Source organism: Strongylocentrotus purpuratus, unplaced genomic scaffold (genome assembly GCF_000002235.5).
Source record: "Strongylocentrotus purpuratus isolate Spur 01 unplaced genomic scaffold, Spur_5.0 spur5_scaffold_6, whole genome shotgun sequence".
Lineage (NCBI taxonomy): Eukaryota > Metazoa > Echinodermata > Echinoidea > Camarodonta > Strongylocentrotidae > Strongylocentrotus > Strongylocentrotus purpuratus.
This window is the reverse complement of record NW_022145612.1, coordinates 40,825,857-41,114,214: the sequence shown is the minus strand read 5'-3', so window position 1 is coordinate 41,114,214 and position 288,358 is coordinate 40,825,857. Positions and strand designations below refer to the sequence as shown.

At 37.1% G+C, this 288,358-nt stretch overlaps 13 protein-coding genes across 22 annotated transcripts in view; 3 read left to right on the top strand and 10 right to left on the bottom strand.

The window, feature by feature from the left end:
- The window catches only part of LOC100893757 (neural cell adhesion molecule 2-like), a 9,052-nt gene extending 7,778 nt beyond the window's left edge, over nt 1–1,274 (top strand). The window contains exon 9 of the mRNA XM_030999975.1: nt 684–1,274. Within this exon, the coding sequence (XP_030855835.1) occupies nt 684–823 (140 nt within the window). The 3' untranslated portion in view covers nt 824–1,274. The remainder of the gene's footprint in view (nt 1–683) is intronic.
- A 2,578-nt stretch (nt 1,275–3,852) lies between these two features.
- Nucleotides 3,853–26,850, bottom strand: LOC100893701. Of its 3 annotated transcripts, none has more exons than XM_030972165.1 (17): nt 26,742–26,850; nt 15,601–15,747; nt 14,932–15,078; nt 14,339–14,507; nt 13,572–13,636; nt 12,692–12,778; nt 12,301–12,336; nt 11,858–11,897; nt 10,154–10,290; nt 9,103–9,240; nt 8,015–8,149; nt 7,312–7,407; nt 6,844–6,920; nt 6,259–6,324; nt 5,581–5,697; nt 4,713–4,893; nt 3,853–4,042 (listed from the first exon to the last, which is right to left on the bottom strand). In XM_030972165.1, the coding sequence occupies exons 2-17, from the start codon at nt 15,712–15,714 to the stop codon at nt 3,974–3,976; spliced, it is 1,674 nt and encodes a 557-aa protein (XP_030828025.1). In that variant the 5' UTR covers nt 15,715–15,747; nt 26,742–26,850; the 3' UTR covers nt 3,853–3,973. The 3 variants fall into 3 exon arrangements, with proteins under 3 accessions (XP_030828025.1, XP_030828024.1, XP_030828026.1); XM_030972164.1 differs by lacking the exon at nt 26,742–26,850 and adding an exon at nt 18,735–18,870; XM_030972166.1 differs by lacking the exons at nt 12,301–12,336; nt 26,742–26,850 and adding an exon at nt 18,735–18,871.
- LOC580248 (thioredoxin-like protein 4B) lies at nt 18,908–27,363 on the top strand. Its single transcript, XM_030972167.1, has 4 exons — nt 18,908–19,072; nt 25,194–25,629; nt 26,057–26,208; nt 26,727–27,363. The coding sequence occupies exons 2-4, from the start codon at nt 25,498–25,500 to the stop codon at nt 26,890–26,892; spliced, it is 450 nt and encodes a 149-aa protein (XP_030828027.1). The 5' UTR covers nt 18,908–19,072; nt 25,194–25,497; the 3' UTR covers nt 26,893–27,363.
- A 10,665-nt stretch (nt 27,364–38,028) lies between these two features.
- Nucleotides 38,029–43,819, bottom strand: LOC591569 (zinc finger CCHC-type and RNA-binding motif-containing protein 1). Its single transcript, XM_791126.4, has 7 exons — nt 43,516–43,819; nt 42,413–42,441; nt 41,794–41,905; nt 40,945–41,052; nt 40,334–40,491; nt 39,307–39,370; nt 38,029–38,861 (listed from the first exon to the last, which is right to left on the bottom strand). Exons 1-7 carry the CDS (start codon nt 43,597–43,599, stop codon nt 38,715–38,717), a joined length of 702 nt encoding a protein of 233 aa, XP_796219.2. The 5' UTR covers nt 43,600–43,819; the 3' UTR covers nt 38,029–38,714.
- Nucleotides 43,820–45,427: 1,608 nt separating this feature from the next.
- LOC591552 (rab GDP dissociation inhibitor alpha) lies at nt 45,428–64,308 on the bottom strand. The gene is made up of 9 exons (XM_791111.5): nt 64,109–64,308; nt 58,176–58,283; nt 55,081–55,183; nt 54,012–54,146; nt 52,960–53,152; nt 52,278–52,409; nt 51,458–51,729; nt 50,754–50,953; nt 45,428–49,171 (listed from the first exon to the last, which is right to left on the bottom strand). Exons 1-9 carry the CDS (start codon nt 64,151–64,153, stop codon nt 49,025–49,027), a joined length of 1,335 nt encoding a protein of 444 aa, XP_796204.3. The 5' UTR covers nt 64,154–64,308; the 3' UTR covers nt 45,428–49,024.
- Nucleotides 64,309–66,451: 2,143 nt separating this feature from the next.
- On the top strand, nt 66,452–83,622 carry LOC591530 (protein SHQ1 homolog). The gene is made up of 11 exons (XM_031000007.1): nt 66,452–66,548; nt 75,186–75,369; nt 75,999–76,063; nt 76,588–76,713; nt 76,977–77,140; nt 78,189–78,301; nt 78,658–78,794; nt 80,567–80,721; nt 81,375–81,552; nt 82,231–82,391; nt 82,816–83,622. The coding sequence occupies exons 2-11, from the start codon at nt 75,227–75,229 to the stop codon at nt 83,620–83,622; spliced, it is 2,049 nt and encodes a 682-aa protein (XP_030855867.1). The 5' UTR covers nt 66,452–66,548; nt 75,186–75,226.
- Nucleotides 83,623–85,410: 1,788 nt separating this feature from the next.
- Nucleotides 85,411–90,960, bottom strand: LOC753840 (protein lifeguard 4). The gene is made up of 5 exons (XM_030973061.1): nt 90,787–90,960; nt 90,110–90,218; nt 89,499–89,604; nt 88,769–88,920; nt 85,411–87,615 (listed from the first exon to the last, which is right to left on the bottom strand). Exons 1-5 carry the CDS (start codon nt 90,878–90,880, stop codon nt 87,360–87,362), a joined length of 717 nt encoding a protein of 238 aa, XP_030828921.1. The 5' UTR covers nt 90,881–90,960; the 3' UTR covers nt 85,411–87,359.
- A 1,731-nt stretch (nt 90,961–92,691) lies between these two features.
- Nucleotides 92,692–96,667, bottom strand: LOC591657 (GATA zinc finger domain-containing protein 1). The gene is made up of 4 exons (XM_791210.3): nt 96,232–96,667; nt 95,713–95,772; nt 95,351–95,531; nt 92,692–95,210 (listed from the first exon to the last, which is right to left on the bottom strand). The coding sequence occupies exons 1-4, from the start codon at nt 96,559–96,561 to the stop codon at nt 95,023–95,025; spliced, it is 759 nt and encodes a 252-aa protein (XP_796303.2). The 5' UTR covers nt 96,562–96,667; the 3' UTR covers nt 92,692–95,022.
- Nucleotides 96,668–109,673: 13,006 nt separating this feature from the next.
- Nucleotides 109,674–131,660, bottom strand: LOC590931 (TRAF3-interacting protein 1-like). Of its 8 annotated transcripts, none has more exons than XM_031000495.1 (17): nt 131,385–131,660; nt 130,374–130,442; nt 128,576–128,624; nt 127,749–127,861; nt 126,952–127,092; nt 126,243–126,524; nt 125,595–125,642; nt 125,092–125,106; nt 122,287–122,313; nt 119,300–119,384; nt 118,091–118,108; nt 114,996–115,104; nt 114,249–114,329; nt 113,325–113,439; nt 112,389–112,493; nt 111,310–111,533; nt 109,674–110,457 (listed from the first exon to the last, which is right to left on the bottom strand). In XM_031000495.1, exons 1-17 carry the CDS (start codon nt 131,505–131,507, stop codon nt 110,298–110,300), a joined length of 1,764 nt encoding a protein of 587 aa, XP_030856355.1. In that variant the 5' UTR covers nt 131,508–131,660; the 3' UTR covers nt 109,674–110,297. The 8 variants fall into 8 exon arrangements, with proteins under 8 accessions (XP_030856355.1, XP_030856356.1, XP_030856358.1 ...); XM_031000496.1 differs by having other exon boundaries at nt 122,287–122,310; nt 131,385–131,507; XM_031000498.1 differs by lacking the exon at nt 118,091–118,108 and having other exon boundaries at nt 131,385–131,507.
- Nucleotides 131,661–133,702: 2,042 nt separating this feature from the next.
- LOC590907 (aqualysin-1) lies at nt 133,703–145,287 on the bottom strand. The gene is made up of 11 exons (XM_030973305.1): nt 145,210–145,287; nt 144,127–144,239; nt 143,323–143,445; nt 141,575–141,701; nt 140,990–141,111; nt 140,425–140,563; nt 139,718–139,905; nt 138,658–138,815; nt 136,337–136,350; nt 135,448–135,600; nt 133,703–134,143 (listed from the first exon to the last, which is right to left on the bottom strand). Exons 2-10 carry the CDS (start codon nt 144,232–144,234, stop codon nt 135,476–135,478), a joined length of 1,104 nt encoding a protein of 367 aa, XP_030829165.1. The 5' UTR covers nt 144,235–144,239; nt 145,210–145,287; the 3' UTR covers nt 133,703–134,143; nt 135,448–135,475.
- Nucleotides 145,288–149,681: 4,394 nt separating this feature from the next.
- LOC578590 (cholinesterase 1) lies at nt 149,682–163,058 on the bottom strand. The gene is made up of 10 exons (XM_030973341.1): nt 162,553–163,058; nt 160,462–160,644; nt 159,459–159,618; nt 158,805–158,882; nt 157,968–158,086; nt 156,806–156,979; nt 155,598–156,040; nt 154,748–154,942; nt 150,611–150,792; nt 149,682–150,085 (listed from the first exon to the last, which is right to left on the bottom strand). The coding sequence occupies exons 1-10, from the start codon at nt 162,748–162,750 to the stop codon at nt 149,970–149,972; spliced, it is 1,848 nt and encodes a 615-aa protein (XP_030829201.1). The 5' UTR covers nt 162,751–163,058; the 3' UTR covers nt 149,682–149,969.
- Nucleotides 163,059–164,785: 1,727 nt separating this feature from the next.
- On the bottom strand, nt 164,786–215,410 carry LOC762418 (plexin-A4). Its single transcript, XM_031000006.1, has 27 exons — nt 215,349–215,410; nt 202,752–202,887; nt 200,487–200,658; nt 199,246–199,451; nt 191,236–191,343; nt 190,627–190,743; nt 187,529–187,622; nt 187,025–187,194; nt 186,112–186,260; nt 185,150–185,264; nt 184,350–184,486; nt 183,593–183,757; nt 183,095–183,188; nt 181,956–182,213; nt 180,848–181,006; nt 180,141–180,372; nt 179,308–179,447; nt 177,889–178,154; nt 177,054–177,267; nt 176,111–176,267; nt 173,624–173,721; nt 172,767–172,851; nt 172,023–172,192; nt 170,928–171,097; nt 170,011–170,223; nt 168,902–169,055; nt 164,786–168,203 (listed from the first exon to the last, which is right to left on the bottom strand). The coding sequence occupies exons 1-27, from the start codon at nt 215,408–215,410 to the stop codon at nt 168,093–168,095; spliced, it is 4,152 nt and encodes a 1,383-aa protein (XP_030855866.1). The 3' UTR covers nt 164,786–168,092.
- Nucleotides 215,411–232,075: 16,665 nt separating this feature from the next.
- Nucleotides 232,076–280,895, bottom strand: LOC762390 (plexin-A4). Its single transcript, XM_031000005.1, has 7 exons — nt 280,799–280,895; nt 278,662–279,929; nt 276,348–276,545; nt 274,550–274,681; nt 244,874–244,986; nt 244,325–244,376; nt 232,076–232,192 (listed from the first exon to the last, which is right to left on the bottom strand). The coding sequence occupies exons 2-7, from the start codon at nt 279,844–279,846 to the stop codon at nt 232,076–232,078; spliced, it is 1,797 nt and encodes a 598-aa protein (XP_030855865.1). The 5' UTR covers nt 279,847–279,929; nt 280,799–280,895.
- Between the last annotated feature and the right edge of the window lie 7,463 nt (nt 280,896–288,358).

The following is a 288,358-nucleotide window of genomic DNA, read 5'->3' as shown; positions in this document are numbered from 1 at the left end:
CAGAGATATGACTATTTGAAAGGTGATATGAAAGAAATACATTAGAAATATCAGGTAAATTTTGCTATAGTTATGATTCTTTGGAGGTCTTTGTGAAGATCATGAAATGATCAATTTTGGAGATACCAACATTTTATCTAATTCAATTTTTACTATATCTAGAGCAAATTACTGCAAAGTGCCTATAAGCTTTAATTGGACAATCGTTTGCTTAAGTTGTTTGTGTTTTTTTTTTTTTTTTTTTTTTGCTTGTGTGTGTGTGTGTTCAAGAATATAGTAGAAAAATAACCTTATTTATCTTGTTACACTCGATTCGATCGTTTATTTTAAAAAGAAAGAAAAGGATGAACTCGGCTTTTGATGATTACATAGGTCAGTTAACTGAAGTTCATGTCTAAAATGCGTGGTCTTTATTTTCCGGGACAGACTGTGTAAGTAAACATACAACTGTATCAACTTGATCTTTTCCTGCAAGAAAGGGTCGATGACCAGATAATAGGCATACTATAAGAAAATACAACTTCAGGAACTTCAAGACAAATTTCGTGAAGAGGGCAAAAATCCCTCCTTGCGTTTAGTATGTTATTACCGTGATGCATGCAAAGGCATATCCATCTCTTGGGAGGCATTTCAATCTTAAAATTTATTATTATTACACTTTTATCTTTTGTTTCTTCTTGTAGACCATGGTTTAACAATAAACCCGCCCTTGGAACAAGTTGGTATTAATGCTGCCACACAAATAACGACGTCATCGGCTGTTTGCATCGTCACAACTATTTTGTCCTTTCAACTTTGCACCGGATACAGATACATATCGTGACATTGTATGGGACCATGATAAGTGATCAAGTCATTTATGAATAAAGCACATTCAGAAAGCTTTTCATGATAATACATGTATAATAATAATGTGATTTCCATCTCTAAAATGACATTAATATGAAAATGTATAAATATTGTATGAATGATTTGTAAGGTAATGTATGGTAAGGAATGAGATATTCCTGATTACCATTTTGTAAGTTTTAACTTTTGAATGCATCTCATCCTCCCTCGCATTATGTTTACCATCTTTCTTTCTCCTTATCTCTTCCTATCTCTCTTTCTTTTTTCCCCCTCTTTCTCTTCATCTCTCTTTCCTTCCATTTCTTTCACCTCCTCTTTCCATAACATTAGAACTGTAAAAAAGTTATCATAACTTTGGTTTTGAAGGTTTGTTTTGCCCAACTGCTAAGAAAGCATGCGCATTCTTGTAAGTAAGCAACCAGGGGACCGACAGCTTTAAGTCCTCTCCAAGAGACTTGGTAATGATGATTAATGCCTTACCCAAGGGCAGGAGTGCATTGACTTGGTTTCGAACCCAGGACCTCCCAGTTTCGAGACCACTACTCTACCACTGAGCCATTGCATCTGCTCCTTACAAACACCTTAAACCTGCTATGTATATCTTCAACTGTGTTGAGATGTGTTGAGAGATACTTTCACTTTCATACAGGCCTATCACCATTTCACAGAATTCACCATTAATCTTTCTCAGTTCAATAGATATGTCATGGTATCTTCAACAAATTTAGTGCTTAGTTGTGGATCATTAGGATGGAATGAAGATCTGTTGCCAATTGAATGTTATGTTCATTTGAGTTGGTGGGTGTACTAGAAATGTGTAGACACAATTTCAAAACCAATTAGAACACTGTAAATATCTCTTTTTTTAAAGATGAAAATTGTGTATACCTACATCATAATTCTTTATGTACATATTTCACAGTATAATGCTATTGAAATGAAGCCGCGAAAGATAACAATAAAGCTTCATTGATCACACTCGATTCTTTTATTCAAGAATACATTGCAGTAATAGAAAGTTCACACACCTTCGATTTCTTGCCTTAAAAACATGAACAGCAAGTAATTATGAAATAATTTATAATCAACACTAATTGATAATCATAATTTAAATAAATACTAAGATATGAATCAGATAGGTATGAAAATGAGCATGAACCTATTCATCATGAGAAAATATTTTAATTCTAAACTGATCGTAAAGATAAAAGTACATATACCTGATATTTGACACAGAGAGATTGAAAATATTTGTAAAGCATGATTTATATAGTGTTTTCCTACATCGTTTTGGGGGTAAACATATATCTAAATAACAGACAATTTATTTCAACAACTGTACAGTTTGAAACTTCGGATTGTCTTTTTCAAACATGTAAAAAACATATATTGTATTATTCAACCTCAAAAGACGATATTTCAGAATATATACATACTACCTTATTGCATTTGTATCATACAAAATAAGAGGTGCAATCGAATTCTTGATCCTTTGTGCCTTAGTTTCACTGTCAAAATGCATTATGTGTACAGTATCATAGTTTCATTACTCTAATCTTTAATTGATGTGATTTACAATTTATTAAGAATAAATTTGTTATCTTATATGCATTTGATACAAGCAGGGTATAAAACGATAAAATATTAAGTTATACGTGTACATACATGCATATGTCTTATTTGAATTACACAAATGTATTTCAATTTGATAACTTTATGACTGCCTCCGCATTGGTATGACTCTGTAATAGATAACAGCATTTATATGCTAATTGCACAAACAGTATGAGGTGTTTTTTTTTTAATCACACATTCAATAAATATCATATACATTCACCTGCATCTATATATTTGGGTGAAACTAATATCATGCCTTTTCTGTGATATTCTTGATACAATTCAAGAATTTGGAAATCAGTCTTTCATTTTTTTACACTGCTTGCTTTTATCCTAGCAAAGAATTATAAATTGTTCATACACGATTTAAAAAAAAAATATTAAGGAAATTAATCTACAGCGGACATCCTGAGATTCCTATCAATTAAAAGATATTTTCTGTAAGGCATTCTCTTGAAATTAACATGTCTATTGCGTGAACAAATTCACACACACACACACACCCAGGACAAAGTAAGTGTGTAATGCATTCAAAACCCACGCTCAATAACATGGAAGAGAGATGCTCTTTCATCCATGATAAAGAAGAGCTGTCACTTATAAATTGCAAATTTCATTGCTTTATATTATCAATTAATGATTGTCAAAACCTGCATCAAATCAATGCACGTTGTCCAAAACCAGGCCACCATAAAAACAAAAATCTTTGGGTATTTTCCTTATACATTTGTGTAAATCAGGTAAATGCACACTCTAACTCAAACAAAAGGAGAATTTTAAAATGGAATCACATGTGTATTGAATGATGTACTATACTTTTTTCTGACTAATCGAGGAACCGGTACTAACATTTTCATCAGTTTCTATTAGGATTGCAAACACTGTGTATTATTTCAATTTCATTGAAAATTGTACATCACTTGAAGTCAAAGAAAACTTACTACTATGCACGATTGATATAGAGTATAAAAATAGAGAACTTACAATGTAAAAATAGAAGTATATTACAGATTAATTTATCATATATTACACTCAATATTCATAAAGTATATAAAATATATTAGAATATAACTGCATAGCCTTTTGTACGAATATACATGTATATTTTTTCTCTTTCTTCTTCTGAAACACTGATCTTGAAGTACTATCAAATAAAATTCAAATCCTGAAACAGCGGGTCACAGTTTGTTTTTCTGTTAGCTTGATTGTGTTGAGTTGTTGGTCCTCTCGTAATATTACCTGCTGAGAACCCGGCGGGTATCAAGTCACATCATTTAAAGCCCCACTGCACTACTTATAGCTACTTGCGCCCTCTATATAGCAAACAATGCCTAATCGGTGACCATTGGTCCCCATTGGTCCCCCATGATGCCCTTTTTTATGTTAATTGAGAGCTGATTTGATGAGATAACCACCCGTCAGTGACCATGCAGGGAGGTCTAATCCCTCCTGGCCAAACTAGTGCAGTGGGGCTTTAATAGGAAGATTTCAAATCATACTTATGGTTTCAGACTAATTGTGGGAGATATGAAGTCATATTCAGCCATACTGATTGGTTGGAAGCTACCTCGATAAGCTGTAAAACAAAACAGGAAGATAATAAATTAGGTAAGGGGTTAAATGATAGGCACTCTATTCCTATAAATTTACTTTCTCCTCTAATAATACGGAATACACTGGCTTTGTTATGTGATGGATTATAATAAAGGATCAGAAAGAGTAAGAAAAATTGGGAATGATGCACAAAGATTTGTGATTGATGGAATAGGTGAGGATGATAAGGGGAGAGAGAGAGGAGAAGGGAGAGAGAGAGAGAGAGAGAGAGGGGGGGGGAGAAGGGAGGAGAGAAAGAGAAAGAGAGAGAAAGAGAGAGAGGGAGGAAGAGAGAGAGAGTGAGAGAGAGAGAGAGTGAGAGAGAGAGAGAAGGGAGAGGGAGAGAGAAAGAGAGAAAGAGAAAGAGAGAAAAATGTGGGGGAAGAAAGAGGTTTGAGAGAGAATTAGAGACAGAGAAAGAGAGTAAGAAGAAGGGGAGAGATAGAGAGAGAGTAATGAATTATGTCCAGTTTAGACCCAGGATGAAGTTTTAAAAATCCCTGCATGTTGTAGAATACAGCAATAATATTTATTGAATATGGAAGGTGAGGGAAACATATACAGCCTAATAGTCAGAAAAGTGTAGAGGAAGTTTTAAAAAACAGAAAAAAGTAAAGATAAAACAGAAAAAATGAGGAGAGTATAAAACAAACCTTTTGTTGGTGGAATCCATTAACTGGAAGACTGAAATGGAAGCCCTTTGGGCAAGCATTGATATCACCGTAGCTTGCCTTGCTACCAAGCACCCAGACAGTGGAATTGGATGAACTGATGCAGGCATGTGGAAGCAATGTGTCACATGAGGGCGCCAGATACCATCGGTGACTGGTACCACTGAAAAAACAAGAAAGAAATACCTTTCATCAACTACACAAACTATCAAAACAATGCATTTCCACTGCATTAAAAAGTCTTACAATCTCTATAGAATCCTCTGCCACTGAAAATCCAATAAATAATCCATTGGAACATTTAAATTCTGAAAAAGTCTGAAATCAAATATGCTCTCATCATAATACAGTTAAATATTTGATAGATATACATATGTTTTTTTTTCTCTCTTTGTTTTCTTTTTCTTGATTCTCTTTTGCACACTTACATATGTACATCACTCCAAAGTGTTGGGAGCCCCCACAATTTGATGGCAAAATTTCACTTAAATTGTATCAAAATGTAAAAGATGATGTCATTTACACATTTCTGGAAGGATTTTCAAAACAAGTGCATTTGAAGTCAATTATTGATAAAAGAATAGAAAATCTAGGTTTTCTGCATACAACAGAAAACTTATCTTTAGTATTATTATCAAAAATAAATCATCAAAGCCGTAGCCTTATAAGTTTACATGTAAAAGAAAGCAATAATATGCACATTTACAGATGTCTTTCCCCCTAAACTTGTACATTTTCCATGTTGAGCAATGATCTATCTCATTTACCAGGACTATGACAAACTGCAAAATGTCTTATTCACTTATTCACCACTCATTATACATTCAGAATTATGATATCCTTTACTTACTCGAGAAAGACACAAGACTGAATGGTCAGAGGTTGACTTGGTTGACCTTTGGCCCAAGTCCAGACAGCAGTCTCCAGCAGTTTTGGATTGATTTGGTCAGCTGCAGGATACTGAATACTATAGAGGGAGAGGTCATAAGAAAGAATGGCAAGTTAAGGTGATTATTACGAGGTTTGAACAATATTCCATTTTTTCATTTTCTATGGTTATCTGTACCATATCCATCTAAATTTTAAAGAAAAATAGTCTGTTTCTAACTCTACATACCCCCTCTCTATCTCTCTCTGTTTATGTCTCTCTTTTTATCTCTCTCTCTCTCTCTCCCTCCCCCCCCCCCCCTTCTCTCTCTCTCTATACTGTAAATGAATGTGCCTACAGCAAGTAGACTTTAGAATTTGGATATACACATGTAACATTATTATCACATGCAATTCCAAGTAAATATGTTTTTTTATTTTAATAATTGAGCACTACATACAAGCATATTGTACATCTCTAACACAAGTACAAATGAGATACAGTTAGTCTTTTAAAAGCATGAACTTATGAAATTGTGACCCAGCATAAATATCCTCCTAGCCCACAGAATGATAGATGACAGATGATACATTCTTACTTCAATGAACATATTTCTGTGACTCTATGAAACAAGATATTTTAAATGACATCTTCAATTACCCGCATTTCATGAACTCTGAGAAGTCTAGAATAACACCGGTTTGCTTCGGTCCATTCCAAAAGGGTCTGTGGAAAATGGAAATCAAATGAAAGAGATAAAATCTAAATGGAAAAAACTTTAATTTGTATCACTATTTAATCCTATCATATTTCTCTTTGCAATGATGCTCATAATGGCAGCTTCAGTAAGATAAATGTAACAATTCAGAGATACATTTTACACAATGTTTTTTCTGTTCTCAGTATGTCAGACCCTGATATTAAACCTGAAGAAAGCAACTAACAAAATGAATCATTCAGAGCGTCACACAATCAAATGATAAGAGAAGAGCTATTGACTATTGTGTACCTTACAACACAGATAAGTGATTATGCGATTGTTCCAAGCATCTGATTTTGTTCTTAAACCACAATATGCACAGGAATAGCAGATAATGGACAGAAATCTGCATGTCTGCATATAACAGACCTGGCACTTCATGCATGATGATGATACAGTATATAAAGTCTTGCTATGGCATTAACTTTGGCAGTCTATCACATCATGACTCTGATGGGGATTTAAAGAGCTTGTTGGATACCTACCCATAGTTTGTACTGTCACAATAGTATCTCAGTACACTGGAGCTTGATGCTTGGCCGCATGTAGGGTACGGTGTGAACTGGATGACAGACGATTAAAATAAAATCACAGGATAAATATTGTCATTATCATCCCAAGAAGTTGCATCTTTATGTGCAGAAATTACATAGAATTGTTCAATCCCACAGAATAAGCGACGGACACAATCATCACACATTCTCATACTAATTTATAAAAAAAAAAATTAAACATGATTCCGACCCGAGGTGAGAAATAAGATTGAGTTAATTGAGATGAGGGAAAAATTCTAGCTAAGGACCAAACCACGAGAAAGACAACTGTTGCTACCGAATTAAGGCTCCGCAGGGAATAGGAGGGACTATAAGGCTAAGTAGTTAAGTCCTGCTGAAGTTATCTCACACTTAAGTATTTCATTAAGTAAAGAATGGGTTAAATTTTCAACTACCTACCTCATTTCTTATGTATTCGTTCCAGTACCCCTCCTGAATAAAGACACTACCGTGGGTGTATGAATTGGCCGAGGTGACAAGGACGGTCTTATTTAGCTGTTTGAATAAAAAATGAGAATCAAAATAACAATGATAGATAGATCAGGGTTTGCTCATTGAGAGATAGATGGAAAGAGAGTGAGAGAGGGAGAAAGAGAGAGAAAGAGAGAGAGAGAGAGAGAGAGAGTTAGAGAGAGAGAGGGAGTTAATAGAGAGAGAGAGAGAAAGAGAGAGAGAGAGAGAGAGAGGGAGATAGTGTTAGAGAGGGAGAAAAAGAGAGAGAGAGAGAGGTAGAGAAAGGGGGAGTGGCACAGAGAGTGGCACAGAGAGAAGCAGAGAAAGAAAAATAGTGCAAGAGAATATAAGCAGCATGTCAGAATACCACCATGCAAAAGCGCTCAATCACGATTGATGTCTTTGTTGTAAATGGTAAAATATCAATACCAATTCATGTTCATACATGTATCTGGTGGCACACATGTTTATAAAAAAATTGCAATATGAACAGGGTACTCAATTCAAATGCAATTCAAATTTATTCAAATGCATTCAACTGAACTAAACTGTAGTCCATGACTGATAATCAAAGGACATCAGTAAGTGTATGGATGATGCATGATAGATTCTTTGTTAAGGATAAAGATGTGCAAATGACTTGACTTACATTTCTCATTTCTCGTAATGTCGGCCATCTTCCCAACTGTTTCATATCAGTTGGTGTAAATACTCTGTCTCCAAAGTACTTTTTAATTGGTCCGTTTATCAGATCATCGTGGCCTTTGGTGTGATCAGAGCCATCCTAATAGTCAATTATTCAAACAAAATCAATCAATGAAGTGATATCTGAATGGATATACAGTTTGTTGAAATGTAAATTGTAGCGTAACTTTAGCGTACTTGCAAAATAAACGGAAATACATATAAATATTGCATTTAAAATAATACCTCCAGCAAATTGAAAGGTCAAGTCAAGAAATAGCACCTTTCAATTTCTCTTCATGTCACAAAAAAAGGTGCAGATATAATTACGGTAAACGGTTCAATATCAGCATATATTCAGACTCCCGATTGGGATGTGGGTATTCAAACGAAGCTAATTCAGACTAGTTCAGTCACAGTGTGAAATAATCAAATTTCATCGCCACTTACCGTATTTGCCGGCGTATAGGCCACAGTATTTTTGGAAGAGAAAATATCAAAAAGTCGGGGTGCGGCCTATGCGGCGAAAGAGTAAAAAAAGTTTTTTTTTTTTTTTTTTTAGTTTTAATTTATGGCGCTGTGCCTGGCAATGTCTCCCAGCGCAGTAATCAGTGTGTTGACTCACCACTCGGAAACTACAACAACACTAAAATTTGTCTGTCATCTTGGTTTGAAAGTAATCTTTCTAATAGATCTCAATATGTAGTTTATAATAATAATTCCTCAATTTTTTTATATAACAAATGGTGTACCACAAGGTACTATCCTAGGACCTAGTACTCTTTTGTTTTTAATTCACATTAATGATCTGACACATTCTTCTAAAAACGACATTTTTACTATTATTTGTGACAAGTTTACAAGCACAAATCAGCGCCTTTAACTGCACCTCGATGTTAAATGAAGGTCCTTCCCCGCGTGGGACTATACGGCGCTGCGGCCTTATCGCCGGCAAATACGGTAATTCACATTTTTTTTTAAAGGCAAGCAAAATCACATTTTTGAATCTCTTCTCACAATGCAATGAAATGGAAATGAAAAGTTTGGACTTACCTCAAAGTATATTCTTATGATGATCCCCGCATTCTCTGGTTTGTGAACCCATTCTCCGATCTCTTTCATACCATATACAAAGAGCCTATCGGTGGGCCCGCAACCGATGGCATGTTCTGAAGCATGGCTCATTCTCATCTGTTCATTGAAATATAGAAAGAGTAAACATTTATTCAAATTTTTTTTTACAATGAATGCAGAAGTTTCCATTATTGTTTACAAATATTTAACATGAAATACATGAAATGATGAAATACAGGAATATGTTGTCTTCCTTCATATAAACAGTATTTACTTCATGTAGATGCACCAAAAACATAATTACTACTCATAGGAGGATCCATGAGGAAAGGCCAAAAGTGTACAGCCCCCCCCCCCCCCCTCCCCTGTGGAAAACAAAACATGGAAAAACAACTTTTTAGAGGTAGAAATGCAGCCATCCCCATAGTTACAGGGTAGGATAGGCAGGATTTCTTATGGATAAAATGCATCTGCCCTGGTTTGTTCCATTTATAGTACATTAGTGTTTGCAGAGGCAAATGAACAAAAAAAAATTGGGGCAGAAAAAAATCTGCATCATAAAAAATATTATTTACAAAAAAGTGAGAAAATACCCCCGGAAAATCATGTCATTTCAGCAACATTTGTTAAACACTGGTATCCAATCAGAAATAAAATCAAGTTTAGATTTTATCGGGGAGGGGGGGGGGGTGTACATGTCTGGTTGTGCAAATTTGGCAGTAGTTGCACTCATTTGTTCCCCTCTGAAGTCCAAAAGTGCAGTAAAGTTAATGAATCAACAACTCTTAAAGCCCCACAACACTTCTTATAGCTACTTACGCCCTCTATGTAGCAAAAAATGCCTAATCGGTGACCATTGGTCCCCAATGATCCCCTTTTCCATGTTAATTGAGAGCTGATTTGATGAGATAACCACCTGTCAGCTAGTGACCATGCAGGGAGGTCCCATCCCTCATGGAGGTCCCATCCCTCATGGCCAAACTAGTGCAGTGGGGCTTTAAGTCTATGAGGCTTTGATAAACCTTATTACCTTTCCAAAACACCACCATGGATCAATCTCCAGAGATCTGATACCCATGTTGAGCATATCAGTCAAACTAAACTCCTGGTTAGCCAAGTCTAGACATGCAGCATCATATGGTGGGGGCCATGGACAGTAATCTAGAACTGAAATGATTGAACATGTTAGTCAAAATAAACTCCTGGTTAAACGAGCCTATACATTCAGCATCATATGGTGGGGGCCATGGGCAGTCATCAAAAACTGAAACGATTGAACAGGTTAGTCAAACTAAACTCATGGTTTACACTACCTGTTTAAACATTATATTGTATTTCGAAACAACCGTATTGTTGTTTGTTGCTGTTTAAAACTGAAACCTCACAATTATTTCATTCTACATATGGAAATCATTTCTCCATTGAGCCATGAAATTATTTTCTGACTTTCATGTTGGCAATGAATACTTGATCCAATGAACTTCCTACAGAGACACACATCATTAAAAACCCTTTGAATTATAAACACCAAGACATGCACTCTAAGCAAACCAGCTCTTCAAGATAACAAAGAGCTAAATCATTATCAACAATTACATCATGTAAATAACACAATGATATCTTGTGAAATTCTTCAAAATATGATAAGTATATATAAAGGATTTTGAGAATGTGAAGGTGATGGTGGTACAGTCAAATCTGTTTTAGTGGCCAGCTCTCTATAAATGCCACCCGTCTATAATGGTGCACCTATATCACGGGTGGCCAACCTTTTAGAGCTCGCGGGCCACAGCTAACGATTGGGATAACTTGGCGGGCCATAGGTAGTCTTCTCCCCCCCCCCCCCCAAAAAAAAAAAAAAAACAGTCATGTAATACGTGTACAGTGTACACACCTGCAATTTTGCAAAAAACAAACAAGGAAACAACAAAATCAGTGAAGAAAAAAAAAACGGCGGGAGAAAAGGGCTGCAAGTTTCAAGACAAGTATGGCATTTCAAACATATTTCTCGATTCACAACATTAATTTGTATATGTACAAACTGAAATTAACTTGGAGAGTGATGTTCATGCCTAGGGGGATACTCAGAGTTGGCTTAGACAGGTGTGTGCCGCTCAAGCCTCGAAACCCCTACCCATTATTAGGGGTCATTTTTCTCAAAGAAAAGACCCATTTCCAGAATTTTCGGGTCTTTTGGGGGTGTTTGCATGACAAACGCCCGAAAATTTCCAATTTTTTTCGCGAAACGGACCCATCTTTAATGGAATTTTTGTTAGAAGTGGGACCCATGTTTATGGATTTCTTGTGTGACAAAGTCACCCATATGTGAATACCCCCCCCCCCTCCGGGTGTTAATGTCGTTAATGTAATGTAATGAGAGGAAATTTTAGGAGTTTTGTATCAACCACGTAGCGATTCAATATGTTGTGAAAGAGAGATAGCTGTTTGTAAATGTTTAACCCTATTTCATGGGGGCCCCATTTCATTTATGAACTATTTTTATTATCAGTTCTTCAATGCTCCGCGGACCGCACCAGAAAAGCTCGCGGGCCGCGGGTTGGCCACCCGTGACCTATATTGTCTCCTCTGAGAGAGAAATGTGTGCTGTAGAACCTGTCTAGAGAGCCCACCTGTCCATAGTGACCACTTATACTGCTTCCCTTGAGTGGCCTTTATAGACAGGTTTGACAGTGTCTAATTTATTTCAGATTACTCTCTGAAAGTGGTTCCTTACCTCCATAATGGTCTGCTCTGTCATTGAAAGCATTGTGGGCCTGGAGAAAAAACCGAGAATTGAAATAATGTGAAGATGAAAACAAAGTGATGTTACTTTATACATATGAGTAAGTGATGCTAAATTCTGCAGATGAAAATGAATATGTTACAAAATATGGTTCTCTTTAATCCGTATTGGATAGAATTCTTCGAAAAATATTCTTGAAAAAACTGTTGACCGTAAAACAAACCTTGTATCATACATTACTGGTTGCTCCTTTCCAATTTGTAATTCATCCTTACAAAGTTTCTTTATATTTAGTTTGCCAGCACATCATTTTCATACGCCATCCCTCAATTACATTTTTTTTTTAAATTACCTATAATACATTTATTCCTATAACAAGTTAACAGTAACGACATGATTGCAATATGAAGCCAACCAAAATATTAAATTCTTACCGCAAGCAACTGAACTTTTGGAAACTCCTGATCAATCTTGAACACAGACAAGACAAAAAACATACAACTAGTTAATGAATGTTCATTTCAGTACAACCAATTAATGTTGTATTATCATAATTATTTCAATACTGTAATTCCAAAATCCATGACTTTATTGCATTGAACAAAAATCTTACTTTCTTTCTGGAAATTATTACTAAAGATTTGTTTGAATATCATTATTTTGTCAAAATATTTTTTGTCACAAAAATTGAGCATGATATCTGAAAATAGGATCAAATGATTTCATTATTGTATTCAGTTACAGTAACAAATTGAATTAATCTATGATTAATTGCCCACATGGGCTATGTAGTATTTGTTTTTAAAAATTCATCAATTATCTTACCTGGATTTCTTGCTGAGTTTTGAGAGCAAAGTCCAGCCACGGATGAGATGGAACATGACCTTTGACACAGCGTTTAAATAGTGTACACTGAAATGACAATTGTAAAAAGTCAGTTGATATAAGTTACGATACAACATTACTAAGGGTTAAAAAAAATTAATATGAACATATGATCTAATAGACCTGGAGGAGTGTTTCACAAAGACTAAGATCGACTTTAAGTTAGACTTAACTATGGCAGGCTGTTCATGTCAGTTTGCTCTTACCATTTACTGGCATTGGTCTCTTAAGGGATTAACAAATCATGGTCTCAAATCTACATTTTTTGATAATTCATTATTGAAGGAAAAAACATTATCTAGAGATCATAATGGAGAGAGCAACCAGTGGCATAGTTAAGTCCAACTAAAAGTTGATCTTAGTCTTTGTAAAACACCCCCCAAGTTTACCAATGTATTTGAAAGTGTACATGCTTCTCTCCCGAACCTCTAGTTAACAACTATTTGATAATGGCATCTCTATGGATAGAATTTACTTTCCATTCATTAGTTGTTGCTACGTTGGGCAAACATCTGGCAAGCTTTCAGTCATCAAGAGAAACTTTTGTTAAAGTATCAGAGCAACATTTGGTAACTTCAAGTAATTTCTATTTATGGTACAGTAAATGGAAATCAGGCATACAATGTATGACTATTACCCAGCTATTTCACACACTCACAAAAATAATATTCATTTTTCAAGATCTCTATGGAATCACAAAAGTATTTCTCATGAATTATTTATACGGATGGTACTTTATAATGATGACAAAATAATTGTTCCCCATAAATCATAATCCCAAAGAATGAAATGGAAGACAATCGAGTCAATGTTATCCTACCTCTGTACATCCTGCTTTTGAACTCAGTTTATCACAATGATGAGTCCCTTTCTTTGGAATAACAGCTGGAAAAAAAGAGATGATAAGTAACTCACAATTTTTTATAAATATTCAAGTTACAGCTGTAGGTAAAGATTGCATTGTACAGAAAACATACATGTTTACATTGTCCTTTAAGATAATGAAAATATAAAAAAATATTCATAATAATTCCTGACACTGCTTGCAATCTTTAGTTCATCTTTGTGATAGACTACATAACCCTTTGAAGATTACTAGAATAGAAAGTTACAAAGCCTATAAAATCTATAGCCCATACAAATTGTTGACATGTGTTGAATTGGATTTAACTCAATTTAATGTATGTGTATCACAATAATTTATCTAACTTGTGGTACACAGTTTTGTTTACAATTGTTTCAAGTATTCAAGAGATAAGCAATGGATGGAATAATTATCTCACAAAATGATTATGAAAAGTAAACATTATTAGAAATCAATTAAAAAACAGCTTACGCTCTAAAAGGCATACCTGAAATTTAAAAAGGTATCAAATGTTGGTTGAATATGTCGCTGTCATTGATATCAAAGCATTCACCTGGGCGCGCCCCCTTGCATAAAATCAACTAATTTTGCCATCAATGGTAACAGGGCTCAATAGACAATCAAAATCAAGATTTTTATGGTAGTTACTATTGATGGCAAAGTTACCATCAATGGTAAGTTTTGTGCAATGGGTCCTGAACAAAAGAATTGCATGCTATTACCTGCTTTCGTCATTGATGAAGTGATATACTTGGTTGTTAATATGGATTTTGCCTCAAAGTACATCTCATGATATCCATGACTGTCAGATTCTACTACGACCTGTAATTTGACCAGATTGTCTTGTTCTTCTATCCGTGCCTTTGTGATGTGCCTTAGCTGGTATGCTACCTGTAATGCAGAAATAATATAAGAATTCCAAACAGCAAGCTATAATCAATAGTTATTTTTTTTAAAGCAGGATCAAGATGTAAAACAGTGAATTAAAACTGATCTTGTTATCCAGAATAAATATGTTTGAAATACATGTAAATAAAAATCTCATAAATCTCTTAATTGCTCTCTCTTGTAGTGTAATTTAGTTCCAGAGGATAATCAGAAATAAATGACAACAAATTTGTGCTCATAATGACTCTAATAGCAGTTTTCTTTCTAGCCCTCCACTATCGATAGTATCATTTTCATAATTTGTCACGAGGTGGAAACTAGTCCATTTCAGCTAATGACTGTGAAATATTGTTTTTAATAAAGGCCATTTTTAACTGAAACTGAAAATGAATTTAATTGAATTTGAAATGTGTGATGAGAAACTTACTTGAGACTGGTTATTGTACTCCTTTACTGTAAGCTCTGCACACTTTGCTACCATTAACAACGCATCATTTGTGAAATTCTGGAGAGGTCCAGGGAATTGCTTGTAGTACTTCACATAAGCTTCTTGATCTTCCATGGAGTACAATTCCTAATAGAAAAATATTAAAGATGGATGAGAAAAGTTAGTATGTAATAAAAGCAGAGAGAATCTCTACACTGAAACATGTATACTTTTCCTAATAGAAATATTAAAGAGGGTTGAGGAAAATTAGTATGTACAGTAGTAAAAGCAGAGAGAGTTTCTACTCTGAAACATGTATACTTCAGTTGTTGTCAGTATTTCTTTTTGCCATGACAACAATTATTTACAAAGGAGATATCACAACTTGAAGATAGCACACATATACTACGATCATAATATTTACCTAAAGTGACACAAAAAATATGAAAAAAGGCCTTTAAAAAACAGCAAGATTTTATATTAAAATGGGGTAGAAGCTAACAAGATACTGAGAATTCATTTTTTAAATTCCATTTAATTTAAAATCATTAAAGGAGTTCAAATTATATTCATCACTGAAATAGAACAATTAGAAAGGATTAAATAGAAAATTGGAAATTCCCAGCAGCCTGCGACATATTTCCAAGAAATCTGATAATGTGTGATTACCTGAATGGTAGCTGAACTTTTTGATGCATGGTTTAACAATAGTAATGTGCCAAGTAACAAGTAGCAAATATGATGCAAGTCAAGATGACATCTGAAAGTTGATGTTTTTCCCATTTTTAGATATCAGTGCAGCTCCTCATTTTATATCTGAAAAATACAAACAATATTTAAAGAATGAGCAATCCGTGAAACCAAAGTTTGAAACAACTAGTATGATGACTTTAACGTAATTCTGCATAATGAAAATACAAGACAAACAAAGAATTAATTTACACAATCTAGGGGAAGCATCTAACATCAAAATGGACCCTCAGGTCTTGAAATTCATGTGTTGTTTTTTTTTTGTACCACTGTATAGATTGTTAAATAAATGACCTCAATACTGCATTGTTTCTGTCTACATGATCAATTCAATATCTCTACATGATAAATTCAATATTTCTACAGGATAAAAACAATATTTACGGTTCCGTCCATTTTACCCCATCATTATGAATCAGTAATACAATTATATGTTGTTTGTTTGAAGGCTAGCTGTGTGATAGCTCTCATTTTAACTGTCATGACTGATACTGATAGTATCAATATCACAAGTTGTCTCAGATGAGAGCACTAGTTGGAACTTCCTGAAACTACATGTATTCAGTGTCACACTGTGAAAGTGAAAGTGTAATTAAAGTGAAAGTGTAATTAAAGTTAAGGTGTAATTCAAATTAAAGTGTAATTCACGTGAAAGTGTAATAAAAATTAAAGTGTAATTAAAGTGAAAGTGTAATTAAAGTTAAAGTGTAATTACAGAATTAAATGAATATTTAAAAGTAACTGAGTTTTGAAAAAGTATAACTGAGATGAATTAAGGATTTAGCGCCCAGACTGATTAGACAGTTGCCAGGTATCGCTTTCCATTATCTTGTTGATTCGTTTAATGAGATCTGGGACAGTTCCATCCTGCCCGGACAATCGTTATATGCCTTTCTATTTCTAGTTTTAAAAGATGGAAGAGATCCATCAAACCCTCCATCATACAGACCTATCTCACTGTCTCCAGTAATCTGTAAGCTTTAAATATGGAGAGGATGGTTGAAAACCATTTGACATATATTGAAAAATATATTATTACCCCATTACAATTGGGTTTCCGAAAGGACAGGAGCACAATTAATGGACCAAATCATTATATTAGAGGCCGATATTCATAAGGCCTTATTAAATAAAGAGTAGGCCTGAGTCATCACGGGTTTTGCCGAACCCGGGTTTGACTTGAAAATTTCGGGCGGGGACCGGGTACCCGAAATTTTCACCACTGCACCGACACTAGAAATCGTGTGCATGCAACGGCGGGAGTTAGACTAAGTTGCTGTTCTAATAATGCGGCGGAAAAGACAGTTACTGCTTTCAAAACAATAAAATAATCAATTGAATTAAATTAAGATGCTTTAAAAAATAAATGGATATCATTTCAGTTGACGGTAGGTGTTTTTATCGCTCAAAATTGAGGCTGCAAGAAAGGAATTACGCTTCATGCGTGGTACCTAGTACGTTCAGAAACGGAAGCTCGGATGGCGGTGTAGGTAGCTTGCCGTTTATACACGCATTTTTAGAACGAACGGAAGGCACTTCGACGTTATTTCAAGGGCTTTAAATTATTTTCCTTCATCAAATTATCAAGGGTCGTAAACCATTATTTTGTGGACATATTTTGACAATTAAATTAATGCCTTTAGTATTACGATTTAATTGCAATAGTCTGATCAGTCTTGTGTGTGGCACTTTCTTGCTCCGTCTTCAGTGGGTCATAGATCTATTTCCACTTCCGTTTCTGAACGCACTCAATCGGTACCTCGAAGCGCGATTCCTTTCTTGCAGCCTCAATTTCAGAGCGATAAAAACACCTACCGTCAACTGAAACAATATCCATTTATTTCTAAAGCATATTTATTTGATTATATTGAAATATAAGTTTGTGAATTGCATATTTTTAGTTTTATATTTCAAAATATCAGTGTGAATTAAATTTAATTCTGAAAAACCCGAAACCCGAAAACCCAAAACCAGGTTTCAGCTCGACGGTCGGGGCCCGGGCGGGGACCTGTTTCGACTCAGGCCTAATAAAGAGTATGCAATCGTAGTCTTCCTAGACTTACAGAACTATGATGCGATATGGAGAAATGGAATTATATACCAGTAAAATGTACTAAGCTAAACAGGTTTGAGAAACATTTTTAAATGGGTTGAAGTGTTTTTCAACATCAAGTACACATTTGAAGAAACTTGATTCTAAACAATACCAAGCGTATCACTGATGGATTACCCACGACATCCTTAGCAGCACATCAGCTCGAGTGCTGGGAGCCCCCCTCAGAGTTACAAATTTTATTTACAAACAAGAAAGAATAATCATCCAACAAAGAATATATTACACAATTCTTGGCAATATGAATGCAATAAATTGAAACAATGAATCAAGCCAGCTCTTTAAAAACAACAAACCTAGAAAAACAGGTGGATTGTACTCCTCCTATTCCTCCTTTGTATTTTGTGAAACCATATCTTTCAGTATACATGATCAGGTGAAAGAGAAAGAGTCGCTTCCAATACAGCAGTTAAATTGTGCATTAGAAAACATTTCAATAAAATGGAACAACTATTTGAAAATACATATGATGGGTCCAAAATTAATGATGGCCTAACGGGTGGCCCTGCACGCCTGCAGGCTATTATTACAAATGACAAATCCAGAGTAGGCCTATAAATTTATAGAAATATCTGAGAAATCGACACAATTAAGCGCTTTGTTAATATAGACAGTGCAGGGTCTGAATCTAGAGTTTGAGTGGATACCTGAGCATTTTGAACTACAGGGAAAGGAAAGAGCGAACGATCTCTGTTGGTCGTAGACAAAGTTTTTTTTGCTATGAGCAGATGATGAGTCAGCTCTGCACTCTGAAGCCTCGCCCTCTGCTCTGCTCTGCTCTGCTCTGCTCGGCCGCTCGGGTACTAACTCAGCTCAGCTCAGCCTTGGCCTAGCACCGGGATCGACCGGGCGCTAGCCGAGACTGCACTGGAGCCTCAGCTCAACCTGTTCCGCAAGTGACTCGACACGATAAAATAGAAAGAAACTATATAAAACTCACGTTTCGTTCAGCTAAACACCTCTCCTTCTTTTCACAGTCAAGAGCAGCTCAATTCTATAACATAAGTCGATCGTACATTTATTAAAATGCCTATCTTTTGTTAGTCGGTACTTTTTGTAAACTGTCTGTAGCTGTTTAGTGCAGCGCAGTGTTGTGATTGTCGTTGATCCGATGGTCACCTGATAAATAGTCACATGACTACTTGAGAGTGGATGAATGACTGTACTGTACAAACAACTTCATCAAGCGATGTTCAACCAGTCCCTGACCTGGCCTGGTTCAACTTCAACAAAGCTCAAAGGAACAGAAAAGTACATAATAATTGTGTATAATCGAAGGTACGTACAGGGGAGTTCTCAAATCAAGACTTTTCATTCAATATACTCCAAAATAAGAATTAAAAAATCGATAGGACTACCTACTGCCTGAGGCTGGTGTGAAAATGACACAGAATTCTATGCAGTTAGTAAAAGTTAAAACATAAATGATGTGTGCATATATTTGTTCCATACTAATTAATACACATATCGCTCCTGCATTTGCTAAAACCAGCAAGTCGAGTCCGGCCAGACCAGTTCCATACATAAAGAGTCTTTAGGGAATTTAATCACCTAAATAAAAGAAATAGAAATAGATTTCTTTCCTACCTTGTCTCGTAGAAACACCTGTTGAGTACAGATACTTGGAACATATATTATATCACAAGTAGTAGTTCAAATATTGCACAGCACCCGTAGAAAGAATATGTAAGACCATGTACAAAGTAATGACGCTTCTTTGCGAATTAAGTAAAGAAGAAGAAACTTATAATCTCTATAAAGTAATAAGGCCTCAGAACCGAGTAGAGAAACAAGCCGAAGAAATAGGACAAGAATTAAGATGAAGCTGAATTAGCTTTGCTGTAGATAGACTCTCTAGAATACGTGTGCTCTATATGAACAGCTCAGGAGAAGTGATGAAAATAGGTGTGGCAAATAAAGCAAGCAAGTGTAATGTCCCTGTACAGTATAAGCTATACCAGTACATTAGGTGGTTGCACATCCCAACCCATAGGGTATGGAATGTGCTTGCCAGAGTAAGTATTTGTGGCACTCTAGTAATGCAACAGGTGTCACTAAAGAAATGAGTGACAATGGAATAAAAGGCTAGACTTCAAGCCACACAATAAAGACAAGACAATAATATTTACAAATGCAAAGTTCTCCAAAGGTCAAGTCACTACAGTAGCTCCCCTCTAGATTTGTTGTCGAATGAAAAGTAGCAACAAATCGATGAGGAAATATAGACCTACATGCATGTTGACTTGAAAATACGAAAATATGGTAATACTGTTGAAACACAGTAAGTTTAATATGCTTCACCCGACTTCGAAAAAATCCACGAACCTCACTGGCCATCTAACTTGACGACCAGACCTGGTCTTTCGAATCTCAGGAGTGTTCTGCTTCAGTGCAGGATCCAGTGCTAACGGTGCAGGATCCAGTGCTAACGGAGCAGGATCCAGTGCTAACGGAGCAGGATCCAGTGCTAACGGAGCAGGATCCAGTGCTAAGTCTGCGGAGTTGGATTGCCGAGGGACCTGGATAGGTGGATCTTGACCCTTCTTAGATTGAGCAGGGAGATCTTGCTCCATGAAAGCTGGCTTAAGTCTCTCAACACTGACAGTTTCACGTTTACCATTGTAATCAATAGTAAAAAACTTGTCAGAGCGTTGAAGGACTCGAAAAGGCCTCCTGTAAGGAGGTTGAAGGGGCCCCTTGACTGCATCAACCCTCAAAAAGACGTGGGATGAGGAATGCAACTCTGGGTGTACCTGTGTAGGGGTAGCTCGTTGTTTGCGAGTAGGGGTGGGATGTAATTCACGCATCAGTCTCTTCAGTCTGTGGGCGTAATTAGCTGGATCGCCAGCAGAGTCAGTCTGTGAAGGAGACACAAATTGGGCCGGTAGCATGACCGTAGTACCAAAAACGAGTTCTGCTGCGGAACATCCCAGATCAGACTTGATAGCTGTACGTATACCCAGCAATACCAAGGGAAGGACCTCAGTCCAACGGACTGTGTTATGCGCCTTGAGAGAGGCTTTGAGTTGCCTGTGAAAACGCTCAACAAGCCCATTGGCTGCTGGATGGTATGCTGTTGTGCGAATGCGTTTAGTGCCAAGAAGATTAGTGAGAGCAAGGAAAAGTGCTGACTCAAATTGTCTACCCCTGTCTGTAGTAAGAGTAGTTGGAGCACCAAACACCGCTACCCATCTGGCCACAAAAGTACGTGCTACAGTATCCGCAGTGATATCTGGGATAGGTATAGCTTCTGGCCACCTGGTGTAACGATCCACACAAGTAAGAAGGTACGTGGTACCCTCTGAAGTAGGAAGTGGGCCTACAAGATCGATGTGCACATGAGAGAAACGCGCATCAGGTGAGGTAAAAGTGCCAAGTGGAACTTTTGTGTGTTTATGCACCTTGCATCTCTGGCATTCAAGACATGTTCTGGCCCATTTCCTGATATCATGATTAATACCAGGCCAAACGAAACGTTCCGTGATGAGCTTTTGAGTGGCCCTGATCCCAGGATGGGATAGTCCGTGGAGGGCGTCAAAAATAGCTCGTCTGTGTTTGACTGGAACAAGGGGTCTAGCAACACCTGTCGAAACATCACAAAGCATGGTAGTAAGAGAACCAGGAAGCGATATAGACTTGAGCTGAAGCGAGGAGTCCTGTACCTCACTATCATCCTCTTGATCTTTCGCAATGGCTGCAAAATCTATGACCGAGGATGAATCAACTCTGTCGATACACAGACGGGAGAGAGCGTCTGCTGCTGTGTTCTCCCTTCCTGCTATGTGGTGTATCTCAGATGTGTATTGGGATATGAAATCAAGCTGGCGGATTTCACGAGGTGAGTGTCGGTCAGGCTGTGAATTCAAAGCATGGGTGAGAGGTTTGTGATCCGTGTAGATGGTAAATGTGCGACCTTCAAGTAGATGTCGAAAGTGCTTTACACCGAGGTAGGCTGCTAACAGTTCCCGACCGAAAGTGCTGTACTTAGTCTCGGCAGGCTGTAGTCTCTTAGAAAAGAAAGCCAACGGTTGCCAAATACCATCTACCAGCTGTTGGATAGTTCCCCCAACTCCCACATCAGATGCATCAACCAACAGGCATAGAGGAACATCAATTCTAGGATGAACTAAAACTGCAGCGTTAGCTAACTGATCTTTAGCCTGATTGAAAGCAGAAAGTTCTTGTTCACCTAGGGTGATTGGTTGGTTCTTCTTCAATCTATTTTTCAACAGATCCGTGAGAGGCTGGAGTACTTCTGCACACCGCGGAATGAACCGTCTGTAGAAATTGATCAGCCCGAGGAACTCTCGTAGTTTGGTAAGTGATGTAGGTATCGGAAAATCACGGATGATCTTCACCTTGTCACTAAGTGGCTGTATTCCTTCCGAGTCAACTTTATGCCCTAGAAAGGACAGTAAAGGTACTCCGAACTGACACTTAGCGGGGTTGAGAATGATTCCATACTCTTGCAGGCGGTCAAAGAGTAAACGGAGATGTGTCTCATGTTCGTCTTTGGTAGTACTAGCTACAAGAATATCGTCTAGATAAACATAGACGAAAGGAAGACCGCGAGTGACATCATCCATCAATCTTTGGAATGACTGAGCTGCATTGCGAAGACCAAACGGCATCCTAACAAACACGAATAATCCAAAAGGGGTGGTTATAGCTGTCTTGTGGATATCGCTAGGCTCGACTGGGATCTGATGATATGCCCTGATGAGATCAATCTTGGAAAAGATTGTCTTGCCACTAAGTGACGCAGAGAAATCTTGCAAATGAGGAATAGGGTATCTATCAGGAATAGTACGAGCATTAAGCATGCGATAATCTCCACAAGGTCGCCAGTCCCCTGGTGTCTTCTTCGGAACCATGTGCAAGGGACTTGACCAGTTGCTATCAGATTGTCTGATAATGCCGAGTTCAAGCATGTGTTCAAACTCTGCCTTGGCAATCTGCTGCCGATCTGGAGCAAGCCGACGAGGGCGAGCTGAAGCAGGTGGGCCTCGAGTTTGGATATGGTGGGTGGTTGTATGCTTGACTTCTGAGTGCTTGTACACTGGCCGGGTGATGTCAGGATACTCACGAAGAAGGGAGTGGAAACGCTCCGAAGTATCTTGCTTGACATACACCGGGCTAATGATGCCTGTGTATGTACCGACTCCCTGTACTGTAAGAGTGGTGGTGGTGTCTATCAGCCGTCGATGTTTGATGTCGACTAATAGTCCATAGTTATCAAGGAAATCGGCTCCCAAGATAGGTGTAGGTATGTCCGTGACAACAAAAATCCAACGAAAAACTCGCCGCAACCCAAGATCAAGAGTGAAAGATCTCTGGCCAAAAGTTTTAATGGGTGACTTGTTAACAGCTTGAAGTTGGATATTTGTTGCACTTACCATTGCCGATTTTCCTAACATGGAATGAGGGAAAATACTAACTTCGGCCCCAGTATCAACAAGAAAACGCGTGCCTGATTGTTTATCATGAACAAAGAAAAGGCGACTGGGTTGAATGGTGCCAAGTGAATTAGTCGCCGCTATTCCTTGGCGGGCCCGTTTCCCTGGACATATCCAGGGCGGCTTTGTCCTGCTGAGTATGAACAAGGACTTATGCACTTCTGGGCTCGTTTGCCATGCTTCCAGTGGTACCAACATTCAGCCCCAGCATGTTGTTGATGCCGACTCGGGCTACGGGAAGCTGATTGGCGAGGGCCGGAATTCTTCGGGCCTCGCTGTCGACTGCGACTTCTGCGGTCCTCCTGTATAGAACAAGTCAAGGCTTGCACCTGAGCAGCCAGTTGAGCAGCCTGGGTAGAAAGTCGATGTACTTCACCAGAGTCATTGGGAGTAGCGCAAGCGTAAGTCTGCGGTGGCACTTCTTTAGGTAAGACATGAGAAATAGTAGGCGGACCAGCAACTTCAACAATTTTGTCGGCTAATGCCGCTAGCGCAACCAAGCTGACATCATCGCTTGTGGAAGCGAGAATCAACTGTACATTGGTTGGCAGGCGTTGCAAAAATAATTGCTTAAGTATACTAGTTTCCAAAGTATTAGAGCCTAATAATTGTTGCATTCTCCTAAGGAGTTGGGAGGGCGACCTATCGCCTAACTCTTCACTCGTCAGCAATTTGTTCAGACGCTTTTGCTCAGAGACAGAAGTTCGCTTAACCAGTGCTGCTTTTAGTATCTTGTACGGCTCTGTTTGGGGAGGGGCAATTAAAATATCGCGCACCTCTAGAGCTACCTCTGGTTGTAATGAGGCGACAACATAAGCAAACTTTGTAGACTCAACTGAGACACCTCTAGTTTGAAACTGAGCCTCAACCTGAGCAAACCAAATATCAGGATCATGTGCCCAAAATGGTGGAAGCTTTAAACTAACATATGAGACTTGAGGGGATGACTCAGAAGCCTCACTAGGTAATACATTGCTATCAGTATCAGGCATGATAATGACGATGACAAGGTAGATTAGATCAACAGAAGAAAAAAAAAATCTGGATCACGTCGGGGTCACCAGTTTAGGGAATTTAATCACCTAAATAAAAGAAATAGAAATAGATTTCTTTCCTACCTTGTCTCGTAGAAACACCTGTTGAGTACAGATACTTGGAACATATATTATATCACAAGTAGTAGTTCAAATATTGCACAGCACCCGTAGAAAGAATATGTAAGACCATGTACAAAGTAATGACGCTTCTTTGCGAATTAAGTAAAGAAGAAGAAACTTATAATCTCTATAAAGTAATAAGGCCTCAGAACCGAGTAGAGAAACAAGCCGAAGAAATAGGACAAGAATTAAGATGAAGCTGAATTAGCTTTGCTGTAGATAGACTCTCTAGAATACGTGTGCTCTATATGAACAGCTCAGGAGAAGTGATGAAAATAGGTGTGGCAAATAAAGCAAGCAAGTGTAATGTCCCTGTACAGTATAAGCTATACCAGTACATTAGGTGGTTGCACATCCCAACCCATAGGGTATGGAATGTGCTTGCCAGAGTAAGTATTTGTGGCACTCTAGTAATGCAACAGGTGTCACTAAAGAAATGAGTGACAATGGAATAAAAGGCTAGACTTCAAGCCACACAATAAAGACAAGACAATAATATTTACAAATGCAAAGTTCTCCAAAGGTCAAGTCACTACAAGTCTATGTATGTGCGTAGATGTATATTTTGTGTACTTGATCGATTGATAAGATTTACGTCTAATTTACGAACAGATGAGATGCCATCCAAAGGCAAAAGCTGCAGGGTGTACATTAAACCGGGGTCAGCTGTTCGCTGTCGGACTCCGAGCCAGTTTTGTGGTGAAGACGGAGAGCTATACAGCCTACTGCATGTATATTTTCTTCATGAGCATTTGTTTTTTCTACATATTTTTGTATACTTTTTAGGAGGCCCAAGCATTACATCATTGATTTGGCTGGGTATAAAAGTCTCTGCCTGATGAACTATATAGTCAACGCTACCTCTGCTAATTAGCAGGAGGTACAGACTACAGAGCATCCAGCTTCACCAACAGAGGAGCACTGATTTTTAGCCGCCCAAAGCTAGTACTCTGTAGAAATTTGTTTTTGAAGAAGACGTACTGTACATTCCGTACTGACCGTACACCACACCAGACCTGCCAAATAAATAGTACAGCAATACACATAATAGTAGACTGATATTTATGAGAAGAGAAGGAGATCTTCTGTCATGAGTTACTTGCTACCAAAGTTAAAAACAAAGAAAGATGTAGATGATGCCATCAAGCAAACAGAAGACAAAGTACTCGTGCTTCGGTTTGGACGCTCAGATGATCTCGTGTGCATGCAACTGGATGAAATTGTAAGAATCTCAGACATTTTCTCAATTTTATGAGTCTCTCTTTGAATGGGTTTGAGAATATTAATCCATTGGTTAATGTAAAATTGACAAAACTATTGAATCAACAAAATAGTATTGCATGATATCCATTTGTAAAGCAAGAAGGATATTTGTAGAAATTATCATCTAGGTCTAAGGTCACAGGGTATCCCAATTTGATTGACTTTGAAATTAATTTGTCTTCCTTGATCTCCCCTAAAACTTAAGAAACCATCTTTTTATGATAAAGAAATAATGAAGCAACCAAGCCACAAATACATTTAAAAGGTTTGTTGATGTTAAGAAAAATTCTATATCTAAAAAGAAAAAACTCTATCTGATCTCATTGCCTTGATGATATGGATGATGTGCAATTTATGATATGTGCTCTTTTTCCATTTCTTGTCAGTTGTCAAAGACAAGCGAAGACTTGGGAAAGATGGCGGACATATACTGCATTGATGCAGACAGTATACCAGTCTACACACAATACTTTGATATCACTCTCATTCCAGCTACGTTGTTCTTCTTTAATGGACAACACATGAAGGTGGATTATGGGTAAGGGATTACATATCTGTATGATAATATATTACTATTTTTAAGTCCTCTATATAATTATATTTGATTCATGCTTTAAAATTGCTGATGTAAGTTAATTAAGTATCATGCAAAGTTGAAAGCATATACCGGTATGCTTTTATGTTTCATTCTTTTTTCTTTCTTGGTGTCTAAACGTCAAATTGTTGAACTTTATTGGTAAGTTACAGTAATTTTTGTATGCTGCAAACCAAGTGTCAGACTTTTGTCAGTTGTATTCTTACTACATGTACAATCCTGTTAAAACAAAGTTATAGGAAAGTAGTAGTAGTGGTATTAGGAGACTTTATTGGATAACCAGTTTTCAACTACAAATTGTACCCTAGACTTGTATTATGAAAAAGAAAATGTTTATGTAGACAATTACTGCATTTCTGAAGTGCTTTAAATTGTCTGTACATGTAGTTTTATATTCTGTGTGTGCAAATTATCATCATTAATGTTGCATGGCATGTTTAATTCTTTTCACACGTATCCAGAACTCCTGATCATACCAAGTTCATTGGCAGCTTTAAGACGAAACAGGACTTCATCAATCTGGTGGAAGTCATATGCCGTGGTGCTATGAGAGGCAAGCTCATGGTGACGAGCCCCATCGATTCCAGAAATGTGCACCAGTATGAACTGCTGTATCAGGATATATGAGGAACATGCAGCAAGACTATGAGGATCGGTCCCTGTAATGTGCACAAGTAGGAGTTGCTACACTGGGAGACACCAAGAGGACCAGCTTATGATGGGTAGCCATAGTGATTCCATGAATGTACCCTACTGCACCAGGCAGTGATATAATAACAGGGGGCACAGGGGCCCACATGCTCTCATTGAAATGAAAAGAATAGGAGGAAAAGAAGGAAAGAGATACATGGAGGAAATGGGAGAAGGATAAGAAAAAAGTTAAGACCAAAAGATAAGACCACCTCCCACATCCTTTTCCTAATCCAAGGCCATATAAATTAGCATATCATTTTCCGAGTGAGACTGGTGCACAATCAGTAACTGGACTCGCACTATGTCACTGGTACCATGATACATGAGGACCAGTTTAAAGGCATCGTTTAACAATGTTAAATCTGACATGCACAGCCCTACGTGCTATCAGTGTCTGTGATATGGTGTAATATTGAAGTTCTAAAAAAAATGCGCTTCAAAATGATCAAGAAGTGCCTCAAAAAGTAAAAATCTGTAAGTGACCGGTTTTACCATACTCGTTTTCCCCAATAGACAGTAGTGTTTTGAAAACCGTTAGGAAAACGCAAAATTTGGTTTCAATTTCCAATCATAAATATCTTGATAATCAGACAGGAGCTCGGCTTGTAAAAGTCTTGGGGTTCCTGAATGACCTAAAGGTTTATAATTATCAGCTCAGGATTTTGTTTCAGAATCTGAGACAAAGTTACTGGATCCCTTTAAGGTTATCAGTTAGAGCTGCTAGATATAATAGTGTCTTGGTCAAATGGGTCTAGTGGATATGTCTGAAGACTAAATAACAGGGCTCGTAGGTTAATCCTAGTCTAGGTAGAAAGTAGTTCCTGGAATGCTTCGCCAAAGTCTTAATGATATGTACTTAGGAGTACTTTGTAGGTATCAGAGCTGCCTGGGTCAATATAAATGTTTCAGTTTGTGACATTTGATAATTGAGAGTAACATTATAAACTGTCTCCCTTAATAGGCCTACTTTGCATATTTGCATATTTGTTGTCTTTGTGAAATAAAAATAAGAAAGGTCATGTAATACATTTGCATGGACACACATAGTACTCGATTTATTTTAATTCTTGATCGAGAGGAAATCTAAGCATAAGAAATGCATGTTATTTATGTAGAAGGGCAAAGGAGATGAAGAAGAGGAGAGAGAGAGAGAGAGAGAAAGAGGCAGAGAGACAGACATATAGAGCGAGAGAGAAAGAGAGGGAACAGACAGACAAAGAGAGAGAGAGACAGAGAGAGAGACAGACAGACAGGGGAGAGAGAGAGAGAGAGAAGGGCAGCAAAAGGATGAATATACCATGGGAAATAACCCAAAGTGAAAAGTCATTGGAATACACGTTTTAAGATGAAAGGAGAGTCTGTAATGTGAAATAGTTGAAGAAGAAGAAGAGACCTTTTAAGGGAGATTCAAAGAAATGAAACGGTGTATATAAATCAAAAACACACAATTTGTAAAATAATCACCAGAAACAACACAACAAATGTAAATGTGTTCAGTTTTTATTAATTATCGACACATCAGCAGATCCATTTAATAACCATTCAATTAAAATGGAATAATGTCATAACAAAAGCACAACCTACAGCTTGTAAAGTACCTAACACTGTATCACCATCAAATCATCATCATACCATAGCATTACAGTTTCTGGCCATCACTTAAATCTAGGCCAATAATTCTCATACATACATGTTGTCAGTGAACCAGATAGACAGATTAGGCCTAAAAAAAAGATGTTGTATTGCCCTTTGCGACCGACCCCCAAATCTTGAAATCTAGGGTCAGCTTGAATTTCATTATTTTTTAAAACCGTTTTTGGGGAGAAAAAAATGTATCAAGCATTCAAAACTGAGAAATATCAGCCCAAAGAGGAAGTACAAAAAAAAAAGATTTCCAACCCACCGACCAATGTTTTGGTACCTAAAGGGCAGTACAACATATTTCTTTTTTTAAGCCTTAAGCCTCGACACATCAGGAAAAAGATGATGGCATAATTATAAACCTTGCACATTTCAAGATAAAAACACAGGTGTCAAAAAAAAGAGGGCCAACACTGAATATAAAATGGACTGGTCTGAATGAGAACTCCAAAATGAATAAAGGTGTGAAAAAGCAGTGAAATTGAACCTTGAGAGATCAGGGGGTGTTTCACAAAGACTAAGATCGAATTTAAGTTAGATTTAACTATGACAGGCCATTCATGCCACTGGTTGCTCTCACTATTGGTCTCTCAATTATGATTTTTAGATAAAATTTTTACCTTCAATATTGAACAAACAAAAGATGTATTAAAGTTCTGTAGATTTGTGACCACGATTTATACGTCCGTTCAGAGACCAATGCCAGTAAATGGTAAGAGCAAACAGTGGCATGAACGGCCTGCCATAGTTAAGTCCAGCTTAAAGTCGTTCTTAATCTTTGTGAAACACCCCCCTGGTTAACTAAATGGAATCTTCTTGTTTCCAGGAAGTGGAGGGCACAACTGCTTAACCTGGCTTAATTGGTATCCTGAGAAATGTCATTAAATATGTTTCAACAGTAAAATACTAATTTAAACAATAACGATCCATAATAATAAAGAAAATGTTTCTTCCACATTGGAGTACACTTCAAGAAGATTCCCTCTGTAGAATTCACCCATTCCATAGAGCAGACCCACAAATTCTAATGATGAAAGCATAAACTGCTAGTCCCCAGCTGTAATTGTTACGATACTAAAAAATACTAAACTTAAAGGTACTATGTCCCATTTGCAGGCCAAAAAAATGAAAAGGTTAAATTACTACGGCATTTGAAAGATAATACTAATTTAGAACTTCCCTTAAAAAGATGGGGCTCGAAAATGTCTTCAAAATGTCTTCAAATACCGACTATTAGTTGTCAAATCGACTTAGGAGCTATAAAGCCAATAAGTAATAGTCTTGATTTTCAGACCATTGTACCAAATGGTCATATGTTTTATGTTGCGCAAAGATTCAATCAGTTTAATTTTGGCCATCACAAGAAGTGGGTTATTGATGTAGACAAAATAAATGCTCATGTACCCTTTACAGCTCGTTTTATGTATGTTATTATCAAAGAAGAAAAAAAGCCAGTCAGTCACTCAATAGTGTCTGACAGTGAAGTCCAGCAAGTAATCCTGCAAAGTTCTACAGAATTTGAGGTTGGCTGCAAAAGGGACATAGTACCTTTAAACCAAATCAGAAGTGTGAAAATTAAACCTGTTTTTCAGATAATATTAATAAATATCTGGTGTGTGAGAACTGTCTCTGCCAGACTTTGAGTGAGAGTAATCAATATTTTCCTTGCATGAGACACCTAATGACATTCACACAGGTGTGGGAGCGTACACAGGTATACGTGTACGAACTATTATCAACACCAGCTGGTTAGGAACGGTTCACTCAAAGATCTACACTCGTACGTATAATCTGTCGTAGCCAATACGTACACATGAACATACACAATGAGTACAAAGTATCTAGAGATGAACTGAGAGGCTACAGATCTATCAGAAGAGTTCAAACTATTCAAGCAAAGAATGGAGCTTGTGTTAGCAGACCAAGATGTAACTGATAACAAGAAAAAGGCTATCAAAATCAAAATCGATGTAGGCAATGAAGTTTGGGCCGAATCAATGCGTCAGGGCTATCAGAGGCCGACCAAGGCAAACCGCAAGAACTGTGGAAACTGCTAGAAACACAGTTGAAGGTTAACACCAATTTTCTAATACATCGCTTAGAGCTGATGCGATACTGGCAGAAAAAAATGAGAGTATCAATGAATTTTTTTACTAGCTGTTGAGGTAAGGCAAACACTTGCGATTGGCGAGGAAACCGAACTCGATGAGTGGATCATGGAAATAGTGATCACTCCAACACCACTTGAAGAATTTCAGAAATCCTTATTGGATCAACTAAAGGGGTACAAAATAGAGGCAATCTTAAATACAGGGCAAGATACTTTCAGGCCAATTAAGGCAATCTTGAAATGAATCGTAGAAAACAAGGAAAATTTACGATGATATTCCAAGGGGATGAATCATAATTCAAATGAATGGCAAATTTTTAGGGAACCATCTGCATCACACCAACTGTAGCAGCATGGAAACAAAAAGGATTAGAAGTCTGAAGTTGACGACTATCGGGCCAAAAATGAATTATTCAGGTTTTGGTTTCACACAAAAAGGTATGAATAATGGTTATTGGTCAGGTGATACACTATCCGCCTTAGAAACATTGTTGTTTATGATGAGTCTGTAGTGGACAAACAATCGTTTTTATTATGAATTTCGAAACTTGTATAATAATTATACCATGCCATAATTCACTATTGCTCTCTAGTATTTCATAAATGATTACTTTCCTTTAAAACTGTCTTAATTCATTATAATATGCATTAAACATTTAATTGTACTAAATGAGCAATTATGACAATATCGGTAAACAAGTTTAACCAATCAGCAAAGGCCCTTTTTGGCATTTCCTCAGATTTGAGGAGTTGTAAGAAGCAACTAGAAATGACAAGGTCTTGGTTGAAGTTGAGAAGTTCATAGAGAAAGGTTGGTCTGGAAACCACAGGATCATATCTGAAGAATTTAAGCTATGCTTTATGCTTCGGGAAGAGTTATCAGTAGTAAAAAGCATTGTAATGAGAGGAAATAGGATTGTGTTTCCTACAGTACTAAGAAGGTGCCACTGGTATTGTATGTATCCGCAGATCATCAGATAAGGAGATTTGGGGGGGACAATGGGATTGATAAATGGGTATCAGACGTCCAGAGTTTATTGGCAGACCGGGCCCACCAAACACCCAGGGAGAAGTTGCAAACAGTTATCAAATATACACAAGGGGCAGCCCGAATGGAACTTGTCAGCCGGGAGGATATTGAAACGGCAGAGGACACATTCCAAGTCCTGAGGGGTGTTTTGGGGGATGTAGGGAGTCAGGCGTCCCAAAAGCGAAACTTCTTTGTTTGACATTAGAGAATGCCAATAGTACTTTGGACTCTGTGGTGATCAGTCTGCAAGTTGAAGGCAAGACTACAGACGAGAAGGTTAATCTAACAAGAGTCTATTCCAAGTCAAGGATAAATGTCAGTCCTGAACATTTGGCCAAGAGGGAAGATATCAGGAAGTACCAGCATCTATCTGATCTGAACATTCCAACCATAGATGATGTCCAAGTTGATATGCATATAGGGCAGGATGCTTCGCAAACACTAATCCCTCTGGAAGTGAGAAAGGGAAACCCAGGGGAAGTATATGCAGTTTGCACCATGTTGGGATGGACTTTGAATGGCCAGCTTGATGCAGGTAGTTTCCAGGGCCAGGTCTCCACGAACTTCGTCTCTGAGAACTCAACACTAGATGAATAGGTAAAGCAGTTTTGGGCTATAGAGTCAACTGGTTCCCTTCTGTCTGACCTGAATGGACAAGAAAGTTCTCAAACTGTGGGATGAGAACGCAAGGATGAAAGAAGGTCATTATGAGCTACCAATTCCATTCAGGGAAATACCACCACCTTTGGAGGATAGTTGATGGATGGCACAGCAGAGACTTTCATCGCTGAGAAAGAGGTTGCTCAAGGACAGGAACCTACATATGCGGTATCAGGAAGGTATAGCAGACCTAGTACACAAGGGGTATGCTAAGACAGTGACTGATCAGTCTTCAGACAAGATGTGTTGGTACATTCCTCATCATCCTGTCCATAATCCAAAGAAACCAGATAAACTAAGGATAGTGTTCGACTGTGCAGCGAGATACAAAAGGATCTCTCTTAACGATGTGGTCTTACAGGGGCCGGACTTGACAAACAACCTGCAGGGAGTCTTCAACCGATGCACGCAGTTTTCACTGCACGATGCGAGCTGTGTAATTCTTAATTCAACATTTCACACGAAGGTGCGAATGAAAGACATGCACGCTTGCAAAGGAAAAAGCATGTCAGCTTGACTTCTTCTTTTATCATAATCCTTTCTTCTCTCTGAAGGAAATTTTGAAAAATTATTGTGGAAAAGAAAAGAAATAATTGGAAAATTTATATGCAAGCTGGTCAAGGAAATTGTAAAAACTTTTGTGATTTTTGTATAATGTGAAACTATAAATTTGCAAATATATTTTAGATGAAAATTTATTTGTAACCTTATAGGCCTATGTGTAGATTATTTGTAATTTGTAATTATATGTACAATTTTCTTTATGAGAGATGAGAATAAAAACCTATGAAAAAGAAGGTAAAGATGTAAATAATGATACCATAATTGCCCCTTGAGTAAAGTTGAACAAAGAATTAAATCCAAATGTTCCTGCATGGATAGGAAGTGTAAATGCTAATGTTAATCCTCCTACTGCTAAAAGGGCAGGACCACATGATTCTGATGTATTTCAAACTGCAGATCTTTCACTGGTGTCAGAAGTGGGATAGGCGCTTTAGAAGTTTATTGAACGAACTGAGAAACACCACTACGAGCAAGGATCAGATCAGAAGTTAAAGTGGAATCCTCAGTTGGAAGTTTTGCAGACTTTGTATAGTGAAGAGACAGCCTTGGCCTGCAGGAAACAGACAGCAGTTTCGGACAGTATTAACGAATTGACATAACCTATGTGCAATTTCTGTTTAAATTTTCATTTAAAGCTTCATGTTAATCTTGTTTGCTATATTGAATTGTGCCCATATTTTTGTATCAGTGCCTTCCTTGCATCATGAATACCACTTCAGGACAAGCCCTTGATGCGAACATGATAACACAGCTCTTCTGGCGATCAAAGGGACTGTAAGGAATTTTGCAGAGCCACCTCTCCAAGTTTAAGGGGCTTCCTGAAAGTGTGGGTGATCTTTCACTTCCAGAATGGTTTGAGGAATTTGAGCAACTCACAGCTCAATTCAATCTGTCTAGTACAGAGAAGGCCAGATTAGTCCTTGATCATTTAGCAGGTGCAGCACGGGAGGAGGTAATGTGCCTACAGGATGACAAACGGCATGATTTTGTTAAGTTATTAGTGCCCTCAAACTTTGTTTTGTTTCTTCAAATAAACTATAACTTTCCATCAACTCAAGCGTCTCAGTGTGAATATGTTGACCTTTCTTTCACTTTCAATTAATGGCCTACATCATATGCCCATGATTATTTCTACTAAAGTTTCTAATGCCGCTTCACATACATATATTAAATAGAACAAGTTGTTCTTTGTTGAGTTCCATAAATCCAGCCTGACAAAGACTATTATTGTGGATGTTAGTTTGTGTACATCTCATTACATGATCGCAACGGTGCAAGGACTTTGCTAGACCATGGAGCCCGGATTTGGATTTTATGGACATTTTTTAAACTTCTACCTGCCAGGCCTAGGTTGAGACTTTGACTCCCTGTGCTATATTTGGCTATATGTTCGTGTGTATGCTGTATGGACAAGCAAAAGAGACTCAATTATGATAGAAGGAATATTTTGCTTGACAATTGTCTTATTGATGTTCTTGAGATGCTGTATTATGAATGCCATATTTGTCATAATGCAGTATTATTGATTACACACAGGATAGGGTGTGAAAATTAGATGTAACCCTACTTCAATTTGTATATTAGGATAAGGCTAATATTACTAGTTGAACTCCTTTATTGATGTGACGTAGGCTTATTGGTTGTTTAAACAAGTCACATACAGAAACAAACGCCATAGGCGAGATGACAGGCATCAACCCACCCTGCATGGATTGGACATCAAAAGATTTGCCCAGTGAATTCAAGAATTGTCAATATTATATTATATATGATATTTTCAGGATCGCTGAGCAGAAAATCTGATCAAGAGAAATGCACCTACATCCTGTTGTGGCTGGGCAAAGAGGGAATCCGGATACACAAATCCTGGGAAAAGGATTCAAGACCCGAGCTGGGCTCTTCGAAGCCTTCTTCAAACATTTTGAACCAAAGATAAATTTCTGTCGTGCAAGATTCCAGCTAAAGAAGTTCACACAGAAACCAACTGAAGCGATAGATGATCTCATGGCCAGGTGCAGAATCCAAACACGGAAATGCAAGTTTGCAGAAGTTGAACTTGAGGGTCGCCTCATCGAGCAGATCATTACTAGCACCTCCAGCAAGAAAGTACCGGTACAACAAACATTATTGGCCAAAGACAAAAAGCTGACATTGATCACAGCGTTGGACATTCCCAGAACTCAACTGAAGGCAACTGAAGCTGATATGAGATTACTTCATGGCCAAGCAGTGAATGTGGATATGACCAAGCAACATATTCATGGGAAGAAACGTAGAACAAGTTGTTCTTTGTTGAGTTCCATAAATCCAGCCTGACGAAGACTATTCCTGTGGATGTTAGTTTGTGTGCATCACATTACACCGTGAAGACCAGCAAGGTGTAAATTACCAAATGTACGACGATGGCAACGAAAGACAGCGAGTCATCCAAGACTCACTCCACCCAAAGGTCAGAGAGCAAGTGTCCATGCTGCTCTGGACCACACTTCTTGGGGTCCTGTAAGGAGTTCCAGGCGGAGCCGCGCGATGAAAGGTTTGAAGGTGATGATGCAGGCAAAGACGTGCGACAACTGCTTTCAGCCATCTGATGGCATCTGATCTACATGACAAACTCCAGGACTTTCTGAAAGAAATGTTACTGCACTTTGTCAAGCCAACAACCCTTGTGTCTTCAATGTCTATAGCATCATGCAACTATAAAGATGACAGTAACCAGAAGGAAGATGAGGAGCTTATTGTTGGTCCCAATGTCACTGCCTTACTTGCTTCACACAAGTTTTCTTCATCTCAAACTACTGAGTTCTTTTCATCAGTGAGGAAGTTTTTCACAGCTGTTTGTGACTATATTTTGAAGAAGTTCCCAATCAACAATGAGGTAATCAGACATGCAAGTGTTGCAGACCCAAGGAAGAGGCTTGAGTCCAAATTTGAGTCAGTGTCCTTCTTCATGGACAGGTTTCACTTGCTGGAAGACAAAAGAGATTCCATCCAACATGAGTTTGTTCACTATCAACTAGATGATCTCTCTGGTGTAAGCATTTCCCCTGAGCGAAGAGCTGATGACATGTGGGTGGAGATCTCAAATTTGAAGGACAAATCAACTTCAGAGCAGAAGTATGTGTACCTGCCGAAGATCATGCCAGCTATCCTCTCCATTCCTCACAGCAATGCTGAGGATGAACGTATTTTCAGTCTGGTGAGGAAGAATTCAACAGAGTTTCGACCTAGCCTTGCTACCAAGACACTCTCAGACTTGTGGATAGAAAGGCTTTTTTCATGGAAAAATCAACGTCAAATTCGCGCGGTGGTATAACCACTACAGGTGGTGCCACCACATCGGCAACCGCTTCCCAGGGTAAGCCAGCGACACAGTCCGCTACCACTATGGGGGAGTTGAGCGATAAACCTGCAAAGCCAAAGGCTAACACTGTTAGCAAATCTGTCAAATAGAAATCGTATGAATAAATTTGAGGACATGATGTCCCAAGTCCTACAAGCTCTACCACCACGGCTGGAAAATTGTCGACAAACTGAAACTGACGTTAGAGCTGGTGATCACCATGGGCGAGGAACTTCACCTACATCTCAACCACGTGTTGATGTCACACCTGTGGATCCCACCGGGATTTATGGTTAACCAGACCTCCCAGATTATTGTGATTCAGACCAAGAGTTAGAGTCGGGTCAGATTGATGGTAGAGAAGTTTTAACGGACTGTGATTTCCACGCCTATCGCAGCAAAGTTTGCCCTCTCTACCGATATCGGTGAACTTGTCGACGATGGAATAGCAGAGTCGACAAATACCTTTTATGTGCCTTTATACCATCTGATAATCCGAGCTATTTCGGTTTAAAATGTAAAGGAATATATGATGAATATATTGCATTACTAATTTTTTATGCAGTTATTATTTTGTGTAATGCTTTTTATAATGTTCATTATGATTTGTTTTTATGTCAAAGATTTGTTAAAAAAATCGTGCAATTCAGCCTTTGGGCTGCAATGTGATTTTTGAATAAATAAACAATTATATATTAGCCACCAGCTAGAACAGAAAGTACCGTAGACACAGCTGCAAGATACCCTCTGCCAAGTAATTGCAGATTTCTTGATGCACCAAAAGTCAACCCAGCGATCTGGGATAATCTGCCAACTCACACCAAGACCAAAGAACTCAGACAATATCCCGTTGGTTGAAAAATGTTATGGGTTCAGCGGGCATAGACACAGCCAAGAACAAAGCCCACTCTACTAGAGCTGCATCAACATCAGCGGCAAAGAACAGTGACCTACCAGTAGCAGCTATTCTAAATCAGGCGGGCTGAAAAGACATTCAGTAAATTCTACAACAAACCGATGGATGGTGGAAGGACCTTTTCTCAAGCCGTCCTAAGCCAGTAACAGGACAAGATTGTTCTGCTGCTTCTTAAGATATATGGCATGCTTTATTGATATAACTGTCTCCTCTATTTGTGGAGCAGTTCTATGTTTATGTCTAACCCAGTTGGGTGTCTCTAATTTGTTACGGGCAGCTCTGTTGCATTCCTAGAAGACGATTGTCGTGCTTCAAAATCTCATACGATATAACGTAGTAAAATATGAAAATTAAATGAGAACTTACCATTTGAAGTTTCATTTGAAGTTTAATAAGTATTTTATTAGTAATAGGAGGATGATATTACGTCCCTCCTCACCCTCCCAAATTTCTATCCACAGTCGCCTTCTATGCTACTAAGATTGACGCATGCGCAGTAACGGGCTCTCTCCTGCACGTAATATCATCCTCCTATTACTAATAAAATACTAATTACACTTCAAACAGTAAGTTCTCATTTAATTTTCATATTCTACATTCACTGAGTTTTTCCATTTATATCAAGTTGAATTTTCATAAGATAGGGTCTTTAAGTATTTGAAAATTGACTTGTCCCAATCTGTTTCTTGAAAATTTTAAATTTTGACATTTTAAAGCTTACAGTATTCAACAAAGGACCTCATTAAACCTATCTACCTTCATTGTTGAGTAACAAAAAACAACAAAAAACATCCAATTTACAAGGGGTATGAATAATTTAGTTTTTAACTGTAATTTTCCATAATCCATGTATCATTTTCTTGGAATCTTGTAACCTGGAATATTCACTCTTGCTCACCTAAGAACCAAGGTCGATACTTAAGACGAGTGAGCAAATGCCATACTCTTCAGTTCAGGCTCAGGCAAGAAATCTATAGTGTTAAAGGCATACAGTCAGCAGTCTCCATGGGTACTGCATCAAGATTCGCTTTATACCCCCACAATACGTCAAATTAATGTTTACCGAATTACCGGTACATAAGTATTGCACACAGCTGTCCCACTGTCCCACAAGAAACTTACTGGTCTTGCCTTCTAGACTAGGAGAACATTTGTGTGAGGGAGATTTCCTTACGGGTCCTTAAATGTCGAAGGGTCTGTGCTTTACACAGACCTGTTGGTGGAAGTGAAGTTCACTCTTGGAGATAGATTACACCTATTAACAGGTAAAAACCAAAATGGTCTCAAAGTCCCTATAAGAACCCGCGATGACATGTCTTTAATCAGCATCTCTGCTCTAATCTTGCACGATCAGAAGCCATTCCAGACCTCATCAGGATTTCCGGACGTTCCTGATTAGCCTTCCAGTGCGGGAACAGCAGGCCATCTCTGGACGTTGTTACATAACACCATGAGAACCTTGCAGCATGAGCTTTGATCATTCAGACTCGCTGTCTCAGTCACTGATTTCATCCTCATCACTGAAATATGCATTCTTCTTCACCTTGGGTCTTTTGACCATTGGCTGCGAGCTGCTCGAAGCAAGGTCATAACTACCAGAGGCTACTATGTGCCGATACTCTTCCTCCTCAGTCTTTTCCCTCTGAAAGACAGATAAGCACAAACAGTAAAATCATGGATTAAAAATGCAATTTGTACAAAATAAGTTGGAACTTGACTAAAGCTTGACGTCACATTTCATGTCTCATTTAACAATCTAAGACTCTAAAATTAATGAAACTTTAATTTAAACAAATCACAACTTTATCATTTCATGTCATTCTTTTTCCAAGCTTACTCTCTCTTACTTTTCTCTTCTCATCCAAAGTAACTAGTACTCAAGTTTTCAGTTTCCTTTCATAAATACATTCTTTGTTTAATATACATTCAACATTTAGTCATTTCAATTTAAAAATGGTGACCTACACACATGTATTGTAGCTGGTTTATCAATAATTTTGATTTTGAGAATCTTCTGATCCATCCCCTTTGCATACTGAACGTGCAAGAATCTTGATTAAGATGATTAATCAACTTCCATAACTCACCTGACTGCTAATTGCAGCATGTAAGCTCTCTAATTTGGGATCTTCACCCTCTTGTTCATCGTCACTAAATTGAAGGAAACATGCAAAAACAATTATAGAAACAACACTATATATATATACAACATGAAAGTACCCTGTTTAATGTCTGTGAAAATTCTCAACTCTCCAGGTAGTAGATAAGTAAAGTTGAATACTATAGATGGGTCAACTGGAGTTACTATGTATTAGCTTGCAATGTTTCTTGAAGTTCCTGCACCCTGTCACGGATCAACGACCATCTGCCGCTAAAGGTCAGTCAGTCTGTTGAAGCGTCCCGGAGTGGACGTGAAACATCGCAAGCTAAAACATAGTAAGTCCATTTCACTTGTATATAATATTTAGCATTATTTACCAAGTTTAATGTAAATAAATGAACAGAATCCTAAATGCATACCAGATTATATTCAACCTAGTATATGAGGAACCTTTTTACTTCTATTTTTTAATGATCAATGTTTTGTTTCAAAGCTTTATACGTTTATGAAAGTATGACTTTTTATTTGTAATGATTATGTACTTTTACAACCTATGAAATATTTTCTTGTTTTAATTAATTTCGCTATTATATGACCATTTCTGCACTGTAAACTTCATGCAATTAGATCTTGAACAACTACTTTCAATTTGTTAATATTAAACCAACTGGAATTAAATTGAATTGAATGAAGAATATTACTTCATGCCACAATAAAATGTCTTAATTCTATATTCTGAAACTTGAAATATAACATTTATCACAAAGTGGCAATCAGTTCCATCTATCGATCTTTCCAGTTAGGCATGTAGTTGACCTGAAAAGACCCTTATATATCAAAAAGGCAAAAATATGAGAATATGATGCATTTATTTCTAATGCATAGTGTCACACTCCCACAAGAAATACATAACAGGTTGGAACACTTCTCGTTCAATTATTTAAAAATCAAAGCCATTAAATATTCAACACTACTGACATTTTTTGGGGAAAAGAAACATTGTGTAAAGTTACCTATCCTCATAATCTCCTTCATCGTCATCATCATAGTACTTTCTCTTCAGATTTGAAGATTCCTCTTGATCCTTTTTCTTCTTCTTCTCTTTCTTAGGAGGCGGTTCTCTATCTCCTAGTGTATTCTTTGGGCAACTATAGCTGAGATGACCAAACTCCTAAAACATCAAGCAAATAAAAACTTAGATGATTACATTCTTTATTAAGATTACAGCCAAGTGTCTAAAAATGTCTTCCTCAGAAACATTTCATTTCCATAATATTGTATTTATCATCAATATACTTGGTTTAAAAAAAATGATCAGAATGTTATCAAGAAAATAAAATGAGACAAGTTATCTTCTTTGAAAGTATTGTAAGCAAATGTCTTACTAGAAAATCTTTTTTATTCAATGAATACTTATTTTTCGATAAATTTATCATTACCTTTGGTTCAAGAAAACTGTAAAAAATTTGGAAGTTAAAGCGCTGTTACGCAGTCACATCCAGCATGGCATATTTGTCACTATTAGGTCTTTATAAGAACTGTTGTTTGAAAAATATGATTTATAATTCACTCTCAGATCTCACCAATCACACAAACGTCTCACAATTAATGCTAGAAGTCTTACCCCACACTCGTAGCATCTTGATTTATCTGGATAGTTTCTTCTGCGAATGAAATCTGCAGCTCTGCCATTATCATCTGCAATAGACACCTTCCATTTACGACCAAACAACTGCAAAGAAAACAAATAAAATGGTTGACTGTATTATTTTCAAATGTGAGTGCATACATAAACAATAAAGTCTTGAATATAGCTTTTTATTTTCCTGCTCAAAAACATAATTTGTGGATTGGTCATTGTCTTTCAGACATATATAAACATATATATATATTGTTCGTCATTCTATCAACTAAATTATGAATTTCCTGATCTCGATTTGGTTTCTTATTAAGGGAATATCTCATATTTTCTAGAATCTGTTATCATTCACTACGAAAATCTTCATTTAAAAACTTTATCATGCATTAGGACTTAGATATTCATATTTTCCATGGTCAAAATGCTGGAAAAGAAAAATAGAGCAGTGCCAGGAGCATCACAACGTGACAGACATGTGCACTATATAAGAAGCCACCATTATATTATCATTATTAATATTATATATATTCACATATGTTTACACAAACAATACCAAAATTTGTCCATCTTTAGCTGAAAACTTTAAGCTACTCTTACGAATCATCATTAACCTTTCATCATTAAAAAAACATTTTCTTCATCATCTCATCATTGATTAACTTCATGATCTTATCTCTGATTTTCTTTTAGAGAAGAGATCTAATTTTCCAGCATTTGCAATAATTTGTATATTATTTTCTATTTGGAACCATATTTTCACACTTTTCTCTCTTTTTTTCTTCACCAAATGGCTAAAATACAGGGAGTAATTATTCCTTTTTCATTTCCTCTTACCTCTCTCCCATTCAGAGACTTGATGGACTTGTATGCAGAATCTCTCTCTACAAAGAGAACGAATGCAAGTCCTTTGCTTTTCCTGGTCTCTTTATCTTTTACTATAGTAACTCTGTAAAAACAAATGCAACATTTGAGATTCAATTGACGTAGACAGTAAACTTCTCCTTATACATGAATCACAGAGAAGTGAAGAATAGAGAGAGACACAGCAGCTCATTTTTTCTAGATTTCATGGAAAGAAATTTCAAATTAGAGCTCATTAAATACTCATTGTTTCAAGAAAGAGAAATTAAATAGTAAAATCAAAAGTGAAATTATACACAAGTAGGAAACGAATGAGTTGAAAGAGGCATTTAAAAAATTACAGTACACTCTACTTCTTTCTAACCTAATTTTTTTTCTTCTTTCTTATAGATATGATAACATCAGTAAGCAGATTTCATATTTCTACAATTTATGTATGCACCTATTTATTAAAGAGCAAAGCATTGTCTAAGAACCGGGTTAAACAAAATCATCAGAACCATTTGTATCCAATTTTCTATTCTTTCCTACTCTGTGTGAATATTTACTGTTCTTTCATAATTGTATAATGCATTTTTATTTCATACTTTACCTGGCAACCTGTCCAAATCTCCCAAAGATCTGGAATATGAAAAGACACAGATGAAATTACAGGTTTTCTTTTTATCAAAGTGTATTAACAATATAAAGTTTTAGTTTAGACCTGAAACTGTAGAGGGCAATGTTATCAGCTGTTCAAATGCAGAGTTGATATTCCCAATAAACAACAAGAAAGTTATGAATTTTTAAAGCAGCAATCAATCAAATTCAAATTTGCAACTCAGTACTCTGTGATGTATCCTGCGAGCTCCCTTCACATTTTGCCCTGTACTAAAAATCTTCAAAAATTAATATTTTCAATCATACACTGAATTTTTTTAACCCTAAAATGGCTTAATTATAAAAGCCATGTATGAAACACACATCTAATCCATCATCAATAAGTCTACAAAGAAAATGAGTTTTTGAAATTTTCTGTACAGAGCAAATTGGAGAGGAGTTTGCAAGATTTGTGGCGCTTGTTCAGAAACCTATCCAAAATTTGATCTGTAACTCCGACGTGTAGATACCCTACAAAAACATACCCAAAATGAAGTAAATGTCCAAGCTGTTTGGCGTGAAACCTGAGAAAAAGTGTATACTAATATCATTGTTTTTCTGAAAAATACTCCAAAAATAACAAGAAAAATGTCACAAAACAGGAAATAAACATAACAAATTTTAACTCATGATCTTTTTTTGGACATTTAATTAATATTTACTTTATTTTGGGTATGTTTTAATAGGGTATCTCCACGCCAGAGTTACGGGTCAAATTTTGGATAGGTTTCTGAACAAGCGCCAGATATGTCTGTGTTACCAATTTGTGTTTCATCGAAGATAACTTAAAAAATTCATATTTCTCAGTGACGATTCTTGCACATTTGTCGCAGAAACACACAAATACACACACACGCACAACCTAGATCCACACCAGCAACACTAGTATAGTGATCAATCAATGGTAATGCTTTATCTACAGTATTACTTAGTAATATTTTGTTTAGATCTCTGGAGTCTACAGACAGACAGGGGATGAAATGAATGGGACTGCAGTAAGTAGATCTAGCAGATTCATGGAGAAAAGACATAGATCCAGAGGTCTAATTTACTTACTTGTTGGAGATCATTGTTGGTAAGAGTGAATGGTAAATTTGAGACGTAAACGGTGCTTTTACTAGGAGCTAAGCCACCACTCATCTTGAGAGATTTTAGGACTTTTGAGGAAATATATTCGTGTTGTCGCTCTAGAATTTTGTTTTGTTAGTCTCGGCTCAAGTAATATATTTTCAGTGCACAGAAAACGGTGATGGCGATGGTGATGGAATGTAAAATAATAAAATGGACTATGATAAAAGAGGGATACAAATGGACAGACGACAAGATACGCTGCAAACATGATAGTACAATGTTATGTTCAAAATAAAGCTACGAAAACAGACAAACAATAAGCTATAGGTCTACAAAACAACTCCCCCCCCCCCCCAAAAAAAAAAAAAAAAAAAAAAAATTATCATCATGCATAGTCATAACAATAATTATAATAAATAAATAATAAATACAAATAATTGAAACAATAAAAACAAACATTTAAAAAAACCTACAGGATGTGTGTCGATCGTCACACGTGCAAGTTCGGTGAAATTAATGATCATATTGATTATAAAGGATATCACAATGTCAGAAAATAAACCTCCGATATATGCAGATGCAGATGATACTGTTTTAGTAGCAGAATCCGAAAAAGATCTTAATTTCGATTGTGGTATATATCAACAAAAAAGTATGAAGAAAGGCTTGGATTAAAAAGAATAAGAAAACCGAGTGTATATATGGTAATAATTAATATTTTGTTGATTTAAAGAGTCAGATATCATCCCATGCAATCTCAAAAATAAAAGGGAAACAATAAAGCAAACCCATACTTGTATATGTTTTTGTAATAACTTAGGTACAGTATAGCATCAGATGGGGAAAGTATTCATGACTTTTGCAGTATCCTTTCCAGACTCCCTGTGAGGTCAGAAATTATATGCCAAATGTTTTTTATATGTTTTATATGACTGTTCAAAATTATTGTTAGTACTGAATCCACAAATAGTCTGTTAACATAATATTATAATAGTGGTTGAGGTGGTGCAATTGAGTAACGGAAGTTTTTCTTTACATATACCTAGTGAAATATCCAGGATTCTGTGGCAGGGGTGCCTTAGCCCCCCCCCCCCCCCCCCCCCAAAAAAAAAAGAGGAAAAAACAAATTAGCACCTCATTTTAGGTTCCTGTTAGTGGCAACAATTATGGTTGGGGTATTTTAGAATGCAATTTCTTGTGCTGTATGGAGTATGTCTTCTCAAGGTATATGCTCGATTGTTTTTTTTTTAAGGGCATATCGTTCGGTGGGGTGACAAAACTTTGTATCTCAAAAATCATGAATTTTCAGGAGAGCGAAAAAACTTTCCTGTCTCAAAAAATTTAGTGCTGTGACACCGTCCTTTCTTTTTAAAATGGAATATTTATACAATTTTTAATGTCATTGTTGAAATACAGTAAAATAATTGTTTTTATATTTGAAAGTGAGTTACGAGGTTTTTGCGTTTATCTACATTGAGATACAAATTTTTAGTTTTTATTCAAATTGAGATACAGGTTCTTACTTTCAACTCTGAATGAGTTACGAGGATTTGAATACACTAACTTTGGTACTGTTAGGCCATGTGTGAGTTACGAGGAAAGGGAATTACGTATCTTATATTACGAGGTTTTGTCAGTGCAGCTTCAAAGGGGGTTAAAGTTACAAGGTTTAGTTTAAGGGCGTTTGTGTGGAATTTGTGAAAAAACCGAGAAGGAGGCGTTCCATGGATTTATGAGGTGGTGTCATATAGGCCATTAGGTACAAAATTATGCAAAAAAATTAAAATCTCAAAAAATTGAGATACAAGGTTTTGTCACCCCACCGACGATATGCCCCCTCATCTATGCCTTCTGGATCCAGAAACATAAACTAACACAGAAAACAAAAAGACATTTATTGCGTGCAGATGACCATACATTTATTTCATTCTGAAGCAAATAAACTGCAATACACCTAGGGCCTTCAAAACATGTTAAATGACAGCCATGGCAATGCAAATTCTACAACTTGCTTGGAATTACAAATGTAGATACGGCTACCAAGTTTAAGGTTTCATATATCAGGCAGTACTATGGCATATATCTATTCATTGCTAATTAACATACACATCTCTATTTGTTGTCCCCCATTTATATTAACTGCACAACGAAGGCCAGGTAAGATCCATAGATATTGTATATTTATTTATTTATACCACTACTCCTAACCTACAGAAACACTGTGACAAATTCAAGAATTGTAGAGGAATCAAAAGAAATGATGAATCTCTGAGTGGTCTCCAAATTCTTGAATATTTGAAATTGCGTCTTTTGAATTGAACCCGACATGGAATGAACATGGAAGTGCCTTTGTGTCATATCAACGCTTATCAACAAAGACAACCTTACTTGTAGATGTATGGACCATTACGCAAACAAATAATGTAATTTGTGTATATTTTTAAAACTATTTTGCACTTTGCCAACCATCACCACTTCCCTCACCCTACTAACATGACACTGAATTAGGAACAATAAATTTTACATACATGATTGACTATAGCTACTACAAAATAAAGAAAACCTCTTTGTAACCACAATGGCTTGTATTGCAATCAGAGATAAGAATATATTAAGTAAGAATGTGTAACAAGATAAAATCTGTTTATGATAAAACATGACATAAATGCTGACTTTACAGCATATGAGCTTTCATTCATATCAACAAACATACTTAAGTAGGCTTGAATGCACTAAGGTTTTTCAGTATGGATTGTTCCAGTTCAAACACACTTCTCATATCAAATAAAGGCAAGTTTTATGGATGATAAATAAAAAATGTAAACATTGAAAAGATCAGAATAATCAACTACACAAATATTTCATGGAAAATAAAACAATAATCTTTCTTGTATACAAAAAAATATTGCAACTAAAGAAGCACATGGCTTGTGAGCAAATGAGCATCACTAGGTGTTCCAGCGCAGATTTGGTATGAAACTCATTAGTACTATACTTTTCCCCACCAGGTGATACATTATTAAATAAGACTTTTTCTTTTCTAGAATGCCACATCAGCCATTATATTGCAAACATACATGCTACTTAATTCATTATACAATGTATTCACACCTTATTTATTCCAGTGCATTGTGATATCTGCAGATTCCCAAGCTTTCAAAACTCTTTGAATGTTGCTCATGAAAAATGTACACTTTATTTCTGTAATCAGTTAATATTTCATAAAAAGGGCAAGAAAAAAAGAAGATTGTCAGCTCTATTGCAACTACTAAGAATTCCTCACATTACAAGTTTATGGATAAAAGAAGTTCAACCACGTATCCTTTGGCTCAAAGATAAGTTTGAGTTCTTATACAGAAGAAAATAAACATGGGGGCTTTCCCATTTTTTTTCTAATTCCCATGTGATTTAATATCAAAGAAACAATGTCTCATGAAGAGAATTGCTCTAGAAATGAAATGTGCTCATATATTAAATACATTAAATATGATTAGAAATAGTCTCCTTTGGTCCAAATCCAAAATGCCACATGTTTGTATTTGTCCTCCTAGACTCTTATGCCTGTCTGTTTTTTTTTCTCCATCATTTGTGATTTTCAGCAAGATTTGGTTAATTTGTGACAAAGTCCTACCTGCTGTACTAAATCTATTTACTCCGATAATCAGCCATTCAAAATAACTTTTAGTCAGTTTCCTTCACAATGAAAATTGAAGACCAAAAATCAATATCATCTTTAAAGTTGAGAATGAAACATACTTGACATTATTTCAACTCATGTAAATATCAATCTTACTCAACCCCAATATCATAGCTTTGTGGACATTGACGTGACTACAGTCATGAAGAATCAATTACTTTCATTTGAACATGCTTGTGGTGTACGGAACATTGAAAGCGATGTCATATAAATTCTGAAGCAACCAGAATCCTACTTACTTTGTAAATAATTTCTTCAACTTCAATTCGAAACAAAACATATTTTCATTCTTCATCAGCTATCCTTTCCATGCATTCACACACTAAAGTATTTATATTTCAAGCTTTATAGGAAGGACACAGTATGGGTTTTCAGTTGCACATGATTTTGAGAAAACTATCTAGCAAGTAAAGAACAAGATATTCCACATACTCTACTCTAAAAGCACAATCACACTGGACAGATTACAATACATAATTCAACAGGTATGTATATTGTTTTCAGATTTAAATGCCATAAATTTCTAAACTAGTAGTCATTGCGGTTGTATTTAAATCCTGTTTTTTTCTTCAAACAACAATGGCATGAGCTATATGGTAACCTTCTTTGTTATGTACAAGACATGTAGTTTTTAGCCTTCATTATTCATGAACTAAATGTTTTCCTTCAGATAAAGATTAGAGGCCTTGTTTTGTATGCATCTTACCAAGCTTCTCTCGCTAAAATGGATATAGATCAGCTACTTGTATTACAATGGGACTGCCTACTTTATCAGTGAGATTGTTTTTTCACATAAAAGAGTGAAGGATACAGATTCTTTTCCTCAAAATTCTCAAAATCCTGTCGGTAACGCATGTTCCTTCGTACACAACAAATTTATTACATCTCAGAGATGTATGTGCTACAATATTCTGTTCTGTTCCATAACCTTTCAATCTGCTCTCTTTGAAGTTTGCACATATTTTCAAGAGAGTTGATGATTTCAGAGTTGATAATCTAATCTACTAAATGTGATAGATACTCTTCATTCTAAAAGCAGTGATACTAGGTATGTTATGCAACAACAAAAAACAAAAATAGCAATAAGAAATAATTTTGTCTTTTGCTCTAATTCACAGACATGTACATTTATGGAAAGTGCATTTAAAATGCTCGACCTCAAGTTTGATTAGCCTAGCTCTACTTCAGTTGCAATACACACATTATGAACATGAAAGGCATAACTCATTAAGTAGTATACATCATCATCCATTACCTCTGTACAAGTTATCACTGTTAATAGGAAGCATGATTGGTTCACAATTACAGCTGGAATAAGAAGAAGAAGAAAAAATCCTTTGAAGTCTAACTTCAGAATTTACAAATAAAATATGTGGAATGTAAACATTTATCACCACCTCACTACCGGGTAATTTGGAGAAGAAAAACAAAATCATTTTGAGTTACGAATCTACCCCTTACACCACCTGTACATCCAATTATTGAAAAACAAAAATAAACCACCCTATATATTCATATGCTTTAACACAATCTATGTGATACCATTTGATCAATTCAAATTACATTTACAAGATGACTTTAAGTACACATCATATGGTTGCACTTTAAGTAGTGATATGCAACTATACTGGAGTTCAATAGATCATGAGCAGCGATAAAACAGACTTAAAATGATAAAATTGCTTTATACGGCTTCTTCTCGTGCACATACAGCCTCTTAGCTCTCTCACTACAGAACTCACACAGGAGATAGTGGACTATTTATGTGACTTGGAACTAAAGACAGACAGAGAGAGCTTATTGGGAATCTTTGTTGGCTTCTAGATCGTGCTGGACTTTTGAGAAGTCTATCGCTTCTCCGGTAGCTCTCAGGTATATATCTTGGATATCGTCGAGGACTGTCTCAAAGTGTGTGGTCGCATCGTAAGAGCTCGAGATGAAGAGCTGCATGGTGTAATAAAATAAAATTGTGACTAAAATCAGTTTGATAAGAAAACACATTGAATAATCAGGGATGCCAGTTAGTTGATCAGAAGGCCTGAAAATCACCTAGAATGAGCTATTTTGTACACAGGGAGACTTAGATACAATGTCCAAATTGTTGGAATTGATAATTTTCAAAATGAGCAGACCAAAAACCTATAAGATATGGTTCAAGGACATTATGAAGTAAAGTTTATGTGGACTTCAATTCATAATTGTGAATTCCTTATATTTGGTTCCAAAGTACAGCTTAGTAAAGTTAATATCAATTGCATTTCATTTTCTGGCCACATAATTCACTTGTCACAAACGTGTCGCAATCTCGGTGTTATGTTTGACTCACATATGACAATGTCTAACCAAGTTCTTAATATTTGTAGATCTGTAAGGTACCACTTGCGTAATATCGGTTTTATTCGTAAATATTTGTCCAAGTCTGCCACCGAAAAATTAGTTCATGCTCTGATTTCCTCCCGTCTTGATTTTGCCAATGCCCTCCTAATCAATCTACCCCAGAATCTAGTGTCCAAGCTTCAGAAGCTTCAAAACGCTGCAGCTCGTATTGTTTCTCTGACCACCAAGCGTACCCACATTTCCCCAGTTTTGCAGTCGCTACACTGGCTCCCAGTAAAAGATCGCATTGTTTTCAAAATTTTGTTGCTCACCTTTCATTGCGTTCACGGCTCTGCTCCTCAATACCTTATCTCTCTAATCCAAAACTACACTCCTGCAAGACCTCTACGCTCATCCACTTCCAATTTTCTTGTAACCCCCAAAATTACCAAAACGTGGGGGGAAAGATCTTTTGCATACTCTAGTCCTAAATTATGGAATGGCCTTCCTGAAGACATCAAAAAATGTTTATCCTCTGATTCTTTCAAAACTCATCTCAAAACATTTCTTTTCAAGTCTTGATCTTTTTTCCTGTTTACACGCGCCTTGAGCACTCCACAGAGTGGATTTGGCGCGATATAAGTTACATTATTATTATTATTATTATTATAATAAAGAGTATTAATAATGTGTCAACTCCACATGAATAATATGCTCAGGGTGCAAAGCTTAGCTGCGCATGGGCAGTTGATTATGTATTCACAGAGATTGTTCAAAGCATTTCAGTTATTGAAATATCAAGGACATAAAAATCTATCTATGTTAAATTAAAAACATAATAAGACCATGGAGTATCACACCTACATTCCCAGATAGGCTTTTGCTAACATTGCACCCAAATTATGGAAAACTTTACCATTACAAATAAGACGATCATCATCAATTGAAATATTTCAGAAGAAACTTAAGCACCATTTGTTTATGTTGTAGTTTTAATATTACATAATTATTTTGATATTGTTCAGAGCTCCTTGAGCAGTCTTTTAGAATGGATATGTGCGCTTTATAAGTTGATATCTTAGTTTCAGTTAATATTATATATCAAAAATATATCTAACCAATACATGTATGAATTTATTACAAACTGTCACACATTTTGTGGTGATTTTGTCAATATTATCTGTAAATTTTCCTTGGGGGGAGTGTTTACCTGGTTCTCCTTGCCATCATCATTTGGTTCATACATGTCCGAGACAGACACAAACTTCTCGACGATGGGGCCAAGCAGATCTAGACCTGGTTTCAACTCATCTTCGGGTTCGCCTGTCTCAACCGTGGTAGCAACTAGAGCGATGTAGTGTCCCTTGGTAGCAACATGGTGGGCATGGGATACGATCAGGACATAGATATCTGGTAGATAAAGTGTGAGGATGAGGAAAATAAACATGAGGAAAAGAGCAACTTATTATATAGATATTGAAAATTGCCCAGAACCCATCATTTTATTTTACTGTAAAAGAAAAAAAACTTTACCACAGGAAACTATTGCATATTGCAAATGACAGCCGATTTGGGGGAATTAAACCTTTGCAAACTAATTCCACTGTTGAGTGTCAGTTGTGATTCCATTTATTTGTGACATTACAACTTACGACTATGGAAATAAGAGAACTGAGTAGCCAGCGTGTCAAAGTTCCTGTGCTGCTGGGCAGTGATCATCTTCCATCACAGTAAATTGAACTAAGATGAAAGTGCCTGAAGTTGTTCTGGCTCAAAATGGCCTGTCTTCATCAGCTCAAGTTTGCCAAATAACCTGCTATTTTAACTATCCCGCAATCTATCGCAAAATAACCAGTTAATTTGCATATTCATTAGCCCGCAGTTGCAATTAGCAGGATATTTGGTCGAACTCACCAGATTTGCGATTGACCTGGCCCTGAGGGATGATAATCTGGCAAGAAGCCGCATCAGAGGTGTTAGGTACAGAGTGATTCAGCAAGCAGATGGCACGAACAACCTGTCCAACCTTCTTGACTCTGTCAGGGAAGTACTTAGGATCGCCAATCACCATGCTGCACTTGGCGACCTCACCGCCAGATTTGACCCCCGTGACCTTTCCATCCTCCATCGTGATCTCATCGATGGGCTTGTCTAGCATGTAGGTACCTCCGTAGATAGCAGACAGTCTGATAGAAGAAACAAGTCATACCGCAGCAACATAGGTTAGTAAAGAACTGAAGGGGGGGGGATGCAGAAACTGTCTGGGAGTTATTTGAAATGGTTGGTTGATTATGTCATATTTTATAAGAATAATTGAGCATTTTTAGATTTCAGAATCATCAAAATTCAGCAAAAAGCACTGCACAAAGACATAATACAGGTATATAGGATTACATACGTAAGTCAGCAACATTTTATCCAAACCATTTCTTGTCAATTTGGGGTAGGAGGGCATTTCAAGAGCGATTCTTTCCAAGTGAAATTCTATTTCTTCCGCATACAAATGAAAAGAATAACACACCTAACAAATTTATTGTCTATCACCTCCAACATCAAGTCAACCTTTTCTATATAACTGCCATGGAAACCTTGATTTGATTGGCTGTTCAGCCCTGAAACCATGGTAGTTGCCATTGATGGCAAAGTTACCATCAATGGTAAGTTTTAGGCAACAGGACCGAACTGAACATTAATGCAGATAGTTAATGTAGGAACCCAATGAATGAAGACCTACCTAGCAAATCCCTGTGGTAACTCTCCTAGACCATACATTGGATAGAGATACGGTGACTTGCCATAGCGAGCAAGGCTTTCAGAGTACAGTTTGATCCTCCTGATAGTCTTCCCGCACGGTTGTGCTAGATAGCTGCAATAACAAAAAAAGACAATTATATGTACCGTATGTCATCTAAACACTCGAGAGAGAGAGAGAGACAGAGAAACAGAGTACTCAATGGAATTAGCAAAAAATATATGTTATTTGGCAAATTTCTTAAAGATTATAAAATTACAGCCATATATAGTTTTGACCTTGAAAATGAATGAAATATAATTTATGAAATCTTCTCCTTTTTTTGGAGGTACTTCACTCATCGTGCCGTCTCGTGAAATATGCTCCTTAGCGAGTGGGATATACCCTTGTATCCAGCATTTAACAGCATTCCTTACTGAAAATTGTTTTACATGATACCCGATAGACAGACCACCTGTCCATTATAAAGTATATTTCTTGTTTCTCTGGAGTGGTCTTAAAGCCCCTCTGCACTAGTTTGCCCAGGAGGGATTTCCCGCTCTCAATTAACATAAGAAAAAGAGGATCATGGGGGACCAATGGTCACCAATTAGGCATTGTTTGCTGTATAGAGGGCGCAAGTAGCTATAAGAAGTACAGTGGGGCTTTAAGAAGGGAACATTACCTGTCATCTCTGTACAGACCCAGGGCGTGGCCAGTGAAGTCAACGGTAGACTTGGACAATCCAAACTTATCATAGAGTTCCTGTGCAGTGGTCGTCTCAGGGTCTACTTCATCCTTCAGGTCTTCGGGGTTGAATTCAGCGATGTACTTCAGGAATCCTCTGAAGCTGTTCTTCTCACCCAAGCTCAACAAAGCTGCAGGAATGGAATGGATCTAGTCATACACATGCTATTCTTTTTATATCAAAACAACTATCAAAGATACCTTTAAGATAAAAAAATAAAATTTGAATTACCTGTAATAGCATTATAGCAATCACATTTTGCTGCTCCCTTTGCCTCTTGTTTTCATTAAGGTAGCACAGGGAAATGTATCAGCAGCAAACTGTGATCACCATACAGTAAAGAAATTATAAGAAGTATCTTTGAAATAATGACCAACTTAGCAGAGGAGGCAGTTTCTCATGCATAATGCATTTCAAGAGGAAAAAAAAAACCTGTCTGGTACCCATTTCACACAAGAGTTAAGAGAGCACACAGATCATAAGAATGCCTCGGCTTGGGACATATCTCCCAGGCAAGGATTTGAACCCTCAACCTTGCCACCTAGAGTCTAGTGAATGAACCACTATCTACAGTGTTCCATCAAGTATGTAGGTACTAATCAGAACATATTTCAAAGCTGAGAAAAACTAATATCAATTACGAATATCCTGCCCCTGCCCCATTCAACCCCATCCTCCCTCTTCTCTTTCCTTTTCCCTCCCACCCCCTCTCTCTTCCTCCCCCTCCCTCCCTCCCACCCAACCCTCTCTTTACCCCCCCCCCCTCTCTCTCTCTCTCTCTCTCTCTTCTATTCTTCTCTTCTCTTCTCTTCTCTTCTCTTCTCTTCTCTTCTCTTCTCTTCTCTTCTCTTCTCTTCTCTCCTCCCCTCTCACTCTCTCCCCTCTCTTTACCTATCTCTCTCTTTCCTCTCACTTTCTCTTCCATATATTACACACACTCTCAACCCCACTTGTCTTTCATTCTCTTCTAGTTGATATGATAAACTTACAAGATGTCAGTGCTTCTGTTTCTGTAGCAGGGACCTTGTGGACCTTGCCATCCTTGAAGACATAGCTCCCTTCCACCGACTTGAATTCCAGGTAACGAGTCACTCCAGAATTGATCAGTATGTTCACCAGCTTACCTAGAAAATAGGAATGGGATGCCATTAGTAACCACTAGATAATGTAACATGACAACATATAGAAATAATGGCAAATGTGAAAATCTCATAAATTTTAAGGATTTTGTTACATCTTTTCTGTAATTTATCTAAAATGGTCTAATAATAGAAGTAACAACAGTGAACTATTGAACAGCAAGTTTCATTTTCTATACAGTGCGTCCCAGAAAAAACGAAACCGGGAGTATCGATGTTCTATTATAACTTAATCACAACTATAATTAATGAATGATACATATTTGGAAAGCTTAGAGTCTCCTCTTTCATGTGATGCTACTCAGATGATGCATATTTCACGCATGAGTGATTAAAAGCAATTTGAAGGAATTAAACTAAAAAGACATTTGGCGGGCGGTATCTGAATTTCGAAGAAAAATTCACATTTCTAGAAAGTTGAGTTTCTGCCCTTTCATACGACACCTCAATCAGGAAAAATGAGCGAGGAATGACAAAGTTCTGTTTGTTTAAAGTAGTGCTTGCATTTCCATAATTTTATTAAACAAATTCGTTTTCACTGGCTGCCCGCCGTATCAATAAACGAAATTAACAAAAGACTTAACTCCGTTTCGTTGACAATCAGCCGTAGACGAGTCTTCATGCATGGCTGATTGTCAACGAAACGGAGTTAAGTCTTTTGTCAAATCTGCTTTTTGCTACGGCAGGCACCCAGTGAAAACGAATTTGTATTTTTCATTTTCATTTCATTGTATATTATGTAATACACGAAATTTGATTTCCATTGGTGTTACATGAATATGTACCCGGTACCCATTTTTTCTCCCTTTAAATTATTATTATTATTATTATTTTATTTTTTTTAAATAGATTTATTTAGTACAAATGAGTTTTAAGGTTGCTTTTCATTGGGGGATCCCAATTCCTATGTTTGGTTTACCTGTTGCCATGAGAAACTTTGGGATGAGATCCACATTCCAGTCCCTGCCTCTCCCCATGCTGTCATCACCACCTGGCATCTCCTTCGTGAAGTATGTATACACCTGCAAAACAAACATACAACAATGAAACACTCATGTAGGCAGGTACATGTAGGCAGGTAGGTAGAGGGAGAGAGAAAGAGAGAGAGAGAGAGAGAGAGAGAGAGAGAAAGAGAGGGAGAGAGAGAGAGAGAGAGGGGGGGGGGAGAGAAAGTGAGCATGAGTATGAGAGAGGGAGAGTGAGAGGGGAAGGGATTTAGAGGCTTGAATCATGGACCTGGTACTAAGAAGTTAATAATAAATGAGATAATTACTAAGTATGGAATAAGTGATATACTGTATACATTCCAACTCTTTACTATAGTAAACAAAAACTATCAGAACTGGCATTACATGTACTTGTGATTTTGATATTTAAATAAATTAGCATAATCAATGAAGGTCAAAAATGCTGTGTGGAAAAAAAAGTGTTTTAGAGCCCTTTCTAGTCTATCAGATAAAATGAAGAGAGGGAAAACAGAAATAATCCAATTAGAACATACACATTGGTAAATAAATTCAGAAAAGCATTTAATGCATTAATTTGCATCAACTTAAGAGCAAAATCAAACAATTTCTTTTGATTTCTTAAAACCCTTACCTAGCAGCGTCAGATAAATCAAATCAAAATTAATCATGAATTTGAAAAAAACATGTCTTTCTTGAATAAATTACAAACAGTGGCATTAAAAATTACAGAATGTTGTGTACGGATTGAAGTACCACAGAATAATCTGTATGCTTGTTATCTGTCTATCATATGGTGCATGTATAATCATGCACTCAGTTTCAACTGTATACAGTATGTACAGACAATGGACTATGTACATGTGTATGGATAAATAATTCACACTAGCATTCACACTAGCAGTCACATAGAAGACGAGCAAGGTCATGAACTACAAGTACATGAGTATGTACAGTTGAATGGTTACATGTCATGTATCCTGGCTTAGTATGATCTCATTTCCAGCGATAATCCGTCTACACCATGCTATGAAAAGTATGTCTGTGACTGTCATAAGTAATTCCATGCTGTAAAAATAATGTGTGCATATAAAGATCCCTGCTGAGAGCCACCATGAATAAACATTTAGTCAATGACTCGCTGCATACTGTAGAAATTCAAAATGTCACAATTAAAAGGAATACATTTTACAAGTCAAACAGATTAGCGACACTGAGACATTGTATTAAGCATTAAGCTATATAAGTGGAATACTATATAATTATATCATCAGATGCATCTAAAATGACCGAAATACCGGTACATATTTTTAAGTATGTATGATTTAATGTAGAGTGTAGTAGTGAATATGGAAATGTCTACTCGATCATTTTGAAACTAAAGTGTATACATGTATTTGGTAGAAATTACCAGAAATATGTGCAGGTTTGAAATGAAATGAAATAATCTGTATAATCAATATTATATTTTGGCAGCATCTTCCTGATGTAACATTTATGATATTAGAGGCTTACCAGATTATCAAAATACCCTATCCTAATGTATAACAAAAACAACTATATTATTGGGTAAAGAATCATGCTATATTCATGAGATCTGTACTAAGAATCCTTGAACACTTCCAATTTATGCAATTAATAATTCAAAGCTTTGAGATTTCCAAAATTTATATATCAAGAGCACACAAAAGAACAACTGACATTTTTAGGGGGTAATCTTTCCCTTTAATTCCATAAATGTACATGTATTAGTCACACTCTTGGCATTGCATTGTATGGACAAATAGTTCACACTTGTATTCTATTCAGACACACAGATATGGCCAAGGTCATATTGCATACATGTACCCTAGATTGAATTGTACTGCTCGACCCAACGTATAAGGCTTACATGTACACAAAACTACAAAATGTATCAAATGAAGAGCACTATAGAACTATTTAATTACTGTTTGTTTACAGCCACGTTATATTCCTTCATGGGTGTTTTCTTTTGCTTCTAATTTGGCTCTGCTATAAATTGGGGAAGAAATGTGAGAATAATATCCATTTTAATTTAGTGCAGTATATAATAGAATGTATATATTCATGCATGGATTTAGCTGAACAAATCTGCCTTGCATGTGGTGTGTCATTGGCAGCAAGGTTTGATTGTTAAGGCCCACACACACACATAATCCTCTGACATGTTCTGTACATTATGTACAGTACTACATGTACATGAATAGCATTTTAAAAATTATGTGTGAATGAAGGATATGAATACCGTAGTTAACGTTGTATAAACCGCCCTCGTGTATTAACCGCACCCCTCTTTATCGCCCTTTTTTTTTGTCGACTCAAAAAACAGTAGAGGACCTAGGATAGAATAGAACCTTGTGGTACGCCGTGTAATAGAAGAAAAATTGGAGGAATTATTTTTATCAACTACATATTGAAATCTATCAAGATTACTTTCAAACCAAAATGACAGACAAATTTGAGTGTTGTTCTAGTTTTTTGAGTGGTGAGTCAACACATCAATTACTGAGCTGGGAGACATTGCCAGGCATTGCGCCAAGTCGGCAACAAAAAAACAAAACAAAAAACAATTTTTTTTTTTGGTGTACCGTGTATAAACCGCACCCCCGACTTTGATTTTTTTTTCGGCGGCTAAAAGGTGCGGTTAATACACCGTTAATTACGGTAGGTGCAGTTGTATTAAAGTAGACAAACGTTATTGGAATTAATGATCCAGTATACATGTACATTATCATGCAGCTGACATATATGAGAATTAAACTGCCCTTGATTTTCTCTTTTAGCTAGCTTTATTAATTCCCTAAATTATATCAGGGTAACTTTTATTCTAATTCAACCTCAAAAATCACTTATTACTTACCGGTATATACATGTGTGTACATGTAAATTGCATACAAAATGGATGGCATGGATTGACACTGGTAGGGATTCAGAATCAAACTTGAGAATGATTTTACTGAATTCTATCTTAAATTTAACCTGTTTATACCACTTATTTAAAGTCCTGTTAAACAATAAATTAACTTACATCTTTGAGGGGAGTTAGAGATGCACTTTCTCCACCATAGTACTTATTCTGATCCAGATGAAGAACTTTCTTGCCGTTCACTGACATAAGTCCACTCAGCACACTTTCCTAAAAAAAGAAGAAAAAAATAGCCACATATTTATGATTTTAACATTACAGTCTTGTCAATTCTTGATAAAAGTAGAATTACATATTATTGGAGAAGTATAAGTCTAGTAGTCTACAAATGTTGTATGTTTCTAGATTCAAACTAATTTATCTCATATCTGTATAAAAGTCATGATCCACATATTTAATTTCAACAACTCAAGTACCAATAGTGGTGCTGAAAATGTGTTTCAATGTAGGATAGGATATTGTAAAATTGTATGTTGATCGTAAGATGAAAGTGATGATGAAGATGATGCGATGATGATGATGATCAATTTAGTGATAATGATGATAATGGTATTGATACTGATGATGACGATGATGAAGATGATGAAGATGATAAAGACAACGACGATGACGATGATGAAGACAACGACGATGACGATGATGTTTATGATGATGATAATAATGATGATCATAAGATGAAGGTGAGGGACATCATTAAGATCCGAACATTACAGTTCTTTTTGGTCGACAATATTTGAAGAGCAGGAACAAGAACAGAACAGATTAATATTCAGAAGAAATAATCCCTCCCTCTGCCACTGATTCACATAAAAATAATAATCCATGGTAGAAAGATATACCATGTCATTCAGATCTTTGACCCCCAACCCCCCCTCCACTGTCAGACTTGTAATAAATTAATTGTAATGTTTTCCGGTATAACATTTGAAGCAGAATTTTATGAAAAATAAATTTCTTACATGGTCACCACACAGCCTCTGCTGTAATCTAACAATTATGTTACCTTTTTTCCTCTCCTTCTCCCCCTTTCTCTCTCTCTCTCTCTCTCTCTCTCACTAACTTTCTATATTTCCATCTGTTTCTCTCTTTATTCTGTCTTAACCCTGTTTCTCTCTTTTTTATGCTAGGAAACCCAATTCATGTAGTATTAAATTTTAGTACTATATTTTGTAATGTAATTTATTTGCTTTCACGATTTCATCAGAGGGTATCCTTGTAAGCTATTGCTCAGAGCCGTTGATGTATGTTGTGCATGCTGCTCTGTTAGGCTAGCATACAACTGAACCTAAGTTGGCCTGACTCAGCTCTATTGTTAATTAGCCTGGATTTTTTTTTTGTCAACACTTTCTACAACCTGGATTCCTTAGACCTTTCTACATGTTCTAAAGTGCATTTTCATGATACTATAAAAAGAGTTGAAATATTTTCTGTTGCAATTAGTGAGAGGCTTGGGAGCCATTTTTGTAAAATGACTGTACTACTGTTGGTATGTCTAAACTAAAAGGTATGTACATGTAACTGTACATAAATCAAATGAAGCATGAATGAAAGTAACGCAAATGTATTACCGGTACAGGGAATTCAACCTCTCAAGTACATGTTTGTTGATTAGTGGAAGCAGAAAAATCAGACAAACATATCAATGAAACTTTAAGAAATCAGTTGATGAAATAAAAAGTGATTACGATCTAAGAGTGAATCTCCTATTTGCAAGTCCACAATGATGTATGATGTCACACAATGAGTACTCTGCCATTCTTTATGGCTTTACATTTTTAAAGCACAAAAATGTTCAAGATAAAACAGGTTTTTTATATTTTTCCATACTATGCGTCATGCAACGAGGGCACGGGCAAAAATCATTATTCTTTTGATACTCAATGTCCGATTTTTCTCAAATTTTACAAATGGCTTCTTTCATTGTATTTGCTTCCTCATTAGCCTATCCTTTTCAAAGGATTGATCACTTAATAATACACGTGTACATCCATCTTTGCATGTAAGAATAACATTAATTTAAAACTAAAACATTGTCAATTTGTTATTTTGTTCTTTGTAAGGAGAATAGAGATAAGCATGCAAATACTGATCTAAACAACACACATGGAAAATCAAAGCAAGCAGCTACACTTCAAACATCAATCTGATGAGCTGTGCCATGTACATCTACTATACATGTACATGGATGATCAAAATTCAATTTCTTGTATAGTTATTCAAACAAATTCATATTTGCATGGAAGAATAAAAAATTGCAAATGGAGCTCTCATAAGTTTTTAGTTCATGATCAAGTCATCGTGTATACAGGATATGAAACAGGCCGAGATGAGGATGTTAGATAGATGTGCAAGATCTCTCTACATAATAGAAAGAAGAATGAAGATATCCTTCCAAGGCCATTCAGAATCAGAGAATTGATAAAAATCTCAAAGGAGATAAAGATGGGTAGACTAGATTGAGATCGCATGGTCTTGTGGTTAGGCTTCAGAAAGCAGTGAATTTCAAAGTTGCCGCCCCCAAACCCTGTGTCAGACCTCGTAAAACCTGGAAGAGACGCTATAGTAGCCTAGAGGCTCAGACAAACTACTGATTGGATGCATGTACAGAAGCCCATCACTAGACAACCATGAGGAACTGAAACGAGCATTTACACAAGTCACATCAATCAACTCCTCCCATGTCCTAATAGCAGGAGACTTCAACTATCCCAACATTGATTGGAAGCTTGGAAGGGCAAGGTCCCATACTGAACAGGAGTTCCTTGAAACTGTCGCTGACTGTTATCTACACCAACACATTGGGGAACATACCAGATACAGAGAAGGCCAGCGTTCCAGTATGCTAGATCTGGTTTTCACGAACGAGGACGGCATGATCAACCACATAGACTATGTACCTGGAATTGGAAGAAGTGATCATATTGGAATCCTCTTTGGCCTTACAGTATACACACCAGACACCCACACCCCAACTCCTCACCTCCAGTTTTACAGAGGGCAGTATGATGATATGTGTAAAGAGCTAGACCAAATCGAGTGGGAATCTGAATTGGAGAATAAAAGTGTAGAGGATGCTTGGGAGTTCTTTTTAGTCACCCTGACTGAAAAAATGGAGAAGTTCATACCGAAGTCAAAACCCAAACACCGCAGAAAGAAACAGAGATGGATGACTAGAGAGGCACTGAGGAAACAAAGCCAGAAACATCGAGCTTGGAAAGAGGCACAGAGGACCAAACATCCTGTGGACATTATGAGAGCAAGGAGATTAGCCAAGCAGCTGCAAACTCTGACCAAGCAGTTATGTAGGAATTTTGAGAAAGACCTGGCTATGAATGTGAAATCAAATCCCAAGGCATTCTGGAGGTATACAAATAGCAAACTCAAAACCTCTTGCAGACTAGGCGAACTCAGAACTCCAGACGGTGAACGAATATCAACTGATAAAGGAAAAGCGGATGCATTGAACACCTTTTTCGCCACTACATTCACTGATGAGGATAAAGGGCACATTCCAAAACTCCCACCAAGACACAAAGGAGAGACATTGACATCTATCTCAATCTCTGAAGATGATGTTTATAAGAAGCTTGTCCACCTGTCAAAGTACAAATGTGCAGGACCTGATGGCATTCACCCTTGCGTTCTAAAAGAAACAGCCGCCTCAGTTTCAGAGCCCCTCTCCATAATCTACAATGCATCATTGAAGGAAGGCAAACTACCAAGTGCATGGAAGGTCAGTCATGTGGTACCTGTCCACAAAAAAGCCAGTAAGATGGATGTTAAGAACTACAGACCAATCAGCTTGACATCAGTACCATGCAAAATTCTGGAGTCACTAATTCGAGATGAGATAGTTGCCCACCTGATGGAAAATGACCTACTGTGTGATGAACAGCATGGCTTTGTTCCAGGACGCTCTTGTGTGACACAGCTTCTGACTGTCATGGAGGCATGGACTGAGATGCTGGATAAAGGAACCCCTATTGATGTGGTATACTTAGACTTCAAGAAAGCTTTCGATAGTGTACCTCACCTTCGCCTTCTATCAAAACTTGAGACATACGGTATATGTGGCCAAATTAAGGAATGGATAGCAGACTTCCTCCAAGGTAGATGCCAGAGAGTTAGAGTCAATGATAAATTATCTGACTGGACAAAAGTAAGGAGCGGAGTGCCGCAGGGTAGTGTTCTCGGCCCAACAATGTTTGTCTTGTGCATCAATGACCTACCAGATGGACTTCAAGGGTCTGTCAAGATCTATGCTGACGACACTAAACTGTATGGCAAAGCATCCACCAAAGATGATCTGTGCTCAATCCAATCTGACCTTGATGCACTAATGGAATGGAGCAATACATGGCAAATGCACTTCAACACACAAAAGTGCAAAGTACTACACATAGGCCCAGGAAACGTCAAACACATCTATGCCCTTGGAGATGATGTCCTTGAAGCTACATCAGAGGAGAAAGACCTCGGCATCCTCATTGATGACGAGCTAAAGTTCCATAACCATGTGGCATATGCTGTCAAGAAAGCCAACGGAGTACTCTCCTGCATCCGTCGCAGCTTTGAGTGCAGAGACAGGTCCACAATTCCAAAGCTGTACAAAGGCCTTGTCAGACCTCTCATAGATTACGGAGATTCCATATGGTACCCTCGCTTCAAGACAGACTCCAAAACCATAGAGAGGGTGCAGAAGAGAGCTACCAAAATGATTTATGACATCCGCAACCGTCCTTACATAGAGAGACTTCGGGCGCTCAACCTTCCCTCCCTCGAATATCGCAGACGGCGAGGCGACATGATTCAGGTTTTCAAAATCATCCATGGACTTGAACGCATCCCAGTTGATACCTTCTTTGAACACTCGACTAGCAACACAAGAGGCCACAGTCTAAAGATCGTAAAACAAAGATGCTCAACGAAGATTAGACAGGATGCATTCAGCCAACGTGTCGTCAATGACTGGAACACACTTCCTGAAGAGGTGGTCACTGCTACCACGGTGAATGCCTTTAAAGCCAGACTGGATCGAGTATGGAAGGACAAGCGTTTCTGCTCCCCATATGAGTAGAATACCCGACGCAGAACTGAGCCAGACACTTACCAAGAAGACACCCAACTACGAGAAGGAAGAAAAGGAAATTGAACTGGAAGCCCGACTGCTGAGAACACAGCATTCTTCCAGAATCTCGGGTAAAGGTAAAGGTAAAGTACATGTAGTAGAAGATATGTGAGTAATGAGTATCTGACCTCATCCAGACATACATGTATGCTGAAGACTGGAAGGCTTTGGGAAGGGCCATATTAAAGGCATAAGGAAAATGGAACGCCCAACCCCAGAGCATGGGAAAAACAGGCCATCTAAAAATCAAAAATTATCAAGTGTAAACAAGCGTATCAAGCAAAACAGAAAGGAGTCACAACTGGCAACCCCTGTCAATCTCTCAACTGAAAGGGTAATTGCACAAACAAAGAAAATCATGAACAAATGAAAACATACAATTTTACAAGCAAAAATTAAAGAAATTTATTAAAAACAATATTTATATGCATTATACTATATAGGGTCTATGTGAACAGAATCAGATTGGAAGAGAAAACCATCATGATTCATATATCCCAAGGCTAGGGCCTCAACTAGGCAACTGTCAAGTCACAAACGTTCTGCCTGACGTCGCGTTTGTTGTCTAATCTGAAACACAACAGTCAAGATGAACATTATAAAAGATCAAGAAATGGCTGCAAATGCATACGGTAGATCTCTAGTTTTTACATTCATTCACAATCAAAAAACGTTTATATCCTATCACTTCATTCAATTTCACGATGAATAAAAACGATTCCATGCATTCATGTCCGAGCTTGCAGACATTGAATTATGGAGAGTCCAAGCTTCCCGATCAATTGCCACACAGACACACGCCCATCCCATTCATTCCAAAGTGTCCGCATATTACAACAAGCTTTGTGCACAAATTCAATGCAACACACAAAAGAGATGATTAGCTGTAAATCACAATTTGCATTACCTTCAGACCTGTGCCAAGCACAATAACATCGTAGCTCTCATCCATATCTATACAGGTGTCCGGTATACACAGGGAATAGAATAATTCGTATTTTAAGAGCAGATTCCTGGTTAGAAAAAGTGAATAATCAGTCTGTTGCTCCTCCGGCGAGATCCGATGATGATGATGATTTGGCGCACCCGTACGTGTCCGCAAGTTCAACATGCACAAGACTGTGATATGCACACGCAGACTTCCGGATGGCACATCGGGATGACACGCACGCGCGGATGCAGGCCCTGTATATTGCATTTGCCTTTTGAAGTGGAGACCCCGGTAAATATCTTCCGAAGATCTATTTTTTAAAGATGTTGGCGGGCCTGACTTCGATACTTAGTCCTAGTTTGCATTGTTGGTAGGCTTTGATAGCTCTGTATAATCCACGACCCGATGGAATAATAACAAAGTAAATAGGATAATAAGTAATAACTTATTACTTCTTAAAGATAATTTTTTATTTCCAATGCTTTTGAGGGGGAATGGTGCGGCCATCCAACAAGCGATCAAATAGAAATTTCCAAAGAGGCCTATAGGCTGTGATATTGGGGGGTGGGAGGGATACGTACCCCTGCGATTTTTCAATGAAGAATTTACACCCCCGCCCTAAAAAAAGAGAGAAAATAATGACTAAAGCTTCAATTTCAACAGACACTTTAGGCCCTGAAGCACTTTAAAAAGTTTTACTGTTCTAGAATGGAAATCATCGCTAGTTGCACTCTCTTGCATACAAAATACTTTAGAGGTCGCCACCTCCGAAATGTATAATAAAAGGCGCCCCAAAGCGTGTTTTATAATGTTTCGAAATTAAAAAATGCAAATGTTTCCATCAGTCTATCGCACGACATCGCTTTTTTTTTTAAAGAACCGCGCACTGGCAGGGAAAAACTTAAATTAGTAAGTAAATATACATTCGGGACTTAATTGCCCTCTGAAAGTAATTCTTTTTAGAAGTGAAATTAAGGTCACATGGTAGTAGTAAAATGAAGCCTTATTACATATAGTATTCAATGAAATGGATAGACTTCCGCATTCCAAGCACTACTACATACGGAGATTCATATATAGAGAGAAAGAATTTTATGCGAGCTTTGGAAGGCACTCTGTTTCATTTCCCAAGGTAATGATTCACATGTTACATGATTCCTCCTTTAACATGCAATAGGACACTTAATGTGAAATTAAATAAGAGCTTTTCTTTCTTTTGTCTTTTTTGAAAAAGGGCTCGTACGTGCTTATATCCCCGAGGCCTCCTGTTTAGAGTCCATTGCAGGAGAACTTCAAAATAATAAAGCTTGAGCTTCATTTTTACGGCTTCTTAATAAGTAGGGATGGCAGGGGATCAATACAAGAGATAATTGCTATGATATTTTAATGGTATTTATTGGAGAGGAATCATTATGAAAGGAGAGGAAAGAAGCAATTATTTTCAGGACACTTGAAAAGAGTGGGGGAAACTAGAGTAGTGACCCATTCCATATCCCCCGCGGGTATACATTGCCTCTGATTAAAAATCAAATATTTTGTCTGGGCAAACAGAAAAATGAGAAAAAATGTACCCTCCCCCTTCCTGAAAATTACCCCCTTGGAATTATTCGACCCCCCCCCCCTCAAAAAAAAAAAACTGCTCTTATTAATATTAAAACCCGACTCATTATTAGGGTAGACTTCCCATTTAATGAACAGGTGGGGGGGGGGGGTGATTTTCGGGGGGAGGGGTATTGTCCTCGGGATAGTTGTCCTATGTCCTTGGACATATAGTAGCCTACATGTAGTGTAGCAGAGTAGAAGATATGTGAGTAATGAGTATCTGACCTAATCCAGGCATACATGTATGCTGAAGACTGGAAGGCTTTGGGAAGGGCAATATTAAAGACATAAGGAAAATGGAACGCCCAACCCCAGCATGGAAAAAACAGGCCATCTAAAAATCAATTTTTTTTCGACCCCCCCCCCCCAAAAAATGCTCATATTAAAACCTTACTCATTATTAGGGTAGACTTCCCATTTAATGAACAGGTGGGGGTGATTTTCGGGGGGAGGGGTATTGTCCTCGGGATAGTTGTCCTAGGATGTCCTTGGGGGGGGGGGTTAAGGGATGGTGGTTAATCTCCTCGGGGCCGGGGCAATTTTCCATGGGGGAAAATTGTCATAGGGGGTAATTTTCTGGGGGTAATTGTCCTTGGGGTAGTTTTCAGGTTGGTAATTTTCCGGGGTGATTGTCCAAGGCCCGGTCGACGGTCCAAGGCCTTCCAAGGTGATTTACTTATTCGGATTTAATTATCGATCGAGCGCTACGTATCTTTTGAGACCAACTTTAAGGAGCGCCTGGATCTAGACTAATTATTTTGTCTTGCTTTCTTGCTGCAGATGGGAAGATTCTGATGTTTCTCTCTCGAATTGGGTAATTAAATGAAGTAGGAGAATGATGACGTGATTATGTGATATATGTATGCGATTTTCTTTGAAGTTGACAATTTGATATGTAAAGACATGTTGATAATAATCGGGAAATGCCGATAGTTGATAGTCATGATAGTGTGCGTGTGGAAATGTGACAAGTCCCACATGCGTTAAAAGATGCTGGAAGTGTGGAATATAATTTGATGCAATTTTTTAATTTTTTATTTACAATTTAAGCGAGTAAACATTCCATGTCGTTGTGTCATGGTCTTGATATGAAACACGGCAAACACAAGGGAACTGGAACTAGGTCTATATTGACTTTAGTGACGTCTACTGCTACTCCGAGTCTTTAGAAATGAAGAAAATATTGGTCAATTCTTCTTCTTCTTCTTGATTTGTTTTTGTTTGGCAATCAGTCACAGTTGACTATTTTTGCCACACACTATTTTATGAATTATTTATATATATACATATATGTACAATTTCATGTCATAAATGACTATTTTTAGGATTCTTTCTCCTTCCATCCTCTTTCCTTCCTCTTTTTTTCTTTTTAGACTCTATAACTTTTTTTAGAGAGAAAATTCAATAAATTAATAATTTTGGAAAGAGACGACGGCCTAGCAAGTTGTGAATAAAAAACGCCTATAAACTAAAACTAAACGTACGTACTTGTGTTTACGCGCACGTGCGCGTTCAAATATCACCTCACGTATGCACATGTGTACTTCGCACTTACCCCCACCCTTTTCAAAATGCCATCTTACCAGTCTTTGAGGTATATTTCGCAGACTTTCGGTTTTAACCTAGGTCACTCCGGCATAGGTGAGGGGGTGCCAGCTAGCATGTGATGTTGGAGGTGATCACCGAATTGTTAGAAAAGTAAATGGTCAAATTAGTTACAAGTATTGTGGGCTTTATTGGTGCAAGAAAAAGGAAAAGAGAAGATAAGAAGAAAAAAAAAAAAAAAAAAAAAAAAAAAACTCAACAACAATTTAATTGTTTGGATACAGCCGCTTTGTTCTTAAAACGAAGCGAACTATTGCTTTTTGTTTAACTATTTCTGAAAGTTTAAGTAGTGTCATGATTTCCTGTGGATGTGATAAATCAGTTTCTACGAGTAACATAGCTCTTTCTATTATGTACTTTGGGCATTCAGTGAGAAAGTGGTTTACAGTTTCAGTACGTCCTATGCAGTTATTGCAATGGCCTGTCGAGTGTATATTCAATCTGAAGAGATCTAAGTTCAAACCTATCACTCCTATTCTTAATCTATGGAGAATACTTTCTTCAAATCTGTTCAACTTACATTCATATGGTTGATTTACTGTAGGCAGTATATGTCTAAGAGATCTATCAGAATTATTCCATCTGTCTTGCCAGAGTTTTATATACTTGCTGGTAATAATACTCTTTATTTCAGAAAAGGATAATTTATTACAAATTTCAATGTTATTTTGTAAAGCAGATTTTGCATAAAAATCTGCCATTTCATTTCCGTGTACACCACAATGGCCAGGAATCCATTCTAAGTGTATGTGTTTTCCTTGATACGATAATTTTGTACTTAATGTAATAATTTCAGTTACAAATGTAATATCTTTTTCATCCTTTATGGCGAGCAGGGCGCTTACGGAATCACAAAAAATAACAATGCCAACATACACATTAATGTTCTCTAGCCAATTAAGCGCAAGGACAATTGCAGCCAATTCGGCTCTGAAAGATGAGGTGTGATCCGCCAATCGTTTGGCTTGTTGAAAGGAGAATGCTGGTACATAAAAAGAAGCAGAACTTATTCCAAAACTTGGAACCTTTGACCCATCTGTATAGATGTGTAGTTGTATTGGCCATTTGGTACTGATCAATTCTAAACTGCGTTGACGTAAATAAGATGGGTTTTCATGTTTGTTCACTATTTCGCTTAATTCTATCGACACTTTTGGAGCATTAATTTTCCAAGGGGGGAAACTAGGTATAGTGTAAGGTTCGATAGTACAATGTTTCATTAGTTCTGTTCTGCATCCAAATGGCTTGTTATTCTTTTGGAGCTTCAAAAGTTCCATTTGCCAGCTGGGCTTAACGTTTAATATGACAGGGTGATCTCGATGCATTTCAATCTTTTGTCTGAATCTGTCCGCCAGCATCTGTCTTCTTAAGTCTAAGGGCATTTCACCTAGTTCAACTTGTAGTGAATCTAATGATGTAAGAGGAAGAGCTCCCGCACAAATTCTCAAGGCTTGATATTGAATGGAGTCAAGTGATTTCTTTATACTTTGAGCCGCACTGTCATAGGCTTCACAACCAAAATCTAATAACGATCTTATCAATGCTCTATATACCATTAGCAGGGATTTCGAGGAGCTTCCCCATGTAGTCCCAGTAAGGCACCTAAGAATGTTCAGTTTCTTTTTACATCTAAGGACTACGGCATCTATGTGCGTCTTCCATGAAAGTCTTTTGTCAAATATAAGTCCTAGGAAATGCTTCTTTGATTGGAATAAAAGTGCGTCGTTGTTTAATTTCAGTTCTGGGTATTTTGCTTTATTGTTTTTAGTAAATAACACTGGAAAGGATTTACTCTGTGAAAGGCGAAAGCCCCATTTAGTAAACCATTCACTCAATGTGTTCAGATAGCACTGTATTCTGTTTGAAATAATTTCTATGTTATTACCTGACATCCAGATGACACAGTCATCAGCATAAATAGATGTGGTGATTAATTCATCTGTTGGAATATCACTCATCATGATATTATACAATATAGGACTTAAGACACTCCCCTGGGGGAGGCTGTTGTACATTTCATATAATTTTGATTCTTCTTTACCAATCTTTACTTGGAAAGTCCGCTCTTTCAGATAGTTATAGAGAAACTCGAGCATATTACCTGTAATACCATGTACTGATAGTTTGTAAATAAGGCCTTTGATACAAAGTCTGTCATATGCCTTTTCAATATCGAGAAAGATTGCTAAAGTATATTCACCAACATTAATGCTTCTTTGGATGGCATTCTCTAAAAGTACAATGTTATCCGTGACCCCACGTTTACTACGAAAGCCAGTCATGAGGGGAGGAAGTATATTGTTCTTTTCTACATACCATTGGAGTCTATTCTTCACAATCCGTTCTAGTATCTTGGCAAAACATGAGGAAAGTGCTATGGGTCGGTACGACGATACCTTTCGGGGGTCTTTATTCTGTTTTAACACAGGTATTAGGATAGAGTGTTTCAGACTGGGAGGTATGCTACCCGTATCCCATATCAAGTTCATGACCTTTAGCATATATTGTTTTGCTTTCTGAGGAAGTTTTTGGTAAACCTGATAAGGGATCTTGTCTTTTCCAGGAGCTGATTGTTTACATGTGTTTAGAGTTTTTTGCAATTCAAAAAGAGTGAATGGTTCATTCAAGATATGCTCCATTCCCCGCTTCAGTGATTTCGTGACTTGTTGCTCAACATTTTTGTTTTCTTTTATTTCTGGACATTCTTTAACATTACTAATTGATTGGAAGAACTTAGAGAAAGCCTCAGTCTTTTCACTGTTACATGTGATTTCTTTTTCATTTTCTATCAGGACTGACATGTTTTTTGTTTTTTTGACAGATACCCCCTTTAACCGTTTAATGGTAGACCATACCGCTGATTCTGGTACAAAGCGGTTGAGTCTTGAGCAAAATTCTTGCCAGTAATTTCGTTCTGCTTGGCGTAGAGTTTTTTGTACCTCTGATTTTTTCTTCAAATATGTATTTAGATTTTCTATTGAAATGTGTCTTTTTAATCTATTATTAGCCCTGTTTCTTTCTTTGATACTTTGTGTACAGTCTTTTGTCCACCAAGGTACAGGGTCATGTTTTTTCTTTCCCCTCTGGGGCATTATTTCTTTAATAGTCTCTGACAAACTTTTCATAAAACATTTATACATTTTCGTAGGGTCGGAATAGTTGCCACTATGTTCCATTTTATGTTCACATTTTTCGGCAAAAGTGTTCCAATCAAAATTTTTAAAAGACCAAGTTGTTTCCTCATTTATCTTCTCGCTGTTGCTGTTTACTTTCCCTGCTCGGTCCAATAATATCTGGGTGGAGATGGGAAAATGGTCACTACCAAGGGTGTGCCGCAAAACTTCCCACGAGCATAGGCAAGATAGTTTGGGGGAGGTGATGCTAAGATCCAAACATGACATTTTCCCAGTGTGTGGATCTATTCTGGTTCCTCTTCCGTCGTTTAAAATTATAAAGTTATTGTCATGTGTGAAATTTTCAATTGTGTGCCCATTTTGGTCTATCTTTGCACTACCCCACACAGGATTATGTGAGTTGAAATCCCCAACTATAAGGAATAGATTGTATTCTAGTTTGTTAATCATCCTGTTCAAAACAATCTCGTTTAATTTTTTGCAAGGGTTATAGAAATTGATTATGGAGATTTTTGATCCAGCAACATGAACTTTAATATGTTGTATTTCGAATTCTTCGTCATTGACTGGATATTCATAGTTGATGGAATCATGTACATAAATGGCACACCCTCCTTTAGATTGATTTTCCCTGTTTCTAATAAAACATGTATATTCAGGGATTTGCAATATTCTATCATCATTGAACCATGTTTCCTGAACACAAATTAAATGGTACTTTACATCTTTATATGAATCTAAGTATTTTATAAGTTCAGGACCGTGATTAAGAAGTCCCTGCGCGTTCCATTGTAATATGGTTAGCGCTGTCATCATCATTACTATGCTATACCAGTACATCTTTAGCGTCATGTTTTACTCTTTGTTTGAGCAGTCTCTCAGCTGCCACTTTCACTAAGGATGAAATCTCCTTCTCGGATTTTCCATCCGTAAAAGTGAGAACAAGTTGCGTAATGAAAGAGATTATTTGCTCATCACTCATTAATGTTACTAGGTTACCTCGAGGGAGGGCTTCTAGTTTTACTTCAGTTTTTCCATCCTTATCTATTAATTTACTGCTCTGTGCGTTTTTTTGCAGCGGGGTGTTCCAGGGCTGGGGATCAAGTTGCGGGGTGGCGTTTTCAGGGCGGATTGCTGTGGATGACCTCACTGGTCGGGGAGGAAGAGGGAGGTTATCTGAGTTGACATCGAGGGAGGGATGTGATTCAGGGAGGTTGGCTTGTGGTTTCTGCTGTGCTTTTTCTTGCTCCGACTGTATTTTTGCAGCTTGTGCGTATGAAAGATTGTTTTTGACTTTTACTATTTGTATCTTTTTGGCTTTCTTAGCTTCTAGACAGCCGTCAAAGGCTGCTGAATGGTTCCCACCACAATTTATACATATCGGTCTTTCTTTTCGGTTACATTCCTCAAATTTGTGGTCTTCCCCGCATCTGACGCATCTCATCTTTGCTTTGCATTGAGCTATGCCGTGGCCGTAGCGTTGGCATTGAAAGCACCTCAAAACGGGGGGAATGTATAGTTTAACCTCAAAATGTTGATAGCACATTGTTATGTTGCTGGGGAGGTTTGTACGGTTGAATGCTATAATAACACTCCTCATTGGGATAAAATTGGGTCTGCTTTCTTCAATTTCAATTGATTTTACATTTGATTTGGACCTTTTCATGATTCTTTTTACATCAATTACTCCTTGGTGTTTCAATTCATTGAGAATTTCGTCATCAGTCATTTCTGTAGGTACTCCATATATGACCCCTCTCACAACTTGCTGCTTTTCTGCAACTTTTACTGGGGTGGTTCCTATGTTACTAATTTGAGATAGTGCTTTTACTTGTTTCTGGTTTTTGCATTTGATAAGGAGACCTTGGGCTGTGGGTTTGATAAATTCCACAGGGTTTGGACAAGCTTCACGGATATTTCTAGCTATAGTAATGGGATTCACATTCTTTAGCGATTTTGATTTATCTATGGGGGTAATTAAGACTTTGAGTTCCGATTGGCGGTTCTGGGTTGTATTTTGGTCTTCTGAGGAAGAGGATTCTGTTCTCATTGAAAGATTTTCAATTGCAATGCTTCCTTCGCGCCTGCGTTTATTTCTCGGTTTTTGCTCCCTACGAGAGTAATTTACAGTTCGAAATTCATCTTCTTCATTGGGTTGTAAAAGAGGTGGCTCTTCGCCCTGGCCGGTGTTTGTCACTCCGGCCATGACCTGGTTGGTTGCCTGAAAAGGGCGGGAAATTCAATTGTGTGCAGTCTACCGTGTAATTAAGGGTGCGGTATGTGTTAGTAGCCCACAAGACTTGCTTACCTTTTGACTCTGATCCTAAGTATAGGCTTGTATGAATCCACTATAGTTTCAATCCAAAGTTCAACAGTATAAAGAAGCAAAACAGTCCCAACTATATCCGGTATTGAGGCAATTTTTAACAATATTGGCAAAATTCTACAAGAAATCTACAAGAAATCTACAAGCTCCTAGAGAGCTTCTGAAAAGCACGTCCGCTCGTCCGCTCGGACTTCGTACCTTCCTGCCAACATGTTCGATTAGCCTTTTTTAAGGCACTTGGAGACATCCACACCATTTAAAACTAGTGGTCGAAATTTATATATAGACCAATAGATCTAGGGGCTCGCAATTCATTAGAAAAGGGTATAGATATATTGCACGTACAAAAGGATTAGGGAAAAAATAATATCATTATTTTGAATACTTAATCATGAATTTAACTCTAAAAAAATCACAAGCTTACCTTGTGTTGATGGTCATAAAATTAAATTATGATTTAGGAAACGTAGGATTTTTAGTTAGGAAGTTAGGGGGTTGTTTCACAAAATCAACTCTATGGCAGTTATATCTTTGTCCGCGACCTGCCAGAGTAGTCAGGAAGTGTACAACCTGTTTCACAAAACCGTAATACATGACAAACTACAAATTTATGATTTTGATACTTTCGGCTAAAAATAAACATTTGATACTTCATCTTGATCCATCAAATTTTATCCTGAATTGAAAAAAAGAGATTATGACTATGCGGCTTTAATATTAATTCAACTCAAACCATTTGAAATAGTAAAAATCTCAGAGTGGTCGCACAAATGATACAAACATCAAATTTGAATGAAAACGTGTGTTACTGTAACTAATAAAAACAAAGAATATCTCAAAATTAGGAAACTCAAAATTGACGAGCGAATCAAATATGCGATTAAGAGGATACCATAATTCATAACCCATTTTGAAAGCAGACCCTGATTTTCTATATAAAAAAATGATAAATAAAAAGGATATGTTATGACTCACAATTTTAACATAACATTTTGCGATTATTATGTGAGATGATTCATAGCAATCCAAGGTTATGCTTGAAATGAAAAATATCTACAGAAAATGTTGTCGTTCACATGGATCTGGGACTACAGACTTTTCCATCTTCTGAGACTTTTCTATATGGTTGACCAATGACTGGACAAATAATATCTATCTTATCAGTCACTGTGCAGGGTTTATTTTTTCTTGGCTCAACTTTTACAGTAATAAAACTGTGCTTATAAAGCGCTTACCACCAAAGTCTCTAAGCGCTATAACAAACAAAATACAATGATAAACAATAACATATGTAAAAATTCTATGCTGACTATAATGAGTACGAGCTAAACTTTTACTCACCACTGTCTTTTGTTGTGTAGAAACTTGAGAGTGATCCTATATATGTAGTATGAAGATGACAATGGCGATCGCGATGTGTGTTGATCAATATACAATGTCGAGTGTAACACGTTGAAGAAGAATTGTAGAAATTGACACTCCTAAATGTTGGGGAACAGAGGGAGTGTTCGTAGTAAATGTCCCCGACGACTATATACAAAATACTAGACTGAAGACTGAAGAAGTGGAGTCTAGTTGTGGCAAGAGTTGGTAATATAAACGCTATCTAATAACCGGAGGCCTCGGCTAAAGTACGAGAAGCGGATCGCATTCTTCTAAAGTTGTGGCAAAAATGAAGTAACGTAAATATAAACACCTCAGGCTAGCACAAGCGTAAATCAAAATATGCTAGCCCAGGAAGAAAGTACACGAAAATAACCACTGGCGCGTTGTAAATAAACCGCGTATTCCAAGTGAAATAAGTGTCAGAATTGAAGTCACGAGATGTCGAGTCGCGAAGAGAAAACAAGCAGTTCGCTATTAACAGTTGTCGTGAAGAAATCACAGGCGTGTACTAGTGGAAATCCAACGGAAAACGCTACACTATGTCGCCGTAGCTGCTGGATGAAAAAATCGCGAAGATCGCTATAAAAGTGAATCAATCCAATACGTGATGATCTTACGAGATCATGCAGGCTAAGTCACGAAAACCCCAGCTCCGTGGCGAAAACGTGACCAGCGGAAACTGTGATTGGTCACATTACCAAAACAAACCATGGCGACGAGATATGTGAAGGCAGGTGCCAAAATGTGTCAAGAATGTGAAACATACGACGTCGCAGGAAAACTGCATAAATTATCAGCGTAAATTTCTCAAAAGTTGTCGGCACAACAAGGCAATATCAAAACATTACATAAAGTTCGTTGACACTATAATGGAGCATAAATTCACTACACATAGTAAACAAACAAAATGCAAATAAACCTACAAAGTACAATACATATGAAATATACATCAAAGTATAATACAATGTATTTTTTTGTTTTGCTATTAATTATATTCTAGATTTGCCATTGCCGTTAAATTTCGGGAGCTTTTGGATCATCATGTTAACTCCTGCATTTGAGCTAAAGCAGGACCCATCCTACCTTACTATTATCATCAAAGCACGCTATGCAAAGGTTTCGGAGACAGAAATATTTGTTGATGGTGCCGATTTCAAGTTCCATTCAAAGCCATATTTTCTGAGGTGAGATTGTTGAACAAAAATTCATGTCTAAACATATATCTATCATAAAATATAGAGCTAGGGCTAAATGAATATAAATGGATTTTAATCCAATTGACTAACTTATTGTAATGCTTAGGAGAATACTTCAACTGAAATTACAGCCCAGGGCAGAGTTTCATAAACTGTACAACGCCTAGTTGTCAACAGTCAAAGTGCTGTAGCATTTATGTAATTAGATGACAACCATCTTTGTAAGGCTTCTATTAATAAGGGTCCATTTCTTTTGGGTAAAGGAAAAATAATTATAGGCCTACTAGAAACTTGTAGAAACTGAAGTTTTCCATATATTAAGTTTTGCTGAATTGAAAGTTACCAGAAATTTAAACAAACCTAAACAAAATTAAGTTTATAAGAGTTTTGATACTGTCATATCATGTCATAAGCTATGAAAGTATCAAGAACCAAAAGGTTATAAAGATAGGATGATGCTGATATCACTTGACTAGTAATTGACCATATCTGCTAACCTCATACAAAATATGTACCGGTAGTAGGATGGAAATCACACAATGATGCATGATTTAGAGACAAGATCGAAGATATAGCTTTTACTCCTTTTACTTACTTTTTTGTTTCTTGCTTGGTAGGTTAAATCTTCCTGGCCGTCTGATAGAAGATGGAAAAGAGAAAGCTTCATATGATGTAGATACAGGTTTGTGCAGTAACAGTCATTTTATTTTAGAAATAGAAGATTAGAAATTAGTTAGCTATACTCTTGTTATCTTTGATAGCAATAGATCTTCATTACAGACACGGTGTGAAATTGATAAGTTTTTTAAAAAGTGAGCAGCACAGCCTATATTTCAGAACTTGTGTTATGAATTGAAAGTACTTTTGTTTACAACCCCCCCCCCCCCCCAAAAAAAAAAAAAAAAAATTGGTTCCTCTTTATTCACAGGGTTAACTTATTTTATGATTGCAATATCATTTTGGGCTAATGAGATGTTTATCTGTCCTAGAAATATCTAAACTTGCAAAATATTAACAGATGACAGAAAAATGCTGATTTTTTTTAAACGTTTTTTTTTAAAGTCTGATTTGCATTTAACCAACTCATTTAAATGATTGTAACATATCAAATAACAAAATATTGATTATGTGGAACAGCAGAAGTTATTCGTCTTATCAGCAGAATGGAAATATTCATGTGTTTGAATTTTTAATTGATATTCACAGGAACATTTACTGTCAGAATTCCAAAGGAGTCTGAAGGAGAAGAGTTCCAAGGTTTGGATCTTCTTACTAAACTGTTAGCACCATCTGGAGAAACTTCAGCTAAAGAACCATGCATTGAAGTAATAGGTAGGTACAATGTATTTCTATGAAGTTTAGCAGTGATTTACAGTATGGAAGATACTACAACTTTTGTATCAAATTTCAAAGACTAAACAAAATGAAAGATTGTGTGCTATGTCTTTTTGAAGTGGTGAAGCGAGTTTGCCAGGCCATTACTCACTTTAGCATACCTATTTTGCATGTGCATTGGTAGCAAGACATGTTGTTGTGTGGTTTTACTGTTACGTAACCATATTTTCTTTGTTTTCTCTACTTTTGTTACTATGTAGGCAATGATGAAGGAAGAGGTGATGGAGAAGATGTAGAAGAGGACTTTGATTGGCAGGTTGAACAGCAGCCATTTTGTGGAGATGAGGAGGATAGGGGGAGACTCGGTGGAAATGTGACGTATGGCTTTGCTAACAGGAGAAGTGGTGTCTTCAAGAGATTGAGGGTATGGTTTAGACTCTTTCACACTCTTTATAACATTTAAAGTCATATTACCATAAACAAATGTGCTACTCAATGAAATTATTTTATTTTAAATTGACATATGTAAATTGTCATGATAGCTTTATAGTTGAAATGTCATTCATTTACAAGTAAATATCAAACTTATTCAAATTAGATGATAGTGTCGAAGTGAACAGAAGCTGTGAGGAATAATAACGAAAAGCTTCAGTATGTCTCTCTCTTCTATGCTATTCTTTGATTTTATAGTACCAATCATCTGTTTAAAGCCAGACTGCCCTCTATATAGCAAACAATGCCTAAGCAGTAGCCATTGGTCCCCCATGGTCAGCTTTTCTTATGTTAATTGAGAGCCGATTTGATGAGATAACCACCTGTCAGTGACCATGCAGGGAGCTCTAATCCCTCCTGGCCAAACTAGTGAAGATAGGCTTTAAAGACGTATTATCTCAACATGAGAAAGACAGCTTTATGATGCATACCTGCCAACCACCCCGATTTAGGCGGAGTTCCTCCGCATTTTTCATACCAACTCCGAATTCCGAATGCATGCCTCAAAACTCAGATTTTTTTTAATTTAATTTTTTTTTTTTTTTTTAGAGTGTAATGCACTTGGAGAGTATATAACTATTATGTTTGTATTTCGAAATGTAAAGCGCCTTGAGCATGTTCATGTAAAGGCGCTCAATAAATACCAATATGTATGTATGTATGTATAAGACTAAAGCATAACACAGCACTGATAACCAGATCACGCCGACATCCGCGCTCGCGCTCATAGAAGATATACACAGCGCAGCCCGAACGTGATCGTTAGTTCCCCCCCCCCCCCCAATCTACGGGCTACTACCCCAATCCTTCAGTGGTTCGCGACCTCGTAGTCCATCCAGAAAAATTTACTCCTAATTTTTCTTGTCTCAGGTTGGCAGGTATGATGATGTATTATGGTTTCAGGTATAACATGTATGCTAAACATAAAAGTAGCATTGATAAAGATTTCCCCCTTGTTCTCTTTCTCAATCATCGTCCAGGATGAGATCTGTGGAGTGGTAGACATCGATGAGGCAGATAACATCTCATTACCAGAGAGAAAGAGAGCTAGGATGATGGCAGAGAAGGAGAAATTTGATGACAGTCATTACCTGTAAGTATAATCATTGTTATTAGATTTTTTTTTTTCTTCTTTAAATGTTAGAATGGACAGGATTTATCTGTTACAGCAGGGTTCAGTTGAACACCCACCAAGTTACACAGATTTCGATACATTTGGTTGCTTGAAAATAGTGTATCATAGATAGCATGCCTTTTATCTTCTTGCTATTCATATAATATCTGAAATAAAAGATAACCAAACTTAGGTTTTAGGTTCTTTACCATAGCTGAAATTTCTGAAAAATGACAAAATGCATGAGGAATAACCTTTACAATCGTCACAGTGGTTGTTCAATCATATGTGTTTTAACATCTTTATATATCATTTTGTGTGTTTTCTCTCCCCAGAGCTGACTTGTATCAAGATGATGCAATCCAACCCCTCCTTCAATTCAAACCTTCATGGGTTCAAAACTACAAGAAAATGAGAGAAAAGATGGTCTTAGCCGGAGAAACAGCCTCAGGTCAAGACTTCACGTACAATGGTAAATATTGAACTCAACCTACATTCCAGTTGGCATTGTTTCTCATATTTCTCTTATTTTTTTTATTCTTCTAATTTTAAACTTTTTAATGATGAAAATCATATAGGGGATAGAATATAGTTTTGAAAGCCCTTGACATTGTATCTAAGTCCTATCAATCCATGATAAATTCTTTTGTAATTACTGAAGTCATGTGTTATGATTAGGCCTGAATCATCACGGGTTTTGCCGAACCCGGGTTTGACTTGAAAATTTCGGGCGGGGACCGGGTACCCGAAATTTTCACCACTGCACTGACACTAAAAATCGTGTGCATGCAACGGCGGGAGTTAGACTAAGTTGCTGTTCTAATAATGCGACGGAAAAGACAGTTACTGCTTTCAAAACAATAAAATAATCCATTGAATTAAATTAAGATGCTTTAAAAAATAAATTGATATCGTTTCAGTTGACGGTAGGTGTTTTTATCGCTCAAAATTGGGGCTGCAAGAAAGGAATTACGCTTCGTGCGTGGTACCTAGTGCGTTCAGAAACGGAAGTGGAAATATGACCCACTGAAGACTGAGCAGATTAAGAAAGCCCCACACACAAGACTAAAATGTTGATCAGACTATTACAATTAAATCGTAATACTAATAGGCATTCATTTAATTGTCAAAATGTCCACAAAATAATGGTTTACAACTCTTACAATTTGATGAAGGAAAATAATTTAAAGCCCTTGAAATAACATCGAAGTGCCTTCCGTTCGTTCTAAAAATGCGTGTATAAACGGCAAGCTGAAGTTACGAGTCAAGTTTTGTTTACATATATCCCTACACCGCCATCCGAGCTGATCGGAACATTAAGCATTAAACCAATTTAAAAACATATATATTTTGACAATTAAATTAATGCCTTTAGTATTACGATTTAATTGCAATAGTCTGATCAGTCTTGTGTGTGGCATTTTCTTGCTGTCTTCCGTGGGTCATAGATCTATTTCCACTTCCGTTTCTGAACGCACTCGATCGGTACCTCGAAGCGTGATTCCTTTCTTGCAGCCTCAATTTTAGAGCGATAAAAACACCTACCGTCAACTGAAACAATATCCATTTATTTCTAAAGCATATTTATTTGATTATATAGAAATATAAGTTTGTGAATTGCATATTTTTAGTTCTATATTTCAAAATATCAGTGTGAAATTTAATTTTGAAAAACCCGAAACCCGAAAACCCAAAACCGGGTTTCAGCTCGACGGTCGGGGCCCGGGCGGGGACCCGTTTCGCCTCAGGCCTAGTTACGATAAGTGTTTCCTTGCAAATTTCTAAAGATACTCTCCACAAAAGCTATTCAACATTCAATTATTTTATTTTAGTCACAGATACTGCATTCTAGAGAAATCATGAATCACTATCAAGTGTTTGTGCGTTAACAAGAATTCTCATAACTTTAAAAAAAAAAAAATCAGATTTTGCTTCAACTTTCACTGATCTGGGCCCTGTTTCATAAAAGTTGTTATCAACAACAAGTTACAATAACTGTCAAAAGCTACTGAAGTCATGGCATTTGATTGGCTGTGAGCAAATTTGTCATAGAAGGTTAGCATTTGTTATTGATCACAAGTTTTATGAACCAGGGCTTGTTGCTCTGATTCTTCTGCTTTCATCTGACCAACTTATATCACGGTGGACTTTCCCTTTTAAGACCAAACATTCTTTGTGTAGGAAAAGGAAGTCCAACAGTTACATATATCCTAAATACTATGATCTTTTCATTTCTGATTATAGTTGGCTTCACAGAAGACGAGAAGGAGTTGATGGTGAAATTACCTCGTAAAGAATTCACCTTGAGTAATGTAGAAGTTGATGGTGCGTTGCTTGGAGTAGCAGACATTCTCTTTGCATATGCTTACAATGTCAGGTCAAATGAAGGAGAGCATTCTGTAAGTATTTGATTGGTGTTTCATTTCTCTGATATAGCATTCTCTCTCTAACTGAGATGGTGGAAATTTGTGTTGAGATGAACAGTACTTTCTCAATACATAATATGTAACTCGATTTTGTATTACCAGTATATATTTGGGGATGGAAATTGATTCCCTGCAAACCTTGGAGGAATAAAACAGGAATCAGTTTTAAGGGGACTTTGCAAGGGAGTGAAACAACCTCATAGGGGTGGATGTGGAAGGGATTCCCCCTTTTCGCTCTGTATGAGGGGCATTTTCATTCACTATAACAAACATTTTTAGCAAATGAAGTTTAATCCTTCACAAAGATTTTATTCATTTTACCCTCCCTAGAAATTGGAATGATTTTCAAGTATGTTGAACGTGGAATTATCAGATATTATCTTTACACCTATCCATAGTAATTGATTTATTGCATCCTTTGTATCATTTTATGAAATCACAACGTACAGATTAAGTATGGCTTAAAAATTCACTTAGGACTAGAAATGTGTCCATACACGAATCATTGATAATGCCCATTGCAGAACTATTATTACATTTGCATATTGCATTTGCAAAACTGTAAACTTGACATAAAGAAACGTCAACCTCTGAACTATGACCTCATCTTGTCATACCGGTCATAGGTCGAGTCAGCTTGGACTGTGTGTAAGTTAAGCTCGACTCTGTCATGCCTGGATTGGTTCCAAACCCCCCGTGAGATGGCCATAGCTTGCTGCAGGAGGGCGCTGTGTTTTCCCTTGTACCGAAGCTGGGCGTTGTGTCGCAAGTTGCTCAAGGATGTGAGGATGATACTGAGACTAGGTTAGTCAAAGGCATTGGTATTTAGTAATGTTTACACTGAAAGGTATAATGCCATATGATTGAAATCCTAATGTTCACACAAGAAATTACAAAAAATTGCATTCTGAAAGTAAAGATTTATTAGATTCTTTAAATTTTACTTTTGATGGTATCGTACAGTACACTAAGTCAAAGCAAAAATCTACAAACGTTTGGAAACTTTTATAAATAAACTTTTGTAGTCAGAATTATATACAGTTTTTATATAAATCTAAGATGTTTTTCTACTTAAGATTGAAGTTATAGATGCTAGTCTTGAAATGGTTGGAAATCTATCTTCATCGGTCAAATTAAGTAATATTTCATTGCTTTCAAGAAAATTCAAGAATAATAAGATCGTTTTCATAATTGAAGAGTTTTTGGTAATGCTACGGTCACAAAAGTTTGTACGAACGATAATTCTGTACGAATCTCCCTGTTTTTCCATTGTCTGAAAATCGTTTGTACGGCGTTCGTAGCAGTTCGTAATGGCATTTGTGACCGAGGCTTTACATCTGTAGGTAGCCTTTAAAAAAACAGGCTTATACTCCCCCCCCCCCCCCCCCCCCAAAAAAAAAAAAAAAAAAAAAAAGTTGATAATAGACAAATAGTCAAACCTGAAGTTCATTTGATATTTGATTTTCTACGTCTTCTATGCAGGTCGCAATCAGGTCTTGAAGTGCTTCTTTGAAATCCACAAACTTCTGTCAAATGATGAACCTCGCTACATTCTCAATGATCTGTACATCTCAGACTATTGTGTGTGGCTACAATCAATTTCAAATGAAAGACTTGCTGCTCTGGAGCAACAGATTGGAGAGGTGAGAGACTGATCCTTAAAAGTCTTCTATAAACACTGTTATTTTCTCTGTGCACCAATATCATTTGCTTAAAGCCCCACTGCACTACTTATAGCTACTTGCGCCCTCTATAGAACAAACAATGCCTAATCGGTGACCATTGGTCCCCCATGATCCTCTTTTTCTTATGTTAATTGAGAGCTGATTTGATGAGATAACTACCTGTCCAGTGACCTTGCAGGGTGGTCTAATCCTGGTACAGATGGGCTTTAAATCAATGAAAAGTGACATATAGGGATTGAAATACACCTCATGATGGGCTTTTCAGGTCATAATCAAGTTGTGACCTACTGTCTGAAAAAACTCTAGTAAATGACTTATCTAGCAAATTAGCTTTCTATGAAGAAAAAAAAGTTATGTTTGTCATCCTTATTCAAATTACCAGGCGCAGCTTGAGAAGAAAGACATTGGTCTTGATCTTGATGACCTCGAGGAAGCAGCATCGGTTGTAGAGGATGACGAGATGAGGAGGAATGGGACAGAGCACCGGGAGGACCAGACACCAGGTCACCATGGTAACCCATCTCTTCAAGAACATTCCATGGACTCGGATCAACCGCAGGTGATTCATCAAGTGGGTTACCCTGACCTGATACGGAGAGCCACTCCAGGTCCGGATGTCGTGACAGCTCATATCGTGAGGGCAGCAGAGACGGTTGCCATGGAAAGGGATGATGACAGTGATGATAGTGATGATGAAGACAATGTCCATGTTGCTGATGGAGGTGTGGTGCAGGAACATAGCATGAAGGAGAGTGGAACTTCCAGTCAGATACCTAAAACTGGTTCTAGTTCTGATGTAGGAGAAGTATCGAACCTTAATCATTGTTCACCTGACAATGACTCTGTTAATAAAGTGATCATAGCAAGCACTGATTGCTCAGATGATAGACTAGGTCAAGTCATGCCTTCATCAACCAACAGTTTAGACTTACCCCACAGTGGATCCCCATCGAGAACTATGCATATAAGGAGAAAAGATGAACAAGGCAATGATAGAGAGGATGAGGTTGAGGTAGTAGAAACAATGCAGGACATGTTGAATCATCTCAGTTTAGATCCATCCATTCCATCATCATCATCATCGTCGTCGTCATTGTCGTTGACGTCATCGGGGCATAAATCATCAAGTAACAAAGAATGGGCTGAGAAGCCACCCACTAAGTTAGTTGAAATGTTTGAAGACAAATGATGCTCATAGAAACTTACAGTTGAAGACTGTGGGGGGGGGGGGGGGGGTTGCTGAGAATCAATAGAATGTACTGAAATGCATTTTAAAGTGTTTTATGACCAAGTATTAAGGGAGCAAGAAGAATTTTAATCTCAATATCTCATCTTTATCTTATAATTAAGCCTTTTGGTGGTACAGTGGTAAACTCAACATTAATGTTTTTAATCTTAACTTATACTAATTTGCTGGTGCTATTTCTATTTTATAACCTTATTTATAAAAAATTAAACAAATTATGAGGTACACATTATCATAAGAATGATTTTTTTTATCCTTGTATATAATAGGAGTACTAACAGCTTGATATCATAATATTGATTGATAAACGATTTGATATGATTAATGACCTATAAACTCCAAAGATTTCAGCAGATATTAGCTGAATCCAAAGTATTGTCACTATAATGGCTGGGGTGTCTCCGAATATAGTGGAGTGTCCTTTGTAGATGTAATGTATGTCAACAAGTCAGTTCATTCATCTCAAACTGCTAAACGAACTTTTGAAGTGGTAGAAATGCCATTAAAAATCAGTCTCTTACACTTTCAAAATGTTTCCAATAAATAGATAAGTATTTGAAAGTTTTACAAAATTTACAATTAACTGGCTCAAAAGGAGATATAACTGTACTTGGTTTTCTATCTCAATGACCAAAACTCAACAAAAAAAATTGTCATGAATTTTGCTGTAATTACACTTTCAAAGAATATTCCCATAGTAATAGATATCATGAACATCTTGCTACCCCAGAACACTTGGTACTGTACTGGCATAATATCGTTTTTTATTGGTAAAGGTACTAATTTATATTTTAGTTGGTTAGTAAAAGTAGATGAATTGTTTATTAATTTGTTTTAGAATGCAAGATTTGTAAGTAGTATGGTGCCTGTGCTCCATCAATGGCTAGATCCATGCTAAACCACTGAACATCCTTACACGTAGTTGTAATTTTAAGAAAAAGTGGATAACTCATTATAAATTGTTTTATAATGCAGTAGATATTTTTTAGAAAATCAAATTTTAAACAAACCAACAATAATGTGCTGGAAATGACATTTGCTGAAGAGCAATAAATGGATACCATGCATGCATTCCTTCCTTCGCCAGTAAAGATGAATAAATCCTCTTATGTTGGGTATAGTTAGGAAAAGGCTTGCATGCAATATCTGGCAGGCGAAGAAGCACAAATCAGCAGTACTCTGTATTAATTGTAAATTGCTTCAACACAAAGAGACACTGACTCAATATAACAAACTGTATTTTTAAATTACTGTTATATATTTAACCAAATAAAGCACAAACATGTAAATTACTTAAAGGAACAAAATTTGTACAACCTCATTTGGGTTAGGTTCATTTTGTGACAGAATTAATGTCAATTAATGCTTTAAATGCTTGTCATTTCTCCAGGGCAATATGCGAAAATGAATATGTTAAATTAAAACTCTTTTTATGTATATCAAACAAAAATATGTTGTTTTGTGCTTGCATTGTGTTCAGTACGTTTGATTTCATGTTATTTTTAGATACATGTACATTTATACGTGGGAACTCCTTGTAAACAACAGCTCTGATATATTGTTATACCTGATTTAATTTCATTTTACCGTGATATAGAGGTAAATCTAATTGTCCCAATGTCCTGATTATAATGATGTTTTCCACTGTAAACATGATTACATGCATGCCATGCTGACTGATTTCCAGAGTAGGGGACAAAATGAACATAACGAAACACAGCTTTGGGATGAATATATATATATAAAGATTTAATTTTATTTCACAATGTCAAATATACAACCTTTGCATCCCATCAACATTAATATGCTTAATATAATAGCAACCAAAAAACTCTTCATATTGAGAGTACTTAAAATTAAGACTTTTTCTATCTTTTTATACAATACCTTTGTGGTGACAGTGTAGGTAGTAACAAAAGAAATGATAAGAAATTTCTAAAAACGACCAAAAAAAATCATTCAATTGTTGATAATAATATGTAATTACTAATAAATCATATCTGACAAAGAAATTTAATAGAAAAGTGTATCGGCATTCAGCACAACAACAAAAGTTAAACAAATATACAGATAATGGTGATATTATTAATGGCTGGTACATAAAAGAGATATAAATCAACAATTTTTATCATATATTATTATTTTGAACTATAAAAGTAAATACTTGATGCATTCTTTTATGGACAGGTCTACTTTCATTAATAATAGCACATTCATATAATTTCATTACCTATTATGAGAAACTAAATATACTGTGAACTGGACTCAAACACTTGTTAAAACTACCCCAAAACAGGTTACAGCCCAATACCATAATGCTTATCAGTTGAGAACTTTCCAAGTAATGGGTAATTTGTAAGATGGAAGGTGCTAGAGTTTTGGTCTATTAAAGATGAGAAGACCACCCAAAATCTTGAAGGAAGGACCACAAGATACATGCTGTGTTCATAAAAGAATAACTTTAATACCCAACTAGACGATTAGAATAAGTACACAATGTTTTAGAGACCAAGAGTTAACCTATTAATTTGAAACAGATTATCATTACCGAAAACAAGTAACTATTTGACTCAACAATAAACCTTGTATTTTTTTTTCTGTTCATTTCATAATACTTCATTTTGATTATGTTACAGAATTACTAGAGTTTACAAAGTAGAGAGGTTAGCACTTGATGTACCATCAAACAAAGGGCTAAAGTAAATCAAATTTTGCTTGGTCTACTTAATGATTGGGTCTGCAAGCCTTAAAATTAACATAAGACCAATTAACAGGACTGTCAGTCAACTAAGCTACCATATATACAAGGATCAGTTGCATCTTCTAGCAGTGCTACTTTCACACTTTGGGAGATCTTGCACTTGATAAACACACCTTCAAAAAAATTGCTCTTCGCGTATTCATGCTTGAATTAATCCCAATTTAAAACTCGTAACCTAATGAGACTGAATACAAAGTACCCCTGATTTCCTATATATCGAATGAGACAAAATATTTAACAAGGCTTCGATTTCAAGTTACAATCCATCATAATAAACAGTATTGTAAACATATATATATATATATATATATATATATACATGTACAAATGTTTTGAAAAATATAAATCCAATTTGCTTTTAGAACATATCATATGTAATACCAATGTATATACATGTTCATGAGAGTATGATGAAAGTTGGGTTTCATATTGCTAAGGAGAGATTTCTCATTGCATAAAATGATCTCTTAAAATATCAAGCAAGAAAATGTGAGAATAACTCTAATCTGACCAAAGGGATCCATCTTATAAATGTAAATATTTCATATCTTTTGACATCTGGTAAAAAGAAAGGCGGACTATGTTTGTTTTTTCAGTGTTCTTTTTCATTTGTGTTTTCTTTTGATCAGTTTAGATATTTTCCCCATTTTCTTCTTGAATGTCCTGGGGTACCTCAAAATCCATTACTCTCCTTAAAAATATCAAAGTATGAGTGATAGAATGCTTAAAAGAGCTACATAGCAGACAATCAGACGGAGGGTTTATAAACCAAACCAGAATAGCGTACCATAGAGATAGAAACCATAATGGAAGCCATGATGTCATCCTGAATATTCCTTCCTTAATGGCTTGGTTGAGGATACATAGAATGTAATGGAAGAGATTAATGAGGTCCAGATAGCGATGTCGTCATGAATATTCATTTCTTGTGGGCTGAGTTGAGGATGCGTAGAATATAGAGGAAGAGGTTGATAAGGTCCAAGTAGAGGTTGATAGAAGCCATGATGTACTCTTCTGGTGAGAGCTTGTGCATGATCATGTGGATGTCGTAGATGAGGAAGAGACTGAAGACGATGGCCCCACCGATCGCGATGACGAGCTCCAGCATGTCAGAGTGAGGAATGAAGATTTGAAGAAGACCACCAACAATGAGGATCATCAAGCCTGCATACAGACTGGATATCAATCATGAAAGAACATCATTGAATTTATTATGATTAAACATCATGGAAGATAGTACATTTCCTTTTTTTGTATACATGTATATCAAATTTACCATTATACTGACATTGATTATGTTTTATTTTATTAAACAAGGGAAACGCTCTTGGCCATCTCCCCTGCATTATGCAATTGATATGATGAAAAATTGAGGTTGGGACATTATTTATAGGCAGGGTGGCCCATTAGGCCCCCCAAAAAATTAGGTTGACCTCGATTGCTTTTCTTGGGTAGGGGCAGGCAGGCGGATTTGTTTGTTCTTTTGTTGTTGTTGTTGTCTTTCTTTAAATTTTTTTCTTCCCATTTCTTTCTTTTTTCTATAAAAAAATAAAAAATCATTGGGATGTCAATAATGCACTTTAATATGGTAAAAGACTAGTTTAAAACTGTTTAATGCTATCTTTTCTAACAAATGTACAATGAATATCAAGACCGACACAGAAAGTATTTTTGGCTTAAAAAAACAGCACCTTTTAAAATGAGTTTAAGAATGCTCAAAACCTGAATTGAATGGAATAGGAATGAAAACTTTCAAAATTATGATAAAAATTCAAAATCTTAACCTTTGGTAAAGTTTTGATGTTGATGCCACAACATATTCTAAGTTTGTTGACCTGAAATTACCTTTGACCATAACCTAGTGACCTGAAATTCTACTCATATGATTGGGGATACTTGATAACTCCTTAGTCAAAGTTTCATTGAATAAAAACTTATACTTTCAAAATTATATTAAAAATTCAAGAACTTAACCTAAGTTTAAGTTTTTGATGGTGATGCCACAACATAGTCTAAGTTTGTTGACCTGAAATTACCTTTGACCATGACTTTGTGACCTGAAATTCTACTCACATGATTGGGGATACTTGATGACCCCTTAATCCAAGTTTCATTGAATAAGAATTTACACTTTCAAAATTATACTAAAAATTCAAAAACTGTTTTTATTGTTGACGCCGCCAAACCGTCGTCGTCACTGAAAAGCGGCGACTATGTCTCGCTTTTTGCTACGCAGTCGAGACAAAAATGTCTTTTACGGTTTTTTTTATTTTTTAAATCTTGATATCCTCAAAAAACAAATAAACAGATGAATGACGTCTTTCTTACCCTGCACCCCATGTACTGAAGTCTTTCCTGCTTTGCACTGTAAAGACTAAAAGACTGAATGCAACAGCTAAAGTCAAGACGAGAGCCTCGATCACTATAGCCTTGTCATAGAAGGTCACAACTGTACCGACAGCATATGCTTCCACCAGGGTCTAAGAAAGGCAACAAAAAACATTAAACTTTATAGTCAGGGATAACTTTCACACTAAATATTAGCTTTATAAAAATTACAGATTGAAGAATCTATTACTTACATGTATTTCAATATCATTGAATATTAAAAATAGCATCATTTTTTAAAACCTCAACATTTATTTTCAAAAACCTGAACATATCATAACAAAAGTTTAAACTGCTAGAGGAAAAAATACATGTGTCTATTTAAGCCCCCCCCCCCCTTCAACCCCCAATGTTTACGATTTAATCAAGCAGGTTGAAAATGATAACAGATTCTCTCATCTGTTCACCTACAGCAATACCTCTCTCATGATCAGGGACCTGCTTCACAAAGCCTTTTTTCAATGACAAATGACAAAAATCTGTGACAAATCTGCTGGTAACCAATCAGAAGCAAGGATTTCTCTAGCTTATAACAAAGACTGTCATTTGTCACGGATGACAAGTTTTGTGAAACAGGCCCCAGGTATCTCTCCCCTCCATATTCTCCACCCCCCCCCCCCCCCCTTTTGACCCTTGACCCCTCTCCTGATATTGGAGCCCACAGACTTACAAAGCAAGTAAGAAGGATCATGTTGATTGGGTATTCCTTGCTCTTCACCATGAGTGCAACCAGGAAGATGAAAGACAATACAAAGGCAATCATCAGCATACCAGGACTGGAAGAAACAACAAGAAGAACATGAATTTGATTAAGGGATGACCCCCACTTCTGTTGAATTGTGAGAAAAAGAATCTGATTGTACTAAAAGATAACAGTGACATAGATGAAGAATGTTAGAAATTGAAATACTCTTAAGAAAAAGAGAGCATTGAAGTTCGATAGGGGTGGAGCTGTGTACATACAAATTAAAGAAAAGAAAAATCTGTATATATGTTGTCAAAAATTGGTCTTCCCAGAAAGAGTTTTGACTAAGAATAAAAAGGAGATGCTTGAATTGAGTTACATTAGAATGCATAATTTTGTATCATTATCTAGGGTTTAAAAATACTTGGTTGTACAGGATACTATATATACTAAAGTGTTGCTCCCATATTTTTATTTACACACAACACTGATTAATCTTTATTAATAACTATGAATGTATGTGAAGGTTATCATCTGTTCACAAAGAGTGAATAGTAATACTACTTTTCAAAATCATTGTTGGGAGTCTCATTTACCTTTCTTGTATGTAGCTCTTGACTCCTTCAAAGTACATAAAGATGCCTGACACCACAGCTGTCAACAAAAGCTGTGCAGATAATATACCAAACACCTTCCTCAAGAAATCTGAAAGTGAAATGTATGGAAAATAGTATTCAGAATGAAGGTCTGCTAATATTGTCTCGTCAATACAATTAACATTAATAAGTAAACAATGATGAATGATTATAATCGTTTCTTGTCACAGATTCATCTCTTGCAGTTGTCCTTTACATTGATTATAACTTTGGTAATGTCATTTTCACCATGCCTGAAAACAGCATCATGTGCAGGGCATCATTCTGTCTCTGAGGACAACTCACATTTCTCAGTAGAATCATAATTGTGTAAGCTTAAATCTAAATTCAATAGCAATGATAAGAAAAACCAATAAAAAGGATGGAAAAGAAAGTTGAGTGAGAGAGGACAAGCAATGCCAGCATCAGTCTCGGCCTCAGATGTGCTGCCAGCTGGACCCAGACTCAGACTCGTATTTGGACACTGATAAGAAATAAGTCAAGTATATTACCTAATTCACAACATTATCTCGGCGTTAATGGAAAATATGTGTTTTTAATACATTCAGGAGTAATTAATTTTTTGTACTGGTGCTCAAGAACACTGTTATTCAAACAAAACATTGTTAAATACTCACTCATTCTGATGTCAATGTGTGCAGACATAACACTAGTGCTATGGTGAAAGTCATCTAGGACAGAGTCCCCCTCCATTGAGATTTTGGTTGACATCGTGATCTGCCTTACGACCTGCTTGCTCGGATGGCAATCAATGCAGATCTGTTTTACAGCAAACCTGTTTAGGACAAACAAAAAATGGTGACAATTTAGTACATTATTTAATGACACATTATGGTTCCTAATTTCTTTCTGACTTACATAATTTGAGAATTTCTAATTGTAAATGGACTCTTTCATATGGTTTAAGAAGCTGAAACCATGCGCAGTATTTTTACCAGCACTAAAAGACAGAAGGAAAAAAAAAGAGAAAGAAAGAGAAGAAGAATCTCCAGACAGAGCTCATATAAAAATTATTCATTATTTTTAGATTCAACATGCCTGAAAATGTCAAACAATACCTAGCTTTGGAAGCATCCGTTTAGTGTCGCTGAATTCTGAGACTGACGTCAGCGACACTCACGTGCTGTTTTACACTTTATTTTCATAACATTTTCATAAAATATATATAAAATCGGCAAATCAAAATCAGCCATTTCCACGCACACCACTTGTTTTTGCGTTTCCAGCAGAATCAACATCACTATCTGCCTGCATGAGGTCAGCATTTTTCTCACATTAACTTTCATAAATCACCAAGCACTTGAGGCTACCCCGTCCCCATCATTTAATCATGTTCATCAAACTAGGCTCAGTAGGCTGCATTCAATTCATTGTTGGTAGTTTTATGGTACGGTACGGTACACTATTTTCGATATATGGGACCAGCACAGAGATAAATGCAAATAAGTTAAGACTTTGGTCATAGATATTTGATTGTTGAAAGTTTTACCGGACACATGGCCTACTAGAATTTCTCTTAAAGATCATTACAACAGAAATACGGGAAATGGTACTTACTGATTTCGTCGTAACGCCTTTAAATCGACAATTTCTGTACGGACTTGACGTGGCTCAGTTTCAGCTTGTTTTCATCGGTATTAATGATGACGTCATCGGTACAGGTACGTCACCTGGAAATGCCAGAGATTGAATATAAAATATGACGGATTCTATTCCTACTTCTCTGTAGGTTTATCCGAAGATATTTTTCATGATCAAAACTTATGATTCATGAAATAAGAGAATTCAAGGTCTCTACGATTTGCTTTGAATTTCTTTTATTCTTATTTCTATAAGAGCAATACTTCATAGCACTTGACAGATGTATGGATATCGATCTTGCTCTCCAATCAATTATAGACCTATGTATATATTTTTATTCTTAGAAAGAAATTAATGGATTTGGGAGGACAAATTCGTTTCTATAATTGTCTTGAACATTATTTACCAAACAGATACAAACTTGCTTCCAAAGGGGGGGGGGGGGGGTGGTATCATTCACAGCAAAGTTTTTGTACACTTTCTTTGCAAAAATCTACACCAGTATAGGTCGGATGTTAATGACCCTGTTCATTTTCACCCTTTCTCACTCTCTAAAATGCCTCTCTGACTCTCATTTTCTACCTCTCACTTTTCTCTTCCTCTATCTTCAACCCTCTCTCCTCTCTTTTGTCTCTCGTCATCTCTCTCTAATCTTGTCTCCCTCTCACCTTTCTCGCTTCTAAAAGTACTATCCTGACCATTACCGGTACACGCTAAAAATTTGTTACATTTAGAATATTGACTGGTCTCTAGGGGGATATCAGAACATATTGTCCAGAGTCATAGACGAGGATGAGATGATTCTAAAACAAGGAATATATATTTCCTGCTGGTTCCAAGATTTTTTCTGACTTGTTTTCAATTACAGATCGATCAATCGATCTTATTTACTGGGTGTAAGACACAAATATATTTAAACAATTTAAATAAACGAATATATATTCAATCTCCTGAAAGAAGAACCAGACAAAATTCATTATACTTTCAAAAATAATAAGTTTGATAATGACAGGCATATTGTATTTATATTTCTTTCAGCTTTGTGAAGAAGAAAAAAACGCAGTTGAACATTCTACCTACTTGTGTGTCTGAAATCTGACAAATTTACAGTACATTTGCGAAAATCCTTTGACAAGTTTCTTTCCGTGGTATAAATTTACTGTTTACAGAATTACAGTCAAATTCCAAGAAGCATTTTATTATCAGGTATCATTTAAAGATATATGATAGTAAAGAAAGTTTAACAGTGAGTGTATACAATTTCATACATGCTTTCCAGATATATGATGCTAATAAAATCCTCAAAAGCATGTCTGAAGTTTGTGCAACAAAGTAACGACTCACGGCTGTAGCCTTTATTTTATATAAATAAAATAACTTGTGTTACATTCAGGGAAAGATAATGCAATAATTTGTTATTCGGTACCGGGGAATATTTTGCTCATATCAAATTTAACAAAGAAGCATATATATCATTGAATTTGCCAACAAGATATAAATAATGGTCAAGCTGTTTTTCTACTTTTATTTGTTCATACTTATATCCTCTCATTGCATAGAGATAATACTTCTAAATCTAGGCATTATAAAACTAGCAATTCCTTAGAAACAGGCAATGAATTATTCACATACACTTTTCACAAGCAAGATTCATTTCAGATTTACAGGCGAAAAATGTAACAAGTCTAATGGCACTTAATATCTTGCCTGTACCTCACAGTGTGTGTTTTAGATGAAGAATTATTGGATACCATCTTTTGACAGTTCATGCCAAGTTTGAAAGCAATCATCCATACACACCTAAAAGAAAGGGAAAAAAGCTCAAGACAAGACATCAGTAAGCACAAAGTAGCATCAACCCTTCTTCTCAGCAAGCAACATACCCATGCATTTTATTTATCTGGAGAAAGCAATGTTTTTAAACAATGACCTAAACTTGACTTACCAGTACAATTGGTATGTCATTCTATAATCATTAGTAATGCCTGAGGTATGTGATTGAATGATACATGTATCTATTATTTTTTAGGCTCATTTTGACTATTTTAGTCAGGAAGGAGTCCAGCATGGCATGGGCATAAAGAGAGCCAACGGTTCTTATACACTGTATATTCAAAATTTACACAGGAGGTGAGCAAAAAGAAGTACAAACTGCTCACAGACTGTTTTATAAAGTCTATACTGTGTATCCATAAGGATAAGAGTATTGTTGAGATTTAGATTCAGGGTATACGATAGGTCAACAAAGAATGGAACAATACAGTGGATTCACAATTCACAGCACCATCTAGCAAAACAATTTTGCCGTTTAATTTTGTCTTTCCCTACTCATGACATTTTTATCATTTTGGCTTCTTTTTTTTGATGGTCACTTTGGTTCAGGGCTAATTTTTCCAACCATTGTAATCAGCAAAAGAGATTTGATGGGCCTACTTTTATGTAAACATACACCACAATGCTAGAAAAATTGGTCAAATTGACCCTCATCAACAACAATATGGTCAATTCAGACACTTTTAGGCCAAAAATTTGTAAAATACAATTTTTATTGATTTTAGTCCAACATCAGCCCGAATTTAGGTCAGAATCAACCTAGGGATGGGAATCGACATCCTCATTCAAAATAAACATGTGTGCTGATATCAGAACAATCAATCTCAATGAATGAATTTACAGTTTGGACCGCTTGGGTCATGTCGATCAGTGGCTAGCTTTTTGCTATGCTGTACTGGATGAAAGATGTTGACCAACGAGCTGAAAACTTGGCCTGTCGCAGCATTTTGCTGGTGGGGGAGCTGTTAATTGTGAAACCACCCTATTAATCCGACCTGAGCATTCACAATGTTCTGTGCCACTCTATTTTCGCCATTTACATAGGTGTTCAAAAAAGGTTCCATTATTTCACAGGAGCATTTATACACGGTATGAAGGAGAGAGATTTCCTCTTAGGTATTTTTTATACATTTCATTGTAGTTTCCTCAGAGCTACATCACTTTCCACTCATATGTATCATTTTTCACTGTTGGCACTCACCATCCAACACATTCTTACCATAACAATCACATTCATATGGTTTAGAGCACTAATATGGTCCAATCATGTCATCTGTGTCAAAGATTCCAATTTCCATCACTGATAAGAAAATCACTGATAAGAACATCACTGATAAGTACATCACAATATGATATCTTAAGGTCTCACAAGTTCTGTCAGCCAGTTTCAAAGAGTTCACAGAAATGTCTGTTCAATCAAGATAATACTGAAAGCTTTGTCACGTCTCGCCGAAGACATTTGTTGTTGAGGGTTTGCTGCTAGGAAGCACACTGGACCATACGAATCCTCGTTCCCCTCGTACGGGTACTACAGGGTACGGACTCTTGACAAGGCGGTAGTAGTCTGATGGGGCGTGGCATACAAACTCCATAAACTCTAATGAGCGAGGTAGCTCTTCCTCAGGTCCTGTCATCAAGAATGATATAAAATGAATAAAAAATGGTTAGATATATCTTAAGATGTATCTATGCAGCTACTCCAGAATAAACAACAGTTGCAACAAAAACAAGAACATTGTATACAAAGAGATCAAGATCTACCATTACCTAGAATATATGTGGCTGGATCAAACTTGTTCTTGTTAGTAGCCTGTGTTGGAAGGAGCCAAGTGATGATAGCACTTTTCTGGGCGTACTGATCTTGCATGAATCCTCGCAGTTGAGCATAGTATATGCCTCCTTCTACATCGAGCAGGGATACAATGTCACCAACTTGGAAGTAAGTACCCTACATGGAATAAAAAGAAACATTTTGATTAACATAATTGGTAAAACTTTTTAAACATAAAATCCTTGGGAGAAAGGGAAAGCTTTATTTACTGAACAATTGTAATTCTGAAAGAAGAAACAAATTTACTATACATATTTACATATAGGTCTAGAATAAAAAATAAAGTTAAATCACCCACCTGGTGGAAAACACTGCCTGAGGTCACAATTGTGGACACCGTTGCTGGACTCTTCAGAGGCTGCATGGGAAACAGAATCAAAAAATAATTTACCAGAATCGTTATGGCGTCAGTCACTCAGTCAGCTAACAACAGTTTGAGTTTTACAAAACAACTAGACCAAATTTTCTGTCTTTTTCGTTTGTTAGCCTCTGATTTGGGTAGGGTCGGCTCCTCTCCAACCCTACCCAAATCAGAGGCTAACGAACGAAAGAGACAGAAAATTTGGTCTACAACAACACAACCAGCACAATTCTAATTCTACACATTCTCTAGGACCGAACACTCGCATCTATTTTCAACACATCAAACTAATTTTGAAACTTTCAGGTAGGTCTATGCATTAAGTACTATGCATGCCTCGTCACTCGTCACACTCAGACTCATTCATATTTATCATGATCATCAGTTTGCCCGAACTTCTGAATATGAAGTTCTGAACCGACGTGGTATTTTTATTTTATTCTCTTTGTCACTTACATTTTTCTTAAATATAATTCGCCGATTCTTCCCTTTAGTTGATTGCGATTTTGCTGCATTGACAATCTGCCTATATCGTATCCTCTTGGCTGTCCTTCCTGTCTTTCTCCCTGCTTGACTTTTCCCTCCTCCTGATCCATTTCCACTCGATTTTCCGTTTCCATTGTTGTTGCCACTGCCACCAGCATGACCAGAATTGTTCTGAGAATCGTCGCTATTATTCTTTAAATAACACCCGTTACAGACTACAGAGCCTGATTTCTTTTTCCTCCACATACATGTGACCGATGTCTTGCATGAAGAACAGTATGTTTTTGGTCCTAGTGGCATTTTGATGAGCTTTTGTGTTCTAGATAAGTAGAGGTGAAATTGGAAATGTCTCGCCAATAAAACGATGTAGCAATAACCAACATAAAAATGTATAGGTGGGATCGCATATCGGGCTCGAACAGTTGCAAATGAATGTGATTGATCGCTCGCGGTAGCATATATTGGCACCAAGATTAACGGCGATATGAATATTCATTATTCCCTACGTCACAGACGTGCGGCGTGCGTACTCTGTCTATGGATCTGTCTTATACACAGGTACATGTACTGTACTAGTACAAGAGTACGTTCGCAAGCATTACTACATACATTGCTCCGGAATGAAGAGAATCATTATAAAGGACGAATTACTCCGTGAAGCCAAGTACAAGCAGGGAATTGAAATAGCAAACGTTCCTCGGAGCGGCTATACAATCCCTAATCTAGCTAGTTTTGTAATGACAGTTTATAGGAAAATGGACATTTAGTAGGCCTACTGTTTAGTTGTTCAATAAAATCACTCAGTTTGATTTGATTCGAGATATATCTCATTAATAAAACAGTATAAAGGCTGTATGAGTCTCGGACCAACCATCGCCACTAATCTTGGTGCCAACACCGTTAATCTATGCTCCAAATTTAGTAATACATTTTGTGTGCCCTATAATGACCCGGGGTTGGATTATTTAGGAGAACAGAAGATTGATATTGTTAAGTTGTTTCATAACATCTCTCAGTTTGATTTGATTCGAGAGATATTTCATTAATAAAACAGTATAAAGGCTGTATGAGTCTCGAACGAACGATCGCCACTAATCTTGGTGCCAACACCGTTAATCTGTGCTCCAAATTTAGTAATACATTTTGTGTGCCCTATAATGACCCGGGGTTGGATTATTTAGGAGAACAGAAGATTGATATTGTTAAGTTGTTTCATAACATCGCTCAGTTTGATTTGATTCGAGATATATCTCATTAATAAAACAGTATAAAGGCTGTATGAGTCTCGAACGAACCATCGCCACTAATCTTGGTGCCAACACCGTTAAACTATGCTCCAAATTTAGTAATACATGTTGTGTGCCCTATAATGACCCGGGGTTGGATTATTTAGGAGAATGGAAGATTGATATTGTTAAGATGTTTCATAACATCACTCAGTTTGATTTGATTCGAGACATATCTCATTAATAAAACAGTATAAAGGCTGTATGAGTCTCGGACGAACCATCGCCACTAATCTTGGTGCCAACACCGTTAATCTATGCTCCAAATTTAGTAATACATTTTGTGTGCCCTATAATGACCCGGGGTTGGATTATTTAGGAGAACAGAAGATTGATATTGTTAAGTTGTTTCATAACATCTCTCAGTTTGATTTGATTCGAGATATATTTCATTAATAAAACAGTATAAAGGCTCTATGAGTCTCCAAGAACGATCGCCACTAATCTTGGTACCAACACCGTTAAACTATGCTCCAAATTTAGTACTACCTTTTTTGTGCCCTATATGCTAAAGACCCATGCAGGGTTGGATTCTTTAGGAGAATGGAAGATTGATATTGTTGTTTCATAACATCACTCAGTTTGATTTGATTCGAGATATATCTCATTAATAAAACAGTATAAAGGCTCTATGAGTCTCCAAGAACGATCGCCACTAATCTTGGTGCCAACACCGTTAAACCATGCTCCAAATTTAGTATAACATTTTGTGTGCCCTATAAAGACCCGGGTTTGGATTATTTAGGAGAACAGAAGATTGATATTGTTAAGTTGTTTCATAACATCACTCAGTTTGATTTGATTCGAGATATATCTCATTAATAAAACAGTATAAAGGCTGTATGAGTCTCGGACGAACCATCGCCACTAATCTTGGTGCCAACACCGTTAAACCATGCTCCAAATTTAGTAATACATTTTGTATGCCCTATAAAGACCCGGGGCTGGATTGTGTAGGAGAACGGATGATTGATATTGTAAAGTTGTTCCATAACATCACTCAGTTTGATTTGATTCGAGATCTTTCTCATTAATAAAACAGTATAAACGCTGTACAAGTCTCAAACGAACCATCGCCACTAAACTTTGTGCCAACACCATTAAACTATGCTCCAAATTTGGTTATACATTTTGTGTGTCTATAAAGACCGAGGCTTCCCAGGATCATTTAAGAGAATGGAAGATTGATATTGAGAAGTTGTTCGATAACATCACTCAGTTTGATTTGATTGCGCATTATGTCTCTTAATAATGGTGTAAAAGTCTCTAAAGAGAAGAAAATAAAGAGAGAAAGAGAGAGAGAGAGAGAGAGAGAGAGAGAGAGAGAGAGAGAGAGAGAGAGAGAAAAAGATGTGAAAGGGAAAGAGGAGAGAAAGGAAAAGAAAGAAGAGGAAAAAGAAAAGAAAAAGGGGGAGGGGAAGAAAGAGATCAGGGGGAGGGGGGCCGAAATGGGCCTTGCCTCCCATGATGTTGCTTCCACTTCCCCCTCCCAGCAAAACAAAAAGAGAGAAGAAGGAAAGGGAAAGCAAAAAGGAAAAGAGGAGATAACGGAAAGGAAAAAAAAAGAGGAAGAAGATAAGAAAAGAAGAGGAATATCAGTTACTATTTTTTCCGCCAACAAGTTGTGGATCCGGGGGGGGGGGGCAAAAGGCCCTTGCCTCTTCCCCCCCCCCCCCTCCCCCACCGCCAAAAAAGAAGGGGAAAAGGGGAAGGGAAAGAGGAGAGCTAAAAGGGAACAAAAAAGAGGAAGCGGGGGGGGGGGGGGAGGGGTAAGAGGACACTTTTTTGGGGGTCTCGAAATTTGAAAATTTGACATTTTGTTCCGTAGGGGGGGGGGGGTGTTGAGGTCACCTTTTTGAGGACAGCCATTGGCATAATTTAAAAAAAAATTAAAAAGGGGGGGGGGGTTGCTCCAAGATACACACATAACAAAAAACCGAACAGGGGGAGGTTCAACCCCAAATCCCCCCCCCCCCTCCGTACGCGCCTGCTCTTCTGATTACAGTTTTCGACTCTTAATCCTCGATTGTTTTCAGTCCCCCCCCCCCCCCCTCCCGCGCGAAGCGCGGAAGCTTGTACATTTCATTAAATCATTAGAGAAAGAAGACGATTCGTTGTACCGTTTTCGACTCTTAATCCTCGTCTGAATTCAGTTCCCCCCCCCCTCCTATCCGCGCGCGCGAAGCGCGGAAGCTTTTACGTTTCATTAAATCTTTAGAGAAAGAAGACGATTTGTTGTACCGTTCCCGACTCTTAATCCACACCTTCTGCGCCAAGCGCGGAATCTTTGACATTTAATTCAATTATTAGAGAAACAAGACGATTTTGATACCTTGTCCGCCCCCGGAAACTCATGGGTTGAAGGCAAATTACGGTCAGATAAGTATTCAGGGGCCCGCCTCAGGGCCCCTGGTGGGGTCGAGGGTGCGGAAACCCCTGAATCTCAGGGGTTTCAGGCATTTGATTACGGTCAGATGAACATAATTTTTATACCTTATTTGTGAAACTGGCAGGACACTGATTTGCGTGAGGTCCAGCGAGCGGAGCCCCAAGAAGCTCAGGGGTTTTAGGCATTACATTGCCGTCAGATTAGCATCCAGTAGGGTCTAGGGGGCAGAGCCCCCGGAAGCTCGGGGGTTTAGGCATTTGATTACGGTCAGATGGACATATTTTTATACTTTATTTGTGACACTGGCAGGACACTGATTGGCGTGAGGTCCAGCGGGCGGAGCCCCCAGAAGATCAAGGGTTTTAGGCATTACATTGCCGTCAGATTAGCATCCAGTAGGGTCTAGGGGCAGAGCCCCCGGAAGCTCGGGGGTTTAGGCATTTGATTACGGTCAGATGGACATATTTTTATACTTTATTTGTGACACTGGCAGGACACTGATTGGCGTGAGGTCCAGCGGGCGGAGCCCCCAGAAGATCAAGGGTTTTAGGCACTAAATTTTGGTCAGATGAGTAGGCAAGGGGCCTGCCCAAGTGCCCTTGGTTGGGTCCCGGGGACAGAGCCCCCGGAAGCTCAGGGGTTTTAGGCGTCTAATTACGGTCAGATGAGCAATTTTTTTATACCTTATTTTGTTGTGACACTGGTAGTTAACTATTTTTTCTTTCTTGCTCTCTTTCTTTCTATTTCTCTTTAAAATGCTTTTCCAAAAAAAAAATTGGGGGGGGGGGGAGCTGGAGGCTCCCGATCCCCGCCGTTCAGCGGGCCCTGACATGTAGGCATCTCAAGAAGCATATTTCTTGCCTGGCTGTTAATTTACAAACGCATACAAAAGTATAATTTACTGAAGAATGAGGACAAATCTCGGAAAATTATGTCATTTCAGCATTATTTGTAAACCACCGTTATGGAATTAGAAGTAAACCACGTTTAAATTTTATTTCCCCCGAGCCCCCTCCTCGATCAATACGCCAGTTCCCCCCAGAAATAAACCACGTTTAAATTTTATTTCCCCCGAGCCCCCTCCTCGATCAATACGCCAGTTCCCCCCCCCCCCCCGATCTACTCTTTGTTGGCGGAAAAATCGCAACTGATCTCCCTTACCTTTCTTATTTCTCTTTTTTTCTTTCCCTTTCTCTCTTCTTTCCCTTTCTCTCTTCTTTCCCTTTCCATTCCCTTCCTTCTCTTTCTGTAAGATTTGATGGGGGGGGGGGGGGCGAGGGGGAGGTAAGGTCATTTCGGCCCCCACCCTTCTCCACATGTTGTTGGCGGGATTAACTGCAAATGATCTATTTCCCCTTCTTTTCAGCTTTTTTCGGTCCCTTTTAGCTCTCCTTTTTTCCTTTTCCTTCTTTCTCTCTTTTTTTTAGCGGGGCAGGGGAGGCAAGGGCATTTTGCCCATCCCCGCCCCGATCCACAACTTGTTGGCGGAAAAATTGCAACTGATACCCCCTTCTTTCTATTTCCTTCCTTCTCTCTTATTTTTTTGATTGGGGGGGGGGGGGGGGAAGGGGGAGGCGAGGCTCTTTCGCCCCCCCCGATCACTTCTTCCCCCTTTTCTTTTCTTCTTCCTCTTCTTTCTTTCCCTTTCTCTCCTCTTTCCCTTCTTTTCCTTTTCTCTTTCTCTTTCTTTTTTTGTCCTCCTTTTTTTTCCCTTTTTTTTTTCCTTCTTTTTTTCCCTTCTTTTTTTTTCCTCCTTTTTTTTCCTTCTTTTTTGTTTCCCTTCTTTTTTTTCCTTCTTTTTTCCCCAGGGGAGGGCGCCCGGGCCCCCTGGATCCGCCACTGCGGCCAGGCACTAGTGTAGGAAAACTTCAAATGTTAATCAGTTATATGATAAAATAACTTGTCTGTGGCCTCACGAAAAAGTATATATTTAGTCAGGCCTAAATTGAGTTGCAAAACAATTATTGTGTTAAAAGGAAAAAACATATTTGATGACATTCGCAATACCACAATTGCCGATACAATTGGATTACTCGTTTTTGTTCTTTTTCAAAACTTACTTGCTGAGCCCCATGAAACTCAGGGATTTGAGTCATTTTATAACGGTCAGATAAGCATTCAGGGGGACACCCGGAGGCTCAGGGGTTTAAGGCATTAAATTACGGTCAAATGAGCATATTTTTATACCTTATTTGTGACACTGGCAGGGTCACTAATTGCGTGGGGTCCAGGGGGCGGAGCCCCCGGAAGCTCAGGGTTTTAGGCGTTTAATTACGGTCAGGCAAGCGCGTAGCTAGGATTTTATTTTAGGGGGGTCGGAGCACGCGATGCGTGCGAATCACTTACAGAGCGCGTTCCCTGGGGGGGGGGGGGGGATGCAGGGAGGGGCGAGTATGACCTCTTCCCTTTTCTCCTCTCTTTTTTCTTTGGGGGGGGGGGGGACTTATTGTGACACTGGCAGATCACCAATTGTCGTGGAGTTCAGGGGGCGAGGCCCCCGGAAGCTCAAGGGTTTTAGGCATTAAATTAAATGAGTATCAAGGGGCCCGCCTTAAGGCCCTTGGTTGGGTCTAGGGGCAGAGCCCTCGGAAGCTCAGGGGTTTAAGGTGTTTAATTACCGTCAGATAAGCATTCAGGGGCCCGCCTTAGGGCCCTTGGTTTGGTTCAGGGGCAGAGCCCCCAGAGGCTCAGGGGTTTTAGGCGTTTTATTACGGTCAGGTTAGCAATGTTTGATACCTTATTATTTTGTGACATTTGCAGGACACTATTTGGCTTGGGGTAAAGGGGGCGAAGCCCCAAGAATTCCAGGGGTTTTAGGCATTAAATTACCGTCAGATGAGCATTTAAGGGCCGACCTTTGGGCCCTAGGTGGAATCCAGAGGGTAGAGACCCCGAAAGTTCGGGGGGGTTTAGGCATTTAATCACGGTCAGATGAGCATATTTTGATACCTCATTTTTTTCTGTGACACTGGCAGTTCACTATTCTTTATTTCTTGCTCTCTTTAATATACTTTTTCAAAAAAGAGGGGGAGGGCGAGGGAGCTCGAGGCTCCCGATCCCGACCGTTCCGCGGGCCCCGACATGTAGGCATCTCAATAAGCATATTTTTCTTGCCTGACTGTAAATTTCGGAATATGTCATTTTCCAACAAACGCATAAAAAAAGTATAATTTAATAAAAAGTGAGGAACAATCTCGGAAAATGATGTCATTTTAGCAACATTTGTAAGTCACCGTTATGGAATTAGAAATACCCCACCCCCCGAACCACAACTTATTGGCAGGAAAACTGATATCCTCCTTCTTTTCTTTTCTTCTTCCTCTTTTATTTCCCTTCCCTTTATCTCCTCTTTTCCTTTCTTCCCTTCCCTTTCCTTCCTTCGCTCATATTTTGTTTTGATTGGGGGGGGGGGGGGGCGGGGAGGCAACAGTCTGGAAGGCAAGGCCATTTCGGTCCCCCCCAATCTCCTTCTTCCCCCTTTTCTTGTCTTCTTCCTCTTCTTTCTTTCCCTTTCTCTCCTCTTTCCCTGTCCTTCTTTTCCTTTTCTCTCTCTCTCTCTCTCTCTCTCTCTCTCTCTCTTTATTTTTGCGGGGGGGGGGGGGCAACTTAACAATATAGGAATCTTCCGTTCTCCTAAATAATCCAACCCCGGGTCTTTGCAGACACACAAAACGTATTACTAAATTTGGAGCATGGTTTAATGGTGATGGCACCAAGTTTAATGGTGTACAGGTAAGTTAGTTTGAGACTACAGCTTTTATATATATATATATTTTATTAATGAGGTATATCTCTAATTAAATCGAACTGAGTGATGTTATGAAACAACTTTACAATATCAATCATCCGTTCTCCTACACAATCCAGCCCCGGGTCTTTATAGGGCATACAAAATGTATTACTAAATTTGGAGCATGGTTTAACGGTGTTGGCACCAAGATTAGTGGCGATGGTTCGTCCGAGACTCATACAGCCTTTATACTGTTTTATTAATGAGATATATCTCGAATCAAATCAAACTGAGTGATGTTATGAAACAACTTAACAAAATCAATCTTCTGTTCTCCTAAATAATCCAAACCCGGGTCATTATAAGGCACACAAAATGTTATACTAAATTTGGAGCATGGTTTAACGGTGTTGGCACCAAGATTAGTGGCGATGGTTCGTCCGAGACTCATACAGCCTTTATACTGTTTTATTAATGAGATATATCTCGAATCAAATCAAACTGAGTGATGTTATGAAACAACTTAACAATATCAATCTTCTGTTCTCCTAAATAATCCAACCCCGGTCATTATAGGGCACACAAAATGTATTACTAAATTTGGAGCATAGATTAACGGTGTTGGCACCAAGATTAGTGGCGATCGTTCGTGTGAGACTCATACAGCCTTTATACTGTTTTATTAATGAGATAGATCTCGAATCAAATCAAAGTGAATGATGTTATGAAACAACTTAACAATATCAATCTTCCATTCTCCTAAATAATCCAACCCCGGGTCTTTATAGGGCACACAACATGTATTACTAAATTTGGAGCATAGTTTAACGGTGTTGGCACCAAGATTAGTGGCGATGGTTCGTCCGAGACTCATACAGCCTTTATACTGTTTTATTAATGAGATATATCTCGAATCAAATCAAACTGAGTGATGTTATGAAACAACTTAACAATATCAATCTTCTGTTCTCCTAAATAATCCAAACCCGGGTCATTATAGGGCACACAAAATGTATTACTAAATTTGGAGCATAGATTAACGGTGTTGGCACCAAGATTAGTGGCGATCGTTCGTGTGAGACTCATACAGCCTTTATACTGTTTTATTAATGAGATATATCTCGAATCAAATCAAACTGAATGATGTTATGAAACAACAATATCAATCTTCCATTCTCCTAAAGAATCCAACCCTGCATGGGTCTTTAGCATATAGGGCACAAAAAAGGTAATACTAAATTTGGAGCATAGTTTAACGGTGTTGGCACCAAGATTAGTGGCGATCGTTCTTGGAGACTCATAGAGCCTTTATACTGTTTTATTAATGAAATATATCTCGAATCAAATCAAACTGAGTGATGTTATGAAACAACTTAACAATATCAATCTTCTGTTCTCCTAAATAATCCAAACCCGGGTCATTATAGGGCACACAAAATGTATTACTAAATTTGGAGCATAGATTAACGGTGTTGGCACCAAGATTAGTGGCGATCGTTCGTGTGAGACTCATACAGCCTTTATACTGTTTTATTAATGAGATATATCTCGAATCAAATCAAACTGAATGATGTTATGAAACAACAATATCAATCTTCCATTCTCCTAAAGAATCCAACCCTGCATGGGTCTTTAGCATATAGGGCACAAAAAAGGTAATACTAAATTTGGAGCATAGTTTAACGGTGTTGGCACCAAGATTAGTGGCGATCGTTCTTGGAGACTCATAGAGCCTTTATACTGTTTTATTAATGAAATATATCTCGAATCAAATCAAACTGAGTGATGTTATGAAACAACTTAACAATATCAATCTTCTGTTCTCCTAAATAATCCAAACCCGGGTCATTATAGGGCACACAAAATGTATTACTAAATTTGGAGCATAGATTAACGGTGTTGGCACCAAGATTAGTGGCGATCGTTCGTGTGAGACTCATACAGCCTTTATACTGTTTTATTAATGAGATATATCTCGAATCAAATCAAACTGAATGATGTTATGAAACAACAATATCAATCTTCCATTCTCCTAAAGAATCCAACCCTGCATGGGTCTTTAGCATATAGGGCACAAAAAAGGTAGTACTAAATTTGGAGCATAGTTTAACGGTGTTGGCACCAAGATTAGTGGCGATCGTTCTTGGAGACTCATAGAGCCTTTATACTGTTTTATTAATGAAATATATCTCGAATCATGCAAATCAAACTGAGAGATGTTATGAAACAACTGAACGATATTAATCTTCTGTTCTCCTAAATAATCCAACCCCGGGTCATTATAGGGCACACAAAATGTATTACTAAATTTGGAGCATAGTTTAACGGTGTTGGCACCAAGATTAGTGGCGATATGGTTCGTTCGAGACTCATACAGCCTTTATACTGTTTTATTAATGAGATATATCTCGAATCAAATCACACTGAGTGATGTTATTTAACAACTAAACAATAGGCCTACTAAATGTCCATTATCCTAAATAAACTATCATTACAAAACTAGCTAGATTAGGGAGTGTATAGCCGCTCCGAGGAACGTTTGCTATTTTCAATTCCCTGCTTGTACTTGGCTTCACGGAGTAATTCGTCCTTTATAATGATTCTCTTCATTCCGGAGCAATGTACATGACCTAATGCTTACGAACGTACTCATGTACTGAATACATGTGTATATGACAGAGTACGCACGCCGCACGTCTGTGACGTAGGGAATAATGAATATTCATATCGCCGTTAATCTTGGTGCCAATATATGCTACTCGCTCGCGCTCGTTTAGCGCCCCTTACGGTAGATATGCTTCTTATTCTGTAGTCCAGTAAAACTTTTTCATGTGACCCCCCCCCCCCCCTTAAACTATTTAAAAAAAAAACTGTAGTAAAGGTTGGAAGGAGTGAAGTAAGAAGAATTTACTCATTTTGTATTGATATGCATTATAAGTGAATGAAAACAAAAATCAGATAAATATTGTATCAGGAGTTGGTTTGTAATTGGGTAATTTTTCTGATCTATAACACTTTGGTCGGACATTTCATCACAGCCCCCCCCCCCCCTTCCCTGCCTTGACCGTATTTCACAAATAATCTGGAGCAATATTCATGAAAAATCAAATCATCTTATAGCGTAATCCCCTTGTTAAATTCGCAGTTGACCTTAGGTGAAAGGAGATAGGATAGCACTCTCTTTTAGGTGTAGTTGTGATGTCATGATCTTTAAAAATAAGGATCTGTACAAACATAATTAGTTTTTTAGTTTAATTCCAATAAAAATAAAAATAAAACTCAAACTCAAAATGAAGCAAACTGAAAACTAAATATATTCACACAAGACACAATTCACTTTATTATCAGCTAATCGTATATATCTACAGAGTTCTGAACATATTCACAGTATATACACATAGAAAATAATTTTATTTTCAGAAATTACATTTCATTAAAGTTACTTTTAAAGAAGCTTTGTTATCTAACTAGAGTCGTTTTTATTCGCCTGACAAAAAAAGAAGGTCAAATCTGCCAAATTAATGTTATTATCATTATAAAACTTAAAATCGTTAATTAAAACATAAGTGTACATCATTCAACCATATCAGTTACTCCTTGATAGCCCATTAATTCTACAAATTTCTTGAAAACTGTGAATACATGGTTATATTGGAGACAATACACAATTCATGCAAATGCATTCATGTATGCAAATATTGGACAAATCAGTTTCTACAAAGAATTCAACCTATAATTTATCAATATTCACAACCATAAGTTTCTCCATAAGTTTATGTTGAAAACAAAAATCATACTCATAAGATGGTAAGAATCTTCCACTACTTGAGTATGAACACTCTTCGTCATGTGTCATCAATTAAGTTTGATGCAAGTTCGTAAGTCTTGAATACATGTACCCACGCAATTACATATGACATATTGGTCATTAAAGACTTTTGTACATCGGCGATCCTTATTAATATGCAATATAATGGAACAACATGGAATGTTTCTTTAAAATTAATAAAGAGATGTGTTTCAGTCAAATATGCCATGTGCAGTAGCAGTAAGGTGAAACATTAACAGAAAAACACAACCACTGAGATAGAGAAAACAAATGATGCATGCCAATTAGTCCATTATATCATCTATCTGCAACTGCAGGAGTTCAGGCTGTGTGCATCTATCGTACAAAGCCATCAGGCTCAGTGCAATAGGTGCACAAATAGCCTGAACCAGAGCTGATAGCTCATAGAATGAACGAATAAAGACACGTTTCAATTGTTTAATACAACTAAACTCCTAGATCCTTGTTATTTGATTTTAAATAGGATTCATTTCCATACTGATCCATGTAACTACCAATGGCAAATGAATCTCAAGTCTTGTAGGCTATACTTTACTTCCCGCAAACGGTGTAAGCGCAATTAGCTCTACACGCACTGCGAGGCATGTAGCTGGAATAGAGTATTGGCCCAAACACAGTATAAGCGCACTTAATAGCTTCTATGCCCACTGCTGTGCACAGCTACTTCAAAATTATTGGATAGTACTGGAAACCACTTGACACTTTTTAAAAAAGAAATATACAAGTGAAAAGCTCAATACCGGTAAATGAATCATACTTGATTGCAATCGACGGATCGATCGTAGGATCTAGGAGTGAGTTGTCTAATATGATCTGATATATTACTTGGAGACAATACAGACCATCAGGGCCAACAGGGAATACCAAAGAGATACAGGTTATCACTACATATTAAAGACCTCAAGGTGATAGAGCTGATATACAATGTACAAAGTGCTATCATTTATAAACCATTTATGCTATGTATAAACTGAGTATGTACTGAGGATAGTGTGTTATACATGTATTACAAAAAATGATTACATGAATAATTACATATTATACTCACACCAAAATAGCGAAATAAATTCTGAACTACACAACAGTATTGTGATAATCACAACCATAGAATATTCATACGAGACACACAAGTAAAGTAAAATCCATGAATGTCTTATAAGCAGAGAATGATTTTCAAAATGTCTGACTTTTCTCCATAAAGCGTTATATTTCCATGTATTTATCAAGAAAATGCAATGTTCAATTATAAAATTGAAACAAAACATGTTCTATGACAGTTTCAAACACCATAATATACTTTATATTTCAGCAAGAGACTGTCCAAATAATTTCACATTTTTAGTCTGTCATCAAAGGCATCTCAAAGCTGATAAGCTGCATGTAATACACTTTTATATCCTTAGTACTCCATACTATTCTTAAGCTATTTCGATGTCAACACAAGAGGAGAAAATATCATTAGGTAGTTTAAATATTTCTGGTCATTAATTAAAGCACAAATATTGAACATAACTACATAAAGTTTATCTTGTGCAAGTTCTTGAAAATTAATCACAAATTTGGTGACAAAATTAACAGGCCCTGTTTCATAAGAAACATTTCCTATCTATTTGTAATCATTTTAATGATTTGAATGCCGTACTACATTCTAGATATAAAATAAATATTTGAGAAAATCTTTTATCATACACATCATCCGGAGAAGGCTGATTTGAATTTCGAAATCACTACTTTTCATAGAAAGTTTTTTTTATTATTCTAACTGATAAAATAACAAATATTTCCTCCATTTTCATCATATTTACAATTTACAAATCACACACACACAAATATATTCTGTTTAGACAAAAAAGAAGAAAAAAAGCAAGTCCTTTCCTTTACCTATAGGTAATTGGCTCAGAATATGCATTGCTATCTGCAGTGAATACACAATTTAACCAAGTCTTTAAAAAGAATTTGAATTATTCGCCTACTTCGATCACCAGACTAGTAGAGTAGAAGTATTGGGCAGTTCTTGGGACGGAGACTTTGCCCTATATTATAATGCAAGGCAGCTAATTGCGACACTCAATTCAACAACAACAAAAAAAAACCTCATTTTCCTGTTTCAAATCAACTTATCAAATGCTGATAGAAACATTTATATTCATGTTTTGAACATAATAAAACATATATTCACTTAAATATTCATTGTGTTAAAATACAGTAATATATTTTTTTCACAGACATATAAAAGGAATGTCATGTGAGAAATATATTACAGAAGATACCGACGTACACATATCGTAATAACATGGCATTTAAAGCTTTTCACAGGTGTCAACAATTATATCAACAAATTCTAAAGCTACTGCATTCATGATGTCCATTCTATGGTATCATTAAACTATTTAAAGTTATTACGAGGTGATTTATCTCATCGCACCATTTCAACATTTCCTGGTTCAAATGCAAGGATTTCGCTAGCTTAAAAAAAAGTTAATGTAACTGGTCATTGGTAACAAGTGTTATGAAATAGGACCCAGGTGGTTTTTGTATTCAATCTAGAGGAACGAGTTAATTCAGTATAAACGGAATGACAGAAAAACGATATTCCATCATCCCAGTCAAAAACTTTGCATCCTTTATCGGTGAGAGGTGATCATTTAAGTAACAATAAATTTCACATGTATCGTATATAAAAGAGGCTTTTTGAATTATAAGGAATTTTTAAGTCACATAGATTTATACGGTTAAAACTTAAAAAGCTTGATTGAAGAGGATGGAATTACTTGTAATGACTCATCTTGTAAAGGCTATACTATTGACCATCTTGCCTATCTTCTCCTCATTCCTAAGGATGTTTGCTTTGACTGCAGCGATGGTGTCTACTTGGTCCTCTATCGATTGGTCTAGCTGGGCCAACTGGGCCTGAAGAGGTTCCAACTCAGAGTCCGTAATCCTGCAAAAAACAAGCAAATCACACAATATTTAATAGAATCTACAAAAACACGATTTTGCTTTTGTCCACATAGGGAAACCATCCCTTTACAGCCATCACTTATTTCATATACAATGTAGACATGAAATTATTAAATAGAAGTGCATTGCCTGCCCAATAAAGTAAGTAAAATATTGTTTACTTGTATGTCTGTACATTTCAATAAGTTTTGGTCAAGTGGGGAAGTTAGTTTGTATGACACATCATACATAACTGACATGTTTACTTGCAGCAGAATCTTCAACAACAAACTGACTGATATCAATCATCTGAGAGTTCCTGGAAGATATTTTGATTCCATTCTTTACAATCCCATGCCATTTCAGCAACAACGTCGACACAGTGTCAATATCAGGAAAGTGTATACCAACATACTGGCAGAGGGAAATTTGTGGCAATGACATCTCTAGCTGAATTAGGAGTTGCTAAATCTCTCTCTATAAACATGATCTTATAGACCATTTTACTAGCATATTCAAATTTTGTGCATACTTTTTTTGTTCTTGACAACCTGAAAGCTTATCTGACATAGCAACAAGGTATGTATGAAGCCCGGATTCCAAGTATTTTAGTTCATTCATTAATAACAGGTTAATGGAATAACTCGTCACTAGGTTCCCCAGAAAAGAAACGTCCATGAATTTGAATATATTAGTAAGCTGGTCAGCATTTTATGAAACCTTCGTAAGTACAAGTTCACCGACATCCCATTGAAACGTGTGTTAAACTTAATAAATGCATTTGAACGGGATGTCAATGTACTTATGACTGTTTCGTGAAATGCTGCCCTGGTTTATTAAGCCTGGCTCTTACCCCTGTTCCCGTTTGATAGCCAGACCGTGTTCCTTGTTCTCCCTCTGCCACATCTCCAGTTCCTTCTGCATACTATCTACATCCTCCTGCAGATAGTCCATGATCTTTCCCAGAGGGTTGGCACTACGTGTCAAGGTCTGGATGGCACTACGTAGCTTCTCTACTTCACGCTGGACTAGCTCACGCTCTTTACGTCTGGCCGGATCCAACACAACAGGCTTATCCTGCAATCAACATAAAACATGTACACCAGTAAACCTTTGGGTCATGTAAACATTTAAGATGCCTCACAAAAATTTTAATTGTCAATTAAAATTTTTGAATACTTATACAGTGAAACCTGTATATAAAGACCGCCCAAGGGAGACAAGAAAAATGGTACTTATATGTACAGGTTCCTTTAGTACAGGTTCCAATAAAAACCAATCTTCAACGAAAATAAAAAAATATGGTCTTAACGGACAGGTGGTCGCTTCAACAGGTTTGACTGTAATATCACTGAAAAAAACTTACATTACAGATAAAGCGTTCCTTTCAAGCTATGATAAAAAAACCTATATACCATCAGAAGAGAAGGTTGCCAGTTTTTATTTATATCCTACACCTGCCAGATGGTAATTTTGGATTACTTTGAATTTACAAAATAAATGTACCCAACCGATGATAAGGTTCAGATATTTCTTCCACACCTTTCCATAACAAAATAAATGAACCTTTCTTTACATTTGTGTATCATACTTTGCCTTTACATAATAAAATATAAATATAAAATCATGATGCTCCTAACAGAACGAAACAAGGTAATTACCTTTAAATGTCAAAAACTGTCAGACTGTTAACCAATTCAAAACTTGTCTGAAGACACACTTATTCAAAATTGCTTTTGATGATAACTTACTCTGTTCACATTGATGTACATTTCATATGTATTGTAATTTATAGGTTTATTTAAATTCTTGTTGTTGTTTTGTTTAATATGTCATTGTTTGTCATTGTATTTTGTTTGTTATAGCGCTTAGAGACTTTGGTGGTAAGTGCTGTATAAGCACCATTTTTATTATTATTATTATTTAACTTACATCTTCCTTATTTTGTGATCCTTCCAGCTCTTTCTTGGTTTCTAAGATCTTCTTGACCAGGCCTCCATGCTCACCATCGTCCTCCATAGAATCGCTTGCTTGGGGCTACAAGATAATCGTATCACATTCAGACTGGATTAAAGAGGTTATCAACCATTTTTAAGGAGATTAGTTATCATTAGTAGGTCAATAATGTATTCTAAGACAACTTTGATAATAATAATATTCGACTTGTGTACAGCATAACACATTATGATGTAGTTGTGATATATGCTTTCCATAGAACCTGCATATATAGCATGAATGTCCTACATTAAGGTGCAGCTTGAGTGATTAAAAGTTTTAAAAGTCATAGAGTGATTTAAACCTAAGCCTAAAGCATGTAAATTGAATACTCTTGGGCATATCCAGAGGCCAATCTAATCAATGGATTGTATTTTTTTTGTCAATAATGCACTATGACATGAAAGAGATAACATAGCTGCTGTCATCAATAGCCGATACTCCTCCAATATTGGCTGCTCTGAGAGATGATGAATGTTGCAAGAGGGGGCAGAGCCTAATCCCATCCATCTAATACATCAGAGTGTGCTACTTTTCTCCTATCAAGTTAATGTACTTTTACTTCTTTTCTTCATGTTTCTCTCCTCCGTATTTCTGAATTTATGTTATCTTCTGTTTTTTTGTTTTTGTTGCCCAAGCAATCTTACCATATTAACTATATATATTTCAATATTGACAAACCAATTGTAGCTGTGTTTTTTGTTTGAAATATGCAATTAGTGTTTTAATTGTACACATGACCAATTCAGTCATTGGGCTGCGACACATGTTTTCAATAACCCTTGAATTGAATTGAATTAAATTGAATTAAATTGATTTAAATTGATTTGATGAATCCTCTAGAATAACTTGAGAAATGCAGTGAGATCTTACCCTAGGTTCATCCTCCATAGATGGCTGAGTATCCTCCACTACGAAGATATCATCTTCATCATCTGAATGACCGTTGTCAACGATCACATTCGATACCTGCTTGCCACTCCCGATCCTGTACCATAACAGAAACAAACAAGTATTATTGAAAGCTCAATATTTGAAATAGATTCCATGAAAATAGCGACAACCTATCAATAACATATACAGAAACAAACACGTATTGAAGCTCAAGTCTTTGGCGCAAGTCAATTTTTGCACTCTCCCAAAGAATGCCTCCTGTTCATCCAAGCGTGAACACATACCACACAAAAATGGTACCAGATAATTTGGGATAAGACAATCTTTCATAAGATGTATAATAATGTACTGTTCATAGATTATTTTAAAAATAATTAGCAATTTTCTAGGTGTAAACTTTTTTTTGACTCACACGGTAGTGGCAACCTGTCATTGCATGGTAAAGATAGTGAATCAATCGTGAATTAATAGTTGCCCTGTTAAGACTGTTAACACCATGAACAAGTCACAATCGCTTTTCCTTTGATCAACACAACCCTGATATATTACAATTTGGTTAGACCTAAATATGGCAGGCCATTCATGCTACTGATTGCTCTCACAGTTAACTGGCATTGGTCTCTCAAGGGACGTACAAATCATGGTCACAAATCTACAAAATTTAAATTTTTTGATAATTCATTTTTAAAGGAAAAAAACATTATCTAAAAATCATATTGGTGAGAGCATACTTAAAGTCGATCTTAGTCTTTGTGAAACACTCCCCATCTACAAGTTGGACACAGACCTTGAGCACTGGGTATGCACAATATCATTCAATACAGAAGATATCATGTTCTCACTAACATCACTACTCTGCTCAAGGGTCTACGATTTGAGGATCAAACATGGAAGACAACTCACCTTGAAGTATCTTCTGTAGAATCTTGTTTCTTGAGCCTTGGTGGAGCAGGTCTTGCACTGCTGGGACGGGCCATCCTACGACTGTAATCACACATTATATAATATTATCATAATGTTCTATATTCGTATGACAAGAGATCTACACTAACAAGCTACCTGGACACATTTTGGAAGTTTTTACATAGGGCTCATAATTACAGACTTTCAAACGTTCTATCCGGAGGCTGGGCCACGTCTTACAAAGACATGCAATAGATTCAAGTCAATCACAAGTCCTCTCATCAATCACAAGTTTGCAATCTACTATATCTCTTATGCGCAAGTTGTGATTGATATCAACTCTTTGTAAGACAGGGTCTCCTGGGCCCCGTCTTACAAAGACTTACGACTGATCCAAATCAATCACAAGTTTGCAGTCTCCTATCTCTTATGTACATAATTGCGATTGATATCAATCGCAAATAAGCTGCAATTGGTATCAACTCTTTGTAAGACGGGGCCCTGGTATAACAAGTCAATTATCAACTGCTTCAATTATACTTGTAAAATGAGACTGTATTCCATTTAATTTGCTCTCTCCTCAAAAAGATAAGGTAATTGCAGACAAGATGCTTCTCTAACTTCAATGACTGAATTGAATGACTGAACTGAATGACTGAGTACATAGAACCAATCTTCAACAAACGAAAGGGGTCATCTTCAAATCGGGATGTTTTTTTTAAAATCATAGATATGTTTGATACTAACCTTGCAGCGACCTGAGGGGGTAGTGCATCATCTGCAGTGAGACCACCTTCGCCATTCTCCTTACTGGTCCTAGACCGATGTTTGGCACTCTCCTGACGTCCATCAAGTTCTGAGATGTGGCACAAATAAGTATATTAGTCAATGTCTGTCAGCTCATTGCTAAATATATTGTCTATATTGAATATGACACATTATATATGATAATACACTTAGTAATAAATTTTGTATTTATACAGCACGTTACATGAATACTTCTATTGTGCTGTACAATGTTATTATTACCCCCCCCCCCCTCATCACTTAATGCAAGTGTACATCATCTCCACTCTCTGGGGTGTACTCCTACCCCCTCATAGGCACTGTTCACTGCATGAATGCATTGCAAGGCAATGTCAAAGGTCACAGGTCCATTCCCTCCCCCTCCTAAGAGAGGCAATTAACGTGAATTGCCTCTGGACACTATATTGTTGAAGCTGGGTATTGAATGAAAGGACTTTTGTCCTCTACCAATTTTGTTCTCACTTTGTGCAACAGACTTTGATGCAAATTAGCCTTGTGCTATAAAAGATATACAATAAAGTCTATACTATTACTTCTACTGATACTCCTACTATTCATGAAAAATCTGAACAACTGCATGTACATGTAGATGGACAATACAGCCACTTTGAGTTCTGGTTAGATTCACAGATTGGCTTGCAAGAATTGAATGGGATAGTGAAATACCGGTACCATATGTAATAGTAAAATCTTTTAAAAATTATTCCGTTTTCTTTCTTCTACTTTAAGTTGTGTTTATTGCAACACATCCAACCTATTACTATTTTTTGATTAGTCATCTCAAATATATATCATGTTACCTTGGTGTTGTTGTTTTTTAAAGTTATAAATCAATTTCTCTTAAAATCTAAATTTTACCCATATAAAATTCACCCGGTAGTTTATTCATTAAAATCAACAAGATTAAAAAAAGATTCTATTAAATTCCTTTGAGTTTTGTTACCTGATAGAATGTAATTTTAAGCAAAATTGTCACTGTGCTGTACAGATAGGACATACCAATTTGCACATTAGCAAATCAAAGGCGGAATTTATTATATATGTTATCTAAACAATATACATCAGCAACAGGAACAACACATGTGGAGTAGAACAATGGTAATCCTAATTATGATAGTTTACTAACAATACAATGATAATACTGATTGGAAACAAATGAAAATCTAATAAGAGCAAGTACAAAGTAGAGGTTCATTGACTTTCAATATTGATTTGATTTGTATCATTGCATTTAAAGAAGGTTAGATAGAACAAGTGTATTGAAAATCCCCACTTGGAAATTTTCAAGTAAAAATTATTATCAATTTTAAAAAGGTGTATGAAAATCTTAGAATACGCGGTCCAGATAAATAATTTCTAAACAGGAATAGCAAATCGGTCAATCGTAGTCAAGAAACATTGTTTTAGAGCTAAAGTAATATCAGTCTTGAGGGTGCTATACAAAATAAGGAGTTTATTATTTACAATTTCATCACTTTAGACTCAATTTCAACCGCGACAACGATCATTGAATAATGTAAAATCGCATACATGCTCCCAATATGTTCTTTTGAACCAAATTCATACCAAAACTTTGTAATACCTTTAAGGCTCTCAGTCTCATCCATACTGAATAGAGGAAGTCCTTTAATATTATGAATAGCTTTTGCAACACATATACAATACAGATAGACAATCAGCCTTGCTAGAAGGCAGGTGCATTTTATAGTGAAGAGTGTGATATACAAGTTATCAAACAGTAGTGACTATCAAACAGGAAACACAAATATCATGTGAATTAATGACACAAATTTAGAAAATCATATGGTTAAGTGATCCTGCATGAATTCAGTCTTTCTTGAAGAACAGAGTCAGCATGGTATGCAATACTGAAATATTGATCAGTGCAGTTTGTAAAAAGAGAAGAAAAAACGATTCAACATGATATATATATATATATAGAGAGAGAGAGAGAGAGAGAGAGAAAAAGAGAGAGAGAGGAGGTAGAGAGGGGTAGTGAGCACATTTTTTTTTTTTTTTGGTCCTTGAAAATTTTTAAATTTGCACCCCCCCTTGAGCGCCAGGGGGGGGGGGGCCCAACCCCCCAAAAAGGTAAAAAATCGTGTGATTTTACATGATTTTTTTCTCAAGGGGGGGGGCCCGGGCCCCCTGGCCCCCCCCTGGATCCGCCACTGCCCTATTTTACCAGGAGAAACATACTCCATTGTCAAACATCTAGTCTTCCAAATTTTCTTGAACAATATTAATGTGAAACAATTAATATTATTTGAAAACATGCATTAACTGTTCAGTTCAACTGGAACCAAGAAAGTAATTTTAGGCACTTTTCATAGACTTTTAAATATTTTCTTCAAAAAAACACATTGGCAATGTCTTGTGTATATTCAAAGAACAATTACAGAATCTGAAACAAGTGTTAGTGATTGCGAATCTGCTTTTGGTCACCAAAAGTAGAAATAAATTGCAATATAACGTGAAAAAAGATCAATGTAAGAAAGCTAAAGAAAACTAAAGAAATATTAATTACACACATGATGACAGACAGAGAAACATCTCAAATGAAAAACAAATATTAGCTCAAGAGTGGTGGATGTCTATCTATGTACTACTGTAAAACCATCAACTCTGTGACAGGAATTTTTTACACTGGTAATATTTGTTAGAAGAACTTCTGGAAGAAACTTATTTGTCAGCTGTGATTTAATAACTTTGTATCATAAAGCTCTGGGCAATCTCAAAGTTTGACCCACTTGCAAAAATTTGCAAAAGTTTCAAGTGTATAAGGCAAGCCAACGTTCCTCGTTTCACAGAACATTATATTGGATTCATGACATAAATCTGTATTTCATTAAGCTTCAAAGATTTATTATAGATGCTGCAGAAAACTGAACACAAAACAAATTACAAAACGCAATGAGTGAAATAGAAGGAGTTTTAGAAATTGTCGCAAAATCTATGACTGTTAGCTCAAAAAGATGGATGTCTGTCTACTAGAAGATAAACCAAAAAACAAGAATTATTTTGAATAGTCATACCTCCCTCTCCATCAGAATCTGTTGTACATAAAATCATAACAGAAATACATACAATAGTCAAATCAAGGGACGTAATGTATTAATTCATGTGTTAGTATATATGCACAGACAATTGTGAGTTACAACATGCTGTAAATATGATGTCATGTATTTGTATGGTAGGAATTTGTTTAATATTGAATAAATATTTTGGAATATCTGCACAATGTATACATGTACATGTGCAAAATGAAGGGAGATATTGAACTACATTTATATCTCATCAAGTGGGGAATACTTGTACCTTTTCCCCCACGTAAATAATGTGAAATTTGGCTGCATTGTGCATGCTTGCATTCATATTAAATATACATAAAGTGCAAACTCTTCAATGCTGTTATTTTGGGCTTGTGAACAACAAACAGCAGCTATCTTCGCTGCGGTAAGGGTAACAACTGAATGGGAGCCCATTTACTCATATAATAAAAATAATGATGGAAATGAAGAAATAATCTACTAATACATGATTCCTCCAAGAAAAACTAAATCTTTTTCTAGGGTTCAGGAAACAGTGAATTTATACGATCCTTTTTTTTTCCTTGAAAAAAAAATATCTTCACCACGGCATTAATCTAAATATCATAGATTCATATTAGGACAATGACCCTCTAGGTGATCCCTCTGAAACAATGACCAACAGGATTACTTACTCCCAGACAAATACCCACTGATAGTATCAAGTCATTCCACAGAACCACAAATAAATGATCTACTTCAATTGAAAATTATTGCCCAATATATTGTTAGTGTTACCAAAACAATACCTCCACTACTTTAACACTTGTAATGATAAGGAGTACCTTTGCTGGGCTTACTTCAAATCATCGGGTCATCGGGTCCAGTAGGGTGGTCGAGTTACACGACCTTTCATAGATTTGCAAGGAGGGTTTCACAAAGTGTCCGGTAAATTGGACCAGACCACTTGTAGATGAGAGGGGTTTATTTCACAAACATCCCCCCTCCCGAAATGTCACGAATAAAGAGGCATATTTTCACAAAAGGCTGAGTAACGCGACTACCCGATCCGGCGCAATGACCCGTTGATTCGAAGTAAGCCCTTTTGCTTTGCTTAATTAGAACTTATTGGTAAAGATTTATTGAATATTTTAAAATAACATTTTTTTTAAACAGGATATTTCACAAAAGTTGATGGGATTATGCTGGACTTACCATCACCGTCTTTAGTAGGTCTTCTCCTGCTACCCTTGGCTGATGAAGGCCGAGGGATGCGGTTACTACCTCCAACATCTTCACCCTGTAGACAATGAACAGAAACAATCTTTAACATCGTCAGCCCAAGATGGTCTTAAAGAACCAAGATCATGTTTCATAAGCACATTCAAGTGTAGTATAATGTAAGGCAACACAACATAGTTTGCTAGAGCTAATTGATGAGTGTTAACTTTTAACACAAGAATTTATCCTGATTTAATGCCCCTCTGCCACTCAACAAATGATATGAACATCCTGCGGTCAAAGACCCTTTACTGATCAGTACAAGACCTTTTAACACATTGAGTACTACAGCCAGAGACATCTTATTATGGAAAGTGTACGTGTTAAACTAAGATCAAGTTATAATCAATGGGTCAATTAAGACATCTCATCCACCAATAGTACAGCAGTCACAGCAAACTCCTGACAATAACAGATTAACAAAAACAAAACAAAAAACATAATCCTTGATATTAAAAGAATTAGTTCATCTTCATCTGACATATATGTAATCTTTATCATCTTAATCCAAAATCACATACACGTTGTAGTGTACTATGTAATATTATGTTTTTGTACAGCTATTAACATGTACTTCAATCAAGATTCACAGTCCATATTCAAAGAGCAAAACATGTAATTCTCGATTTTCAACACACACAAAATATCTTTCAAAAGTTTTCAAACCATCGGGTAGGAAAGTGCCGGGAAATCACAATAGTATATTGTTTTTGTTTGTTTTTAAAATGGCTCAAACCACTCAATAATTCAAATGACATGGAAATAATTATGAATGGCAATTATTCATCATTAAATTTAGACTCTTGCTATGTGCAGATATGACAAGGAATTGGTAATAGGGAAAAAATTATAAGTTGTTGTGTATCCTTGACTACAACCAGTACAACCATACATGCTTGTGTAGAAAATGTTAATGATTTTAAGCCTTATATTCATTTGCCCCACAACAGTAACATGGGTAAAATTAATATGAAAACAGAATTTCCAAATATAAAAATTATTCTTTGGAAACATAATTTCACATTTGATGTTAATTTATCAGCAAAATGAAGGGTTATATGTTATTTGACCCCAAAAAAGCAAAACAAAATAAAAACAACAACACTATATGTTACTAGTAGTAGAAAGTTCAAAGCGTTCTGTTGTTTTTCATTTAGTCTAAGATTATGCATTGAGTCAGCTGTTTATTCCAAAAACTCAAACATGCAAGTTTATGTTGAAAAGAAATTTCCCAGAACTCTACTTCAACATCAATTCACTGTTCAGTGACAACAACAACAAAACAATCTCTTCAACATTATGATCAACAATAAAACTAATGAAAGTGTAAATTGGCTCTTAATTGAAGGCCCTTCAGGTTAAACAAGAAAATGTGTTAGTGTGATGGACTTTAAATTGGATATTGTATCCAACAAATCCTCACCAGGTGAAGTGTACCGGGTAATTCACAACATGGATGTGGAATGATGACGAGTACCTTTCATATTTGTGGTTAAAGGTACAAAGTCCTTTTTTGCAGACTTGTGCAAAATGCCATGAAACTTGGCTAGTGTTTGAAATATATCTTTCAGATATCGTATGTGAAATTTTGCAGTTATAGGATCCAAAACTTAAAAATCTAGCACTGTTTTCATATCGCCGCAGAGGAGGCTGATCTCATATCAACAGATAAGATGGTCAAATTTATTTTGAAATTCATACAAATATTTGTTTTAGTCTAGAAAATAAATATCTGGAATTAATCATTCAAAAAATCGTTGAAAACTAGTTTCCATTTTTTTGTCTTCATTTGGTGGGAGGTTCCTAATAATAATCCTCTTCAATTTACCACTTAATTTAATGAAACTTCAGGTTTTAAAGTCTGCATAGTACATATATTGTACATGTATATGATATTTCCTCATTCTGACTAAATGTATTCTAAAAAGCTGGTGTCGAATCCCTAAACTATATGCTCGGAAATCCAACATATCAAAAACAACTCATCAGTGGAAAGTTTAATATATTCTTACAGAGTCAAACAATATTAATATTGGAGGCACTCTTTCACATTTCTCCCATTAAACAAAACAATCTGATTCTTTTTAAATGGGATAAGATTGCATCAAGTTGATAGACATTGTATGTCATATCAAGAGCCAAAAGATAAAGACAATCCACATCATGAAAAGCCTCCAAAATTAAATAGCAAGGATTCTGCAATAACACACCTTCTCTTCAAAATGCTACTTACCATCCAGATATACTAGTGTACATGAATTTTGTGAATGCAGATAAAGAAATTATTTAGATAATCTTATCTTTCTTTTTTAATGAAGTCTACCATGTGAGCAAAATAATGTAAAATTGCAGATACTGAGCATCTATTTATCTTGGTGAAACACTGCAATTAATGCATTGAGCACATAGCTAAAATATCCAAAACTGTAATATCATTTCTTTATTTTACATGCAATCATCTCGTCATAAACATGAAATGCATAATTTTCATTTTTGAATGTTAAATTTCATGACTAATTTCACGACTAATTTGCATAACTGGATCAATTGAGTTAATCTTATTCAATGACTACTAGGTGAATGTTGAAACCATGTGTGCTAATTATAAAGTTAACCACATCATCAATAGCTTTCTCATTTACTAGTGCATGTTATGTCAGGGTGAAGACGGTTTAATACAAGCATTATTTCCACATTTCCTATTTTAGAGAGAACTCATTAGTTTGAAAAACTGTACATTTAAAATATGAATAATGCTTGGTTCAGCATAAACACTAATGGTTGTTAGTGCACCCAAAATGTGCTTGATGATTTTCTTCAAGAATGGGTGACATATTAATGATGTTAAATGTATTTTATTTTAAGTTTATTAGGTATTAGTGATTTTATTTTCAAAACAACTACAACAACAAGCTGAATACCTCGGGTGCTGGTGGTCTTAAGTCCTGCTAGATTTGTAGAAAGGAAACGGAGAAGGTAAAGGAAGAAATGTCATACTGCTTTGATACAAGAACTTTGACTTAGCCCATAATCACACACAATAATGAATGAAATAAATAAAGTGTTTCCTCCTTCTTGAAGAATCTCTCATAATACTATTTCCATGATTTCATGCTGACTTTTCCTTTATAAAATAACTACACCTGAGTGTTGCAGAACATGTTAATGGTAGACATATCATATTTGTAATCATATCACAAATCCTTTGAATAGACTTTACACCAATTTCTAATGACATTTCACGAAAGTTAATTAGACTGACTTCAAAGTCCTCAATAAAATGGACTGTATCTTTTTTCAGCCTGCGAGATAGACTAGCAAACTATTTTTTTTAAAGGGGGAAGAGTATATGAACCAAAAAGAAAGTAGTGTATAAAATAATGCCAATTTATTTGGTACTATGAAATATTATTAACTGTTCACATAGAATTTTCAGTCAACCTGCTTTCAAAATATTTAAATGTGACGTGCATGGGAAAAAAATATCACATCTGAAATGTCACTTTATTACACACAAAATTCCTTTCAAACATGTGCACATAGCAAACAATAACCATCATGTGCAACTTGCTGAACACAAAATAAACCAAGTGTTCAGTGATTTTCGGTACTAGCAGAGTATGTTTCTGTGTTACCGTAGATATCATGATTACCCTTTAAGTAGTACTACCTGCACTGCAATATGATGTTAATAATCATGAGGAAACGCAGAGGACAAAATGTGTCAGGATATATTTCTAAGGTTTGCTCATGTAGTGAATAACCTTAAATCTGTTTGACACTAGTTATAAATCTCTATTATTATAATACAAGCAAATTATGCTTAGTGGGAGCACCAAAATGAATCATCACAAACACAAATGAAGACAATTGTAGCCATTAAGGAACATGAAGAAATGTTGGGAGATGAAAGATGATTCCCGGGTGTGTAATTAAGAATGAAACTCAAATAATAACAAGATACAATGATGGATAATAAGAAGTGTACCACATAGTCTCTGGACAATCAGGCAAGGACATGTTTTCCATTATCAATGAACTAATTGACCAATCAGTTGGAAACTAATTAGCACTTCAAATGATAATGAGCAACAAGGGAGGCAAGGGGTGCATGTAGAAGGCACAGGGAAGGCACAGGGAAGGCACAGGGAAGGCACAGGGAAGGAAGGGGAAGGGGGCACTGCACACTTTTTAATACCATTGACATTATCCATACAGCAACACAAGTAATAACAATTATATACCAAAATCCCTGTTAAAAGTATCTTAGACCCCATTCTCACTCACTTCGTTGGAGCGCTCTGGAGCGCTCTAACTAAGACCCGCTCCTCAGGAGCGGTTCTTAGGTGAGTGAGAACGCTCAAAGTGGTCCAGGAAGCGGACTTCTGGACCGCTCCAGAAGTCCACCTTCCGAGGTGGTCTTGAGGAGCGGGTCTTATAAGGAGCGCTCCCGAGCGCTCTAACGTGCAATGTGAACGGAAAGCGTACTTTGAATGGAAGTGACGTTCCGCCCGATGAGCGATTGGGCAGGCACTACACATATATATATGTATACGGGACGCGTCGCGAACGGGACATCAGGTGACATAGGGTTTGGATTCCACGCGCGAAAAAATTGACCCGCCTACCTGAGCTGCCATAGCAACAAGACCACTTTGACTCGTGGAGCGGTTTGAACCATAAAAACTGCTCGGAGTGTGAACGCTCGCAAACCGTTCCTCAAGACCCGTTCCTCTGGAGCGGTCTAACTAAGACCACTTTTAAAGTGAGTGAGAACGGGGTCTTAGTATAAATGTGTGCTCTATCCTTGTTTTTCCACCCTTGTTAATCGTTTGATTGAAATGTCATAGTTTTATAATGTTTTTATTGCCCATTGACTGTTTTTTACATATTGTTTTTAATTGATGTTGTAATTTGGAAATAAATGATTTGATTTGTTTTGATTTGATTAATGTTACCAAACAATAAATACATAAAATAATCTACTGGTAAATTTTGTCTTTTTCTACTAATACCACAATGATGACGATTACACAAAAACTAGACATACCTGTACATGTATGTATTTGTTTCTCTAAAGTGATGGAAGTGCTAATATTAATCTAAATGTATAAATCTAAGGTATACTAAACATTTTAAAGAGAAAATACAACTGTGAAATCTTCATTTCTGGGTTTTCTCAATTATGATCTACTCTTCTTTGCTATCACTTCTGGGTCCCGTTCTGCACTACTAAGCCAACATCCCCCATTAAGTTCATTCCAAATTATATAAAAGCAGATGTGCATAATGAAACAGCTCTAATGACATAGCCATCCATTTGAACAGCCCAAAAGATGGCTCTTCAGTGTTTATAGCATGTGTCCATACAAGGTTCATTCTGATTCAATTAGAGTTTACTTCATTGTAAAATTTGTGAATCTCAGTGAGTGACAAAATAATTTATGCTTTAAATTTTCTCTTTCTGGACTGACTTTGTGATTGAAAAGAGGAAAACAATTTGGTACAGACAAATGTCTATCAATGTATCATTTTGGCAATTTGGAAAACTACCGTAATTAAACTATAACAAAGTTGATTTTTTACATCTTTAAATAGATGGTGGTGGGGGGGGGGGGGGGGGGGGGGGGGGGTCGTATGGACACACTCTGAAAGATGTGTATATAGTGGGTTAATACAGCACACATTAGTGGATAAGTGCATTTTATAATACACAACAGTTTTACCTCTGATTCATCACTCTATAGATCATGCAAGAAAAGGGTTGGCAATATTAAAAAGAGAAGGAGAGAAGATGGATAAGCATGCAAACAGAAATCCAAGAGATGAGTCATTCACACATATTTCTATAAACGGTATATGTATCACTTTGTATGGCTTGCAACGCCTTTCTCAAATGAATTGCATTTAAAAGCAGTCAAAGCAGGAATCATGCACAGTACTATTGGCAAGTCTACTTGAAATACACTGGTTTTAGATGAGTGGCATTTAGAAATTAACTACTGCATCTTTTAAAAAAAAAAAAAAAAAAAAAAAAAAATATCAAAGAAGCACAACACCACATATTTATTACTTCTTCTAAAGGAAAGCACATACAATCTACTGAGATGTCTTGGACAGACATTCAATTTATAGGGAAACATTTGGTTTGACATAACATGAGGTATAAAGGGGTATGGGGTATAAATATCACATTTATCATTAGTACGTTTGTATGGTCAGTACTCACCTCTTCCTCCTCATTCTGCGCTTGCTTTGCCTCCTCATCTTTTCTTTTCTGTGAGGGATAGGAATGAATTAGAAAATCAATTTATGAGGAATCGTTCATGAGGAATGCCGAAGAGGCAAGAGAGAGAGAGAGAGAGAGAGAGGGGGGGGGGGAGAGAAAGAGAGAGATAGAAAAGGAAGATAGAGTAGGTAGGTAGAGACAAAGAGAGAGACAGAGACAGAGAGTGAAAGATATAGTGTTAAAAGAAGATGCATAAGTACATATAGAGTGGTGAAGTGTGATGTCATCAAAAAAACTATTTTTAGAATTTCTCAATTTTACTTCATTTTCCAAACTTATTCATTTGTTTTTTGATATTTGAACATTATTTTTGATTCGGAAAACGAAGTAAAAATTGAGAAATTCTAAAAATAGATTTTTATGAAGTCACAGCTTCGGTACTCTATTTGGATCAATTTTTTATGTTGTATATAGCACTTTCCTAGATGCTACAAGTCAAAGAAGTACAGGAGTGGTCTTAATCTCATGTTTTTTATGTACTTGGTCTTGGCCCAAAGACTTGCAGCTAAATGAATATAATACTACTGGTCATGATTGAATTCTCTTAGGTCTCCAAAGTTCCATAATCATTCAAACCAGTATACTCACCCTTCTTTCTCTCCTTTCCTTGTCTCGCTCTTCCTTTTCCTTCTCTTTTTTATCCTTCTCTTTCCGTTCCTCCCTCTCCTTATCTTTCGATCTGCTCTTCTCTTCCTTGTCTTTAGACTTGTCCTTTTCCCGGTCTTTACTCCTCTCTCTATCCTTGCTCTTCTCTCTATCTTTGCTGCTTCTTTCTCGATCTTTACTGCGATCCCTGCTCTTCTTATCTTCCGTCTTCAGCCTGTCTCTGCTACCACTTCGTTCACGATTGTCTGAGCTGCTTTTCTTTTCCTGTATTCAGGAATGGAATAACCCAAAAAACAAAACAAAAATATCAATTTTATTAAAGCTAATTTGGGGCGATAGAAATGCATTTGATTGACAGAAATTAATTCTGGATTATTAATTTTGATCAGTGGTTAGGACCAGAAAAATACAAACAGATTAACAAAAATGGACACCTCCGACTATATAATGATCACATAATTACAAGTAGACATCTTGGATACCAGAAATGGGGGCATAAGTTTAAATCCTATGTCAGGAAATGCAAAGTTACAAGAATAGCATAACTATTATGTGTAAAAATATGAAAATGTAATGGTTTTATGAGATACATGTATATACATGTACATGTTTCTTGTGACATATTTTTAACAACATAAAATTTAAAATATTTATGCTTGTGGATTAATGGAGGCGCTCAGAGCAGTCTTACCTTATCCTTGTTCTCTTTATTTCTCTTATCTGCACTTGTGTCTCTGTTTTTCTTGTCATCATCTTTCTTTGGTCTTGGAGGCTTCCCCGAACTGCCTTTCTCTCCGTTGAGTACTTTCTTGACTGATTCTGAACTATCCATCTAACATGACCACAAGAAAAAACAGACAAATTAATTTTATTTGTGGGAAAGTTTAGAGTAACCAACATGGGAAAAAAAGGAATATTCCTGCTTATTCTATAATCTTGTTATGTAATTAAGAAAATTAAGATATCACTTGAGCTCATCTTGTCCCAAAACCCCCTGAAATCCGTATTTTTACATTAAAAGTGATTTTAAAGAATACAGCACAATTTATCATGATTTATAAGTCTCAAATGACTCAAATGATCATACAGCCCTCATAAATAACTGATGGTATTAGATCCACATCTTCTCTGAGGGCCTATCACTAGACATGTAAGGGGACATAAAATCAGGGAAAAGATTACTTTTCCATCATTAAGGCCTGCACAAAAATTAATTAAAATGAAAGTTGTTGAACATGGTCTTTCATTGTATACCATACTATGTTTATCATATGTGCAGTTTTCCACAACTAATCTATAATTTCTGACTGATTTTTGAGTGAAAATGTCTGGCAATGCATGAGCTCCCTAACCAGCAATCTAACAGAGGTTCATAACACATGCTTCATTGGTTGGCTATTTTACAATACTATCAGATAATTTGAAGAAAGATGTATTTCAATACATCTTTCTTCAAATTATCTGTATTTTAATACAGATATTACTCACCTTCTTGGATAGGGCTATTGCTAATGCTTGAAGGAGTTCATTTGTCTTGTCTGGTTCATGCCCAGCCACAATCTTGGACGGTTTTACTGACAAGGCTTTACCAGTCACCATTGCTAGAATACAACAATCAGCATCACAGAAATGTTCAGAGCATCTGTATTCTTACATACACTGTATATAATTTACAAAAGTGGGATTTAGCCTATAATGGGCCGAGATGCGAAATCGATACAAATATTATCATCTGGCTAGATAGATATGCAAGAAAAAAGCATTTGAAATATACTTTTAGATAACTAATAACCATTTTGTCTTCATACATCTTATAATTTTTAGCACTTATTTTCATTAACAAGGATAGTTCACATTTCAATAAATTTAGAATGATTCTTGTAAAATATTTTACTGCGCTTCATGTTACAAGCAGTTGTAATCGACAAAATAGGCATTACTTACTCCACAGACATTTTCTTTTCCCCTCTATACATGAACAATGCCAAGTGAAGTCTCAATGAATATTACTAAAAATACTATTAACAAAAAGGCAGTTATGCACATCTCTGGGTTTGTTTGAAACACTCTTATCCATTCTGACACTGGGTCTGCATCAAGCCTGTTCTGTACATGTAGTGGGTAGGAACCTTCTCAACTCGGAGAATGTCTTATTTATCAATTGGACCATTCACAGCACTGACAATACATGGAAACAAACATTTTCTCCTCTTAATAAAGTTCAAATAAAAATTGTAGGATTGTACTATTCACTTTATTCCCAAGAATTACTTATAAATAGTCAATGAAAATGGAAAAAATATATAACGACTTACCAACAACATCTACGACTTTTTGTAACAGGGCAATTTTGGCATCTTTATCCTGTGAATAGAACATTGCATGGCATAATTGTTAAAATGAAGGATATACTGTACATATATGAGTTAATTGCTGCTGTAAAATTCACTTCTTTTACTTAAAAGCTATCTATGAATTTTTTCACTGTCTACTGATATGTTTACATACTTTGGGTTGCTTTCTCAATTTTATATATGATATACATTTAATACAGAATAGTACATGCGCATTAAAAGGAAAGCAATTTGATACGCTCCGACACTAAAAGGAATTTCTACCATTTTTTTTTCTCTCTGAAGAATTTAAAGAACTTTTTTATAAAAACTAAATTTGAAATGTTAGATGAATGCTAATTTATATCGAGTTGACTGATATATAGCCGGACTGAAATGCTCCCCAGGGAGCTGATATTGTACATACAGTGTGTGCGGGCAAGTATTGAATCCAATGACTGGGGTATATCTGTGAAGCGCTTTAATAGAGACATCCTAGATGTATTAAGCGCTATATAAGAGCGAAATATTATTATTAATATTATTAATCCATTGTAGTTACCTTGAGCAGCCCATGGGATGGACATTTACAATGTACACAATACAATTAAATGAAGCTATTAACATTTGTATTACTGATTCACATTCGATATGTGTGTACAGGTAGATGTAGGGTGTCTGATCGCGCACCCGATGTTGTGTGCTAAAATTCTTCCCATAGAGATTACACGCATCCCTATGCAGCCTACGTGCATTGCGCGACCATGCAAAAAAGGTCAATTTTTTTTTTTCAAATCGAGATTCAAACCTTTATCAGTTGTGATCCTGAAGGTGATAATCAATGAATGAGGTGTCATATGAAAGAGCAGGTGAATTCCAATATTTCCCAAGGGGCGTAGCCCCCGAAATTCTAAAAATATCTTGGTCAAAACAGCAATTTAAACATTGTGTCCTGGCTAACTCTGAGGTTTGTCACTTTTGAGATATGACGCCCAGACCGATAAGTAGTCCCAGTCCTAAGGAACAATTCTATGTGATTATATTTTCGCTAGCCCCCAGGGATCACAACTGATAACAGTTTAAAAATATCCTTCTCGCTATTTGGTGGATCAGCTAATTAGGAGGCGTGCGCTCCGCTCAGTCCAAACCATGGTTACATCGCGTAACATCTCCGCGCACGAACGAAACCCCAAATTCAATTACACATTATAGTGATTGAAATTATGGTTGGCAATTCCCTCGATAAACCCGGAAGTGAATACACGTTATAGTCAATGGCAATATCGCGGAGACAACGTGCGTTGTCTCCGCGATATTGCCATTGACTATAACGTGCATTCACTTCCGGGTTTATTGTGCGACGAACGCCAACCATACTAGTCAATCGCACATGTCGCGGAGACAGCGTAGCTCAAGCTGCAAGTCGCGGATTGGCTTAGCAGCATGCGTACGATATGCATACGCTTGCATATCGCGCGATACAGCTGTTTGGCTAAATTTAGCAAAACAACATCACTCTGCGTGGACGTCTTTTTCGTCGATTTTGACCAAAATGATATGAATATACCAGCGTTTTGGAGGGGCTGTAACTTTTGATAGAAACATCGGTGAGACTTGAAATTTGAAATGTATTATTCTGATAACATTTTTTTATTCAAATATCAAACAAAAATGGTGAAAAACGATCCCAAATTGAAAATTGAAAAATCGTTCAGACACCCTAGTAGATGATATCACCTAGGAAGTTTTCTAAAGGGGAAATCCATTGAACCTACAGTACCTTGACATTCTGAGAATCCATTTCTGCCTCTGAAAGAAGACCCTTCATGAAACCCGTCGTTCGTATGATCTGTAAAACAAGTTTATATCAAAGTGATTTACAACACAAATGTCAGTGCTGAAAAGATGCAAGTTGCACAAAACCAGTGCTTACCGACAGTAGGCCGTGCGCGAAGTAAGCGACCGTAATGATCATCATCAATTCATAATGTTAATTACTTGCATGAATTTAATGAGGGTCTGAGATTACAGTCGCTAACTTCACGCACCCCCGGCCTATTGTCAGTATCAATTGTATTTTGCAGTGGTTCGCCGTGAAACCTGTGAGAAAGTGTATCTTTGTGTTTAGGAAAAATACTCCAAAAAAGATAAGAAAATTGACACGAGGCCGAGGCAAGCAAGAAAGATAACGACTTTTAAATCATGATCGTTATTTGATCAATTGTGTAAAATTTAAATTTTGTTGTTGTTGTGTTATAGGTATCTCCACGCTGGAGTCAAAGGTCCAAATGGTCACAGTTGTGAACAAGCGCCAAATTTTTTTGACAGAGATACGACACTGGTCAGAGGTGTCAATATAGAAATCTACGATCAATTATCCATACTTTACTAGTCTAGACCTACTCAGCTCAGAATGATGTCCTTGAACATGGCAAAAAGGGCGAAACGCGTAGCAGACAAAAGTTTACTGCTTATATTACCGCTGATTTAGTCAAGAATGACGGTTTCGAGAAAGGGGCACCTGTCCCTGATCATTCAATCTTGCCATGCACTTCAGTGTCATGTCTCATGAGAATCAATGACAGGCAATTTTCATGGCAAGCAATAAAATAAAGTTAAAACATGATTGACACACTCATTTCACATGGAATACAAAGAATATAGCATTAAAGGTAATAAATTGAATACAAATATATTAATAGTCTAAACTCAGGTCTAATCTTTTCAGATTTCTAACATCTGCATTAAATATAAGTGCATTGATTTGAATGGCAACCTGCATGTTGTTTACCTCTGTAAAGACGTCGTGTAGAAATCTGAATGGTGGTTTCTTCAGCAGCTTCTCCGTCATCGGCGGTTTTTTAATGATTTTCCCCAGAGAATCCTGGGTTTTCTTTATAAATTCTTCTCCCATTATGTTCTCCTTGAATGTCACCTCATACCGATATCAAAACCCAGGTAGAAATATTGACGAGATAGAGTAAGATGACGCTCGAAGTTCCTGTTGGTAACCAGCCTTTTCATAGATACGGGACGCGATTTGTCAGGTGTGTAGAATTTGCTGGCTTGGAATTTCACAACCGAGAATTTGTTTCCATGCATCTACTAATTTGCCCGTAGAGGGCGATTTGAAAATACCAGTCAAGTGCAGTGCCGAGACATCTCTCCCCCAATCCAATGTATTTGATATATCATATACCGCATTGAGTCTTTGCACATAATTGCTCCACATGTTTGGGGGCTTTGGGCCATTTTCAAATTACAGAACTGTAGAAAAATGTCCTTTTGCCCATTTTCAGAATTCCTCGGAATTGCCGCCCCTCCAACCAAATAGTATTGTATACTTCCCTCAGTTTTGAAAGAATTTTCCTGATAATGCATAAGGCTTGTTTGCTTGTTTGTAGAATAAATGCTCGGAAAATACAATCAAGTTACTAATAGAAGTCAGGCGCGTACGCAGGGGGGGGGGGGGGGGGGGGTTGGGATTAACCCCCCTCCCTTGGTTTTTTGTTGTTGTAAGTGTATGTTTTGTGTATGTATTTCGTGAACCCCCCCCTTTTAAGTTGTTTTTTTATGCCAATGGCTGACCTAAAAAAGGTGACCTTATCCCCCCCCCCCCCCAACGAAACAAAATGTCAAATTTTCAAATTTCGAGACCCCCCCCCCCCCCCCCCCCACTGAGCGACTTTTCGGCCGGTTGAGTAGTTGCGATTTTTTTTGGACTCCACAAAAAAAAGGGTCGGTATACCCCCCCCCCCCCCCCCCCCCCCCCCCACTGAGCGACTTTTCGGCCGGCTGAGTCGTTGCGATTTTTTTTTTGGACTCCAAATAAAAAAAAAAAGTGTCGGCTTACCCTTGACCAATAGAATCGTTACGAAAGTAAGTGGCAGTGATTAAAATGATTAAATAAAGGCTTATAAACTTTTTTTCTTTTTCTTTCTTTCTCTCTTTTCCTTTATTTTATCTTCTTCTTTAAAAAAATTAGTTTAACGTATATCTCCTTTCCTTTTCGTTTCCATTTCTGTTCATTTTTAAGGGGAAGGGGGAGGGAGCGTGGAACTTTTTTTTAGCACTAACCCCAAGCCCCCCCCCCTTTCCTCCCTCCCAAACACAGACACACCATGCAATACGTCAGTGCATGGCTCATTATCCGTTTTTCTATATTTTCATAATATCATCAGACCACAGTTTCAGGTATGTTGTAATACTAAAAAAAATTATCTTCATAAAAAAACCTTCAACATATATATATAATTATTCTTATTAATTCCGATGTCTTTCATTTCCTTATGTACACATTTTTGTCTTTTGTTCCACCCTCTCCACCCCCTTCTGTTTCATCATAAGCTTTTTAGCTTTCTCTCTCTCTCTCTCTCTCTCTCTCTCTCTATCTATCTATCTTTATCTTTCTTTCTTTCCTCAAAAGAGAAAAGAAACTTAAGGATTCATCAGCACCTTTCCTAACATAATATCTGGCATGGATCAAGACACAAAAATGACACATGTTTTGCTTTATAATGATTTTATTTTTGAATGATCAGGACTTCTTTATTATAAATGACACAGATTTAGGCCTACTTTATTTCAATAACTGCCTATATATACTTTTTAAAGTCTATGAAGGAAAACCTCATTTTCTGCTATAAGTGGTCTTAAACCAAAACGATAAGTTTCTTCATAGGATTGAAGTTAAAGATAAACTTGAGTTCTGGTAAAAAAAGAAAATGAATTCTCACAGAATCTAACGAAACTTACACTGAATGTTCAAGATTACAAATAAATGTCATGTGCCAAACAATTTTGGAAGAAAATGTTTACTGGCTGAGTTATGAGCATAGAAAGATAAGGAAATCAGGGTAGTAATAGCCCCGACACCATGTGTGTTGTCCCATATACATCTTTCTGTGTAAGTGATTGTTACTTTACCAAGACTCTGCCAAATTTATGATGATTTTGATGACTCCAGAACCTTGCAGTGCACACCAATACTTACATGCTACATGATCAACTGTTTCTGATCCTTTCCACACCTTTTCTTTCACAATGCAATCGCATTACCAGTACTAAAGTTTATCTTTAAGAGAAATTATAAGGTCTTATTCGCTGGTCTTCTTTTATAAATTCTCATCGATTTTATTTCGAGATTAATCAAAGTTAATCAAACATCATCTATGACTGGTAAACTTTGAAGAAAAATGAAAAACCAGTCATTACACGTGGCATAAATCGCCAAATAACAGTGGGGCCGGAAGAAAAATAAAATAAACCAATCAAAGTACATGCAATCTTGAAAATGTCGATATCTCAAACAGAATATTGATGGTGTTGTGTTCTACCCTTAGAGAAAAAGAGCCCCCCCCCCCCATTCCTTCTTTTAACAACACCGTGTAATGCCTGATTTATCACATAATGCAAGAGAAATTAACAGAATTTAAATGAATACATTGTGCATGTTAAGCTCGCTTCAAGAGAATAATTTTTCAAACAGAAGTAGAGTCCTCATTATATCTAATTTTATGTTGGTCCATCAAATCAGAATGATGCTGTCATCTGCAATAAGAAAACAAAATACAACGGAATCAGTTATATAGAAAGTAATATGCGATATTGAAAACTTTTCCCCCTTCTTATTAGTTTGGAAATTGGTATCTTGAAATAAATTAATTTAAGAAAATTATAATTTTGCAGTAGGCCAATGGAAGCAAAGTGATATCACCCCCCCCCCCTTTCATGCACTTATAACTTCACTATATTGTCCGCTGATGAGGAGGAATGTTTTAATAGTCTTTTAAATCATAAAACGAAAGAAATATTTATTTTTAAAAAGATGATGTAGGCCTATACATGCACAATTAAAAATGTGAAGTTAAAAGAGGTCATAAATAATAAACCCGTAAAAACATTTTTCTTCTTCAAACATACATTATATTTTTATAAAAATTAGGTCTTTCAAGAATTATGATAATGCACATACCAATCCTCGTATAAGTAGGAACATTAAAACACTTAGAACTTAGAACTTTTTACAATTAAGTGCATTTTTATTGTACAAAAAGAGTTGAAATATTTTTCTGTTGCAATTCTTGGGAATCATTTTCGTAAAATTAAATGACTGTGAGCCAGTTATAGAAGCAGTCACTACGTCAAGCACATTGACAACGGATTAGATCAGCGTGTTTTTTTTTATTCACGGCATCCTTTTAAGAAATACAAAGTTTCCCAAGTGCATCATTTTTTCACAGAATATTGATTTTGCATCACTCTGGCATTCGTCAAATGTCATGTACATACGCATGGGCACACTTGTTTCTCAAAGATAAAAAAAGGGGGGGGGGACAGTTTTAAAATGGTACAAATCATATTGTAAGCAACACTAAAAAATATATAAAGTACTGACTGCGGGCACCTGGCCACTGAATGACATGAGTACAAAAAGTTATATATAGGTGCCCGAATACACATTACATCATTTAAATTACTTTTTTTTTACCACGCTCGTAACATGATAAATCTGGGTAATGAGATGCCCAAATCTCCTCATATTCGTGTATCGAGATCATGACCATTATACATTTTAAAAATGCAATATACATTCGGGCACCTTGCTGTCAAAATGTTGCCAGCGATCTAAGCGAAAAAGAAAGACTTTATTATCTTTTAAATGCTATTTCCACATGAAACTATACATAGACTATCAGTTTCTGAAAATTGTTTTTCACCAAACCAACGTTTTTCCGAAACAATTTTTTGATTTTAACTAAATTTCTCTCGCGGCACCCCTAGAGATGGGTGCCGCGGCACACCGGCTGAAAAAAAGCTGATTCATACTAGGGATTGAAACTCCCTGTTCATACCTTTAATGCCCTCGATCTTGACTTATGATTATTCTGCAGAGTCATGTCCCACGTAGAGTAGAGAATTGGGAGAGTCTTGTCCTAGGTCACTGAGCTTGTCCATTGAGGCTCTGTTGAACATGTTGAAAAGGTTGCCGAACAGAGTGACGGCACCTGCAAAGTTGTTTGTGCAAAAAAAAAAAGACTTTGTCGGTTGTAACACGTAAACGGGGTATATGAGGGGGGGGGGGGAGTGGTATATTGAATTTGTAGACAATTATTTAGTTAATCCCACTGGCCCTTCCATGCCCGATCAGTCAGTGGATTTTTCCAACATGAATTTGGTTTTGAGAAAAAGTTCAAATCATTTGAGAATGAGAATGAAGAAAATGAAAGGGGAATGCCAAACTCCATTCATTAATTTTGTAAAATGGAAAGCATCGCAGACCTCACAGTCCTGTAAATTAATTATTAATATTTGTTTACCCTTGCTTTCCTCTCATCTCAGACCCTTTGGCAATTATCGCTCTGATTGTTTACTATATTTAATTTATTTACTATATGACATTGTATTCTTTTTCCTTTTTTAATTATCACCTAAGATCTGATGCTGACTTTCTCCCTTTCTCTCTTTTCTTCACTGCTCAATCAACTCCGCCTAATTGATCCTCTTTAACTCTCTCGCTCTGTCGGCATCCTCACCATACGAAGCTTATTTCACGTAACTTACCCAACTAAAGCTATACATTCCTTAACCAAAGGATCGAACTTATTTTCCAGTGGAAGAACGTTTATCATTACAGTAACTGTTCCTGATTATGATTATTTCTTTTTGTAAATTTATCTCTGTAAACTTTCACCAGTGAAAAACAAATTAATAAATACTTAATTTCAATTTCATTTCACGTACCAGCGACATGGGGGTGTAGCGGCTCTTACATGCCCTACTTTCACCGTACATTAATTCATGTCTCCAGTATTTTTCCATCACGGTATTTATTTATATTCATTATTCGTACCACGTGTGTTTATTCCTCCAATCGAGCATCGTGGTTCCGCGCATCGTTCACCCGCGTATTTTCATCACCACGAGGTTTTCTAAACTCCCGCTTACATCTCGGTCGAGTCAACAACTCCTGCTTACATCTCAGTTGAGTCAACACGTCTCTGCATGATTTCCTCTCCGGGCTTGTTTCTACTGTGCCTATCATTTCTATCGGCACATATCTTCACTTTCTCTGCCGTGTTCATCGGGCTGCAGTCTTCCAGTGGAACAGTTAAATCTAGTTCCGACATATATGGTGCTTGGTTATCCGCTGGGAGCTGCCAGTTTCTTCACCGGTAGTCTTTCATTCACATGAGCTCGACTCACCGCAGCTCATCTAAACATTCACCATCAAAGTTCGGCTTATCAATCGAGCGACTCACCGTCTCAGCACCACTACCGGCTTTGATGTCTGCATTTTCTTCTTTGGCCTCCGACAGCAAGCGACTCACTGCTTTCGTCATCGAGCGCCACACATCTCTTCTCTTCTCTTCTATTCTCGCCCGAGAGCTCCATCTACTTTCATCATCATCACGAGCGTCGGCGACGACATCGCGTTCTTCACGGTTCTTCAACCACGTCAACGAAGTCGCGTTTCCGCCATCAAGCCTCCGCACATTTCATCGCGTGAGCCCCTTCTTTCGTTCTCAACTCTCTTCATCTTCATTGGACTTTCGACTTCATTTCTACTATTGTCGTAAGCTCTATTTATGTACATCGCATTTATTCACGTTCATTTATTATCATTTATATTACATTTCATTCAATAATGTCCACTTACCATTTTATGTCATGATGTTGTACACACACCAATATCTCTACATTGGTGATCCCGAGTTTACTTGGCAGCTTGGTTGTACGATTTTATTATTCCCTGACTTTTTGGACTTAGCAATGTTTTATAAAATGCATTCATTCTGGATTTTGTATCAAATGTTTTTATGCTCTTGCATTTATCCACGTTTATTCGATGCATACCATGTCAATACTCACTGTTCAATTTTTGGCAACTAAACAGCCGTTCGCATACCATGCTTGTTGTATTACATTCTTTCAACATGCCATGCTTGTACATTTCTTAGGCTGCTGTAAATTACTGCATACACTATACAATACATGCACTTTTACATTTTTATCAGCCATTGATTCTTGTGACATTTTGTACTTTGCTCATCTATATCTTTTTCGCCTCTCATCTGTGTATTGCATACACAGCTTCAATTCTGGCAGGGGAGTAATGTAGCGGCTCTTACATGCCCTACTTTCACCGTACATTAATTCATGTCTCCAGTATTTTTCCATCACGGTATTTATTTATATTCATTATTCGTACCACGTGTGTTTATTCCTCCAATCGAGCATCGTGGTTCCGCGCATCGTTCACCCGCGTATTTTCATCACCACGAGGTTTTCTAAACTCCCGCTTACATCTCGGTCGAGTCAACAACTCCTGCTTACATCTCAGTTGAGTCAACACGTCTCTGCATGATTTCCTCTCCGGGCTTGTTTCTACTGTGCCTATCATTTCTATCGGCACATATCTTCACTTTCTCTGCCGTGTTCATCGGGCTGCAGTCTTCCAGTGGAACAGTTAAATCTAGTTCCGACATATATGGTGCTTGGTTATCCGCTGGGAGCTGCCAGTTTCTTCACCGGTAGTCTTTCATTCACATGAGCTCGACTCACCGCAGCTCATCTAAACATTCACCATCAAAGTTCGGCTTATCAATCGAGCGACTCACCGTCTCAGCACCACTACCGGCTTTGATGTCTGCATTTTCTTCTTTGGCCTCCGACAGCAAGCGACTCACTGCTTTCGTCATCGAGCGCCACACATCTCTTCTCTTCTCTTCTATTCTCGCCCGAGAGCTCCATCTACTTTCATCATCATCACGAGCGTCGGCGACGACATCGCGTTCTTCACGGTTCTTCAACCACGTCAACGAAGTCGCGTTTCCGCCATCAAGCCTCCGCACATTTCATCGCGTGAGCCCCTTCTTTCGTTCTCAACTCTCTTCATCTTCATTGGACTTTCGACTTCATTTCTACTATTGTCGTAAGCTCTATTTATGTACATCGCATTTATTCACGTTCATTTATTATCATTTATATTACATTTCATTCAATAATGTCCACTTACCATTTTATGTCATGATGTTGTACACACACCAATATCTCTACAGGGGCATGCCATGGACGTTCCACTCATGAAGTAAGTAGAAGTATCACTGGTGTACCAAGTCGATTCAATGTAAGTACCAGGAGCAAAGATATCCACACAACTTCCATAGTTTGAGAATGACGAACGTTTGTCATTGACATCCGTTGCTCCAACGGTGATTGCCTGGGACGGAATTCAAGAGACGAATTTATTTTTTAATGATAAAATTAAGCCACAGCTATGGGACCCGTTGGAGACGGGCGCGCTCTGAGAGGGCCAGGGCACAGTGGCCCGACTATGCTGCTGTACTCCAAAACTATATAAATATACTTACCTTCCTCAAAAGAGCCCTAGTTAGCTTATTATCAATATTCATTGAGCAGAGTATCTGTTCTCCTGCTTTTAATGCCAATACTAGGGAGTAGGACGGTGCCCCACTACTTACGCACCAACAGCTCTACTTCCTAATATAGATAAATCACATTACATACTACGTGTGACCTTTTTAATACCAATAAATGTCCTACTCAACTGCTCATATAGACATATTGCATTACTGTAAAGGTAAACTTTCACTATAAACCATTTCAACCTACGAACCATTCTCCCACGAGCGTCTCAACCTTCCCAGAATGCCTTTCTACATGGAGCCTTACTACACAGTGCTCGTACAGGGAGGATAAAGAAGTATACTAAAGTGCTGCCGCCATCTTTAGACAATTCCCAATTTCACAACTCTCTGTCGCAATGGTCTTAGTGCTGCCCCTTTGGAACTTAAAAAGAATGAAACTTTTATCTGACTATACCCTCAGTCTCAATGTTAATGTGCCTCATCGAAGCTGCCCCTTTTTGTTTATACAATAGTAATAATGATAATAATAATCTGGATTTATATAGCGCTTTAATACGGAATACCGTCATCGTATTCATTCACGCACAATGTGTACCATCTCCATGGCAATTACTAACACAAATGCTTTCGTCATTCTACCAGGTCCCCATTTCTCCCCTGGGTATGGAGTGACTAATGTAGATTAATGCCTTTCCAAAAGACATATCATGCATAATAATTATGCAGTTCTTACATATTCGGCCGAAGCTGGAGACTGAAGGCATGCATCCCTGTTGTCATTACCAGCTGATACAACAGCAGGTATTTGTGCATTATACAATGCATCGATGGCGGCATTAAAGGACGCGGAGTATCCTCCTCCAATAGACATAGAAACGACAGAGTATCCTTTCGTAGCTATACCCATCACATACTCACATCCTACATAGAGAAAACAGACAGAATGCGAACATTTAAAAAAAGAAAGTATATTGAATGAGAAAAAGAAAAAGATGACCACAAAGTATCTGTCTGATTTGGGACTTCAAGATAATCAATTAATACAAAGTAACACCGAATGTAAAAGTTCCCTAAAATATCGAAGTTGAAAGTGACATGGGCATTTACAAAATAAATAATGAACTTTCTGTTCAAAGCTGTTCAATGAGCCCTTTAAAGCGCTTTAAGGTAGATCTGTGTACAATTTAACCAATATTTTTTATACTTCAAGTTTTTACAAATTTTTATAAACTTTATAAATATATAGTGCCGCGGATTCGAATCCTGTAGACCACTAATTGACCCATATAAATATCCCGCACGAGACCATGGTACCTGTATACGACTGAAGATAGTTTATACACTTTATTCAAAATAACAAACATACCAACAAACAAACAAACAAATAAAACTTTTTTTTTTAAATTTTTTTTTTTACAAATATGAGTGATTTGATTTTACCCGCGACGATTCCAGAGACGCTACCGTACCCCTCACAACTGAGAACCTTGACGCCTTTGATTTGGACGCTCTTGGCTACGCCATAGTTCCTCGATCCTACGGTTCCAGCACAGTGGGTACCGTGCCCATTACATTCGTACTTTAAACAACAAAAAGAACATAAAATGAGAAATGACTGAGCTTCCTCTCTCTCTGAAGCTCAATTTTCACATTTTATATTATACTTCTGTTCCTGAAAAGAAAAATATGTACTGAATTGGTTTACTCATATTCTCTGTTATTCCCTTCATTATCTGCGACAGGATTTTTAAATTCACAACAATATTTAACATGTCTAAATCAAGGAAATTCAAGGTAAATGATCGTTATTCGAAAACACATGTTTTATCATATACTATATAGTTTCTCGGTGTGATCTAGCAGATGTATAATATTTCAGTGTATTCATAATTGATTTTAGGAAACATTTTGTATATAATAAAAGGTTTACTATTAAAAAGCAAATGTTCAAACTTAAATGTATTATATATCTTTTACATTTGGTTGAGATAATTATGTAACTTACGTTTTTTCCATCACCGGCAAAGTTAACATCCTCAATGTGATCAGCGCGGCCATCAAACTCATTATGTGTGTCACGTATGCCGGTATCCAAAACGTACACAGTGTAATAATAACCACCATCACCTGGGGAGAAAAATGTTGAAAAACAACATAATTATGTTATTGTTTGATTATAAAAAAACCCATTTCTCCATATATATATATATATATATATATATATATATATATATATATATATAACACGTCATACTCACTTTGTTTCTTTTGATTGAGGTAACATAATGCTAAGAAATGAAGAAATAAAGGTAATCTTGAATCTAGCTGCGACACAACGCGATCATTTTCTATTACACTCTAACCCTAACACTATATGAACCTAACCCCATAACCTAGCTTTAGAATTCAATCGTAACACTATAAATCGAACCATATACCCCTGAGAGTAGATGAAATCCAGAACGATTGTTTTATAAGTCGCATGTAATTTATCTCTTTAATTTTCTCTAAGGAAATCCAAATTGGGTCTCTTATGTGTAACAGTGTAATTGATATGTTTTATATAATTATTTTGCAAATCATCCCTTACCCAAAGGATCGAAACTATTGTCCAGTGGAAGAAAGCGTTGATCAATACGATCCAGACCCCAGGTTACGTCCTGAGTACGATAGACGCCATCTTCTTCTACGTATTCCACCGCCGGGAGGTTGCGCACCTGGGTCAATAATTTATTATGAAAAAATAAAATATATACAATGTATTGTGCATAGAATAGAAGAGTTTCGTATTGTAATAAACTTTAAAGCATCAATCTTTGTTAAGTGCCCAGTGGCGGATCCAGGGGGCACAGGGGGCACGTGCCCCCCCCCCCCCGGCCAAAAAAAATGTTGAAATCAGCCCCAAGTTCGCCAAAAATGTACTAAAAAACAGGGACGTGCCCCCGGCCAAAAAAAAATAAAAAATAAAAAATAGTACGCACTCCCCCCCCCCCCCCCCCCCCCCCCCCCTCTGAGCGAATTTGCAGCCGGCACGATTTTCAAATATTCGGAGCAAATTTTTGTTTAAATGTGCTCTTACCCCCCCCCCCTCCCGCTTATTCAGCGGCTGGCTGAGTCGTATATATATATATATAATTATGTCCTCTTACCCCCCCCCCCCCCCCCGTGTGCCCCCATGTGTGCCCCCCCCCCCCGGAAGAAATTCCTGGATCCGCCCCTGGTGCCTGTTTGCAAATTATTTCATTCACCTGTACGAACTATTGTATTTCAATAATTATTTAGTCAAGATGCGAATTGCATACATAACGTGTTTTTAGGTAGGACAAGCCAGGGGCGGATCCAAGATATTCCAAAAGAGGGGGGCGTGACATGTACGAAATTGCGAGCGCGAAGCCTTTACGGCGTGGGGTCCGGGGTCCCACTTAAGGGCCCCGGAAAATGATGAACCTTTAGATGCTCTGTGGTACATTCTGAGGCATTTCTGAATGAGTAAACTGTAAATAAATGTGATGTTTTTTTGGAGGGTAAAACAGGGGGTGCGCGCCCCCACGCCCCACTGGATCCGCCCCTGAAAAATATATATACCGCTCGGGTAGTAGTTACATTAAATAATGTCATCATCGAACTATAAATACATCAGTCGCTTATATCCTTTCGTAGGTTACGATATCTGTTTCCAAGTTAGCGACATTGAAGAAAAAAATCTTAAGAAAACAGTATACTGTAATTACATCAATATCGAAGTTACGAAGATGGTGAATGTCATGATGGTCCACCCAGGTTTGTCAGCAAAATGAAACTATACTCAACCGGGGTCTATTGATATTTTATAAAAGACAAACGTATATCCTATACTTGCAAAATGTGTTCGCAACATAAGTATAGTATACTTTGAAAGACATTGGCAAATACCTAAAAAATAATACATGTAGTTGTAAATATATAGATTAGCCTCCTGGCCCCATCCCTCACCCCATCGCTACAATGACATGGCAGATAAAGGCCTGGGGTGTGTCACAAGGACTAAGATTGACTTTAAGTTGGACTTAACTATATGGCAGGCCATTCATGCCACTGTGTGCTGTCACCATTCACTGGCATTGGTCTCTCAAGGGACGTACACATCATGGTCACAAATCTACATAACAATAATTTGATAATTCATTATTGAAGGAAAAGATATTATCTAAAGATCATAATTGAAAGACCAATAGTGAGAGCAACCAGTGGCATGAATGGCCTTTCATATAGTTATATTCAACATAAAGTCGATCAGTTTTTGTGAAACACCCCCTGTAGACACAAAATGAGAAATGGATCAAGTTAAATCAAACTTACAGCATCAAGGACCGTATCGGTGAGTTCAGCAGCCAATCCCTTGATGACTGCTTTATAGATATGACGAACATGTCCACCGGATAGACGAACACGAGAGGCCGTGTCATCGACATTGAAACCATCCTGTCAAAATATAAATTCATTTATGTATATGTATTCGTCTTCTGTATGTCTATTCAGTGATTTTAATGTCTCCTAAATGTTTGGCCCTTTTATAACACACAAAAACAAAATAAATTTTGCAATACAAAGCTACCAAAAACGATACACTAAAAATTTGATATTGAAACATTACCAGCTGATGAAAGTGATAAGTATATTTATTTAAAAAAACATCAAGGATTTAGCATTAAGTGTTATAAATAAAAAAAAAAAAAAAGAGTATTTGTAAAGTATTTAGCTGTAACAGTATTAATCTTTGATTTGATTTTTTTATTTCTGAATTTTTCCAAATATAATATAACTGAATAACAAAGAACATACAATTGTAATACAACATAATATACAAACAAAAATGTCTTCATGTCAAAATGTTTTTTTTACATAATATATGTACATATACGAAACTTAATATTTCCATAACATATTATCATAAATTCAAAGTATTATCCGAACTATTCTGTTGGAAAAGTGCAGGAGCCTGCAATCATAAGCGATTTTCATTACGCCCTCCCTATATTGTGATTTCACAAGACCATCCATTATTTTCATGACTATCAGAGAGTCTAAAATATCTCCTCTACGCTTTACAAATATTATAAAATCCCGTTTATAAATTTACTGGTTCAAAATGAATTAGCATACCTTCAGTTTGATAATATACTTTCCTGGAATGGGTTCGGTGTTCTTAAGAAGTGGGGCAAGTTCGGCACTGGCAACAGCCACCAACAGAAGTGTGATGAAAACACGCATCTTGACTGAAACCAAAAGAAAGAGTAAAGAACAACTTTTTAAACTTTTAGGCCTACTTCATTTCATTTTTCATTTAATTTTATTCCATTCGTCATATAAAAACATAATAATTATAACATTCATATTTACAGATAAGTAAAGAACATACAAATAACATAACGAAAGATAAACACAGAATACAATTATATATACAAATAAGGAAACCGGCAAGAAAGAACAATAAAGTCTTATGTGGTGCCGGTCCCTTTCGACATAATAAAGAATTTTAACCTATAACACTCAACACCTTACACCTATCACCTAACAACTAACATCTAACACCTGATTGCATATATATATATATACAACTAATAACTGCTATTCACAACAAACGTAATCGTTTGTATTTCTTTCATTTTAAATGTATTCAGAGTTGGGCTTGCTTCAACACCAATAATATATACAGCGGAAGTGAGATTTGACTAAATTCTCCCCACCTTGTATGGTAAACACTCGAGTAAATATGATTGTAATACCAAAATTGTGAAATACATCTACATTAATTTCCATAACTGCCTTTATTTTTTATATTTTGTTAATGTATTTGCTAAAGCAATTCTCATAAACAAAATTACTTAACACAATAACTGCCATTTCTTATTATGAAGATCGAGACGATTTTTTTTAAAGCAACTATATGTTCCATATTTTAAAAAATATTTAAGGGTTTGTAGAAAAGAACGAAATAGTGGAATACAGTTTTTTTCTCATTCTACAAGTAAATGTAATATATTTTGCAAAAATAATAACAACTGTATTTGAAAAAATAGAAATGATAAGTAATGAGAGTATACCAAAAGAAAGAAGAAGAAAAAAAAAATACGTTTCTGATATTAGCTAGTGTTGAATGCTGGAATATAGTTCGATCTATCAGTTAAAGAGATCACAAGATTCAGACTTCTAGACAGACAATTTATTGAAAAGCAGAAAACTCACCAGCTTATATCGTTGAGTCAGACTTGACAGTAATAATCTTGAAGAGAGTAGCTCAGATCTGATGATGGGTTAGGTGAGATGAGATGCATTTAAGTCTCTTTTTCACCCCGAGAAACAGGTGTGCATTTTCCCTTCTGCAGTTGACGATGAATCATACTTGATAAATGCGAGATAACAACGTAAAATATGATTAAATCCATTGTTATCTTATTTGTCATTTTTTCCAATGCACACCATGAGTCTGATTTTTAAAAGGTTAAAAAAAAAAAGTATAATTTTTTTATGAACTATTGAAAAAGTACGGGCAATATGACAATGAGAATGCATAGTCGAACAAGTGTAGTGAATTTCGCAAACTTTTTTTTTGTTTTGTTTGTTTGTTGTTGTTGTTTTTTTTTTTTTTTTTTTTTTTTTTTGGGGGGGGGGGGATATTATACTTTCTTTAGTCTCTTACCTTGTCTCTCCTTCTCACTCCTTCTCTCTGGCCGTCTCTCTCTCTCTCTCTCTCTCTTTCTCTAGATATCAGCTATGTAAGGGTATAAGTGTGGATGTGTACAGGGTATGTCTACGTGCGTGCAAAGTCAGCACTCAAAAGGTGAACAAACTGTCAGAATAATGTGAAAGAACTTTACTTTCATAGCAATAAAAGGCATACAATCTCAAATAGCAGGCAGTGTGAAAATTTGTAATTGAAACATCTGAACAAACAAACAAAACATCATGGGTTGTCTCGCCAAACTCCTAGCTTGGAAAGTTCGCGAAAGTTCAAATCAAGAAGCTATCGCCCAAACGGGATTTGGGATGCCTCAGAAAATGGTGAACTGTTATGCAAAATTAATGACCACTTGAAATCTGTGTAAAGGTTTCAAATCACTCATCTGGCTTTACTCAGCATATGCATTTCATGTGTTGAAATATAATGCTCAGGTATGCTTTTCAAAGACGGTGACCTATTATAGCATTCTTACCAAGTGTATAATAACATTTTTCTTCTGAAAAATTGGTACAACAGGGGCAAGTATTTTGCTTGTGAGAAATGTGTGAGTCTCAATCTACATGAAGAATTTGATAATTATTGTTATATTACAAAAAACAAAATCACAAAACAGCATCAATTTTGTAAGGTTTTTGTTTTAATTTCTTTCCGTAAGGGGGGGGGGACGTCTTAATGTTCTTTTCTTACATTTTTCTCTGTATCCTCATTGGCGGGTGAAATGGGGGGAGGGGTTCAGAGGGCAAGTGCTTCTTGGACCAGTTTTAAAAACAATAAGCTGATAAGGGCAATCCAGCCCATGAGTTGAGAATGAATAACACTTATATTTTTAAAATATGTTGTATATTAAAATCATATAGCGCTCTATCGATCAAATCGAAGTGAACGGGTCTTTAGAATAGCTCTTTTTATACTACAATCGATGTTCATCAACTTGAATCTTAAATATTTTGAAATTCTGTTAATCCTCACTAGGTTCTGTAATGTATATAAACCCTAAAAGAGTTTGAAAACTCAAGTTGGACCGATTATAGCTCTCTTTTAATCATCGATCTGATATCATTATTATCATTAGAAAGTGTGTTTATTTCTCTTTAAAAATGATATCACATTTGTTATGATTTTGCAGCCATAAAGTGAGCAGTACACCAGAATAAGGGGCAGGTTCAAAGTGAAAAGTGCAAAACAAACTGGTGAGCACTGGTAGAGTTATGCATTGTACTCTTCTTTCTATTTGACAAAACAGAGAGTGATTTTTGTAAATGACAGCGGAGATATTGTTTCCAACTGGTCATCCATGAATGCCAAATTCTAAAGAATTTAAAATAAAAATTCATGCACTATGGTGACATGTCAGGCAAGATTCGCTATTGTTTGGTCACCGACTTTCTGAAGCATCATGCCCATAGGAAAATTGCCATGACAATGGAGATATAATCGATCAAACTTGATTTCTTACTACATTGTTGTATATCTTTTCCTCTTTCTATTATAAGTTTATCTGAGGATGTGAGTGTGGGTGTGTGTATAGTGTGTGCCTATACGTGCGTGCAAAGTCAGCACTCAAAAGGTGAACAAACTGTCAGAATGATGTGAAAGAACTTTACTTTCATAGTAATTAATGGCGTGAAAAGCTCTATCTTTATCATGAAATTAATTATTAAATGGAAAGCAGTGTGCAAAAGTGTAATTGAAACATCTGAAGAAAAAAACACGTCATGGGTTGTCACGCTAAGATTCTAGCTTGGAAAGTTCGCGAAAGTTCAAGTTTGCCTCAGAAAATGGTGAACGGTCAAACAAGACAGTGACCCATTGCATGGAATCTATGTAAAGCTTTTGAATTAATCATCTGATTGTTATTAATATAATATAATATTCTGCTTTTATATAACGCTTAATACAAAATTGTCTGTAAGCGCTTTACAGATATACTATAGTACCTGGTCATTGGATAAATTACTTGCCCGCACACACTGTGTGCACATTCTCCGATCCCTGGTGAGCATTCCGGCCAGGCGTTACTTGACGCTCAAAAACTGTTTGACCAACAATGATGGTCGCGTCCTACCTGGTACCCATTTAACACCTGGGTGGAGAGTAGCAAGTGCCAAAGAGTATTAGTGCAGTGTCGGGATTCGAACCCTTAGCAGGTGAATTTCATGTGATGAAATGTATTGCTTAGGTATGTATTATAAAGACGATGATCTATTTTAAAAGGATTCCTACCCAGTATATATAATAGCATTTTTTCGGGAAATATGTATAACATATCCCTCACCAGATAAGAGGATGCGTCAACCAAGGAGATAACAGTAGTGTTCTAAAGGGGTCTAGTCGCCAGCTCTTGTCGGAAAGGGTTAGTTCATCATGTTTGCCAAAAACGAAACTTTTCTTTGTTTCCTCGAAATCTCTCTCTCTCTCTAAAGCTATTTATAAATGTATATCTAACCAACTACATGTAGCTGAAAAAACTGTCAATACGGCTAAAAAGTGATAATGCACGGCTAAAAGGGATGATAAACGGCTAAAAGATACAATGCACGGCTATGATAATGCACGGCTAAAAGTGATAATGCACGGAATTATGTTGATCCCCGTTTGTTCCCCCAAATAGGCGTTAGGGCAAACTTGGGATACATTTGAAAATCGCCTCTTTTTGACAAAAATTAAAATAAGTCCCAAATTGTCCTCAGAAATTATATTGATCCCCGCTTGTTCCCCCAAAAAGGGGCTTTAAGGCAAATTTGGGAAAAATCCGAAAATCGCCACTTTTTGGCAATAACGGCAAGATGTTATTTCACCATTTTGCCGAAAAATAAAAGTTTAGAAATCTCTTTTCATCATGAACATGCCAATATGCCTTCAGAATTATGTTGATCCCCATTTGTTTTCCAAAAGGAGCGTTAGGGGAAATTTGGGATATATTTAAAAATCGCCTCCTTTGCCAAAAATGAAAATTTTCAATGATTTTCTTTGTTTTCTCATCTTGAACGTTCCAATATGCCCTTAGCATTATTGATCCCGAAGGCAATAATATAAAAATATAGAATTTACAGAAGCAACAAAATCACATGGCATTAAACAAAAAACACATTAAAATTGTCTTGCTTTTCTCTGACATCCTTCCTTGCCTCCTTTCACTACCCCCGCCCCCTCTTCACACTCTCTCTCTCTCTCTCTTTCTCTTTCTTTCTCCCGTACTCTTGAAAGTCGTCATGTTTCGACCATCATACTTTTGTGTTAATTAAAAGGAATATACATGTACAGATCGATCCTCATAAGCAATAATACAATATTTACTTTGATTCTCTCTTGTTGCATAATTTTCCTTCAATAATATTTTGATATTCCCATGTTTACTCAAAATACCTAAATTTTATCACATTCAGAACAGAGGATTTATATTTTCATAAGAGTATAAGAGTATGAGAATTGTTCGGCACCTTTGACATGCAGTAGGAACCTTATCAGTTTATAAAAAATTGCCGTCATAAACTTTGAAAAATTGATATTATAGCCTTTTGTGTGTTGGAAAAAATGGGTACGGTTGTCCATCACTTCTTCACAGTGACATTCCCGATTTAGCCAATTTGAAGAGCCCGTACCTATAATCGTGATTACGGCATTTAATATTTTTTTAAATTCTCATTTTATGACCGATTTCGTTCGAAATTTCACCAGTTTACGACTTTAACCAACTTACTTCTTCTGCTTTCCTCTAGAATAGTTTTGATATCATGGTTGGATTTCTCTTTACGAATATGTAATCAATTAAAATTAAAAAGTTAATTTGAAGTTTATGGTAGACGCTTTATTTGGCTTTGATACACGATTACACGATTTGGTTTATGGTCTTGATGATTTGAATGAAAAATACAAACTTATTCAATTCAAATTCCGTTTCGGTTTTATAAAAAATATACCAACGAAAAGTCCAAAGACTAACAATAATTGGTTCACATTGTATCATATAAAAATGCGTTAAAACAGTAAATTAAAAAATTCAGTAATAAGTAATAAGAGTACGAAAAAATATCACTAACAAAAAAAAAATGATTGTAAATTATAAAGTGGTATATTAATATAAATACATTGACTAGACTATATACTATATAGCGAAGGCTCTGGTATACATGGTAAAGGAGGAGCATGCGCAGTCTCTCATAATGGATTATAAGTCATTCTAATATGAGTTTTTGTAGGAATAACTGATTTCATTAATGATGTTAATATCTCCAAAAGAAGAGGAACATGCTAGGGAATGTGTCTAATTGCATGTTGGTTGCTGTTTGTATTCTTCAAATGTCTGTTGCCATTCAGTCATATCATCCTTCCAATCATCGTAGCTCTCACGCCAGGCCTTCTGATCTTCATCGATCGAACCTGAAATATAAACATATTGGAGATAAAAATCATACCATCAATCGGTGTTTTAGTGGGATAGATGGATTGACATAATTCGACTTAAGTAGCCCCTCACAGATATTGGATGCTGTATGTGCTCATCTTTCCACATTTTATCCCAGTCTTGACAATAACATTGCATCCCTTTTTGCAGTTACAAGAATGATGCAGAGTATCGTAATATGAATATCCTAAAATAAATAGGAAGAAATTTGGTCCTCACCACCTTTTGATCACTTCTTGAAAATGAAATCACTTTTTAAATGGTGAAACAAGCCAATCTCTGATGTGTGGAGGTTAGGCACACGAAGGCCGAGATTAGTCAATTAAAAAAAATGATGTCAAGTTTTGCTTTCTATATATTTGATGCACCACGGCTATAAACAATATTGCAATAAAAGCAGTGCAGGAACATAGTCCCTTGAATTTAATTGTGGATGCATTAAACACTTTACGACACATCATGACGATGAGATTTTGAATAACTAATTTCTAAAATCTTACTTGAGAACGCTTGAAGTGCTGTCACGTATTCGTTCCAGAAATGGCACTGTCGGGCTCTTAGAGCTCTGCCTTCACCTAGCTGCAGGGCTAGTTCCTTGTGGTTGAGCTCAGGGATCGTATACAGAGGCCAGAAATCCTCCTCTTCTCCAGGCTCTTCATCCATACTTGGCTTGCTGGGATTTCTACAAAAGCAATGTCAATAATATAATGTCAGCTGAATAAAGTTAAATCTTACAAACAGTACAGAGTTTGCTGTAACCTACACTAAACGAAATCATCCCTTGAACCCTAGACGAAAATCTTTGCCCCACTCTCACCCTTTACACCATGCCCCGCTTGCAACCCTAACCATAATTATGTTTATCAAAATAAAGCCCGCAGCAAAATAATGTCGCCACATGAGCAATTTCGGTTCGGCCGTAAACATGATCGCAAAGCCTTTCGAAAAATAAGCTCAAGGGCAATTTCAAAACCCTTTTGTATATCCCATAGAGTTGATTTTCGGATTAGTCTTGTTCAGACGGGGTTTTGCTAGTCGGAGTAAGTTAATCCCTGCAGCAGTAAATGTATATTTCACTTAATTTGTCCACACGCTCTTACTCTAAACAACTTGCCACGATTAAGTTAAGGAGGGAAAATGGAAATCTTTATCCTTCCATATCTCGAAAATGTCAACCCCCCCCCCCCTCGGTATCTGGAAATGCGCCTTCTTTTCCAGCTTTAAAACAACAACAAAGTTGTCAGTCTGAAGCATGACCTACCCCACCTCTAACCGGATCAAAACAACCATTGTTCCAGCCCCTCCTGCACCCCCCCATCTCCCGACAGGCAAACAAATCAGCGCTATACAGGGCAACGTGCAATCTTACAACCGGAAAAAAAGATGTGACGACACAATGCTTTTTCGCGTCCAAAGGCCAGCGCCTCTACTAATATGGGTCAATGCGTAAACTCTCCAAGCGTTAAGATATGACATCACAATGATTCCTGCCCATCGCGCAAACTTTCATCCAATCGACGCGCAGTAACCACTCACGTGATATCACAATGCGTTACGCGCCGGTATGTTTACGTTTCGAGAAAATGTGTTGCTAACGCTCCATTCTTTACTGAATTCCCCTCGCATTCAGATGTCTGTACATATTGCTTGCTTCACAATGCCAAATCAGTCTATGAGAAGGCGTCGATCCTTTGGTCGATTCAGAAAGACAGTGACCACAGGTTTTCGAAAATTATGCTGCTGCGTTCGAGGTAAATAAATGAATGAGATCCAATGAGATAGATGGCATTCTCATTATAAAGATGAATCCTTAAAGATTATTAAAAGGCAGGGGCGCGTGCAATAGGTGTTTAACGAAAGCTAGTATTTTTTGTTTTCAATGATATTTTATTTTCTCCATTGCTTTTAACAAACAATAACAAAATCAATACATAAAATAATCTGCATGTTAATATTATTATATAGAATATGATTTTACATTCACATCTAAATAATACAAATGAAATTTTACTATTTACATTCCCACTTAAACGAGATAGAGATAGAGGTCGTTTCATTTGAAAACCAAGATGCGATGAGTTTTTTTGAAGAAAAATGAATGAACGAAAAGCGATTTGCGGATAAGAGAATGACATTTCGACATTCTCATTACTATTTACAGCATCTACTGAAGACGAACGTCCAGTCGCAGTGAAAGTTGATGATATTGCAAAGGTGAGTTATTTTCGAGCAATACCAAAAGTCGAATCCTCTTCTGAAATTGTTTCAATTATCAGTGTCATGCCTAGTAGTGTAAATAATAGACAGAATACACTTCAAATTGTAGTCATTTTTTTTTTTTGGGGGGGGGGGGGGAGGATTATAGACTAGAATGGACTTTCGAGTTCCCATTGCTGTTTTTACTGGAAAATCAAATTGTTCATTCTCGATCATAATTCATCTTTTCACTCTCTTTCCCTTCTTTAATCTTGCAGTCCCACCTTGCAAGTGGAGCTTCAAACTTTGATATTCCTAAAGTTGACGAGGATTGCAACATCAACACCAAACCCCACTTGGCCGTTCCTTCAGCAGTGTCTGACGACGGCGGTTATGATGACGACAGCTTGAGTTCGATCTCTGACTGGTCTTCGCTATTCGATGAGAGCGACGATGATGAGTCGAGTTTTACTACCGTATCTGAACTATCGGACTTTACATGGGATCTCTTCGAAGAGACCAGCAGCAGCACAATGGACTTGTCAATCTCTGAAGTGGATGACGACGGTATTGATAATTCGTCCTTGTTTTCACGAAGTGACGGTAGTGAGGAAAATCGTAACGCAAAGTGAATGCAATTTTTTTTTACTACCGTCACTTCGTGAAAACAGCGACGAATTATACCATCGCCCAAATGCTGCTCGAGCAGTTGCTTAATGAAATCGTATAATTTGTTTGTCATTCCTGAATACAAAAATAAAAAGGGTGTTGAGAATGACAAAAAAGCTCGTGTGTTTGTGCATTTGTTCTCTTGAATTTGTGTAGACTCAAGTGTAAGAGAAGGCTGTTTTGCTCTCCACTCTCGAAAAGAGCATGAATAAAACACCAAAGTTCGACACGAAGATTACCATGAAACACAATGACATAGGTATACGGCACTATATAGAATATATATTCAAACCGAGTAAAGTTATTGACGAGAAATAACAATCCGCTGATGATAGACATACCGGACAGGCGTATGTAAAACGACGTAACTGTAGCTGATTAAAATGACTTGCATAAGATAGAATATTGCCTGCTGTAAATCAACGAAAGAGTAGATACTGTTTGGACGTCGCACGCTTTTAAATTTTTGCGCTCTGGTTGTATATTTTTTGTGCCTAGATCACGTTGATTTATTTCAAAGGGATTACATGATCTGCGGCCCATCTTTGCTATAGTGTACTTTAAGAAAGTAAGAAGGCCCAACTAGCGACCAGATCGAAGCCATGATGATCTCATCAATGGGCGCTATAATAGACCGAATCGGTCTCCAAAAGAAACTGATTCGGCTCATTCTGCTACATCTGAAAGCAATATCGAGGCGAGTTAATACGACCTTCCACCGACCAGCGTAACTTTCGCAGAGCCATCTATACACAGAGTTGGGCCAACCCGGTTCGAGTTGGACACAATATGGCGACTACTGCTTTGATAAGCAGGCAAAAAACAAAAGAATATACGCCAGGCTGTGACCCAGTGAAACCAAGTTTGCCAAACTCTGTGTATAGATAGCTCGTGAATGGTCACAATGCTCCTGGGTGAAGCATCCACAGAGTCAACTTACGCCACCCTCTAGTCGTGCTAGCGAGTTACTCCTGGAAAAATCAAGGAGTAATTATGTCGGGGTAAAGGTAGGCGTAGCTAACATGATCATCGCTCAGACGGTCACTACTTCGACCTTTACACTAACCTAACCATATTTACCCCGACTAGCTATTAACACGACCTTTACCCCAGGGTAACTTGCCTCCGTCTGAACAAGACTTCGTATCATGTTCGCACATTTTAAAAGGCGATGACACGGTTATCCAGACTGCCTTTGGTTGAATTTTCAAGAGTCTTTACCCTCGTATTGGTACAAAGCCCAAGGTTGATTGTTACAGATTTTAATCATACCTTCTTAAAATCGTATCCGAAACATGATTATCCGATAGTTAGCTTAAATTAGGGTTCTACGTGAGACGGGCCTGGGGGCATGAGACCATTATTTAGGATGAATGATCTAGTTCTATGGCAATGAAAACTCAGTTTCCCTTTGGAGCCAGGATAAGCTTTTAAAGGGAGTGTAGCATGACGAGGCTATGTGTCTTTTCCGTCGACTGACTCGGGGCTAATCGGGTATACGACTACGGACGATTCGACCGCAGTATTCACGTCAGGTATGCAACATATACGCGGAACCAAATCATGAGGAGAACTTTGGTTTGTTTTGCGAACGCTAGCGCGCGTTGGGCGATAATCAAGTCCATTCGTTTACATGCAATTGTCCAAAAGAAGTCGTAGATGGCGTTAACCAGTATTTGCCATGCTACACCCCCTTTAACTCACATATAACTCTATTTTGAAGCAGAGTTAACGTCCTTCTGGCTCTGAACAGTTGATATGCATGGCCTTACCCTGAGTTTGCAAAGTTCGTCCAGAACTTCATAAGCTTTACAGAGAGCGCCTTTTCTTCGTCCGTCAAGTTGTGTCCATGGATATCTTTAAGTTCTGCAATGAATGGATGACCCCAGACAAAGGTCAACTCTTCCCCATGCCCAGCACCCAGCCAAGGAATATTAGGAATTACATCACCATACTTGAATAAACTCCTGAAAAAATGGGGAGAAATCATATCAAAATATAAATCAAATCAAATTTATGTAAATAGATTTAGATTATCATCAAAAATTGCTTACAAAAAAAAAAACTGCTTACAAAAGATGGATGGAAATAAGTGATAAATTAATAACTTAAATCTTTAAAGTATACTGACACAAGTGATCAATATTCAATTACAAAAATTCAAAATCTAGGATTAGGCCTATTGATGCAGAAGTGAAAAGAAGAATCAAAACAAGTTAAAATTAATAGCAGAACTGCTACTGTTTGTTTACTTTATTATGATCGTAACTACTTTCGAAAAATCAACTTAATTCAATTTAAATACCATTATTGTATATCCCATAGTCATCATTTTCGAATTACGTATAGGTTATTCTAACATTCGCATATTTCAACAGGTGGCGCACAGGTTTTTTAAGAATTGACTTGGGTTGATTTTTCGAAAGTAAAGTTAGTAGATCATGTTTTGAAATTGGAAATTGTTTTGGTAACTTGTTGGGCAAACTTGCTTTTCAAAATGGCATAGCGACCCCTCACGCACGCACACACGCACACGCACACACACGCATACACACGCACACACACCCACACGCACACACACGCACGCACACGAGCGCACCCACTCTATTGCTAATGTCTTACTCAGATGGACGATGCGTCATGTAATATTTGTAGACAGTACCACCGGCTTGTGCGTGCACCCTCATCACCATATCTGATGTACAAACGAAGTCGAAATCAGTGCCGAAATCAACTGTGGATTGGAAGTAATCAGCAGCACCATCATCCGCCATCGTCCAGTCAATGTACTCCTGGAACACGGCATCATTGACGATCTCGTCGTTGCGGTCATAGTAAATCATGACATATCGGATGAAATTTTCAAAGGAAGTGCGATTGATATAGGGTGGTAGCGGGCTACCGAAGGACTCGGGAAGAACTTGTAAAATGTACAACGTTCCTTCATCTTTGTTGAATCCCACCATGACTGGTACGTTGGCAAAGTCTCCCATCTTGTAAAGATTGGTTGGGGTATCTTCTAAGAAGGTTCCATCCAAAGTCACGGGATAGGCTGCCTGGTAAATCTAAATGAAATCATTGAAGAAAAAAAAAAAAAAATCGTTTGTATGTAGACCCCTTTCGATGCATGACTTCTCTTCTTCTGACATTTTATCAACAAGCCTTGTTTTTATTTCGAGAATCATCAACAATAATTGTGTTTAAATAGAACGTCTTTCGATGATTGTTTGATAACAACTTTCTCTCTCTCTCTCTCTCTCTCTCGCTATCATCTCGCTATCATCTCTCTCTCTCTCATCTCTCTCCATCATCTCCCCCTCTCTCTCTCTCTCTCTCTCCCCCCCCCCTCCTCTCCCCTCTCTCTCTCTCTCCCTCTCCCCCTCTCTCTTCCCTCCTCATGTATCTCTCTCTCTCTCTCTCTTTCTCTGTATTAAATATAACATAACAGTAGAGGTGTCGTGGACGAGTGGATATGTCAACGGACTGTGGATCACAAGCTCCGCGGTTCAAGTCCCACCGCGGCACTAATGTCCTTTGGCAAGACATTGATCTACATTTGCCACTCTCCACCCAGGTGTTAAATGGGTACCCGGTAGGATGCGAAAGCTTATGTGCTTAGATTAGCAAGTGTGCGCTCGTAAAAATGACGCCTGGCTGGAATGCTCCCCAGGGAGTGGAGAATGTGCATGCATTGTGTGCGGGTAAGCCTGAATCCGATGACCGGGGTAATAATATATATATCTTTAAAGCGCTTTGAGAGGGCCTTCGGTCTTGAAAAGTGCTATATAAGAACTAGCTATTATTATTATTATTATATAAATATTGATTACCACATCGGCAGCTTGAGTGAGTGCTGCAGGATCTTGTACGTTCCTCAAGCAGGAGACCAAAGCAGCAGTAGATGATACATCATCGCAACCCATCGATCGTCCAAGCTCTTGAGCCTTCTCCGTCTCTCCAGCAGGGTCGTGCTTGAAGGCCCAGGGATTCAATGCTGTTCCGCTCTGTCAATCATAATTATCATCATAAAGAAATATTATAATTGTACTTTCTTGAGAAAGTAAATTGATGGCATCAATGATAACAAAGCTGCTTTAGTGACCCCCTGTCTACAAAGGCCCTTTCCCTTGAAAATGGTTTCTCATTGAATCATGTACTAAAGGAACCTGTCTACAAAGACCACCTGTCTACAAAGGCCACTTTTTGTATTTCCCTTGGGTGGTCGCTATAGACAGGTCTGACTGTAAAGTGATAAACATTTTAGATGTCGATTAATTTCAGATTGTATTTTCAGATAATCATTCTATCTGCAAATTCGTTCATCCGTTTATCTATTTCACTTTACGTCAGGTACCTAATTAAAGCTGAATATCGTTAATGGGGAAATACAAAATTACGATCCATCCCCCCAAGGAAAATGTGTGATTGGTTATCTATTTTTTTCGTCTATATTCATAACAAATAATTTGTTCAAGTATATCGTTCGGTGTTAGTTTAAGACAAAGTTACCGATTCCCTTTAAATTAAAGGGATCCGGTAACTTTGTCTTAGATCCTTTAGAAATAATCCTTGATTTAGCTCATACTGAAATTATTATTATAAACTTTTAGGTCAGTCAGGAACTCCATGACTTTTACAAGCCGATCGCCTGTCTGATTATCAAGATATTAATGATTGGAATTAAAAAAATTGAAAACCGTTCGCCGAACGGTTTTCATAACACTACAGTCTATTGGGGAAAACGAGTATGGTAAAACCGGTCACTCAAAGATTTTTTACTTTTTTGAGGCACATCTTGATCATTTTGAAGCGCGATTTTTTTTAGGGCTTCAAGCCTTCAATATTACATGTAGGACCGTGTATCTCAGATTTAACATTGTTAAATGATCCCTAAATTAAGATGTGTTTTTATGTTCTCACTTTTATCGGGCATGAAGAACATGTGAAGTTTAGTAAATGTTTAATCCAAGTTAAATGATATCGAAGACAAACCTGGTAAATGGCTTGACTGAAGAACCCTCGACTGAGTTTCGAGAGAACATGAAAACTAACACTTGCTCCTCCAGCACTCTCTCCGAATATAGTGATTCGGTCCTTATCACCTCCAAAGGCTGTCAAATGAATTTTCAATATTTAATTTCAATAAACATTTATTTCCTTCAAAGACAAAACCAACATAATTGTCATGAAATATATATTAACAATCAAGGAAGGAGGCGAAGTTCCCTAAATTCAGTGCACGAAGTTGAAGTTGAAGAAAGATAAATAGTGGCGTGGATAAGAAATACCAGTTTGTTCAAGATATTGCAGATCCAAATTTCTTTTTTGTTTCGGGAAGGGGAGGTTTTTTTATTTAAGGATATAATTTTGTTTGACTTTGTTTTTCATGAATAAGTTATATCGAATTACATGCATTGGTTGTGGATTAAGGAATACAAACATAACGCCTTAATAGCGCATTAGTCTATCATTAATGTGTCTCATAGTAATAGGGACTTTTAGATTCTGCACGATGAGAACGTGGACTGCCCTTTTAAGGCAATGGGACGGCCTTTTAAGGCACTGGCAGTGACGTCACATTGCCTTAAAAGGGCAGTCCACGTTCTCGTCGTGCATAATCTAAAAGTCCCTAATATCACGAGACCTAGCTCCTACCTCTATTGCCTCTCATTTAACTATCTCATTACCATGAGTTCGTTTACACGACAGTCGTTGTTAAATTTAAGCAAGAATACACAACACATTGAATGAGCGATAGCAGAACAAAAGTCATAAAGAAATAGACATTTTCAAATAAGATTTTTAGAGATGAGTATAGACCGCTCTTACCTTCGATGTTGTTATACGTCCATTCCAAAGCAGCAACCTGGTCCAACATTCCATAGTTACCAGGAGCTTCAAAGTCCTCTTTGTAAAACAAATCAGACATATTAATTATATCATAATAATTGTGTTTACATGCATGCTCGTTATATTTACTATTTACACAAACGGGAGGATTTCGGAAGTATAAAACTTTACTGTTAACTTTCGAATACTTGCAAGCTTTTCGAAATTACTATTAGGGACTTTTAGATTCTGCATGACGAGAACGTGGACTGCCCTTTTAAGGCAATGTGACGTCCTTTTAAAGCACTGGCAGTGACGTCACAATGCCTTAAAAGGGCAGTCCGCGTTCTCGTTGTGCAGAATCTAAAAGTCCCTATTCATGAGTCAGCTAACACGGATCTATACCAAAGCTTATCTACTGATTATGTCTTGTCAAACAGTTGAAGATGGTCAATGGCTGTTCTTTGATAATAATATCCATCAGGTGGTTAGGTCCATTTGGGTAATAACTCACATGGTCTAGTTTGGGGTAAAATAATGAAGAAAATAACATTTCCGTTAAGGTAATAGATAAATGAAAGGGGAAAAAAAAGGTTAAACTTTTGTGACAGCTAGTTCCCTTACTAGAAAATCTTCAATGACCATCAAACCTACCGGTTGAAAACTGTGCAAAGATGGCCAGTCTGTAGTTGATGGTAACTACGATGACGTCACCAACAGCAACCATCGGAACACCGTAGTAATCATAGTCCATAGCCGACCCAGCTGAAAACGACCCTCCATGAATCCACACCATGACAGGTAGTCCAGACGACTGCGAGTAAATCAAAACAATTTCAGTTTCCCGATTTCCTCCATGCACAACTTTGCAGTGATAAAGCAACCGAAGAACATTCCTCTTAATTTGTCATATTTATCACGATTGTGGTTATTGTGAAAAACTAAAATATCAAGAGAAAATTTCAAAATATGTATTTCTATTTTTGAGGAAATATTTGATGTGTTCGAACAAAATGAAGTAAAAACCTAACAGTCAAAGAATTCATATGTGATAGGAAACTTATATTTTCCCGTTTTTTTCAATTCAAAGTCATTTGAATACATACTGTATGAGTTATGTTATTATAGCCAATTAAAACTAACCTTAGCCTTATGTGTCATCTTTTCAATGTTCAAAAATGATAATGACATACACTGTCGCTCATATAGGTGGAATATATTTGTTTTACCCCAATTTATGGAATTATTTTAAAAATAATTAAAAAATAATAGATCTAGATAAAAGTATACATTCTCAGATTTTATTGAATAATAATTTGACAATGTGTGTTTTGCGTGTCTGCTAAAGCATGTGTATGCTACTATGCTTATCAACTAGGGGACCTACGCCATAAATGACCTAAGTCATAAATGACAGTAATGAGGATTAATTTTCCACAAAAGGGCACTAATATAGCGCATCGACACGGTTTTCATCCTGGGGCCTCACACTTGCTAGGCCATTGCTTTGTCACTGAACCATGACTGTACGCAGCGGGGGCTAGGGTAGGGGGCAGTTTCCATAAATTTATTTAAAAAAACAGAAAAATGCAATAAATTTTCAATAATTTATTGCATTTTACCCCGGTTCCCAACTAACGGTAAAATGAAAAGATACCTTCGGGCTTGGTGAGTAGACATTGAGATAAAGACAGTCTTCTGACATGACTGGGTAATAGAGGGCGTTGGATTGGGCTTGTTGACATGCTGGTGAGAACTCGGTCGCGTTCCTGTCACCTGACCATGACGTCATCGGTCCTGGAGGAGAGAACCGTTGAGGAGGACTGGCAAATGGAACACCCTATAAAGATCAACAAGATACACCAAAATTATGAAAATACAGCATGTAAATATATTCTTTATATCTTTAGACAGCTAAGGTAATATTATCAAAATTAATGTTGTTTCGAACTTATCTTTAATTTGTGGTTTGAATAAAATTGTATATCATGATAGATGAAGATTGATTTGGTCTTGATCTAAATACACTGTTAGAAAAAAATTAAACAAGTTGTTTAAAATTTTAAACAACCCCGAGTTAACCGGTGAATCGCTCAACGTTGTTTAAAAATTAAACAAATTAAGGTTGTTTACATTTTGAACACTTAGTTGTTTAAAAATTAGGAAACCTTTTAAACAACAGTTGTTTAGTAATAAAATTGCACAACTCGGTTGTTTAAAGCAAGTTGTTTAAATTTTAAACGATAATGTTTAAATTACTAAGCAACTGTTGTTTATTCAGTATTACTGCACAACTGGGTTGTTTAAAAGGAGTTGCTTAAATTTTAAACAGAACTGTTTAATGGTTATTATCTGGTTGTTTGAATTTGTGAAATGACCTACTGGAACCACTCCTGCAATAATCACAACGATGTATACACTGTAACATGCAGAGCTTGTTGCCAATTTACTTCAACATTTTGTTCATCATATTCATGGCAGTGAGGGGGGGGGGGGGGGGGGGGTGGGAGTCAAATATATTGCTGTACACACGCGCGACCCCCAAAACGTAAACAAAAATTAGTTTGAAGAGCGTGAATCATTTAGGGTGTCGACATGTTTGTTGTAGAGTTTATAAAAACGCATTTAGGATACCCTTGCCTGGACTTTGTGTTTTCATGCTTTGTTTTGTCTGCATATGTTGTATTTATCAAGGACTTTATTTTACAGGTTTGAGACATTGTTTGAGGGTGTTAAACTTGATTAGGGGGTAAATTTTCCAGTAAAAGCACGAAAAAATCGAAAATTGTTCGATTTTGACCAGTTGAAAAAAAAAAACTTGTTTGGAGGGGGTTTGGGAAAAATCTGTGGTCACGCGTGTGATATATTCTGACCGCCCACCCCCCCCCCCCCAAAAAAAAGGGGGGGGGGGTATTTTGTAAACTACAATTAATTTACATAATGATTACTTAAATTTTTTAAAAGAAAAAATTGAAATAAAAAAGTAAGGTTAATTGAAACGAAAACATTTTTAGTAGCCAAGACACTATCTATATTTATCTATCTATCAGGCTATAGTTCATCCAGATGTTGGACAAAGCCCTTCTCATAACATTTCCATTCGCTTCTGTCTCTAGCTGTCCTAGTCCAAGCAGCCGTTCCCATGTATGATGTTAGGTCATCTCTCCATCTTCTCTTCTGCCTTCCCCTTCTTCTCTTTCCCATCCTTGGTTGCCATTCTGTTAAACGATTTGTTCATCTAACTCTATACAAATATATATACTGTGTAATATAGTGTCATGATCAACACTCGTTCTTTCTAACGGCCGACATTTCAAATGCCGTCGATCATGGTATTTACTGTTAAAAGACATTAATCAGAAGTAAATATTTAACCGCCTCCAGGTAAATTCAAATTAAGCAGAAGTAAACGTTGATTTCACGAAAATTTATAACTTATATTTTGTGATATATAACTTTCTACGACAGATGTATTAGCATGAATCTAGTCGAGTGGAAGGCAGCTCAAGTGAATGTGCCGACATAGGAATGATTATATAGCTCATATTCATCGAAAGAGTGTTCAATGTGGCGATGACAATCCTAAACATTCATGAGACAGAGGGGAACCCCCCCCCAAAAAAAAAACAAAAAAAAACAAAAAAAAAAAACAAAAAAAAAACGCCTCTCTGCCGCCCTTTAGCTCCTGGCTATCTCTGGTGGAAAATGAATGACTTGCGTTATTATAAGTTATCATAGGTCTACTTACCAGAAATAAATCGACATTCTTTGTGATATTGATGAACTTATTCTCACTGAATTCCACCGTCTTTCCGACTAGTGTTCCTTCGTTGACCGTCACACGAGGACTTTCACCGATCACCCCAACGATGAAGTTCAACATCGACAACGTGATGGAAAGAAACTTCATTTTTTTAATTCCAGGGAATGATCTTTCTGAGACCATGCATAGACACAAAATACGCACGATCTTACTTGTAAGAATACTGGTACTATATATTTTATGCGGTTGACAAGGTTGGTTTGTTTTTCGTGTTTGCAGACGTAGTCAGTGCTATGTAAACAAAGGTTTCATAACACACTGGGAATGTTGGCATTTACATCCATACTATTACGTGATTGGCACAATAATAAAGTTGCTCAATTGCAAATTTTGTACCATTTCAGAGCTTTAACCATTAATTTTGTTCCTCAACATATAGACCTATTTTCTTTTAACGTTTGTTGGTAAACACCAGAGTTGCATTAAAACAAAACTTCTTCCCTGGGCAAGAGCCGCAAGAGCAAGGTATGTCCCATACGTTTATCAAGTATTACTGAATTGTGAACATAAATTGATACCAAAATATTTGATGTTAAATAGTCTGGTTTTGCTTTAATATGGCTATCAGCTTGAGAAAGTGACCAAATACTGAAACGGATGAATCTCAGATCAGTATGGTCGGTAACGAATGGATCCTCTATCTCTCTCTCTCTAGTTACTATTTAAATCTCATTTCAATTATTCCTCTTCGGCCTCGTTCTAAGCATTTTAAAAAGAAAGTCTTATCTACATGTAATCGTCATAAATGTAAGTACATGTATGAGTAAATTCTTTTATAGTGTGTACCCCCGCCTACCAAGAGAATATTTAAAAGCTTTGTATTAAATAGGCCAGTTTGGGCGATTACGTAATGCGCGGTTACTGTAACTAGGTCGGTCAAGCTTTGCCATGCCGCCATATTGAATCTGTGCATTTTGTATTAGACTGCCGGTCTATGCCGTCGAATTTCATTCATATCTTTCTATCGAAACTGCGTTTATATATATGAATTTCTGTTTTGGCCGGAAATGTCTTCCAACTTGCCATTCAACAAGCTGAGTTTCAGGCAGCTGCAATATTTTCGACGGGGGGGGGGGGGGGGGGGGGAGAGAGAGAGAGAGAGAGAGAGAGGAGAGGGAGAGAGAAAGAGAGAGAGAGAGAGAAAGAGAGACAGACAGGGGGGGGGTTGAGAAGAAGAGCCACCTCTCCTCATGACAGGTGAAGACCATCCAATAAGGTCTAAGTATCAAGAATGAGGGCACACAAGTTCATAAAAAGAAAAATACCATTAGGAGGGGTTGTAGAGGCTAGCCCTCCCCTGATGATTCCACTACTAAATTTGCAACACAGGGTTGTTTTCTTTATTGATGATGATGTAAATTAGGCATCAAGGGAAAAAAATAAGAATTTGGGAAATATTTATTCAATATGAATAATCATAAAATCACTTAAGCATCTCTGCACTAGTTTGACCAGGAGGGATTAGACCTCCTGCATGGTCACTGATAGGTGGTTATCTCATCAAATAACATAAGAAAAAGGGGATCATTGAGGACCAATGGTCACTGATTAGGTATTGTTTGCTATACAGAGGGCGCAAGTAGATATAAGTAGTGCAGTGGGGCTTTAAAAGAAATATTTTATGATTTAAAGCTGATGTGAAAGAATGGAAGGATGGAGGTCTTTTAATCAGGAGATTACAAGCCACTAGGCTTTAAAGCTGCTTCATTATACAAGGACAGGCTTCAAAACTTGTCCCCAAATTAGTAACCAATTTCAATACTACTTGCAAATGTAGCTAACATTCCCCACCCCCTATTTTTTGTGGAGGGGTAGATAACTTAATTCCTATCTGAATTCATTACAATGCTGAATGCACCCCGAATTGGTTTATAATAATAGTCCAAGTGCCCAACTACTTTAACATACTCTTCATTTCCTTTAAACACATTTGAAAAGACTAAAAGAAATCATCCCTTTTGTATATTTCATAGAAATAAATGTCTGGATTTCATTATACATCATTTTAGATTTTGTACATTTTATAAGATGATAATCAAGGCTACTGAAATGGCCTTCGGTAAAATGTTTGAAAATCTTTGTATCCCTTAATCTTTACTCAAGAAGTAATTTCTCATAAATATACCTAATATACAAAAGAAATCACAAGACAGTAGAATTAATTTTAATATGAAAACATTTCTTTTTATTCATTGAATCATTTACAGATATTCTGTAGGGTCCCTCAGTTTCATTCTTTCGAGGTTCCACAAAAATACAGTTAAAAAACATACATTTATACAGATATAACATCCATTTATACTCTGCTTTTTCTCTAGGAATATTACAAGTTTTATTTCCAAAATTGAATCAACATTCTGAGCCACGACTTTCCTTGGAAAAATAACTACATTAAAAAAAAAAGAATTAAACCACTTAAAATTTTTCTTAGGGTCACTTAAACTGAATGTACTACATGCAGCAGTGGATGTGTAGACCTTTTCTCTATACAATATTGAACTATGGTATGGAGGAGAAAATTCTTAACATATCCTACCTCCTTTAATCTATTCAGGCTCTCAACAGCGATATTAAAAAGGTAACTTAGAAAACACCTTTAAAAGGAGATTACCATTGCAGTTTAAAATAGTTATTACAGTACACTCCAGGGGTAAAAGAACACGACCCAACATGGTAACTTTGTGTCTCGGAATAAGGGAAGTGAATCTAATCATGTCTGTTTTCTATTGATTAGATCGATTCATTCTTCTTACTAATTTAAAAAGCTTTGATAACGAGGGCACACCCAGAGGATGCTCTGTACTTGCTATACAGAATACAAATCAAGGTTTGCACCACAACTTTGCTATACACGATATAAATAATGCACTTTATGTAAATTAAGAAAAGCTGCTTGTATCATGTTACATCTACATTGAAAAGGGAATTCTTTTTGTAACAAAAAATTGTCATGATAAAAGTGTTATATGAATAAAATTCAGTGTAAAACCATGATTAAATATTAAAACCACATTAATGGTTATTAGAACATAGGAGGACACTTTTGGGGCGAATCACAATCAAGAGAAAATAGTATTATATGTATGATTCTGTATCTTTAAAAAAAAAATCCTCCTTTTTTTTCCATAATAAAAATGAGAAATTGCAAGACCCGTTGCAACCTCCTTCTTCATAACTTGATAATCAGGTCAAATGAATGGAATATGATTTCATACTTTGTGTTCTTTAATAATATTATTCGATGAAGAATTAGATATAACTCTTGGGATTTATATTCATGACAAGGACACTTCTCTTATCATACAAATATACTGTTTCTTGCTAAAAAAATGAATTTGAATAATTAGCAAGTAATTATCTCTTGATGGTAATTCCGAATATATGACCACAGAATGAGATGTATAGTCACTGAATACTTGAGTTTTACATATATTTGCTTTACTGCAGCCAAAGCCCTCTTTCATATTAAAAAAAAAAAACGTCAATGAGCACATTTTAAAACAATTTCTTGTCTTTTTCTACTTTCAAGTATTCTGCGAGAGAAATGTGATATATTTTTCCAAATAATTTGTTTTCGTCTGGTATACCATCCTATATTCATGAGCTTAATAGTATCATGTGAAATATATCAATTACTTTTCTTTTTTTCAATTAAAAAAAAAAGAGATTTGTTGTTTGAAATTTTTTCACTTTCTTTTCAGTACACTCCATTGTATCCTCTGGACTGGTTCACATTATGTATTCCATCCTTACAGAATGCTGGTTTCTATTTTCAATACTTTGGTTCAGTATGAAATATAAACTCTCATTAAGTTTATAACCTTGAAGGCAGCAAACATAACTTTTCAGTTTTCACACCCCTGTTAAGAGTAGAGGTAACAACACGATTTGATTTGGCAATTACATATCTTGGATAGAAGATTACGTATCTTGTTTCAGATACAGAATGAATAAAGAAAATATACACTCAAAGAAATGAGATCTTCAAGTTAACACACTCATAATCAGATGATATTATAGAGAGGAAAAGAAAACCAAAAATTACCATTATGGTAATTAAGGCAACTGGATTGCAAAGTTATAGTATTAATTCGGCTATGGACAGAGTAAAAGTCAAGATTGACTGAAGAAAAGAAACAAATATAACACAATACAACATAGAATTCTTTTTGTTCTAGTTTGATCTAGCTTTAAAAAAAGAAACATGAATGAAAAGAATAAAAAAACAAAGTGGGAAAACATAGAATTGCATAATTATGTAATTCCATACTATTAGAAGAGCACTGAAAGTTTGATAGAGTCAATAGATATTTCAGATCCATAAACAAAGAGCACCTTTGAGAAATCTTACACTGTAAAAAATGTGTTTTATCCTAGATGAGTTTAATCACACTTTCCTAAACATTGTCTCCTTTAGAGCTATAAGAATCAACTTTGTATGAGATATTAACCAACTTTATGAGGCAACTCCTCAATTAAACTATAAAATGATGAAAGAACTGTTCATATTAGGGGCAATAGTCAGAAAACTAATCATGTCAATGAAATATCAGATCATTCAGTTCACTAATTCATGAACTGATAAAATTGCAAATTTCAAATATACAAAGAGATATAATGAAACATATTGATGCAATCAAAATTAATTCGAGAACTTTAAAATAATTATCATTCTACAAAGTACACAGTTTCTGCTTACTTAAAAGTAGAATTATCACAAATGAATTTGGTGTACATTAATAATGCATTTATTTGCTTTGCAGTAATATCTGGTAATTTGATAACACACTTTAACAGCATTTGTAATAAACCAATTATATCATTTTTTAAGCCGTAAATATCTTTCTTGACTCAGGCACAATAAATAATGTCACAAAGTTTTGATAACCACAACGATGAGATACAGGTACTTCTGCACAAATGTTAAAATGACTGCACGATGAACAAACTGTGACACAACGGGCAAACCGCCCCATGACATGGCACATGTAATTCTCGACAGGACAACTCAAAGTAATGTCCCATGCACGCTTTATATCACAAACTTAAATCAATATTTCTTCAAGTACCATCGTCAAAACTCTTTCAGTCTTACTTGAAGAACATATCGTCGGACACTCGCCCAAACTGACCCAAGCTCAAACTTCCAAGACAGCTTGGTCTAATCACGGCCATCCATCCACACTACATCCTCATGTATACAATTAAAAGGCAAGCTTCTTTATCAACGTAAGACAAATGAAACAAGAAATCCATGGTTGACAATTCCACTGTCATGTCCTTCAAAAGATTTCCATCGCTAAAAAAGACGTCCATCAACCATCCAGCGACATCATCCATTCAAACATCATCCTCACAAAGGCTAACATCAACGGGATATTCCATCATCATCAAGGGGATATTCCATCATCTCTTAAAAATATATATATATTGCAACAAGACCACGTGTAAGATTGTCCTGAATGTCATACGGTATGATTAGATTCACTGTCAATCATGAGCTGTTCAACATGCTCAAACTTCTCCGCTAGCTTGTACTTCAGACCAAACTCGTCCTTCTGTAACGATTCAGAGATCTGCAAAAGAAGAAATTGGAAGTAGGATTACTAACGTGAACATGCGTGTGTACCTTATGAATAACATCAGCAAAAAGAGTTATGACATATTAGATTTCAAACCACACGCCGATGATATACCCCCTGGGGAGTGTTTCACAAAGACTAAGATCGACTTTAAGTTAGACGTAGCTATGGCAGACCGCTGATGCCACTGTTTTCTCTCACCATTTACTGGCATTGGCCTCTCAAGGGACGTACAAACCATGGTCCCAAATCTGCAGAATTTACATTCTTTGATACTTCATTATTGAAGGAAAAAATATATTCTTAAGATCATAATAGTGAGAGCAACTAGTAGCATGAACATCCTGCCATAGTTAAGTCCAACTTAAGTCTATCTTAGTCTTTGTGAAACACTCCCCTTGACTCTATACTTGCAAACAGGTACACACAGGTCTTACTTTTGAGAAGAATTCTCAAAATAACCCAATTCAAAACAGCAAATTTAGGTAATTATCAATCAAAATACTGAGATAATCTTGAAATTATTATTTTGGCAATCATTTCTTTGGTCAGATTTAAGAAGAAATTAACTTTTGCTGATCATCTGTTTAGAAATTGAGGATTTGGTTACTATTAGAAAGTGAATGTTGAGCAAATCGTCACTGCAACACATGTCTTACAATCCTACGAAGACTGATTTTAGTTTGACTTACTTGTTCACCGTACTTCTTAGCATAGGTATGATAGAGCTCATTGAGAGCTGATAGCGTGTGAAAGTCATACTGGTGACCGTTGGAATGCTCGGCTAACACAGCGTTCATGTCCTGATCGCTGATGGGTGGCATGTTCTTGATGTCGTCATAGTACCTGACAGACAGACAGACAAACATACAAACATATCAACAGACATCAAATAGCAAGTATATCACAAAGTATAAATTAAGAGAGCTTATTCACTTATTTATTTATTCATACATTCAAGATGGTTTATTGATTAAAAAACATATTTGCAGCTAGATGGCCAAAATTCAGATTCTTTTACAATTATAATAGATAAAATAATTATATAAAATAATAATATCACATTACTATCAGAGAAAATGTAACACTGTGGACAAATGACATAATCCAGGGCATTAAAGGGTTTAACATGATAAAGATGCATGTAGTAGGCATAAGGGTCCACTACAAGCTTACAAACAAAGGCAAAATGATGTGGAAAAGAGAAAGAAAGGGAGGAAGGGAGAGAGGGAGAGAAGATAGGAGAGAGGGAGTGAGAGATGAAGCAAGAGAAAGAGACAGGAGGGAAGAAAAATGACCAACTGTATTCCCCCCCCCAAAAAAAAAAAAAATTAAAATACACTGTATAATTGTTGTGAATACAATGTTAAATATTGCAGCATTCCATAAACTACCAGCGACAGCACAACAATGACCTTAAATTTAACTGAATGTGGACAGTTTCAGTGTTTGATGTTAAATTGTAAATGGAAATATGCCCTTCAAAATACATTTTGTTCCAAACAAAAATAGGAGCAGATTACAAGGTCATTCAAATATCCTGCTCATGCATTTTTGTTGATACCATTTTCAATGAAAATATAATACAGTCAAACCTGTCTATAGCGACCGCCCAAGGGAAACACAAAAAGTGGTCTTTGTAGACAGGTTCCTTTACTACATTTTTCAATGAGAAATCCTTTTCAAGGGAAACAAAAAATGTGGTCTTTGTAGACAGGTGATCACTAAAGCAGGTTTGACTGTAAAGTATAATAGCGTATTGTGTCTCTTGCTTGATCTATGATGGTTTAGAGATACATACCTTGCCACCCACTCCTTGTACTTGGGGATATCCTTGGCATAGAGTAGCTTACTAGAAGGTGAGTCTTTGGTGAGTTGATGTTCGGATACAGAGCAGGCATCCATCAGACACTGCCCCACGATGGACAGGCAGGCATCCACCGTGTCTGACTTGTAGATGTCAAAGATGTGGTGAGGGTTCTTGATCAGGTTCACCCAGAAACGTAGGGGAAGGCTGTATGATAAACATGTTGAGATAGAGAGAGAGGGAGGGAAAGAGAGAGAGAGAGAGAGAGGGGGAGGGGGAGGAACAGAGAGGATAAAGAGAAGAGAGAGAGGGATAGAGAGAAGAGAGAGAGGGGAAAGAGAGACAGAGGGAGGGACAGAGAGAGAGACAGATAGAAAGAAGAAGAGAGAGGGAGGGGGAAAGAGGGAGGGGAAAAAGAGACGGAGGGAGGGACAGAGGGAGAGAGAGAGAGAGAGAGGGAAAAAGAGAAGGAGGAATCAAATTAGAACATTATGAAGACAATTTCAAAGGGTGATAGAAACATTTGTATATGATTACACATTATAACATTGCTTTCTTCAATGAGCAAAAACAAGTGGTAATTGAAAGATCAAATTAATGTCATATTTTGTTAAGTGTTGTACAGTGATGAGAAACTTTGCATGAAGTATTTAACCATTATCTTTTTAATAATTGTAAAACAGGGAATAAGATGGTTCAAAATAGGTAGTAAAGGGTATCTCAGCTGGTTATCTTTTATATATTACTTGCCACTATATAAATTTTCTTCTTGGCCATTGAAAAGACAAGCAACATTATCACTCCACACCACACAAAGTGTAGGCCAGGGAGAGAGATCAAAATTCATTATCACTACCCCTCATCACCACCACCACCACCATTCTGTTTCTATGACAACCGCATCATCTTACCTGTTGCTCTTCCACGAATGGACCACCTCTGGGTTGGTGATTCCGTGCTGCTTGGCTTGGTCCTCAAAGAAATCAAACAGGTACTTAATGGCACGTGGGAGGGTGTTGCTACGGTAATTCACGCTGAATATCGTCTCAAACAGATCGTCTACAAACTTCTGTAACGTAACCTGAGAGAGAAAGGAAAAGCATGGATTTGAGAAATTAAGAACACTGCATTATACAGGGCGTATAAAAGAAAAAGTGTACCCAAATTTGGTAGCTTCTAATTAAAGAATTATAACCTATGTGACCTTAAAGCTTGTTTGAACTAGTTTGGCCAGGGGGAATTAGACCACCCTGCAAAGGTCACTGACATGTGGTTATCTCACCAAATCAGCTCTCAATTAGCATACGAAAAAGAGGATCATGGGGGACCAACAGGCACTGATTAGGCATTGTTTGCTATATAGAGGGCGCAAGTGGCTATAAGTAATGCAGCGGGGCTTTAAATCATATTTCATTGTATAGAAGAACTAATACCCTCTCTAATGATACCATTTTCATGATTGTGCTGGCAAGGATGACTGAACGGCAGGCTTTTAAAAAAATTGTCAAAATCCTCTTGTACCCAGTTTGTGCTTAAGCAATGAATGTGGGTCAAAAGCCATTATGTGTGTGTTATCTCATTAAAAAAACAATTGCTCATTTGCACTGTATAGCTCTTCACTTTATCAAAGGTTAGCATAATTCAGGTTCAGAAAAAAAAATGTGTGACTCTTCGCATTGATTTACCAAGGCACATTAAATTTGACTGCACTGAAAATGGCAGAGTATGAGCAAAATTTTGTGACCTACTTCTATCTAGTATAACATTTTTTTTAAATGCTAATAAAATGATAAAAAACGTTTTTATTGTGCCTTTTCATAGAGCAGATACAAAGCGCTAATTCAGCAGCACTTAACAAAGGGTAATTTAGAATTTCATGCTATTTGGATACATATGGACAATGTAGCACCCAAAAAATAATGTAAAGAGTTACAGCCATTGGTTCTGAGTAACACTTTTCCGATTCCATGATGAAAGACTCTTACAAGCTGCTGTGACTATGTTACCTTTGTTGTGAGTAATCTTGGTAGATATATTTCAGCCATCATCTTGTGGTCCTTCTCATTCCCTTTTGTGTTATCATGATCACTCTGTTTGACTAGATGCCACAGCTTCAAGCCGTTCTCTACGTCCGATGAACCTAGCATGGGCGTGGTCGATCGGCACGGACTCGCAGCTGAAGAAGGAAAAAAAAAAATTGAAATTAAAGTCAAATTGAAATTATGAATTGCCTGCTCATTATCATTACAATTTTCAAATGCAGACTTCACAAAATGCACATTAATATATGTGGAAAAGTAATTTGGGACCCAGTAATGAGAGAAAACAATCTATATTGACAGTTTAGTTGCCGGAACTTTCTTTTGCTTCTCACTCAATTATTGAACAAATATGAATGCTGTCAAACTCATTAGGGTAGATTAATTTGAAAATAATCAGTGTGAATTCCATTTAATTCTATGAGAATGACATTTTTGTGTCATTACTAGAACTCAAAGACTTCTAATGAATATTATACATACCATGGATCACTAGTGGCAATTTGTTTTTCCAACAATCAACATTTAAAAGTACATATGTAAAAGAAGAAGACATATATCAGTGATGATGACATTAACAGATAGAGAGCAAAGAACAAAGAAAAGAAAGAGAAAAGAAAGAGAGCATATAATAAAGATATACAAGAATAAAATGGATATTGGAAATAAATTAGTATAGTAGAGTGTATTATAAAAATGATTTCAACTTACTATATCTGCCTGTTGTAGGTGATGTGAAGGCAGACATTGTGAAACCTTGCTTTGGTACTAAAGCTATTGTATCTCCATCTCGCACCTGCCAAAAAACAATCATGAAATATCATATCATTAAGTTTCAATTTGATTTGCAGTCCCTGTAACCTACAGACATTTAGAAATGAGTAATTGCTATTTTAAAAAGCAAACTTTAAATCAACATAAGTAATACTATACTCATTACAGGAATTTCAATAATTCACTCCAATTCAATTCAGTGCAATTTGGGTTTTATTGTAAAAAAGAAAAGAAAAGAAGAGCACTGCAAAATTCCAGAGACTACTATAGTCATATTTACAGTAAATACTAAGAAAACATGAAATAAGGTTATAAAATTTATTTTAATTTAGTTACAGTAGTTCAATAATAAATAAAAAGGAGAAAGTGACTTCACGCATTAAAAAGATAATGTTAAACAGCAATTATTATATTTGAATTGAATTCACATTATTATTTGTATATTGTAAGACATTGTTGAGTATTCTTGTTTTTTAAAGTATTGATTGTAATAGTAAATTCTTTATTTTTTGTTTTGTTATGTTTTCTAAACTGATTTGTACCAAAATACATGTACTTTGTTTAGCTGTTTAAGGGGTAAGGCTCAACTAGCACATGTGCTATTATCTGGACCCTTTTACAAACCAATAGTTTCTGTTTTTGTATATTTAAAATCATTGTATGAAATTTATTGCTGTTGGTAAATAAATCGATTTAAATCAATTGGATCAACGTTTATAAGCATTTATACAGAAAGTCAACCTCACTATCGACAGATCTCTGGATGAGGCTCAATGATTACATAATGCTCTTACCTGTTCATCTGAGAGCATTGTTAATCTCTTCCAGTCTCCATCCACAGCACCATTGTCTTCCGGTAGAATCTTCCTCCCTGATAGACCGCATCTCCATTCTATACATTGAGGATGAGAGAGAGAGAGAGAGAGAGAGGTTAATACACATACAGATAGGCAGAAAGAGAGAAAGAGAGAGGGAGGGGGAGTGGTGAAGAAGAAAAGGAGAGAGAGAGATAGAGAGAAAGAAAGAGAGAGGTAGAGAAAGAGACAGAAAGAGAGATAGAAAGAGAGAGAGAGAGAGAGAGAGAGACAAAGAGATGAAACAAAGAGAGGAAACATGAAAGAACACATCTATGAAGATACCCTTACAATCCATGGGGAAATTGTACCTACACGCTATTTATACAGAAGTATAAAATAAATTGCCTTGCATAGCACAAGCTAAGCAGTCCAGACTACTCAAAATTTCAACAGAAATACTAATTCTACTGAGAAACTTGAGATAAATAAATGAAGTAGCAATAAGCTCATCAATGTATGAGATACACGTCAAAGATGAAGTCGTTGGGAGAGACGACCTCAATCTTTTGTGATGATATGAGACATGTAATCTTTGATCAAATAGCTGTCATACATGGGCATGCTACAAGGTTAGAAGTTAGTCGACATGCATAGGGAAGACATGCAGTTGCACAAGACATGCTCAGGCGACACTTGCTCCGCGGTCAACATCCAACACTAAATCGAATCCTAACTTCAACCTGGACCAACCACTACAGCTAACCTAATCCAAAACCTAATTTAAAAAAAAATTAAAAGCCCCATTGCAACACTAGCCCTAACCCTAAATCTTTGAAAAGAATAAAGCCCGGAGCAAGCATCGTTGGAGCATGAGTCGCAGCACCCAGACATGCACCTTACCTAGATTTTGGAAATTTTTGCATGGTCTGTGACTGTACGGAGGCGCCTTGTTGATGGCGTATATATTCCTGTGTTTGGTATGTGTCACAGCGTCCCAGTCAACCCCTCTCACCAAAGCTAGACAGGGGGAGAAATAGGGTTAGGGTTAGGGTTAGTATGGAACTTACCTAAGGTCTGGTCTTCTGTTCATCGTCCGTCAGTCGGTGGAGTCGGTCAGTCATGAACGGTCAGAGTCAGTTTCATGGTCAATGCATGAGTCATGATATAGCATATATGGGGGTGGGGGTACGGGTTAGTACACTATCAAACATGCTTTGACTCAAAATGCTCAGTTCTCTACTTCTGATTATCCGGGCCTGTATTCAGTAACCTGCTTGCCTGAGTTTCAGAATGACATCTAAACAATTCATTTGTGGCACCTTCCTAGAAACTAGGCCCATATGCGCTTAAAGGTAATACAAAGTTTTGGGATGGGGTCATGAATTTGGTTCAAATGAACATGTTAGAAGCATATGCGATCCTACAATATTCAGGGATCGTTGTTGCGGTTGAAATCGAGTCTAAAGTTATGAAATTTTAAATAATAAACTCTTTATGTTATATAGGTCCCTCTCAAGGTCAAGATATTAATTAAGCTATAAAACAATGTTTCTTGACTAAAATCGACCAATTAGCTATTCCCGTTTGGAAATTATATATCACAACTACATATTCTGAGATTTTCATGGTCACAGCTACCATTGTACGGCCGTAGGCGCTAATTGAAATTTATCTACATTTACCTTTATTTACATTTATATTCAATTTTTCTCGAAAGGAGAACTGTTTTAGGGGCTAATTTTTCTTGTGCTTATAATACATCCACAAGGGCATCCAAATATATCAAAATTGTAAAAAATCACTTTCCACCCAATTTTCAAATTTCCCAAAACTTTGTATTACCTTTAATGGTTCAATAGGTGTTCAAACAATACCACAAACAACCTTTCTCTTTAGGCACTACTCTTGGGCATGCCGAAAACATCAACGGCCAAACAGTTATGAAAGGCTGACAGATGGTATTCTTTGAAAATCTGTGATGATATTTCATGTATGACCATGCGCATCTTATAGATATACCACAAATAGCTAAACTTATATTTGTTTAAATGTCTTGCCTGATTGATTTCAGGCAGGGAGTTGACTGAATACAGGCCCTGAACAATACACTCCATGATCTATACAAGAGAAAACCAGTCCATTCATGGGGTCTGCATGTTCATGACAATTTAGTAGCAAATGATATGATGATGATCATGACGATCATGATGATCATGATGATGATCTTCTTCAATTCGAGTCACTACACAAGTCCCATCCAGTGCTCCACACAGGCTCTGGCACAGCAATTCACGGCTTCCAGGTCATGATAATGATGATGATGATGATGACACCTACCTTGCAACTGATCCTCCTTTTTGGGGTCCAATAAATTTGTAGATCCTTCCAAAAGTTGGAACATGACCATTATGATTCACTCCATTGATCTAAAATCTAGCTTCATGCGCATTCCAAGGTTGCAAGCATTAATTTGGACCAACTTACCTAGATCTAGTTCCTCTTTGGGTGGTCTATGGCTGTAGGGTGTGGTCCTATAGATGGAGTCTAAGATCTTCTCTTTGACCTGGGAGATGGAGTCACACGTGTGAACTTTGACCTGCAGTGGGTCAGCATCTTTGTCAAGGCCCATAGCATAGATGGTCTGAAAACAAAAAAACAAGGTAGACAAAATTAAACGATTTTAGTCACAGACAACATAAATGCTTGGTTATAACTACAGATTCTAATGCTCAAATATATCAGTATGTAATAAGTATCTTATGACCAAAAAAGAAAGAAAAAAAAGAGCACATTCCTCAGACATCATCATTAAAAAAATGAATTAATTATCAGAGAATAAGAGCAGCTAATTTCTTGCAACATAACACAGTAACATTTCAGCATCCACTCCACTGTGAGACTATTTGCTATATAGCTTACTCTACATAATACCTGAGCCCTGTTTCATGGCACTTGTTATCAATAACAAGTTACATTTACTGTTATAAGCCACTGAAATCATGGCATTTGATTGGCTGAGAGCTACTTTGTCATAGAATTTCAGAATTTGGTATCAATAACAAGTTTTATGTTAGAAGGGCTAGATGTTGAATTTAGAGGATTCAAATTATAGAGACAGATGGTGCCAAGCTTTCTTCTCTCTTGGATGTGTCTTTGTGTCTATGTACGAGCAGTGGTCTCATAATCCGGTGACCCGGGTTCGAAACCAAGTTGATGCGCTAGTGCCCCTTGGTAAGGCATTAATCCTCACTACCAGGCCCCTCGGAGAGGACCTAAAGCCGTCGGCCGTCTGGTTGCTTACTTACAAGCATTTGTGCTTTCTTAGCAGTTAGGTAAAATAACCATCACATCATCATCCCTTTACTAATTCAGAACAATGTCTACCTGTCATCATTTCTCATAATTTCAATGATGACGCTACACTTACCAATGTTTTATTTTCAATAGTTTGCCTGATAATCTTGACCTCGCTGAGACCGTATCTAGCCTCTCCTGTGATGGAGTCTATCGGTCCCATCTCCACCTGCTGTTTGATACCGTAGAAGAGCGTGAAGAGAGGCTCTCCGGCACTGTCCACTAGGAAGTTATACAAGAGGAAGGAAAGCCAGTTGCTAACCATCTTCTCTGCTACAGACTCATTCCTGAACAGAAAAAAAGAAAGATTAAATGAACATCAGTCAAGAATCGGATATCAATAGAGAAAAAGATATACATGTTGTCTTGGTTGAATCGCAATAAATTTTTTCAAACTGATTTTTCAGTGACAAAATATCTATATTTCGTGATCTGACAATTACTGTATCAGGTGATGAAGATGATAATGATGAATTCTTGTATAGCACCAGTGTCTGCTTCTGATGGGTGCTCATTGCGCTTGGTGATAACTATATAGATAACTCTCAATATTCTTAAAGGTACACTGTCCTACTGGTAGCTACTTGCTCCCTCTATATAGAAAACTTCCCCAATCAGTGCCTGTTGGTCCCCCATGATCCTCTTTTTCTTATGTTAATTGAGAGCTGAGTTAATGAGATAGCCACCTGTCACAGTGACCTTGCTGGCTAGCTGGATGGTCTATTCCCTTCTGGCTGAACTAGTACAGCCGGCCTTTAATGTCCTCATTTAAGTTTCAGCTTTTTCACTTTGTCTCTGTACATGCCACTCCTACATTTTACATTGGGAAAAAGTGTTTGTCTCCACTTTCATATATTTTCATTTCCCCCCATTCTTCTAATAATATGTCTTTTAAGATATCTCCCTACCTTCTCATGAGTAGCCTCGCTCGGTCTTTTTCTAGATGTTTCTCTATGAGTCTTTCCAGTAAGACCTTCATGATGTCTGTAGCATAGTCCATCTTGGATTGAAGCACCACCATAAGAAGAGAAGCGACCGCACTCACGTCCCTCAGGTTAAAGGTCCGTTGCTCTTCCAGGGTTTGTATCAGGCACAGAAGGAATGTCTTGTTATCTATCAGCTGACCGAACATCTGCAGACCGCGCTCGCAGTTGGTCTTACGATCTCTAGGAAGCTGAGACAATGATAAAAAAACATTGGTCCAAACTACTAGTTGAAGTTCATGGGTCACATTACACTTCTTGCTTTGACAGGAAAAATTGTGGGAAGGAGGAGTAGGGGTAGAAGGAGGATACATTGGATGGACAGTCTACAGAATTGTTAGAAGAGAGAGGAGTGAAAGAACTGGGAGTGATGCTAATAGAAAAGGCTAGGAACCGAGGGTTGTGGAACAGCATGATCGCCAAAGTCAATCAATATGGCACTTAAAGAGAGAGAGAGAGAGACTTCCAACCTTGCAGATCCAACTAAATCAGGGGTTCTTAACCCTTTGTAGCCACACAACCCAACTAGGCATTCCATGTCCGTGCTGCTACACCCAAATTTTGGGGCAGAGCCATTATACCCCATGCCATAAAGCTGTACATACAATTTAACTCATCATTATCCCTTTATTGAGTGAAGAGCCCCCAGGTTAAGACCTAAGTGGAAAACATGTATACCATGAACATGCTGAACATACAGATGCGATTGAGGAGACTTGCCTACATCATGTTTCTCCCTCAAGCCCACAAATACATCTCCTTTGCTCCATAATTTGCTACCGTTTGATTTTGGTATTTAACCTGAACACTGGGCACTTGACAGGCACAGGGTACGATAATACACCAACGGCAGTCTGTACTATACTCAGAGATGCCAACCTCTTGACACAAAAAAACAGACTGAGTATCCTAAAAAATCTGATTTTTTGGAGAGGAAAATCAGATTTTCACGAAAACTTGACACTACCACTGGCCGTTGCCACCGGGGCCAGTAAAATTTCAGAAAAATATTTGCTCTTTCATTAAAGGCAAAGTTTTTGTTGGGGTTGCGAGGGTTTACTTGTTCATGTTTCTATGGGATTCCGCTGTTTTTATGTTTTTGTGGAAAAAAAGATGAAAAATCGTATTTTAAGATCTCAAGATCGTATTTCACTCTTATTATCGTACTAAATACGATTTAATCGTACTGGTTGGCATCTCTATATACTGGAAAAAGAAGAAGAAGAATCTTTCCTACAAACTCGAGCCAGAGTATCTTGGGCTTCCTATCTAAAGGGTTCAGCAATGAAATTTGGTTGAACTGGTCCCTTTTAGAGTAATAACGAAACAACTTTTCAAACTTACCGGTAGTTCTCTGAGGACAGGATGGTTGGGTTGATCAGGAAACATGGTCTTCATAGCGTAGATGTGGTAGCTATGGAAAGGTATTCCACAACCAAGATCACTGGTCACATTATTCACACTGGTCTGTAACTCGGCAAAAGCTGTGAATAAAAACACAATTAGGTCATTATTTCTCAGACACTCCTGGAGGCGTTTCACAAAACTTGTCATCATGCAGTGATAAATGACAGTTTTTGTTATAAGCTACTGAAATCCTTGCTTCTGATTGGTTATCAACAGATTTGTCACTGATTTTTGTCATTTGTCATTGAAAAAAAGGCTTTGTGAAACGCCCTCCTGATCGATGGAAGAGTTTTTACCCTTTAGAATATAACCCTATAGAAACTATCCACAAATTGAAATGGGAATAGCCAAATGGTTCATATCTATACTAAGCCAGGAGGGTTGAGAAAAAAATAGTACATAATCTTGACCTTCAATGACATATTATGAGGTTCAAATCCCAACCCAGTGTTAATGCTGCTAGAAAGGATATATCGTCTCTCTACTAGCCCAGGTGCATGGAATTGTATACGTTAGGAAGACATCCTTAATTGCTTTTAAATGCTTTTAATACAAATAAGCACTTGCTTTACATACCAACTAAAACTAGATTCCCTAGATGATATACATGTACAACACTTCACAGATGCTCATTCTTATAACCTGTTTACTTCATTATCATTCTCATCTTATATTCCTGCTTGGTTTAATACAGGAACAACTTGGTTCTTGTAGGCAGTGAGTTAACCTCAAGCTGGACCAGGCATGGGGAAGGGGGGTAGTTCACTCACCTTCTTTGCACTCCTTGGCTACTTTCATCTCCAGCGTGTCTCTCTGTTGCTCCAGCTGTTTCACCAGTCGTTCGTTGGCGTTGGCCTTACGACAGTACACCACCAGGGTCATCATGAAGATGATGATTGCCAGAAGGGAACCTGCCGCTACGCCGATGATGAGAATCCATGGGATCTCCTTAGGCTTGTAGTGAAGCTTTCCAACATAGAACTCAAGGTTACCATGATGAACCTGTAAACAAGATATGAAGAGTTACCATCTCATCATAAACAGAAATTGAGTCTGCCTCTGACTCTCCCTCTCTCTGACTCTCTAAATGGTACCATATATCTCAATGGAAATTTTTGCATACAGAATGAATTAATAAAACATATATACTTCAAATCTACACAAAATCACATAACATTAAAAGCAATCTAACATTGGGGTGCAAGTAAATTTACTGACTATGAGAAACTTTTTTTTTTTTTTTTTTTTTGGGGGGGGGGGGGGGGGGTACAATCACAACCAGGAGCTTACACCCTTAGGAATGCATATATCTATCTATCTCTACTTTTCTAAAGCCAACGTGATACAAATGAAGCAACAATAGAGATTCAAAATAATGTACATATACTGGTCTATAAGGAACATCAGTTTTGTTTATCTACTTAATCCCAGAATTTTGATAAGAGCAACGATATCCAGTATATTGATGTTACGTTACCATGACATTTGGGTAGAGATCACCACTTCTGCTTTGTGGTTGCTCATCCGGTAGGTCACACGATAGCTTGGATGCAGCTAAGAGAATCTTCTGACAGCGGAAAGTACCAATCAAGACTTCTACATCCTTCTCCTCATAGCCCAACGTCAGATTCTCACCCTAGGGGGACAGGAGTGAACAAGAGATTGTATGACTGATCCAAAATAAAAATTTTATTTATTTATTTATTTCTGATATTTAGACAGGGTGACTTATTATCACCAACAATGGTGGTCTTTTATGAGGCCCTGTCAAAAAAAAAAAAAAATAATAATAATAATAACAAAATCATGAACATAAACTCATAGCAGCAACAAAGAATAAAGAACATGTATAAAGATACTTACATAAATTGTATTGATTAAATTCACTTGAATATATTCTTAGAAACATGCAAAGTCAAAGTCTATGATAACATTTTTCTTACAAATTTGGATTGATGTGATAATGGTATTTAAACAATTCCAGAACATAAATGTGTAAAGAAACCTTTCAAGAACGTTGACAAGAAAGAGTATGAAAAAGACGGATAAAGGAGAGGAGATGAACAAGATATTAGAGGTTGGTGCCTGGACATGATTTTTATCATAAATCTTCATATAATTCTTTTAGAGTGTTCTGACCAATGTTAAATCCCATCAATATATTATGTTAAAGGTATCAACCAGTTCTGGTCTTGCGATTGCATTGTGAGAGAAACGTTGTGGAATCAATCAGAAAAGGTTGATCATCTAGCATATAAGTATTGGTGTGTACTGCAAGGTTCTGGAATCATCAAAATGGTAAGAAATTTGGCCCAGTCTTGGTAAAGTTACAAACACTGTACACAGAAAGATGTATATGGGATGGCGCGATTTCTATCCAGGCCGGATCCATATGATAATTTACCAAATATATCAATTAGTAGGCGGTTTCCTGGCAAAATTTGTATCATCACGTATTAGTCAAAACATATTCTTTCACATGATTGGTAATATGAGCTTCCATTTCATTTTTGACAGGGGGCGTTTCCAAAAGTGGTCTATACCTTTAACATCTAACATCTGTACCACAAAGTACACATATTTACCAGGATAGTAAGCAGCTTGGGTTGTCCATAGGAGAGCTTCTTGATGTGATCCTGCTCACGGAACTTCTGATAGTACGGATCAGAGACAAACTCAAACGGTTGCACTCCGGACAGACCTTCTAGACTGGTGAAGTTCTGGACCCCGTCCAAGATCAAACCGTATTGAGCTTGACGCGTCTCAAACGGTAGAGAGACACTGCTGGCCGATACGTTAGGGGTCCGGCAGACCATGGTCTCTGGGCTGCTCACTGAGCAGTTCTGTAAGACGCAATATGCAAAAATGATCCAAGTATTAGATAAACAAACCAGGGGTGTGTTTCACAAAGATCTTAAGTCGAACTTAAATATTATGGAGAGCCATTTGTAGCCTTAAAATGAAATATATTCAAAAATCAAAAATTCAAGTATTTTAGACTTTTCATAAATTTCACATCAAGAACATGAAATCTCCTTGATAATAGAAAATATGTATGATTTGAATTAACATTTTATGCCTTTTAAAATAACTTTTACAAAATATTTTCAAAGATGCTAAGGGCTATCCATAATTTTTAAGTCCAACTTGGGATCTTTGTGAAACACCCCCCAGGTACTACTTCATAATCTAATCAATGGGGAAATGCAAGTTTCGATATCAATGAGCAGCATTTATCATCGATCCAGTGGTCTTTGTTTTTCTGATTGAACTTAGTTGGGAGTTGGCCCTAGACTCGTTCATCTTGTCATAAAAAGCTCTTCTTACGGCCCATGCTCGGCCCACTTTAAACCAATCAGGATCATTCAAAACTTGTCTTATGACATATTTATTCAAAATTGCTTTTGATGATTAACTTACTCTGTTCACATTGATGTATATTTCATATGTATTGTAATTTGTAGGTTTATTTGTAATTGTTTGCTTTGTTTAATATTTTTATCATTGTATTTTGTTTGTTATAGCGCTTAGAGACTTTGTGAAAAGTGCTTTATAAGCACTGTTTTTTTTTAAATAATTTTTTTAAAATTTACTTCGGACTTGGTAAAATTTGTATCACTCGTAATATTCAGCGACATAAATGTTGCATAATTCAAACCCATATAAAACCAAGTCCTAGTCATTACAAATGTGTATGGTGAACAGTATACAATAGTATACTCACAACTGTGAAGTTTTTGTCCGGTAGTCTAAATATCATCTGGGGCATCTGTATCACGTTCAGGTTGGTACCTTCCACACGAACTCGTACACCACCACTAGAAAAAAGAAGCAAAAAAAAAATTGACAAATAAACTATTTTTTATTCAACTGGCACATTGGGAAACAAACATTCAAAGTTGCATGTTCTGCCAAATTTAGCCAGCCTGTTTGAAAATGATGACTTCTGAGGTCAGAACTGCTACTTTTCGTAAATTATCTAAGTTCTGAACTACATTTTCCATAAATTTGATAAAACAGTACCTCTGTAACATGAGATATACAACCATCATACTTACTGACAATACAAGATACATGGAACGCAAACGTATCGAATGACAACACCCAACAACAATATTGAAATTAGTCATCGTTTTACTTGCCGGCCTTCAATTCGACGGCAATGACCCCCAAAATCTCAAAAACATTATGAAAATCAAAATGGAAAGAACTGGCATCTTACCTTCTGATTGAGCGGAATCTCTTGATGCTAAGAATGCTGGGATCAGGATTGTAGGTGAATTGCAGGGTACCCTCCACATAGCGACCGTCGAATCTCATCCCGACGTAGCCATGATCACCGGGCATGGCACGTGATGTCACACACACTATAGAGTCTTGAGATACACTGTCATGACGGAAAGATAAAAATAGAAATTCAGTCCAACCTGCATTAGTGACCACCTTCAAGAGAGACCACTTCTCATGTCTCCCTTGATTAGTCTTGGTATACAGGTGTGAATGTCCACTGTCAATGGAACATAGTAGTCTCCTTTGAAATGTTCTTTGATCTCTTTGATATCTGTTAGCATTCCATCAAATATATCATATTGTTACTTTAATAGTAAGTAATGATAAATGTAATAAAGAAAAGTAAAACTTGTTACTAAAAAGCATGATAGTATCCATCTTATACAAAACTATTTCAGAGTTTTAAAATACTTTTGAACAGTAAATGTGAAAAAGGGACAGAATAATATCATTTCTGAAAACAGACCATTGGAAAATGAATACAGAACATGATTTGACATCCATTCAAAATTTTTCTACATAATGAATTAAGGCTCGAAATTAGTGGTTGCCTGAGTGCCATTGACCACTTAACACTGGGCAACCTAAATGTCCAGTCTTTGCTGCCAGGCTGGCAACAAAGAAAAAAGTTAAGTGAGAGCCCTGAGAATGCATTGAATCCTGAAACCATCACATCAATTTGGTCTTACCTATCCACACTACAATCCCGATTAGCAACTACGGCTCTGATGGAGCTAGCAGCGTCCAGATCATGTCCTGTGATGGTCACTCTGGTACCTCCTGATGCCGGGCCAAGGATAGGATCATGGGAGATGATCTTGGGTACCTGAAATCAGAACAAGATCATGTCGTTGGCAATCGAGGGTTATCGTGAAAGAGCTGTACTGTATTACAAGCAGGTCTGCATACTTGGTTGAAATTTTTTTGTCAAGATTTTGGCTTACAGATGCATCCTATTCAACATGCATGGCAGAGAGTTGTAAAGCAACTTGCAAACTAAAAATTTGGTTAACCAAATTTCCCAGTTTTTTTTTTTATTCCTTTGTTCTAGAAATGATACAAACCCTTCTTTTTCTTCAAAAAACACATTATTGAACACACTTTGTAAATATAATCTGTTGAAATATGTGTATGTTCTTCTTTGTGTTTTAAGAAACTTATTCTGTCTTTTATCACAAAGTGTATCAAAAGAGTACAGCAGTTCCATCCAGTTGTTGCAGCCATACTATTTATGTTTGTTTCTTGATAATGATAAGGTCCATCATTGTGCTGAGGATGAGGTGCGCCTTTTTAAGGATATTCTATGAAGAATTAAAATATATATATATATTTATATATAATTTTAAATTTTTTGCACCTACAAAACTCTCTCTCTCTCTCTCTCTCTCTCTGGCTTTTCAAGCCTTGCTTCTGGTCTCTCCATGCAGATATTAATACACATTCAAACGATCAAGTTGATGATTCTTTTTTTGTCTAGATGTGAACGTACCACAAATCTGAAGTCTTGTTCCGAGTGCCCTTCCTCTGTCTTGTTGTCGCTGGCTAGTCTCACGATGATGGGACCACTCAATGGGTTGGATACTCCTTGAGTCATGCATACAATCCTGATAGAAAACAATTCATATCAAATCAATTAATATCAAATCAAAGTTTATCACTGGTTAGTCTAACAATGATAGGACTGCTCAATGGATTTGTCAGGTATTGTATGTGTGCTCAGTGGGTTGGATACTCCTGGGGAGTGTTTCAGAAAGATTAAGATCGACTTTAAGTTGGACTTAACTATGGCAGGCCATTCATGCCACTGTTAGCCCTCACCATTTACTGGAATCAGTCTCTCAAGGGATGTACAATTTGTGGTCACGAATCCACATTTTGTTATAATTCATTATTGAAGGAAAAAATATTATCTAAAGATCATAATGGTGAGAGCAAACAGTGGCATGAACGGCCTGCCATATTTAAGTCCAACTTAAAGTCGATCTTAGTCTTTGTGAAACACAGGAATTAACAAATTTCAAGTGGATGTTAAAATCCTGATACAGGCATATCTTTATAAATAGTAGGTAAAAAGAATGAGAAGAAATTGAAATCATTTATTCAAAGTCAAACACTATGACTTGAAACATTTTAATAATATATTAATAACGCAAAGGGTATAGGATTAACAAATAGTTAAATGATCATTTAGACATTGCAGTGACTACATAACTATCTTTTTCCGCCTTGTTTACAAATACCAAAATAACTATGTTTTGCCTGGTCGTACAGATTCTAAAAAAGAAAATGGTTTTTAATACAGGACAGTCTAAATGCTACATCCTTTTGCTGATTCTAGCAATGAGCCAAAGAGAAACAAAAATCAGAGAGAAGAAGCGAAGATCTACCATGAAATGTAATTCTTACAAGAATTAAAGATAATATATAATACTGTTTAATGTATATACTCACTCTGTAGCTGTGATGTATGTCTCTGGGTATGGATCACATGGATGGCCTGCTACTGTGATGTTATAGATATTAGAAGCAGTCTGACCGAGATTGATTCCTCTGATCGTCAGGTTGGTCTTACCCTCCACAGGTCCAGCTCTAGGGGTGAACTGCTCAGGACAAGAGACAAGAAGATAAGTCCAATTCATAAAAACCAGAAAAGGCATAGTTAGATTGGACTTAAAACCATAGGCACCTTTCATTTTTAAGCTGTTACTTGTCATATTCAGAATATGAAGGCATTTGAAGAGCCATGCTTTTCAGAGAACATGTTTTCTCAGATGTTCTTCCACACTTGCATAATAACAAGGTGACGAAGGGTTGCAGTGGCACATGAAACGTTGTGATCTTTTAGATCCCTTGTTGACCATACATTGCGAGACAAACGAATATCATTAGCGATATTATTTTTGATACTACATCCGCAATGAGTAATATATTTAGCAACAATGATATCACTCACAAATTATTGTTCACCTCTCCCCAAAACTCAACCTTCTCTTTAACTGCTTACACAAGTATATACGCTGGCTTTACAACTAATAGCTGTTGTTAAAAGTGTAACCACAGCAGACAGGCAATTATGCGATTTCATCCTTTGCACTAGTGTACCTTGAGAAATTGATTCAAGTGGATTTGGCACCTAACAAAATATTATGCATAATTGTTGAATATTGATAATATAATTGTTGTATATTAATAATGTATTTGTTGTACATTAATAAGGTATTTGTTGTATATTAATAATATATTTGTTGTTACAAGAACTCATTAAGTTCCGAAGTACGCAGACAATATAAATCATCAGTCACTGTATAATCAGCAAGCATGTCATGCCCAAGATAAGCATTGTGATAATGTAGATTGTACTCACACTGGTAATCATAGGGGTTGGGCAGAGGTCTCCTCCCGAATACCAATTACTACACTGATCATCGATGGAGCATTGTTGAGTGCTTTCACACCATCCACACTGGTACTTTGCATCAGCGCTGATACAGACACCACAGTTAGGTCTCCTCATATTGCACTTGTACAGAATCACTGAAAATAAAACAAAGCAAAGTTTGCTTGAATTAAGATGAAGACATGGGGCTGAGAAGGCATATTTAATCCCAACATACAGTAATTCAATGTTTTCCAAACGGAAGGCTTACGAAACCCTGCAATTTCAATATAGATATTCATATGAACACTTAATTTGTTTTTTTTGTTTTTGTTTTTTTTCTTACTGCTTACTTTAGAGTATTCCTTCTATTCCTACTGCCTTTAACTACAAATCCTGTCGTAGGTGGGTTATAAAGTGTGTGGTGAACTTTATTGACAAGTCCATTAACATCAATATGAGAGAAATTTCAATAAAGGTGTATGTACTTACCTGAGGCATGCGAAGGGTTATCAATGCGTATGTTGTCGTTCCACTGCACACTGAGAACCACAGAGAGTTGGTCTACTTCCGTCTCAAATGAGTACTGGAGAAAGAAAAACATTTACAAATGATTTAACTACCATTCTTGATAGCACTTCAGAGCAATACTCTTGATATGATGCCTAGATAATTACAGATATTAAACTAGCAAGAAAACTTTTATGATGACTGGAACTCTACAAGGACAGAATGATTCATGGATGTAAAAGAAAACGAGGGCTTTTCGATTGTACGCAGTCTACAATTATGCATCTGCCCTCAGTGCAATTCTCACAGAGAAAGGGGGAAAAAGAGGAAGAGGAAAACAAAGAAATGGTGAATGGGGGAGAACGGAAAGATAGGACGAAAGATGAAAAAAAAGACAAGGGGAAGAAGAAACAAAATAGAAAGAGAGAAAGAAAGAAAAAAAAGAGAGAAATAAAGAAAGAGGGAAAGAAAGAAAGAAAGAGAAAGAAAGAAATATAGGATGAAAGATGAAAAAAGAGATGGGGACGAAGAAACAAAATAGAAAGATGGGATGAAGAAACAAAATAGAAAGATAGGATGAAAGATGAAAAAAGAGAAAGGGCTGAAGAAACAAAATAGACAGAGAGAAAGAAAGAAAGAGGGAAAGAAAGAAAGAGAAAGAAAGAAAGAGAAACAGACAGCAAAAGAAAGAAAGAAAAAGAAAGGGAGAGATAAAATAAAAGAAGGGAAGAAAAGTAACAGAGAAAGAGAGAAGGTAAGGAGAGAAAGGAAGGGACAGAAACTAAATAAGTAAGATAAGTAAATAGACTGAATTGATTGAGAGTTCTCTCTAGATTGACCTGGGGTTCAATGGGGTAGAACTAATGTGTCCCTTTAGGAAACGGTGTCTAATATGACCTATGATCAAATCCTTTTATCCACCAAGAAGACAGGACATCTCAATGCCTAAATTAGCTCAAGTCAGGCCTAATGGTCTCTGTCTACCGGAGGAGCCTACCGGATCAGTTAGCCACTTCACTCCTTCCCTTAAAGTGACACTGCATCCTTACAGACAATCTTATGCAATCTATATTATCTGCAATTTACCATTAATCAGGTCACGTCCAGGGCTTTTCTGATTTTTACTCCTTTTCTTGGCATGAGTTTGTCCTAATGTCTCTGTTCCTTTTTTGCTGAAGTATCAATAAAGTGAGTTACTAGCAATTCCAAGATTAAACCGCTACAGTATGGTTTACAAGATCCTTTGAAAATATCCATGATGCACTGTGCATATTCATGTTTAAATACTGGATTGAAAAATATATATCTGTTGCCCCCTTGATATATTAGAAACAAACTGTTCCTGCAAAGATATGCTGATGTTATGTTCAGAACACAAAATACCTGATTTTTATATTAATTGCCATATATCCTGGAGTGAACTTAGACACGTTGAATTTTTTTGCAAGTAAAAAATGTTCGAAATGAAGTATTATGGTACAATAGCAATGAAACACTTGTAATAAAACATTGTATTTTAAATATTGGTTTACTAAGGGAATCTTTATACTAAATGATATTGATGAAAATAGATATTTTCAATCTCAAGTTGATTATCTTTGAATTGTGCTTGGTTCAAACTCATTGTTGGTTGACTTCATGTATTCAGAGCTTAATAAAGTGATTTAAGTATAGTTCTGAACTATCTCATGAAGTTAGGAGTTCCTTCAGCAATGGCTTGACAAAGTTTCATCTTCCCTTTTCGCAGTAATGACCATGTGCCCTTGTATGTTGTCACATCATGAAAATCTAATATCTCAACTTTGGAAACCACAAACAATCAAGATTTTTGCCACTTTGGAAAGCATTTAACCGAGAGCGATTCATCGCAGTCGTCCTACGACCATTAAAGTAGAGACAAGCAACGGCGCAAAGTAACACCACACAGGTCAATCTCTCAAGAAACAGACAATCAAATATTAAAGAGGAACTAAGACAGCAGGAATTTAATATTAACCACCCTTGGACCTTCCTTGGACCTCCGTATATACATTTAATATTTATAGAAGCGAGCTCTCTAAAAGTGTCTGGTCATGAATAAACTAACAATCTGACCAGCTATCAACCTTTTAATGTGTCTGCCTTCTCGCCACTCAGACAAGATGTCGACAGTCTCATCATTTTTATATTTCAAAACCTTGTCATTGTGTGAACTTGACATCAGATGTTCAGAGAGCTCTATAGATCTCAAGGAACATTCACTAGATCTCTCGAACATAAAACTTGACCATGCGTGTCAAACCAGAAACTTTTGTCAGTTCCGGATGATGACTATTTTCGTGGAAATTTTGCATATTGCAAACGGTTCATGCACACAACAGTTTCTGATATAATAGTATACAGAACAAAAATACATTTCATAATAAATGAAGTAAGCTGTGAATACAGTTCTCAAAATGTACCACAACGATAGAACACAGAGCTTGACTAATGCTTTATCATTGTTTGGCAAACAATAACCCATGCAATGACACTAAGTTTACAAACAGTTATTCTTTTTCTTTTCTGTGTGTGCACTCATGGGTGTATGTGTATTTAAACTATTCTTAATTCTCTTCAGTACATCATTATGTATTATAAATTTTGGTATTAAAGCCTGCGATAGGCCTTTGGCTTTTGTTTGTCCCTCCATATTTTATTTTTCCCCCTTGCTCCCCTCTTTCTGTTTGTTATTTCAGTCTTTTGTAATTTTGTACTGTACTGTTTATTGTTATTGAATTTTTTAATAACTGCATTGCGATGATTATTGGTTGTTAATTGTTTTGTATGTTTAGGTTGTAATTGTTATCAAATTGTGGAAATAATAAATTGAATTGAATTGAATATTAACTGTCTAATCGAGCATATCATAATAACTTTTATTGAAACAAACTTTACAATGCATACGCCCATTTTTGTTTCAATGACAAAACTCTAGCTTCCTAAACACTCATTCTAAACATACTATTGCATGGTACACCGTTGAAATTCTTGGGTGAGCTTTACTGCTCGAAGCAGGGAATTGGTTAAAAAGAGACGATGGAATAACATAATGAACTTACAGTTGAAGAATGACATTCTAAGAGGCTGTTACTGAGTCTTGTAGCCGGTATGGAGAGCTCTCTGCCTTCATAGTCTAACACACACTTGTAGGTTACTGGTCTTCCGTCAGGTAAACTCTGCAAACAACAACAAAACAGAACGTGTTTTAGCACCAGAATGATTGTTTGTATACCTAGCTCGTATTAAATCCTCATATTCACTTCTTAGAGCTCTATCATTTTTCAATTCGCAATGATTTCTGATACAACTCACATGATTATGTAATGCTTTGGTTATTTCACAGATTTTCTACACAATCAATTATTTTTGTTGATAAAGAAACAATACAAATTATACAATAAAAAAAAGCTTGATAAGATAATACTTCAATAATATCCTAAAGAATAGGGTATGGTCTATTTCAAATTTTAGTATTCTCGAAGCGATTCATCTGTTTGAAGTGAGAAGTGCATTCACTCTGTATAAATTGATCAATTAATGCCATTCTGGCTTCAAAAGACCATCAAATAAATGATTCAATATAAAAACTTTGAAAGAACTGATCTAGTATACCTAAATACATATATTCATGTTTCTATAAATAATTTTAAAAAATTGCTAATATTCACCTCATCACCAGGCAGATTAGCTGCTGCTACTTGGAAGCTTTGCTCGACGCCAACAGGGATTAGAACCTCTGTATTATTCAGGATACATGGGCATGTCTCAGGTCCAGTCTGAAAAGAATAATAACAAATAATACTTTTTAATTATCTTTTATTTATTTATTATTATTTTTATTATCATTAATGTCTTTTTTAATTTGTCTGTTATACTTGATCCGGCAATTGGATGTAAATGAAATTGCTGTCCATTCTTTGTTTACTACACACTGAATGCCTTGTCGTTTGAGCATTGTGTTCTATACATGTGTCACAAAAGTTGACTGTGGCAATCCATGGTTTTGTTCTATTAGTCGAATGAAGCAAGTAAAGAGTTAAGCCATTGCTGGGTAACATACTTGTATCATGAGAAAACTAAAGTGACATTAAAAAAAAATGCTGTTGTTTAAACAACCAACCAGACATTGAGTAATGTTATGCCTTTTAAACTTCGGGTACATGAATAATTGACCATAGACGTTATGAAAGAAGGATTTCTTGAGTCAAGGCCCACAGAGTCAAAGTTATAAAGAAATTTACTATGAATAATCTTTCAAAATAATAATAGTTTTTGCCATTTCATCCCAGTATCATATTCTGCCCCAGCTAAAAATACTCAAGATTTCTTAAAAGGAACTAATCTAATTATTCTATGGAATAGTCATCTGTAATTCTTTCCCTCCCTCCTGGAACCTTCAGCTACTCCTCTCTATCGCCGATGTCAGTCCCATTTTGACACTTGATTATCATCAAAGCACCGCGGACATGTTGTTTCTAAAAAAGAGATTCATCGCACATGTCTCTCATCATACCAACAAGTAATGAGAAGAAAACCAGAGGCCTCCGGACACCCATCCCATTATCATACCCTAAACTAGGATTAATAAAGCCAAATTCTACATGTGGAAGCAATTTTTCCACGTTCCCTCCTTCATTGTAGTCAAAGCATGAGTGTGCCTGCCTTGATGCTAAATTTGGTTGGGACCCCTTCCCATTTGGGGGGGAAAAAGTCATCAATTTGGGAGAGGGGAAATTGACTATCTTTATATCCGGGGTCATTGTGCAGAAAATAGCACTCCGTGAGTCACTAGTTGCGTTCCCATTTATGGACAGTGGATCTTCTACTACATAAAATGGTGTGAAACAAACCGTAACTGCTGATGAATTACAATTTTATGGCAAACGGTACACTAGGGTTTTCTCTTTGGCAGTCTTACAGTCAAAAACAATCCTGCAACATTTTTATATTTAACTTAGTGCATTCAAACCTCATTTGAAAAAAAAGTTTCAATGTTTTTATAATTATATCACTATAATGTTGATCAATGTTGACCATAGACATCTTGTGCACAGACGTGGTTCAAGTGCTAATTCATTTATTGAACTTTTTACCTCTGTCTAATATTAATGTCCATCGTTTGTCATGAGATCAGGATGAAATGAGAACTTCATTCTTTTCTCTCATTTTGATAAAAAGAATGGGGGTAGCGCTTCATTCATGTAGGAATCATTAGTTGAGATGAGCTTCCATGCTTTTTAATTTCAGGTCACGTCTTATAAGCTCCCCTCGTCCCAGCAGCCCTTTACGCTAGACTGTCATGCCGACAAGATTAATAGAACAAAAAAGCTGTAATGTAAAATTGCTTCATCTCTTAATTTTGTTTCTCACTTTGCCTTTCCACCCATCCACCCACCATCCATGTTTCTTTTGCTGCTTTACCCTCCAGGGTTGCACAATTAGGCAAACTCCTCGGAGAGAGGTAACAAAGAAAAGAACAAGTGATTGATGAAGAGAAGATAGATGTCTTCTACAGGATGGATGGCGGCACAAGGAATACCCATGATCCTCCTCTGGGATGCGGTCGGATCATACCAATTATCTCATCACGACATCAGGGTTAACAAGAAACCCCGAGTCATGTAGATAGATGGAACAAAATGTTTTTATTGTTCCTTTTTAATCATACACGAAGGTTAAAGACGGGTTAGTTCTAGATCCCTGATGTTACATTTGATGTTGCATACATGTGTGATATGCACATCGCTTCTTGTGTTTTTTCTGAAATATGGCTGTTGAATTGATTTTTAAAAGAAGGCACAACATAAATGTCATGCAACTGTGTTTTTTCTATTCGTAAATATATTACAATTGTCTTTTCAAACCCCAGCACAAGACTAATATCTTAGGCAAAACATTAATCCATTTGTGCCACCCTTAACCCAGGTGTTAAGGGAGTATCAGGTAGGTGTGGTTAAAACCCTCTTTTTTTATTTTTACATAGGTAAGGTTGTTTGAGTAAAGTTTGGATAATAATTTTAAAAGCTCTTTGGAAGCACATGTACCGGTATACAAACAATACTACAAGTATGACATGCGCTTACAAGAACAAAATAATAACATAATTGTTGTCATATCTATCTACATGTATCTGTATACCATGTATTTTTCAATAGTTTAAATCTGTTTATTTTTTTCTCCATGCATTTTGATCCACCTATAGGTACATACGATTGTCTATCTTTTATCAATCTCTATATATTCATCTACAAATATTTAACTATTTGTCTCTCTATACTTTTGACTGTCTTTGTATACATCTTGCAATTTTTTCTTTTGATCTGATCTATGCATCTATACTATGCAATATACAATGAGGAACTTCAACATACGCAGGTTAAAGAAACGATTCCCAAATGTGGATTATTTTGTCTATTGCTTTAACCTAAATAGTACCTTGGTAGCTTTCATCTATCCAATAAATTCATTTATCGACCTCTTAATATAGCCCTTGCATCCCAGACACTCTCTTCTAAGTAGGTCTCGTAAAAAATGCTAGTGTGAAAGGAGTCCTTTAAGAATCACTTCCCTAGTGCTTAGATTTACATGATTCATACCCAAGTCTGGATCAGAATGTCGTGTTATCACTCACTTAGGCCCTAATTTCGAGTCGATGGAGAGAGGGGGAGAGAGGGGGAGAGAGGGGAAGAGAGGGGGAGAGAGAGGGAGAGTAGGAGAGAGAGAGAGAGAGATAGAAAGAGATGATGAGAGTGAGAGAGAGGACGAGAGAGAGAGGGAAAGAGAGGGAGAGAGAGAGAGTCAGAGAGAAAGAGATGGTGAGAGTGAGAGAGAGAGAGAGAGAGATAGAAAGAGATGATGAGAGTGAGAGAGAGGGAGAGAGAGAGAGAGGGAAAGAGAGAGAGAGAGAGAGAGAGAGAGAGTCAGAGAGAGAGAGATGGTGAGAGTGAAATATCAAATATGAAGCCCCAGGCTATTGTCCACAGTTTCTTCTGCTGTTTTGATTAAAAACATAATTCTGATTGGGTGTGACAGATGGAGGCTACCTGCCACAGTGGTGCATCATAAAAGAGCGAGAATCTCTCCGTCTTATCATAGGTGTGATGATGGCTCATGATACCGTCGTTTCCAATGTTATGGTAGTCATCAAAGAATAATCACGAACTAAAATTGGCTAATAATGCCAATGTTCGTCCCATGACGCTCCCATGCAAGCACGATATAATCAGAATTCACTTCCTGACACGACACTTCATAACAGCATTATTCTTTGAACTCCCAAAGGCAACTACACCTGATCAGTCTGAGAAGATACAGCAGCGATAGAAGAATGACTTATTTGTTCTTATCAGTTTGAAATTCTATTATTGTTTTGACCTCGATCTAAAAACAAATAAAACACCACATCATGCGTCATGCTTTTGTACTTTCCCCTGCTTCTTCCTTGTCCAATTTGCATGCAAAAAGTACTTGAAACCTATGTGTACTTTGTAGAGTACCAATCAACACCATTATCAACAGAGATGCCAACCTATTGACACAAAAAAAAACAGACTGAGTATCCTAAAAAAAAATAAAAATCAAATTTTGGAAAGAAAAATCAGATTTTCACAAAAACTTGACACTACCACTGGCCCGTCGGCCCCGGGCCAGTAAAATTTCAGAAAAATGTTTGCTCTTTCATTAAAATTTAATGAGAAAATTGTAAAGCAAAGTTTTTGTTGGGGTTGCGGGGGTTTACTTGAACATGTTTCTATGCGATTCCGCTGTTTTTATGGGTTTAAAAAAAAAGATGAAAAATCGTATTTAGAATTTAAGATAATAAGATCGTATTTCACTCTTATTATGGTACTAAATACGATTTAATCGTACTGGTTGGCATCTCTGTATCACTAATAACCTTTTTTTTTTACACCACACAAAAAAGTAAATTGTTTATTTGGATTTGACTTTCTATTACCTGATTATACTTTTAAGTCTTGCAATTGCATAATTAAAAAACAATACCTATCATTTAGTCAACTTCTTTCAAAGATCCCTTTGAAATGGTATGGCTTCGGTTTCAATAACGATCACGGTCTGTGTACAAGTAGTTGCTGGAAAGCAGGATATACTTTTTTCCCCATTTTAGATTACTTTCCAAAAAAACATGGGAGAGCTTGCCAAGATTGATTATAAGTCATGTAATATTGTGTGTATTAATGCTTTGAAATACAAGCCAAGCCTGTCCCCAGTACAGCCTCAGCGGAAGTCTGCTATTATAGAGCAGAGCATAACAGGGGAACGATCCCACCCCCACATCAAATTGTAATCATGGGGGAAACAAGTATTCTATGAATTGTCTTTTAAAGATAATCTTGGAATCTTAAAATAAACATTATTCATTTCTTTCCTTTTTATATGACCTTCCAAGAATCGACCTGATTGAGTAATGGTATTTGCCAAAAACAAAAATAATATAATAAATTATTTGCCATTTTGGTTAAGAATGTTTCAGATTAGTAAATAAAAAGGTGAAGAACAAAGTTTGTGACAAAGACAGAGGCAAAGCACAGTACAATAGAAAATGTTTTCTATGTTTAACAATGAGACATATTTATAAGAGAATTACTTTCAAGTTTCAAGATATTCAAGTATATATACTTCCTATTTTGTAACGAGGGCTGGCAAGCTTGATTTCGGAGTAAAATTTGAAATTTCCTTCCCCATCCTACAGTGTTGGCATCTACACTGGAACATTCTACACTAAAAACATTCTCATTCTATCAATGTTTTCCATTTGATATATTCTCATGGGCAATGCACATCAACGTTGGCCTTCATTTGAAGAATGTTTAGTCAAAATAAAGGATGCGGTTAATAAATAGGAAATTGATACTGGATGAACAGTCTTCTGTCTCAAGCTTACATACTATGAGCTGAAGAGCATTTGTACATAAAACCAAGGATTCCATTTCCCCCCTACGTACCTTGTAAAGTTAATCTAAGGATTGGATAGATGTTAATACAACCACTGCATTCCTCAACTTGTTTTCAAATTTTTGTTCATTCATTCTGAGTTTGAAAATAAAAATACTGGGAAACTGGGATGGTGAATTGCACATCAAATCTACGCCCAGCTTATCACGAAAAGGTTATTTGGAAATCAAGTTAATCGGATTATTCATGAAATGGTATAGATATGGCTGGCCTGATTACTTCAATCATCTTCCATCTTCATATCTGTACCAATACTTCACAGATAAGACAGTATTTCTCTACATATTTCTCCAATAATTTGATTACACATTACAAAGATCTATTTCTACTGCTTCCGCTATACCTTATCAATCTCTTATCATTTATATGGGGGACTGGAAAGGCAAAAAAGTATTACATTTAAGCCAAACTGGAATATTTTGTATCAAGCAGGCCACAACAACAACTGCAAAGTGAACGGGACAAGCGCACGTAATAGAAACCATGTAAAGAAATGCCATGAACAGCACCCCAATAAAAACAATGCCAAAACTTCTTTTGCACAATGCAATGTATCGAGCTTTGACATTTTAGGAGATATTTGTAAGACAATCTTCCTTTACGTTCACTAAGAGATTCTTTATTTGGTATAGCAAGAGAGATTTTGTAATAAATATCTTACAGTTTTCCACCTCTGATTGGGGAGTAAATTTTACCATCTTCAAATCTCTTTTCTTGGAGATATCAAGCTCATTATAGAGTCTCATATGAATAAGTGTCCTCTTCAGGTCATCAACTTCATTTCTCTCTCAAAATCATCAATATTTGATCTCTAAGGGAAAAAATATTCTTAAAAAAAACTGCCTCAATTCTTTTACACATGAATCTAAATAACATATCCCTTCATCATGTTCATGTCCAAAATAGTTGAAACAAAGGATGATTGGCAATCAAAAAAATAAATCTTTCTTTGAGGGAAAGGGGACAATAACATTGCATATGACTACATTTTCAATGCCTTTTTTATTTTATGAGTTTTACCAGAAAAATTAATTATGTAAACATCACATTTTGTAATACAATAGCCCAGGAAACAATTCATGCAGCAAATTTTTCTACATGAATATAATCTGTAGCATTCACAATCAAAACATGCATGAAAACTTAAAAGATGTTCTCTCATCTATGATAGATAAATTGTATCGTTGAAGATCGATGCAAACAAAATGCAATTTACTGATAAAGGGCCCGCAGGTATCTTAAGCATCAAAGAAATCCCTTCCTACGTCTGATATCAACATGGATCTTGTGTAAATGGAAATTGCCTCTAATCCTACCACCCTGGTTAGTACCAAGGCACCTAAGCACAACTTAAAGATGCTCCTTTTCTTTATGCGGTTACAGCTATCCCGGATCTCAGTACGCAAACGTTATCGTTTAATCCGTAATGACGCAATTGAGCATGCTTAGTTTGCTACCGGCCGGGAACGTGGGAAGATGACATTTCTGAAATTGCTTGTATGTTTGAAACAAGCCTGGCCATGGCGTTTCGAATTGACTAGGTACTATTTGCAGATATATATACAGTGACTGATTCAATTCTCCCGGAGGACTTAGCAACACTGCCTGCCTCTCATTTTTTATGCTAAGCCGTAGAGATTTGCTCACATTTCACCCACCTACACAACTATTTGAGTTGACAGCCAAACAGATTACAGGCGGAAAATTTCATATTGAAAAAGTCTATCATTTTGAAGGTGAAGTTTGTAGTAAAATGTTTAATAATTTACAGTTTTTAGTTGGATCTCCTTTAAGTCATCTCAAAACTCTGATCTGTGTGAACCCTGGTTCAAACTATATCCAGGTCATTATTTCTCGCCCTAATTTGTCTATATCTTACTGCTTTCAATCCATCCTATTCTTTGCCTCCCTCACTCAGTAATCCCATATCTAATTACAAATCTCCCGATATATACAATTACCATCCAAGAAATCACATAGCATATAAAAAAGTACGACAGTATGAGAATACACCTAAAGGTGACATGAACTCATCTAGAAGAAGGACGGTCCGTAATCTTCTTTTTTTTGAGTGTGTGTGTGTAGTCCTGAAAAATGACTGTTGGTAAACTTTCTTGAGCTTATAAGAACTATAGAGCCGGTTGGAGAGGATGGGTTGTAAAAAAACTATACCACTTTATAAGTCCATTAAACAACTAGGGTAATTGCATGTTAAGGGAATGACAGTGTTGACAATAGATTACTTGGGAATGGATTATGCAAACTTAATTGACGTTGGAACTAGAAGTCATGAAAGGCCATTAATGAAGAAAAAATGTATTACATTGGATCAAAAGATTTGAAGGGGAACTGCTCTGTACGTGACAGTGAAATGCAATGATTTGTCCTGCTACACACGTATTCCTTATGAGAAGCCGATATATTGCCGTACAACGGTTACATCCACTATTCATGTGATACATCGTTAGAGGCAATTTCAAGGGAATGACTGTTTCAGGTGATAAATCTTGTGAAACTTAAACCCCCGTATGTCTGTGAGAAGAATTTCAGCCAGCTTTTTAAGGATGCATTTATGGTGAACAGTGCGAGAAGTGAGAAAGGGATTCAAGAATTGAATTTCCGAAAAAATGCTACCATCTCTTGCACTGCCTCACCAAACATACATCACACAGGTAGATTTGAAGATGGGATAGAAATCTTACCACTCTGCCTGTAAGTTGAGATGTTGTACATTCCTCTGTTTTGCTGTGACATACGTTGTCATAGACGCACCATTCACATTCAAAATGATTGTCCACACACTCCATACAGCCTGTGAAAGCTGAACATTTGTAGAAGACAAACTCCGTCTCGGCAATCTCGACGCCCGTCTCCGCCGATTGGATGGATAACGTCACAATTTGGGAACCTGCGAGGAAGAAAGGAAAAAAGTTTCACATGGCCATCTTTTACATTTATATTAGAAAAAAAGTTAATAAAATTACTTAATTTTCATCATGAACAATTTTAAGCCAAACAGAGAAATTAGTGACTTCATCTATTAAAGGATATATATTTTGGGAAAATGAGAGAGATGCAGACAAAAATCCATTAATATTTTGGTACATTAAAACAAAAAGTGAGTATGGATCGAGCTGTAGAAGGGCTTAGCTGGTTGGTGAGCTGAGAAAACAAATGTTGTACAGTAGCTCTGGGCCCCGTCTTATAAAGAGTTCCGGTCCATTTGAATGACAACTCCTATCACTTAAGTACACAGTTGCGATTGATTTGAATCAATCAATCACAACTCTTTTATAAAACAGGCCCATATGTATACATACGCAGAGGTGTCGTGGACGAGTGGATATGTCAACGGACTGTGGATCACAAGGTCCGCGGTTCAAGTCCCACCGCGGCACTAATGTCCTTTGGCAAGACATTGATCTACATTTGCCACTCTCCACCCAGGTGTTAAATGGGTACCCGGTAGGATGCGAAAGCTAATGTGCTTAGATTAGCAAGTGTGCGCTTGTAAAAATGACGCCTGGCTGGAATGCTCCCCAGGGAGTGGAGAATGTGCAAGCATTGTGTGCGGGTAAACCTGAATCCGATGACCGGGGTAATAATATATATCTGTAAAGCGCTTTGAGAGGGCCTTCGGTCTTGAAAAACGCTATATAAGAACTAACTATTATTATTATATTATTATAATACATGTACTTGTAATTTTTACGTATATCTTTGCTATAAAATTATGTGTAAGAGCTGTTTATCACTTCTTTTATTTTCTTATTACAGAAAAAAATTGATGAAGTGTCCATAAATTTTGTAAAAGTTATTAAAATTGATAAAATCAATAAAAATTTAAACAGTACTTAAAGTGAATCAACAATTTTGTTTAAGGTCAAATGATAATAAATATATTTAATTCCTTGCTTTACTAACAAACAAACAAAATAGTTACCCTGTGGTCTGTCTGGTACATCGAAAATTCTTGGCGTGTTGCATCGTAGGATGGATGAGTTGTTGATAACCGCTTGGTCCACGAACGCATGCTCCTTACCAAAGTCATCAAATAGACAGCTGTAGTACTCTCCTGCCTTTAGCTGTGGTAGGCTAGTCACATTTAAAGCAAGCTGTGCATTTAAACAAAAGACAAGAATGTACAGTGAATTTTAATTCTTTCATACAACATCAGTTTCGAACAATATTTGTTAGGCTATCGGTATCACCTTTGGCTTCAAATGAACACATTTTTATAGGAGAAAAAAAAAATCAAACCTAAATAATAATTAATAAAGATGATGAAAACATCAATTTTTTTTTTACTATGTTTACTATGTTTTACTACGTTTACTATGTTTTACTATGTTTTACTATGTTTTACTATGTTTTACTATGTTTTACTATGTTTTACAATGTTTACAATGGTTGTTTTAGGGATTAATCCCCCCCCCCCCCCACTGCATACTTGTTTATCATCTTAATTCCCCCTCTGTCACTTACATGTTTTTCTTGTTATGTTTGTATTCTTTTGTTTTACATTTCATAATGTACATTATTTTGTATTTCCAGGTTTTCTTAACTGGAATGTGGAAAAATAAAATAAATGAAATGAAATGAAACAACAACTACAACAGAAGTGACAGTAAAAGTAACACTATATTTCATAAATTCTACTATAATTGACTCCAGGGCATATTGGAAATTAATTCCTAAGTATATACATGAAGCTACATCAATCCGATACATTAAACCTGAGATAGGTTTACAAATATAATTTTTCGGAGTAAAATTTCAGAGCAAATTACAGTGATACAAATCAATCATTACACGTATTGCCTCGTTGCTTGGTGACAAAGTTATCTCATCAATCAATCTAGGTGTACAGCAACAAACAAAAAAAAGGTAAGAAATAAAAGACAGTTCTGGATCTTCTTTCAGCTGATGTGATTCATATCATCATTCAATCAAAGTCTTAAGGTATATCTATCTCATAAGCCATACCGATGTTTACTGATGTTTAAACTACAAGTTTACCAATTATACAAATAGATCTATCTCAGGACAAGTTTAAATTTCCCTCCGCCTCCATTTAACCTTAACTTTTATCAACATGTTGTTAGAATTGTACTTGCACATGATTTCCCCTGAGTATTTAACTTGATAATCCTTTCTTAAATTGAGAATGAGCAATAATTTCTCATTTTCATCCTGGTTCAAATATATACATTTTAAAAATCTCAAATAAATATGTAAAGAGTGATTGATTATTCGTATCCGTGTTGGCTTGTCCATCAATATGTTTGTATTCTTTTCTTAGGTGTAAAATAGGAATGCCTGGTTTCACAAAGACTAGTTCCTCTAACCAGTCCTGGCATTGGTTTATCAAGGGACGTACAGATAGATCATGGTCTCAAACCTACAGAATTTACATTTTTTGATAGTTCATTATTGAAGGACAAAACATTATCTAAAGATCATAATTTTAAAGTTTTTTTTCCTCTAATTTTACATCTGGTTCAAGACTTTTTAAAGTGCATGAATCGCAAATCATAGTATAAATCCCAGTCTTAAATATAACTTAAGTTTACAATGTAAGTTACTTTTTATCTTCAACAATGAGCTATCAAAAATGTAAATTCTGTAGATTTGTGACGTCCCTTGAGAGACCAACAGTGAGAGCAACCAGTGGCATGAATGGCCTGCCATGGTTAAAGTCCAACTTAAGTCGATCTTAGTCTTTGTGAAACACCCCCTAGGGTACCTAGGCATCTATTCTAAGGAGTTAATTACCTGGCATATTTCGGAGTAATAGGGAACAGAAGGGCATGTAGATAAGAGATGATAATCCATCTCATTTCTATTTAAGTACTTTTAAAAGGAGGGAGGGAGAGAGGGAGGGAGAGAGGAAGGGGGAAGGTAGGGGTAGCTAATGATAGTACTTGTTCCCCATTGGGTCTGGGAGGGGGAGGGGAAGGGGAGGTGGGGGTAGCTAATCATCTTAACTTGTTGTAGTATCTATGGGAGTACTGAGGGAAGCAGGAGGGGTGATAAATGAATAATGATCTTACCTCTTTCCTGGAATCTATAAGAGTGTAAAGGAAAGGGATGGGGGTCGAGAGACACGGAGGTTGTGAAGGTAACACAATCTTACATGCCTCTCTTTATTGCATCTATAGGGGTACTAAAGGAGTGGGATGGGGGGGGGGGGTGGGTATGGTCTTACCTCTTTCCTTGTATCTGTAGGAGTACTAGGGGGATCCACTTCCTTGATATCAATACATTGGTCATTCCAACCTAACCAGCGACGAGTTGCAAGGTTCCTGGAGCCTGGGCACTTAGCATTGTCTAATCTTGTACATCTGAAAGATATAAAAACAAGAATTTTATGAAATTCAACTGAATCTGAATTTATAGAGTCAACTACTTAAAGCAGGAATTATTTAGAACAATAATGGTCAACAAAACATTTTAATTGTCATTTCAGTGCTTAAAACACACAAAGTGATCGTATGATTTCTGTTCATTTGATAAGAGGAATTTTTTATTTGGTCACAGTCTGTCATTAGGTATTCTTCTTGGCAGGTACCAGGGAGAAAATGAGGCAGCAATTAGAAAAAGGCAAATTTCTTTCTTAACACATCGAACAATTCTATTATCTGCCTGAAACATTTATCAAGCACATACAAAATGGATTCAACCATTTGAATTTCTTCATTAAGTACATGCAGGTCATAAGAATCCACTGAACAACCGACTCTGTGTGATCTACAGGATGCAATATCAAGAGCAGAACAAAGTTGGAGGGTGTTTTGACTGAACAAGCCTGCTGGCTTTTTAAAATTCATGAACTATCTGCTATTCATAGCTATTCTCCCTGGAATCTGGAAGCCAACAAGAAAATACTTTAGCCTTGAATCAACATTTATACGATAACAAATGAACAAGTCTGGAGAGATGCAGAAAGAAGTAGGAGATAAATATTGAAAGTTATTTGAGCATCCCTCTGTGAGTGTTTTCATATTCTGTACTTGAAATACTCTCCTCTCTCTCTCTCTACTTCTGTTTTCTAGTGAAGAAAAGCAGGGCCACTCAAGGGGCCGACGCGCAAGTGGGTACATGGGACTGCGTAGGTGTGAATTCGGACAGTGTACTTAAAATTCCTTGTCCCTTGAGGCACAGATGGCGCAAAACAGAAATCGAGAATAACCAAAGTAGAAATCATCTACGCTAAGTACAACGTAAGTCAAGAATTATTTATGACAGAACCCCATATTGAATGAGGAAATAGTCAAGACAGCCTTTACCTAACAATCCTACATTGAAAAGGATGCTGGGAACAAAGCACCAGGTAGGGGTGTGAATCCATGACAGCATGAATGAAAGTCATGATACTATATTGCTACGATGTGTAATGCAATCTGGTACTCATTAATGAACACAGTGTTTTTTTTTCCTCCTTTGATTTTAGTTGATAAGTAAACAAGATTATCACCATACTAGCCTGTAGTTATTTGTTCTCTGTAAGAAGAGTAGACTATCAAACAAAAAGCAAGCGAAAGTGATGCAAATTTCTGGTCACTTTCTAAAATGCCTTACATTTACCTTGGTTTTGTAACTTAAATCATATCTATACATAGAGGTATTTAATTTTTGTTAGCATCTTTTTCCTGAGCAGGGTTAAACAGCATCCTTTCATACTTCCTCATGTTTGTGACCTAAAGCCAATACTCTATTTGGGCTTGTGTGTATCTTATGACCAAGAAGGGCTGTATAAACCAAGACAACATCCACCACTCAAAGAAACACCAATATGACAACTTGACAAGACAAATTAAGAAACTAGATATTTCCTTTCTGCAACGCTATTTGTAGAATCCCATCGGATTCTTTCAGATATATCCCATCTTCTTCAAGTTCCTTGAAGAAACAACAATATGACAAGTCAAATTAAGAAGCTAGATATTTTCTCTCTACAACGCTATTTGTAGAATCCCAACGGATTCTTCAAGATATATCCCATCAGATTCTTCAAGTTCCTTGCTCAACCCCCAAAATAGCAACACTTCAACGTCAGAGGAATAGCTAGAGCCTCTGCTCGAGGTGTGAATATTGAAATTATATTTACGATTATCTGGGGCTACGTTTTGTGCAGCAAACGAGCTTCACGCCACCATGCCGACACACGATGAATTCTTAATGGCCTCTCCAAGTTGATTGTCTCATGAACTTCTTGGGGTGAATGTAAGGACAAATGCTACCACTCCCTTGGTTCTAAGCCCAAACACCTTATTACATTTTTTACAAGTTCTTCTCTCCCATTCTATGAATACTAAAAGCAACATCAAAATTGTTGCCTATTTAAAAAGCAATACTTGTACGTTGATCGGTAGGAAAACATGACCACGTCTTGTACATCCTCCCTTAAAGTAACTCGGTATCTTTGTCTCAGATTCCGAAACAAAATCCTGGATTTAGCTCATGCTGCAATCATAATTATAAACCTTTAGGTATACATCAGTTATCCCATGAACTATACAAGCCGATCGCCTGTCTGATTCAAGATATTTATGATTGGAAATCAGAATTTCATATTTTGTTTTCTTAATGGTTTTTAAAACACTAGAGACTATGGGGAAAATGAGTATGGTAAAACTGGTCACTCAAAGATTTTTACTTTTTTGAGGCACTTCATGATCATTTTGAAGCGCAATTTTTTTTCTTCTTCAATATTACACCATATCACAGACACTGATAACACGTAGGGCCATGCATCTCAATGCCTTTAAATAACCACCTCCATCCACCTACTATCAGAATCATGCTGGAAAATTTTAAATCCCTCTTTCTGAAACTGAAAAAAAAGGGAAGTGGTTTTAACATCTCATGAATTCTACATAGGGGTGTTTTGCTGAACCCTCTCATTCGGTGAGCGTGTTTTGACGAGGGACACGTTTGAACGATAAAGGGGTTGGGTAAAGGTAAGTGCTTGCTCGAGGTTCACTGACTGGGGCTAATGCGGCTCATTCGGGTGAAGCTTACTGTCTCAGGGTTCCCGTCGTCCGTCGTATGATTTGAACGAACAGCAGAATTGATTTTCATTTCTTCACCGTCTCTTGCCCCTTTATGATGCACTGCACTGCAAGCCACAACAGGTGTTTGCATATTTTAATGCTCCACTCATGTTTTCTCTCCTTCTCTTATTCCATATATATCACATTCGACCGTGGTTTCTCTTTTCATTCCAGGTCCGTCTTGATAAGGCATTCTCTCTGCTTTCTCTCACAAAAAAACAAAACAAGCTATGAACATGTGCCGAGAAACCCTTGACTCCTACATGACCGTGTGTTAAAAGAAGGAGGCATTTCATCTGCTCCAAAAAATAAATGAAAGAACATTGACTCATACTTAACAAAGAGTAAACACAACCTTCTGATTCTGAACAGAAGATTTACAGAAAGACTAAGTTATTTAGCAAGTAGAGAGGAAAGGATGAAAAAAAAGACCTATGTAAAACATAGCATAGTTTATGAGGACAGAGAAAGAGAGAGAGAGAGAGAGAGAGAGAGAGAGAGAGAGAGAGAAAAAGAGAAAAAGAGAGAGAGAGAGAGAGAGAGAGAGAGAGAGGAGGGGGGAGGGGGGGGGGTAGGTGAACAAAATTATGATTTAATAAGCTACATGTAGACCTACATGAAAATCTTTCTTGTTAAAAAGAGTGGTCAAAATGATTTTGAAAAATTGTCTCTAAATATGATTTCAATCTATTTCCATCTTACTAAATCTCACTCTGCCCCTTCCATTCTCTCTTTTCTCTCTCTCTTTCTCAATTTCTCCCTCCCTTTCTCTTATCTCTCTCTCTCTCTCTCTCTATCTCTCATTCTCTCCCCCTCTATATATCTCTCTCTCTCTCTCACTCTATCATATCTCTATATATCTCTCTCCTCTCTCTCTCTCTCTCTCTCTCTCTCTCTCATTCTCCCCCCTCTCCCTCTCTCTCTCTCTCTCTCTCTCTCTCTCTCTCTCTCTCTCTCTCTCTCTCTCTCTATATATATATATATATATATATATCTCACTCTCTATCTCTCTCTCCCTCCCTCTCTCTCTCAGCACTAGATTTATGAAAAGTATGAGAGAAGAAGAGCGAGTAGAGTAGATGCCCTCCAGGCTGCTTATCTTTGGTGCATGCAGGAACATTACGCATGAATTATTTCACGAGCATTAGACTGCTTGCACCAGAGTAGTCACCTACGCTACCCTATTGGGCACTCCACATTACAAATGCAAACACCGTTTCGTGGCCAAGCTACGCACCCTGCCTCGCTTTCGACCTGGGACACTATATAACAAACACCACCCTCCCTCAAGAGTTGCATTTAATATTCCATAAATACCAATAATATTGTATTTCCATGGGTAGCTCCTTGGGGGGAGTGGAGTTTTGTTTTGATATGCGAGCATGAATGTTTCTCATTTCGGGTTTGTTTCCTTCCTAACCAACACATTGAGTCATGATGTTAACAGATTGTGACAGGTAAGACAACACTCCTCCCAGTCAAGACCAATGTGGACACATAATATGTCACAGGGTATTAGTAATGGACAAGGATTGCACAGACCCAATTAAAAAGAGAAACCTGATATCAATGCTTTGTTTCAAAACATTATTTAAATATAACATTTACATTTAAACCAGACACATTATGTCACAGGGTATTAGTGATGGACACAGACTCGATTAAAAGATGACACCCGATATCAATGCTTTGTTTCAAAATATTATTTCAATATAACATTATATGTTTAAACAAAAACAATGCCTTCACCATCATGTCATTAATAATAATAATAATAATAAGATTTATATCAAGGCGCTTTACAATATTGATGCAATTAAAAATAAACAGAAAAATGACGGGAGAACAAACGTGAAATTATCAAACATAAGAAAACAAGGTTAAGGTAACAATTTAAGAACTAAGAACTGAGAGTTTGTTTGAAAAGATTGAAGTAGTTTGCATGATGAATCTTCAATGCCAAGATAAATGCCAAGAGTGAACCTCAAAGCCCCACTGTACTACTTGAAGCTACTTGCTCCCTCTATATAGAAAACAATGCCTAATCGGTGACCATTGATCCTCTTTTTCTTATGTTAATCGCGAGCTGAGTCGATGAGATAGCCACCTGTCAGTAACCATGCTGGGTGGTCTAATCCCTCCTGGCCAAACTAGTACAGACAGGCTTTAAATGTTAAGATAAATGCCAAGAGTGAACCTAAAGAGCCATCTACTGAAGATGTGAACAGAGTATACCATTCCCAACATCATTGGCTGTTCGCAAGAAGGCCAGGGGGTGTTTCACAAAGATCCTAGGTCAAACTTAACTCTAAGTTGGACTTAAAAATTATGGAGAGCCATTTGTAGCCTTAAAATAAAATATATCCAAAAGCAAAATTCAAAGTATTTTAGACTTTTTATAAATTCCACATCAAGAACATGACATCTCCTTGATAATAGAAATTATGGATGATTTGAATCAACATGTTATGCCTTTTAAAATGATTTTTACAAAATATTTTCATAGATGCTAACAGCTTTCCATAATTGTTAAGTCCAACTTAGAGATAAGTTCAACTTAGAATCTTTGTGAAACACCCCCTGAAGAGCTATTTATGTTCAATGGCATCACTGCCTTCTTGCGGGGAACCTATGACGCGCAGGACATAATTCTCTAGAAGAAGCTCCTCTTGGCTTCATGCTTCATTGAATGAATGAATGAAAGAAGGTACAAGATCTAATATTTGAGAGGGACATTTGTTTAAGATGAAAAGATTTAGCGGGGAGGGAAGCGCAGCCTTGAAGGTATTGACTCCACGCATCAGATAAGAACTGAAAGCTAAGTAGGTCCCAAGGTACATTTCTTGGAGACATCATGAAGACAGAAAAAAAAATACATTCACATTCGAGCCATGTCCCTCTATTATTGTTGACTCTTCCTCTACAAATGTCAGAGTGCTTAAATGTTAGACTTCTGACACAGGTACTGCAAAAACCAAACAACACTGCTTGAATAAAACATGACCTTAGAGATACCTATCTTGTTGATACTGCGAGAGAGTTTTCCCCCCTGATTACAATCTTCAAATGAAATGTTTAATAGCTTGCGCTGAGGTCACAAGAACGAGATTGCATCAGCGAAGGAATGAATGGAAGTGGGTCATTGAAGGTCAAGGTTCAAAAATCGAAGCGCAGCTCCACAGGTATGTCAAATAAATCCAGAGTCAGTCGTCATGTATTGGAATTTAAAGATGGAACTTATTGATCTTGATAAAAGGGGAGAAATCAATGGAAGAATGAATGGTCGTTGCCAGGGAAAAGGTCAAAGTAATTGACAAAGAAATATCATTCAAGACGCTACACTTGGGTCGATATAAGAAATGTTTTGCCTTGTTTTTCAGTTTGAGGCTTATATCTAAATAGCGATTAAAACTCCAGGGGGGAAAACATTTTGTTCCAAACTCTCCCAATTGATGGTTTTGCAAAAGAGCCCTTCAATATATTGGAATCACGCTCCGTCTGATTAAAACCACTTAGGCATTTTAAAGTCCCTTGGGGAAAATCAAAATGCTTTTGAGATTCCAGAAAGTAGACCTTAGTTCCTTCTCATCTTAAAATGCGCAATCGCCATTAGCAGAGCGCAAGTCTTAACTAAGCTCTGTAACTGTGCATATTTTTAAATGCTTTTAATAACTTCAACCAACCAAACCCACAGGCTAATGTTTTTCATCCTCTTCGTGTCGAACATGATTTTTTTCCTCCAAGATCTTCGCCGCTATTCATCTATTCCTATACATGACGCGTATCATATTTCAAGGGAGACAATGGACCCGGCCGAGCTGGATGTTATTCAGTGTCTTCTGAATATCTTCTCAGCAGATCGAGAGCCATCGCTAGCTCTGAGCATGAGATGCCAAGGCTTTGGTTGGAGTGAGAAGGCAAAGAAAAACACACCAACTGTCAATCTGGCACGAGCCTTAATCCAATTAAGCTTCAAGCCAATTGGAGCAAAAAGAATAGAAAAGACGGTTCTTGGTGAAAGTATCAAAATCGAGAGAAAAAGCAATAGTAGGTACAAGAGTGAGACAGGAGCAAAAGAAATAGGAGTGAGATAAAGTGAGAGAGCGAGAGAGATGGAGAGAGAAAGATAAAAATAAAGAGAGAGAGAGAGAGAGAGAGAGAGAGAGAGAGAGAGAGAGGAAACAGAAAGGAGTAGAGAAAGAAAGAGATTGTTGATCGCCAAGAGCCATTATGTTCTTGATCAAAATGTTCACTACTTTTATTTTTATAACAGATTTAGCCGTGCTTGTATCTTTGACAAAAACTGATCTAGGCTTTATTTCGTCAAGGATCCAATTGGTTTGGTTTCAAAATAAAAATATAAGTAGATTTGTGGTTAGGTAATTAGTACTCAGTCCTGGATTGACAAAAGAATTTTGTTAATGTTGGAACACAAACCTAAACATGGAGGAGTTGACACTAAAGCATACGTTTATACAACTACTCTAGCAGATGAATTAAGAAAGGAACAATGGACTTTTGAACTAGGGGATTTTCTACCAAATATATCTTCAGTCAAATACTGAACACACCAATCTCCTCTATCTGCAGTCATAAGAAAAATACAAGTTTCCAGACTTCTAGTCTTGAGTAAATCACAATCAAATCAAGAGGACAGACAGGAAGGGCGACATAAACTTTAAAGTAGATCCCTAATTGTCTACTTATAATTTTCAAGATTTTTTCATGATTATGCATTACTAACAGATGTACACTACTCTACAATGATTTTTCAATCTCTTTAAAATAAAACTACATCTATGAAACACATTCATTCTTTAAATCATCAACAAAGCGTTTCACTTCTTCAGTCTTTCCCCCATTTTTGTTTACATATGTTATCAAAACGGGTGTTTTCACTCCTGTGTCAGACACATCACAAAATGTGTGTTGCATCATGGATGAAGAAGGGTTAGCTGAACATGCTGCTGTTTACAGCTTTATCTAATGTGTTGTATGAGATGAGCCTCGGGCTACCATCATCTTAATACATGACTGATTGAGAGCAAGGAGAGCAAAAATGTCGTCAAGATTGCCCCTCAGAGTACATAGGTGGTGAACTATGCTAAAGGTACTGGTATTTAAATAATGTATAACACCTGTACTAATATCTGTCATTGTATTATGAGAACAGAAGGGTTGGTTGGGGTAAGAGAAGGACCAATTGTTAACCCTGCGATATTAAAAGCTCTCTCGGGTCTAGACTTCAGTGTATCTCTACTCTCACATGAATAATGCAACAACTAGCCCCAAATTTGGTTTGGTTGAGGTCTTTTGAAGAGAGGTTGGTATATGAGAGGCCAGGGTGAAATCGAATGCAGTCGTCTGCGTGTCGCGTGGCAACCACACCTGCCGCGGAACATGCGTCTGCTGCCGGGGTAATGTGATTAGCGACACGTTGTGCCGCGAGCCGTGCGAGCTTTGCGACACACCGGCCGTCCAAGAAAGAACTCGGGGTTGGATTTTTTCGACGCTGGGTTTAAAGCTTCTCACCTCACACCTCCATCGGTTCATCCATCCTACCAGAGATGGTCACATGACCCTCAATCTTTCACACTCAAGAGAGGGAGTATCGATACCCAGCTCCACAGACTGGAATTCATACGAACCCATCTCAAAAAGTCACGCCCGGACATCGCACTTGCCACCTTGCATGGATGCTAGGGAAAAAATGACACCGTTTTGGCTCAAGTACGAATTCCTCGAGTGCTTTCCATCACATATTTCCATCTCATTCGCAGGAAAAAAACAGGAGGAGATGCACAAAAACTTGAACCCAGCAGTGAACCTCCCATACATAGCTATTTTCTTACTCTTCTTCCCTTACAACAGAACGAGAAAAGAATTAACAGAGTCGCCAACTATCTAAATGGTGCAAAAATAGAGAGAAGGGTGCTCGGTGATTGCCCATTAGTATTTCACTTTGAACAATCCTTAGATGAGTGACGAAGTAACGTTACAAGTTGTTATTCTCCGTCTCACTTACATTTCCTTTTTCAGGGGTATTGTGAAATCGAAGAGTACTTCATTGTCCGTCACCATATAAGATGCCACTAGAGGTATATACTGTTCACTCCTCATCATCAACCATCATTTACAAGCAACCTCAAGTATTCTTCAAGTGAATGTGATATTGCACTTAACCACAAGTCTCTCATGAACAACTATAGCTTTGGTACTCATCAAAAACAAAAACAAAGCAGAGTGCTTACAAAAGACCAGTGGAAGTTGTTGAAGAAAGTTTAAAACTCTTAAAATTCATTACTTGTTTCATGTAAGACTTGGTAACTTTTTTTTTCTTCTTCAGACTTGCTGCGAACTACATGCACATTCAAAAGATTGCCAATTTGATTTCAAATTACTGTGTTGGCAGAGATAAGCTCATGAACTCAAATTAAAAAAAAAAACATAACAAAACTTATGAAACCGATCCCATACTGGAATCTATTGCTCTAATTAGAAGCAAAAAAAACAACCCCACACCCACTTCTGTTTTGATTTATATGCAAACAAATTGGGAATTATGGAATATGAAATTCAGATGCTATCAACAACCATCATGACCTATAGAGCTAGAGTAGAAACAATTCGATATAATCTTGTTGCTGTGTAGAACAGATGAAGAGATATCCTGCTTGAAGATAAACTAAAGCTGATCATAAACAAAATGGGTGTGAAAATTCCCATGAGGATTAAACGCAAATAGGTTAGGCATTGTAGGTAAAGGTATATTTCTATACCATGTTATTATCAGATTTAAACAAGTATTACCTAATATTCAATATTCTCATTTGTAATCAAACCAAATCGTGAGAAAACATGAATTATAGATTTTACTCACAATTTGTATATAAATATCCCTTGTCCTTTATCACATTTGTTCAAGATGTCTACAATTTCGTTATTAAAATCTTATGTAAGTAAGTAAGTTTGTAATGTATCTACTTGATACAAAAGTCAGGATTTTTGATTTTGATAGAACAATAGATATGCACAATTACACAGAAGTACTGGAATCTCAATTGCATACATAATTATTAGAAGACGGTAGTTTAATGGTAATTTATTCCATGCACAGGAACTTGAATAAAGCAGGAATGAATTTGTACATTCAATCTTGTCATTGATAGCAGCAGCAAATTACCAATTCTGATTTTGAAGTGCTTTGGAGAAGCTCACTAAGCTCTTCATACACAGCTCGAAGAGAATATTACATTCCATTACGGCTCCATCTGGCGTCTTTAAAGTATTGCTCTCGTAATGTGACATGTTTGCTATCGGAAATGAGAGGTATCATTAACGCAGAATTATTCTGTCTCAAACTTTTTGTTTTAAAACAGAGAGTGACGATGAATTCATGTCAGGCACTATAGCCCTTCATCGTAGACAACTTAAAGATTATTCATGGAAAGGAATACATTGAGAGGTAAGAATGAGCTTCAGCCTTTTCACACACAGCTAAAATTCTATAAACATGATTAGTATAAACGTGTTTCGAACGTGTTTAAACTAATCACGAGCCTTTCACACACAGAAATTTCGTTGCGATCGTTAATAGTTTCGTGATTAACTACTGCTCGTAAAATGCGCAGTAGTGCCATTGCGCATTGAAGGTCATGTCATATCAATCAAAGCGCACGCTCCATCCAGTTTAAACACGTTTAAACACGAATTTCCTTTCACACACAAAATCTCAAGCTCTCTAGATACGAACTTCGTATCTGCAGCCTGCTTTTAGGGGCGTATGGATCGCGACTTCGCATCTATCCCAACATCGTATAAACGATGTTCACACTGGGAAATTTTGTCTATAAACATGTTTAAAACTGTTAAATGATTCTAATCATCTCTAGATACGATGAATTTTAGCTATGTGTGAAAAGGCTGCTTGTTAAAGGATATTCAAAAATACGTTATTCTCATCCACCCCCACCCTCATTAAATCCTGGCGTCTACACAAACTAAGATATTAACAATTTTCAATCTTCATCAGACTTTTTTAAATCACAATTTCAGTGAATTTTGTTCTTCAAAACTGGGGAGGATTTCTCTCTAATGTAGAGACAAGGTGAATAGAGGGCAAGTGAAGTCAGGCAGCGTTATACAACAACATCTTTTTATGTTTTCTATGGACTAAAAGAACTCTTTTCACTGCAAACATGACTTTGTTTACTGATCTTTTGATATTTGTAAAACTTTCCAGAAGCATTAGTATAAATGGTATGAGATGACCATGAAAGATGACATTAAGAGACAGGAGATGGGTTGTCATGTGGAATAAACCGATGCGACAAATGGGCGCCAGGTCATGGATTTAAATCTCGGATTTGAGGCTCGATACATGAGAAAAGAAGGAGGTAAACTCCACACCACCCACGACATCGGAGAGAAAGGATAGGTGATGACGAAGGAAGAAACACTTATTAGAGATGAAGTTATGATAAGAATAAATGGATGAGAATCAAATGAAAAGTAGAAAATTTAATAAAGAGCAATTGTTAATCATAGATATACAAAAAGAAGATAGAAAACAAATAGGATGATCATAATTAACATGTTGGGTTGATAACTAAAAGACTACAAACAACAAGGAAAGATATTTAGAAAGGATACAAAATTGATGAAGGGAAGAAATCACCATAAAAGAAGAGAGGAATTTGATGAAGGGATATGCATGAAAGGGACAAAATTGAAAGGGACAAAATTGAAAGACAGAGAGGTGAACACCAAGCACATATGATAAAAGGATTGGTGATAGGAGCTGGAAGAGAAGATGAAGAAGGGAAAGAAAAATGGAGAAAGAAAAATGGAGGAAGAGAGAGGGGGAAGAGAGAGAGGGGAGATACAAGAGAGGTAGAAATCGATGGCCCCCTCCAAACAGGCGTCAGATCAATTATGACGGCCGGCTGGACGATATTTGCTGGGAAGTTGGGCCGCACCATCAACAAATCAATAGAGAGAAGACAGGCAAGGCAGGAAGCATGTGTGAAGGGGTTGTGAGGCACGATGACAAGGGCGTACAATGACTGCCCCCAAAAAGGCCTAAACAGAACACACCCCCCCCCCCCCCCCCCCCCCGTATCTACAGGTGCTAGGTTAGTCTCTTTCCAGGCCACAGCACATAGCATTGACTATCTTGCGCATATCCAGTGATGTAGGTTTCAACTGTTTTAACTATTGTTGGGCAATGTGGGTGACTGTCTAAGTCATCAATAATACAAAACTTGAAGTAATTAAAAACAAAATTATAACAAATGTTTCCAAGGCAACAGTGTCATGCAAAGATTTTAAAGATTAAATTGAATTTAAAACACAATATTCATAATTCCATCCGAAAGGTACTGAAGAAGAATGATGTCATAACTGCATTTAACTGTCCTAGCTGAGAGCTAACATTCCACAACACTTTCTTTCAAACACATATATGGGAAAAAAAATGATCTGACACAAGTCCGACTTGACAAGGAACCAGATCATAGGAATAAATCTTTGAGAAGTAATCCATGAATTCATCCCCAAACTTCAAATGCCAGCTGTTTCTTTTATTCATAAGGGTTACTGATTAGTTTTGAAAGTGGGATTGTCATCATCTTCAAAGCTCTAGAGATCGAAAATGACCTTTCCAAAAGAAAGGTTGCGCATTCTAGTTTTGCTTCTGACAAAAAAAGTACATAAGAACGTTGTTCATCGTTGTTCATCTTCGATGTGACCTTGTGCCATCTTTGGTTGTTGCTTGAAGACCTCCAGGCACCTGGGAGACTCTCTCCACCATCCCTACTCCATTTGCCCACTTTCAAAACACTCCTTGATGGAGGAGAGAAATAGAAGAATCCTCACCAAAGACAAACATTTCCTTGGCAGGCTATCTGAGACTGTCATCTGATCAACCATGACATGAGGGGATTCCTAGCTAGGTTAATTGGTCTCTCAAAACAGCCCCTTCCAATGCCTTACTGGTTTCTGGGTGAACTTTATCCTCTGTTCTTATTCATCTGGGTCAGGTGTAACACTCAATAATGTACTTTTTGTTCAACAGAGTTGAACCTGATTCGCACCGAGTACCTGAAATAATATTCTTTAGAGAATAATGCTATTCAAAGGCTAAGTTGAACTTGTATCCTGGTACCTGAAACAAACATAACATGGTCTAAGATTGCATATATTCATATATCAATGTTGATAAACTATGAGAACTACATGATTACAGCTAATGGCAAAGATTAATGAATAAATCAGTTTTTGATTTCTTTATCAAAAATACCATAACAAAATATCACCAAACAGGCTTAGAGTTACAAGGTCAATTCTTTTTGCATATCAAAGTAGCAAATTGGTATGAAGCATGTACAAAGTAAAAGTAATAGTATCAATTGAAGGGTGTTCATTGTTGCAGGTTTTTTTTTAATATTGTGAGCAGTATTAGATCTCATGCATGCTATATAATAAAGGACCATCTTGTTCAAATCCATTCATAACAACTTCATTTTACTTTTTGAAAAATATAAGACAAACAGAGTTTAAACTTAATTCTAGATTTCTTTGCATGCATATGAAGTATCTCTTTACCCTTTTGACTACAAAATGACGAGAGGTCTCTAACCATGAGTTCTACTTGCATCCATTGCGGCGGTCAGGTAACCAGACATGCCTACTTAAAGGTAAAATGAGAACCACTCTGAACGCATTTGAAATGTCAAGTCCGGGAGCCTTTTGCACCCACTAAACATATGTAATGGCTCCCATTGTATTTTGATGAGTGGGAATACAGGGAAGGGAGATCAAAGTTTAGAAACTGCTGTTAAAAGGTCTATCCTCATGACTGTGTGCATGATTGGTCTTCTCCATCTCTCCTTTCCTTCCCTCCCTCTATCTGTCTCTCCTTGCATCGCTCCATCTTCTTCTCGCCTGATCCCCTCTTTATCTCTCCCTCCCTCTATCACTCCCTGCCTCTCTCACTCTATCAATCCCTTACTTTCTCACTCCAATTAATTTACCTTTCTTTTGATCAAACTACTTTCCTTCCTTCCCTCCCTCTGCCCCTTTCTCATTCCATCTCTTCCTATCCATCTTGTCTGCTCCTCTTTCTGTCTCTCCCTCCCTCCCTCCCTATCTAATCTATTAATCTCTCTCTTTCTCACTCCAACTGTCTCTTATTCTACCCCTTTTCTTTTGATCAAACTACTCCCCTTCTCTCCCTTCCCTTCCCATCTCTCTCTCTCTCTCTCTCTCTCCCTCTTGTTCTCTTTCTCTCCATCTTGTTCTCTTTCTCTTTATCTTGTTCTCTCGTTCTCTCTCTCTCTCTCTCTATCTCTCTCTCTCTCTCTCTATATATATATACATCTCTCCTTCTTTTTTTCTCATTATCTTTTGTTGGTAGAACCTGTGTTCATCATTCACGCTCTCTCTCTCTCTCTCTCTCTCTCTCTCTCCTCCCTCTCTCTTTCTTTTTCTCATTATCTTTTATTGGTAGAACCTGTTCATCATTCACACTTCTTTATTGACAGGAGTCAATGCTTGAAGCCATGTATACCTCTCCCATCGCATAATACTTCAAGGATATTTATTTTAGAGTAAGAGTACTTCATATCTTGTCACCTTTCCATTTATGTAAACATTGCTTTATTTCTAAACACCGGTCCTGATCACAATATATCTCTATGACAGTGATATTTGCACAACTGTCCATTCAAGCCATGAAAAGGGCTTCCCTTTCTTGTCTCCTATAAAACTCCTACTTTAGATACCGATCTGACATCTTTACAAATTTTCAAATCACATTTCAGACACGTAAGCCTGAAACTTACAATTTTTCTAAAGTAAAGACTGCCATTAATCCTCTCATCTCTGGAACAATGAAAGCACATTATCTACCGCTACTATCACCATTAGTCATATGAGTAAGATTAGCATGTACTCTGTCTGATTGAATGTGACCCAGAAAGAAATCCCAGTCATTATTTTGATCTATTATTCACTAAGCATGGCAAATCATCACTCTATTCTTCCTCCAGTGACACATCAATGCATTCAGCACATCATCATTGTCATGAAATACACCTTTTAACTTCACTTGACTCCAGAACAGCAGTATTGATACTTGACCCGCTGCTAACGAGATTAATTGCTAATTCATAAGCTTTCCCTTGATTTCAACAAATACTTGCAGCAAATGAGTAAAACACTGTATCGGTTTCAACGGGCTGGTTGAAAAATTAAAAACCTTGGAATTAAGAACATGGACTGTTCATACAAAGTGTAAAAGCAGAAACTGTTGGGTGTTTGATGTTCATAAAATCATTGATTCACACTGATGAATTTTTGCAATCCCATTTGCAAACCCTTTATGTCCCTTTTGCAGCCAACATCAAATTCTGTAGAACTTTGCAGGAATTCTGTGAAATTTAAACGTCAGCAGTGTCCTAGTATTCAAATTATGCAAGGAAATCTGTTTACTTGCTAGACTTCACTGTCAGACACTATTGAGATACTGTGACTGACATCTTTTTTCCTTTGGTAATAACAGACATAAAATGAGCTGTAACAGGTACATGAGCATTTGACTACATCAATAACCCACTACTTGTTATGGCCAAAATTAAACTAATTGAATCTTTGTGCAGCACAAAATTTGCGAAATTTCACCAGTAAACTATGTTGAAATATCGTACTCACAACCTGCAGAATGCCAACACCCACTGTCGTTTTTGGACTGAAACTTTGAATTACAAACACATTTTTTTAACGTGTGAATGTGAACACCCGTGCACTTCATCAATGAAAAGCCTTATAAACCACATGGTGATTATGTGCAATGAAGCATCCTCAATCTATTAGATTACATGCACGATGAGATTACACTGTGCCTCATTCTACATACATTATGATCACTAGCAATCATGTATGGAGGACAGATATTAATTTATTTTTGGTTTTCATATAATCATTCCACCACAGGAAAAAAATGAGGGTGATTGGTAAAGGCATATAGATTACTGATCTGATACCCCAATCATTTGCATTTGCACTACAGGTAATTCTATTAATTTTTGTTGGCAATATAATTGAATAATGCTTCCATGTTCATATATGCTTTCTTACATTATCATAAACAAATAGTAGAATACAAATACAGACAGAAGGATAGACAGAACAACAGAATGGCAGACAGACAGACGGATTATAGATAGACAACCCAGAATTAATATGCCATCAGCATCAAAATATACATTAATGATGAAGGCATGCATATATCCCCAAAAGCTGTTCTAAAATAACCAAGATCGTTGCCTGAATCGTTACAATTGCACGACAGAACTAGTTTGTTTGGTGCAAATAAGAATTCAGTGTCACATCGCTTACATAATTTGAATACCGGTTGTAATGTGGTTTTGAATGAGAAATAATCAAATTCATGAATGGAGAATTTGGATGGAGAAGAAAAAAATCATTACTGAAATGTTGGATGAAGGTGACTCACAGAAGAGAAAGCTCATTATTGAATAGACCACTCAACTCTATGGTTATCAATTTGTGATGATAGTCTGTATACATCAGAGAAAGAGAGAGAGAGAGAGAGAGAGAGAGAGAGAGAGAGAGAGAGAGAGAGAGAGGGAGAGAGGGAGAGAGAGAGAGGGAGAGAGAGGGGGAGAGAGAGGGAGAGAGAGAGAGAGAGAGATAGAGTTATGTACACAGAGAGCAATAAAGGGAGAAAATGATAGGAATAGAGGCAGAAATAGAAAAGGAAAGGAGAAATTGAGACTGAGCAAAGAGGAAGAGTGAAGGAGAGACAGAGAGAGAACGGTGATCTGCCCTTCTGATGAGCAAACTAAACAATATACCATTACTCTACCCAAATTACAACACTTATGTCATCACATTATATTCTATGGAGTGTGTATGTGTGGGTTAGTGAGTGTGTAGTTGTGAGTGTGGGTGAGTATGCGGTGTGTTTATGTTGCTGTTTCAGCTCCTGATATCCCCTCTTTTCACCTTCCATGTATAGACAACATCCCCAAGGTTAACAGAAAGGTCAGATTATAAAAAACACAATTGCTATCTTCTGAAGATAGCAACTTTAATACAAGTTAGTTTCTAAGAGTAAATTAAGTTCTTAAAAGATATAAACTTCCTCCCTCCCCCTCTCTCTCTCTTTTTTTCTTTCTCTCTCTTTCTCTCTCTTTCCCCCCTCTCTTTCCCCTCTCTCCTCTCCTTTCCACTCCACTTATTCTCTCTCTCTAATCAGACAAAAAGAACAAAAAGAATATCAACAAGAAAAATTAACAGCACAATCAAACTCGCATTTCAACTCCTTGACAAATATAATTCATAATGAATAAAATATATATATTGTTTGTATATTATTTGAAACTGCTTTTTAAAGTGATATCTTCAACAATAAGAACAAACCTGCTTTGCTTTACAAAAGGGACACGAACTCTGATGAACCAGAGGCAAATATTCATTGTCAGAGCAACGTGAGTGGCATGCTAAGCTTCTACTTGAAAGCATAACTTGATTTACCTCAGGGTTGTAACACTATCCTCTGGATCTTAATAGCAAAGTTTTCTTACAAACAAGATGAACAAATCTTGACAAACATCACTTTCTGCATGAACTACGGCTAACAAAACAAGGCACAACACTCACCCAAAAGAAACAGTGTCTTCCATTATTTATTTAAGTTCATTTTGACTACCACAATAACGAATAAGAAGATAGAGATGTATCATCCATAATGGACTGAGCATCACACCTGATTAAATGGATACTAAATGGAGTTATCTCAGAACAGCTTTCAAAACTCGCTAAGAAAACATAGCTATGGGGTTCGAAATCTGGCATTTCCAGACAAGTCCACAGTCAATCTCCGAGATAAAATGAGTGGGTGTGTTTTCTTTTCTTTCTAAGAGATGTTCAAAGGGGGAAAAGAGAGAGAAAGTATTGGATTACCTGGGAAAAGAATACACAAGTAATCCTAGCAAACTTGATGTAACTAATCTGAGCACCGTATAACAATATCTTAGGGAATAGAGCTGCCGGTAAGTCTCTTACCACTAATCATAACATGGGAGAGATTACTTTGAACTGTGGTTGCTGATGGAGATTGATATGCTTCGAATGGAACAAAGAAAATGATCAATTTAAGTAATGAGTTACATTCCTCTCATCTCGTAATGTGATTACTGTGTTTCTAATTTTCTATTGTTGTAAATTCACAGGAGTATGTATAGTTCTTGGAGAGATGATCTAATCGCCCCATCCCATTATCAATTATATAAATTCACAAATTTTCATAAATTTGCGAATACTTTCAAATTGGCAACTAGAAAAATCTTCTTTTGTCATCAAGACTTTGTAAAAGATAAATGTAATGAGATTACTTGATTTTCAAATGAACTTTTTACTATGGTTTGTCTGCTCTTTATATTGGACAAAGAATTCACCATTGCTCATTGTCAATCTACTAAACATCCCCCTTCTCCACTGAAGTAGCCCTCTGTATTTTTTGTGTGTAAATGAGGGCTAAGGATAGTCTAAACAAAGCTTGATGTACACTAACAAAAGGATCCTACGCTATCATCACGTATGAAACATATCTCCTCATTACCACTCACAATCAAGCTCATATTCCCAATCTAGAACAAATATTGACAATGAGCATAACTAGCATCTGCACTCTGCAAACAATAGTTCAATAGGGATAGAAAGCTGACCAGGAAATATGAGACAATACATCATCATTTTAAAACTTTAAAAAAAAAAAAATCACACAAAGGGTAAGTGCATGCAAGATGACAGGTTTTTATAGGAGAACCATGTTGAGATTTCCTTAATTCATCTCGCATTCACCACATGTAATGATATTCTAAATGATACCTAAGTTGAGTGTAATCTTCTGCTACTTTCAACTGATTTGAAGAACATCAAGTTGGTTTGTCTTGTAACTAGTCCCTCGAGTCGGACCTTATTATCCCAGTTTCATTCTATGCTTAAATGTCTCCTTCAACTGAGCAAAGTCACACTCGGTTCAGAATATTGTTCTTAACTTCATTTGAAATATCCCTCTGTTAGCTTTTAAAACAATATTTAACATCTTTGTTAGTATTCTCCGAGTGTGGAATTAAAATTTATTCACAGTGTGAAAATTATTTCAAGTAATCCATTATGTCTTCGCAAGAGGGAATTCTACCTTTTTTTTCTTTGTTGCTTGTTATCGTTGTACCCAAATTTGTCAATGATCAACAATTTGGACCCTGTTGGCACTTTGAATGGAACTAAAATTAGCATTTTGCTCTGGTTTTTGTTTGAGTTTGGATGGTTTTCGTCAATGGTCTGGGCTTGCAGACATGCATCTATTGACTTAATTAGATGTGGAAGGGTTAAATGAGCGCCCAGGACAAGGGGGGTCAATCGTTATTCTGGGTTATCTTTCTCACTGGAGGGGAATCTCTTCCTAACGACTCGCTTGGGAGACGAGATGATGACGTATATTGATGAACGAACAAGGATTAAGGGATGGATGATGGACGGGAAGACTGGATTTGCATCTCACGTTCTCTCGTTCTCTCTCTCTCTCGCTATCTCTCATTCAGCCTGTGGGGGCTTTCAAACCTTACTAAAAGGCCAAAACATGCTGGAAAGTCAATATGTCATTCTATTCCTACATCTATTCATGTATCTCACAAAAGGACATGCATCTAGCTGAAAATACACTCACAAACCACAAAGGTATTGGAGGTCATTGAAACCAGTGTACACCGAAAGAACACAGAGTGACTTTGTCAGTATATCTGGGACAGAGATTAAGAATGCTCTAATGGTAGAAGTAATAGTACTTGCTAAATATTCATAAGACCACAAATATCGGCACCACTATTCATTTATTATTCTATTATGAAACTTGGAAACGGTTAAGAGGATTACTAGTCTAAAGTACTCAACCAAATGTATATTGCAAGTTGAAAAGGCATACTATGAATGAAAAATGACAATTAGCGTATCATTAAAAAAAATGTGACCTTCCCCTTTCCTCCCCTCTCTCTTTCATCCATTGTTATCAATTCTAGAGGTTAAGTAATCCCAGGGAGAGCGAGAGAGAAAGATGGATGAGCGCGGAATCCAGTGTTATCTATCTCACAGCATCACTCTAGGGCTTAATCGTTATTCTGCATTGGGTTTCCGACTTTTCCGGATATCCCTGTAACCCGCCTTGTGGGCACACGATTGCATTACGATTTGAATCCGGCGTGACGCACGATTGTTGCGTTGCGCCTGGCTCGACGCGGGCGATTCTCGTAATAAATCTGTACCAACACAAGTCGAGCCACCGTGACATGAATACGTAAGTTTACATGGCATGAGCAGATGTTGATTTAGGAAAAGTACACTGCGTATAGAGTTAGTTCCGCTTAAGACGAAAATCAGAGCTACTAATCAAGGATTCTGCATCAAGCATAATTCTGTGACAATTCTGCAAATAACTTTTGCACTACACTAATTCAGAAAAATCTTGTTCTATTATATGTCCACTTGACATGCAATTCATTGAACTTTTATTTCAGAACTTCCGATGTGAACAATCAGATTTCCCCTCGTGTTTTCTTACACTGCCTTAAAGAAGAAAAAAAGAGTGGGGGGAAAGTGTGTTGAAAACAATTCACCTCAAAATGACTGTTTATTATGCACTTTCCCAACCAAAATATTTCCAGAGGGAGAGAAAGAGAGAGAGAGGGAGAGAGAGAGAGAGAGAGAGAGAGAGGCAGAAGAGGGTTGTACTTTAGATCAACTGGATCTTGACAGGCAGAGGGTCTCTGAAGGAGGAAGAACGATGAGGGAGAATGGTAAGGAGCCAATTTATTCCGCTACTCGTCCCACAGAGACCAGGTTGCAACCATAACAAGATGTGCAAATAGATTATCAACTTTTGTCACCTGCACCAGTCTTACAACTTAATCAAAAGAAGCTTCCCAAGGGTTCTCCGCTAGCTCCTTCCCCTCATCCTCTCCCTTTCTCATCATCATTATTCGAAAGGCTTTCCTTGCGTAAGTCGTTCTTTGTGTTTCATTATATTTTTGCCCCGTGGCTAGTTATAACCCAATGTATCTTAACAACTCTATCAAAATTCAGTTGAAATATTTATATTATAAGTCGTAAGTCGTTCTTTGGGTTTGATTATATTTTTGCCCCATGGCTAGTTATAATCCAATGTATCTTAACAACTTTATCAAAATTCAGTTTAAATATTTATATTATAAGCAATAAAAAGGTTCCATCTTTTTTCTTTTATTTAGTTACTTCTATTTTCTGTTTTCATTTTTTTTTATGCTTCCCCTATTCCTCTCAAATATTCTCAGAAGAAGTATCTTCAAATTTCCACATGTTGATCTTTCTCCTGAAGCAATTGTGCTTAGTCCTTTCTCGACAGACACTACAAACATACATCACTTTCAGAAAAGAGTAAAAATTCAGGAATTGTTGAGGGACCACAATTAGCTTATTGCAATCGTGATCACACTTCTAATTCAGAAAACATAAATCTCCATGGACTTAGGACTCTGAGCGACTATTTCCTACAAGTCTTATATTTCAGACCTCATTAAGCCTACAATCTCTTCGTCCTCTTTAAACTTATCCCTATGAATAGTCTTTGCCTCAAACCTCTTCTCACCATCGTACCATTCTTAGCAAACTATTGCAGCTAACTATTAAAAAACAAAAGAAAGTATTAAAAACATCATTATCATCTGCACTTTTGTATATTTGGGAGCATGAAGGATACTACTGGTCTTTTAGGAAACCTGTCTTTGCTACTAAACATTTTTCAACCACCAGGATCATGTTGAGGTTTAGATTACTAGACTAGCAACTTCCATTTTGTTATTCTTATTCCAAAAAGTAATTTCATCAAAGCTGAAGGTAACGTCCTGGGAAAGAGAAAAATGGTTAATTTGTAACGTTATCCAGTTGGGTCCATTCTTGTATCCCGTTGCTAAGCAACCGCCATCATTGAATATGAACCCTCTGAAAAGCATCTCTTTAGGTAGAGGTGAAAGCAGATGCGGTAAAACAGCTTGGGTTTCAGTGGCCAAGATTTCCTTCTGTTCGCCATAGTAATTTGAGATCCCCAAATTGACCACTTAGAATGAGGAGAGGTTCTGAGATTTTTCTTTCTTTCTTTCTTTCTAAATCTTTCCCCTGAAGCCTAATATTTCCATACTGCTCGACCTACTAGCAAAATGATGTACACATGGAAAATTAAAATATTGAAGTGTAAAAAGAAAGAAATGTCCTAGAAATATGAACTCTGTACTCCATAATTAGCCGACTGAATACAAATACTTGTCTTGTAGACAGAATACATGTTATGTTTTCTTATTTCAGGATAGTGGTCATACTTAGAGCCTAGAATAGCTTATTTGGTTATATTTAATCAGTTAATGATAGTTGAGATTCTTGTTATCTTGCTAACGATTGCACTATTATTAAAAACAATATCTTTTAACCATATGGAAATTAAAGGAGAAAAAAAAGGAGTAAAAATCCAATTTGTTAACTTTTGTCATAAGTTGGTTCATATCTACTGTAGATCAAACATGACAATTATAATAATAATAAACGATAGTTTTATGATGCATATTACTTTCTGCTCCCTATGCACTTTGGAGTATAATAAATGAGATAAGGTAATAAAAAGAAAATACAATTCAAATCAGATACCAACTAAATTTGAATTTAAGGGAAAATTATGATTTAGTGAGTCTTCAGTCTGTTTTTTTAACGGCTGAACTGTGACTGTTTTCTCCACATTTTGCACCTAATGAAAGACCTCTCCAGTCTTCATAGTTAAAATATGTTGTTATTCACAGGTTTGTACATACATTCTTTACAAGATAGTGGATATTTCCACCAATTTGTTGATAATTGCACTCATTTTCTCCCACATTTGAGACCCAGATAAAAAGTAGGGCCCTATGATTGCTCTCATCATGTTCTAAATCGTACGAGACAGAAACACAGCATTAAGCAGCTGCTAATAATTTGGATAAGTAATTTGACTTGTCTCTTTCTGTTTGTTGATTCCTCTGTCTAAGTTACACAAATTTACCAGCCAGCTGTGTCCAAATAACCGTTATTATTGAACTAATTGATTTCCAACAGTTAGGATAACACGCAATTAAAATCTATGCCTGCTTGCAGGGTTAATGGCAGCATTGAGAAAAAAACAATGGGGGGAGAGAAAAAACAGCAATATCTGTGGAGGCGGAGTTAATCGCTCGAAAGTGATTTATTGGCGTGCGTCAAAACATGCACCTGCGGTACGTATGGCAGGGCGAGGTGAAACCTTCTACAACCGCCGAAACCCAATGAAATGGAAAATCTGCTCCTCGGAGCATGAGGTAATTCAAGGGGCTGAGAAGTGGGAACAATGTGAAGCATTTGACCAAAATAATACCTACCCAGACTTTTATTCTCGCTTTTTAAAATAGGTATAGCCATGAGACGGGAGAGGGATAGAGACGCAGTGGGAAAGATACGCAACAGGATACAGAGAAAGAGAGATTATATATGGAAAGAGAGTTATAGAATAGGATACAGAGAGAGAGAGAGAGAGAGAGAGAGAGAGAGAGAGAGAGAGAGAGAGAGAGAGAGAGAGAGAGAGAGAGAGAGAATGATAAAGAAGGAAAGAAAGATGTAAGAATAGAATACACAGAAAGATATCTAGAGATATCTAGGTTAAAATAAAAGATTTACAACAAATAAAGAGGATACGAGAGATAGTATGAAACATTAAAGCATAGAAAGAAAAAAATGCATTGTGAGGGATTGATGTAATAAATAACGAGAGAAAAAGAGAGAGATATGGGGGGAGGGGGTGGCAGGAGAGAAGTAGAAGGCGATTGAGGGAGAAAGAGAGGACAAGAATAACAGACAAATTAGCAGAATGAAAGACAGAAGGATTGAAAAGAAAATGGAAGAGACAGAGAAAGAAAGAGAGAAAGAAAAAAGAGAGAAAGAAAGAGTGAAAGAAAGAGAGAGAATAATAAAGAGAGAGAGAGAGAGAGAGACAGGAAGAGATAGAGAAGGAAAGGGGTATCATCCGATGGTGCAAAGCTGACTTAATGATGCTTAGAATAGAGGCGCGATCACATTAGAAATGTAAACTGTGTGATATTGCAGAGGCAGCTGCAAGTACGACCGGATCAATACCTTTACTCTGGCTTGGTTTGAAGTGTAAACATGGGCTCAGGGTATAAAGTCTGTAGGCAGAAATCTAAACATGCTCAAACTGTAACAACTATACTTGCTTTCCCTCCCTCCCTGTGTTCCCCACTTCTATATCTCTCTCTTTCTTCTATCCCTCTCTCTTTCTCTCTCTCTCTTCCCTTCTCTCCTAAAACTACTCCTTATCCCCTTCCCCCTTCTCTCTCTCCCTTTCTTTCTCTCTACAAACCCCCTCTCCCTTCTCCGTCTTTTCTTTTTTCTGTCTGCTTTAAAACCTCCCTATTTCCGACTCTCATCCCATCTCCCTCTTCTCCCCTGCCCTCTCTATCTTTTTCTGTCTCTCCCTGGAGAAATGATATCAAAATATTTGCATTGTATTTTGAGCACCGACTTACAAGCCAAGAATGTCATTTTGCTCTAATTACCTACTTCCACATCGTGTCAGAAAATGTGGGGAGAACTGGGGAGAACTGGAAAGAAAAAAAATGCTAAGAATAAGAATATCCTCATTCCATTGAAACAGGTACTTCTGTCACCATAGCGATATGGCACATGAATGTTTAAATGAGGGGCTGGGAGGGTGAAACGAGAGTGATGGATAAGGCATGACTTGGTGAGAACTTCTTTAATTGCTAGACCTGTAGAAATTCATATCTCATCATCAATTTTTTTTTTTTGGCTTCTCATCTCTTTTTGCACTCTTGTTCAAGAGCGTTTCATCAAAAAAATGGTCAAGTCCCCACCGGTGACTGGTTATGTAGAACGTGGTATCCCATGGGAGGTTAAAAGCGTGATACTTCTCACATTTTATCTCCAATATGGCTCTTTTTTCTCTGGGAGCAATCTGAAGGGTTTTTAGTAAGGCCTTCTGGCTATAGGTGTTGACATGGGGGTAGAATAGGAACAAATTGCTGCTACTATGCCCACGGGAATCCATCACTATTTCCCTAGACTGGCATTAAGATCCAATCCAATTCTTGAGCAGAAATGTCAGGAGTGACAAGCATGGCCATTTCAGTCCAGAAAAAAGAGAAGAAAGAAAAAGAAAAGAGGGAAGGGAAGGAAAAACAAGAAAGAAATTGGATCCAAAACGGGGGAGGGAAAGTGACAACTAAGGACAAGGGGAAAAGTACTGAGGAAAATATTTGGAAGAGCAACAGAAAGTTTCAGTATTGCATTATTAGACTGATCGAAAGGGATTTGAGGAGATTTAATGCTTTGCTGATTGAAATAGACAGAGAGAGAGAGAGAGAGAGAGAGAGAGGGGGAGAGAGAGAGAGAGAAGGGGAAGGGAAGGATAGAGACATAAAGAGAAAGAGATGGAATATGAAAAGGGAAAAGAGAGAAAAAGTAAAATCAAAACTTGACAGAGCAAGGAGTTGAAGAAATACAGATCAAGAGAATAAAACACGCATCATCTAAGAAAGTTATAATACATTGTAATTGACATGCAAAATAAAAATCATAATCATAACAAATTTTGTCTTGGGAGTTAAGTAAAGCCTGTCTTTCAATTCATTTTCTGCTTTGATGGGGGCTGGCATCATATATTTCCTTGGCATTACTTTGTCCTTCAACTCGGATGACTTTGACTGTCATCAAGCATGTCCTTTTTTATTTATTCACAAAACTAAGTGAAATTCAGGATATGATTTGATATGATTCACGTCCCATACCCACCCACAATGGCTGGTTGACAAAGCATCGTCTTACCCTAACATCACTAAGTACACGTGCTCCGACCGGCAATCCATGCAAACAATAGGAAGAGGGTACCTCAGACATATCAGGCAGAATTAGGGACGGTTCAGAGAGGAGAGCAGGGGCTTGTTTGGCCCACAGACGACGGAGGGCAGACCAACTCTACTATAAAGTAAATTTCGACGATCAAGTTACGAGGGATATTGAAATGCGCCCTAATGGAATGCATTATTTGCTTAACACTTGGAGCACCGTTCCAAGGAGTGGTGGCGTTCTTTTTATTTTAAAAGTCTCGGATGGAATCTTCCCGAGCCCCTGTCTGCATACCCGTAGAATGCAAGTCACTAAACATGTTTGTCTTTTTTGTCTTTTCAACTGTGTGCATGCAATATGATCCCTGGACGATTGAAGCTCTTACAGAGAGAGGTAAGAGTGGGAGTTAAGACGGAGCTTGTTGGGCATGCATGAACCAGCAAGAAGTAGGATACGGGAGATGCTTCTATACTAATGCCCTTTCTTTATTCATTGGCAGATCGAAAGCTTTTAAAGTAAAAAGCCCAAGCATATGTTGGCTCCGTCTCTATCCAGACTTAAGTAAACATTATTGTTTCTAATTGTAAGTACAGGCAAGCCTCAGAAAATAGCTGAAATAATGAACTCTTGAGTGAAAATGTTCTTCTTTTAAAAAGGAGACGGTAAAATAAGCTGTCTAGCTCGGAATGGGAAGCCTGCTTTTTAAATCTTTTGATAATCTTAAATAGAGACAAACCTCACTGCAAAAATATCTTTTTCAATCCTCACCATTTCCTTAAATGACGAAGATGGTGATTTAGCAGGTCTTATTTCTTATTGCTTTGAATACTCAATACCTAAACTAGACTAAGACGAGAAGGAATGGAAAATAAAGGATGCAAGAGAAATAGATACATTTGAAGAAGAAAAAAAAAATCAATTTCAGTTGAAAAGAGCTTCCGATGATTCAGGTTCCTATCTTCTAAGATGACAGCATGAGCACAATAATAGTTGAATAGCAAGTATTTCCATTGTCATTCCTGATTAGCAGGGTGTAGCCATGTGAGCCGGCAAAGACTACGGAACGGAGCATCAATCTGGAAATGGAGATCACGCTACTCTTCATATCAAAATATTGACCGAACTGGCTTCTGATGCTCAATCAAAGAAATGATTTGAGGGACAGTGGAGCATCAGGAATGCTTTTGGCTGATTGAAAGGAGTGGAGTGGAAAACGACAAGTCTGATTGAATTCATGAAATAATAGGTATAGAGAGGTCTGCTAGCTAGCACAGATAGAGAAAACAATAAAAATGTTATGATGAAGGTCTCATGGATACTGCTCAGCAGAGACGGGAGTACATACACTTAGAAATCATTCTGATGGAAATTAAAATGGTAAAGAAAAGAAGCAGATATCCGAGGGAGATAGAGAGAGAGAGAGAGAGCGCGAGGAAAGGAACAAGAAAAAAAGAAAGAAACATACAAGTTTTTTAAAAGGTAATGCACAATGTTGGTAAAAGTGAAAGAGGTATTAAAAAAAATCAAAACAAAAACCTTCTGAAAATGTGTCATATTTAAAGAAAACATTATCGTGTTGAATTTTGGGATTTATAAGATACTGATAGATTTCTTGAAGGCTGATTCACATAATTATGAGTAGCCCATGGATAAATGTTTCCAAAATATAGATTATAGACAAAATTCCAGTCATAGTTTTAAAAATTCAAACCAAACACCAAAGGAAGAAAGAAAAAGGTATTCCAAACCTTGTTTTAAATCATCATCTAATTTATTTTAAAAAAACACTGATTTGGTCTATATGGTCAGTTAGATGAACCATGAAAAACACATTTCCACCTAATTTGTGACTGTGGCCAAGAATGTGTGTAACTAAGAGCACAAAACCAAATCATCTATTTTGCCCTTTCAAAGATGTCCTTTTTTATGGGTTATGAGACCTTAAGAAATCAAGGAATAAAGAAAACACTGTCAATCAATACTATTATATGATGAACTGAAGCAAGAATGCTTTATAAAGACAAGAGAAGATAGAGAGAGGGTACTGAATGACAGGCACTACTCATCTCTTAACAGGAAGAAAGAGTGAACGACAGGAACTCAAAACAGCTGAATTCTCTTCCTCCAAACTCATCAGGACAATGACTTCATCATTATTCCTCTTCCATGCCATGTCCACAAATAAAAACACCAGATATTGGCCACTTGGGGCTCGTATCTATGGCTATGGGGTGGGAGGGGGTGGGAGAGGGGTACTAGAAGAAGATTTCTATCTTGAAAGTTACATCTATATCAAGTATTGTCCACACTCTAACTTCTGGAGAATGAAACCAAGAACCTGGTTTTCTGGAAATTGCAGCAAGACATTCATTTAAGAATATCCCTCCTTTGGAAGTGGATTTGATAAGTTCTTATATATTCTAAATATTTTGAAAATGACTTTCTCCTGGTAGATATCCATTACAAATATTCTGCATTTATTTCTAACTTCTAAACGATTGCAACTGTATTAAACACCAGTCTTCCTTGACTGCCATACATCTCTTTCGCTTCACTTCCCGTTGATTGAGTAACGACAGTCCCCTCCTACGGAAATGAGTTCAACCCCATTTGAAAGAAGCTTCAGTGACATCCAAGCCAAAGCCAATAAAGAGGGTTTCCACCAGGTTTCCACCATCATTTCCCCATCATATCCCTTCCATTCTCCTCAACCCTATCAACGTTCAATGCTTTTCATTTGCAATCGGATCCCACTTTTTTCCGCCACACTCTCTCTCCCTCTCCCCTCTCTCTCTTTCTCAAAAAAAAAGATATGCTTTATTGCAGACACGAGTAGGGCTGAATTGGCCACACGCTGGATTAGATTGGAGAGGTCTCCACTGCTTGTGAGCTCGGTTTCAAATTTAAATGTCAAGAAACAAGCTGTGTATATAAAGAGGACTTTAGGAGTTTCGAATAGCAAGGGACAGAGCCTATTTAATTCCAGAGCGTGATGTATTTAAGGCTTGGCAAGAGCCAGGTCTGTGATCTTAAAGCAAATGGCCAAATTACGAGGTGGAGATTTTCAAGCTCTTAGCACGAATTGCGAAGCTAACGTTATACATCCTGTTTGTCTTCCATCTTATGACACTTCAAAGAGATGCTAAAGCAGTCTAACTCTTCAAACCTCACGTACTCTATTCAAATATTATCTTTGGCAGGAAATAAATAGATATTCATATTTTCATGAGACAACGAATAGCATCTTAGGACACATAAAAAAAGGGTAGTATTGCGATGAAATGGGAAAGATATAGCTTCCAGTAATTTCACACTCTGTTTAAAAACAGTTGGCCTGTTAATCAACCCTTAATAAAGAGAGGTCTTGCCGGCAATCATCATTCATACATGACCTAAATCTGGAGCGACTGTTATTGGATTGGGAGGAAAACAAGCTGCCAAGATGCGAAAGCATCAATTAAGTCTGCTACTTTACTCTCATTTAAAGACCCCATTCAGATCCTTCTCTTGCAAGATAGACGGTATGAAAGGAGACACATTGGTCATTAGGAGACATCAAGATGCCGAGAACCAAATCCAGTTTGGCTTCATGACCTCTCTGAGAGGTGAACATGGGGTTACATTAATGGTTAAGGCCATTATCATTACTGTGATGTAACCTGATTATGATGATGATGGTGGTGATGATTGCTACTAGAGTGGTAGTAGTGGTAGTGGTGGCTGTGTTGATGATGATGATGATGATGATGATGATGATGGTGGTAATGGTGATTATACGAGTGATGATAGTCTTGATGATAATAATGATGTAATGTACAAGGTAGAGAAGGAAGAGGAGGAGGCAGAGGAGGAAGGGTAGGAAGAAGAGAAGGAAGAGGAAGGGGAGGAACAAGAGGAGATAGAGGAAAAGGAGGAGGAAGAGGAGGAAGGGGAGGAAGAGGAGGAAGAGGAGGAAGAGGAGGAAGAGGAGGAGGAAGAAAAGGAAGAGGAGGAAGAAGAGGAAGAGGAGGTTGAAGAGGAGGATGAGGAAAAGAATGAGAAAGAGGAAGAGGAAAAAAATGATGAGAAAGAGGAAAAGGAGGAGGATAAGGAGGAGGAGGAAAGAAGAGTCTGCAAGAGTAGGTAATGTGGAATGTTTTCACATCTACCCCTGACAGTATGCCTTTAAGATGATAGCCCTGGAAGAAGACTAGCAGATCAATTTAAGGTACCATTGAATGAGAGAGTAAATATAATGTAATGAATATACCATCCATTCATTCATCAGTTGGAATCTATAGTCTCTTCACATCAGACCCTGGATGCCTATATCACACACTTATAACAAAGCATAGACTAATGGAACATGGTACATGGATATTGGGAGGTTGTGATAAGTTGAGAGTAACTGTGTGGAAAAAGGCTGTTGGTTTGAACAATTAAAGTAACTTAAATCCCTGATATCAAATTAATTCATTTACTAGCCATGTGACACTGAGATTATTCCAAAGCTAATCAAACAAAAAACCTCTTATTTAATAGAAAAGATTTTTGGATACATTCACAAAATCAGAAACAGTGGTAGAGAACCCATTATTCCATTTGTCTTCAATAATCAAACTAAAAAATTAAACCTACCTCACCTCTTTTTCTTTTCAAGTTTATTCTCTTGACAATAAATTCAACACAAAAACCTTGAAAATGACATTTTCATGAAGAGGCCCCCCAGATACTACTTAGTATGAAGTGAGATCTCATGCTAGTATGAAGCCCGGCCCCCCCACTCCGGGGTCGGAATGACCCCATGCGTGTTACCAAAATGTCCGGTAAAGGGGTACTTTTCGTGCGACAAAGTCCGGCCCGAGAATTGTAAAAAAAAGGGGTGTATTAACTTTTCACCCGGAGACTTCTTTAAAAAGGGGGTGTTTTTTCTTTTTTTTTCTCTCGTCTCTTTGGACTCCTGAGAAATTATTCTGAATTTAGGGGGGTACATTGAGCATTTTTCATGATTTAGGGGGGTCTCCAAGGCAGGAAAAGCATGCAAAAAGCCCGCGAAAGGGGGGTTCGGAAATGTTGGTAGTCCTCAGATAGGGGGTGCTTTCAAAAAGAGGGAACGAGCATATGCGTACCCTAAATAACACTGAGTAGGGGGGGGGGGGCCGGGGTATGAAGTGAGATCTCATGCTGATATGAACTTAGTAAATTGTATTTAGGAATATTTTTCAAAATGTCCACTCTAAATTGTTCTATTCATTTCATAAGCAGAGAGATAAACATGATTTTGAGTCCAGTAAAAAAAATTAAAAATCTGTAAAATTATATTCTATACATGCTATCTTCTACTGATGTAGACTTATCACACTAACAGCAGGATGTGACCAAACGTTACTATACCATTGAACCTTACTTATGTGAAGTGTAAAACATTAAATAGCATTGATTTAAAGATAAATGTTCCTTACATGAAACCGTCAGAAAGGAACAAGCCTTGGTATTTCAAACATGGATTGTTCAGTAATACAGTAATCTATATTGCAGGGTTAGGAAGGAAGAAGTAACTAAAGAATGTAAGGAGATCGGTGAGGAGTATACACACCTCACTGGATGAAATATACAAAGAAAGCAACAAAATCAGTGGAGTATGCAGCCATGAATTTAGGTATAGTTAACGCATTTCTGCAGTGTGTATGGACGCAATGGTGTTGGATGTGTGCTTAATTTTGCATTCAAACTCCCAGAGGGGCTATCTTAACTCTCCTTGGGACTATACTTACAACTAATTTGATGACAGTTTGCATGTCATTATGTCTCATGAAGGAGACACGAGATAGCTTCAATGAATAATTTGTTTCCAGGGATGGCGACAGGGATGGCGACAGAGGTAACGTCAGATGGGACACGGAGAGGGACTGCGGTCATGGATGCACCTCGTCACCGTGGCGACAGGGTGCGTAGCCTTTCAACTTCATCAAAATTGGAGGATGTTTGTCAGGATGGATAGAAGCAACATGAGTAGGCTAAGAGGGTCAATGCCATCATCATAACACTTTAAACTGACCCGCTAAATACCTCTTCATTTTACGTTATGGATAGAAGTCTAAGCGAATGCAAAATGAATTTTTGAGAAACCCGTTTACTTCAAGGACCTAAAATAGAAGGGCGAGATTAAATGAAGATTTGCTTCACTACATAAGATGAGGCCCTAACTAGGAAAAGAGCCTGAATGATGAATAGTCTCTATCGTTTGAGAACAAAATGTTTGCCAAGAGCACCATTAATGATTGAAGACAATCATTCCATGTTTAGAACTGACAATCAATCAACCAATATAACTGATCATCGCTATACTTCAGACGAATGCTACATAAACTCTACTCGTGTCTTGCACATGATAACGATATATCATATTTCTCATAGTGCATACACCACAAAATTAACAGATCTTTATATATTCAACCAGAGTTGTTTGTTTAACCCTGCGATTCTGTTTTTTAGTTGAAAGATATGAACGTGATAGTCTACCCTTTCCCTCGAGACGCCTATTGATGTTAATGACAACGGTTAGCCACAAGAGTAGAGTGGCTTGACCGTGGTGCGTGAAGGCGATGAGTTTATGCCCCAAGGACGTGTCGTGACGTCCACTTGCTCCTCTCATCTTTCCTTCCTTAATGGTCAGTGAGTAAATGGAAATAATTGATCCCCGTTAGCACGGTCAAAAGTTACTCGGTAAGTGGACAAATTAGGACACAATGTCAGATTTTAATATCGTTTCTCACGTAAATCACGTTTGTGTTTATTTTAAAAATGCAGTCGGAAGCCGCAGCAACATTTTGTCAGCTCATTTGTATGAGGATTGTATTGTATATCCCTGATGGCCTCACATTCTACTACTGTAGATCATGGGCTGGTCAATGATAGTGGTTAGATACAGCCAGAGTGCATGTAGCTAGCCAGCGCCCCCCTCAAGCTAGTGGGACCGTTGATGCGGTGATAAATGGCTAGCTATGACAGTGATGGTCTGCTACTCACAGCTCAGGTGTATGTGACGTCAGCCTGAGTCAACACGAGTCAACTCTATACCATCATGTTCTAGAGGTATGGTGTAAGTTCAAACCGATATTACATTCGGTAGAAGTAAGCAACAAGTCTTCGGTGACATACACAATACAGTAGTTATGGTAGTATATATAATAGGAGGATAAGGGGGGGAGGAGGAGCTTTTTAGAAAAGAGCTTAGTTCTTGAATACAATCTTTACTCTGCGACATCACAGACACTCGATGATGAACTCCTCTTTAATTTATATCGCCGCTCATTCACCTTAGAAATTGAATTCAGCCAGGAGCAACTCTATGCCAGGCCAGACAATGCCTGCACATGCAAGCGCATGCCGTTTCTCCCACAATTCAACAGGTAAAATTTTCCTCACACTCGTACTCCACTTCTGAAGTCACCTGAACAGTTGTCGCTTCTGATGACTAAGAATGAGTGCTACCAAAACCGTTGCTTCTAAACAATACACAAAGAGCTTTTAGACTCAGATGTGTATGAATTAGTGATGAGCTACGGAACGGTACAGTAATACAGAGGAGTGATTATGGAAAGGAGGAGAAGATGGAGGATTAATGTGCTAGTATTGGTTTCATCCATGTCAGTGTTACGACAACTGCAAGTTTAACATGAAGATGTAATGTAACATCAGACCAAAATTGCATATTGTGCTTTGCCCTTGATTAAAGGGACTTGGTAACATTGTTCAGATGAGAGATAGTGTTGCTAAGGTAGTGACTTCAATGCTAGATGTACAATTAAAGATAATTTGAAAAATTGAGTGAAAACGGACCATTATTCATGGTACAAATTGGGAAAAACTTATCTGATCGATTCCTTAATTCTGCCAACTATATTATTACAATTTAATTACATTTTAGGTAAATGGAAATCGTCCCAAAGCAATAAAATGGCTCTACATTCCATTCCAGACATTTAAGTGTTGACAGATTTTTTATTGCCTGTTTTATGTCTTTTTTTCATGGAAAAACGGTTGGGAAAATTCAAAAATGGTTGGGAGAATTTACTGTTAATCACTGTTAGAGGGTGTCATACATCGACTCCTTCAAAGAAAACCATAGATATCTGTGGTTTGAGAATTTTTCAGGATTTTTTGCATGTCAGAGGGTAAGTACAGTAGAAGGAATATAGTAAGTAACATTTTAAACAGAAATTAAGCAATTTATTCATCAACCTTCAACAATGTTACCAACCCCCTGTCCACACACAACATTTTCCGTGACTAATCATGATTAGCTATACCGTTTCGCGATAGTGATACCGTTTCGCGATAGTTTTACGACCAAAATTGTAGGTGTGGACGCTCACTAACGATACGTCGTATAACGAAACTAGTCTAACGAAACGCAGGTTTGGGCATCGTTTCGAACTGAAACTCAATAAAGAATCACGCCTAATCACGGAAATGTTGTGTGTGGACAGGGGGACCCCCTGGGGGAGTGTAACTAGTGTAACTAACTGGGCGGGGCTTAACGTGACCTCGAGCGAAATGAGACCAGACCTCTTATCACTATCGCGAAACTCTATAAAGAATCACGGAAAATGTTGTGTGTGGACAGGGGGCATTTTATACGATGATTCTTTAGTGACGACGTTTCTTGTGTGTGGACATCCTGGAATTTATACGATGATTCTTTATACGACGTATCGTTATAGAGTTTCGCGATAAATTGTTTTGTGTGTGGACACGCTGCAAGTCACTTTAAAATCAAAGTATTGCTGCTGCTGCTGCTGCTGCTGCTAATGTCATATTATGAAGTTTTTACTTCTGGACTTCTATATCATAACTGTAGCTTGAGGCATTACCCACATAATTTGGTTTCAATAGACCAATGTTTCCTATCTTACGTGTATTTCTTAAACCAAAGTTGATTTTGATGACCTGAAGGCCCTCCTAAGGTTTGCTCAACAAACCAACAAGGAGAAATCATTGATACAGAATCTGAGATGATATGCAAGTAAAAAGGTAATAAGTAGTTCACAAAGGTTATGGGAGAAAAATCTTATAAAATACAACTTCATGAACTTACAGAGGAAATGGAAACTTATAACAGAACAAATGAACCCTGAACGCAAATATTATCATACATTGTGATACAATACATTATAATATAAAACGGGGAACCTTCTCGTGTCCCCCTTAAATAAACCCATAATCTTCTCGCCTCTGCAATGCCCTTAATTCCAGGACAGAATTTATCTGGCAAAGTATTCCGGTGAGAGGGGGAAATGATATCCAATTATATTCCCACTGCTAGTGAACGATACAGCCAATAGAGTAAGAAGCTGCTCTAAATGCCAGCGATCTGCAGCCCCACTCAATTACTTTCACGTATGGCTCATGCACTGCTAGGAAATACCACATGCTATTCCAATATGATGTTGTGCACAATCTCTTCTCTGCTAAACTCTTCTGTCAATATTAATTTGAGGATAGGCAAGCAACAAAATGCTTCATAAATGTAATTGCTACCTCTAAAAAAAGAAATCACTTTATAGAGATATAATCAATCCCACATTATAGAGTCATTAATCATCTTTTCCCATTAATTAATGTTCTATCGCAGATTTGGTGCTAGATTTAAATGTTTTTCCAGATAATTTGATTTCCTGGAATAATTGGCTGGGTGCCTATCACGCAGCCCCAGTACGGATGTGGAAAGGGAATGTCTGGGAAGATGATTTATTTCAAATGGAAACATTTCTGGACGGCAGCTGTCAACTTTTGGAACATCATTTCATGAAATCTATCTTCGCATTGATGTGCTAAATGTGGTAAACAACTTTAAAGCTAGACAGAATCAATTTAAGGGCAATTTTAAACAGATATCTACATAAAAAAGAGAAATGCCTCATGTGAAACAGGTAGAGCCTTACAAGACTGATCATCCATTTCTTTTATCTAAATTGCTATCAACATATTCATTCATTTATTCATTCATTCATTCTTTCTTTATTGTCTTTATTTATCTTTTATATCTTTATTTATCTATTTATTTGTAGTTAGGATTATAAATGATAATGGCTGCTGGAGCTATAAAGCCCTTTGGGAGCGCATAGGGACTTTATAATGTGATATGCGCTATACAAGAACTGAATACTATTATTAGTCCCATGTACTTTATTTGATGTTTGTCCCTTACACAGCCTCAGTTCTATGCATTATATTTGATGTTTGTCACTTACACAGCCTCAGTCCCATGTAGGTTATTTGATGGTTGTCTCTGGTAAGGTCGTCATCATCTACGCCACCTGTCCCAAGCCTTCTGCTGTCAATATTTCAAATACTTGAGACAGATATCCCTTTGTTCTTCTGCTTACATCCGTCCTTTTAATTAATGGCATCATTGAACTCCAATTCAAGACCAAAATATCTCCAAGTCTTTGATCATATTAACAAAACCAGTCAAACCTCATTAATTGAGCTTTCTTTCACAGTATCTGTGAAGTGTGAACAAATCTGTTACAATATTTATTTTGATCCGGTCCTTGGCTCCACAATGAAGATAATTTTCATCTGCTGAGAGCTACAAGAGTGCTTCCTGAATTTACTCCTGAACTATTACACATGGTTAAAGGCCTTTTGGCTCTGAAACAATAGACATGTGAGGTGCTAATGATGTTCCAACTGATTCTCTCTACACTGGCAAGACTCAACTAATGGCCATATGGCAGTCTTCTTTATTTACAAACATACAAACTTTAAAATCATTTAGGATTCAAGTCAAGTTCAGAATAAGACACATTTTAATATTACCATCCATAATCAAGCCTTCATCATCGTGATGTCAGAGGTGTTTGTTCTCTAATTACTTTGTTTTGGAGCAGTCATGCCTGACTGAGCACCGTCACCCATTGAAGCAGAGTGATAGCTGCATTATATAGAGACAGACGGAGCTCTGTTCATCCCTCATCTCAAAGCACATAGCGTTGATTGATGACAGGACTGCATCAAATTAACACTAAGTGCAAATAGGTCCTATCCTCATCCATCCTATGAATGTAGGTCAGATTCATACTCACCAACACAATATGCTATATGTGGGACTGACAATAGCATTGGCAATTGGGATTTTGGAAAAAAAGATATTCTTCTTGCTTCAATTTGCAGTATTCATAGTTATCTTTGAAACTATCGGCAAAATTTCATAAAATGTAAATTATAATCAAACCTAATTGAGGGTCTTATCAATATGGACATATCTCATAATTTTATTTAACAGGCTGGAAGTAACATTTCATATCCAATAATTTCATTTAAAAAATAAAAAAAAGGTAAAACATCATTTTCAGGAAAAAAAAAGGCTGAAAAGTCTAAACTAATGAAATATCAAATTAAGGAAGAAAACTTGAATACATTTACCAATACATTCATACTTTAGATAAGGTAGGAATCAATGCACTTGAAATGGATGTAGCTGATAAAATGAACAACAACGCTGGCTATGAGCTCGTAAGATACTGTCATGGACGGATAAAACTGTTTGATATGCTTAAGTAATAACATTACACCTATAGAGCTAGAATTGATGCGCTTGTCACGGATGTAGCTGTTTGATTTAAAAGGCCATCCAGAAGACAGAGAGCAATTTCCTCTCAATACTACTCTAACCAAAGCGTATCACAACAACCGACTATTCACGCTTCAAATTCTTTCCACAAGCTCAAATGCAATCAAAACAGCAATTGAACTGCATTCCAATATGTTTTCTTTTTCTTATAGAACATTATCATACCTCAAATTTAATTTTGTTTGATTAGGCTAATATCGGAGAACAGAGAGAGGTACAAAATAATAAATACAACAAATTAACCCCCCCCCCCCCCCAAAAAAAAAAAAAAAAGTTCAGGAGGAGAAAGAGCATATCCTTTATTCCTAATCCAACTATGATGCTTATGTGCAGCATCAACTGGAAAACAAACAGCAATGTGAACATACTCATATAGAGGCCCTTCATTAACTATGCACATTCTCGGGCCACTTTTAGACCAAACCACTTCTCTCCTACACTTGACCTTGTAAACAGGGAAGGTGATCTTTTGCTTTCGGAGAAAAATAAGGTTGGGGACAGAATTAGCATCCTATAAACCGCTCTCGGAGGCTCCATCTTTCAGTGCCCCCTCTTATTCTACTTTCTATTCCCCCGCTCAACTCTTACCCGCACCCCTCCCCACTTTCGCACCCATCATCTTTTTCCTAATCCATAATTTGCATATCTTTCTCATACAACAGCCTCTTTGGCCGATTTTTCTCTTCATGCTATTTTTATATACATATTTGATAGATCAAACAGGCAAGCACTTTCCCTTCAATTTAACCCAGAAACAAAAATGAATATTGCATTGCATCTGGAGTACCTAGACATCATCACTCAATAGTATCATCAAGAATTCTATTCCATACAACCTCATCGTTCAGCTTTAATTCTTCTTACAAGTTACATGTATAAGTAAAGATAAATTTTTTCTTAGCTTTTGTCAAGTTTCTTAAAATCAAATAGAAAAATACATACTTCTTTGGTTCCTACCATCCTTTACAATGTTTCTTTCTCAGTTAGTCAGTGATCGACTAAGAACTTCCTAAGGCACATGATCATAGGCCTTTCTTTTCACTTCTTCTCTCTATTCCCCCCCCCCCCCCTCTTTTCTGCTCCTTGCTCTCTCTCTCTCTGCCTCCCTACCCATTCCCTCTATATCGTTACCTCTTACCATCCCCCTCAATCTCCATTTGATTTCCTTTCTTCAACTCCGTTCCAGCAGTTGAATTTTGTCAAGCACTCCCTAGGTACACACGAGGGCAGGGAATCGAATTGGATAATGGCTCTTGATAATGTGCATCTTCAAAATATTTGCTCAGCTATGGCTGAATGTTTTGAGAAACAGAACTCGTGGAGATGTAGATGGTACTCTATTTAAGGGTGCTTTCTTTTTCTTTCTCTCTTTCTCTCTCTCTACTCCCCCATCACCCTGATTCTCCCCCTCTCCCCCCTCTCCATTTTCTCTTTTCTTTTCTTTCTCATTCTCTACATCTATTTCTCTTTTTATTTCTTTCTCACTCTCACTCCCTATCTATGTTTCTCTTCTCACACTTTCATTTCTTTCTTTCTCTTTCTCTTTCTCTCCTTCTCTCAAATGCACACAGTAATATACAGCTGATGTGATACACAAAAAAAGTTACTAGATGTTAGTCGTTTTATGACGTCTTCTTTAGATGTCACATGGAATATTGTTTACGATAGAGTATCAAGATACTCCCTTTGCTGCAGCATATTAATCAGACCACACTTGAGATTCATGAGTTTCTTGAATATACTTCCATTTCTCAGAAGAAAGTGTTTCAACATCATCCCTGAGCAAAGGGACCTCATTCATCAACACACAATATCCCAATCACATACCTTGTAAATATTTTTTGGGTGTACATTAGGATTGATTTGTTCCCAGGACGATGATAAATCTGTTGAAATCTATAATTCTCACATCCTCTTTAATAATGTAGGTTGGTTATGGGTTGAGTGAGTGTTGAGTTTGGAATCATGATTGTCTTAGCTTAGCACCATACTGATCAGTCCTCTTCTGAAGAAGATTTAGGGATGGATACAGAAGTCTCTCTCCATTTTGACCTTCAAAATTCTTATATCCTTGACAATGATTAATCAATTTCTCCTTTCCATCCTACAGGGTAGTAAATCTTGATGCAGTAACCAACTCCTTTTAATTCAATTCCATACACAAAAATTGTGGTACAATGAAGTCTGGTGGAGACAGGAAGAATTTTTAATGTGTGACAACCTCCACCCCATGGAGATCAAGTCTGTTACCTGCTGTGCGTCTCCATGTCACAACCTCACTTCCACTGTTCACCAAGTTGACATCCTTTCAAGCCACACTCCAGCCTTGACAAGAGTATCAGTGCCTACATGTATGTCAAATGTAACACTTATTGCCTTATACAGTATCTACAGCAGGCTACATTCCAAACAAAACAAAACACAGACATCAAACTTATACATCATATAGGCTTCAATTCTCTTTGAGTCGCCAATAGCTCAGTAGATAGCTCAGTCGGTAGAGCAGTGGTCTCGTAATCCGGTGACCCAGGTTCGAAACCAAGGCGATGCGCTATTGCCCCTTGGTAAGGCATTAATCCTCATTACCAGGTTCCTCGGAGAGAACCTAAAGCCGTCGGATGTCTGGTTGCTTACTTAAAAGCATTAATGCTTTCTTAGCAGTCAGGTGAAATAACCACCACCACATAACAGTCTGAGTTTACAGACTAAATCTACTGTTTCTACTAGTTGTTCGTGTTTGCAGGTAACTAAGGATTTTACTCATTAGTATCATGTCAAGTTAAGATTAAGTTACATGAATATTTCACCTTAACCTTTTCATATATTACAGCCTCTTCCTAAATCAATGTACACTATACCTCTTAAAAACTTCATCAATCGTGTACTATCCACTAAATGCCACAAATTGGAGCTGGAAAAAAAAAATCACAAAATCTACCAAGTACACCTGTTACTGTTAGGATATTATCGAATTGTACAAAAAGTATAAAAAATGTTACAACTACACCATTTACAAGACCTGCAAGTAGTTAATTTTTAGACACCATGGTGTAAAAAAACTAATGCTGTATTTTGTCTCCAGAGAGCTAGAAAGTGTTATTAATTTCAGTACAGTTATACAGAATCAATGCCCTTTGGGCTCTAAACAGAGGGTCAATTTTGACACAAGATTTGTTCGGAGAAAAACGACTATTTCTCAACAAAATTCATGAAATCAGAGATATTGTTGTTTGCAAACAGGCTGGTATTTATTGTTGAAGAGGAAAGAAAGAAAGAAAAAAGGTGAAGGAAAGAAAGAAAAAAGGGTGAGGTAAAGAAATAGAAATGTTTAAAGGAATGGGGAAAGGTTGCAAGGGGAATGGAGTGCATTGTTTGTTTAATGACCAGGTACGCGGCCTGGTCCGAGTACAGTTACTCACATCCTGTTCAGAGTAGAAGCCACTTTACGGCCATTTTACCACGCCATAACAGTTTCCCCCTCACCATGAAACATAACGCACGGCAAACACAAGTATGAAGTACCAAACAATACACCTCTCATGTTCCTTTTGTTTGAAATTTTCCCTGGCAAATATGCAAAAAACACCCGAGTTCACGTCCTTCCTTCCATCCAATCCCCCGTGTTGACATTCTCTATGATATGGTATGGCTGAGAAAGAGTGAATCATTTTGTTATCATCCAAGCCGAGAGAACAATCTGCTTGATGTGTACTGGTGGGGTCACCAGGGAAATAAAATTGCTGCAAATTGGAAGAATCCTCATCTTCATCATCCATCCCTGGAGGTCGCTGGAATACTGTCGCATCTCAACGAGAAGACTTTGCTAAATGAGCAAAATGCTCTGGTAACGGAGAAGCAGAGTAAATCCTTGCTTCTTAAGTTCTTAGAAGATTTATAGCGCACCTGCCCTTGAAATCTCTCTCCTTTCTTCTTTTCGAATTCATCTCGTTTGGGGTTTTCATCAAACTTAAGGGCATAGACTCATTTCCTCGTTTCCTGAAAAAGATCTTAAAATCTAAGATGGGGCCACAAACCTAATTCCTTATATTCTTCTTGATCTAGTATCCCTAAGCAACTGAATTTTTGTTTTGTTTTGTTTTTGCTGAATACCGTTACAAACGATGCACCCAAACTTGATGACGAACAGCCAAACTCACCAAGCCTATACAAAAAGACCAACAACAACAACAACAACCTTAAAATACTCTGAATTATTAAAACTTATCCAATGGCTCAGTTGGTAAATGGTGTTCTTGTAACCGGGGGTAACCGGGAGATCCGTGGATCAAAACCAAGTTGATGAATATGTATGCCTTTTAGAAAGACGTTTATCCTAAGAATCAAGACCTTTGGATAAGGGTTGTCCTTCTTTGCTCACCTGAAGGCATACTTGCTTTCATAGCAGTGAGGTAAAAACTAAACCTCAATCCAATCATTCTTTTTATTGTTAAGTTTCAAACCAAAGAAGATAATTGACCGTTGGATCCGCCCGTAGAGTAGAAAACACGCTTGCTTACGTTAGATTTTATCACCTGACGAAGTGTTGCAGCAGTGCACGTAAGGTCGTGATCTTTTAGATTCCTTGTTGACCATACATTGCGGGACAAACGAATATCACTAGCGATATTATTTTCGATAGCAGGTTGAGTGTTAACATACCTTGCAAGTAGAGTACACCATCCACAGTATGGATCTCCTACACCGTTTGGTCCTTCCACACACTCTGAGCAGGTTGTATAGTTACTGCATTCTTCTACAGGTACCTTCGTGATCTGTGAAAACGACAAGAAAAAGATTACATTAATTTCATACTTAATGTAAGTTTTAATACATAATTTTGCTGTAAGCTAGTAGGGTGTTCTTCAAACATAATCAGATTTACAGAGAGTTAACATCTTTATAAGGTAATGAGAATTAAAAAATTGAAACCTACGAAATCTTTGTAGAAATATTATGATGCATCAGGTTATTACCATAGATTGAATATTTGTATTCGGATTGATTCATTCTACCATGAATGACCTCCATAATTAATCATTAACATCATTATAACCTTCAACATTCAAGGGAAGAAGAAGATTTTCTATTCACAATCACAACAGAATTTCGAGTGCAGATCAAAAAAAAATTCCAAACTATAGGTTTTAAAAAATTATTTAAAAAAAACATGGTCCATACATGATGAAGATCAGAAGGAGCTATCAGAGCTCAAATTGATAAGGAAAGCAATATATCATGAGGAGTGATAATATCAATATTTTAAAACCTATTAAAGAACGTACTTATTTGAAGCCCACCCATGCTGGTTTTTATTCCATCCCGTGGACAGAGGTTTAATAAGGAACCAGATTGTCAACAACTGAAACTAATATTCATGATCATGTTGATAACGGGCGTGGATAGAAAGGAGATTATTTCATACCACAGCCACAAATTGGTTGAAAGAGGAATTTTAACAACCAAATTATTGCAGGGAATGGTGCCTTTCTTCACGGTTTGGTTGATGGTTAGCGGAATGGGATTGAAAGAATGTTGCCCACACATGACGGACAGAGGAAAGATAAAAGGTAAGAAAAGGGAGAGGGGGAGTGAGGGAGGGAGACAGACACAGACAGAGAGAGGGAGAGAGAGAGCGAGAGAGAGAGAGAGAAAGATAGATTGACTGACAGACAGACAGAGGGAGAGAGAAATAGAGGCAGATAGAGAAAGATAGAGAAAGAGAGAGAGAGAGAGGGAGGGAAGAAGAGAGGGAGAGAGGGAGAGAGGGAGAGAGGGAGAGAGAGAGGGAGGGGGAGAGAGAGAGAGAGAGAGAGTGATACACAGACAGACAGACAGAGGGAAATAGAAAGAGAAATACAGAGAGGGGGTAGAGTGAGAAAGGGAGAAAAGAGAATAGCCATGGAAAAGGTATACTACGAGGAGAGAGTGAAGACAATGAGGGAAAAGAGAGACAGACAGCAAGGAATTACAATATGTATGCAGGAAGTGAACGACTCCACGGAGAGTATGAAGATGTGTCAAGTGGGTCATTGAAATTCCTCTCAGGTTCATGACTTTGAGAGAAAATTTCCATAATTATATAAATCTACTAGAGAACAGGTCATTCATTATGTATTTCTGAAGTGCACACCGAACATTTCAGATTAATAATGAATGGAATTCGGCATTTTGTTTTCATGCTAGAAACTGCGTTGGTTCAAATTTTAAAAGAATTACTACGTAAACAAGAGATGCTTAAAAGTAAAGACCAGTTTTGGAAACGCCCCCCTCTCAAAAAATGAAATGGAAGCTCTTATTACCAACCAATCATGTGAAAAAATATGTTTTTGACTAATACGTGATCATACAATTTTTGCAGAGAAACCGCCTACTAATTGATATATTTGGCACATTATTATATCTATTTGGACCTGATAGATATAACGCAAGTGTCGCGCACGTGTCGCGTAGTCCCGTATAAATCTTTCTATTTACAGTGCTTGTAACTTCACTAAGACTGGGCCAAATTTCTTATCATTTTGATGATTCCAGAACCTTGCAGTGCACACCAATACTTATATGCTAGATGATCAACCTTTTTCTGATCGATTCCACAACGTTTCTTTCACAATGCAATAGCATGACGGTTCTTCATTGATCTCCTTCGTAACACTCACACACAAACACACACATGCACACACGCACAGTCTCTGTCTTCTTTTTTTTTTTCTCTCTCTCTCTCTCTATTTAATATATGTCTCCGATCCTCTTTCATTTTAATGATACAAAACGGAAATTGGAAGTAGTAATCAGAGGATCCAAATATCTTGATTTATGGAGAGCGGTTATTAGACAGGTCATGAAAGAGGAGTTTCGGCAACAGATATCAGCCACTCCTCTGTATTTCTTCAGTTCACTTCCATATTTCATCTTTATAGATTTATTACCATTTTGGACAAGCAATTTCTGTCATACATTACAATATTCAATATAATTTCCTGGTAATATTTTCTCCTAATATCTCTCTGTTTCACATCATTAGGCTTATCATAATTATAGGTTGCCTCATAATTCTTTCTGGTAATTACAAGTTCCAAAATCATTATATCATTACTATTTTTTTTTCTGTCACATTGTATGTATGCACCATATGTAAGCATCATGTAATACATCCATTTCATTTATAGATAGTGGCGTTTTACAAGAAAATAGTTCTCATATTACACCGTATCATGATGATGATGATCATCATCATCACCATCATCATCACCATCATCATTGCCCTCATCATTATCACCATCAACAGCAGCATCATCATCTTCATCATCTTCATTATCATTCATCATCACCATCATAATCGCTATCAGCATCATCACCATCACCATCATCATCATCATCATCATCACCATCATCATCTTCATCATCACCATCACCATCATCATTCAGGATAAAAAATAACTGACACAGTAATGGAAAAATGTAATTTCATTTCCCTCTTGTATAATAATCATAAAACTAAACCATAGACCTATCAAAATATTATTTCAATGAACAATTTATCTACATCCCAATCTCCACCTACCGCATCTATCCCAAATGAATAGTAAAAACAGTTAAGAACAATAAGAATATATATAAGGACTGCAAGACTTGTGGTTAAACAGTCATAAGTCACAAATGGTACAATGCATCAACTCTTGAAATACGGTGGCTGTGAGCTTAGTCAACCCCCAAATGGAAACTAGAGAGAAAGTGCAAATCAACAAAATACAAAATAACCCACACCGTCAAAACAATACTCTTCATTTTCCCCCCTTTTTCAAGAAAATCTTTGCACTACCTTTAGGCACTGCCTCCAACCACAATCTATCGAAAGACAATATTTCACAGGTGAAGAAATCAATAATTGTCTGCAATGTTTTGAGGTAAGATAGACAAAATCAAAATTGAACCTTGAGGGGATATATCCAATAAAAGGAATCACATCTCATAACATGTCTATATTTCCCATGCAAGCTCTTCTTGGAGAAACCCCGATTGTATGATCTGAAAAAAGGGGGGAAAATAGATGAGCACTATGCCCTGCAAACTAATGCAACAAGTTAAAAGGGAGAGGTGGTAAAAAAATCAATGAGGATTCATATTGATTCTGATGAGGTTCGAGGAGAGTTTTCTTTTCTTGTCGTGTCAATACTGGGAATATAAAGAAAGGAGCGCTAATATTGCTGATGGAGCGGATATGGAGATAATGGAATTGCCTGCCATGGCGTTGGCACGACTGAAGGAAAAACTGGGGAGGAAATATCCTAGAAAATATGGTCAGAATGAAGATTCTCAAGCCAAACTGGGGGAAAATATAACAATATCTTCATAGCGTTATGGGAAATCATAAGATATCCATTGAGTTTACGCTAAAGGACTATCTATGAAGTGTGACAGTACTTTCTATCATGAGACTTGCTCAATATATTTTTTACTCTACTTTTACATTCATTACATTTGTCCTCATTGAATTCAACCCCCTTTCTCCCCCCCCCCCCCCCCTCTCTCTCTCTCTCTTTCTCTCTCTCTCTGCCTCATCTTCCGGTTCTTCTTCCATTCTTATTTCAATACAGTTATGGTCCACCTACACACATTCCTCCCACTTTGACCTTATGACTTCCGATGCCAAAGGTCATGACCTGTGTGGGTCAAGCATACTACCAGTCAGATGTTCTACTCATCACCTACTATTTCCCATTTCCATCTTGGATTCAATCTAAGGACCCATCTGTTGTTTTCATCGTAAACTTCAGACATCTTAAAAAATATAACAGAAGTAAAGTTGATGACTGAAAGGTTTCACAGACATAATCCATGGACATAATCCACCAGCACGATATTTTGTTGGTAAGGTTTCATTTGCACAGAATTCTCAATATCAGCAGAATCTAGCAGATATTAGAAGCAGTAATGAAAACATAAATCATACAAAACCACTAACCACTAACCAATACCTTAATAAATTAGGACCTTCTATACTGTATTGTTTAATTGTGTACAGTTTATATCGTATGAAATATTAATTCATTTTTTCTCACTTTTTACCATATCATATTACCATATCCTCAACTATTTTGGTAGAACAGATATTTTGTTTGTGGTAGGAGATATGAAAACTGGCACACATAGTGTAACATGCAAATAGTATGTTTTATCATCAAAATTACATAATAAGGGTTAATTTGAGTAATTACTGTACATTGCAAATGGCAGGGTTTTCACTCTATAGCATCACACATCAAGACCGAGTTGCCGATTGGATATTCTCCACATCATTAGTGATCTTAACTTTCAAAACTCATAACTTTCTTATTCTTATTTGTGGAGCATTCGCTAATCTAATCATGCATGAGAAATTCAAATGCATTCTTCCTTCAGATGGCAAACATATTCCAACCGTAGGTCGACTACTTAGAAGCTTTCTTCATTGCAATGGCTGCATTTTCCATCTTCTTCATATGTGTTTATTTGCGAGAGATTCTTTATTCAGTAATGTGGTCGCAACGCTCGCTTCACATTGATTTTTTCCCGCCAGCAAACATTGACCTTGAACGGTGAAGCATGTAAGTCACTTACATCAGATCCACAATCGAGTTAAACTACGCTCCTGAAATAGCACCAAACTTTTCATCAATTATATGAAATGTTGAATGTGTGTGCACAGACTTCAGAAACAAATTTTCAAGAGCACCTTCTTTTATAAGTTTTGAATTTCTTCTGACAATTATTTTGTACTGTTTTAGGATATTTAGTATGTACTTAATGATTTTTTTTTAAATGATCAAAAGTCATCAAGATTTATACAAGGTTTACACCCAACTTAACCCAAGTCCCTACGACAACTACAACAACAACATCAACAACAACAACAACAACAACAATATTAACAACAACCACTACCATCACCCCTACCATCACTACCACTAGCACTAACAATAAAACATTTAAAGAGAAATGACAGGTTCAATATTTTATGTTATCAATGATGATAACAAAGATATACATCATAAACTCCTCTCTTCCAACCACCATCCTCCCCACAAGATTCCCAATAAACTATTATCACAACTGTAAACTGTAATAATAATATTCCGCTTTTATACATCAACGATGTCTCTAACTGCTTTACAGATATATTATTACCCTGGTCTTGAATTCAGGCTTGCCCGCAAACAATGTATGCACATTCTCCACTCCCTGGGGACACATCATTTTACAGGAGTTCACAATGTTGAGCAAACTACATTAATTTTCGCATCCTGTCATATTCCACTTACAATATCTTTTTATTAACACAGGTGACTTTAATTTTAATAAATTGTAAATGAATTTAATTGAACTCCACAAATATATTGGCGGGTACATTTTTGGATAGAACACCTGGGCCAAAATGGCTTATTATATCACAGTATCAAGGACTGACTCAATATGTTATCAATAGTGCATGTGTTGGTCACACACAAACACAGGAGCTCGTACATCTCACCTATTTCCATTAACCAAGATGGGAACCATTCAGGTAAGACGTCTACCATAGAAGGAATTTGTGAGTCAGAGTTGTGAGTGAGTGGATTTCAAGGTCAAAAACATTCACAATGAATGTGATGTACTAGTCTTGTCTCCATACCTTCCATTATCTACCATCTATTTCTCTTATGTCACTGTGTCTATATTCTATACAGTGCTAAGAACACATATATAAGCCTCAGGGAGGGGGGGGGGGGGGGAGAGGGAGGAAGGGAGGCAGAGAGGAAGGCAGATATGCAGAGGGAGGGAGAGAGGGAAAGAGTGAATGGATGGATGGGTGGGTGAGCAAGTGAATGAGGAAAGGAGAGGGAGTGGGAAGGAAAGGGAGTGGTAAGGAGAGGTAGAGGGAGTGGGAAGGAGAGGGAGTGGGTGGATGAGCATTGAGCAAGTGATTTAGATTTTAGGGAGAGAGGGGTAGGGGGTGGGGAGGGATGGAGTAAGGGTGAGAAGGAGTGAATGTCAAAGAGAGTGAGAAAGGAATGGAGAAAGGAATCAATTAAGGGTGGAAAGCGGTGAGAGGGAGGAAGGGAGGGAGGAAAGGATGTAGGAAAGGATGGAGGGAAGGCGGGGATGGACAGAAAGTGTGTTTATATCAATCATGTGATAAATAGTCCTGGCCGTAATCAGGCAGTTGCACCTGTCTGTTATAAATTCCACCATGTTTATTTCCTAAACATTCAGAGAATGCAAGCCTTGGTGTGGTATGCTAATGACAAATGCTAGCTGGTATATCACTCTGCCTAGATGACCAGTGCAGTGATACAAACAGCTTGGGCTCATATGAACAAGTATGTGAGAACATAATACATACAAACTTCTATAAATTCAGGCCGTAACACACTGAGGAACACCAAAGAAGAATAAGCCAATCAAAATAGGGCTATACATTACAAATAAACCCAAAAGCTTCTCCAGCTGGTTTAATGCCTCATTTTTTATTAGGTAATGAACACTTATAATTACAAAATAACATGTATTCATATCATCAAGTGCTTCAATATACTCTTCCTTTTTTGCTTTTAAACACATTTGACTTCTCTAGGTAGAGACATGAAAGCGAGTGAAAACTATTAATAACAAATTAAAGAGAAAATATATCAAGATTTACAATATATTCCATTTTTCTAAATACAATCATAACTTCTCAGAAAGATCTTGCTTTTCAGTAAATATATAGTGAAGATGGAGCAATTTCCTGCACTTTTTATCCTGAACTATAGTATAGATGAGTTGAGAAGAAGCTGGACGGCTCAAGAGTTCCTACTGGGGTCATATCTCTTCCGTGCACTTTCCTACCCCCAACCAAACAGACATGGGAAGCTTGCTTGATTGCTAAATCTCATTTACAAATCAGGTACACATGGGGTCCCTTTTACTTATGAATGGGCATAAATTGGTATTGGGAGCTAATTCACAAGGCGTTATCCACGTCCACAAGATACCCTATAGCTCGAAAGCTGCCCTCCTTTGTGTGCTATACTATAGCTTGCCCTACATCTATGTGCACACACATTAGATGGACGAGGCATTGACAAGATAACCTAATAATATCTCAGGCTGGATGTAAAAGGGTGAATGTCCAGAGAAGTTATTGGATATCCACCATTTATCATTTGAATGTCAATTTGAATCGGTTATCATGAAAAGATTGCCTCGTGTCGGTGAGACACAAAAGAAACTGGGTGACAGAATTAAAGATCATTTATCAGAGCAGTAAGAGATGAAGAAGAAAGGGGAATGGAGAGGAAGGAGGGAGGGAGTGAGAGAGAAAGATAGAGAGACAGGAGAAAAAAAAGGAAAAGGAGCGAAAATATTTGATATCTGCAATCAGGTACTCTGTTTGTAATTCACTGCTTATATGGGCCGACATTTCCTCCAATCTTTTGTGTGTTTTTTTTCTCCTTAAATGACAGTTTTCAGTAAAGTATGAGAATAATTTGAAACATAGAATTTAGCTTTAGGTCTAATGAATGCCCTTTTCACATTCAATTTTTGTGGGTTTTCATGACTGGCACAATGTTTCTGCCTCTTATTTTGAATGTTTTTGACTGCATCTCATTTTGTCTGAACCAATTACTCAATTAACACGTTTAATTAGCAACTAATTACAAAAAGCATGTTTTTTCCTGTATCCTGATGTTTGTGATCACCACACTAAGTACTAATAATTAATTCTTTCATCATATCCAATATGCTTCTGATTCTTCAATACATCGCAATCTTGCCTGTGGTATTGACGGGGTTAACCTAGATTTCCTCCGTACGAGAGAGAGAGCGAGAGAGGAGAGCATCGGCCTTTTATTGTGATTTAGCGTTTGAGATTGGCTGATGGGTTTGATTCAATTATGTAAGACAAGATCTGTGTTAATGGAATTACAACTATATTTGAATGGATGTAGGCAGGTGAATTATCTAAAGGCTATTTTGACAAGACGTGAGATAGCCTTTCCTCAAAGAATTGGCAGTGCTTTTTCTGGAGCAGCCTCGATCTGCTCCCCAGCTGTCTTAATTGGCTAAGGGCAGGTAGAAATGTTGATTTACAATCCAAAACAGTTTTGACAAATTTATATAAAATTTTGAAAAATGAAAATAGTGAGAATATTCAGGCATTGTAGATAAGCACTAATGTGGGAGAATTGAAAAGCTTTAAAAAAAATCCTGATATAATATGCCTTTTATGTCTTTGACGTTCTGTCTCGTACATAAAAGTTCCTTGTGGATACTTTATCTTTAAACTTTATTTGCATTCACAAATTATGTGACAACCCTGACAATATGGCTATCAAAAACATAATGTTCTACAACCTATAGCCAGGTATGAATAAATCAAATAAAGGCATAGAGGCACTCATTTTTTGTGGAATGAGAAACATAACTGTTCTCTTTGTTGGAAACTTAACCCAGTAACCGTCTTATAAACTCTGTGTCAACTGAAGAGAGAGGCATACTCAACTAAACTCTTCTGGCTATTTTCTGAAGAAATACAGCGCTGCATTCAGCAAGCTTTTAGCTTTTAAGAAGCTAGCTCCCTCTATCTGCAGAGGGCCTTGTAAGCCTTCTAAAGACTTGGCAATATTAATCTTCATGGTTGACAAGTAGGTCTACATCAATACATTGAATTTTCCATTTCTTAACATTTATCATAAAAAACTCCCACTCTGAATCTAAATATGTCTCTTTCACTCCTCTCTTATGCAATCTCTCCCTCTCTCTCTCTCTCTCTCTCTCTCTTTCTCTCTCGCTCTGTCTCTGTCTCTCTCTATGCCAGTTTTCCCATCTTTCCCTCTCATTGGTAGCATTCTACCCTTTCATTCTCTGCTAAAATGGACGCATCTGAGGCATCTATTGTTGTGTAGCCATACCTTTTTAATCAGTCGGGGGCTGCTGCGAGCCTGACTAGCTAGCCTTCGTCTTCAGAGCCGCATAATTGCGTCTCTTTTCGTGCCAGCGTCAGCCCGGGGTATTGTCGCTGGCCTTGTAATTTGCTGCATGCTCAACATTCACATAACATTTATTGGAAGCTGAACGAGCAAAGCCAAGTGACTTTTGCACGCCACTCTGCTTGTTCTATTGTAATCGAATGAACGAGAAGCATCCTTGGGAACGGCAAGCTTTGAAACACACCGAATCTTTATCGTAAGAAAGAGGTTGCCTTGTAAGATGTAGAATAGAAGAATGGCAAATATCTGATCAAAACAGACCTTCAATAAAAAACCAATTCATAGAGAATATTATGTGAGTCACATGCAAACTTTTCTTAATTACATCGCTTTCTAATATCTCATGATTCTTCTCTGCGCATAGCCTTCCAACTTGAAGGAAATAAATAAAAGAGTCCAATAAATCTAGATTGTGTATCATACAAGCATAAAAACAGAAAAACATATGATGAGGTAATGTGTAGTTTTGGATAGGTGATAGATGTCGGTGGTGAACGGTTTTATGAGTGATGATGCAACAAACAGCGAGAGGATGCATATATTTATCATCTTTTCACCCATCTTGGCCATTGCTATTCCTTACTCTTCTCATATCACTATTCCCTACAGAAGATACGAGATATGAACCCCACAGCTACCACCATCTATGCTTACAACCCTGTTAGATACCATGCAGGGAAGATCGGGCATCTCTATCAGCGCATTCACGGCGATCGGCAAACGGTCTGAAAGCGGTCGCTATGCTGGCAGGTGTGGCCTGTATTGATTTTCATTAGGTCGCCGTCAGCCGGAATTAGGCGCTTAAGATGTGTGCCCCTTTAATCTAATCATGGACAAGGATTGGGCTTGTCGAGAAGTGCGTGCGTATGATGGATACGCACGATATGAGCTATGGATGGAAAAAATGTATTGATCAAAATACTCCCCCTTCCCCTCTTTTTCATTTCGATGAAAATAATGTAAAATATCCTCTGCTGAGGGCAACAAGGGGGTCGATTCCTGTCCCTTTGATAAAGAATTAATTCTCTTCTTGCTCTCAAAAAGATATCTATATCATAAACCCCCCTTCAGGTATCAAAGCCATCGTTTAATAATGTTAAATCTGAGATGCATGGCCCTACCTGTTATCAGCGTCTGTGATATGGTGTACAGTAATATTGAAACCCTAAAAATTTGTGCTTCAAAACAATCAAGCATTGCCTCAAAGAAGTAAAAATTAAGTGATTTACCATACTCATTTCCCCAATAGACTGAGTGTTATAAAATTTTCGAAATTTCAATTTCCATTCATAAATATCTTGATAATCAGACAGGCAATTGGCTTGTATAGTTCATGGGATTCCTGACTGACCTAAATGTTTATAATTGTGATTGCAGCATGAGCTAAATCCATGATTTTGTTTCAGAATCTGAAGCAAAGATACCCAATTCCTTTAACGAGAAGTGAGCATCCGTTCTAAGAGGACATGTTTACAAATGCAAAGGTATTCGACATCTACAGTAAACAAGATAAGTCTGAATGACTGTCATGAATATTTCAATAATAAATCTACATTTCGGTAGTGAAATCCTTTCTCAAATGAAAAAAAGTAACCTTTACCAGTTTACCGGCAGTATCTGTGAAAACAACCTAAAATAGACTTTGCTGGATATACATCATGAATTATATTGCATACACTACTTCAGCAGACAAATGTGTGCTAATTCATTTCAAGAAATTATTCTCGACACAGCTATGCATCATTTTTTTCACAACTGAGTCAATAGAGAGGCACCTCAAATTGTGGTGTTTTTTCTAAGAAGCCTTTGAATTCAGGAGATCTTGAAAATACGGAGCCAATTTCAAAAGAGATATAATTGCTTTTTAATTCGACACATATCATATTAATAAAAGCAATCACTCATCATTCATAGAGTGGTAATAACCTATGCCTGAATGACAATACAATCGACACCTCCTCATCTGAGTATAACCTGTCAAACCAAATCAAAAAATCCTTTGTTCCAATTGATACCTGAACGACCGACCGACCGATACGCTCGCCATCAAACAACCATTGCTACCAATTACCGCGTCTGTTTATACCTCCCTAACGCAACCCACTCACTACAAGTGACAAAGCAGCTATGCGTGTTCCGAATCAAAAGGATGGGCAGCCGAAGCTGAATCGAAATCAAATCTGACTTGAATATCAATTTCAGCCTGACAGGAGCTAGAAGTCACCCTTTGGTTCAATTTGTAATAAAGATGTCCTAACAAATTGACAAATGGCAGCTTAGAGACGTAACTGACGTGAGGAAAAACAGGAGAAATGAACGAGCTTGTTTGGCAGTAAACATGTCTGTTTCAAGTTGTAGGGCAATCAAGATTATCTTTCTAATAATATGCGTGACTTGAGATGTGAATAATTATCCACGTACATTCGTTGACAGGCATATCTGCAGCTCATCAGTTACATTAAGTGTATTGATGATACCCCATCTTTATAAATGTGAATAACAGTATGTCATGAATCTGTTTTCATCTTTGAAAGGGTAACTCATTATAAATCTTGAAATGATTCTTCAAATTACATTTATACACAAGATTATAATGTTTTAAATAAATTTGGTGAAACTGAGAATTTATTCTGCTACAATCAGGATCCTGACTCATAATTGAATTTCTATAATATGAGTAATTAATATTATCAATATATGTACCTATTATTTCAGAATTGAAAATAAGTGTTGTTTTAAGATCTCCACTTCTAGACACAGTCAAATCGATAACAAGCAAAATAAGTCTCATCCAATCTAGGAACGATTGCATTTTATTCCATTGATATGATCGCAATACAATTCTACTCACAAACCCACTACACGCAGTCTGGTGTATTAAAAATGAGTAGTCAGTTGAAATACGATCTCACAAATCAATAGTTAATGGCTGAGCTAGGCCTGGCTACTTAATTGCTCTCTCTTCCTTTAATTGACTCTGTTGTGAAGTGATCTACTGCCAAAAAAGGGCTCAAATGAGATATTTATGATTATAAAGACTAGCTGATGCAGATGCTATGGGAGGGTACATGTAAATAATGCTCTAACTTTAATAGGGCTTGTTAGATTGGAAAATAATCATACTAATCACTGTTACAGTACAGTAGGTACAACGGCCCACGCCTGAATTATGCACATCGTATATTATGTTACATTCCATCTGTTAGACAAGAGAAATAACACTATTTTTGGTTATGATCAACTATGTACCTGTTTCAATAGTTTGAACAGAATAGACATTATTTTTCATGGACTGTTAACATTAAAACCATTACCGGTACTCATTTTAAAGCATAATCATGTGTAAGATGCATATGGGAACATACTAACTGTCCTAACAAAGATATACAAAAATCACAATATCACATAATTAGGTCAAACTCATAATTATAGAGATCTGGGACAGCATCTCAAACATTTCTGCCAAAAAGGTCTGGAGATGTACAGATTAATTTAACCCATATAGGCTGCTCTATTCACCGTATCGGGAAAAAAAATAAGAGGAATTCAGTATCCACTATAAAAAACATAGATCCATTCTGAGAAACAGAAATAAATTTAAATGCCTAGTGCTGTAACGTTTTCTATTTTGGTCACTTATATTTTCTTCTTCCCATCCTTTTATTTTTCCCCGTTGAAGCTCAATGGAGTGTGGGATTGATTCCAGGTCAGTATAAAACTGACAATGAGCTTATCCGGGATGCGGAGAGTAAAAGAGGGAACAAGAACATAATGAAAACAGACCAACCCAAAATCAAATCAACACTGTCTGGAAAAACAGTCGTGCGGAATTCAATTATGCGCATGGTTGTGGTGCGAATTAACAGCTGACGTGGTAACATATATTCTATTGATTAGGGCTGGGAGAGGTGGCGAGTTAGGTATTCATGGAGCGGGCTTGTCGAGGGATTAAGCTAATAAATGACAAGGTTTAACCACTATCATTAGATGATTATGTTCGCCTTCAGGCGCCATTATATGATAATTATTACACATAAACCAGATATGTTAATTTCATTAGTGGAGTGTACAGTAGTACGATTATCATTCATTGGATTCATAAGCAACACAATGACGAATATAAGTTGATTTAACATGGAATGAATGAAGCGGTGCCCTACAAATCAACATATAATGAGTGTTTTTTGAAGGGGATGCTTATATTATATGTTAATGAAACCATGAAACAGTTGCATTTCTGCTGCACTTGTAAGACAGATCCACCTTTGTCTATGTGTACACAGGTCAAATGAAAAAGCAGTGCAAAATGAGTAAGAAGTGCAATATGGCGAGTTCAAGAATAAACTTATGCAGCATACACACATTTTCACATGCAAATAAAAAGTACTCCTTCAATAATTCAATATCTAGCGCGTTTCCAAAAGCTGCGTTTCCCAAAGCCAACCATACTGCAGCGCCCAATCACAATGCCCACCACGTCCGTCTGTCCAGTCTCCCGAGACCACGTATTAATCCTAGCATGGGACTAAGCAATTTGCTAGCTTATTGCGCTCAACTCGGAATAAGAGCATTAGAAATTCACTCAACGCATCCCACTGAATCATTTCTCCATTTCTTTGCCTTGCAAATTGCCTACTCAATTAGGCTGTCACAGCTCGACCCAAAGCCTTTTTATGCTTGCTTTTAAGAATGAATTTGAATTTCCGTATCAAATATCATAATCTGCTTTCATATTTGTGCCCTGAATTTTTCTTCGGTGTCATTTTTTCCTTCCTGCGTCTTGCATCCTCCTCAAGCTGGACAATAAAATCCCCTCCGAGATTATTTCCCCCCATCATCCAGTATCGATGAAAGGGGGAGGGGTCGGGGAGGAGAGGGAAGGGGGAGGGGGGTCGGACGAGGAAGCAGGCATGCATCTTGTAAAGTTCACAGAGTTGAAGCATTATTTGATTCTCATGTAGCCTCCTGGAAGGAGGTATACTTAGAGAGAAGGAGAGGGGAAGAGAGGAAAATGATGTCATGCGTAATGAACATCAAATCAGAATACGTTTCTTCGGCACACATATATATCTCAGGCTCCGAACCTGAACTCGTATGACTGCTTGTATCTGCCCTGCATGTGCTTACATTAACTATTACATGCAAACAACCATTGAGTCCAAGGACACATTGTAAAAATTGATAACAAACCAAATAAAGACAAATTCATTTTCCCAAGTGACATTTGTTGGTGAATGTCATGGTATCCCCCCTTCATAATTTGTTGAAAAAACATCTATAAACATAACAAGAAATATAAAGTAGCCATTTGATAAAATATGAACTTAACCATTCTTGGAAGCTATAGGTATCTTGTGCCTTTACAAGCAATTGAAGATACATCAGATTACATCTGTGTACAATATAATCCCTACATGTACCAGAAAGACCCCTCAATGTCCTCGCAAGTACTCTATTGAAAATATTTATCAAAATGATTTTATCGTTTATTTATCCAATGTTCTCAAGGCAAACAGTTTGGGGTCTATTGCAAAGCGTAACAATACAATCTGACAAATGTCAGCACCATTCTTCAAAACATATCTCAATCTTTCCATTTTCCATTCAATAATGAAAAACTAGTATGAATTGCAACATGCATGCGCTGGAGATCGAGGCATTGACTGCCTGATATCCGTAGAGACAGGCAGGACTGCAATGGCGATAGGGGAGGTGTAGATGTATGAATGATGTTAGCCCAGGGGTATCATTGGGAGTTGTTTGTCAACGCATGGCCAGGTGTGGCTATTGTAGTCCCTTCAAATGATTTATTCCATTTTTTTCTTCTCTTTCTTTCTTTGAATGAACCTGAAGATGCATTGACGCATTTGTGGTTTGGGTGTTGTGTGAATATGATCTGCGAACATCTGCAACTATACAGCTTCGATTTCTAACCGCTCCGCCTTCCCATTTGTCATCCTGTTTTTTCTATCTGTGAAAATCAGCAAACACCATCACATACTTGATTTATATCTTACAATGTGATAATTTGAATTTGTAAATATGTCATGATTTTAAAATAATGGGCCGCATCTAGAAAAGGTATAAAAAGACATTATAATTACTTTTGTTTAAATGTACAAGCATAGTGGAAGATAAAAAACAACAACAAAAATCAAGATATATAAATACAAATATTATGAGCCTACAATAAAGACTTTTCCTGAATACCATTTCTTCAACAAAGCTGATGTCGAAGAAAGAAAATTTATGTTCTTTTTAAATAATTATTTATTGCTCTACATGTCATAAGAAAAGTGAAGTTTTCACAAGCTGAACACTAATATAAATCTCACATGAAAATAAATGCATGTTTTGCCTAAAGGCATTGGTATTACAAGCCATTAAAAGTTGTTGACAACTCCAATGGCTACACTTAAAATCTGATGATGAAATTGAAAAATGGACTGTTTACATAACGCACATAAATCATAACAGACTGGACAGAGACTACCAAATATGGTCACAACTTTCGTCAAGCCTTTCATCTTTGCTTTCCTCCTTACTGAACCCCAAAAAGAAGGCGACTAAACATCTAGGATTCCTCTCAAATCCAAATCCAAATAAACAGAGTATAAACGTGGATTTCCTTCCACACTCTTGAAATAGAAGCGTGTCCTTACATGGCATGTCTGGTCGGGCCTAGAGGGCTTTCCGTACTTCGTGCAGGTCTACAAAGTTCTACTACTACTACTAGCAGATAGAAGGAAATGAAGAGAGCCATGCCGATGGAAAGGATTTCACACATAGTATATTACTTTTATAGACACTCACATACAGTCTATCAGTCAATACGATAAACAGAAACAGAGAGAACAGCTTTCAAAACTATCAAGAATAAAACTTTCATGCGCGGTTGAAACCATATTTCAAACCCATTATTGATACATTTTTTTTAACCAACACAACTTTTCAATATTGCGAACGTTGTCTTGAATGATCATATTTTTCATAAAACTGTTGTGAAACTTTAGAGCCCAGACTTGGACCAGAAAGAGGAGGGTACAGAGTCAGTCTAGACAAGATGGAATTGGTTTCAGGAGAAGAGGAAGAGGATATCGTTGACATTGGTCACATGGGCATTTGTTCTACTTCATTGTTTCCTCTGTGTTGGGGATTGGGGGTAGGAGGGTTCAGCATGGGAAATGGATCAAAATAGCACCCCGATAATTGTGATCATTTCTGCTGAGTAACTAGCAGTTAAAAAAAAAAAAAAAATGGAAGCACTTGTTTTTAGTATAGGGTACAGGATGAACTAGTTTTTTTGTATCCAGGTGCGCGGAGTACAGTAGATACAGCCTAGATGAGAGACACATTTAACCTGATATTTTAAACAGACTGATAACATAATGATGATGGTTCCCCTTGCTTCTCAATCCATCATGGCAAACTCACAGAGACAGGTTCTAATAAAAGATTTCTATTTCAGTATGATTACTCGTTTCACTTGTAGCATATATATATATAGCTCCATTGTGATGCATCTCAAGCAATGACATCCCAGGGAGAGATCAGGTTTGACAGGGCCAATGAGAGGTGTTCAGCTTTCAACTGGAAAACTAGAAATTTTCACAAATTCGCAAATATTTCATGTTATGATTCAATCCAACTTCTTCAATCAAATATTTCTTGACATGAAACATGCACAAATCTTGATCATTCCAGAAATGTATGTTTCATGCATGCAAAGTTTCTGGCTTGACAGCATATAGAGGCCTACATTCTAAAGAAGAACCCACATAAAAGGAAGAAAGTTAGCTTGGATGATAAATATTGTATCAAACCATATTATGTTCATGAAAATGTATGATGAAACAAAAAAGATGCAGAAACCAATAAATCATATCAAATCAAATACATTAATCTTTCATAGAATGGTCATCGGAAAGGAAGCAGAGAAATCCGAGAAATAAATTAGTCAATGTTTGTATAGACTCTATAGAGTTATGGTAGTATTAATCATTTTTGCTGACAATTTTGAATGACAATATGTCTGATAAATGACTCTAATTTAGTTCAAACCCCTACTTGTGGTGAATATTTTTTCTCCCAAATGTGTACATTAGACAAATATAAATAATGATTTGCACAATCTACAACCCCCCCCCACCCCCCCCCCCCCCTCCAGCCCATCTGTTTTGTCATATAAAAGTGCAAATCTATTCCCCCCTTACTAATGGCCCCTTGAATAACTTAGCACCAAACTTTGGGAGTTCAATTTTTACGGTGGGAATGATTCCAGAAAGGATTTTCCTGTCCCAAGAGAAAGAAGGGACAATATGTAGGAAAAAAAGAAAGTGTAAGATTGATTTCTAAGAGGGGTGTAGATCATCTTCTTTCTAGCTACAGGCATCTACAATTAATTTCATATTCAGACACCTGCACCAGAAGGTTGTATTTTCGTCGCCCCTTAGGCAACGAGGAAAGGCCCGTATTCTCTTCACTCTTTACTCTTTAGCTATCTCTCTTCTCCTCTCATCTCTTTCTTTTCCTCTCATCTCATCTCATCTCTCTCCACCTCTTCTCATCTCTCTCCTCCTCTCATCTCTCTCCTCCCCTTCATCTCTCTCTCCTCTCCCACTCTCTCTCTCTCTCTCTCTCTCTCTCTCTCTCTCATCTCTCTCCATCTCTCTCCACCTCTCATCTCATCTCTCTCTGTCTGTCGCTCTTTGTCGCTCTCTGTCTTTACAATTTCTTCTCCAGATACCAGAACAATTTCTTTCTTTGGGAGGGGTGGGTAGTAACAGTAGCCCCATGAGCAACAAATTTTCATCAAAAGTGCACTTTTACGTGTCACGTCATCCCTCCCACCCCTCCCCCCTAAATCTTATCATTTATTCTTATTATCATAATTTCATTTATAAAGACGAACAATATACAAAGGAGTGGAGACAATAGGACAATAATTTGAGGTTGGGGTATCATAGATAATTGGTGTTGACTTTTAGATTCCTCGTCCTCATCTTCTCCACTAAATTCTTACTATCCTATGATTAATGATCTGTCTCGTTTATTAATAAATCAAAGCAAATATATACAACTATATGTGGTAGATCCTGAAAAATGGAGGATGCCTTTAATATGTATTTGACTTGGAGTAAAATCATAGCAAGCATCTATTTTCTTTTTTCTTTTTTCTTAGTTAGATACAGTTCAGAGAATATGATTTCCTTTGGAATTTCCTTATTTCACACATTGTAGGCCCAAGTGCATCTATATCAAAACAACAAATACTTAACTCTCATCATTTGAGGCTTGATATAACACATTATTGGGAACTTGACTCGATTCGAAATGTCCCCCTCCCCCTTTTCAATACTTAGGTATTTTGCTTAGAATCTGTTTTCTTACTTGAAATAATTACTGTCCATGGTATTAGAATCGAAACTGGTATAGCCACGCTCCGAATAAACTTAGCTATCTTCCAGAGCACATACTTTGTTACCAACCGCAAAAAAAGCTCAATAATATGCCAGATGCTACCATGATGGAAAATAAATTTTAATGGTGTAGACCTCAACATGCAGCTGTTGATCTGTTTTCTCAGAAATACACAGATTCAATAGAAACTGATGACTTTCAATGACTTTCATTTCTGTAAATGGTTTTCATTAATTTCCTAGTCTGATTAAAAAAGAGACTTTTCCACACTATCAAAACATCGCTTTATACAAAGGATTTGTAAGTTGCCCAGTGTCGATTAAAAACAGCAATTACAGATTTTTTTTTTTCTAATGCAAAAAGAAAAACAAATTAAAATGCATATATTCAATGTTGTCAATTTTCTCTCATTTTGGGTAACAGCCATTTTCACTAAATAAAGTAAATTTCACTGATGAAATTCTAAACAGGTTTACAAATACATGCTTTACTCCTAAGTATATAAATGCACCCAATATTATTTCAGTCTTGCCAGCCATGGCATCAATACAGTCACGATGATGCATAAAACAGGCAGGAACCCAACACAGGGTACGATTCGCTAGTTCAACAAGGGAGCTACCGATACATCCATGATCCATTAATGGGCTATCTTACATACTTGTAAGCAAGTGATAAATGCTCATTAGTATTTGTTACTCTAATCAATAAGCTGGATGGATATCCCGTCTTCCAAGCAAACAATTACCCCCCTCGTATCACCCAAGCCTCCGTCCGTGTATTCATACCCTAGAAATGACAGGAAACAACCAGCGAGGCTCGCGGGGCCGGGCAAAAAGAACCCCGGCCAGCCTGCACAGCCACAGGAAAAGGAAAGGGAATTCTACGACATAGATCTACCAAGATATAAAATGACAACATCACAAATATTACGAGGGCGAACGAAATTCTATTCCCCGCGATCAATAAATCAATACCAACTGTGTATTAGAAGCGATCAGAGCGGTGTAATATAACGCCGCTTTCGACACCTCACAGGCGCTATGAATACAGATGATCGTGATATGTTCTGCTCCCGATGTAGCAATGCATCTAACATCATATACGCTGAGATCGATTATCCCTATATCATTATTAGGTCCGAGTTTATGCCACTGCATGCTTCAAAATAACATTTCTTGTTTGAAGTGGATGAATCTATTTTCAATGTCTACAGTATTTTCGCTCGACAGGTTATCTCAAGTTTCAAAATGCACACAGGCAACATGTCAAAACCGAGAGAAATTATGCCTTTTACTTTCTGTAATGCTTCTACAGTGATAGAAAACTCAATGTGTGATCCTAGCCCATATTAAAACATTTGTATAATTGCCTACTTGATATTATGATATTAATCTGAGAAAAATTCACTGAAAAATTAATAAGTACAATTCATTAGTGACTATGATTAGAGATCTATGAATATTTATTCATATTTTCTAACAGGTAATATGTTCTTTTCAAATGAGCAAAACTCTAATAATGAACTGGATAAATCAAAGTCCGCCATCAACCCTCCTCCTCCCCAATAACATTACCTGGGTGTTTCCTCGACAAGTGTGAAAACTTGGCGACAATATTTGAGCATTCCTTTCCTTTCTTAGCACATACCATTCATTCTACCTAGCCCACCTCCAAAAAGCCTCAACAGGCCTGTCCTCATCAGCTCGAGTTTGCCAAATAACCTGCTATTTTAACTAGCCCGATCGCAAATTAACCAGTTAATTTGCATCTTCATCAGCCAGCAGTTACAATTAGTGGGATATTTGGTTGAGATAATATCCCAAGAAATGTTGGTCTTGTTTCCAAAATTTCAAGCTTCAGGATAATATCCATGAAAATAGCACGATATTTGGCAAACTCGAGCCGATGAAGACATGCCTATTGTTACAAACACAACTTCCAAGGTTACTTCAAAACCAAGGTTTACAATCATTTCTAGTCCACTTAGCAAACTCTTTACCTCTTCAGTGGAAAGGACGTGAGAGGATTGACAGAACGTTTAATGCCACACAGCAGGTGGAATTGAAGTTTCTTTTCAGAACTCAACAATATCTAGGACTAGGAGATATTAAGCAAACAAGGAACCCACCGAATGGAGAAATTCTTGAGGACAATATTAAATACATCGTGGAGCAATAACATTGATGTTTAGCATGATACTTGAGCTTCTTGTGTCAATGAGTGCATTGAGATGGTCGAGAATGAACAGTAGTTTTCGCTTTCCCACGTTCATAGAATGGCTGGACAATATAATCTCAATGTATGAAGTACACATGTTTCTGAATTTCCAATATTACAAATTGAATTCTATAATCTATATTCCAATCTGAAGCGAGCCAAGTGAGAGGAAGTCCTGGAATAGCTTTCCCATGATAGAGTCCTACCGTAAACGATTAAAGCGAAGGAAATGAATGCCCACATGCTATAGTGAACGGTAGGAAACTGTGGTAGGGGTTGTTTTTAGAACACCATGAAAACACTTGCATATCACCTCACAAACATCTTCTCTCTCTCAGCAAGATCTAAAGCAGGGTAACATTCGAGAAGTGGAGGGGCGGAGACCTGGATCACTGCCCTTTCCTAAGGTTTATCTCACCTAGATCTTGTATGGCATGGAAATTAGCTCAAGTAGGTTGTTTCCTTGCTGAATGCCGGTAGCCTTGGTAATGAGCTAGCCAGTCAACATAGATTACATTTACATTCTACATTTGGCCTTATTAACTTGACAAAGCATGCTCAGGTAATATCATTCTGTCCTCAGGTTCTCCTTCTGTCTACACCCCCCCCCCCAGTTTAGATAGGGAAAACTAAGCGGTATGAATAGTTTTGTATGATGAATCTATTGCAGTAGGTTTTTGTTTTTTCTTGGTTAACTCATGAAGAATGGAGGTCTAATTGCAGAACGATTGATGTAAAATATACGGACTGTTCACAATCACAAAATTCCCTGCTATATAGTTTCTTTAAAAGGTGTTTCATCTCAGATGAATGGACCCTATAATATTCATGGGAACCCTTCACACTTTAAACAAAACTAATTCTTCATACCATTACCCTTAATTTTCTTTCTACATTGCTCAAAATTCCTTTGTCTCGATATCGAAACCCCTTAAAGGAAATCATACACGCTTGTAATCACCACCTCCCTGTTCAGATTGGCAATTGTGTTCCAGCGAGTTTACAAAATGCCTTTAAACTTGTCTTGATCATCAAGCTAAAACGGGATTGAGAACCCACTCTTCCTGTCTTTCGTTCCCTCCCGAGGAAGGAACTGAAATAGCACGCTACCACAAACACGCAAGTCACCGAAAACAATTCAACTTTTCACCTTTCTTCGGGCCTCATTCTCCATTCTTATCTTACACAGCAGCAGCAGGCGTCATCATATAAAACAGAAAAAGGGGGGACTTGCACGCACGTACACAATTACAAACACATTATCAGCCCCTGCCAACTTCGTATCCTTTCTAAATCCACAGCTATAAATGTCTGCATATCACATTCACCAAACATTCAGCCACCGCTAGCTGACTAGAGCCAAATAGACGAAAAACAACCCTCTACCATTTCCACAAACTTAAGCGAGAGAAAAATTGTATACGGGGTTGGAAAAAGAATTGGAGAAGTAATAAGATTTGAAGAATTGCTAGGTTACAAGAAGGTTTGAAGGAGGTAAACAGTATCTCGGGTTTCTAGAAATGACTATGAAGTATTTGCTGATCAAATTGTGCTTAGTGTCAATAGTATCCTGCACCGATGAAACTTTATTCAAGAAATAGAGGTTCAGTAAAATTCTTAGAGTATGCGTGTGAAGTATGAAAGAGAGAGGAAGAGAAATATTAAAATTCATTAAAATCATTACGAGCAGAATACAAAAAAAGCATGACGGATCAAAGAGAGAAAATAAGGAAGGGGAAATGAAGATGAAAAGAGAAAGAGAGAGAGAGAGAGAGAGAGAGAGAGAGAGAGGCGGGAATGGATCTCATCAATATAACAATGTTACCACTACCTTTTTTGATAGCATAATTGAATGTTTAAATAACAAATCGTGATGAGTTTGGTGAGTTTGTGATGAGTTCGGTATGATAGAAGGTTCACTTTAAAACACCATGCATCTGTAAGACAGAAAGACGGGAGCTACAAATGTATCGATCATGATATTCATAGGACACCGACAAAGAGAAATTGATTTAGTACGACAATGAGGTGGATGAAAATGAGATTCTTTTCACTTTATTGATCATCAAAAGGCAAGGTACCTACTTAGCTAAATTTATGATGATATTGGTCACTTCCCAAATTAATCATAATAAAATGTAAGGTTAGGTTATTGCTTGCCATTGCTCTTGGAAAATGACCTACTCACTCCATATATGAAAAAGAAGCTTTTTACTAATGAAAAATTGATCTTCAATGGAAGTATTAAAATGACACTCACTTTCTAATGACCAATGGCTGGTTGGCTAGAAAGGGAATTCTACTACCAACTATCGTTATTAATTGATAAAGAAACCCTCTTTTCTTTCATTCCTGATTGATTTTATCTGCCAGAAGAGAATTATTTTGCTCTCAGCAAACCTTTTAGCAAAATATATAACTGCTGAATATCCCTATGTGCCCATGAAGGAGTCTGAAGGGTTGAAAGTATTGGATGTGTTATGTATGCTTTTATTCTTGTATGTGCCAAGTCAAAGAGTTCAAGGGATTATCTTTGGGTAATGTGATTGTCTATGATTGATACAATTATCAACTTGGTACTCTTTTAAGAGTTCTTGTACAAAAAGATGATTATTCTGTATGTCATTTACAGAAGGGACATAAAATTATGCAAAGGGAATAATTCCTCAAAAACTGATTAGTGCACAACTAGTTTTACCCATCTGAAGGGGGCGGGGGGGGGGGGGGGTGTAGCATGTGCAGACATGGTGTAACAGGTACTCTTGAGCATTTTGGGGGCCACAGGAGTGTCCTGGCACGATACCCGTCAGTCATGTACCACACTACACCAACTTATCAATCAACCGAGCCGGAGCATCATGGCAAGGTACGTTTTACCTGTTGGGTGTTCCTGCTATTAAGCTGGAAACTAATACCTCAGATGAACCCATTCACATGAGACACACCCGATCGGTTTGGTGTGTGAACATAGCGATCGATCGATTGAAACCTAGATGTGAACTAGCCTTGAAAGAATCTACAACCGATTGATTGACGGAGAGATGTTGAGAGAGTGAAGTTGAGCTGTAAGAGAGAAGTGATTGATACACTTCCAATCGATGGTACCATGTACCGTGAGATCAATGGCTTCATGTCTCTCTGATCAGCGGATCATGAAAGAATCTTCTCACCCATAATGCACCCTGCTTCTGGTATTACATGTTCATCCCGTGGTCTTTGCTGAAAACGATCTTCTCTAAATGTCAACTAACTTTCACTACACAGGCAACAGTTTCATGAAACTTTTTTCCATACAAGGAACAGGCTATATATCCTCTCTAGTTTATGTGATTTACATACTTGAAAGTTAAAAACAACTCTTTATTTTATGGACTGAAATGTTTCCTGCAAAACTGATTAACAATATCTACTTGAACATGATGAAGTATGAAATCTCTTCACATTCATCTGATATATGCCATTTCTGTTCAGTATGGCTAGTTGATTTGAAAGATCATTCTTATTTGGGGGCTGAAATTCATTTTGATTCTCTCCCATTGTTTTTAAACAAATAATAGTTCAGACTACATAGGCACTATCCACTTCTCAAAATATTCCATTGGAAAAGAAAGATGGTGATGCAATTGATCTCCCATATGAACCATTTCTTACGCAAATGAACATTTTGAGGCATGAATTGGAAAGTCATCCCTCCTGGTGATGCCGACAATTCAGAGCTCTTTTTCCTCTTTTTCTTCAAATAAAAAATGATCAATAAAACTGCTGCTGAATCATTCCATACCTCCCATGAATGAAAAGGGGAGCCATTTATTGCCATTTCAGATTTAACGACGGAGAGCTAGCGGCCGATTGTTTGGTCTGAATATAATCAATAACCAATCATTAATCAGGTCAAAATCAATGAACCGCAAAATCCGCTAGAATAGAAAGCAACTATGATCATGATTTGAAACAAAGCAATATTGTCCGCCTACATGTAAAATTAAAAAACTTCTGACTGTTATGTTGCTCTTCCTACTTTGTAGAGCATGCCCTGATCGGCCTTGACTTGTTTGCGTCTGTAGACCTGAAAGTAATTCACAACTTCCTTCATTACAGTCACAGTCTGGGCATACAAACGAGGGACTGAAATAATATCGTGCACCCCTCTTGAAACTGGAGCATTTATTTGTGCTCGATTCACCGATACTGAATGGAATAGTAGCGGTGAAATACTCTTTCTACAACACTTGAGACATTCACGGTTAAGTCAATCACCCATGTTGCTAAGATCAACACCAGAAATGTAGTTTCTGAAAACAACCTTTCCGAGGTTCTGTTGTGATCTCATAAACTGTAATATCCAAGAAGCAATTCTCGCTACCCTAAATAGGTACGAAAATCTCGAAATTCGCGAGACGAGGTAATTTTCACTCTCTCGGGTCGTCACTACAACTTCCGGTATAGAGTCCCATCCCGCTGGCGCTAGCGCCTGTGTTCGCTGTGCAGAGTTTTCACGCACGCTAAAATCGATGCCAATCAGTGTAATTTGTACAGATTATAATATGCAATGGAAAGCTTCGGGCAGAATTAGTGACTTTAGCACAAAAGGCCGTTAAACTATACCGTGAAAGAGAGGGTTGTGATCACGAACGCCTGCACAGGAAGCTGTAATGTCGAAAAGCTATCCCATAATGCAATGCGCGTTTTCAGGATTTTCCCCGGATCTCGGCAGAATCGCTATTTGGGGTAGCGAGAATTAATGTTGCCTTGTTTATTCTATGCAGTCTGCATCAATACTGGGAATATGCAAAAGAAAATATTTGTAAGTTTTTAATATTTGTTATTCAGGAAGGGTTGGGTAGAGTTTTTATCCGGTAAGATGAGCCAAACATGATGTTGTTTTGTAAAAAATCCAACAAAAATCAAGGGTGTGTAAAATAATCAATTCTTTTCATCTTGTAACATTGTAGGATAAATTGTTATTGTAGCTAAACAGGGGTTTGCACAAAGTTTTGAACGAAAAGCTAATAATTAATCAGAATTCAAACAAAAATTAATTAAAACAAATCTGGATCCACTGAGAGTGTAAGCAGCATACTGGATGGAAATCATATGAAAATAGGGCAGGGCTTAATCATTGATTATTCATTTGTTCTTTTATTTATTGTGTCATGGTAAAAATCAAACTGCTTAAGAGCGCTCAGATGGTAACGCTGTACAGGCCGACCTCGGTTAATTACTAGCAGAACCCAAACACATTGCACAATACACAACTATCCACATTGCCCCAAATCAGGTTATTTGTACGTTTCTAGATCAATTATTCTTCTCCTTGTCAATATACTCCTTTTGCGACAATGTTATTTTAGAATATACATATCTTCATACCATGTTTCATCTCAGCTGAAGGGTGAGGGGGAGTTTAGAGAGCTACAGTGGTATAATATTCTTCTCTGCCATTTGACATTTCCCAGACTAGAGACCACATTGTACATGTTCTATTAAAGGGCAATAATGCGACTGTAAGGGTCGATATAATGACATTCACAGTAGGTACGACAATACAAACGGCTTTGAATAGGAACCCCTTACAAGTTCATTTTACGCTCGATAAACTTTTTGCAGTGAATGATTCGTCAAAGGTCGATTGAGTACTGCTAACTCTTTTCAAATTAACCGCTAAACAGCAAAACATAATTTTTTTTTCTGGCCCACTTCCAATTATATCCTACCACATCTCTCTTTGCCAACTCCTTTGTGCCTAATATGAATTATTTTTTAGACTAGACCTACTTGAGACAAATAAACATGATTTCATATTTTTAGACGACAAAACAATTATAATGGTTTTGCTTGTCAACTCTTTTCCTGCTATTGAATTCTGCAAAAATAATAGAATGTTGTGCTGGATAAAAAAAAATCATAAAAAGCTCTTCAAGCAATATGGTTATCAATTTGTGTATCAAAAGAGCTTTCTTTCATCATATCCTTTTTTCCCCTCTTCACAAATAAATCATGATTTATGAATTGACGTTACAGATACAATTGATGTTTTTATTCAACAAGTATCAGATGTGTTTATATTTTTTCTGTATGTTTATGGACCAGCCAAAACAAATTATAAACACAATAAACCGATATTACATCATGTCGTATTAAATGGTACCTTTATACTAAAAATGACGGAACAAAAGAAAAAGAACTACATGTATATATATTGATACTTGGGTATAAAGTGACATGGATGAGGATACATCTACAGTACAATTGTTCTCTCTACCTAAATCTTTAAATGACTACAAATTCTCGTTTCTTAAAGAGGTTAAAATATTCAAGCAGGCTCTCCTAACACATTTCCTGCCGATATGCGATCAATTCTAATGATCTGAAGGCGTACATACGCCTTCCCGCTATCTTACTGCGAGTCTTTCTCACATCAAGCAGCTGTCCAACACACTCTATCCCCTTTCATTTCTGGGCTAGCTAGCTACCCTCAGCCGAGCGATAGAGTGTCGACTCTGTTTTGACTGTATAATAGCTAACGCACTCTCAACCCCTTTCTGACTGACTGGTCTACGACCTATGCAAACAAAATGCCTGAATATCTTACAGTCAACGTTCTAGCTTCATAAAAAAGAGAGTGGCGTGGCAGTTTGATAGATTGAGTGACATCTTTTAAATTACATCATTTTGAGATGCAGTGCATTTTGTTTAAACATCAGATAACTGGCAATTTCTAGCTATAGGTTTGCAAAGACTGCACACTACTTTAAGGACACGCATATGAAATCTAATATAGTTCAGATTTATTTCATTTCCGTGGATGACAAGCACGGAATGAGTTTTATATTCATAAACCATACCTTGTATATATACATCCAGGTCTGTATTAACCCACAATCTCCTCTAAATTTATTCATGATTTAAATCTCCCTCAAATCCTCCTCGACATAAACAACTTTCTCTGAACACTGCACATCATTTATTCGGTCCTTAGATTGGTGACCTATCTCACAAGCCAACAGCTTAACAAATCAAGCCGAGTGACATAGACGAGTCTCTGTACGCATCAATGGTAACCTCAAATGTAGACTCTTTCAAGATGCATCACTATCCGGAGCAAGGACGGAATCGATCTAAGACACCCGGTGAGCATCTCGAGACACCAGGACTGCGTCATTTGAATTGAGTACCCATCATGCTTAATCTAACGGAAAATTCCTTGTTGTTACAATAAGCATCAGAGTGGCGGCGGCATCTGCATTGCAGAGTTTCCAGAAGATGCAATATTTTCACATTTCTGAAACTTGCATGGGCAGCTGTATTGAGATTAATTCTTGGAATCCTTCAAGTATTTTGTAATATAAGTTGGAAACATAATTCCTTTCAACATTTCCATATCATTTGGTAAGTGAACAAAAAAAGAAAGGCAGAGGTAAGCTATTTACAGTGACTGAAGAAACTGTAGACAAAGTACTGAGAGTCACAACCAGAGGGGGCTAAAGACAAGTACTTTGCTACATTCTGATGCTTGTTTAAATGTTTTTTTTGCATATCACACCTTCATCCTTAATTACCGGAAACTAGCATTCTAAACCCAAGAATTGCTACACAGACAGAACCTGAAGAATTGAATATTCTTACTTAGCAATATCCACTGATGTTTCATTAATGTCAAGGCGTTCATATAATAAAAAATATCTTCACACCACAATAGTTTGAAATGAAACTAAATCTCTATTAGAGAGAGACTAACAAAAAAACATCAAAGGGTATGTCTGCCGAGCTCACAAGTCCTAATGCTCTAATAAAACCTACATTTGATCAAGCGTGAATGTCAACGGAGACGAGCGAACCATGCTAATTCCTTATCTTTTAATGCTCTCAAATGCCATAGACTGACAATCATTGCTGCAAATACCAAAGGGGCACATTGGCTATAAAAGCCTAGCTAGAACAAGAATGCTCCCAAGCCACCTTTTGATCAACTCATTCGGTCGGGTCGATAGAGGCACATTTAGGCTGTTTGTTGAACAAAACAAACAAAGAGGAATGATTCAAGACAGACACCACTTGAAGTAAAGAATGTAGCCTTTTTAGACAGTTAGTATTATTATCAAGGTAGTCAATCAGGATCACTCTATATCTCTACTGAACAGACGGAAGACATGTTCATGACTTTCTTGCACCTAGTGTCCTGACAGTGATCCAACAAAGGCTTGATCCTGCAACAATTGCTCCGAGCTTCGTTTCCTCAAAGGTATAGATTTAGGGTTGGAAATGGGTTTGCTTTATAGGTTTAGGGTTGGGGTTAAGATTCTAGGTACCATAGTGTTGGATCCATGGATGAAGTTGGGAATTTGAATACAGCGCCATTGTCAAAGGAGAACGTGTCCTACACAACCGTTTTGACAACAAAAAACATGTGGTCAAAATGAGGCGCGATAGCTCAGTTGGTAGAGCATTGGTCTTGTACTCCGGCGACCTGGATTAAAAACCAAGTTGATGAGCTAGTGCATTTTGGTAAGTCATTTATCCTCATTACCAGGTCTCTCGGAGAGGACCTAAAGCCATCGGTCCTCTAGTTGCTTACTAACAAGCATTTATGCTTTCTTAGCAGTCAGGTAAAATAACCACCACTACACAACAACCATTTTGACAACACACTTGTTTTACATCAACACTTTTTTATAAAAAATTCAGTCAGAAGTAAATAAGTGCTTACCTGTCTCTGGGTCATGACATACACATGTTCTTCATCCAAGCTAAGGAGGAGTCCATTCTGAACGATGGAGCTATCGGGAACAATCTGATGATCTATGCTCACACTCGCTTCGCTCTGAGAGGTAAGCATCAGCTGGAAAGTAAATGAGAAGGAGTTCAGACTTCAGTTAAAATAAAAAGCCTTGAAAACAACATACATATTGAATACGTTAAAGGGAGTGTAGCTTGGCAATTACTGGTTAACGCCATCTACCTCTTCTTTTGGACAACTGCACGTAAACGAAAGGACTTGATTAACGGTAGTCGGCAACTTAATCTCTATATAGTCAGCGTTCGCAAGAAACAGACCAAAGTTCTCCACACTCTTCAGTTTTTCGCGTATGTTGCACGCACGTGATTGCTGCGGTCGCGTCATCCATAGTTGTATTATACCAGAATGGCCCGGAGTCGGGCCACAGGAAAGACACGTAGTCTCGTCATGCTACACTCCCTTTAAGTATTAGTTGTACACACACTGTGAGAATGCTGGTAATATAGCATGATGCTTACTTCTCAAAGCACTTGCTGTGCCTTGAGAGGTATACAAGCATCAGCTGGAAAGTAAAATAAGGAGGAATTCAGACTTCAGTTTGATACAAAGCCTTGAAAACAATGGCCAGCCCCCAGAAATATAACTGGATAGATACAGATACGCTGTCTTGAAACAAATGAATTATGTATAATAAGCATGGTCAAAGTGAGTTCAACTTGAAAGGTTGCCCATGAATATTGTATTTAGAATCCAAGACCGAGGTGATATAAGCTCGTTTCATAGTCTAGTTCAGTCAGTTCAGAGGTGTTGATCAGTCAGTCAAAACTAATATGGGTTACATGTTTCATGCTAAAAGAACAATCAGTGAAGAATGACCAATGAAGAAAGAAGATTTCTGCTCAATGTGAGCCTAGATTATCACAATTACAAAATCCTTCATCGTATACTGTAAACGCTGTTATTTTCGCGTGATAAATTTTTCGCGCTAAGCGATCACAAACATGTTCGCCGGTTCTTAAATTCGCGTTGCATGCAATTCAGGCCGTTCAAAACACGCATAAGAAGTCATGCTTATATTTTCACGAGTTCTTAAATTACAGCTTGCCGATCTTACGCGAAATTCGCGAAAATTAATGTACCGCAAATATTTCCACGTTTACAGTATATCCCTTCCAGTAACAAAAATTATCTTTGACCCAAATAAATTCAAATTCTTGCAAGCAAATCTGGTGATTCTTTACCAGAGTGTGATGGCTGTTGTATGTTCCAGGTCATTTAGGTTGGAGTTGATTGCAAGCAATCATTGCTCTTAATGACATTTCACACATATCTTCAACCCGTGGCAATTAGATGTGATTTTCATGTTTAAGGATCTCGAACTGTAGCTCGCAACCACAAATCCTAGTCTAATCTAGCTTGCTGACTTCTACAAAATCTGTGTTGATCTGTTTAGAGAGTTTTGTTTCGTTGTATTGCAATGCATATTTCACTACTCCAGGCAGCCATGTTAACATGCATGCAATTATTCCCAAAAAGTATTCATCTCTGTGATAAAAAAATGCTGAATAAAGAGCATTTTCAAACCCCTTTTCTACTGGGTCTCTCTTAAGAAGTTGACAATAATTTGTTTGTCATGAGGTTTGTTTCAGGTTTGGCCAAAGACCTTTAGTCTGGTGAGATTCAGACTGGTGTTGGTTCTGAGCCACAGCACTACATGGCTCAAAAGTCTTTTAGAAATAAATAGTAAATAAAATAAAAAACTAGAAACCTTTCTCAGGTGTCCAGAGTCGTCGCCCACAAAGATGGCCGATTCCTGCGGCTTGTGAGAGACTGCAATGGCGGTGAAAAGGTTGGCGTTGTCGACGTGCATCGCTTGAGCTATGATAGGACTTTCAGTACCTCCCATTGGTCCAATGAAATCTAGGGTGTGGCAGTAGTTACGCCCTTGACGGTCCATCTGTGCAACCTTTAAACAAAGACGTAAGAACATTAGAAGCCATAGCAACAAGGAAGCATGGTTTGTACATTACCTACAAATTGCAAAACAAATCACTCACATTAATGAAAAATTAACGTCTTCCGTAGGATGGGCAGGAAATCCTGCTCTTAAACTAAGAGCAGGACTGGTTGGTCTAAGACAAACAATTGTCTTTTCTTGTCCTAAGAGAAACAAGTACTCATTATCAAGTGTGTTCTCTTGGAAGATATTCTATGCTTAATTTTCTTAAAGTTGATACTCTAAGCAAATAAATGTCCCTTAATTTGTTACCTACGGCAAGTATATGTTATTTTTAAGTTTTTCAATTACTTAGTATATCACAGAAAAATTCTGTCTACTCGAAATCCTCAATTGAAATGTCTAAAATATCCGCCTCTCTTTGCATAGAAAATCAGTCACGACGCTGGTCTACTATTTATGACCTCACGTCCGGGAGAGAGTATATTCACGTACCCGGATGTTCCATAGCAAACATGTGCAGAGTGATACGATTTTCTGCATATTTTTGTTTCAAAGGCTGAAAAGTCTAATAAATCATAATTCTATGTACAATTCTTTACCTTCCCCTAGTACTTCATAGTATTAATATCAATTCCCCTTTTAAAAATTATGACATATACATGCCAACGATGTGCTATTAGTCGATATTTTCACCATGTAATTTTTGTTTTGGTGTTGAAATCGGCCCAGGCACGGAGTGAACAGTAGCTGTCTACCCATGCACAGTTCATTACCATACACTGCAGCGATCTCCCGATGGTTTCTTCTTCCTTTTTCCCATGTCTTTCGCCTTCCTTGGCCCTGAACATCCTTCATCTACCAATTCTGACACCGGTAGTCAGGAGCAAGTCTTTGTTAGTTGTTTTTCTTAGCTGGCAACGTCACTTTCATTCTCTTGCAATTGCCGATAAACATATAACTATAGCGCACGTACGTTCCATCACAAGCAAGCAGCGCCTAGAGCAGCGGCTTGGTCTTACCTCCCGATTCTGCTCGCTCCACGAACGTTCATGCAAGAGCCGCATCACTCGCCAAAATATTATAGAGGAAGCGCGCTTGCATGATCTCGTTCAAGTTTGATATTTTACAACATAAAATGTTTAACTGGTACTGTATCCTTTTTTGAGGCAATCACACACATCTATGATAAGTACTATCATAGTTCTAGACCTATTCGTTTTACAAAACTGCTCATGTACATCTGATGACAATAATTTATAATGCATCCGCCTATTCATAAGTGCACGATTTAACTTTAATTCCTAAGCAGTAAACTCGTCTTAAATCTCTACCAAATAGGTGAATATGAGGATATAAAAAGAAATCAGCGACTGGAAAATGTTGCTTCGTTATTCTTCATTCAAATGAAAACAGAAAATCCATCAAATATACTCCTTAACAACAACAAATCTAAGCTCTGACAGGATAGCATTTACGTAGGGATATCACTGCCATTCACTCTCACTGAGCCCATGACTCCCGTTCGTGACGTCACGGATAGAGGCCCGACTCTACGTGCACTTCCGGGTTTCAGACTTAGATATTTTGGTAGAGTTTACTCAAATAAATTCATTATTCTAAACTTGTTTTGTCGGGTGGACACCATTTGGTGTTATTATGGGGGTTAAAAGCTTTCTATTTATGTAATTATCTCAGTATTTGGGATTGTCTTAGAGTATCAGCTTTAAAGGAACAGAGAAAACAAGTTAGGATTAATACATTAACCGATTTTCAAAATTCAAGAAGAACAAGTGAAAACGAAGTTAAGTGATGTCCACTTTCTTTTGACCCAAAACCATTACTTTTGAAACCCCACAATAACTAAGTAATCTTCAAACATGAAGAAGTTTACTCTAAAACCAGAAACGTTAGCGTGCATGGAATGTTGCCAATTTTGTGAGTGGTTCAGATTGGCGAAAGTTTCACGCCATGAAATGTTTAAATTTCATATCACACAACACTAATCTTTTGTAATTTGCACAAATATCTTGCAGCGAAAATGGCTGTCCTTTGACAATTCATAACAAGTTTCATGTTGCAAAAGTTTCTGATTTGACAGTAGTACGGAAGTTGCTATAGTTACCAGTAACGTAGGGCTTTTTCCAACTGCTGTACAAGCCACACTCTTATACCATTCCATCTGCGTGTCTGATTGATGTCCATTCACGCATTCACGTCTTCTATTGAAGAAAGCTTGATTCAGATCGGACACCAGGTACATACAAACAGCAGACTTCCTCTGGGGTTCACGATCATGCTCCAGCGACTGAGCAAACGTGACAAAGAGGGCGTCCTGGTTCTGCCACGGTTCCCCGCCCTCTTTCCCGGCCTTTGCGATGTAAGCCGATTGCGCAATGTTGTAGTTTACGCCTCCCGACCGACATTCTAACGGTAGCTCTATGTAGGAGAGTAGATTGATGTCTCGTTGGCATATCCTGATGAGTTTTGTGTAGTATTGCACTTCTCTGGGTAGGGTACGATGATTCCATGGCTGAATGCCTACAAAGTAGCTGAAATTACCGCTCGGGAACCCATATACGTAGGTGATATTAAAGCCATTAGGCGACTCAGACACCGTCTCCGCTGGAATCACGATCTGACTCACTGCCCGAAACCCCGTCTTCAGAACCGAAAACAGATTCGCTGAAGGACTCTCCGGCAATGACCGGACAGACACCGTTGGCACATTATTGTCTATCCAATCAGCGCTGGACGTCGCTGTATACAACACACTGGCTCTGTCCTCTGGACCTCTAGATATAAACCCCACTGAAGTACCTATCCTGGTGTTAGCTGCTATCTCCTCCGAGGTATTATTACCCAGAGGCGAGAAATCGTCTAAACTACGAACCTGACATGTGCCCTGGTAGACACTCCCACACGTGATTAACCTATCGTTATCAACTAATAGAATTTTGATGATATTGTTCGTATCCTCCCTGCTGAACTCTTTCGTCGTGCACTGCCCTGGTGGAGGAAAACACGTAGGATGATCAAACACGGGTCCTGTATCTCTATGAGTCTCTTCTTCTAGATCGCTATTCAGCTTATATAATCTATTAACTGAACCCACATACAGGGTGTTCGTTGTACGGTCCAGAGTCATTTTTTGTAACGAGATGTCGGTGTTACCGGGAAAGTTCTCCTCGGTGAAATGGACATAGCTGAAGACCGACGATGCGGTCATGAGTAGAATGTGAAGATGAACTAGAATGCTTGGTAGGCACATGGTCTTTGATGTTATGCAATGTCTTTTCTCTCCGCCCATGTTTGTTGTTGGGGGTGTTTAGCAGCTTGATGCAGCTTCCTGTGTGTCTTGTCAATGACCGTCTTCCATCAAAGATCCATGATCTATTAAAAAGAACAAAAATAAAACAGTTGTTATGATTAAAGGTACTTCAGACTATTCAAATGGTACAAGACAAGAATGATATAGTAGCAATGAAATGAATATAGGCTTCAAGATAGTCATGAAAATAATGGATCACAGTCCATTAACAAATTAAAGATAATAAATGCTGGTTTCCTCCAATCTTTTTCTCAAAGTTTTCAAAATGGATGTAGATTATCTTATAAATCTAATACTAGAATCCAATCATTTAGATTTAAACTTTTCAATATGTTTTATTATTTTCAATTGAAATAATGTTCATTTCAACCACATTTTTTTTCTTCCCGTCTTTATTGATTTTTTTGAAAATTGCATTATTCGTCACAAAAGGCAGGTCCAAAAATATTAATACTTTTATTTACTTGTTCAGAGGTCTTAAAAATACACTCATAAAAAAAAAAAGTAGAGGTCTAATGTATACTCTATAGTAACCAAACAATAAAATTCAAGGTCTTTTATGAAGCATGTGCTACTTCCATTAGGGAAAATATAATTGGCTAAAAAGTTTAAAAGAAAAAAGAAAAACAGAAATGACAAGTACAACAGCATCTGTAAATCAGCTTTTTTCCAACACTGACTTTGCTGAGTTTCTACGACAATGACATGCACTCAATAAATTTCTCTTCACACAAATCGTGACATTTTCGTTGATTAATATGCACTATAAAACAACTCCTGTGGTATGAGCTTAATTTCATTAATTTTCATTTTTCAATCAACATTCATAAGAGATCTATAAAAGTACACATGGTACAGACGATACATGCATTCATATGTATTTTTCAACAAGATCCATATAGAATATAGAAAAATACACCTTTGATAACACCTGTAGTTTTTTTAAAAGACCAGGGGCATGACAGCAGCACATACCTCCAACTTTGCATGCCAATAACCTGTGGACTTCTCTGCCTGTTAAAAAAATCACCATTTTAGCCATCAGAGGACAACATAGGAGACTGCAAAACAAACTGTAATTGTAGCTAGACATCCTCAAAATCGAGGCATCGACCATCACTCAATAATTAATTAGTCTGATAACCAACTCCCTGCAATTTCATTTTCATTTTTGAGGTATCAGGTAAGTGCTTTTTTATTCTTAGTTTCTGTTCTTTCATATTTTTTTTCTTGTTGTCATTTTGGAGTAGAATTACCTTTTTTTAAACTCTATAAATACTTGCAATAAAAAATAACATGATTTGCAATGCCTGCAACATCACTGCTGCACTGCATTTTACAATACATATTCCTCGATTTTCCAACATAAAAAAAACAAAAACTACTTATTCCCTTAGGTATTGTGTCACCAATTCCAAGGTGACTCATTTTTGAACTTTTCTCGAACTTGCATTTAATTTAAATGGGAAGCTTATGCTTTTAATCCTACCATGAATCTGGAATCTACACAACCCATTGCATCCTTATGCAAACCAATCAATGTCAGATATACTCCCAGATTAGTCAGATCATCCTACTTTGATACAGTTTAACCGTAACAAAACCCAAACAATTTAGAGAATAAGCCCTTCCTTTCACAAACAGGTATTCCAGCTATTAGAAGCTGCTTATAAAGTGCTTAGAGAGTCAATCTTGTGTAAAATCCCTTCTTTCATGGGTCTTTTGGCTTCCTTTTCTTGTGGTCAAACAATGGACCTGGTCTGATGAACAGTCCTGACCTCAAACTTTCAGGAATTTTTGCTCCTGTCCCAGAAAAATTACTGACACAATGCTTGTTACCTTGAAACAGAATATCTAAGACTTGAAATGCAGATATATTTTTTTTTTATCCCAAAAAAAATATTTAAACAAATTATTCTAGGGGTGACAAAATATATCAAATGTCTCTCTACTCTTAATGATATTCAAAGAAAATAATTCCACATAGCTACATGACAAATTTTTAATTGCCCTTAATGTATTGTGCTAATTCGAAATTAAAAGAAAAGCAAATTCATTGTTGCAAATTACTGAGCTTTTCAATTTTCCTTCGATTCAAAATAAGCTGATTATAAATGGAAAGAATGAGAATCAATTCCAATTTGTGAAATTAGAGTGCACAACAATTTTGATTTGAATTTCCTAAAAAGTTATAGCATTTGTGCACTGGTAAACTGCATGTCTGCTTAAAGGTACAATGTTTCATATGTCATGCTACTACATCACAACAATTCTATAAAGGTCATTTCTTATCATGGTAATGTTTTAAAAAGGGAATTTTCTCAAAAACGTTGGAAAAACATAGATAGATAACAAGTATCATAGATATAATATAAGAGCTATATGAGTTAACTGTTTTCACTTTCTAATTTAACAAAAATTTATAAAGAAGATTTGAGAAAGTTTGCAAACGCTGATTTCATCGAAAAAAACAAATCGTGTAATCACCTTTGGACTCTATTCTATGATTTGTAAGATACTTTTCACAAAGTTTGTAAACTAATTCTATGATGACTGATGAGTCATAGAAAAGCAGGTCTTAGAATCCCTTTACCGTAGTCTTTTCTTTTCTTTCTACTTTTGACTTTAGGTTGGTGGTTCCACACATGAATGAAAATACTATGAATACTTGGGCACTCTAATTGTATACTAAGAATGGTTTAGGAGGTATTAGAAGAGTTGTGTTTGGAATTAAATAGAATTCAATGATTGATGTGGCTTCACATGCACCATTAACTAATCTCATGAGATTTGGACCTTATCTGTATTACATAGGTTACATACCACATACTTCAAGATAGTTCCTTTCGATCATGTGTTGATATTTTATGTTAACGCTTTCATGGCACTTCATAACAGAATACTGAATTGAATTGAATTGAATTGAATTGAATTGAATTGAATTGAAATTTGAATACTTGCAATGATATACATACAGCATGGTCATTAATGACTGCAACCTCAGGATTTTTCCATTTTGATATTAAAACTCAAAAGAATAACATTATTATATCCAGTGTTTATCTTTATGAAAGGCAAACTGATCTGTGTTTAACCAAAATTATACAGCACTAGTTATTTGCTTCAGTATATAAATAGATGCTTTCATTACTTGCGTAAAACTCGAGCAGAGAACACAACAATATTTATACCAAACGTCTTCGGGGGAAAACAAAAAAAAATCATCTGAAAATTGTGACGGACGAAAATCTAAATTAGGAAAGGCACTCGACATACTGGCCCCCTGCGCTTGGGAAAGGCTTAATGGACGGCAAATGCATGGTCATTTAAGTAATAACGGTTAGCGAAGCGTGTCTATTGGAGAAATTACGGTGTGGTATTGTGTGGGGGGCAACTTCGGTGAATCAGAACAATTTGGAAAGCATTCGGATGCCATCTCAAATGGATGAGGACAAGAGAGAGAGAGAGGGAGAGGGAGAGGGGAGGGGGAAAGAGAAGCATGTCATGAGTTAGTAGAAATTAAGGAGTAGGAGAGCAAGACAAGAGAGGGGAAGATGTAAGTAAGGTGTGGGTAATGATGGCTGCGTGCTCGGAGCTCGGAGGAGGGGAGAGGAGAGCGTGTGTTTGTGTGTACTACATCTAGCCTCGGGGCAAGAGGAAGCAAAACGCTCATCTTGGACCAGGGATGGCTGGATTTATTGGAGTCGTTTAGGGGAAGGGCAAGAATTACAGACAGTATTGTGCGGGATTTATTGGTAGTGGTAGGGGTAGCTTCCATTCTGATTAACATAAAATGTCTACAGATACAAATGCACATTGTAAACATATATACAGTAGCGGGACAAATTGTGTATGAGAACTTACTGGCCATCGTCATGGAAAAATATGAATGTGTGTTATGTACTTCACAATTAATTGTCCTTTATATAATATTGCTTGTGAATGAGAAAGAAACCCAAAATTAGTCACTTAGTGAACAAATGTTCTTCCCCACCATGTCCAAATCTTGAATTAATTTCTTTAAAAAAAATGTTTTGATTGGTATACAGAAACTTAAAAGTGGGTAGTGAAAAATAGAATTAGCAATAAAACCCCTTTTACACTCCCAATTTTCTACATGCCCCTATAGAGGTAAAAACAAACAAACATGGATAGGAAAAACAGTGATATTTTATTTCCTTAGTGTGTTTTTAATGCAGTTATTTAGATGCTTCATTTAAATCTTAGACCTTTGTCAGAATAATCGTCATTACCAGACTATAATAATAATTATAAAAACAGTGCTTATAAAGCGCTTACCACTAAAGTCTCTAAGCGCTATACAAACAAAATACAAAGATAAACAATTACATATTAAACAAAACAAAAAATTACAAATAAACCTACAAATTCCAATTACAATTTTGGTGACTATGTCAACATTTAAATTGAGTGAAACTACTTTAGTATCTCTGGTATGTAAACCTAAATTGTCAACAAAACATATGAATTTCAAGAATCATTGATTCACAATAAGAGTACAAACAGTATAGATCCTCTCGATATGAGTCATTTGATAAGTTCAGTATTTTTGTAAAACATGGTTGATATCCTCTACTTAGTGATATGTGTTTATCATGGTAAGTGACGGGTAATTAGACACATATCAAATGTATAACATGTGGTTTTCTTCCTCTTCTTCAAATTAAGCATAGAAGAAAGAGAGAAAATGAAATGAGTAGCACCAGAAACTTGTGCTGCATTAAGCTTCAAATGACAACAATGCTGCTAATTAACAGTTTGAAGTGAAAATAAAGAGTGAAGAAAAAAAAACAATGATCAACTTTAATAGTAAAGCAGAGGTAAATAGCAACTAATTTCTCATATTCTTCATGAATAGATTATATAAATGTTTTACAAATCAATGTAGTGAAAAAGATACTTAAATTTTGCCTCAAGTTTTCAAGAAATTTTTCTTTACAAATACCTTCCTCTACAAATTCAATAAATAATAATATAGTTCATTAATATCATTCGCTATAATTACAAACAAATACAAAAATTTGAGGGTAAATATCATGGACAGAATTCTGTATCAAGAATGAATAGAGAAAAAGCCAACCATAGTATCAACATTGCAATCCTATTTCTGATGCCTATTTGTTAACTTCAAGAGTAAAAGACAAAAGTACTTGAAGGGGGCATCCAAGGCTATGAAGTAGGTAAATATATAGTATGGAAAACAGAAAAAATAATATTAACAAGAGAGAAATAGTTTACAAAGAAATATATTTATTAACAGCTACTTTTGTTGACTTGACTATCAGAGTTAATATCTACAACAACAAAAAAACAATTCTGAATCCCTCATTGATATTTATGATTAATAATTGGGGTGATTTTCACAATAATTACAAACAGGACTGCAGACAAAGAACATTGTAAGTGTCCTAATAAAAGGAGCCCATCATCATGCATCATCAACCTTACCGTGAAAATGAGTTGATATTCCAAATATTTGATCACCAGAGTTGGTCTCGAGACCACACAGCATAGGACACAAGAACACATGGGTGAGATCCAACAACAAATATATCGCTCTGCCCTGGTTCTATATACACTGCACACATTGCCCTACTCCCACTCGCTGGCTAGAGCTAGCTACTGGTATTTGGGAAGTCCTTTGACTGGGCCAGACGTTAGTCAGTATCAACAATCTTGTCTCGATGCAGCTGTGCTCGGAATGAAAGAGAGACTGATCACCGTCGACATACTACGGTAAAATATACCTTGGCATGAGAAGGAATGGCTTGATATTCTCATAGCGCGGATTGGCGCGAGCTAGAGTGATACAATGACATGCGCCCCTGTGGGTGTCGACTGAGAGGGAGCGAGAGAGCACAAGAGACGACCAACCGACAGACAAGGCAGCTGAGAGGCGACTGAACACAGGCAGTGAACCCCTAATATTGGCCAGGGTGCATCGCAGGCCAGGCTAGCTAAGCATCGCAAGGCTAAAGCAAAGCATCCAAGCGTGTTGTCAATGTGTCTGTTATATGAGCTCTGAATTGAACGAGTGCCTTGGCCAAGTGTACAACTGTTGCCCTTTCCTTTTACACCGTCTCTGTTCAAGTTTCTCAAATCTAATTATTCCACCTTTGACTGGGTTAACAGCTTTTCCACGTTTTGCTCCTTTTTTCAGTCCTTTCTTTCCTTTTTTCTCTCTCTCTTTCTCTCGTTTTGTTCCAAACTCCCACCTCTCTTTCATCTGAATTCTTTCCCTCCTTGTCTTTCTTTTTCTTTCTCTTTATGTCTGTGTCACTCTCTGCATTTCTATGTCTCACTCTCTGCATTTCTATGTCTGTCCCCCTTTTAATTTCTGTCTCCCACTCTCCTCTTCTCTTCCCCTCTCTTATTCTTTACTTATAATCTCTGTGTCTAACCGTGAATACTAGCTACAGTGTTTCCCTGCCTCTCAATTGGTCGTTGAGACTGACTGGGTGCTATTGTGCGGTTGTCCGCACACAGCAGGTCGTCTCGTCTTGCTCCGTGGCAATGAAGTTGAGGCATCTAGTCGTCACAGCGGTCTTACACGCGGGCTCCGAAGGAAATTAAAGCTGACAGATGCACAGAAATGAGGTCATGGGGACCCCTTGCCACCTTAGCCTCCCCCCTCCCTCTCGCGTACGCATATTCAACGAGGAAACTCAACTCTAGTCTTCGGGCATACCATAGAGATACAACGGCGAGATCGTACAACATTGCATACACACTTCACTTAGTGGATCATACACTTAATGTACTTTCAAGATCTCACAGGAAAAGGGGAGAGGTATGCACTTTTAGAGGATAGATCAAGCACTGATAAATAGGTCTACGTGTAACAAACTGTGGTAGAAATATTGAGTGACAGAAAAAAAAAGGATCCCTCCGCCCCCCCAAAAAAGCAACAACAACACAGACATAGTGAATGAAGGAAAATTAGCAATTTTACAATGGGAATGGACAAAATTTAAAACAGTCCCTGAAATGATTATATTACTGGCATAGTCATCCCTATTATATCACTTCTGATGCTTTTCATACACATCATACCACCTGACCTTCCGAAAAGTATATCATTCAATGAGAAGTGAAAACTAATCTACGCCATAAAACCTGCATATTTCTGATACTGCCCAGGTAAAAAAATTTACCCAAATGATACCTATTTGCATCAGACCAGACTCAGCCAGAATCAATTTCATATGGATTCGATATGCAAACAGTCTGGCTCTTTTCAAATTCCCTACTGTATATTCATATTTCAGTATAGACCGAAATCCTGATTTTTTTTTTCTTCTTCTTTCTGCTGCTGCTATTGATGAACGGCAACAAAAGATGAGAATAGTCAACCACAATCCCGCTCCGAATAGAGAGACTTTCAATAGAGGAGGCAAGCGATACTAGTGTGTGATAGGTATACCATGTGCCTTTCATTTCACCCACCAATGTTCTGCTTAGCTGACTTTCAATACGATTATCTTAATTCACTGTTCAAGTGCACTGCTCTTGAACCCAAACACCGATACCATCTAGTCTCTCCTCCAAACACGATTGTTTCAACCATAACAGAACTTGAACTAAAAACAAACCCTCTCCCAGGGTTCTTGTTAATTTTTCTGATAGCAGGCTATTTATGATTTACAGGAGGCTACTAAAATTGCAAAAGAAAAATCTCTGTGCGCGTAGCGCACATCACCATGTGCGCGAAGCGCACATCACGAGCGCGAAGCGCGAAGTCCCTTGCGGCCGGGGTCCAGGGCCCGCCCAAGGGCCCTGAAAGCTTTAGGGTTTTAGATGCTCTCTGGTGCTATCTTAGCCTTATTTTTGAAGATATGACCACACTGTATGAGCCATAGTTTAATGATAAAGATCATGAATATTTTGGCTGAATAACTTACTTTTCATATGATATACAATATGAAATGAAAATGCTCCATTATTGTTTCTGATAAATCAATCATATTTGTGATGAATCTACAATTTTGAATTACATGATAATGATACAAGGTAGTCCTGGGCAAAAACGGTTAACTGACGTTTACAGGACCTTGTCAGTGAAGAAAATCGTTTGCGATAAAAAATTAAAAAAATTGGAACACACATAAAAAAAATATGACAAAATTGGATTGGTAAATGGTTTGCAGGTATGTGACAGCTGTCACAGGGGTCTGGGGGTGTTACGCCCCCAGCAGGGTCCAGGTGCAGTGCCTCAGTCTGGAGGGGAGTCTCCCCTGAAGGCAAGCCCCTAGCATTTCAAGATCTCCCATTCAGATTCTAGAGACCTTAGAAGGAAAAATCTTGTCAATTCAATCAGAATGTATTAAACTTTTCTCGCATATTGAAATGTAATGTGAGTAGGCCTCTGTCAAACCGTTTAACCGACGGTTATCCGACCGCATTCATCAAAACCGTTTAGCATATCTCGCTCCGGTTAACCGTTATTTGCATACATTTTGGAATGTGCTAA

Bases quoted from the DNA above. Each gene is read 5' to 3' on its own strand.
- LOC100893701 (XM_030972165.1), bottom strand. From the start codon at position 15,714: ATGGGAAAAACATCAACTTTCAGATGTCATCTTGACTTGCATCATATT. The intron at 10,291-11,857 runs GTAAGGAACCAC...CAATCATTTCAG, and splicing joins CAGAGCAGACCATTATGGAG to TTCTAGATTACTGTCCATGG. The intron at 8,150-9,102 runs GTAAGTCCAAAC...ATTGACTATTAG, and splicing joins TCATAAGAATATACTTTGAG to GATGGCTCTGATCACACCAA.
- LOC591530 (XM_031000007.1), top strand. From the start codon at position 75,227: ATGTTAACTCCTGCATTTGAGCTAAAGCAGGACCCATCCTACCTTACT. The intron at 81,553-82,230 runs GTTAGTCAAAGG...TCTTCTATGCAG, and splicing joins GAGGATGATACTGAGACTAG to GTCGCAATCAGGTCTTGAAG. The intron at 82,392-82,815 runs GTGAGAGACTGA...TCAAATTACCAG, and splicing joins TGGAGCAACAGATTGGAGAG to GCGCAGCTTGAGAAGAAAGA.
- LOC591552 (XM_791111.5), bottom strand. From the start codon at position 64,153: ATGGATGAGAGCTACGATGTTATTGTGCTTGGCACAGGTCTGAAG. The intron at 58,284-64,108 runs GTAATGCAAATT...TTCTTTTTTTAG, and splicing joins TGCTTGGCACAGGTCTGAAG to GAAAGTGTGCTGAGTGGACT. The intron at 49,172-50,753 runs GTAAACACTCCC...TACACCATGCAG, and splicing joins ATGATGGCAAGGAGAACCAG to CTCTTCATCTCGAGCTCTTA.
- LOC590907 (XM_030973305.1), bottom strand. From the start codon at position 144,234: ATGCGTGTTTTCATCACACTTCTGTTGGTGGCTGTTGCCAGTGCCGAA. The intron at 141,702-143,322 runs GTAAGTTTGATT...TTATTGACCCAG, and splicing joins CCGATACGGTCCTTGATGCT to GTGCGCAACCTCCCGGCGGT. The intron at 138,816-139,717 runs GTAAGAACTGCA...ATTCCGTCCCAG, and splicing joins CTCCAGCTTCGGCCGAATAT to GCAATCACCGTTGGAGCAAC.
- LOC762390 (XM_031000005.1), bottom strand. From the start codon at position 279,846: ATGGGCGGAGAGAAAAGACATTGCATAACATCAAAGACCATGTGCCTA. The intron at 274,682-276,347 runs GTTTCTAGTTTT...TTTACTTTCCAG, and splicing joins ACTCTGGACACCTGAGAAAG to CTGATGCTTACCTCTCAGAG. The intron at 232,193-244,324 runs GTATTCAGCAAA...TTCACCTCTCAG, and splicing joins TGGGTGCATCGTTTGTAACG to AGAGGTCATGAAGCCAAACT.
- LOC591657 (XM_791210.3), bottom strand. From the start codon at position 96,561: ATGCCACTAGGACCAAAAACATACTGTTCTTCATGCAAGACATCGGTC. The intron at 95,773-96,231 runs GTAAGTGACAAA...TTTCCCATGCAG, and splicing joins GAATTATATTTAAGAAAAAT to CCTCTGAAGAGTCCAGCAAC. The intron at 95,532-95,712 runs GTGGGTGATTTA...TATTCCATGTAG, and splicing joins CAGGCAGTGTTTTCCACCAG to GGTACTTACTTCCAAGTTGG.
- LOC590931 (XM_031000495.1), bottom strand. From the start codon at position 131,507: ATGGGAGAAGAATTTATAAAGAAAACCCAGGATTCTCTGGGGAAAATC. The intron at 126,525-126,951 runs GTAAGACTGCTC...TCCTGAATACAG, and splicing joins ATAAAGAGAACAAGGATAAG to GAAAAGAAAAGCAGCTCAGA. The intron at 114,330-114,995 runs GTTAGTATCAAA...GTGTGATTACAG, and splicing joins CCCCCTCAGGTCGCTGCAAG to TCGTAGGATGGCCCGTCCCA.
- LOC580248 (XM_030972167.1), top strand. From the start codon at position 25,498: ATGAGTTACTTGCTACCAAAGTTAAAAACAAAGAAAGATGTAGATGAT. The intron at 25,630-26,056 runs GTAAGAATCTCA...ATTTCTTGTCAG, and splicing joins GCATGCAACTGGATGAAATT to TTGTCAAAGACAAGCGAAGA. The intron at 26,209-26,726 runs GTAAGGGATTAC...ACACGTATCCAG, and splicing joins CACATGAAGGTGGATTATGG to AACTCCTGATCATACCAAGT.
- LOC578590 (XM_030973341.1), bottom strand. From the start codon at position 162,750: ATGGTCTCAGAAAGATCATTCCCTGGAATTAAAAAAATGAAGTTTCTT. The intron at 156,980-157,967 runs GTTTGTCTTCGA...TATGATTGACAG, and splicing joins TCAGTCAAGCCATTTACCAG to AGCGGAACAGCATTGAATCC. The intron at 154,943-155,597 runs GTAAGACATTAG...CCATTTTTTCAG, and splicing joins ATGACGCATCGTCCATCTGA to GAGTTTATTCAAGTATGGTG.
- LOC591569 (XM_791126.4), bottom strand. From the start codon at position 43,599: ATGAGTGGTGGCTTAGCTCCTAGTAAAAGCACCGTTTACGTCTCAAAT. The intron at 41,906-42,412 runs GTAAAGTATGAA...TTGTTTTTACAG, and splicing joins AGATTTGGACAGGTTGCCAG to AGTTACTATAGTAAAAGATA. The intron at 38,862-39,306 runs GTGAGTTATGGA...TCTGTCTTTCAG, and splicing joins ATGCTGCAATTAGCAGTCAG to AGGGAAAAGACTGAGGAGGA.
- LOC762418 (XM_031000006.1), bottom strand. From the start codon at position 215,410: ATGGTGGAGAGAGTCTCCCAGGTGCCTGGAGGTCTTCAAGCAACAACC. The intron at 191,344-199,245 runs GTAAGATTTCTA...TATTCTTTTCAG, and splicing joins CTCAACTTACAGGCAGAGTG to ACTGGACCTGAGACATGCCC. The intron at 172,193-172,766 runs GTAAGTTGAAAT...TTCCTTCTTCAG, and splicing joins ACCTACAACAGGCAGATATA to CTGCGAGTCCGTGCCGATCG.
- LOC753840 (XM_030973061.1), bottom strand. From the start codon at position 90,880: ATGTCAACCAAAATCTCAATGGAGGGGGACTCTGTCCTAGATGACTTT. The intron at 90,219-90,786 runs GTGAGTATTTAA...TTTCACTTTCAG, and splicing joins ACACATTGACATCAGAATGA to ATTTCTTGAGGAAGGTGTTT. The intron at 88,921-89,498 runs GTAAGTCTGTGG...TGCCTTTCTTAG, and splicing joins TGATCCTTCTTACTTGCTTT to ACCCTGGTGGAAGCATATGC.